General features: G+C 34.4%; 6 protein-coding genes and 1 long non-coding RNA gene across 11 annotated transcripts in view; 3 read left to right on the top strand and 4 right to left on the bottom strand.

Moving 5' to 3' along the window:
- LOC111064084 (activated Cdc42 kinase-like) overlaps positions 1-31,200 on the bottom strand; it is a 73,442-nt gene extending 42,242 nt beyond the window's left edge. For 2 of the 3 annotated variants that reach the window (XM_039423557.1, XM_039423556.1), the window contains exons 1-16: positions 30,683-30,827; positions 25,237-25,335; positions 23,122-23,259; positions 22,178-22,372; positions 17,099-17,248; positions 16,008-16,156; positions 14,721-14,861; positions 13,829-13,988; positions 12,212-12,328; positions 10,992-11,107; positions 10,099-10,235; positions 3,723-3,871; positions 2,551-2,668; positions 1,860-1,972; positions 847-1,017; positions 1-16 (exon numbers count right to left, since the gene is read on the bottom strand). The exon at positions 1-16 is cut by the window's left edge and continues 257 nt beyond it. In XM_039423557.1, the coding sequence (XP_039279491.1) occupies positions 1-16; positions 847-1,017; positions 1,860-1,972; positions 2,551-2,668; positions 3,723-3,871; positions 10,099-10,235; positions 10,992-11,107; positions 12,212-12,328; positions 13,829-13,988; positions 14,721-14,861; positions 16,008-16,156; positions 17,099-17,248; positions 22,178-22,372; positions 23,122-23,259; positions 25,237-25,323 (1,957 nt within the window). In that variant the 5' untranslated portion in view covers positions 25,324-25,335; positions 30,683-30,827. Of the gene's footprint in view, positions 17-846; positions 1,018-1,859; positions 1,973-2,550; positions 2,669-3,722; positions 3,872-10,098; positions 10,236-10,991; positions 11,108-12,211; positions 12,329-13,828; positions 13,989-14,720; positions 14,862-16,007; positions 16,157-17,098; positions 17,249-22,177; positions 22,373-23,121; positions 23,260-25,236; positions 25,336-30,682 lie in introns of all 3 variants that reach the window. The other variant, XM_022351753.2, reaches the window with a different exon arrangement.
- Positions 31,201-41,430: 10,230 nt separating this feature from the next.
- Positions 41,431-158,277, top strand: LOC111044988 (solute carrier family 35 member E2A). Of its 3 annotated transcripts, none has more exons than XR_005570742.1 (9): positions 41,431-42,013; positions 45,548-45,683; positions 49,845-49,960; positions 50,487-50,619; positions 51,501-51,554; positions 55,101-55,304; positions 56,234-56,417; positions 81,330-81,418; positions 89,568-89,747. XR_005570742.1 is itself a non-coding variant. In XM_039423553.1 (8 exons), exons 1-8 carry the CDS (start codon positions 41,767-41,769, stop codon positions 81,357-81,359), a joined length of 1,104 nt encoding a protein of 367 aa, XP_039279487.1. In that variant the 5' UTR covers positions 41,431-41,766; the 3' UTR covers positions 81,360-81,668. The 3 variants fall into 3 exon arrangements, 1 of the variants encoding a protein (XP_039279487.1); XR_005570741.1 differs by lacking the exon at positions 89,568-89,747 and adding an exon at positions 157,934-158,277 and having other exon boundaries at positions 41,440-42,013; XM_039423553.1 differs by lacking the exon at positions 89,568-89,747 and having other exon boundaries at positions 81,330-81,668.
- On the bottom strand, positions 56,109-58,311 carry LOC120350396. Its single transcript, XR_005570743.1, has 2 exons — positions 58,064-58,311; positions 56,109-56,434 (listed from the first exon to the last, which is right to left on the bottom strand). It is a non-coding gene; the product is annotated as an uncharacterized LOC120350396 (long non-coding RNA).
- On the top strand, positions 63,321-65,668 carry LOC120350395. Its single transcript, XM_039423554.1, is given in 4 exon segments — positions 63,321-63,762; positions 64,472-65,032; positions 65,035-65,185; positions 65,188-65,668. Coding segments are annotated over 3 exon segments (780 nt in total). The 5' UTR covers positions 63,321-63,762; the 3' UTR covers positions 65,256-65,668.
- Positions 121,493-122,299, bottom strand: LOC120350212 (piggyBac transposable element-derived protein 4-like). The gene has a single exon (XM_039422769.1). It carries the CDS (start codon positions 122,297-122,299, stop codon positions 121,493-121,495), a length of 807 nt encoding a protein of 268 aa, XP_039278703.1.
- Positions 125,600-127,908, bottom strand: LOC111044984 (piggyBac transposable element-derived protein 4-like). Its single transcript, XM_039422768.1, has 2 exons — positions 127,482-127,908; positions 125,600-126,783 (listed from the first exon to the last, which is right to left on the bottom strand). The coding sequence occupies exons 1-2, from the start codon at positions 127,906-127,908 to the stop codon at positions 125,600-125,602; spliced, it is 1,611 nt and encodes a 536-aa protein (XP_039278702.1).
- Positions 158,278-228,152: 69,875 nt separating the features above from the next.
- Positions 228,153-253,165, top strand: LOC111049605 (twist-related protein-like). The gene is made up of 4 exons (XM_022335720.2): positions 228,153-228,580; positions 235,641-236,113; positions 241,624-241,876; positions 251,419-253,165. The coding sequence occupies exons 2-4, from the start codon at positions 235,697-235,699 to the stop codon at positions 251,550-251,552; spliced, it is 804 nt and encodes a 267-aa protein (XP_022191412.2). The 5' UTR covers positions 228,153-228,580; positions 235,641-235,696; the 3' UTR covers positions 251,553-253,165.
- The last annotated feature ends 16,835 nt before the right edge of the window (positions 253,166-270,000 follow it).

Below are 270,000 nucleotides of genomic sequence, written 5' to 3'. Positions count from 1 at the left end.
CCGATATCGGCTTCACCTAAGTTCAAACACCAGTCAAATAGGTCAATTTACAGATTGCATGTGAAAATAGGTTTGATAATATAGTAGTTAGTTGTCAATTGTTGAATAGTGAGAATAATAAGTTGCTACAATTCACCTTGCATTGTAAAAATAAATATTTTCACAATTCTCTTTTCAATTACTTCCACATTTTCTACACAAACATACAACACAAAATAAACATGATAATAGCAAACTAAGAATACTGAATAAAATAGAACAAAATCGAATATAATAACTTTGTTGATGACCTGGCTTAGTTTGGGCACTAATGTCTACTGCGTGTACCACTTGGCCACATCGTTAGCTAAACAGTACAAACATCTCAAACTAAAAGAGATGAATTAGTAGTCGAAACAAAAATAATAAACCATAGTATGATAGAAACTAAAAGACTAAAAAGAGTCAAATATAGAGAAGTCAAGAATAAAAAGTCTGGCTAAACTAAATCATTAAAATAGAAGGAAAGAAAAAACATAGATGTTGATTTTAGAAGTAGTTTACTTGGAAGATTAACGAATGAGATCAATAAGAATTGATATCGGAAATGAATAGAATTTCATCAATAACTACAAAAAATATAATTTTATGATTATGAGAACTAAAACAGTACCTATCTCACATACTGTTTTCAATTGAGAAGACATTCATATAAGTAAAGATAGGCAATAGGTTTGTTTCTTATACCTATGCTGGTACAATACCAGGAAGAACTGTTAAGCAACTGTAAATTGTGCATATCATCATACTGTAAGTGGATGCGTATATTATCAGTGCTCAACTATGTGATTGCATTGGAGTACTTACAGTGGCCTGCTTTTTGCGGTTGTTGGCGGCGGCCATTTCGCGCAGCTCATTGCGCTTGTTGACGGTGTCGTCGAGGGGGGAGGGGGGCGGGCGCGACGGGGAGGGAGAGTCCAGCGACTTGAACATCGCATCCATTTCATCCAACAAACTCGGTCCAAAATCGAATGTTTTCTAAACAACGATCAGTAAAAACCTTCAAAACGGATCTCCGAAAACAATTTTTCAATGTAAGTGTAATAGAACGCAATAAATTATTATTCAATTATTAATTTACTAAGCTTTTCTCATTTATTTATTCATGATACGAATTTGAATAGTCAATGAACAATCTAAAAATCCAAATACGAATTTATTTACTTATTTATGATACGAATTTAAATAGTTCGTGAACAATCTATAAATCCAAATACGAATTTCTCATTTATGATATAAATTTTAATAGTTTATGAACAATCTATGAATCCACATACCAATAGAAAGTTATATTCGAAGTTTTTGATAAGAGTTACACTCATTTGAGAGCATATTCATAAACAGTAGAAATTATCCACGTCATTAACTCAACTCATTCATAATATGACTATTCAACTCAAATAATTTATTTTCGTCACAATATACTAAGGTAAAGTATAACGAAATAAAAATGTTAAGAAACAGGAACCCCCTACAAAGACTACACATATTTAATAGGGAGCAACTTCCTTGTTGCCGTGCATTTAAAATTCCAATAAAGAACTTCAAATAAAGATTTAAACAGTCTTACAACTATTATATGATTGTATAAACCTATACTTAATATAATAGCCATAATTATTTAATACTACTATGTAAATTAGAAATAATATGCTTCAAGATAAGTATCAAATCAAATAATCAATTTCATGGAGAGCTTTCATATAATCAGTTATTCAGTTGAATCTGATTAATCTACTCTCAGGACAGTTAAACCTAATTGAAGTTTCCATCTGAGTAGCAATGATAAATAATTTTAATAAGAATTTAGTATATCAAACCTCAAATCTAGGACTCTCAGTAACATTTTCTTCGTCCGATATTTCATGATACTCATGGTCTGTTAGCAGTTTTGTGGGAGGTATTGGGTCGGGGTCACCATTCCAGACTGCTCCTGAAACAAATCATTGAATGCCACATTATACTGTATGAGCAAAGTCTAATGCTCAGTAAGTGATAAAAATGTTTCAGATTCTGAAATACCAAACAAGTAGCAGTAATCAGGAAGAACATTATAATTAACAACTACGATGACGTTGTAAAAGATAATTAGTGATAGAAACAATTCATAATTTTCAAAATGCCTTTTAGTTTAAAAGTTCCTCATAGGCATTATCAAGACATTATAGAATATTACATTTATATATTCATAAACTTCAACTAAGTCCCCATGACAAATTAAATTTCCTGTATTTTGTACTAAAACATGCTTCTAAACGAAACTGGATGAAGAAACTAGGTCTAGAATTTAAAGATAGTTGTATTTTTATCCCCACTTCAATGAAACAGGAGTTTAAGAATCTAAGGTACAATAAAATAGCGAACAGTTTAAAAAATGTCTAAACTAATAGAAAAATGTTGAGCCCTTATTAATCCAAAACTGGATAATTTTCTCTCTAACTACAATCACGGATTGGTTGACCGTAGTAGTATTGTAAGTTACCATTAGATACAGTAGTGGATCATACTTACCATTACTCGAAGAATGTTCACTAGTTGTGAGAAGAGGCACTTTATCTGAACACGATCTATCAACATTATCTTCATGTGGCTTGTAAGGGGTCACTACTTGATGTGGTATGTGATTATACTGAAAAACAACATGCAAAAAACACACATTAAATTGTGAAAAAAATGTTATGAACTATTTAAAATACTTTATAAGTTTTCATAAACTTGAGAGGATTAATGAAGTAATTTTATTGCACCACAAGCAATTAAGAGTTCAGTGGCGAACATTCCATATATTATTGAAAACATTCATATATCAAAATTCGAGGAAGGTATAGTTTTTGGGTAGGCTACTATTGTTCTTCAATCATTTATATGATTTATAATACATATTTTCATATTTTTGAGAATGGATTATGTAAGAATCAATTAAATGCTCATACATTATTATATCTTAATCCGATTCTTAGTTGAATAAAGTATTTTATCTGCGACCATGTTATAATATAAACATAACAACATCACAATCAATGCCGAAACAGGTTTTTTTTCGCAATGCATTTGCAAAACTATACTATAATGAGGACTTTATGCAACGACTTGAACATTGTAACACGATTTTCGGTGATGTGGCATCAAAATTAAAACTCGGTTTCTGATGCTGGCAGCAGGTTTAAGTTTTCACTAAATCAAGTTTTCAGTTTGACAAGTTTTCAATTCGCCAAGATCTCAGTTTATCAAGGTTTCAGTATGTAAAGTTTTCATTGAATAAAGTTCTCATTCCATCAAGTCTTCAATTCGTCGGTTTTTAGTCCATCAAGTTATTAGTTTGTCAAGTTTTCAGTTCTTTATGTTTCCAGTACGTCAAGTTTTCAGTTTGTATTGTTTTCAATAATTCAAGTCTACTGTTCACTCTCTCTGAGTAGCTTTTTACCAATTGTTATTTCCATCTTCTCACCATAAAGACTAGTTTGTTGGTTGGACTAGTAGATGAAATAATGTATTCAACAGTTTTATAATGTCTTTGAAGCACTCGTGAGATGTTTAAGACACGCGTTCACTCTCACTTGTGTATTAACTCTACATCCAACTAGTGCGTTAAAGACCCTCATTATAAAACTGTTGTAAAAACTACTATATATTGTTTCGTTAATCTCAAATTGTAAATTCAAGTGATTAACAAGTAAAGTGACCTTGGATCCTCCAAGGAAGGAGATGTCACCGAAGTAGGCGCCGTCGAGACCCACGTGACTGGTGTGCTTGAAGTCGCCCTGCGGACACGAGATCATGTCTGGCCGCAGCCGGCTGCGTCTACTCGAGTAGATCGTATTCGTTTTCCCATCTACAAATATCAAACACTCAACACTGATAACAAATTTCAGCTGCAATTCAAATTGTGAAGGAAAAATTGACAAAGTCATAGAGAAATAGCACTGCAGTTGAAATGGTCGTTGAGAGTATACTCATTCTGATTACGGCACCTCGGGTGAGTGCATATCGTTATTTTACGTTACTATCTCCACTCCACCGGCAAGTGGGTCGTACATGTGTTAGTGAAACTTATTAACACAAGTATATAGTAAGGTCCACATTATAATGGCAGTGGAGAAAGATAGGAGAGAAACGTTGCCAATCCACTGTCTTGTCAATGCCTTCTATAGACGGTAGCTGATACAGGTTTATTGATGTAATATTAACTGTAAATTCCAGTTAAAAATAATAAATTATATTTTGTTAAGCAAAAAAATTTCTTTCATAATGTATTTTCATAATAAAGATGAAATATTTTGTCAATTAATTATTAATTCTACATTGTTAAAAGACTATCTGGCAACAGAGCAAAGCGAGAAAGAGATAGCGCTATTCGCTTTGTTGAGTGATAGAAAAGGATAGCAATACCATTGTTAATCAAACACTGCCATTATAACGTGGAGCCACGCTTATCAAGATCTGGGTAATTTCGATACATAAAAACTTGAAAAAATTGAGAACGATAATTATCAATATTTGACTAGGCTTGAAAATTTAGTTTTTGGTCTGCAAGAACTCAACATTCTCACTACTTTAGCTCTTCAAATTTTTTTAATAATCTGGTTTCTAGAATCCTGTTACAATGGGGCACCAGCGAAACACTTTTAGTGACCGAACGAGTCGGGGGATTAGTTCTTATGCCGCTTATTGGACTAGGGAAAACAGTTGAGAAAACAGGGACAACCCACTGTGGAAACCAGCCGGGGCACCGCTGGGACACCGAAATTTGGTGACTCAGCTGGTGTCCATAGTGCAATAAGGCATTAAGAGCCCCGCAACTTGCTCAGACCCCGAGTGAAAAGCAACAGCCTCCCGATGTCTCAACGGTGTCTAAGCCTGGTGTTCTAATGTAATAAGAGCCTTAGATTGTTATTTATCTCTACAAAACTTTCTGCTTTTCAAGATTTTTGTTTAGCTTTCTGTAAGTACAGTTAATACTAAGTTATACAATAAATATCGACGTGGCCGATACAAATTGTAAAGTGTTTGTCTGTGGCAATAAATTGATTTGATACATTATTACTAATTTTTTATAATATATTCTAATATTTTTTTCAATGAACTACAATCAATGTTTGAGTTCAATAACGTTATTATAAAATTAGTTCGTTTTTACCTGATCAATTGGTATAATGTATTTTATTGTTCGTTTTTTAGTTCGCTTTTATCTGATTAATTGATGTAATCTATTTTATTGTACTATACAATGTTGTTGCAGTGTTATGCTTGGTACGAGTACAGAGTTTTTCAGTCTCCCCTATAGTGAGCTTCACTTCAGTCTGTCAGCATTACATATTAATAAAATGTATGCTTCACATTCAATCAATGCCGACAGTTCAATGTAAATACCAATATATTACTAATAATTTGAATAACCTACGTTCTACATGTTCCACTCTCAATTCAAATATTGAATCAATATTTTTGAATCCGTACTAATAGCCCAGTCAATGAAGGTCCAAAAAAGCAGTTTCGATCCGAAAATTAAATAAAAGCTGAATTTCCCACCATCGATGGAACCCTCCCAGAGGGTCATTCTCCCAAGAGTCCCAAAAAATCCCCTTGGAGCTTTCCGCCCCAACCCCCTAAAACATGAAAAATGCAGGTAAACACGGGAAATCAATTATCTCTGTAACCATTGATCGGAAACAGTTCTATTATATGCCATTCGATTCGTTACATTATGGACTACAATATTAGTTATAATCACTTTTTTAATAAAATTGACAGTTTTCTTGATAAAATAATATATATGTAAAAATTGAGGGGGTTTGTGATTTGATTTTTTTGTTTTCTCCGATTAACCTCGAAACAAGTGGTTTTGAAGAAGAATGAGACAAATAATTAATGTAGCCAATCTCATTGCAAATCCATTGATGTATATTGTTATGTATTTGCGATTCAATTTGACGCTGTGGAAGGGGAAACAGTCGACGCGGAACGGCGCGGCTGACTCTCTTAGCCATAGTAAACAGCAAACTGGAAATCAATTATCTCTGTAACCATTAATCGGAAAAAAATCTATCATATGTCATTCGATTCGTTACATTATGGACTAAAATATTAGTCGTATTCATTTCCTCAATAAATCGAACAGTTTCCTTGATAAAATAATATATACGTAAAAATGTAGGGGTTTTTCGATTTGATTTTTGTTTTCTCCGATTAACTTTGAAGCAAATAATCTAAAGAAAATTAGACAAATAATTATTGTAGCCACATTCATTGTGAATCCATTGATGTATATTGTTATTCATTTGCGATTCGATTTGACTCTGTGGAAGGGGAAACAGTCGACGCGGTATGGCGTGGCTGACTCTCTTCACCATAGTAAACAGTGAAATACAGTAGTAGGCCTACTGCTTTCTATGTTGCATCTTATTCACACACTATGGCGCTCGAAACAATCAATTTTGTCCATTGTTTTGACATTCGATGAAACTAATTTTTCACATTTTAATTCTCTAAATTCTCTAAAATCATTTTGTTGTTATATATGTGCTAAATCATGCATTCTATGACAGACAAAGATATTGTTTGCAACCGTTTAAATATTCATACTATTACATAATATAATACATATTTAAAATATGTGTGTATGATCATAATTCTATGCTAAAATTTATCATAAGTTATGTCAAAAACTGAGATAAATCATAGATTACAATAGTGTTAACAGTGGCAATTTCCTGAAAAATCATAGCGTGCAGTGTTTGCTGTTTTCTACAGTTAATATTCTTCAAGCCAGGTTGATAATATACCTTCAGTTGAGCCAAATATATATGACGGCTGAGGCATAAAAAAATTATACATTGGGCTTGTTGAGTCGAAACTTTCTATGATTCTCTCTGTAAAATAGCTAGCTTATCTTCCGTTCTTACTAGTTGAATCTAGATTATTTAGACAGTCCAATATGAAAATTCAGTAGATTCTAAAGATGAAAGCCATGCAAACATACAAATTAAGGAAGAGTAAGCATGCATAAAAGGTAGGAAAATCATGAAAGTGTTTCACATTTACCACAAAGTACCCTACCGTATAAGATTAATTGAAAGACGATTCATCATCTTCTATTATTTTTGTTAACATATCGATTTTTCACCTCCACTCGCATCTTGTCATTCACTATACAAGGTTGGCAGAAGCTTTTCTTTATGTCGATTAATGTTGATTGAAATTGATTTTGATTAGGGCACCAAAAAAATAGATAATTTTCTATTTGAAGCATTCAAATTGAATCTATTGAACATGATTTCTTAAGACTTAGCATTCACAGATTTAGTTGGGTGAAGCTATTTGAAAAATGTACCTGATTATCAATTCCATGGTTTTTATACCATTCTAGTTCATTGTGATCATTGAAGGGTTGAAGTGATGAGTTAGTTCAAGTGAATTCTGTTACACAAGTATATTGTGCTTATGATGGGCTCTTCTTTATCTTCTATCGATGTTTTACTCCAGTAGAGAAAATTTAAAATGTTGGTTTTACATTTTATAAGCTTATAAATAATATAAATTTGATAAGTCCAATATTAAATTAATCGATGTTGACTTTCATTGTATCGCTTTGTATCAATGTTACTTGCACTGTTTGCAATTCATCAATATTCTCTCAAGAATTAGTTTTTTATGAATTTCATGATCTGAAAATTGAAATTCAAATGCTATTTGGATGATGTTCGCATTCCACTGGTTTTTTCAATAATTGTTACGTTGAAGAGTGAGGCCATTCAATCCATTTGGAAGTAAAAGGAAATCACAGTGTGATTTGAACAGTGGATAGTAACTTTGAAATTCAGTTGCTCAATTCATTACGGCTTGATACTATCATTTATAATTATAGTTGATCAGAAATATGGTTTGTCTAATGTTTATATTCCAGTTTGACCAATCTTCTATCACAGTCTCGCTTTCATTCATGAACATGATAATCCTAAATACGTTGGTTACCTTAAAGATGTAGCTTATCTAACGTCGAACAATGTACAATATAAACAATTTTCATTAAATTACTATTATGATAATCATTGGAATTTCTGCCTGTGATTGAGAAAAAGTCATTTTATGAGCCTTGAAATTCATACCTAGAAAAAGTTGCATTATTACTAGAAATTTTGTTATTTTTACTATTTATTATAGGTACTGTACATTGATTTTTGTGATTAAAAAGATCAACTACTTTATTCTGAATCAGGATAAGGATAAATAGGGAAATTGTGAGATGGGGATAACATCCATAGTTGAAAGCTCTGATAATAATGATTTGAACGGAACTGCGATTCTGGCTTGGTATTGCCTCTTCATGTTCAGTGTGAATAGTAAGCTTCAGAATAATTCGTTCTCACTATATGTGATAATATTTGGTAACATTTGTTAATATTTGAACCGAATGTGCAACAAATTAATCTACTTTCAGCTGGAAAATTTTTTTGTTCATGTGATCTGATGATATTCATTCTATTATCAAGTGTTTAAATTATAAAGAGTGATGAAACAAGTTAAAACACAAGAAAAGCTACGAAAATAAATTTTGAATCTTCATTTTTCACAAAATAAGGATAAGATGAAGGAGTCGGACACATAATATATCATGAAACTTCGTTGAAAAACATCAATATCTGAAACTAGAGTTATCAAATTGTGTTACCTCTGACTCGTATGGAGAAGGCACACTTCAAATTAATATAATAAATTCTGTGAGAAAACAACGAAATCCTAATTTTTATCATGAGCATGGTTAAATCAAGAAAATTGTAATATTTTTTAAGAGTATTGAAAAGTGAAAATCTATATACAGCGCATGTCAAAACAATAGACAAAATTGATTGTTTCGAGCGCCATACTGTAAATGAGATGCAATGTAGACAGTAGTATTATTCTGTTTACTATGGTGAAGGGAGTCAGCCGCGTCGGCTGTTTCCCCTTCCACAGCGTCAACTTGAATAGCAAATACATAACAATATACATCAATGGATTCGCAATGAATGTGGCTACAATAATTATTCGTCACATTGTTCTTTAAAACTACTTGCTTCGAAGTTAATCGGAGAAAACAAAAAAATCAAATCGAAAAACCCCTAAATTTTTACATTATATTATTTTATTAAGGAAACTGTTCGATTTATTGAGGAAATGAATTCGACTAAGATTGTAGTCCTTAATTTAACGAATCGAATGACATATGATAGATTTTTTTCCGATTAATGGTTACAGAGATAATTGATTTCCAGTTTGCTGTTTACTATGGCTAAGAGAGTCAGCCGCGCCATTCCGCGTCGACTGTTTCCCCTTCCACGGCGTCAAATCGAATCGCACATACATAACAATATACATCAATGGATTTGTAATGAGAGTGGCTACATTAATTATTCGACTCATTTTTCTTTAAAACTACTTGCTTCGAGGTTAAACGAAGAAAACAAAAAAATCAAATCGCAAACCCCCTAAACTTTTACATATATTTTATTTTATCAAGAAAACTGTTAATTTTATTGGAAAAATGAATATAACTAATATTGTAGTCCATAATGTAACGAATCGAATGGCATATAATAAAGCTGTTTCCGATCAATGGGTACAGAGGTAATTGATTTTCCGTGATTACCTGCATTTTTCAACTTTGAGGGGTGCTAGGGGGGAAAGCTCCAAGGGGATTTCTTGGGACTTTTGGGAGAATGACCCTCTGGGAGGGTTCCATCGATGGTAGAAGATTCAGCTTTTATTTAATTTTCGGATCGAAAAAACCTTTATTGACTGGGCTATAAGCACAACACTGTAATGACATATAGTACAAAAATAGATTACACCAATTATTGATCAGAATAATTTTATCAAATTTCAAGAATAATCATTAATTTTCAAGGTAACCACTTCATATGAGAAGTACCCTTACATCAAAATGTGCTAATAGATTCAAAATACCGATGGAATCATGCAAAATTGAAATATTTTCTATTTAAAATTAACAACGTAACGTCCGTTACGCAAAATATAATTAGTTTATACATTTTTCAGTCGGCTTGAATAACTGAATCTTACCTGAACGCACAAATTCTCCAGGCTTATTAGAAGGCAAGTTTGATCCTAAATAAGCAATGGTATTTGCCGGGTTGAACAATCCTGTTTTTCCATTGTTAAGCACACCTTTCCAACAGTTTCCTATTGCGTTCGGAGGACTGCAAAACAGAAAATGAAACAGTCAGATTTCAACAGTTACTTCACAATATTTTTGTTAATTTTACAACTTCATAAAAAAATAAGTGAAATTCATATAATGGAATAAATCATTAGACAAGAGATAAAGAACAAGATATCGAACCTCAATCTAAAAAATACTTCTAAATACTTCTAGGGTATTTTACTAGAACTGCATCTCAGAATAAGTCAATTCAATAACAGTTAACTATATTCTCTGACTGAATGAACTAATGCATATAAAAAACAATAAACATTGGAATAGGAAAAGTTTTTACAATGATCCTGTTACGCCTTTACTTACGGCCATGAGTATTTGTAAACAATAAAATCAGATAAAAAGTATAATAAATAAATTATATTGCACAATTGTATTATGAAATTACAGTTGCCTTGGTGACTACAATTTTATCAAAAATGTTATAGTGTGTAAAAAGTCTACTTTTATTCGAGATAATAGTTCAAAAATATATTCAAATATATAGAAAAAGACCCCCTTAAACTAAACTAGTCGTAGATAGTACGGCGAGGTATGAGTTCATTTCATGAGTGATGTGTGGCAGCTTTTTCCCATGCTACCAAGACTTCAATATTTATATGAAAGGCCCCACAGTTCCCAATATGTAAGTAATGGAGCTATGACACTTTCATAACTCTATTCAACCATTGTAGGCCTAACCCTTCTTTGGCTATTTTTTACTCTGATAATCTCAACATGAATGTTGGGTTTATATTACCTCTTGTCAAGAACTGTAATTATATCAGAGGCTCTGTAAACCAATTGATCTCTCTTGAGGCGTTCTTCACCCATGCCACCGCCTTCTTGAACTGCTTGTACTTGTTCAGGTTTGCACTGAAATAATAAAATAATTATTAAATAAATAAAACTAAATACAGTTATTTAGAAATGATAAAAAAATATAATAGAATCAATCAATTATTTGTCAAAAAAATTAAAATACTCAATAACTTGTATTTCTATCAAGTTTATTTTTATGTCGATCAACTTTGATACTCGATGTATTAGAATATTGATTAAAAAAGCAAATGAATGAAGAAAAATGATTATAGGATAATTATAAAAAATGATCATTTTTACTTGAAAAATCCTTTAAATAAGATATACTCTTATCCCTTCCCGCAAGGGACTCCCCACCAAAAAAAGCCATACGAATTTACTTTTTTTTACTCTTATACTGGTGCATATATGATAAAATAAGATGTACCCTTATAGTAAATGATAAAAGTTTTGGAATATCAGCACATACTGTATTGATTAGAGTGATGAGTACTTCCATATGCTTCTATACATAATATCATTTTCTGAAAAGCGGAAAATTCTATAGTTTCCAATTCAATCTTCTATTAATACTTCATGAGTAACATCTAGCTTCTCTGTAGCCTCGTGATGGAACATTATAATAAGTCTTGAGGATTTCTCTTTCTAGATAATTAGAAATAGTTTGTAGCATTTATGATTAAAATAACATTCATTCTTTACCGATTTATCCATTCACCATTCATACGATTGAAATAATATACAAACAATGGTACAGAATACAGATCATACATTTAGGATCGAGAGAGAATAACAGACTCAGTCTTCAACTATTCTCATACCGACGTTTTATGAACAGTCACGTTTTCAAAAAATAGGTTGTTTCACTATGGATTCAAAACTATTTCCAGTCAAAAAAATAATATAAATTTTTTAACTGCTAAGATCAAAATTGCATTAGAAAAAAATAACACTCAATAATCAATGTTGAAACTTGAAGATATTGAATTTCTCTCATTAGAAACATTAGTGAAGTGAAAATATGGAAAACAATTTTTACTTTTAAGTCTGGTAATCTGGTTGGCCCAAGGAACACAACAAATTGTTTGCAGAATGTAACCCATATGGAAAAAAGTAAATTTAAATAAATTAAAATTAAGGATATTATGTTTGACTCACTTCAGGAAGTAGAGATATGAGATCGGCAAAACGAGGGCGCTTGTTGGGATCATGCTGCCAACACTTCAGCATCAAATTGAAATATTCCTTCGGGCAGCATTCAGGTTGTTCTAAACGCTATCAAAACAAAATGATCTCATAAATAATTAAATTCATTACATTCACAGCAACTAAGAATTATCAATTTTATTAAATTACTTTCCAGAATTGAATTTGAAAATGTTCATTCTTTATGAGAATGGTAGTGAGTATGCTGTAAAATTAGTCGCAGATTCTAAGTTTTTAAAAATATCATCAACTTCTAAAATCCTAATATTCTATTAGCATTTTTCCGCTCAACTTGATAAAAATTGTTAATTTGTTTCTTTTACCGATGAAATGGCAGTCAAAGTGTTGTAGTCAAGTAACACTTGGAAAACTACTTATAAGAACGCTGAAATCGCTTTTCAGAGATTGAAGTCCTGGTTTGATTACAAACTTTCAACGTTAAACGTTGAAAAAGTGGATATATAGGTATGGCTTTTTCTCTGGACATGAAAGGCCAGCCACTTAGCGCAACGTTGCTAAAAATAGGAACCGATTTTATAAAAATAGCAATTACTGTGAAACTCTACCGAAGGCAAAATCTATTGAATGTCTTAATAGTTGAACAACATTCGAAATGAAAATGTCATATTGAATTCACTTCTTGACTAAAATATATGATTTTTTATTTCTGTAATTTCAATGAAGTTGAAATCTAGAAATCATTCGCTTAATAGTATCATGCCTACGCTCAATCCTCATTTCAATACTGCATTGAAGTCTGGTGTGGAGACATGACCACTCACATTGATAAGTTACCGTATTCACACTTCAAAACCACATAATCAGAGCGGCATTGGGTAGACCTAGACTTTATATGAGTAAATCTATTTTTGAAGTGGAGAATCATCAACTATTCTTGTGTAATAAACATAAATATGTATGCTCGCAAATGGACTACAACATAAGACCTCTAAGCAATAATATTTAGATTCCGCTTTATCATGAGAAAATATGCTAATAACAAACACAATTTAATTATTACAGCAGACTATTGAATACAATCCCCATCCAGTTGATGTACATAAATAGCCTGTAAACTTAGAATAAATTAAATGATTGGCAATAATAAGTAATCATAATAATAGTAATAAGTAATTTCAATTTCAATTCAAAATACATAGCTTTGATTTCTCTCTTGTACTCGTTATGAATTTTAAAATAATATTTATGTTTATTTATCTTAAGTGTATCGCTATTATCAAATAATTAGATTACTTATTGCTCTCTACATTACATTATATTATGAGCAATTGAATGCATCAGCGCACAAGTTTAGCCGATGCATGGGTTTTATGCTATGTGTACTTTTAATATATTGTAATAAGAGTTCTGTGTTAGTTTACTGTATTTTTTTTGTAAATAAATAAATTGATTGGATGTAAAAATAGAAGAATTATTCAATTTATTGATAATGGTATTAATTCATTCTAGAACGGTTAGCTATCAAAAATTATTATTGAAAAAACAATAGCAATGGACTTTTCAACAAAAGGAGAAACATTTTGCTAGGTTATGCGGTACTCCAACTACCTGGAAATTGGGCTCATCAATGGCCTCCAAGATTTGATGACCCGTAAGAGCGGCCCAAGGCTGGAATCCGTAGCTGAACATCTCCCACAGAGTCACTCCGTATGCCCACACGTCCGACGCTGATGTAAACCTCAGGTAGCTAATGCACTCGGGTGCACACCTACACAAAAATATACTCCGTATCAAATCAAATTAATTTATTTATTTCTATCAAGATTTCACATCAACTAAAAAAGGACGGTATTTGAATAATCATAATGTACTAGATTAAAAAAAATCATAATAGATTATGTTTAATTAAGTAATCTCACAATTATTTTGTAAGACAAATAATTTGAAATTAAGAAAATTAAATAGGAATAACATTCAACACTAAACCAATCAACTCAGCAAAAACTATTTTTTTTTAATTCGAGTTTTTATTTTCAGCTTGTAGAAAGGGGAGATTATTGAAGAAAGTGGTTAGTATAGAGAAGATTTCAACATTTATGAAGCAAAATAATGACGAATTCAAATAATTATATAGAAATATACATTTCATTTATTAAAGATTGCAGTATCATGTGGATTTTCTTTTGTGATTACTCGGTTCCGAGAGTAATGTAGTAATGTGGACGTTTCATATCCTCTGATTAATTAATCCGCCCTCAAAAAAGAATTAATGAATTTTGTCTATGTCTCAGGTATAGAATTATAATTAAAGATGCAGTAATTTTTTTAATTCAACTGGGACTTATAATAATTATAAACTTTGATGAATATGAAACAAATTTAGTTGATGATCTTGATTTGACATAATATAGAGTAAGATGAATGCTTTATATAATATATTTATAGAACATGCTGTTATTTACCGAAAAGTTTATCTTGTGAATATCGAAAAAATACTTACCATGCAATTGGCAATTTCAGGTTGACATTGAAATTTGTCTGATAATAGTCTTTTCCAACACCCAAGGCTCTTGATAAACCGAAATCCGATATCTTGACTTTATTTTTAGAGAAGACAAGAATATTCCTAGCAGCCAAATCCCTGTAAAATCATAGGTAGTTAGATTAAAATCAACAATTAAAAAACAGATCCATTATTTAAGCAATTGGATATTAAGATTTCATACACAATAATTAGACCACGCATTCCATTATCATTCTTCATATACAGTGTGTTTCAGAACTCCCTACTAATATTCTGTGGCATTGCTCCTGGGTAAGTAACATGTCTAAGTATAATTTTCAAAGAGCCAGCCAGGTCACTCGATATTATAATTTTCAAACTGTCCGAAAGTCATTAGTCACTCATACAGCTGCCAGTTTGTTTTTCTCACTTACTATTTTTTTCTAAACAATGGCTGAACATTACTTACATACGGAAGTGAACTTGCACAAAATTTATGACAAATACTAATGACAACTGGACAGAGCTACAATAAAATTATTACAACTAATTCATAAAACAATCTGTTTCTTACCCAGGAATAATATCCTAGAATATTGGTAGGGAGTTTTGAAACACCCTGTTTAATAATAGTTTCCTTATAGATTCAATGAGTTGTTATAATTCCACCACAGTCCTACCAGATTTGAATGAATCAACTTGTTTCCGTTTTGCAGTAATATTAATATATATAAATTGAATTCAAAAAACTCAATTTTTAATGAAAACCCCGTTCCACATAAGTGGTAAGAGGTTACATTCGTTCATTTTTGAAATCATGGATGAAATTAAAATTTTAAAATACGATCTTAATAGATTATGTTTAATTAAGTAATCTCACAATTATTTTGAAAGACAAATAATTTGAAATTAAGTAAATTAAATAGGAATAACATTCAACACTAAACCAATCAATTCAGCAAAAACTATTTTTTTAATTCGAGTTTTTATTTTCAGCTTGTAGAAAGGGGAGATAATTGAAAAAAAGGTTAGTATAGAGAAGATTTCAACATTTATGAAGCAAAATAATGACGAATTCAAATTAATTATATAGAAATATACATTTCATATATTAAAGATTGCAGTATCAGGTGAATTTTCAAATTTTAGAATGCAAACTGATTTTATTAAAAGAACTACAAAAGAAGCACATTATAGAATGTATTTACAGAGAGATTCTTTGATTGAGCATGTGTGACCAAATAGCAAGTGAAGGCGCATAGAACGTAATGATAATGTTGTTACCTATGGATCAGTCTTTTGGTTTCAAGGTATTGCATTCCGTCGCAGATTTGAATGGCAAAGTCGCAGAGCGACAAGACTGGGAAGCTCGAACGCAGCGAAGGCTCTTTCAGACACTCGAGTAGCGATCGCAGAGGAGCCAGCTCAGTAACCTGAATAATACGCATACGTTCTATTGCCACATTTTGGTGAACACAATAATTAGGATCGAAAGGTGTATACATCTAGGCCTACTACTCGAAAAGTGGCACTCATTGTTATACAACTACACATGAAGATATTTTATGTTAACTTGTTATTATGTTAATTGAAACACAGTTCTATTTCTGTCAAATACGCATTATTTATTAAATGAATTTACTAAAAGAGCTGCAATTTCGTGTTAAAACCAATACAGCTTCAGCTGTACTGATGCATGGATGTATTTGTAAATGAAAATGTTATATTCTTATGAATTGAACTTCCATATTAAGGATTATCATAACTTAATAAGGATTATCATAACTTAAATTATAGTCATGCCAATGAGCATAGCCTACTATAGATGTATAGATAGATACTTTTTGTGTAGTTGAGATGTTGATATTGTGGTAATTATTCATATTGAATGAAAAAGACTACGAAATTGTCAAAAACCACAGATTTAATCTTTTTCTTAGTCTTTTTCATTCAACTACAATAGATAGACTAAAGTAGCCTACTTACTATATCTAAAGTAAGCCATGCAATGAGACTTGAAAAACATTAATCACAGATTTCATATTTTATTTTGATGTTAATATTTTTTAAAGCAATTTCATGAATATATGTCTAATAAGCAGCTGATATGTTCCTAATAAATAAACTGATACATAGAAAAACAAATTTATAAATTACAGTACTTGCACAGCCTACTGTAGATAGAGTAAGCCTAAAGTAAGCCATGGTTCTTGGCATGAATGAAAGTTCTCTTTAACAAGGAAACCCCGTTTTCTCTTAGCTAAATTATTCTAAGCAATAAATCTAATAATTTATTTCAAGTTATGAAAATTATTTGAAGAGGAACAACCCAATGTTCATCTCGACCATTTTAACGATTCAACAATGTTACTTACCAACATGAGAGCGTTGGTGTCCAGTACAACACCATATAACCGGACAATATGCTCATGATCAATACCGTGCATAATAGCGGCTTCCTTCAGGAACTCAATTGGATTGCTTTGCATTCTTTCTCTGCTCAGGCATTTGATTGCCACTTGAATCTAAAAAATACAAATGTATCCAATTAGCATAGTCGTATTATTTTGTAAGTTCATTTCCAAAGTTTTATTTCATTTAATACATTTATGAGGAAAATTAATTGTTTATTAATTTAATTCTTTTATTACATAATAATCATTCTTTTTGAATGTGGGTATTTATCGACGTGTATTTGGAATTGATTTTCCTAATGGATTAAATAATAGATCGACTATTAGAATAACTGGATTAAAGATGCATTATTTGTTATGCTTAGACTGAAGAGTGTATAAAATGATTGATAGCTTTGTTATTGTAACAATAGTATTCAATTAGAATGGTCCAATGAGTCACGGTCATGTTTAGACAATACGATGAATCTTTGACTGTCAAATCAGAGAATATAAACTAGCAGTCAGCAATTTAATGTAATAGATCGCAATGTGAGAGAATATCCTTCATAGCATAATTTTTTGCCGAATAATCAATTATTACTTCATACTCATTAATCAAGGTGGACATTTTTCTAATTTTGCAAATAAAAATGTTATTGAGCTGAAATTCTACAATAATTAATAAATAGACAAACCACATTGATATTTTCATTGATACTCGAATTACTATGATTTCAAAGCCAATCCTAACAGAAGGTATTTCACATGAAAATTAATGAAGAAACTTATAAAACAAATAAAATATTCATAGTCTGCTTTCTTGCAAGTTATTTGTTAGAATTACAATACAATATAATTGATCATTATTTTTTAACAGGAATAAAGAGTTGAAATTACATCAGATATACCGTCATCAGCTAGATCCAGCTATACTTTAATTATTTGTCATAATAACTATACAAATTCCAGAAACAAAAACACCATTGAAATACTTAATTTGAACATAAACATGAAATAAATAAATTTTTCTCAATCTAACCTTAAAGGCGTCGACAGCAAAACCAGAGGTTTGTGTGCTGCAACGAGCATCAATCTTAGAAATTTCAACTCATAAAATTAATAAACCCAAAAATAGTTGATTTCATCGATAGAAACAAAAGTAGTGCTTGCTTTACTATAGAAATGGCAATAGGAAAAATCTAAATTAGAGCTTAAATCTATATGGAGGTGACGAAAGATAAGAAATCAATCATGAATCAAAAGCGGATATTATCAAAGTACAGGAAAGAGATGGATTATCTCTAGATAGGGTTGAATAAAACTTTCAATAAGATTTCATAATTTAGTATTATGACTATAGTTTTCCGAACGTAATACTTGCTTTCCCGATTGAAAAATATACAGAGTTGGTGAAAATTATGGAACTAACTCAATGTTTTTTTTTGCAAGGATGATATGACAGTAGGTTTCATTGAGAGGTCGTATTCGTATTAAAAACTACTGTTCTGTCGCTTTAAAATTTTTATCCGCTATCTTGGTTTCGCCATATTGAATTCAACTTCAGTCTTTTAAATAAGTAGTCATATGATAAATGATTTCGATACAGAATGTCAAGAGAAAATGAATGGCGAAACCCCGCACATCGATAAAGGTAAAAGTACAGAATTAGCTGTACTGGAATTATAAAAATTTGTAACTAGCAATTTAGAGGAAAAGAATAAATGTTTGGCAGTATTTTTAGATTTAGCAAAGGCCTTCGACTCTGTTTCCCATGGCTTATTAATAAAAAAGCTTGAGGCAATAAGTATAAGAGGAGTGCCACTTGAATGGTTCAGATCCTATCTCAGTAATCGACAGCAAAAAACAAAGTTTGAGAGCCATATGAGTGCAGAGGGTTCCATGAAGTTCGGAATACCTCAAGGAACAGTTTCAGGACCAATTTTGTATTCGATCTTTGCAAATGAGTTGTGCTCCATTCAAATTCAAGGTAGAGTTATATGCTGACGATACAGCACTCCTTTTTCAAGGAAAGAACTGGGAAGAAGTGTTCCAAACAGCAGAGATCGAACTCACAAAAATCACTAGTTGGTTAAGAAATAATTTATTGTCATTAAATTCAGAAAAACAAAATTTTTCAACTTTTCATTTAAAAAATAGCACAAAACCACATATGACAACAATGAAGCTTCATTATTGTGATAGAAATAGTAACAATAATTGTAATTGCCCACTAATAGAACGCTCTGACAACATAAAGTATTTAGGAATAATAGATGATTCATTGAAATGGAACAAGCACATAACATATACAACTGCCAAAATTAGGGAGCTTATATACAAATTCTATCAATTAAGGCGTATCATAGACAAATAAATGTTAAAAACTGTATACTTAACATTAGTTGAATCTCTTTTAAGGTACGGTCTGTTAGTTTGGGGTGCAGCTAACTTCAGTTTTATAGATACATTGTTTAAAACTCAAAAACGTATTTTGAAAATAATGGGAAACAGGTAAATCCAGTTTCCAACTGTAGAATTATTTATAGAAAATAGAGTACTCAGCGTTAGGCTATTGTATATATTGTTGTTATTAGGGTATATGAAAAACATCAAAATAGTAACCATATCATAAATCATAGACATAATACTAGAATAAGAGAACGTTACAACCAAGAAGTACCAAGAATGGATACAGCATTTGGGCAAAGATCACCAGGATATTTAGGGCCTACAATATCTAATAGAATACCATTAGAAATCAAAGGCGAGGAAAATTTTAATAGCTTCAAAAGAAAAATTAGACATTGGTTATTCAGTATTGGGATACAAAATAGTGAGGAACTAATAGTAAGTAGGATTTAGATTTAAGTAGTATTCTTTTTAAATAAGGTAATTTATAGGTAGAAAATAGTACCTCGGTTTAGTATCATTGTACTAGGTGATGCTTAGGGTAATGATATAGTTTTAGATTTTTTGGAATTTTTGTATTATCTGTTGTAGCATAAATTTGCATTAATTTGTTGATAACCTCGACACATATATTATATAGTGAGGTATCATTTTGTAAACATTGAATATTATTATATTATTGAAAATGTATGAAAAAATAATATGTAATGTTCCTGAATTTATGAATAAACTCCTCTGGATGGGTCGTCCAACATCCAGAGAAATTATTATTATTATTAAACCGTTTTAAAGTTATTCACATTCAAATTTACTGATAAATCATAAAAAAATGAAATATACTTGAATGAACACATAAAAATCTGGCAGATCAAAATTTTATTTTCAAAGTGTTAAATTTGTTTAAATGTTAGTTTACTAACGCTTAAAAAAGTTAAATTTAAATTTTTTCTAGATTTTCAATCGAAATTTATTTAATTTTTGTATGATTTAGTAGTATATTTGAATGTGAATATCATTAAACCGGTTTGATATATTGATGTGCGGGGTTTCGCCATTCATTTTCTCTTGACATTCTGTATCGAAATCATTTATCATATGACTACTCATTTAAAAGACTGAAGTTGAATTCAATATGGCGGTTAAAATATTTAAAGCGACAGAAAATTAGTTGTTTTAATACAAATGAGATCTTCAAGGAGCCTACAAATGGGATCTCCAATGAAACAATGTCAAATCATCCTTGTAGGTTGAGCTGTTTCCATAATTTTCACCAATTCTGTATATGGCTTTTTGTTGGTGGGGATTCCCGAAAGAGACACCCTAGAAACCAGAAGTCCAGAAATGGGAAGATCTTCGTTGGGCTACAACATTAACTCACTCCTTCGTTATTTTTCCCCACACTGCACAGAAAGCAGCTGTTTTCCAGTCCCTACGTAGATCTGAAAGACATTGTTTGCAGACGACTGTCGTCTGACGTAAGAAACAGGTTTCTTTCCGGCTAAGGCCAGAAAGAGTACCCTTTCCGGCCGCTCAGTTCCCCCCTCATAAAACATTCCTATTCAATTTTTATTCTTATATAGCTGATACCAAAAAGTTAGGCGGCTTCGTGGGTCACATGGTGTAACCTACTCACAGCTGATGCAATGCATCTATTTATTGTCTCTTATGATTTAAAAATCATCACCTTAACCAAGCTAGATGACAACTCTACTTGACAACATCAGCTGTTGAAACGCACAAGAGACCCACGAAACCGCCTAACTTTTTGGCGTCAGCTATACCTGTAGTGTGGCGAAAAATATCGTACGCGACTCTCTCAGAAAGGTGTTTACGGTATTCGGATAACATATTCCCGGCCTCGCCCGGGAAACTATCCTCATACCGTAAACACTAACTTTCTGTGCTTGTAGCCTAATATTCTATTTCAGGATAAACAAAATAATAACGTTGAAAGTGCATAAGAAAAAAATTGTTTTGATTTATCATTTAGTCAGCTGAAGAATTCATTGCATGCAATTACAACAGTTTTTCTATTCATACATTCATAAAATCAGCTGAGGCTATTTGGAAGCTCACACAGACAGACCTTCATGCGCTGACACATGATTTCAGCTGGTTAATATACAACATAATTCACAACTTTTACATCAACAAACTGATACGGGTTGAGATATCAATGTGCGGTGTTCGTCATTCATTTTTCTTGGAACTCTGTATCGAAATCATGTATCACCTCATGACCACCTTCTCAATAAAAAAAAATGAATTTGGATTCATATGAGGGACAAAGATGTTGAAGCGACAGAGTAATTTTTCATTTCAAATAGGATCCCCAATGAAACCTACTGTCAAATTATTGTTGTAAAAGAAATATTTAGCTGTTTCCATAATTTTCATAATCTAAGTATAACTAAAAGTTGAGAGTTTCAAAGATTACAATACAAAAGTTCTCGAGCGTGTTCTCCAACCCATGAGATCACTAGTCTTGGTTAATTTTGAATGAGAAATTCGTGATATTGTATTAGTTGAAGAGAGGTGGGGAGGGGCGAGGTGAGGTTGGTATGGATATCTACCACATCACCTTCGCAACTACACAGAGAATTTGGTTGATTAGTGAATGAATAGATGAATTGTGAAATGCTAGAGTACCCGATGGCCATCATTGGTCCAGACACCCTGCTGCACTATGCCAAATTCTCCAGTGCCGAGCTCCTTGTTGACGAGGATGGCCTCGGCGGGGATGATGTGCTTGTTGGGCACCCGCACCGGCGGACGCTCCACACCCTCTTCCGGCAACATTGACAACATCGACTCCAGCTGCTCTTCTTTCTTCGACAATATCATCTGCAAATTAACACAAATGCAAGTCAACCCACGCCAAATATGTGTCAGGTAAATTCAGTTTTACCATAGAGTAAAGATACCTACCGTTCAATCCTTGTATGATCATTCAATAACAAATTGCTTTGTCTCTCTCTGGTTTTACGTTATATAACAAACAATTTACAGAACAAAGAGCGATCCTAGATTCCAAAACACAATCTTTCATTCGATATCACGAATTAATAGAAAACATTGATCACAGAAGTTCTTAGCCAATTCGGTAGAGAGACCCTCTTCGGATAAATCTCTTGTAAAAATTCGAGCAATTAATTTCACTAAAAACCATTGTGATGCTTGTGAATTTATGAATATAAATATTACAAGAGATGCTTGAATGCGAAAAATATTGTTTTCTGTTTATGTAATACTGAATCAAGCTACATACAGTTCCAAATTTGATTTCCTTGTTACCAAAATTTAGAATGCGAATGCTTTATTCATATTTAAGATAGAATTCGTCAAATTATGGAAACCATACTTAAAATAGATCTAACAGAACTTAAGGATATCTTACCTAATTAGAACTGTAAAATGCATGAGATAAAACCAAGTTTTGATTCAAATTCTGAATAACTATAGATAGCTTACAGTAGAATATTCTCATTTTTCAAATTTCACCAGCAATGAACGAATAAGTAGCATAGGAACAAAGCTTATCGAATTTCCCCATTTGAAGGTTCAACAATAGTTTTCAAAGTTCAGATGAATACCTTTTTGAATTTCGAAATGTAGTTCTGTGGAAAATGCTTCTGGAAGTATTTTTTAAGTCGACGCATCTCGGGCCGCGACATTCCCATTTGATTGAGGTCTTCATCTGACACATATTTAAGTTGAGATGCATTTTGAACCTTGAAAAATTGAAAAAAATACATTTTTTAAAGCTACATTCATTTTTATTGTTTACACATGTTGATTTCACAGGGTTTTTATTGTTCAAGCGATTATAACTCTTACTGTTTCAATAGAAGTACTAAGTACTATCGTAGAAGCTAAATTTTATTTTCATGACTCTACTCCTATGAAGTAACAGATAGTCTTGTCTTGACAAAGATTAGAGCAAGGGATCTGATAAATTAATTTGTATTTGAATGAGTGAAAACTGAAGGCCAGATTTGTTTTTAAAAGACGTTTATTAAAATCACTACTATTTCGAACAAATTAATAAGCATCCTTTTAGCAGTCGAAACACAATATGTTTTGACTCTAAGGTAATTTTCAAGTGTCCATAATAATAACTATAATTTATTAGAAATGGGAGTGGAGAAAATACTTAACCGTATTTTTACTACTGTTTTAAATTTTACTGTTATTGTCTATCAACTATCATTATAAAATTTTCAAGAATAAATACATTAAAATGCAATAGAATTTAACCACCTGGAAATGATGATCAAAGCAATGTTCCTTTCAAAGTGGTTATTATGATGTGATGTCACAATTTATCAACATTTATTAAATAAATATTCCTTTGAATTTTCATGCAACTGCCCATGCAATATGTGGATCCCTGCTCAATATATGTCGCTTGTTAAGAATAAAATATTTCGGGATATCACTAATTCTTTTCTGTTCAAGGTAAATTATACAATCATGCTTGAGTAGACAAATAGTTTTCTATTTTCTATGGGACTGATTAAAATATGGTAAGAGACGTTGCTTATCGCGTTCATCCTATTTACTGGCACTTAGTCAATGTAGATAGCAACTGAATTACACCGATGAAAAAGGCGCAAGTTCAAGCTTTAAATTGATTAAATGAGTCATTGACAAACTATGCATAAAATGTTATGTGGATTTAATAAACGAAAATCGACTATTGTCCGCCCACGAAAATGGGAGGAGCTAGTGTTATCAAATGTTAAAGATCGAAGGTTGTATTCGAAGGAATACATTCTTGTAAACAAAACAAAAGTTTGAGGCTTTATTTATTAAATTTGTTTTCACAACAATGCCAATGATAATAATTCAATAACAATTCAAACACATCTGCAAGGATTCTTTATACTACATATTAACTAATAGTGATAATTTAATTACAAGACTTCTTTTAAAAAAGTCATTTTTGTTAATTTATTGATTTAAAATAAACTTTATTATTATTATTACTATTAATATGGCTTATAGAAAAAATTATTGTATTCTCTTCAGTCGTTTATTCAATAGATTAATACATTCATTACTCAAATAGATTAATTTTATGAAATTAGAATCTGAAATCTAATTTATTTATTATGGAACTGATAGAAAAAATTTTCATGCGAGTTCTTATATATTGTTTGTACATGGTTAACTGAAACGAACATGAAAATAATTTACTTCAAGTGCTGAAATGTGTTATAAAACATTAATGAGTTTTATCATTTTTCAACTACAACTATTGAATAATGTGTGATACATGCTTATAGTTTAGTTATAGTTTCTTCTTAAGTATTCATCCTAACTCATTTTTCAATAAGTTTAAACAATCCCAAATTTCACTTTAACAACTCAGCACTTGAATGATTTGATGTAGTATGTGAACTTCATCTAAGGGGCTGATTCTCAGATTGAAGGTGGTAATGAAGCTTGATGCTTGCCTACAGGGAATAGTACTCCTCAAATGCTGAGGATGTGGCCCAGTAAGTAGAAATACGTCCAGATTAAAAAATAGAAGTTAAAAAAACCCTTTTTAAAGGGAAATTTAATACTGTAGAAAAGTAGTAATTTAGACATTTAAACCATAAACAAACAGTTGTGATTCATGAAAATAATGGCATTTACCGTAATTTTTTCACTTCTATACACTCTTTCTGCAATATTAAAAAAATTCTGAAAAGAGAACTCACCTTTAAATCATTTTTCAAACAAGCATAGTACTGCTGTAGTTCAGCTTCAATTAGGAACTCATACAATCCGGGACCTCTCGATGCCATCGTTATCCAAATCTACAAAAAATCACATGAAATTTAATTTCATATTTTTATTATATATCCCATTGAATTTTAGAAGAGGAAATTTGTTAAAATTTCCCCCATTAAAATTGTATTTATTTCCCCACATGCAGTCATGCTCGAAAGAGCTTGCATATACAGTAGTAATATTACACATTGTGGTATATCTGTTAATAGATATAATTTACAATAATTAACTCTACAGATGGAAAGAAAAACGATATTGCATTTATTCAAATGCTAATGAATACCTACATAACAATAAAAAAAATCCAGATCATTTATCAACTAGCCTACCACAAAGACTTCTGCTACTGAAATTACTAAAAACAGGGAGTAGAGTTAGTAGGAAATTCGTTGAGGGCTACAATAAAAAAATTAAAAATTAAGCTTTGTATGTCTGTATGAATAAGGTACTACCATGAATGCTGGCTTAGGCTAGCTTCACACACATTCGGTTTCATTCGGTTCGGTTCGTTTTCAGTACGGTTTGGTTCGTTGTCGAAAACGAATGAGGCTTTCATACATATCAGGTTTTAATTCGTACGGTTCTAATTAGGTATTTTCTTCTCAAACACAGCTGTGTTTGGATTTTTACAATTCATGCTGGCAATAAAATATAAAAGCTGGTGTTCAAATAGTAAGATGTGATTTCTTGAACAAAATTTTCAATTTAATTAAAAAATTGTGAACTATTTGAATAGTTTATTTTTGATTATATTAATTTTGGACGCTAAGAGTGACTTTTTTTAATTGAAAATTTGTTTCAATTTTGACACATGGTACATAACGTTCTCCTCTTCTCTCCATCAATAAAATCATGTAATTTTCATTTTCATGGAAGAATAAAAATTCTCCCTGAGTTTTAATTTATCTTCATATTTTTTTAGCAAACTATCAGGACCTCCTAAATATTTAGGTATATAGGAGGTCCTGAAACTATTCATTGAGAAAAAAATGCTCCAGTGAACTAACAGAAATGAATTGACCATATGATTACATATGGAAGATTTTTAAACAGATAATCACGATATCAGGCTAAAATAAAAACAAAAAAGCGAGCGTGTGTAAAAGACTTTGTTTTTTCCGGTTTCCTAGCAACGAATTCGAATATGATAAAACCTATTCGTGTCGAGGGGTTGTTCGGTGCTATGCGGTTGCTATTCGGAACCGAATTCAAACCGTATCACCGTTTCACACTTATCGGAATTTGCTGAAAACGAAACGAACCGAATGTATGTGAAAGTAGCCCTTCGCTAGAAACGAATTTGAACCTGATGGAATTTATTAGAGTTAAATGGGCGTTCGGTTCTATGCGGTTGCTATTCGGTACCGAATTCAAACCGAATTACCGTTTCACACTTATCGGAATTTGCCGAAAACGAACCGTAAACGAAACGAACCGAATGTGTGTGAAACTAGCCTTATCAAGAGTTTTGTTAACATAGAACTATTGCTGGCAAAAACATTATGTATGTTTCATATTTTGATAGATACCAAGCAGTCACAGTAGAATCCAATAAAATATGTCCATACTTCGGACTGGTTGATGCCTAGTACTGGAGTACCCCAGGATTAAGTGCTGGGCTCCATAATTGGATATTTTTCAATTCAATTTTATTTATCATGCTATGCATCGTATAAAATACAATATTAACACAGGTCATAAACATCAAATCAAACAATAGGCCTATACATCATAAATATCTTTGTGTTTTATAACAAGAAACCTTCCTATCCATAATCTTCTGAATACTAGCTTAATTTATCTGACAAAAAAAATATAGCAATAAATTGCCTCTCAAATGTCCATTGTTTTTTCTAGTTTATAATAATATTACTATCATTTCTCCATTAATTATCCTCTACAACACTTGCACTGAGCCCACTAGAGAAGTTTCCTGCTTGGATAATGTTGCTGTGAGCTTCCAGCCTAATGTTTGCAAAACCAAGGTTATTGTGCTTTGATCACTCTGCTTTGACTCAACTTCAGGCTCTCCCATGGTGAGTGATGAATCACCTTCTTGGCATGCCAACTATATTTTCAGATCAAGACTTTTGCAAGAAACCACTTGATTCACCTCACAGATGCTACGGCCAATACCCCCTGGGAGCATGTGCTGCAAAATCCGAGCGACACTGATTTGATTGGGTACTTTTTCATCTACTTCCAGGAGATATTCTACTACTTTTTCCTGAGATCTCAAAGCCACATTGCTCTCAGGTACCACGTAGGAGACCAAGCCTTATGAGAAGTCATCAGGAGTTGTATCAGATGATCTTGCCAGACTGAAGGGAATCATGCTTGTTCTGATGAGCAGGTGTGACGGTGGAGATGAGGATGGCATGGAAAAATACAGGCGTGCAAAGTCCATCAACAAAAAGGAAATAGAGCAGGCCAAGAAGCTGCCAACAGCAGCAAAAATTGAAAATGCGCTGAAAGGCAGCGTGGAAGGTGATTAACTCACATAGATCCCTGCCAAGGAGGCAGCTAGATTTTGCAAGCCCTGATGTGTTCAACCGCTTCTTCATTGAGTCTTTGAACGTCTTAGTGAAAAAACTACCCGTTGTTGATGTTGTCCTGTTGAGCTGCTAACGGCACGTGCTCCACCTGTGCATGTACGTCTCTCTTTCTTTCGTCCTGATGTGTATGACATGTCTGCTAACATGCTTCGAGAGGTGATAGATGCCATTGCAGAAAACTTGCATCTTTCCACATTTTTTAAAGATTTCAACGACCGTTCCAGCCTAAAAGAAGGGTGACCACCAGAGCCTAAACAGCTTTAGGCCAGGTTGGAAAGGTGATTGAAGCAGTTATCGAACCCCAACTTGAAGACTTCTTTGAGAGTCGTGATCTCTTTCCCAGCATGCAGTTTGGATTGACAAGGGGGAGGTCTATTGTTGATGCTGTACGTCATGTAGCTGAGCAATTTGTTTCTGTATTTGAGGATGGTGAGTATTTCTCACTAACTCTGTGTGACCTGAGCAGAGACATTAATTGTGTTTATCACAGTATCCTGATCAATAAATTCCAATACTATGGGGGTGTGAACTCTATCCATCTTGAACTATTACCTGACTAGGAGGGCACAGGTGGTGTCTTTGGGTGGGGTAGTTTCCTTTCAACTCCTTGTGAATTTTGGAGTGCCTCAGGTTTCAATACTGGGGCCAATCCTCTTCATAATAATGATCAAAGGCTTGGACAGCAATGGCTCGACTCCTTGAGATCCTTGCTGTAATCAGGTGTGGACATTCAGCTGGTGATGGATATGTTAGCGGAACATCTGCAGTCGTCAACCCTTTGGTTCTGATTCCAGCTGAATGAAAACAGGACCCAGCATATCATCTGTAGTCTGACACGAAGTCTGCCTGTTGATCAAGATCCTGTGAAATTACAAGGCTGTCTTGGACACAAGACTACGTTGGGCTGGCCACATTCAGCAGGTGACCAAGAGACTGAGTTTGTTCCCTGTTGCTGAAGCTGTAGGGACTTGTGAAGGAGGCTTACTTGACATGATGTATCACACCCTCTTCCACTGTCATATTACCTACGGTCTACTCTTGTGGGGCCATTCAGCTAAGGTTATGTACTGAAGCTGCAAAAACGGGCTGCCCTGATAATGACTGCAAGTGAACATTGTGTACACTACAAGCCCCTTTTTGTTGGGCTGGGTATTTTGACAGTTGTCAGCTACTTCATTCTTCTCTGCCTGATGTACATATAAGAAATAATCAACAGGACGTTGAGCCCGGTCAGATGTGCATCTCTACAACACAAGGCACCGAGAGCTGATTGACATTCCCAGGCTGCGCCTACAGAGATCGCAGGTATGCGTATACAGGAGCTCACACTTCAACAAGCTACCAGCACGGGAGAAGCAGTTTGAATTTGAGAAGTGACCAAATGCTTGAAGATCAGGGCCTATTACAATGTTTGAGAGTTTCTGGACGACATAACTCAGATTTTGGCCTGTTAGCCAGTATGTTTTGTTGTTGAAACCTGGGTTGAATCCAACACACTGCCATCTTGATCGTAATCATGTGTTAAGTAGTGTTTTGTATTAAGACAGCATGGATCCCACAAGTGTGAGTAGAGGATGAAGAAAAATGTATTAAGGTATCCTTCCTCATTTTGCTAGACACATATTTTTCTTTTTATTATTTATTTTTCTTATCTAGAGCCATGTTTACACCAGTTTTTAACAGTTTGTAGTCAACTTGTGGAAATCCTTTTTACCAAAATTTCTGTTTTCCACTCAGTGGCAAACACTAAGAAAGTTCAATTTTTTTTTTAGAAAACTAACTCTAGATAACATTTTTTTAATAACGTTGGTGTAAACACAGTTTAAGGTTCACTGTAGTTCAGTTAATACTGGAGGGTTGTTTGAGATTGAGTTTTCTTTGAACTAATTTAATGCCTTGGTAGTTCACATGTTGGCCCAGCCTGGTAGGGTCAACGTAGGTCAATGGAGGCAAGTGAAAGCCAGAGCTGGCAAACCACTTATCCACACACTGGCGCTGGTCGTCATTGGGCCAACATATAGATGCGGCATATTCAATCTAATAAAAGAATAATTAGGCTATTGTGGCAACCATTGATTTTTTTAAATTTAGTTTTAATCGTAGCATCATTATCAAGATTGCAAAACAATATCCTAATCATATAACACAATAGCCACACTTTGATAAAGTTATTCAGACTTCGAATCTTGATTTAGATTAAATAAATATAATAGTGGTGAAAAATATTGATAAGGGACTACTTTTATAGATATTGGCATTGGATTTTGGTAGGAAGGTTTCTTGGCCTGGAAGGGATAAGGTCCTCATAATTATTAAAATTTAAATACGGTAAATAATCTTTTGACTGGGTACTTGAAAGAATCAGTCTTATATGCGGATGCTTAACTTATGTATTCTAAAAATGAAAACATGTACAATAAAAAACTTATTAGTTTTAAACTATATTAGCTAAGGTAAGGCTCTTGTATTAAGGATAGAGAATGGTAAAGCTTTGAAGATTTAAAATTGAAGGTGAACTATAAACAATCATAAGATTGAAATAATTTTCTAGGTGCCACTATAGACAATAAACTGTCTTAAACAAAGGTCATATAACTCAAACTCTTTCTTTATAGTCCAGGGGCCAAAATTAAATCATTCGATTAGTAGAGAGCCAATTTTATCTATTCTACTAAGCAATTTAAGCATACATTAAAATCAAAATCATGCTGTAGACTGATTCAAAAGAAAACATAACCAACATTTTAGCAGGTGGGTTAGGTGAATCTATCTATAAACAGTTATATTTACAAATTGATATAGACATTTTTTTACTTACATTGGTGATTAATATAGTTGAGTTGAAAGCTGCTATTTAATGATAGGCTATTGATGCTTATAATGTTTTATAAACTCAACCAATACATTGAAACATATTGAGGTAGAACATTTTGTGCTCTAACTACACTTCACTGAATAATCTGAACCATTCATGTCTCCATGCAACTAATACAAAAACAGATATATTAACTAAAACAAAAAATTAAAAGCAAATTTCAAAAAAGTTTGATGCTTTCTAATGGTATAGCAGTTGACGTCGGTATGACAGTTTCTGCTTCTGCCTTCTTTGATCTCTGTTTTGTCTGTTTCTGTATTGGGGTATTCACATTCACACTGCTGTGTTGTCTTGTCTCGGTTGTCTGCCTCCTCTCTATTCTATCACGATTCTATTATAGAACAGCTGAAAATATAAAACCAAATAGTACAAAAATATAATGTTACCGTGACCGCATATCGCGCATTCTATAATAAATTCTATATTCTATCTATGCAATCTGTAGCGTGTCTGTAGTCTGTACCTTAGACCAGTTATAGAATAGACACGCTGGGACTGGGAAGTCTAGCCTCTGACGCCAACATCTACAATATCACAGAATAAGTACAGAATGGAAACTTGTAATCAAACGCCTATCTAACCAATGCTTTTTACATGACGCAAATACTAGACACGTCACATGACCCTAAAGTGAGGTCCACGTTATAATGACAGTATTTAAATATCTACTATCCTTGTCTATAATTCGACAAAGCAGGTAGTTCTATCCTTTTCCAGCTCCGCACCGATGCCAAATCTGTTTTTGACGATGTAGTAATATAATTCAAAAGGCAGAGAAGAGGCAACGCTGTTCTTCTATCTCTATCCTCTGCCATTATAACGTGGACCTCACTATAGGAGGTTCCAGTCCTGGTCTTCTGATTGGCTCGTGGCAGTGAATGAGATCAATTGATCCGAATCATTAAAGTGATCCAAACCAACCATCAATACTATAATGAGGTCCACATTATAATGACAGTATTTGATCAACTTTGGTTTTGCTATCATTTGACAAAGCCGGTGGTAATATCATTTTCTAGGTCCACAACGATGCAAATTATGTTTTTGACAGTGTAGAAATATAATTAATTAATACAGAGAATCGGCATCGCTATTCTTTTATCTTTATCCACTGCCATTATAACGTGGACCTCACTATATTACAATGCGGCGCTTCCTAACAAGATGGCAGATTTTTGCGTCAGGGTACTAGCCAAGTTTCCATACTGTATGTATACTGTGGCCTTATCACCATATCGTGACGTCAGCATCGGATAGAAAACTTTTCTGCAGAGTTTGTTTCCTTTCTTCTTCTTCAAATTTTCTAGATCAGCTTTCCTGTTGAGATTTAGGGTCTCACTGGCATATAGCATTGATGGCTTTATTACTGTATCATAACGGTTTATTATTATTATCTATATAAAATATAGGAGTATAGAGTATAGTTAGGTAGGTACCTATACTTAAGTTGCAAAACGAATGAGAAACAGTTTCATGAAATATTGTGATAACGGTAATTTATTATTATTTGCCATCTAATTAAATATACGGTAATATTAGCAATCTATAATTTTTGTTTTATTTTCCCGTTCTTATAATATGTAGTTATTTATTATCTTATATTAATATAGGAGTATAGAGTATAGTTAGGTACCTATACTTAGTTGCAAAACGAATGGAAACAGTTTCACGAAATATTGTGATAATGATTAATTTATTATTATTTGCCATCTAATAAAATATACAGTAATATCAGCGATCTATAATAAATGTTTTATTTTCCATATCCTAATTACAATAGAAAAATATTGTAAAAATGAGATTCATTTTCTAATAGAATGGATCAAAATCTGTAGTGAGGTAGGTTCACTAAATTAGATGTTTGGTCGAGTTAAAAATAATGTTCAATGATCAAATCATTGTATCATATAGTAAGGAAATGACGAAAAGTTGAAAAAAAATTATATTGAAATCCATCAAGTATGTCAAAAGATATAACGCAATGAAAGTCGATGTTTTCCCATATAAGTCTGCCTGGGCGCCTGACTTCTTGCCCGATTTTCAATGGCGACGAGAAATGAAAGAGGCATCACTCTTCCAAACGCTTGAAGGTATAGCTTAGTCATCTAACTATATATATCAATGATTGGGGTATTCACATTCACACTGCTGTGTTGTCTTGTCTCGGTTGTCTGCCTCCTCTCTATTCTATCACGATTCTATTAGAACAGCTGAAAATATAAAACCAAATAGTACAAAAATATAATGTTACCGTGACCGCATATCGCGCATTCTATAATAAATTCTATATTCTATCTATGCAATCTTTAGCGTGTCTGTAGTCTGTACCTTAGACCAGTTATAGAATAGACACGGTGGGTAGTCTAGCCACGTCTAGCCTCTGACGCCAACATCTACAATATCACAGATCCACAGAATAGGTACGGGGCTCAACCAACTGACCCAACTCCCATTTGACCCAACCTACCACTAGACCCAATTTTTTAAAATAGAGAGAAACCGCGAAACTATTTGACCAATAGACATCTGACCCAATATACCATTTGTCCCAACTCTATGAATATCAAAAAACCAACTGACCCAATTGACATCTGACCCAACCTACCACTTGACCCACTACTGTGCTGCGCTCTGGCAAAACGTCTGCAATGTTCCAGGCTTGGTTACTCTCTACTACGGTCTACTCTTCAGGTAAAAGTCTAGAAGGCCTTGAAACCAAGCACAACTGTTTTGACAGTTCTTGTTATCTTTGAGGGTAGATTTGTGTTATTTTGTGATTTTGAGGTTAGATCTTATTATTAAATTTGGATGAGGTTATTAGATTTGGTAAAATCACCATAAAAGCATCTTATCAATCAGTAAATGATTGATGATTATTCAATTGATATAGGTAACTTTTCACAACTAGATTTTACCTTACTCCAAGTATTGTAGTCTATTGTTGATGCTGTACGTCATGTAGCTGAGCAATTTGTTTCTGTATTTGAGGATGGTGAGTATTTCTCACTAACTCTGTGTGACCTGAGCAGAGACATTAATTGTGTTTATCACAGTATCCTGATCAATAAATTCCAATACTATGGGGGTGTGAACTCTATCCATCTTGAACTATTACCTGACTAGGAGGGCACAGGTGGTGTCTTTGGGTGGGGTAGTTTCCTTTCAACTCCTTGTGAATTTTGGAGTGCCTCAGGTTTCAATACTGGGGCCAATCCTCTTCATAATAATGATCAAAGGCTTGGACAGCAATGGCTCGACTCCTTGAGATCCTTGCTGTAATCAGGTGTGGACATTCAGCTGGTGATGGATATGTTAGCGGAACATCTGCAGTCGTCAACCCTTTGGTTCTGATTCCAGCTGAATGAAAACAGGACCCAGCATATCATCTGTAGTCTGACACGAAGTCTGCCTGTTGATCAAGATCCTGTGAAATTACAAGGCTGTCTTGGACACAAGACTACGTTGGGCTGGCCACATTCAGCAGGTGACCAAGAGACTGAGTTTGTTCCCTGTTGCTGAAGCTGTAGGGACTTGTGAAGGAGGCTTACTTGACATGATGTATCACACCCTCTTCCACTGTCATATTACCTACGGTCTACTCTTGTGGGGCCATTCAGCTAAGGTTATGTACTGAAGCTGCAAAAACGGGCTGCCCTGATAATGACTGCAAGTGAACATTGTGTACACTACAAGCCCCTTTTTGTTGGGCTGGGTATTTTGACAGTTGTCAGCTACTTCATTCTTCTCTGCCTGATGTACATATAAGAAATAATCAACAGGACGTTGAGCCCGGTCAGATGTGCATCTCTACAACACAAGGCACCGAGAGCTGATTGACATTCCCAGGCTGCGCCTACAGAGATCGCAGGTATGCGTATACAGGAGCTCACACTTCAACAAGCTACCAGCACGGGAGAAGCAGTTTGAATTTGAGAAGTGACCAAATGCTTGAAGATCAGGGCCTATTACAATGTTTGAGAGTTTCTGGACGACATAACTCAGATTTTGGCCTGTTAGCCAGTATGTTTTGTTGTTGAAACCTAGGTTAAAACCTACAACATAAATAATTGTAGAGAATGACTTTGATGGAATCTGTCTTAAAAAATTTCCTCACAAGTTTCTTCCTCAGTAAATTTGGATAAGTGTTTCTAGAATACATCGATTTAGAGTAGCCTACCTACATAGTTTTATGAATATTTCAGAAGCTATGTTTCTGGTTGTACTATTTATTTACTGAGAAATAAACAATTTGCAAAACGAAATTTGTAAAAAAATCAAATAATCTCCATGATATAGTACCCTACAATTTATTCTCGGTTACCGGTACTTATGAGACTGCATTTCTCAGTTGAGTTATTTATTGAAGTTGTCAAAGGAGTACCACTCATCAAGAAGGCATTGATGTTTTGCACACCATAAACTATGCCACGAGAGCGCAGCACAGTAGTTGGGTCTAGTGGTAGGTTGGGTCAGATGTCAAATGGGTCAGATTGTTTTGTGATGTTTATAATATTGGGGCAAATGGTATATTGGGTCAGATGTCTATTGGGTCAAGTGGTTTCGCGGCTTTTCTCGATTTAAAAAAATTGGGTCAAGTGGTAGGTTGGGTCAAATGGGAATTGGGTCAGTTGGTATGCACCCAATAGGTACAGAATGGAAACTTGTAATCAAACGCCTATCTAACCAATGCTTTACATGACGCAAATACTAGACACGTCACGTGACCCTAAAGTGAGGTCCACGTTATAATGACAGTAATTAAATATCTACTACCCTTGTCTATAATTCGACAAAGCAGGTAGTTCTATCCTTTTCCAGCTCCGCACCGATGCCAAATCTGTTTTTGACGATGTAGTAATAATTCATAATTCAGAGAAGAGGCAACGCTGTTCTTCTATCTCTATCCACTGCCTTATAACGTGGACCTCACTATAGGAGGTTCCAGTCCTGGTCTTCTGATTGGCTCGTGGCAGTGAATGAGATCAATTGATCCGAATCATTAAAGTGATCCAAACCAACCATCAATACTATAATGAGGTCCACATTATAATGACAGTATTTGATCAACTTTGGTTTTGCTATCATTTGACAAAGCCGGTGGTAATATCATTTCTAGGTCCACAACGATGCAAATTATGTTTTTGACAGTGTAGAAATATAATTAATTAATACAGAGATCGGCATCGCTATTCTTTTATCTTTATCCACTGCCATTATAACGTGGACCTCACTATATTACAATGCGGCGCTTCCTAACAAGATGGCAGATTTTTGCGTCAGGGTACTAGCCAAGTTTCCATACTGTATGTACAGAGTGATTCACGAGGATATGCGGTAACTTTGAGAGCTCATTCAATATGTAAAAATAATGAAAAAAACTTATATAAACATAGGTCCGGAAATGTTTCGTTAGCGAGTTATACAGGGTTAAAGATTTCGCCTGGATTTCAGTTCCGCTGAGTAAATGAAGACTCTCTGAAATTCTGGGAAGTTAAATTTAGGGGCAAATGCCATTGTTTCTTATGGTTTTTTACCTGAAAAATTGATTAGAACAGGTCCCAGAACTGAAAGATGAGTAGTTTTTGAGTAATCCAGTGTAAATGCAAAAACATTGAGTAAAAAAACACAATTTTTACATTTGGCTAGCAATCGCTTTGTTATTTTACCAATAAACTGATCAAATTTCAGAACAAAACTTGTAGAAAATTTAATTCTAAACAAAACGGTATGATTAAAGTATACAGAAAGTGAACAGATAATCGATTAAAGGAAGTTTTATTGAAAACAGAACAACACACGTTTTTCATTTGGCCGACAATAACTCTGTTGATTTCTTATTAAAGATCTGTAAAAAGTTAATGATTTTTACTTAAATTTAACACCTTAATTTTTTTACCAAAATTTCTGTTTTCCACTCAGTGGCAAACACTAAGAAAGTTCAATTTTTTTTTTAGAAAACTAACTCTAGATAACATTTTTTTAATAACGTTGGTGTAAACACAGTTTAAGGTTCACTGTAGTTCAGTTAATACTGGAGGGTTGTTTGAGATTGAGTTTTCTTTGAACTAATTTAATGCCTTGGTAGTTCACATGTTGGCCCAGCCTGGTAGGGTCAACGTAGGTCAATGGAGGCAAGTGAAAGCCAGAGCTGGCAAACCACTTATCCACACACTGGCGCTGGTCGTCATTGGGCCAACATATAGATGCGGCATATTCAATCTAATAAAAGAATAATTATTGTGGCAACCATTGATTTTTTTAAATTTAGTTTTAATCGTAGCATCATTATCAAGATTGCAAAACAATATCCTAATCATATAACACAATAGCCACACTTTGATAAAGTTATTCAGACTTCGAATCTTGATTTAGATTAAATAAATATAATAGTGGTGAAAAATATTGATAAGGGACTACTTTTATAGATATTGGCATTGGATTTTGGTAGGAAGGTTTCTTGGCCTGGAAGGGATAAGGTCCTCATAATTATTAAAATTTAAATACGGTAAATAATCTTTTGACTGGGTACTTGAAAGAATCAGTCTTATATGCGGATGCTTAACTTATGTATTCTAAAAATGAAAACATGTACAATAAAAAACTTATTAGTTTTAAACTATATTAGCTAAGGTAAGGCTCTTGTATTAAGGATAGAGAATGGTAAAGCTTTGAAGATTTAAAATTGAAGGTGAACTATAAACAATCATAAGATTGAAATAATTTTCTAGGTGCCACTATAGACAATAAACTGTCTTAAACAAAGGTCATATAACTCAAACTCTTTCTTTATAGTCCAGGGGCCAAAATTAAATCATTCGATTAGTAGAGAGCCAATTTTATCTATTCTACTAAGCAATTTAAGCATACATTAAAATCAAAATCATGCTGTAGACTGATTCAAAAGAAAACATAACCAACATTTTAGCAGGTGGGTTAGGTGAATCTATCTATAAACAGTTATATTTACAAATTGATATAGACATTTTTTTACTTACATTGGTGATTAATATAGTTGAGTTGAAAGCTGCTATTTAATGATAGGCTATTGATGCTTATAATGTTTTATAAACTCAACCAATACATTGAAACATATTGAGGTAGAACATTTTGTGCTCTAACTACACTTCACTGAATAATCTGAACCATTCATGTCTCCATGCAACTAATACAAAAACAGATATATTAACTAAAACAAAAAATTAAAAGCAAATTTCAAAAAAGTTTGATGCTTTCTAATGGTATAGCAGTTGACGTCGGTATGACAGTTTCTGCTTCTGCCTTCTTTGATCTCTGTTTTGTCTGTTTCTGTATTGGGGTATTCACATTCACACTGCTGTGTTGTCTTGTCTCGGTTGTCTGCCTCCTCTCTATTCTATCACGATTCTATTATAGAACAGCTGAAAATATAAAACCAAATAGTACAAAAATATAATGTTACCGTGACCGCATATCGCGCATTCTATAATAAATTCTATATTCTATCTATGCAATCTGTAGCGTGTCTGTAGTCTGTACCTTAGACCAGTTATAGAATAGACACGCTGGGACTGGGAAGTCTAGCCTCTGACGCCAACATCTACAATATCACAGAATAAGTACAGAATGGAAACTTGTAATCAAACGCCTATCTAACCAATGCTTTTTACATGACGCAAATACTAGACACGTCACATGACCCTAAAGTGAGGTCCACGTTATAATGACAGTATTTAAATATCTACTATCCTTGTCTATAATTCGACAAAGCAGGTAGTTCTATCCTTTTCCAGCTCCGCACCGATGCCAAATCTGTTTTTGACGATGTAGTAATATAATTCAAAAGGCAGAGAAGAGGCAACGCTGTTCTTCTATCTCTATCCTCTGCCATTATAACGTGGACCTCACTATAGGAGGTTCCAGTCCTGGTCTTCTGATTGGCTCGTGGCAGTGAATGAGATCAATTGATCCGAATCATTAAAGTGATCCAAACCAACCATCAATACTATAATGAGGTCCACATTATAATGACAGTATTTGATCAACTTTGGTTTTGCTATCATTTGACAAAGCCGGTGGTAATATCATTTTCTAGGTCCACAACGATGCAAATTATGTTTTTGACAGTGTAGAAATATAATTAATTAATACAGAGAATCGGCATCGCTATTCTTTTATCTTTATCCACTGCCATTATAACGTGGACCTCACTATATTACAATGCGGCGCTTCCTAACAAGATGGCAGATTTTTGCGTCAGGGTACTAGCCAAGTTTCCATACTGTATGTATACTGTGGCCTTATCACCATATCGTGACGTCAGCATCGGATAGAAAACTTTTCTGCAGAGTTTGTTTACATTGTGTACGTTCTGTGTACAGTAAATTGTTCCAGTTCCAATCGTAAATTGTTCCATCACGTGACTATATAGTGTGGTCCATGTTATAATGGCAGTGAATGAAGATAGAAGAATAGCGATGCCGATTCTCTGCATTAATTAATTATATTTCTACACTGTCAAAAACATAACTGTCATCGTTGTGGACCTAGAAAAGGATAGTACCACCGGCTTTGTCAAATGATAGACAAGGATAGCAAAACCAAAGTTGATCAAATACTGTCATTATAACGTGGACCTCACTATAGTTCAAAACGTTCCCATGAAAATCATTGGTTCAAGCTTTTGGCGCACACATATAAAGTTGATTTACACTGAAATGTGTCGTTTACTAGCTGTGTGAATGAAGAAAGGCTGTTTTACAAACGTACCATATAGAAAAGTGTGCATTTCATTTATTCCATTACTCTCAAATTTTCTATAGAGAAAAATTCATTTCATGAATGGTTATCAAATATCATATTGTTGGTACATATTGTTGACATTTGAAAATATGGAGATTGATTTTCTGTGTAGGGTACTTGAACCTAATACGTTATGACAACTGTTTCATGTATATAGCATTCTCGGCTCAACAGCTGTCAAGTTAGAGTATAACAATCTTAGAAAGACTTACAGGTCTAGAATCAAACTGGCTAAACTCAGTTACAATAGTAAATTCATTAATGAGAGTAAAAACAAGAATAAATCAGCCTGGGTAGAAGTAAAGAAGCACCTTGGTTCAAATAATTCATCTCTGGACGATGCTTGCAAGTTGTCTGTAGATCAAATAAACAAGTTTATCTTGGAAAAAATAATTTTACAAAGCAAAGATATCCCTAAGAGTAGTTTTGACTTCAGTCACTATGTATCATTAACGCCTGAACCAGAAACGAAGTTTAGTTTTCAGGAATTCACTGTTAAGGAGGTTTTTGACACAATTCATAAAATGAACCCCAGCAATTGCTTAGATATGAATGGACTCAACTCCTCAATATTAAAAATAGCAGCTCCATATATCTCAGAATTCCTAACCCATTTGATCAATATGTGCCTAGCTTCTGGTATTTTCCCTGATAAACTAAAGAGTCTCTCTAGTTCTTCTATCTTCATTCACTGCCATTATAACATGGACCACACTATATAGTCACGTGATGGAACAATTTACGATTGGAACTGGAACAATTTACTGTACACAGAACGTACACAATGTAAACAAACTCTGCAGAAAAGTTTTCTATCCGATGCTGACGTCACGATATGGTGATAAGGCAACAGTATACATATAGTATAGAAACTTGGCTAGTACCCTGACGAAAAAATCTGCCATCTTGTTAGGTAGCGTCGCATTGTAATATAGTGAGGTCCACGTTATAATGGCAGTGGATAAAGATAAAAGAATAGCGATGCCGATTCTCTGTATTAATTAATTATATTTCTACACTGTCAAAAACATAATTTGCATCGTTGTGGACCTAGAAAATGATATTACCACCGGCTTTGTCAAATGATAGCAAAACCAAAGTTGATCAAATACTGTCATTATAATGTGGACCTCATTATTTAAGGTATATACCTCATAATATTTAGGTATGATTCCATTCATTTAAAAATATATTTTTTAATAAATTATACATCCTGTTTACTCAAGTACTTTGTTAAAATGGAGAAAACAAGCGGCTGAGTATTGTTTGTTAATATCTGTACAGTCACTGTGAAAAGTAAAAATAAAATGTTCCTGGCAACGTTGCAAAGCTATAAACAAAGAGATAGCGCTATCTGTTTTGTCAATTGATAGACAAGGAGAGAAACACTAATGTCAATAAAATACTACCATTATGACGTGAACCCACTCTATAACTGAGAACTGACCCTTGACAATTTTTTGTACTGTTGTAGATAAATGATAATATTGGCTAGATCCACAAAGTAGAAGGAATCTTTCTTCTTTGTGCTAGATCCTAGCTTTTCAGGCCATACGACCCTCGCTTTTTGGGCCATACGCCCTAAGCTTTTCATTCTTTGGATGAGTATCTAAAAATTTTCAACATTCACTCATGAGATTTGGATCTAAATCATTGTAACTCCTTTTGATTGTTTTTTCTTTAGTTTTCAATTCTTCAATGACGAAATCTATCCAACACAAGCTGGTCATGGATTGTGGAAGAACTGAATTTAAAAGTTACATTTTACAATAATTTCGCTGAGAAATTGAAAAAGTGAGAAATAAAAACTATTGTACTACATTGATAGAATGCGCTACTGTGACTCTTATGCACAAGTGTAAAGTGGTCTTTTATTTGTGTCTATGATATACATGCCACGAAAAGATCCCAGCAGCACACCCACACATAAACACAAACGCAACAACACACAACACAAACGACAACAGTTGTGTTTTCAATTTTCCAGCCGTGAGATTATAAGATTTGAGGTTGTTCATTCTCATTTTTGTTTGAACTTTGAAGTGCATTGCTGGCAAGTGTGATAAATTTTGAAAGTTCCTTCGCGTGTTTTGAAATTTCTGGCTTACACTTTTTTTAAATTCTACAATCCATTGTGTTGTGGCTATAGGCCTAGTTACAAAAATACAACGTGCTAACGGTTGTGTACGCACTTCAACTTTTCATGAAGATTTATCTTGAAAAAAGCTGTGTTTTTATTTTAAACAAAAATGGAAGATGATTCAACCATGCCTTTATTTGCAAATCACTTAGTATCGGAAGAAAATACTGTTATCGATGATAGGTCTCGCAAGAAAAGTTCAACATTAATTAATCCCGACAAGTTGAATAGTAAAGAAGGGTTATTCAATGTTCGTGCGTTATTCTTTTTAGTATTATGGTATTTTTTTAGTGGTTGTACTCTATTCTTGAATAAATATATTTTATCATATCTCGAAGCGGATCCTACAGTTTTAGGTAGGTGTACGTTGTTATAAATTTATGAGTTCTATCATTGCATAGCCTAACAATATTACTATTCTAAGTTAGCCTATGTATTATGTTTTTAGAATTATTGTTGTATTTTAATTACATACAGAAAACGCCTGTAAAACACATAAATTCAAAAAAAAATTTTTTTCTTAGCTTTTTTTGACATGTTAAAACTAAGTAACTTTAATTCAATTTTCATGTTAAAGCAAGGTAGTATTATGAAAACCACTTTTCTAGTTTCAGTTGAACTCAAATATTTGCTAGTAGAGATTGCTTAGCTACATACAGAGACAACTGATAAAAGTAATTAAACTATCTTCTCTATGCTACAGAGCACGTAGCTGCGTCTGATGAGCCTTGAGTCATTACAAGTATTTACTGATACATTTCTTATACATATTCCAGCTATGAGATAAACTTACTCGACACCTGTCAGGCCTACTTGTTACTTGTATTTGTCCTCCTACCAGTCTGATGGAGTCGTCATTATTTTTTTTTCACGGCGGGTAATTTCTTCCATGAGCATGTCGTATAATATGTTGAAATATATGCTCTTCAACATACTCTGATACTGCATAGTAGGGTCGGGCCAATAGGTATGACTTCAGGCCTCTGGCAAATGCTGCCTCATCATCTATGTCCTTCAGGTTACGTGGCAGTAGGCTACATTGAAAAAGTATGATTCTGCATATGTTGAAGAGAAGATGTATTTCTTCAGTCTATGTTGCGGCAATTCAAGATTATTTTTGTTTCAAAGGTTATAGCAGTGATTTTTCTTTCTTGTGGTAAGGCCTTTTTTCTTAACCAGATCCAGTCTAGTGTGTCGAAGGCCTTTTGAAGATCTATAAATAGCCCTATGACAGTATTTTTCTCCTCTCAAAGTTGGTTTATGTTGTCACAAAATTCAGATATTGCAGTTGTAGTGCCCAGACGCTTTCTAAATTCATGCTGTTGTGCTGTTATAAGTTTGTTGCTCTCCAAATGCAGGATAAGCTGGTGAATTACTGCTCGTTCGATAAGTTTTGAGGTTATAGGTAGGTTTGCTATGGCCCTATAGTTCTTGTCATCCATTTTATCTCCTCCTTTGAATTTTGGAAAGATCTTTGAAATCTTGAGAGCCTTTGGGAATACAGTTTGCTTTAGGGAAGAATTTACTATTTCCAGTACGGTAGAGGTTTTGTTGGTTCTTCTTTGCAATTTTTAAATATTTTTCCAGTGATGTCATCATGCCCAGCAGAGTTGTTCGATTTTAGTTTGTCTATGAGATGGTGGAGTTGTGCTGTATTTATCATCTGAAATTCACTCAATGCTGTGATGCCTGTCAGCTTGGCCGTATGTCTTAGAATAGGGTCAAATCCTGTTATTATTGCTGGCTGTGTAAATGCTTCATTTAGGATGTTGCTAGTGTGAAAAGGATCAGTGATCTTCTGGCCCTCTTATTTCCAAACAGAGGTTTTCCTGCCTTTTAAGATTAGCCTACTTCTGTTCCGTTCATCATTGATCATTTTCCATAGGGTCTTGGCTTTGTTTTCTGATTCCATAATCCTACTCTTGACATGTATCTTTTTTTATGCTTTACATCCTTGTCATATAGATTTTTTAGTTCTTTGAATTGCTGCCTATGGTCCTCTGATGCAGTTGAGATGAATTTCTCTCTAGCTAGATGCATCCTGTGTTTCAGAAGAATAGTGTTTCCGTCCCAAAACTTGGACCCCCTCGCTGTAGTGATCTTCCTTGGTCCTCTTGGCATTATTTCATCCATTTTCTGTCGCATTCTTGTAGCAAAAATATTGTATTTTTAATCGACAGCGTGTGTCTTAATCACTTGTGACCAGTCAGTATGCTGTAATTTTGATTTTAGCTCTTCTATGTTTCCTTTTGAATAGTTTCTTGCATACCTGTATGTCGGCAATTCCGGGTTGAATTTGTATTTATGTTACACAATACAGCGTGGTGATCTGAGAAGAGGCTTGGGTAGACTGTGGCTTCGATATCTGAAGGTGAGAGGTTGGATAGCATGTCTTCTTCAATGTATATTGTAATTCCTCCCCAGAGGTAAAGAGTCCGGCAGAAACAAGAAACAAGGGAATAACCCGGAATTGAAGTGCAGAGGAGCTCCTCGTCTCGCAATCTATGTTCAGATAGTATCAGAATATCAGGGTTGCATTTGTGGAGATCTATTAACAGTCTGCTATTTTTACCTGCAGGCCTCTCTGAATATTAAGATGGAAAATTGCTAATATACTTGATTTTTTGGTTTTGCTGTCTAAGTTTTGTCTTTTGATGAGACTGTATTTCCGTTTGGGCTCATTGCATCATTCCCTAGGATTTGGTGAGGTAGTTGAAGAGCATCAATCAGTCTTTCAGCCAATATTCTTACGGGCGGAATATTTAGTCTTTCAGCGTAAACTATACGGGCGGAATATACGCTATGGAATTTCAGTTGAGTTTTAATCGCGCTTTTCTTCTTGTTACAGGAAGCATAGCCTCCTATAGATTCTGTTAACGAGCAAAAAACATCTGTCACGCCCAATCCGCCCGTATAGTTGGGGCATTATTGATTATAGTAACTCTCCCACGAAAAGTTTATTAGCGCCGGTTTCTTTGGTGTCTTCTCATTACCCCTCTTGAGTTTCTGTCCTCGAAAAATGTTATGTAGACTGTAGTACAGTCTCCATACAAGGTAATATTTATAAATAAAATATAGAATAGTTCACTATAAAAAACTTAAGTTTGTTTACCGGTTTGAACCAAGCCTTTTAAATTGTTGGTAGTCTGTTGTACCATAGAGAAACAATAGCATATTAAGTAGATATCCCATGGTACAGGGCGTTTATGTCGCAACTTTTACTGTTAACTCAAGCCGATAGTCCACGTAGTTCTTTCCCGTGAAGCTGTGTGACGCTGGTAGTCTTTCATACTGTGCCGTTCATACACTCTCACCCGGCCAAAACAGTAAAAATCGACAATAATTGGCTTGTGTTAACAGTAAAAGTTGCGACATGAACGCCCTGATATGGGATATCTACCTACGCTATTTTTTCTCTAAAGTTGTACTTAATGCGGACAACAAGCACATGAGCATAATTTTTCAGTCTGGTGTGTTGTGATGCTACTGTGGACTGTGGGTTCTGTTGAAATAGATTTCCGCTTTCTCCTCACTTTCAAATAAAACTCGCCTTCAGAATTAATAGTGCCGGTAATATTATTTTGATGTCAGCCTTCACAAACAAAGGTGTGTAGTGCGGAATATAGGGCTGCTTGATAATATTTCATAAATAGCTCTCTTCTGTAGTAGGAAGCAGCAATCTCCATATTTAGGCTTCCCCAAAATATGATACCATAATCTGGTATTGTTCTCAAACTATGCAATTATTTATCAAAATCCCGCAATTATTTTGATTTTCTGGGGAAGGATTGAAGCACCAATTAAAAATATGAATCTGCAATGCTGAAGTAATATAAATAACATACTTATAATATTCTACTTGAGCCTAATGCACATTTATTTTGTTGTAGGTACATTTCAAATGTTGATGACAACCATATGTGGCTTTATTCAAATGTATTTTCCTTGTGGAATGTACAAGCCTACACAGAGGCACTCGAGACCTCCGGGTTTCTACAAGCACATGACATTCGTAGGTTGTACCAGGTATGTCAAAATTATAATATTTTCATGTGTGTGCTGCTTTATTCTATTAATTTTTCCTCAGAATAATGCCTTGATAATATTAATGATAATATGGGAGATATGCTTATGAGAAATAAATCTTAGGCTACTTCAGTTTGAAGGCCCAAGTGGTTTTTTAAGCATGTAAGATGTCGGGGTTCAATATATCACGTTGAGGACTAAGCTACCTATAAAGAAATAGTTATTTGTATATCTAGAGTGAAAAGTACGACTTTTTCTCCCTGTGGGAAAAAGTTTGAAGCCCGAGGCGAAGCCGAGGGCAGCAATTTTTCTGAGGGAGAAAAAGTATTTTTCGCTCGTGATGTACACAACATTTTTCCTCCATTTACATTTTTTTATAGAAACTGCAAATAAAATCATTCTAATAACTTACGTATTGGTGACAATGATTCCTAACGAATCCTAACAACATAACCTAAATCTAAAACCTAAAAACCGGTCGTCTGATTGGCACTGCCGATTGCGCTATCTATCGGCAAAAGTTGTAACAATTATATCAGCTGAGCAGCTACCAAAAATGGCTGACTCCAGATCACGCGGTTCAGATTTGAATTGCAGATCAAAAATATTTGTTGGCTGGTATTTTGAATAGAATAAAATATTTTATAAATTTTTATCGTCTACTAATATTAAGAATATAATAATAATTATCATACAAACATATATTTCATGAGTTAATCAAATTTCTGGTTGTGGTATTGGATTCAGTTGACTCAATGACAGACACCTCTATTATGCTTTCTCATCTGAGCTTAGACCTTCTAACCTATTACAATGTAAGTTTCAAAATAGAGATGCTCCCCATGTTATTTAAATGGAGTCACTTTTACTCCCTAGGGAGTTTTTCTGTTTTTTACTACCGAGAGCGAAAAAGTGACACTTTAGTATTGGGTTTCAGGGAGTAAAGTAAGTACTTTAGACAGTAGGTGGAGGAAAAATATATTTTTCCTACAGTTACCTTGAAAAGTGACCATTCCTGCACAGACTACAGAACGCAAAGAATCACTTTTCCGCTCTAGTGCGCAAAGTATTATTTTGCGTACTCTTAGTACTTTGTGTATTATCTTGCGTTGTATTATCTTGTGTATTATCTTACATTGTTGGCGTGTATTTTGAATGCGAATTTGCTCTATCTATATTTTTTCTGATTTTCAAATAAATAAAAATGAGAACTCATTAAATTATACATTTTGAATATTATTAATTATTCATTATTTCAAATAATATTTTTTTTCATTCATAAATTGATTGGTTGAAAAATTATTTTGAAATCAAGATTTACTAAAAATTATTCAAATTTTCAAATTAATTGGATTAATTTAATTTTTAATTTGAATAAATTATCGATTATCAATTTTCAATCATCAAGTTTAAAATAAATTTAAGTTGTTATTAATATCAAAATTATACAGACAAACATTTGATGGATTTCAGCCATCATTTTACCCATAATCAACCACTTTTCATATTCAATGGTAACTGTAGGAAAAATTTAATGTGAAATACGTGCGCAAAGTTCCTCTGCTGCACTCAAGAAACCATTCCGCCCTCGTGCGTAAACGTTTCTTTCGGTGCAGCAAACTGTCACTTTGCGCACTAGTTGCACAAATAACTATTTTAAATGGCAACCAAAATTTCAGATTTTTTAATTTTTGACGGAATCAATCTTCTTTGGAGAAATTTATGTCCGAGTCTAATAGCCACCATGAGCCATGAGGGTGTTATGGATATTATGGCCACCATCACATGGTTATGGCACTTACTTTTTTAATTTATATGAACGACTTACCATGCAATATTGAAGATGAAATCACTACGTGTTATATTTACGCTGATGATGTATGTTAAATATTAAGACCCGGGGGTCTTACTGGTAGTTTCTTGAATGGATTTACGTTTTTTCATTTTGTTTATTATTTGAATACTATACACAGTTTTTTATTTATTTCTATAAGGCTACTTTTGATAGTTTTTATCATAAGATTACTATTAATCATTACGAAATTACAAAACCATACGTGTCTTTCAGAAAACATTAAAGGCTAATATAATTTTTTTCTTTCATAATCTTGGTTATTCTATGAAAAATCAAGATAATTATTGTACAAATATAATGCTATACTCATTCTCTGCAATAGAATTCTACATTCACAACAAAACCTCGTTTTATTGAAGGCTTCTTTTCTTTTTAGGCTGTGTTACAGCCCCATTTATTACTCGCGTTACAGAGGTATTAACTCATGACAAAAGGTAACCTGAAAAAATGCATCTCATCAATGCTGTCTTGTCTCTTGGTTGTCATTGTATGTTTCATAGGTTCTAATATTCATTCTCTGCAATCGACTGATTAACGAAAATTATATTATTTTCTTCACGTTTTACTTTCAATCCTTCATTAAAATCTATTGAACGTTCTTAATAATTTGAACATTTATGAATTTCATGTCATGTAATATTAATCTTAGTCGCCTTGAATTACATGCACTGTAATTGAATCTTGAGGTATTTTCGCTCAAGAAAATATGAAAGGTTTTGACTTACTTGATTTATTTTAAATAAATAATATAATAAATAAATAAATGTTTATTTCCCCAAAAACCAAAACTACTACATCAATTACAGAAAATATCAGATAGTTCACAATAACATACAATAGTTAGTTTCAGAAATTTCTTATAATATGTCTTCTACATGTTTAGTGTTTTCTGTGTGGAAATTGACCTACTATGCATCCACTATTGCGTATCATGTTCTAGAGTAGGCTAGTGTGAAGGTGACATTTTGAAAGTGTGTTCTCTTGAATTGAACTATTTTGTAAGGCTGAGCTAATGACACTTACAGTTGGGCTAACTAACTGTCTAGTCGTGGTTGAGTGCTTATTTATGCAAGAGTTGGTGCTGAAATTCTATCTGGTGATTCCGTCAATGATTTAGACAATGTAAACCTGCAGTCATGCTTGAGTGACAGCCTGAAAGTATACTAAAAGAAAAGTATGAATCAAAATTTGAATTAGAAGAGGAACTTGACATTTGAATAATGACTGAACTATTATATTAATTTCAAATTCCTTACAATAGAACTCCATTCAAACGATTCCATTGGGACTAGGGCCTGGATGATTCAAGATTCGTTTATTGTCAGAACATTAAAAACAAATGCAAGACATCGTCAAAAAAAACATACAAGCAATAATAAATTTAACAACATCACTGTATTATATCATAGTCTTTCATACTGTAAGGATAACAATCAATTGAAACAAATTTAACAACATCAAATATATCACAGGTCATAAAATCTTTACTTATCTTTTTTATCTCTTATATTTTTTAAGTCATTTATACTGTAAGGACAGCAGTTAATTAAAATATTTTCCAAATAAATTTTCAACTGTAATAATCTCAAGCTCTTTTATTTCAACTGGTAACTTATTGTACATTATTTTTCCAAATTCAATAAAACTATTCAACACGATGTGGTAGTTACACTGTCATCAAGATGATGCTCATCTTTTATTGTTTTGTCAGAAGTAGTTTATCCATTCTCTAGTATTATGACTTTCGGTTCCAAAAATTCAATCTCGACTGTACTGAACTTCACTAGTTGAGCTCAAGATCTACTGGCTATCATGGTCTATTCGCTACATATTCATTAATTCCATAAACATTCTCTTATAATAACCCATTGTTTTTTTAAATTCATGAAATTTTTCTCATTAGATTTCACCATTATTTTTTCACCAATCTCTTGTTGCTTCTTTTAGTATTCATTCATTTACTATAGTAGAAACATTGGTACTAATATTTCTCTATTCTCATCCTATGGTTCTACTTAGGAAGGTTGTTTAAAATATTTCTCTTTGCGTATGCAACCGATTATAATTTGGGATATGAACGTCCTCACTACCACTGTTAAAATTGTAAGTAATTGGTTTGTCTTAATTACTGTATTATTAAATTGAATTGAAATTTTCTCAACATTCTTAAAGAGATAAATTGAAAGTTGAAGAGTACGGAAAGTATGTATTTTACGTGTTACTCAAAATTTCCGGGGCTTTGAAAATAATAATTGATCTTTGGCAGTTTTATTGTTAATAATAATCAACTTTTAATCTGGTTTTAGGTTCACTACGGTTATCCTCGGCTTGGTATCTTTAAATTATGTAGCTGTGAGCTTCACAGAAACTATTAAAAGCTCAGCGCCTCTGTTTACCGTTGTCATATCAAGGTTTCTACTTGGTGAGTTCAAATTTTATCAACATATTTTGCTAAGTTCTCTCTTGTTTTTATAAGTATGAAAAGTATATAATCATAATAGTATACTAGCACTTACTAGCTTACTTCAATATTTATTATTTCTTGAGAGTTGTACACGATCTACTTGTCTATTTTTTGTAAGTTTAATAAAAAAATAGTAAACAGGTTCATTTGCAAGCTATAAGAACATTCTATTAAAATCTCATAAGAGCATTTTAGAATAAAATATTTGTAACGTTACTATTACAGTATATAATATAATATCTTTGATTGTACTGTTAGTATAATTAAATAGCTCACATCACTATTAAAAAACAATACCAAATAAAATTAAAAATTCAATAAAAACGTTCAAATTACGTAAGTATTTTGTATCAAAATAACGGGGAGAATGTCTCCTTTCTATTGGTGTCTTGATCATTTTTGTCACTCACTTTTTTCATTAAAATTCTAATATTTGATTCAGTCTTAAGAATTCAGTTGTGTTTAAAATAACGTTTTGTTTCAGGTGAACATACGGGGTTATATGTTAATTTATCGCTGATTCCTGTGATGGGAGGCTTAGCATTATGCTCAGCTAATGAGCTTAGCTTCAATCTGAAGGGGTTCATCGCTGCTCTTGCTACAAATGTGACAGAATGGTGGGTGCCGCCTTTGTCTTGCCTTATCACTCCTTTCATTTCAAAATACGGTAGCTAGCTGCTTCTCAAAGTAAGATTTTAGTTTACACCATATATACTTTGAAAAAGATAGGATGAAGAGATACAATACTAAGCATTTGTGTCATTCGTATCTACGTATTGTTTGTTTAATTACTTGTCATTGTGCAATCTACTCTATCCAACTCATCAACTGCGATTGAAAATCAACATTCGAATTCATATACACGTACATTCAATCTGTATTGTTTACAAATGATGTTAATTCTGTCAGTTGATGTGTTTCTGATCTACCAATTTTAATATTTACTTTGACTGTTTTGAATACTTGAAAACTATTTGAAAGTTCAAAATTTAATTTTCTCAACTTCTAATTTTCACAAAAAAAGAACGTTATACAAGTCGAAACAAAAAAATATATTTTTGTGAAAAATACCTTTTTCCTATCATTTCTTGTGGAGCGGCAAAGGTAGAGTGTTGCAAAGAAGGTAGAGGCTGAGTGTTGAAAATAATGCATATAAGTAAATTAATGTCTCTGCTCCCTTCACCGCTCCACTATCCTATGTTCTGACACATTTAATACATGTGAATTCTAACGCTATTTGCTAACTTAGCCGCTCTACGTTTTGACTCGTAGCAAGATAATGTGAACTTTGGAAAAGCAGAGATGATGATATGAAAGAATTTGGGAGGAATTGGGTATTGTTTCAAATACAATTTTTGTATTTTGACCCATGATGGTACTGGGGTTTGCAGAAAATCCTGTATATTAAAAAACGTATTCATCATTATCTCTTTAATACTCATCATTTCTGTATTAGAAATTAAATTGTGACTGAATTTTATCATTTTATATTTTACAGCCTCCAGAATGTATATTCAAAAATGCTTATTAGTGGAGATAGATTCAAATTCACGTAAGTAAATAATACCATTTTTAAGTCAATAACAATAACATTTTTAAGTAAAGTCCAATATATGACGGTGCTTCTGCACATTATGAGAATTCATGTTCCTGGGGGTATATTATACCTTGCTATACTGTCAACGTCAGGTATGAAAATCCTCTTTTTTTGTGTGTGAAGAAATCACACTTGAGAGATATAGGTCATGTTTATGTATCTCATGCCTCTCTGATGAGCGACGGTCAGATAGTCCAGTGCTATTAGATTCATTCAAGTATTTTTAATCATGTGGGTCCCTGGAGAGGGTGCCCACATAGAATTATTAAACCTATGGAACTGCTGACAATGATAGTTATAGAAATTTCCAAAATAGTTTTTATAATTGCCACAATAATAGTGACTAATGGTAACAGATGCTGATTAGTGGGAGTCACAGGTGCTGCATGATTGAACACACTTTAAGGCTGTGCAAAGGCTAAAAATAAACTTTCTACTAGTGATATTTTTCAAAGTTTTTCGATTTGTATATCATCAAACTATCAAAATTACAAAGGTTTCTCAGGTCATCATTACTTTTTGAGATATGAGCGCCCAAAGTTTGAATTTTGGGTTAGAACATTTCAAATTCGATAAGAGATTTAGAGGATATTCTTCATGGTATTGTTGATTTAGTAAAACAAAAATTTTCTGAAAATATCAATTTTCGAGAAAGTTATCCAATTGAATAAAAATGACCAGTTATTTTTGGTAAATTAAATAACTTACTCAAAAATCTATATTTTTGGAAAATTTTTGTTTTACTAGATCAACAATACCATGAAGAATATATCCTTCAAATCTCATGGATTTATCTCTTACCGAATTTGAAATGTTCTGTCCCAAAAATTTAAACTTTATAGGCGCTCATATCTCAAAAAGTAATGATTGAAAGAAAAATGTTTTCCTGGTAAAACGTTTTCATTTTGATAGCTTGATGATATACAAATCGAAAAACTTTGAAAAATATCACCAGTAGAATGTTTATTTTCAGCCTTTGCACTGCCTTAAACTTATATTATACTGACCACATAAAACGTAGTTTAGACCGCTATTACACGATTATAGTTCTATGTAATATGCAGATCATATGAAAAGAGATTCATATGAAATCATATTTCGCCAACTAGTCTCAAATAGTATTCATTTTGAAAGTAACTGCACTTTTGGTTCCCCAATCTAAATTCGGAAACTACTGAAGTCCACTTTACAAATAGTTCTTTCATTTCATACAGTTTGATCGAAGTGAGTTTAGATCTACTGGCTCTGCTTTTTAACTCTCCAATGACTCAGAAAATTATAATGCTTCTAAAGCTGCGTTTACACCAAAGCTATTAACAAAATGTTAATAACTTAATCGTTATAGATTTTATTAGATTGAACATAACTTATCATAAACATGATGAACATATGTGTTTGTCAAGTTCCGTTTTAACATTTTGTTAATAACTTTGGTGTAAACCCAGCTTAACTTTCCATTTCTATAAATCGCTATTATTTATAAAAGTTCAGTATGACTTTCTTAGTTTCTTAGACTCCCCAATGTCTACATTATCTTCAAATATCGGGGCACCGAGCTTCGCTCGTTATTTTTATTTATTGACTAGCCGTCAGGCTCGCTTCGCTCGCCTGCATTTTCATTTGAGCATTTTATCATATGTTAGGACGATCCAGTGGGGGTCCAGACTAAACGTCTGGATAAACGGATATGGCGAGCGAAGCGAGCCTGACGGTCAGTAATATAATATTCCCATGAATAGCTCTGATTGAAGTAGCAGTGATTCCCAATCAATTTTTCCGCGATAAATGCATTTCAATCTTCAACTTGGTGCCAACCTAACAAAGTCAACTCAACTTAATGCCAACATGACAAAATGATTAATTTAGTTACCAGTTAACAACTGTTTCGAAGGGGTACTCTCTCTAGATTATAGTTCTATATTAACATATGGTATGGCCTTTTTTCAATTATAATTAAGAGAATAAGAAGAATATACATGCTAAAAGACGAACTTCAAACCCTTAAAAACCACCCTTAGAGTTAAAATATTGTCAAAAGATTTCTTAGTGCGCCTCTAAAGGGCCAACTGAACGTACCTACCAAATTTGAACGTTTTTGGTCCGCTGGATTTTTAGTTCTGCGAGTGAGTGAGTCAGTCAGTCAGTGAGTGAGTGCCATTTCGCTTTTATATATGTAGATAAACAGAACACAATTCTCTAAAATGATCGTGTTTATATTTCACAGCTGGCTATACGTCATCTTATGAATTTCGGGGATGCGATATTTTGATTTTTCACTTACTATCCACAGTTGTTTCAGCCAAGGATGAATTATCCTTTCAATGTCGTTCAGCAAGTTTTCTCAAGGATGAGACCCAGTGCAATCGAATCTTTATATCATAAACCTACTATGTTCCAAATTTCGTGAAAATCGTTAGAGCCGTTTTCGATATCCGTTAAACATAAATAACCAGATATAAAAATAACCAGATATAAAAATAACCAGATATATAAATACAGAAATTGCTCGCTTAATATAATAGGATATCTGCTTGACCATAATGACAATCAATATTTCTCAGAAACTACGCATTACATCCGAAGAATGATTAAGATGTCATAATTTTTTGTCAACTTTTGTAGTATGACTGAACTGTAGTTTCTTAGGGTACAAACACGCTGAAAGCGGAGCGGAGCGTGGCGTTGAGGAGCGTCGTGAATAATATCATGTTAAGTAATGAGTTGCAACACACTGGAAGCGCCTACTTGCAGAGCGGAGCGTGGCGTCAAACTTTGGAACAAGCTGGTTTGTTTTTTGGAGCGTCTGCAAGCGGAGCGTCAAAAGTGCGAGTTGTTCTACATTTTCCCACCATCTAGTACACTAGTAAATTTAATGTTTGCCCAAATTCCCCTGTAATGTATTATTTGATTATTCAAAAGAGAAGATTTATCTATTTCACTTTGAAATCAAAAATCAAAGGATATTCTAATCCATTTCATTCATATTTCTATGAAATTAATGATGATATTCATCAAATAGTTGACTGTCTAAGTTAATTTCATGAACCCACTCTGACCTAGCAGGCTTAGCTTAGCTAATATCCAATACTTTAAGTAATTATTCTCACAAAGTAATGTCCTTGCAAACTTGAACAACGCCATTTTCTAGGACCTTGACGCTCAGACGCTTCCTGTGTGTATCATGAACGCTCTGACCACGCCACGCCACGCTCCGCTCCGCCTTCAGTGTATTTGTACCCTTAGTGAGAAACATTTTGTTTTTCACAAACATTGTCTATTTACAGAGCTCTCTATTCAATATTCATTATTCAACTGTAAGCAATAAAAAGAATCTTATCACTAAGTTCACAAGGAAATCTATACATAAGACAAACCAGTGAAATCTATAGAGACTACAACCTGAGCATTGACTTCAAAACAAATAATTTCTATGAGTTCAGTATGAATTTCTATATTCTTCTACGCTTTGCTCATCATCCACTATCAATGTTGATGTTGCAGACCTGCTGAGCTACAGTTCTATACGAGTATGGCATCAGTTGTTGTTCAAATTCCAGCATCTTTATTCTTCGTAGACATTCCGCAAACAGTGAACATGATGACCATGGATCAGTTTTTAGCCTGCATCATGAATGGAATATTTTTCCACTTCCAAAGCATTACTGCTTATGTTTTGATGGATTATATTAGTCCTGTTACTCATAGGTAAGTTAAACTTACTTTTAATTATACTCCACAGAACCTTTTTTCCTTCACCTTTCATCTGAAGAAATTTAATTCTCTGCAACAGAATATTGAAGCTCTACTCTTATCCTCTTATAAGCAGTAAAAAAATGGCTGCTTTCGCATATCTCCTTGACACAATGGCAGAAGTTAAGATATAGGCTACTTATTTTATAGGCCATATCGGACTAAACAAGCGATGGCATTTGCTAGTGGATTATTTCAATTAACAAGACAAGAGTTGAGTAGAGTAGTTGATAGATTGATAAGAGAAGTGAAGTGGTTTCCAAAGACCAGCACGCTATGCTGTAGAAAAAATATTCCATGTACACAGTATTTTTTGCTAATGTCCTACTTTGATGATTAAATATAAATAAATTAATTTTAAATCATGTAAAAAATATTCAAGTAATATTTAATTTGCTCCATAAATATAAAATCAAACAAAGATTTTTAAGTAACCTAAAATTATGAATCTTGTATAAAATTTCTTTAATGTACACCAGATTGACGTATCATGATTCTTCTATCACCATGTTTAGTTTTATCATATTCATGTACTGTTTTAAGAATGTACATAATAATAGGTATGGTAGGAGATAGAATTATCCATGTATTAGTTCCCATGTGTGTACTTGTTACAAAATAACGAATAATTAAAGTAAGTTTGTGGTTTGATGTTCATTTCAAAGTTTTAACATGTAACTTTGAGGTTGTGCAAGGTAGATCATTTATTTGATCAAGTTATTGATCAGATTATTTGAAAAATGAATGGAAACGAAAGTGTTCAATTTATATTCGTATTATATTTTTGAGAAATTGATACAATTTATTAAAAAAGTGTATATTATAGGTATTGCAAACGACTATCTGGAGAGTAGAAAGATTTAATATTGATGTAATTGTGTTAGTGTGGCGAATACAGCGAAGAGAGCATTCCTGATTTGGCTGTCGGTGGTGCTGTTCGACAACCCTGTGACGGTGCTGAGTGGGCTGGGCACCTGCACTGTCATCCTCGGAGTCATGCTCTACACCAAGGCGCAGCAGATCGATGCCAAACTGCTAGTCACAGCAGCAGCTGCCACCAGCCCCAAGGTAGCCTTCTTCATCAACTATCACATTAAGAATTTAGCATTTTTTAAATTTCCATTTACTTCTTTGTTAGTTTTTCATCTAGATGGTTAATTTTTTGTATCTTGTAAATTCGTTCAATATTTTTATTTGTTGTTCGGTGTAACGGATTTTCTTGATATTGAAAACAAATAATCCATCAGGATATGAAAATGTCAAGTGATTTATGTATTATTTATACACACTAATAGATACAATATCAGTTTACTCATTTTGATTGGGAAAGGAACAACTAGCTTAAAGCCCAAAACTGTTCCTTTCCCAAAGTTTGCAGCGCCCTCCAAAGAAAACCCTGCATGATTTATGGTGCGTTTTTCCATACGCATGAGGTAACAAGCTAGAACTATGAAATCGATTTTTTCATGACTACTTCAAGACAGAGACTTGCAAATGTTCTCAATTTTTCCGTTACAACAAACCGAATAAGAATATTGATGATGGAAACAACGAAAATATCCGACATCATTGAAAAATTCAAGATTGCTGTTATTATTGACAGAAAAACATTTATATCGCTTGCTATTCAGTTATTGTAAGAAATATCCGATTGGTTCTAACACCTGTGTAATTTCATCAACGTTTTCTCCTTTTAGGTTAGTTTTTTGAATGAAGCGCGCTCGGCTTTGAATTCAGTGTTACCATTCAGGTGGTTTTTGGTCACACTAATTTTTTCCCACTTTCTCACTGTTATTATATTTCTGATAATAGTTCATTGCATTGGTTTAGTTTTTATTTGTATTTTAGTTGTATTCGTGCAACATTTTGTGCATTTCTGCTGTGGTCATTTTTGCATCCATTTCCGGCTTTGTTCTGGAACGTTTCAGTGAGGTATAATCTAGATCTGACGCTGCCCAATTCCTGCTACTGTAAAAATGGCTGGCTCTGGTGTTGTTTGGCTACTCATAAAATCTTTTTTTAGGCGGACAGCTTTTGTCAAACTTCGTTTTCAGTTATTATTATATGTGATTCTCATCAATTGACATATTATACACCCTTTGTATACGTAGGCTTTTATTCTATATTTTTTGAAGCTGTTAGTTCATACGATGCCTGGTAATTTGTATAATTACATTTCTGGGCTGCACATTAGTATATGGGCCGCGGAATCCAGCATTGAGACCTATACAGATCGATAAAGGAGGTCAAGACGAGTTCAACCATGTATAACATTGTTGTCGATTTCGAAGGATTAGCGAGATAAACATGGTGGAAATTTGGAATTTTTAATCAATTTTTATTTTAAAAAAATTTTTGATGGCTTTAATAGTCATTTAAATGTTTGAATCATATGTAAAATTTGACAAGGAATTCAATAAAACCATAAATTCATTAATTATTGAGATATCGTAAAAAAATGTGGGAAAGGTGCATTTTTCCAGTTTTGAAATAGGTTAACTTGTTTATTTGTTGATTAAGAGGTATTTTAAACTGTTGCGTTTTGAAGAATAATCAATTTTACAAATAGAATGTTAATCCGGGCATGATATATGTCATAGTTATTGAGATATTAAAAAAAAAATAGTTTGCATTGTACCTACCTGTACTGTGAGCTTACCGTATTTTTAGGTTAAAGCTTTCTAATAACTCATATACCAGCAAAAAAAACTTACTTATTTCATGAATTCAGAGGTCATATGTATTAATAATTTAATTTAATTTAGATTGTTATTCAATCATTATTGCTTTAAAAAAATACAAGCAATTTGATTATTATTACGCTACTACAGGCTACAGTTAAGTAAATACCAAAAGTAGCACACACACAGAATAGGTACAGAATGGAAACGTAATCAAACGCTTATCTAACCAATGCTTCTTACATGACGCCAATACTAAACATGTCACGTGACCTTGGGAAGTTCCAATCCTGGTCTTCTGATTGGCTCGTGGCAGTGAACGAGATCAATTGATCCGGATCATTAAAGTGATCCGAACCTACCATCAATACTATTACAATGCGGCGCTTCCTAACAAGATAGCAGATTTTAGCGTCAGGGTACTAGCCAAGTTTCCATACTGTATGTTTACTGTGGCACAAGCGCCATTATTGATGTTGCATACAAACAATAGATTATAACAGCTGTTTGTTGCAGGTCAAAAATTATTGTTGTATAATTACAGCAACATTCATTACAATATTCATCTATAACGTATCATAAAGTAACTTGAATATGTTTTGTATTCATAACTTTTATAGGAACACATGAATATAAGATTTTAATGAAAAAAAAACTTAAAATAAGCTATTTGCTTTGACAGGATGCAGATTTTATTATATATCAGATTGAACAAACTATGATAAAGATCGCCACACTCTGTAACAAGTTTGAACTTATGTGACAAGCTATCAGCAATATGACCAACTTAACAACACTATAATGACCTTGAGAGGTTGTGAATGAAAGTCCTGCATAATTTCGCTCCTGGGTTTTGGAAGATTTTGTGTTATAAATAGTCACGGATAAGTACAAATTTTGTGTTTATTTCATTATTAATTGTTTCTTGATCACGTTTTATCATTTTGTTTTAGATTTTAATTCTTAATTCTATTTTAATAAGCCAAACACCGTTTAGAGGTTAGTTTGAGGTTAGGTTTTCGAGATTTAAAAATAAACATAGATAGTTTACTTGACTAAAATTATAACCAAATTAAAATCCTATCATTTATAAATCAATTATTATTATTGCAAGTATATAATTTCTTAGATAGGAAGATGAGCTCAAGTAGAACACCGAAGGTTAATAATAGAAATGTAAGCATAGCGGGAGTACTTACGCATTCCCAAAACCAAAATTCAAAAACGCCAAAACCAAAAACCCCAGTTTTTTAAACTACTTTAGCCGAAAAAGTTGCTCAACTACAAAGTAGCCACACTAATTTAAAAAACCAATTAGAAGTAACTCTAAAAACTTCTGAGGAAGAAAGGTTAGGGTTGGTAGAAGAAATTAAATCTTTGGAACTGATTATAAAATTACAAGATGAAGACCATAAAAAAGAAATACTAAATCTAAAAAATCAATGTAGTCTAATGTCGGAGGAAATAAAGAAACTAAAATCTAAATTTGATAATACTAAATGTATGATAGAACCTCCGTCCAAATGCAAAAAAATAGAATCTAACCTAAATGATGGGAAATGCTCTGAAAATGGTCGAAATAAAACGTACAGTGAGGTTTTGAAGACAGCAACCAAAAATATAACTGAGGGAAATAAAGATAGGAAAGGGAGAGTTCTGCTACTGACGTCCAGTCATGGACGTGATTGCAGTGATCTCCTTGATAAAAGATTAAAAAATAAATTTGATGTCCAATGTTTTTTCAAGCCAAGTGCATCAATTAATGCAGTTGTAGAGTCAGCTAGGGAACAAACTAAAGACTTTGATGAAAATGACTATCTAATTGTACTGGGTGGCTCAAATAATATAAATGAACCTAACTTGAATCATCTTCCTCAAGTAACAGAAAAAATCAAGGAAATTGTGCCACTCAGCAAAAAAAAACAAACTTAATAATAAGTACTATTCCTAATAGGTTTGATAGGCCAGAATTAAATGAAGCAATCAATTTGACAAACAAATCAATCCATAATACAATCAACAGCCTAAAAAATAAGAATTCTAAACAACTGGGGATTTGTTTTCTAAATGAAAGGCTGAAAAGACATAACTTCACTAATCATGGGTTGCATCTAAATCGATCTGGCAAAGTAATCTTTTGTAATAGATTGGCAGAGCTGATTGAAAGCCGTTTGCAATCCTCTGGTTTAAAAACAGTCAAAAAAACAAATAACGATTTTTTAGTAAATTGGCTTAAAACAGCGAAAGGGAAATAGCTACAAATGCTAGAGATAGAGTAGCACAAGATGGTAAGGTTTTTAGTATTTATCATCAAAATATTCAGTATCTTCGCAACAAAATTGACAGATTAGAAGTATTTCTTAAACAGGAGGATCCTGACATTGTTATTTTCACAGAGCATGGCTTAAAAATAAAGGAAATAAATCAAGTTAGGATTCCAGGCTATTCACTGAGATCAGAATTTTGTAGAATAGCTCATAGAAGTGGTGGTGTATGTATATTCACTAGCAATGCTAAACATACCCAAACTTATGAACTGGATTTTGTTAAGAGATTTTCTGTTGAGATGGATTTAGAGGTGACGGGACTAAGGTTAAAAATTGATGATCGATTTGAGGTAGCAGTGTTAGGTATCTATAGGTCACCAAATGGAGACTGGCAAAAATTTTGTGAGCTGCTCCATACACTTTTGGAAATTACAACCGCTCGCTTCACAAATGTTATAGTAGTAGGAGATTTCAATACTGATTTTGCCAGGCATGATAAAATGACAGAGGATATTAGAGATATTATTAATATGAATAATTTAGAAATTAAGGTCCACGAATATACAAGAGTAACTCGAACTTCACAGACAATTATTGATAATATCCTCACAAATATAGAAGGTTGTAATGTCAGGTTAGGTAGCTCAGATCTATCAGATCATAACTATCAAATTTTAGATGTTAAGTTGCAGGGCCAGAATCCAAGCAGAAAAAAAACTTTTGTGAAAGAAATTCAGCAATATGAGCTAGGAAATATAAATTGTTTGAAGCAGGAACTGACTCAAGAAAATTGGAGTAGTGTTTATAACAGTTGTAACCTAAATTACAAATATAAGCAATTCATTGATACTCTAAGATTTCACATTAGTGTATGCTGTCCGATAAAAAAAGTCAAAGTAAAAAGTAAATTAAACAAAGTAGATGAATGGATAACTGAAGATATTCTTACTCAAAGAAATATTGTTAGGGAAGCTTATGAGGAATTTAAATTAGTGAGGGATGTTCCGAGTGAGGTCAAATACAAATGTCTAAAGAAAAACTATGCAAAAGAAGTGAGGAAAGCTAAGTGTAAGAAAACAGCTGAAATATTAACAACTAGTACCAATTTTAACTCTGCTGTTTGGGAGGTAATTAATAGAAATAGGAGAGCAGCTCAAAAGATACAGTTACTAATGTCCCTAGGATAATCGATGAACATGGAAATTATATTGATGATAGTATAGACATTTGTAACTTTTTCAATAAATATTATCAACAGGTTGCATATAATCTCCAAAAGTCACTGAACACTAATACTTATAATACAACTACATTAAATGCTGAGCCAATTGAAAAGGTATTTAAATTTCATCCATTATCAAGAGATGAGCTGTCAAGAATAATAAAAAATTTGAATAACAAAAAAACAGTAGGATTGGATGGGGTCTCAAGCAAAATTTTAAAAGAATGTGAAAATGAATTACTGGACCCTTTATTGCATCTCCTTAATACTTCACTAGAGCAGGGTATTTTCCCTGATGATCTGAAACAAGGAAAAATTTTGCCAATTTTCAAGAGCGGTGATTCTGAAAGAGTTGAAAATTATAGACCCATTAGTATTCTAAATGTAATAAGTAAAATTTTTGAAAGAGTAGTTTTAAATAGGTTATTGATGCACCTGGAAGAAATTAATTTCATATGTGATGAACAGCATGGTTCCAGAAAGGGAAATCTACTAAGACTGCAATAGTATCCCTTGTTGGAAGACTAATAGATATAATAGATTCAGGTGAGAAGGCAGCCGCAATATTTCTTGATTTATCCAAAGCTTTTGATTGTGTGAACCATAGAATATTATTGGAAATACTAAAAACTGTAGGTGTGAATGGTATAGAACTAAAATGGTTTGAATCATATCTCATAGGTAGAAACCAGTGTGTTGAGCTTACCAAGGTGGATGGGAATGAAATAGTAAAAATTAAATCTCAAAAACTGGAGGTCCAGGCTGGAGTACCTCAAGGCTCAATTCTGGGTCCCTTACTGTTTCTGTTGTATGTGAACCAATTACCAACCAAAAGAGTTAAAAGATCACAGAGCTCTGTTGTTTGCTGATGACACATCGCTTATCTTTAACAATTATTTATTAGATAGTCTAGAAATAAATGCTTTTACTGGAGTACAGTCAATTGTCCAATTCTTGAAGCAAGGCAATTAACAATAAATAGTAAGAAATGTCAATTCCTACAATTGAAAAGTAAATATAATTCAGTAGAGGATAGAGAAATAAATGTGTTTGTAGAGGAAAATGAATTAGACCAAGAAGAGAAAGTAGCATTCTTGGGAATTTTATTGGACAGGAAATTAACATGGCATCCTTACATTGAGAGGATATGTAATAAGATATCATCTGGGGTATTTGTCCTGCGGCAGCTTGCTAGGCTGAATGATAAAAAACTACTGTTAACTGCTTACCATGGACTTATACTATCTCATATTAGGTATGCTATTTTAGTATGGGGTAATTCATCTCAACAAAATATGGACAGAGTGTTTAAGATTCAAAAGAAGGCACTCAGATGTATAGAGAAAGTGAATAGGTTAGACTCTTGTAGGCCTTTATTTAAAAAGCTCGGTCTATTAACTGTGCCATCTTTGTATGTATATGAAGTTGTAATGCATGTGAAAACGAGTGGTGTGATCCAGAATTCAGATGTTCATGAGTATAATACGCGAAACAGAGCAGATTATCATATAATGGGTCACAATAGTAGGTTATTTAAACAAAAACCAGATTATATTGGTAGGAAATTTTATAACAAGCTACCTCAAATCTTGAAAAGTAATGATGATTTGAAGATTTTCAAAAAACAAATGAAAAAATATTTAGTTGATGAAGCTTTTTATAGTGTACAAGAATTCCTTTCAAACCTAAACTAGGTTGAACTACTTAGTGTTAGAAGTATTATGTAATAACATGACTTGTCTTATACTCCATGACTGGAGTTTTTAGGACGTAATCTTAAAAAAAAAAAAAAAATTAGAGGTGGCTATGATTGTACCTATCTATGTAGTCTGATTTGAAAATAAATTTACTCATCAATGTACACTTAAAAACTTTTTTAAATACTTTGTATACAATTTACTGAAGTATTAGATGGTTAGAATGTACCGAACACGATAGACTATTTAAATTTAAAGCAATTCTACAAAGCCTCTGATTATAAATAGCAAATTTATAAATCATAAAACATTTCTGTACGAGATAGTCGCTGAATTTCACTAGTATTTCATTCACATATTTTACTTTCCATAGGATTATACAAAATATGACTAATCTTTATAAGTTGTGTGCAACTGTCCTGATAAAGAAACGTGTATTGAATGGTTGAGAAGAGAAGGTCTCTTGCCATCTAAGGAAAGAATGTGCTCTAAATGCAAGAATAAACCAATGACATTCGAAGCCGACCACGGTCTAGGACGATATAGGTGTGTATTATTCTTCTTAATCAATACTGAATTTCATCTGCAGCTGTAGGGCTATTGAAATTATTGAAATACACAATAAAGTACCCTTTTCATCTTTCAAATAACAGGTAGTTTCAACTCATTTTACTTTCCTTGCCCTATTACTATAGGTGAGGAAAGTATTGCTTTCCGAAAAAAATTAAGGTACCCCAATTTCTGAATGTCTATACGTTTTAAGGTACCCTGAGTCCAAAAAAGTTGTTTCAGGGTATTGGTCTGTGTACGACACGAACAATTTCGATCAAATGCAATTCAAGATGGCGGCTAAAATGGCGAAAACGTTGTCAAAAACAGGGTTTTCGCGATTTTCTCGAAAATGGCTCCAACGATTTTGATCAAATTCATACCTAAAATAGTCATTGATAAGCTATATCAACTGCCACAAGTCCCATATCTGTAAAAATTTCAGAAGATCCGCCCCATCTATGCAAAGTTTGATTTTATATTTCCAATTATCAGGTCTCAGATATAATTTAAACGAAAAATTTCGAGTGGAAAAGATTGAGCATGAAAATCTCGATCGAAATTTTTCATGATATGTACATGATCGGAATGACTTGAAATTTGGAACTTACGGTCCTCACAATGTAATTTGGAAAATTTAAAACAAAACAATATTTTAATTGAACATAATCTAATATTCAATTTATATTATTTTTCCACATTACAGATGCAAAGCAACCACAGTTGGCAGGGCCCAATTTATCAATCTGCGTCCCAAGGAACATGGTTTGAAAACTGTAAAATCGACCCTAGAAGAGTCGTTTTACTCCTCTACTCTTTTTCAAGAGGCCTTAGCTACGATCTATGTATTATTGAGACCATGGTTGATGACATTGCAACATCATCAGCAACTATTGCCGATTGGTATAGTTATTGTAGGGAAGTATGTATGTTAAAAATGGATGAAAGTTACGATTTTAACGGTAAGATAGGGAGCCCTGGCCGGGTTGTTGATATAGATGAGTCAAAAGTTGGGAAAAGAAAGTACCAGAGAGGGCGGCTTGTAGAAGAAGTTTGGATTCTGGGTATGATTGAGAAGGATGGGGGACATCGATTAGAGATCTGTCCTGAAAACAAAAGGAATAGAGAAACATTATTCCCACTGATAATGAAGCATGTTGCACCTTACACCGAAATCTGGACTGATGAGTGGGCAGCATATAGAGGCCTGGACCAAATTCCTGGCATGAACTATATACACCGCACTGTCAACCATAGTGCTGAAGGGCAGGACGGTTTGTTGACCCCATAACTGGGGTCAATACACAGAGGATTGAGGGGAGTTGGAGAATCATGAAGATGCACCTCAGTAAGAGAGGCATACGGAGTGATGAAATGGCCATGCACTTATGCGAGTTTCTATGGCAAAGGGAAGTCAGACAAATAATCAAGATCCTTTCCAGGAACTGTTAAGTGCAGTGAAAATGGTGTATCCAGTAAAATTGGAATGATATAAATCATGTTACTGTACAAGGTCAAGTTAGGTTAAGATTTGATTGTATTATAAGTTGTTTAGGTTAGGTTAGATTAGGTTAGGTTAGGTTGGGTTAGGTACGGTTGGGTTTTGTATTTAATTTATAAATTGGTTGGGTTCGAATTGTTGGCTATGTGTTTAGGTTTTATTCAAATCTAATGGTGAATTGGGTTAGGTATTGTTAATTTACAAATGGGTTGGATTTTTCCCCAATAAAAGATTGGGTTGGTATTGGATTAAATTGTACAAGGTTAAATTGTATTTGATTAGGTAGGCTTAGGTTAGGTTAGATTAATTCGTTTGCATTGTTCTTTCTATAGAATTTGATATATGGATCATAATTCCAAGAAATACAGAAAAAAATAATACAAACTTGTATGGTAAACTGTGCTTCATTTTTTTATTTTCCCGAAATATCTCATTTACTTCAAGTTTTACAATAAGTGTTGACTCATCATTTTCATTTTAAAATCGATTTTTCTACAAAATGCTATTATTTGAAATACCTGTTATTTACCATATAAACAAGTTAGCCTGGTTTGGAAGAGAAAACAAGTTACAAGATTGTAGCTTCAGTAGTTTTTGATATATTGCGAAAAATCAGAATGTTTTGCTTTAAAAGATGTTAACTAGTTTACATGGTGATTGTTAGCTATTTTAAAACAATTGGAATTTGTTGAATGATGAATTCTGAAAAAAATGTTCAGTCACTTGATAGCCCAAACTAAAATTGTTCGAGATATTTGGAAAAAAATATTGTAACTCTATTTTTTGCTACCCAGGAGGAGTTAAGGTTGGGAAAAGCTTAGGTTAGGGGGAACTTAGGTTGGGGGAGCTTAGATTAGGGAAAGCTTAGGTTGGGAAAACTTAGGTTAGGGGAGCTAAGGCTAGGGACAGCTTAGGTTAGGAAAAGCTTAGGTTAGGGGAAACTTAGGTTGGGGGAGCTTAGGTTAGGAAAAAGCTTAGGTTGAGAAAAAATTAGGTTAGGAAAAGCTTAGGTTAGGAAAAAGTTAGGTTGAGGAAGCTCAGGTTAGGAAAAGCTTAGGTTAGGAGGATCTTAGGTTAGGGAAGACTTACGTTGGGGGAACTTAGGTTAGGAAAAGCTTTGGTTAGGGGAAGCTTAGGTTGGAGGAGCTTAGATTACGAAAAGCTTAGGTTAGGGAAAACTTACGTTGGGGGAACTTAGGTTAGGAAAAGCTTTGGTTAGGGGAAGCTTAGGTTGGAGGAGCTTAGATTACGAAAAGCTTAGGTTAGGGGAGCTAAATTTAGGGGAAGCTTAGGTTAGGAACAGCTTGGATTGGGGAAAGCTTAGGTTAGGAAAAGCTTGAATTTGGAAAAGCTTAGGTTAGGAAAAGCTTAGGTTAGGAAAAAGCTTAGGTTGAGAAAAATTTAGGTTAGGAAAAGCTTAGGTTAGGGGAAAGTTAGGTTAGGGGAGCTAAATTTAGGGGAAGCTAAGGTTAGGAACAGCTTGTATTGGGGAAAGCTTAGGTTAGGAAAAGCTTAGATTAGGAAAAGCTTAGGTTAGGGGAACCTTAGGTTGAGGGAGCTTAGGTAAGGAAAAGCTTGGGTTAGGTAATATTTAGGTTACAAGAGCTTAGATTAGGAAAAGCTTAGATTAGGAAAAAACTTTGGTTAGGGGGGCTAAGGTTAGTGGAAGCTTAGGTTAGGAAAAGCTTGGATTGGGGAAAGCTTAGGTTAGGAAAAGCTTGGATTAGGAAAAGCTTAGGTTAGGAAAAGCTTAGATTAGGAAAAGCTTAGGTTAGGAGAAAACTTAGGTTGGGGGAAACTTAGGTTAGGGGAGCTAAGGTTAGGGAAAGCTCATGTTAGGGAAAGCTCGGATTAGGAAAAGCTTAGGTTGGGGGAGCTTAGGTTAGGAAAAAGCTTAGGTTGAGAAAAATTTAGGTTAGGAAAAGCTTAGGTTAGGGGAAAGTTAGGTTGAGGGAGCTTAGGTTAGGAAAAGCTTAGATTAGGAAGATCTTAGGTTTGGGAAGACTTAGGTTTGGGAGCTTAGGTTAGGAAGAGCTGAGGTTGGGAAAAGCTTAGGTTAGGGAAAGCTTAGATGGGGAAAAGCTTAGGTGAGGGGAAACTTAGGTTGAGGGAACTTAGGTTAGGAAAAGCTTAGGTTGGGAAAAAAACTTAGGTTAGGGGAGCTAAGTTTAGAGAATGCTTAGATTAGGAAGAGCTTAGGTTCGGAAAGGCTTAGCTTGGGGGAGCTTAGGTTGTGAAAAGCTTAGATTGGGAAAAGCTCAGGTTAGGGGAGACTTAGGTTGGGGAGCTTGGATTTGGAAAAGCTTAGGTTAGGAAAATCTTAGGTTAGGGGAGCTAAGGTTAGGGAAAGCACAGGTTAGGAAAAGCTTAGATTGGGAAAAGCTTAGGTTAGGGGAAACTAAGGTTGGGGGAGCTTAGGTTGAGAAAAACTTGGGTTAGGGAAAGCTTAGATTGGGGAAAGCTCAGGTTAGGAAAAGCTTAGGTTAGGGGAAACTTAGGTTTGGGGGAGCTTAGGTTAGGGAAAGCTTGGGTTAGGAAAAGCTTAGGTTAGGAAAAGTTAGGTTAGGAAAAGCTTAGATTAGGAAGAGCTTAGGTTAGAGAAAACTTAGGTTTGGGGAGCTTAGGTTAGGGGAAACTTAGGTTTGGGGAGCGTAGATTTGGAAAAGCTTAGGTTAGATAAAAAACTTAGGTTAGGTGAGCTAAGGTTAGGGAAAGCTCAGGTTAGGAAAAGCTTGGATTTGGAAAAGCTTAGGTTAGGTGAAACTTAGGTTGGGGGAGCTTTTGGTTGGGGGAGCTTAGGTTAGGAAAAAGCTTAGGTCAGGAAAAGCTTAGGTTAGGAAAAGCTTAGATTAGGAAAAGCTTAGGTTACAAAAATCTAAGTTCAGGAAAAGCTTAGGTTAGGGGAAACTTAGGTTGGGGGAGCTTTGGTTGGGGAAGCTTAGGTTAGGAAAAAGCTTAGGTCAGGAAAAGCTTAGGTTAGGAAAAGCTTAGATTAGGAAAAGCTTAGGTTACGAAAATCTAAGTTCAGGAAAAGCTTAGGTTGGGGGAGCTTAGGTTAGGAAAAATCTCAATAGTTTATGAAGTTTCTAACCTCAAATCGATTTCAATGGATTCCCTGCAAAAATTTGAATGAGATTTAGTAGTCACTAAAATACTAAAAAAATGATTAAATAAAAAAATTGAAAAGAATGGAGTGTGCAATTTCTTTTTATTTTCTCAAATATCTCCAACAATTTTCAGTTTAGGCTATCGAGTGACATAACATTTTTTCTTTAGAATTCATTATTCTACTAAATCCAATAGTTAAAAATACCTATTAATCACAATGAAAACAAGTTAACCTATTTTAAATAAAAAAATTGCACTTTTCTGCACATTTTTTGCAATATCTCAAAAACTACTCAAGTTAAGAACCTGAAATTAGTTTCATTGAATTCCTCGTCAAATTTTACATAAGATTGCACCATTTTTATACCTATTTTAGCCATAAAACATTTTTAAAAATAAAAATTGATATAAAAATTTTGAACTTTCCACCATGTTTTTTCTCAAATATCTCCAACAATTTTTAGTTTAGGCTATCGAGTGACATAACATTTTTTCTTTAGAATTCATCATTCTACTAAATCCAATAGTTAAAAATATGCATTAATCACAATGAAAACAAGTTAACCTATTTTAAATCAAAAAAATTATTAAATTGATTTATTAAATCAAGAGATTTCACGGACATTTCATTGAATTTATTAGCAATTTATTGTCTATAAATGCATTTAAATTGCGATTGGTTATGTATTTAACTTCGTTCATCAATCATTTGAACTCTGTTTCCACAAGTTTAGTAGCTAACTATGCTTTAGTTTGGCTATTTGGGATGGAAGGGATTGTCTGAATGTTTCTGGAGGTCAGCAATCACTGTCTGATTTGAGTCAGCCTTTTTTAGGATTCGACCTGGCGCCCCTAGGAGTGATCTAAGTTTTGATATGCATGTAAATGAGTCAAGCCCTAATTATTTAGAGTCGTCTAGAAATAGTAATAATAAATTCCAATTGAATATATGCTCCATAAATGTGCAGTGTTTAAGAAACAAATTGAATTAACTTGAAATTTTATGTAAATCACAGAATGTTGACATATTGTGTATCATAGAGCATAGACCCGTCCAGGTTGCGATTGGTTCACTCCAGAACTTGAAGAACTAAGAGAGCTCTGTTGGTAAGTGAATGTGTAAAACAAACCCTACTCTAAACATTGTATTGAAGAATCTTAGACATTGGTATCGCAATAAAATTAAAGAAACAAAATTGGAAGCAAACGCAAAACTCATTATGGAGTCTAGTAATAAAATAAAAGCTGCCTGGACTCTTATAAACAGAATAAGACCATCATCAAAAGAGACCAATAACTCATTTGTCACAGCAGATGACTTCAACAATTATTTTCTTGAGTCAGTTGAGAAGATTGTGAATGTTATACCAAATGACAGTGAACCTATTCAGTTTACTCACATGCCTGCCATAGATTCTGAATTCACCAGGAGTCCTGTATGTGCTCAAGATGTAATTGACGCGTTTTTAGGTTTCAGGAGTTCCAAAATAATTTTGAGATTATCATCATGGATAATTGAGATTGTCATCATGGATAATCTCTTTCTACACATCATTACAAAGAGATCGATACTATTTCCAAGTCTGTACCTTCAAGGAGTCATGAGTTACATGGTTTTCTAATTGTTGGGATTGGCATTTGGTGGAAAAAGCGTTTTTTTCCGCTGTAAACAATACATTTCTCTCTTTTTCCGATGACGCTCCAGCCGTGGAATATGGACTTACAGCCTCCAACCAGATATCATTTTAAAGTTATGGAAATATTCTGAAACACTGTACCAATAACACTAGTGTATGTCTACTGCGAATACATTTACAAGGTGGAAAGTGAAATATTGTACCCGAAAAATGTATGTTTCAAGTTTTTTAAGCTGATAAATCATGAAAAGAGTGGTCGAAATGAGACGATTCTCTCGATCATCATAGTTTGGTTGATTCTAAACACTTTCTTGATAAAACCAATCCGATATCTCTCACAATAACTGAATAGCAAGCGATATAAAAGTTTTTCTTGAATTTTTCAATGATGTCGGATATTTTCGTTGTTTCCATCATCAATATTCTTATTCGGTTTGTTGTAACGAAGAAATTGAGATCATTTGCAAGTCTCTGTCTTGAAGTAGCCATGAAAAAATCGATTTCATAGTTCTAGCTTGTTACCTCATGCGTATGGAAAAACGCACCATAAATCATGTAGGGCTTTCTTTGGAGGGCGCTGCAGAACTCATTTTTTGACGTACAGCGCATGAAGATATATTGTTCCAAAGTTGAAAAATGCTCTAAATTACATAGATTCAAAATTTCTCTGTATTTCTTGCACAAAAAAGTTATAATGGAATAAAATTTGAAAACATTTAGAAAAAAAGTTTTTTTTAGCTTTTGAAGCTTGTAGGCCTAATTAAAAAAATATGCGTTTTAGAGGAAAATTTTATTTAAAAAATTGTAGAGGACGGTCATTTTAAAAATATTCTTGTCTGAAAAAACGGTTGAATATCTTGAATTGTTTTTGAAATACAAGTGATATAGCAAAACCCTGAAATTTTGGCGGCCATCTTGTTTCCGAGGTGTTTGCCAGTGATTTCGACTTATCATCATCACGATCCTTATTATGCTAGACCTAATGAAGAAATTGAGACATCTTCCACGGCTGTTACCCAAAAATGACCACTGAATGACATTTGCGCCCGGACTATATCTAGAGTCTAGCCTTATACAAGGTGAGGCAGAGTTTGGAGTGGGAACTGCTCGACCTGTGGTCACAGCCTGCCAGCCAGTCTTTGACGGGAGAGCATTGAGGTTCTGCTGTGCGCGATGTTCAACGGGTGTTTGGACGGTGCTTCATCATTGGGTTTTTTCACACTTAACGATTGTTGGCCGGCACTTAGTATTTTCCTCTGATTTGGCTAATTCTCATTAACAGCTGATTCTCAGCCGATCGGAGGACAATTCTGAGTGTTGGCCGACAGTAAGAGTGAAAACGGCAATTTCTGTCAACAATTCCGTCCCATCTGCTAAAACAATCAAAGCTTGGGCTTATCAACTGGAAGTACAGTAAGAGAAAGAGGGCATGGAGCATTTAGAACAGTAATAACTTCAAACATATTGACATTGTTATAGCTGCAGTCGATTATTCACGGAGCCGCCCTGAACGCAGGCATTTCCAGCACTTCAATTAGGGGTATTTTTCTGGAATATTTCTATTTCATCTGGACTAAATCATGATTTTAGAAAATTGAATTTTACCGATCATTTCAATGGATGAATCGAGACAAATGTTTCCAGGTCGGCTTTTCTAACTGAGGGGAGACGATACGTGTCCAGCGTATGAGAATAAAGCGATTGTGATTTTCCTATGGAGTCATTTCAAAGCTTTTAAATAGCTAAGCCGATCTCCTGGTGACAAATGATTTTGTCGGAGAAGGCTTAGTTGTTGAAATTTTGCTAGACCCTGAGATCTGCGGATTTTTATCTGATCAATAATGTGATCCTAATTCTAGTGGTTCGAGGGTCTTGGAATTAAAAACATAGATATGCGGTTGACTGACTGCTCTTATAATAATGAGAATAAAATAGAGAATATTACAAAATACATCTTTACATGGATAATTTAATAATCAATCTGTCTTTAAGAGACCAAGTATAATACGTCTTTAAGAGACCAAATATAATACGTCTTTAAGAGACCAAACATAATACGTCTTTAAGAGACCAAATATAATACGTCTTTAAGAGACCAAACATAATACGTCTTTAAGAGACCAAATTTACGGGGGCACATCTGATATTGTAGTGGGGGGTATCAAGTACTTATCTAAGATCTGTCATCCTCGAGTCCGGTGTCCAAAGGGTGATGGGTGAGGATGAAGGGTGATGGCCTCCAGGCATCGGGCTAGTGGCGTCAGATCGAAGATCGTCTTTCAGCCCCGCACGGCAATGTCAGATGTCCGATATCACCGGCCATCTCGGTCGGCGAATTCGTAAGCCCTCGTTTGACAGCAAGGCATATTTACAGCACGATCCTCGAATGAGTATTCAAGAATACACACACACACACACAAAAAAAAACCTGCAACACAAGTCACAACTACTTAGTAATGCTAGAATAAATAACATACTAAATATTGCATTCAATGAATCAAAAGAGACCAATAACTCATTTGTCACAGCAGATGACTTCAACAATTATTTTCTTGAGTCAGTTGAGAAGATTGTGAATGTTATACCAAATGACAGTGAACCTATTCAGTTTACTCACATGCCTGCCATAGATTCTGAATTCACCAGGAGTCCTGTATGTGCTCAAGATGTAATTGACGCGTTTTTAGGTTTCAGGAGTTCCAAAATAATTTTGAGATTATCATCATGGATAATTGAGATTGTCATCATGGATAATCTCTTTCTACACATCATTACAAAGAGATCGATACTATTTCCAAGTCTGTACCTTCAAGGAGTCATGAGTTACATGGTTTTCTAATTGTTGGGATTGGCATTTGGTGGAAAAAGCGTTTTTTTCCGCTGTAAACAATACATTTCTCTCTTTTTCCGATGACGCTCCAGCCGTGGAATATGGACTTACAGCCTCAACCAGATATCATTTTAAAGTTATGGAAATATTCTGAAACACTGTACCAATAACACTAGTGTATGTCTACTGCGAATACATTTACAAGGTGGAAAGTGAAATATTGTACCCGAAAAATGTATGTTTCAAGTTTTTTAAGCTGATAAATCATGAAAAGAGTGGTCGAAATGAGACGATTCTCTCGATCATCATAGTTTGGTTGATTCTAAACACTTTCTTGATAAAACCAATCCGATATCTCTCACAATAACTGAATAGCAAGCGATATAAAAGTTTTTCTTGAATTTTTCAATGATGTCGGATATTTTCGTGTTTCCATCATCAATATTCTTATTCGGTTTGTTGTAACGAAGAAATTGAGATCATTTGCAAGTCTCTGTCTTGAAGTAGCCATGAAAAAATCGATTTATATTTCTAGCTTGTTACCTCATGCGTATGGAAAAACGCACCATAAATCATGTAGGGCTTTCTTTGGAGGGCGCTGCAGAACTCATTTTTTGACGTACAGCGCATGAAGATATATTGTTCCAAAGTTGAAAAATGCTCTAAATTACATAGATTTAAAATTTCTCTGTATTTCTTGCACAAAAAAGTTATAATGGAATAAAATTTGAAAACATTTAGAAAAAAAGTTTTTTTTGGCTTTTGAAGCTTGTAGGCCTAACTAAAAAAATATGCGTTTTAGAGGAAAATTTTATTTAAAAAATTGTAGAGGACGGTCATTTTAAAAATATTCTTGTCTGAAAAAACGGTTGAATATCTTGAATTGTTTTTGAAATACAAGTGATATAGCAAAACCCTGAAATTTTGGCGGCCATCTTGTTTCCGAGGTGTTTGCCAGTGATTTCGACTCATCATCATCACGATCCTTATTATGCTAGACCTAATGAAGAAATTGAGACATCTTCCACGGCTGTTACCCAAAAATGACCACTGAATGACATTTGCGCCCGGACTATATCTAGAGTCTAGCCTTATACAAGGTGAGGCAGAGTTTGGAGTGGGAACTGCTCGACCTGTGGTCACAGCCTGCCAGCCAGTCTTTGACGGGAGAGCATTGAGGTTCAGCTGTGCGCGATGTTCAACGGGTGTTTGGACGGTGCTTCATCATTGGGTTTTTTCACACTTAACGATTGTTGGCCATCGCTGATTCTCAGCCGATCGGAGGACAATTCTCAGTGTTGGCCGACAGTAAGAGTGAAAACGGCAATTTCTGTCAACAATTCCGTCCCATCTGCTAAAACAATCAAAGCTTGGGCTTATCAACTGGAAGTACAGTAAGAGAAAGAGGGCATGGAGCATTTAGAACAGTAATAACTTCAAACATATTGACATTGTTATAGCTGCAGTCGATTATTCACGGAGCCGCCCTGAACGCAGGCATTTCCAGCACTTCAATTAGGGGTATTTTTCTGGAATATTTCTATTTCATCTGGACTAAATCATGATTTTAGAAAATTGAATTTTACCGATCATTTGAATGGATGAATCGAGACAAATGTTTCCAGGTCGGCTTTTCTAACTGAGGGGAGACGATACGTGTCCAGCGTATGAGAATAAAGCGATTGTGATTTTCCTATGGAGTCATTTCAAAGCTTTTAAATAGCTAAGCCGATCTCCTGGTGACAAATGATTTTGTCGGAGAAGGCTTAGTTGTTGAAATTTTGCTAGACCCTGAGATCTGCGGATTTTTATCTGATCAATAATGTGATCCTAATTCTAGTGGTTCGAGGGTCTTGGAATTAAAAACATAGATATGCGGTTGACTGACTGCTCTTATAATAATGAGAATAAAATAGAGAATATTACAAAATACATCTTTACATGGATAATAGAATAATCAATCTGTCTTTAAGAGACCAAGTATAATACGTCTTTAAGAGACCAAATATAATACGTCTTTAAGAGACCAAACATAATACGTCTTTAAGAGACCAAATATAATACGTCTTTAAGAGACCAAACATAATACGTCTTTAAGAGACCAAATTTACGGGGGCACATCTGATATTGTAGTGGGGGGTATCAAGTACTTATCTAAGATCTGTCGTCCTCGAGTCCGGTGTCCAAAGGGTGATGGGTGAGGATGAAGGGTGATGGCCTCCAGGCATCGGGCTAGTGGCGTCAGATCGAAGATCGTCTTTCAGCCCCGCACGGCAATGTCAGATGTCCGATATCACCGGCCATCTCGGTCGGCGAATTCGTAAGCCCTCGTTTGACAGCAAGGCATATTTACAGCACGATCCTCGAATGAGTATTCAAGAATACACACACACACAAAAAAAAACCTGCAACACAAGTCACAACTACTTAGTAATGCTAGAATAAATAACATACTAAATATTGCATTCAATGAATGATTTCTCAAGAAATCATCTAATGAATACAATACATACAATTTACATTAAATATAAAATTAGAGGAATATTATAGGTTTTAATTATTGTAGAATTTGAAATCTATAATGAATGGTATTATGAAAAGAAATTACTAGTTAAAAGAACGATGAACAGAGTTACCAGTGAGTATTTCAAACTTACTCACAATTACAAAAGGTCAGAGATATAAATTACTCTACCAATAAAATAAAGAATAGGAAGATACTCCATTTAGTATCACTTCCTTTTACATTAGTATATTGTCATACATCTCAGATGTAAGACTACAAAATTCAGTTATAAAATATTTGAAAACGAAGGATTGTTAAATCAGGGGTTGTTACCTGTAATATCAAAATTATTAAAATAAAGGCAATACAACAATACTATAAAATATTCATTACTCACCCTTAAATGGGTTTTCGACTGTCACTAATCCATAGCCTACAATAATAATAAAGTGCAGCAGTCAACCGCTCAGAATGGAAATAACTATGCCATTAATGATTTAATAAAAGGATTAGCGATTTCAAAACTGATGGGATAAATGATTCCCAATAATATAATTTTAGTCTCCAGGAGAGAATAAAAAACTGTCTGGAAAAGACATTATTCAATCAGGCCAATAAATAATTAAGCTCAGAAAACATGTCTGTACTCTACAGAATATAAAAGCGGTCTCTTGTTCAGGTCTCCAAGTCGACCGAACCAGGCTCAAAAATAGGTATCAGGGCTGGTACTATTATGCATTAAAAAATACCAAATTACAAAGGACGTGGATACAGGAAAATTCCCTCGATCAGAGTAGACGACTCAGCAACAGAATGGACGTTCAACTGATTTTTTATGATGATTTTGCGTTTACACCAATTCTAAGTACTCTAGGAAAACGTTGGAAAACAATAGAGGAAATATCAGAATTTAATTACGTAATGTACGGAATGACATCATGAAATTACTCCGATACCGTGAGAAAATCACAACGTTAATCCAGCACTCTAATAAAATATCATCTTGGAAAAGCTATAATTTCGAAAAAATAAATAAATTTCGGCACATAGCTTCCACAGACCTTGGAATAGGTAAAGGATCGAATCAGAGTAGAAATACAAGCCTCACCAATTGCAGTATGCTAAAATATGTTTGAAAAATTGGCCACATCAGTGTATTTCCAATTATATAATATTAAAAAATTGATAATAAAAACTTTTTTCTAAACTGAATTGAAAAAAAAGGTTTTGGTTGTAAAAAAATGTTGTAAAAGGTTGTGAAAAGTTCTCTCTTTAGAAATAGCATCGTTTGTCAAGAGCTGAAAGCAAAGTAGTTTAATAACAACGTGATTGAGATACTGAAAGAATATGTAGAAAATATGCCAACATGCCATGTGAAAAATTGAATAACAAATCTTCAGAAACAAAATTGGTTCGAATACAAAATGGTGTAATATTGAGATTGAAAACAGATTCTCGGTGCTCTCTTCAAACAAGTCATCACCTCTGATTCCACACAGAGTACAAGTGGAGACTTGGGTTCACCGATTCTCTACTCAAACTGAACCCACTAGAACTCATTATTTCAAGCGCCGCAAGAGGGCTACCTCCATAAAGAAACGGAGAGTTACAATTTTAGCGGATAGCCATGGGAAACTGCTAAGTAATTATATGAACAACCTGGGGGAGGAGTTTGAAGTTTTGGTTTGTTCTAAACCAGGTGCAAAGTTGAAGCACGTTATCCAGGATGGTCTTGGCTTAGTCAAGGATTTCACAGAAAATGATTGTGCTATCATATTGGCGGGGACAAATGACCTACATCGTGACGAACCCTTCCAGTTGACTTTGGACCAAGGAATGAGATGTCTTACTGAGGTTGATTTGAAGACCAATGTCCTGGTGTGCGGTGTGCCCTATAGACATGATTATCCTGCTCTTAATGATAATATTTGCTACCCCAACTCCTACTTATCAAGAGCGGTGAAAGGCTATTCAGGGAGTCTCAGCATCCACTACAAGGATATCAACAAGTTCCTGGGTGGATCTCATTTTACAAGGCACGGTCTTCACTTTGGCCGGCGAGGGAAACGAATTCTGGGCAACCACCTGGCAGGATATGAGAGAGACTTTGTTGGAGATGGTGATTCATCCTTAAGTACTGGAGTGACAGTGAAGGAAGCTAATTCCTGCGTGATCAGTTTTCCTATCATACAACCCCATCCTGATGTGCATCTTCCATCACCCAAGAGGACGCCGGTTCACATTTCAAGTGGTGACCTACCTGTGCAGAATGAAGTTCCAGTTGATTCTATGATCATGGTCAGTCTTATTGTCGCTCTCAATTCTCCAATTTCTGATCATTTAAACTATTAGCTCTTGACAAAGATCATTTATCTGCTGAAAATGTACGAGTCAGGGATGAATTTCAAAACTATGCTATTGACAGGGTGACTGATTCTGGTGTGGTTGTGGGAAGCTAAACATTTGAATCATCGGGTGAGAAGGGGTTCAATAATGATTTTAGCAAAGACAAACTTGATTGCTTTTTCTGGAATATTCAGGGTATGTGCAATAAATTTTATTATCCAGTTTTAATTTGCAAAAAATACAATATCAGCGTATTTACAATTGCTGAGCATTGGATAAAAGATACAGAGTTGGAATTCACTTATCTGCCAGGCTTTAAAACTGCCTCGGTTTTTTTTTTTTGCAGAGCTAATCTAGGGGTGTTGCAGCCATTTTTGTAGCTGATCATTTGGAATTCAAGGAACTTGAACATATCATAGTCATGTCAATTGAAATGGTGTATGAAATTTCAGCAGTAGAACTTATTAGGGACAAAATTATAATATTGTCGGTCTATAGACCATATAATAGAAATATTAATTATTTTAAAAACTTTTTATCTTGTCTTTATAATGTGTTGAGTTCAGTGTTTAAGAATGGATATAGTCTAGTCATATGTGGTGAGTTTAATGTGAATTTTATTGGTAACGATTGTTTTAAAAAAGATTTATTGAATTTATTTGAATGTTTCGGATTAGATATGACAGTAAAGGGTATTACTAGACCTGGTCTGGATGGCATTTCTGATGGCACTTGTATTGATAATATTTTGACTGATGTCCACATTAGTGTATAATTCTGAGATAATTCATAATTATGATTTTCTGATCATGACGCAGTACTTTTAATATTTAATTTTATCAACAAGTATGATAGAAGTGCCAATAGGACTAAGTGTTAATAGTGTTAATAGGACTAAGATTAGGTTAGTCAGTAATGATAACGTAAGAGTTTTTCATGGTTATTTGAATTCCATTAACTGGATTGACGTTTACTGAATAATAGATATTAAGGATAGATATAGAAAGTTTTTTGAATTATTCATGAGGGCTTTAAATGGTGCGTTTCAATTAAAAAATTTGCGTTCCCACAAAGTCAAGCCAAATAACGAGTGGTATGATGACAATCTTAAAAAATTAAATGTTAAATGTGATGGGCTGTATCATTTATATAAAACTTACAGAACACCAGAAATTCTCACCACTTATAAAGAGGTTAGAAAATCGTATAGGATAGAAACTAAAAAGACAAGAATTGAATATCATAATAAAATCATAAGTAGCTCCATCAATAAGAATAAAACAATGTGGAGAATTGTTAATGGTCTCACCGGCAGTGCTAATAATGCGGCCAGATCCCAGACTGCTGTTGATGTCACTTCTGATGAATTTAATAACTTTTTTGTGGATTCTGTTTCTCTGATAAGCAGGGATATACCTGTTAGTATTAATGATTCAACTTTCTATTTTAGCAAATTGCAACAACCTAGTGTAAATTTTCCATTTAAGCCTGTAACCGTAGAGAAAGTATTTGACACTATTTTAAAATTGAGTAATAGTAAGTGGATATTTATGGTTTAAATGCTTCAATTTTAAAAATAGCAGCTGTTAATATATGTGAAGTGTTAGCATACTTGTTCAATGAATGTATTGCTGCTACTGGCACTTATCCAGAGGAGCTAAAAAATGTTAAAGTTTTACCTCTTCATAAGAAGGGATCAAGAAAAGAGAAAGGTAATTTCAGACCGATTGCTATTGTTCCTGCATTTTCAAAGGTATTTGAGACTCTAAAAGTATGAACTAATGTCAATCTATTTTGAGTCCAACAACATTTTCTCTGAAAAACAATTTGGTCCGGTCTGGCAGAAGCACTAATGATCCCATACTTAATGTGGTTAGTGGTGTAATTAGCAACTTAGAGAGTGGTGATTCTGTTGGTCTAAGGTCATATGTTTTTTCCAAAGCCTTTGATACTGTACAGTACAAGACTTTAGGTGATAAGCTAAATTCTTATGGTTTTACTCGAAGTGCAGTTCAACTTGTATTGTCTTATTCAAGTAGCAGGAATCAATTTGTTTACAAAGATGGCGTCCTGTCCAATGGAAGACTAGTTGATTACGGCGTGCCTCAAGGCTCTATCTTAGGACCCATTCTATTTAATATTTATATAAATGATTTGACAATAAATATGGATAGCAATAGTAAAGATGGGTACCTATTTGCAGATGATTTTGGCTTAAAATGAATTGCCCCTCCAAGCATGATCTTGAAAATGAGAGGAATCAAAGTTATTTAGTTTTAAAAGACTGGTGTGCAGCAAATAATCTTTCAATGATGGTAAAACCGCTGACATTAACTTTGCATTCAGAAAGGTTAAGGGTGAGACTCCATTGAATTTTTTAGGTGTTTTTATTGACCCTTGTCTGTCTTGGGATGCACACATTGATTATTTGTCAGGTAGGATGGCCAAAGGATTATGTTACGGAGACTTTGTGTAACTGTGAATATTTACTATGCTCACATCCAGAGTCTCCTTTCTTACGGAATAATGCTTTGGGCAAACAGTGTAAATGCCAAATCAATTTTTGTCCTTCAAAAGAAGGCAATAAGAATAATATGCAAGCTACCATATAATGCAAATTGTAGACCTTATTTCATTCACCTAGGTATCTTGACGTTGCCGTCGTTATATGTCTTAAAATATTATGTTATGTACAAGGCAATTTGAATAAGTATGACTCCAATAGCTTCCATAATTTAAATACAAGAAATAGACACAAACTTAGAATTCCGTTGTACAGTCATACTAAATCACAAAGAAACTGGCACTTCAAATCTATCAAATTATATAACTCCACACCTGACCACTTGAAAGTACTCACATGCACTTAATTTAAAAAAGTATTGAAAGCAGTGTTAATGTATTAACAATTTGATGAATGTTTGTACACCATACATGACTATTTTAGAATAGATTGAAATCGTTTTATGTGATTCATGTTATTTTATTGTACTAATACTGACTGATCTTAGTGTTTTTGTGTTTGTTTTGACTTACTTAGTGTTAGAAAAATTGACGAAGTCCATGTATTCATGTGAATATTTTATGACCAATAAGATTCTATTCTATTGTTCCTACAAACATAATTATGAAAATGCCTAGATTCTGGCAAAAACGACCAGATGTTGTTCTCCTTTTTTGGTTAAGAGGCGTTGGGCTCGTTGGCAGCAACTCTCCATGCCTCTCTGTCATCCGCCATCCTTTTGAGATCACTGTAGTTGGTACATCTCAGATCCTTCTTCAGTTTTTCTATGTACTCCAGTCTTGGCCTCTCTCGCGCATTCATTCCCTCCATTATTCCTTTTGTTAGTTTCTCATGTCGAAGAATATGACCAACTACTTATGCTCTTCTCCGTTCTATTTCTTTCAGTAGACAACCTCTCTCTCCAACTCTGAAACAGCTCTTCATTCGTTATCTTCTCTCCCAAACAGATGTGATCTAGTATTAAATTAAGAAACAAATGGTCATACACATGTTTCATTGGTTAAAAATATTTCCTCCCTCAACTGGCAATATTCTTTTTATGATTATTGTAAAACTACTGTATTTTGATGTCTTATTGTATTTCAAGCTATTTCTGTAATTCTCTGTTACAGACCTCTAAGAAGAGAGTTCGATCCTTATGAAGACAACTGATTGGTGACTTATTTGTGATACTTGTGAATAACTGTTCATCTAAGCTAAGGTAATTTTTCTGTAAACTCCTTGATAAATGTTTACATAAAACTCTGTCAATTTTCTTATTCATAATTTGCTATTCAATTTTAGACACTTACTGTACTGCAATACAGTGTGCGAAATAATCACCTATATTAAATGACTAGTTGTGGGAGGTAAAATTTTAACCCTCCACTATATAACTTTTTATTTTCCAACGAAAACAAATGTTTTGTAACTTAGCTATTTAAATAGTAAAAATATTTTTAAAAATCAAACACCTTTTTAATCCCCTGTGGTTCAAAAAGTGGTTTGGATCCCACACATTGCGCATCTATGGAAGTGGCCGGTGACCATTGATATGGTGGTATCAGCGAATTCAAGTCATGGTGTTTCAATGTCTTATTTAGCACTAATTTGCAAATTATATTCTCTAAATCATCCTCTCAATAGGGAATTTCAAATTTCTAGATTAAATCATTATAATAAGATAATAGATGAAAATAATGTTTTTGAAATTAAATTGAATACCAATAAATTATGAATCACTTCACATGCTGAATGGATGAGCTATACAATTTATCCACAACCTAATCCTTGTGATAAACCGTGAAGCAGTTCTTTTGCTTATGTAGGCACAAGAAAACATGCCATTTAGTGCATTTTGAGTGTGTCTTTGCACTACATCCTGGTAGTTTGCAGAGTTGACGGTTTTCGGAAAATTCAGGCCATTGTGGAATCTGGTCAAGCCTGACGTCCTTTGGTAGAGCTGGAGCAGTTGGACCTTTCTTCAATTGAATTTGCTCTTCCACTTCACTATTACGTGGTCTCCCTCGAGATGTAGTAATAGGCAGTCCAGACTTGCATAATCCAACAGCAACCTCCTTTCAAAATTCTGCAAGACAAATGGTACATTTCACTGAGAGCACCTCCTGTACAGCAACCACGAATTCATTAGGGTCAAATCCAGAAGATGTTGGAATAGTCTGAAGTACCACTTCTTGCTTTGCATTTTGTTCCTATATCTCCCAATCAAACTATCTAGAAGATCCACTCCCCCCCCCATGTGGCGGTTGTATACTTTGACAATTACTTGACGTTCTATGTCAACTGATACATGATTCTTCCTATCGAATCTTCTCACCTTTGATACAGGTCCCTTACCAACAAATGAAGAGGCTAATGAAACTGTTTTATTGTCCTTCCAGCCAATAGCAGTTATCTCCACTTCTTCATAAATGGTTGAACATTCTTCGGAAAAACCTCTAGCTTTTTCATAGAGCATTGTCATTAGACTGTAGGCCGACCACCCGTGGAAATTTGTTAGGTCGAAAAGTGCCCAAACTGTGGACCAAGTTCTGCCAGGAGAGGAAGAGTGGTGTAGTAATTGCCAAAATACAGCTTGTAATGACTGTTTCCTGTCATATTTCTCACAAGTCTCATTACAATTTTGGCAGAAGCTTCCAAGACTGTTCACCCAATTGTGCACGGAGCAGAGGATCATTTTCCAAACCACTATATCTCTGCTTTATACGCAAAGCCACTGACACCAGCAAGTATAAACAGTTTGTTACCCCATTTGTGTGGTTTTCCAGACATGTACATTTTCAAAAATGTCTTGCTTTCGTTTTACACATCTGTTCATCAATAGACAGCGATTCCTCAAGTGGTAGCTCTGAAAACTTCCCATTCAAGTGGTCCTATATTGGCCTGATCTTATGGAGCCGATCATGGTCTACAACATTGGTGGGTTATAACGAAACATTTTGTTAAGCTTCATTACTGACTTGAAAATGCCATTCAGCGCTGGGTAGTTGGCGACTTGTGAAGATAGTGTTATCTCCGCAACCTTGACCGTCGGCTGCTACTACTCTCAAACGCTTCAGCAGCGTTCCCCCACTACTCCCGGCGGCCAGCATCCCTCCGGTTCCTTCAAAGCAGCGCTTTTCATTCAGAAAAGAGTGTATGTGAATGGATTCTAATAAAACAAATAGGTAAAGTGAAACTTTTATTTTACTAGTATAAACAAGAAAATCGGAGTACATATTATGTATGTTTCAAGTTATTTTAGATAAAATTATCTTGAGCAAAATAGAAAAGTTAGGTTGACTTAGGATACCAATCATTCTTCGAACTATTTCCTACAATTTTCAGCACAAGAATAACACATTTTCTTTTGATGTTCCAAGCAAACTGCTTTGTCACAAAAGAGGCAGTATGTTGTTGTAGGCCTTCTCTTTGTGTATGGACATTGGCTGCAGTATTTTCTTGGACCCTTTTCTTGAGGCATTTCATTCGGAGGAGCATCTTGAATTCCAAGGACGGATTGGATGGAAGTAAATCAATGATCTATTGATTGTCGTCATCTGTAGCCACTGTTCCTGCCAGTCTTCAGTAAGCTGTTGGTGGAGAGTCAACATGAACTGTAGCTGTTGGTTGGGAACTTTGCCATCTTTGTTATTCTTGAGGTAGTTGAAACTGTAAATGGCGAATGAGTTGACAGCTGCTTTATTCATCATGTTATAAAACAAACACATAGTTCACCTCTTCGTTTCTCTGTTGTGATTCATTGAGTGGCACATTTGATCAAAACTGTCAACCGCTCCTTTGGAAAAGTTATAAGTCATAACTATTTCTGGTTTCGTAGTGTTCTCATTCACAGATTTCTCTCCCATGTAATGTTGAAATCAATGTAACAAGTTTCTTCTTTGTAGGCATGTAGGAGACAACAGAGACTTCATTGTGGAACAAAAACATTGATGAATTTGGCTCCCGATCTTGAAACTTTATGTCCACAAACTCTTTGGGAAAATTTGTTTTTTTTATTGTTCCCACGACACCCACTTCTTTGAGTAATCTCTCCACTAATGGTACTGAAGAGAACCAGTTGTCCATAGTGATATTTCTATTGATTCCTCTTATTGGAGCAACCAATTTCTTCACAAAAAATCTGCTGAAGGTTAATTTTTGGGTGTAGTGCCTTTGCCTGGATATGGCATTGCTTTGATCATATAGTTTGATCCATTGTCACACATCATCAAGACCTTAATACCATACTTACCGGGTTTAGAAGGAATATACATTCAAAATTTGCATTTTCCTCTAAATCCAACAAGCTGGTCGTCAATAGTCACATAATATGCTCCTGGCTTGTAATACTTTTCTCGGTTTCTCATCAAGTACTCCCAGATTTCTGATATTGGAGCAAGTCTACTTTCTGCTAAACGAGGTGGCCATGTGTCCTTATCATCAAAACGTATACAATTTATGAGAAACCTGAACCTAGCCTCTGACATGCTTGCTTTTTAGCGATCACCGCAATATGAAGGGTTGAATAGTATTTCTGTTGTAATGTGGTTGTCTTTGAGGGCTGCAGAAAGCACTTGAATACCTAATTGAGCTTTTAGCTCAATAATACTAGTGTCAGAAAGGTTTGCCTTGAAGTTTGTGCTATACAAAATTCTTTGGCGAGTGATTTCACTGCTAGTATGAACTAGGATTGTGCTCATAATGTCGTCAGAAAAGAAAAGTTGAAAGCACGAATAAGGTTGCAATTTGTTAGAAGCTTCTGGTGTAGGACCAGGTATGATGTGTACAATGTTCTTTTGTGGTATTTTGCCTCTTTGAACTAAACTGTCACAATCCCAAGTGTATTCATTCTTTCCTTTATTCCATAACACTTTTACGGTATTTCCTGGAAAATCTATAATATCTGATGTTCTGTCTGATGGAAACATTACATCAGGCCTAACTTGAGATATACGTGATGCACCTACTTTTCGTGATGCTCTCCTCTTTTTTGATGTATGTTTTGTTTGGTCCTGCACAACTTGAATTTCCTCTTGAATTTTCCTGATACTTCTCTGCAGCTTATCCGCTATATCTTCTTCTAATTCTGGCTCATAGTCAGGATCAGCATCGATGTAATCTGCTTTCCTCTTCACTGGTATCCAACTCATCTTCTTCAAATGGCGTGTCTCCGACTTCGACATCATCACAACTTTCTTCAATTAGTTTTAAAATCTCTTCATCATTCAGCTTTTCAGATTCCATTGCATCTGCAAAGAATACAAATAGTAATAATAACTAGTATAAATCATAGATATGAGCTATATACGAGTATAAACTATACAGTACTTACAATGTTGAAAAGCTTAGCATAATAAATATTTGCTGCATGACAATACAGATTTGATCAAACAAACTGTCAAAGAAGAGACAAATATGGCAGTAAATCTATTGTTGGTTATGTGTGTGAATATTCCAATAATAAAAACTATCAAGAGTGTTAATAAGTAAAAAATACGCATGCAAAACACAACTTTTTTGTGGATATGCAAAAAAATATGTACAATCAAATGAGGTTATGTGTGGACATGCGTAGATATTACTCACCAAGTTTTAGGAAAGGAGCTGTGGAAAATCGAAATGATGCACTATCCATCCATACTCAACGGCTGCCTGTGGCCTGGCCAACTGACTTGAGGAGGCATAACTGGCAGCGCACCCCCTTCCCTCCATTGTAGTAGGCGGTGTTTGGCTTGATGACATCTCATGAGTAATTTTTACGCATACCCATCATTCTAGGGTTAATATTGAAAAGTCTGCGGAATGCACGACGTGCTAACTGTTTTGAACTACCGTTTTGATAGAATGCTTTGACTGCATACGCACGATGCTGTGGGGTCCGGCGCTCCATTGTCACTATACTTCGTGTAAATCAGTCTTGGAGGAATTTGCGGCGCTGAGAAATTGAGGGAGATCTACCAATTGCAGTGATGGATTGAGTCATAGGTGGAAGCGTAGTTGTCAATTTGTCGGATAGAGTCAGTCGAGACTGTGATTGTAGAAAGGAAACTTCCCAAGTTTAACATGAGCGCTTGAATACTCCCTGGAAATTAGGGAACGCTGGCCGATACGCAACGGCAACATAGCCGTTGTATCCCTGCCACTGTATGCCTTCTCTGCTGCGCATGTCCATTCCAAGTTGGAAGTTAATTTAAACGAAGTATAAATGCTATTTCGTTCCAAACGTAACTGACGCTATCCCTTCCACCTCCATCCAACGCAGCTTGGTTCGCGCGCTTTTTTAAATCGCTCGTTAATATGCCTCACCTGTTAATTGTTCAGTTCATGTTGGATAGGATGAATGCCTTATTTGGGTCCATTTGTAAGCTACATCTATGAGTCTCATCACATATTTTTTGAATAAGTTCTTCTGTGAAAAAAGTTTTGAAAAATTGTAGTGGTGTTTCAAGTTTTATGTCATCCATTAACCTTTGACGTTTTGAATGCTTGCAAATAATACTTTTTGATTTGATTCAACTTGATGTTGATGGTGGCTGATCAGTGACTGATTAGCGCTGACTGTAGTGACTGATTATTGCTGGCTGGTTGTGGTTCTCTTGTAGGCCTAGTATAGGTAATTTGGGGTTGAAACTAAGCACAGAAGATGTAGATGGAAAATTTCGGGGAGTTGTTGTGGATAATAAATTGCTCTTCCTCTTCTTACCTACTCTTGTACCAGAAGATGTTGATGCTTTATGATTTGCTCAGCATCAAGATTTACATCACAAATTGAAATTTAATTTATGGGAGCTTGTTCAGGAAAGTGAGCTAAATGTCCTTCAATTAATCGTAGATCATTTACAGAGTGATCCCTATCTCTAACTGTTGTATCAATCTCATCATCAGAAAGTTCTAGTTCCAATTCATCAACACTAGTGCACGGTATAGCCATAATGAGTTCTAATTCTGACAGTAACTGTTCATCATTCAAACCGTTTTCTTGTTTGCTTCACTAGAAATATTGATATATTGAAAAAAATAATTGGAAACTGTGAAAATAGTCATATAAAATTAGAATTAATTTTACAATATAGGAAAATATTATCTAATAAATATGATATTTTATATTAAATTTAAATATTAAATTTAATTTTATATTAAATATTAAATTTATGTAATAAATTTAATATTTATTATATATAAAATATAATAAATAATTTTTTAAATGATGTATGAATTCAGGGCTACTTTCTTGTATTTATAAAATAAAACTATAGTACTAGATTCATGATTCAAGATTCATTTATTGTCAGAACACTTTAACAAAAATGCAAGACAAAGTCAACAATTCAATAAAAAATTCTAAAATATAACAATAAATAGTCATCACAGTCACATCGTAATATATACAAAAGAAGACAAAGATAAGCAAATTCTATATAATATAATAAACATTTTTAAAACAGTTATATCACAGTTAAGAAAACACACAGACATCACCACAAATCCTCATAACCATATGGACAGCAGTCAATTAGAATCTTTTTAACTGAAAACTTGAAACTATTAATATCACATTCTTTAATATTAGCAGGCAGTTTATTAAATAACCTCTTTCCAAATTCAACAAAACTTTTCAAAGTTAAATGGTAATTGCACTGTGATAATCTAAGTGCTTCTGCATGTCTTGTAAAATGATTGTGAATATTACTATTTATGGGTAAGATGGAAAGATTTTTTCTGGTATACATCAGACATTCAAACACATACAAAGCATAAACAGTCATAATATTAAGTTTTTTAAACAGAGGTCGACAATGTGCTCTACTATCTACTTTACAAAATGATCCTGATGGCCCTTTTTTGTACAACAAAAAGTTTCTTCATATTGGTATCTCTCCCCCATGCCAAAATACCATACAACAGGTGTGACTGAATGTAAGCATAATATACAGCTACCAACACATCAATGCTAACAATATTTCTTAATCTACATAACATAAAAATGCCTCTAGATATTTTCTTACTCAATAAAAAAATATGATTTTCCCATTTCTTATTACTCTGCAATGTGATGCCAAGAAATTTGACATAACTAATATCTGTCTTACAACCAAAGTCAAAATCTAACAACTGAATCTTATCTTTATTGAGGCAAAGAAAGTTAGCAGCTGTCCAGTCCTCAATAGTTGCATTAATCTGCCCCAATACATTCAAATTGGTAAAAATCTTTTCACACTTAATCTGGACTGCCAGATCATCAGCAAACATAAAAGCCTTAATATCTTCATTACTTATAGCAGCTGGCAAGTCATTAGTATAAATAATGAAGAGTATAGGTCCAAGTGTGGAACCCTGGGGTACACCTGTCTGAACCTTCAAAAAATGAGAAAGAGAACTCTTATAAAAAGAAGCCTGAAATCTATCACTTAAATAGGAAATCATAAGCTTAATAGACACATCATCAAACCCATAAAACTGGAGTTTTTTTTTTATCAAAATCTCATGAGATATGATGTCAAAAGCCTTTGACATGTCATAAAAACTACTAGAAACTTTGTTCTTACCATCCAGCCAGTTAATACAGTTTTTCATGAATTCAGATATAGCACCATGAGTACCTCTTTTAGATCTATATCCAAATTGACTATTTGTGAACAGTGAATTACTTTCAAAATAGCTTATGATTTGCTTATAGAGTACCATCTCAAATATCTTTGAAATTATAGGAATAATGGAAACATGTCTATAATTGTTGTAATCCAGAGATGAACCCTTTTTCAATAAAGGAATAACTTTAATTAATTTCAGACATTTAGGAAATTCACCATCCTTAATACAAATATTAAAAAGGTAACACAACACTTCACATACAAATGGTGCAGCCAATTTCATAAAACATGAATTTAAATAGTAAACATCAAGACAAGCACTATTACTGAGAGATAAAATAGAATTATACACCTGCTCAACAGTAATACATGAAAAAGATAAAGAATTTAATACAGGGTTATCTTGTTTTTGAATGTCAAGATAATAAGAAATATAATTTACAGAGGTAGGTACTCTTTGAACAATATTACCAACACTTTCAATAAAGAAATCATTAAAACCACCTGCCGTCAGGCAATCATTTTGTTTACTGTCTTACATCGTTCTTGTTCAGATTCTCTTTTACAATAGACCACAATTCTTTGGGTTTATTTTTAGCTTTCAGCACACGATTACAATTGTAATTGAATTTGGCTTCCCTCACAGTCTTCTTGAATATGTTTCTTAATAAATTATACTTATCCTTGTAATGAACCAAACCTGATTGTCTGAATAACTCATACATAAGCAAACAGTCATCCTTTAATTGTCTAATATCATCATTATACCATTTACAGGTAGGAGCAGCTTTTTTCTTGCACATGACATTCTTAACAGGAAAGCATAGCTCAACACCAGTTAAAAATTTTCTATTGAAAAAGCATAAATTTATACTCCAAAGAATCAATAGAATAGATCTCAATCAAATTAATCATTCTAATCAGCGATTCGAATAAAGGAATATTTGAATACGTCAATGGCCTAATAATTTTCCTAGAACTCTGAAACTTGTAATTAGAATCATAAGTTACTTTAGAATCCAGATCCAACATAGTATGGAAAATGATCCGAGACTACCATCGGTTCAACTTTTACAGAAATAATTCTATCCCGATGAATAGATGAAGCTATATTATCTATGCATGAACCTAATTCATGTCCAACATAGGCAGGTCTCGTTACTTCATTGACTATCAAATTAAGATTAAAGCTATGTAATAAATTATTCAATATCACAGTATGACTAGATTGAGACAATATGTTTACATTGAAGTCACCACAGAGGATGACTGAAGCATTGGATTTATTCCTGCAATTGAGCAAGTCCAGCATTCTACAAAGAATATCAATAAGTTTTCAAAATTACTCTCCTCTGGAACTCTGTAAACTTCAATGCAGATAATATTTAGATCATTGATTAAGACTGCAGAAATCTCACACACCCGCTGAACAGACAGATCTATGAGGTAGGAGATCTCAGCACCAACAAGACCATTCTTTATAAAAATTGCCGTTCCACCTCTTCGCCCAGGTCTGCAATAAGCACTAGTGCAGTCGTATCCCATCACTGAGAGTTCATGCACTGCCAGCCAATGTTCACAGATACAAAATATATCAACATTATACTCTTGTTCAAAAGACAATAAAGTTCATCTAATTTGTTAATAACGCCTTGAGTATTCCAATGACTTACAACCAAGTTTGATTTTTTACTCTCATTTAAATTTACTTCACAGTTACTATTTGACTGACTAAGAGAATCATCAACTAAGTATTGACTATTCTTTGGGTGGTCTTCTACTCTTTAAAATTAATAAAATAATAAAACAAGAATACAAATTGTAACTACTAGTTTTGGTGATCACACAATTGTCAGGTTATAAAAATACATTTCCAATAAATGTTTACTAATAGTTTTGTTATTTTAAATAACATCTTCAAGTAAATTATTTTAGCAGCTGCCCCTATCTATCAACCAATTTATTTGAGATTTTAGTTTTAAATTTTTTTCGAAAATTGGGTTATGATTATCCATATGGGTGATGCTTTCTATGTTAAAACTCTATCAGATAATTACAACTGTAAATACATTTTATCTAATTCATGATAATTGACAAAATTGATTGACTTGAAACTTTTAAAGCGATTGAGGAAACTCTTTGAATCGAGTGTTAGATTCTCCAACACTCCTTGAGTGTTTAGAGTGTTACATTCTCCAAATCACTTTTTGTTTAGAGCGATTGAGGAGAATTTAAATCATTCCTTAGAGACTTAATAAGTTTCCGTTTTCTCTGGTAAATTGACAGCTTGGTACACTGTCATTTCAATAGTTTGTAGTGATTTGCAGACTACGTTGATAGAGGTAAAACATCATACCATATCACTACAGGACAAAGAAAGGTGAAATCACGCATTTTGACAGTTGTGTCTAGTATTTTGAAAAAGAAGTCAACTTTATACCGTGTCTCCAGATCAAGGTTCATACTTTCATCTTCAGCTTCATAATCAAATTGTCTTCTTACTTCTCTCTTTCTTGATCAGGCGGTGTTTCTAATTTTCGGTGGCTCAATGTCTAGCTTAGAAGCTAGTTCTTTAGCATCAGTTAAATAGCCCTGGAATTTTGAATCAATCCTGAGAAACTTGAAATACGTTTCCATTTTCTCTGGTAAACTGACAGCTTGGGACACTGCCATTTCAATAGTTTGTAGTGATTTGCTGACTACGTTGATAGAGGTAAAACATCATACCATATCACTACAGAGCAAAGAAAGGTGAAATCGCGGATTTCATTTGCCAAACAGCTTGCCTCATGAGCAACCATTTTATCGGTCTCATCATTGTCACTGATTTCTACAAGTGCATCGTAAATTTCTTTTATTTGATATCTTAGAGTGTGATTGCGTCTATCCTGCTTTCCCATCTCGTTGTGGACAAAGGTTTTAATGTAAGGCTGGAAACATGTTTTTTAGAATAGCTCAACGAAGAGAGTAGATGCTGAGAAAAAATTGTAAATTTTTGCCACTAGAGAAAAAAAGGAGACTGCGAATTGAAAAGCATTGGCTGCACAGTGGCGCGCTTCCATAAGGGCCTAGTGGGCCGGGGCCCCGGGCCCACCCAAATCAAACAGTAACGTACACTTTAAAATGCTTTAGGTTATTTGATCAATAGTTCAATATAATATACTAATAAAATACAATATAAATTAACTTTGAACTGTCAAATGCCTCAGCGAGCCTCTTCCAGTCACTGTCGGGGTATCTCAAGGATCCTAAAACTATTATTAATAAGTTAAGAATAACCCAAAACCATTATATAAGATAAATACTGTTCAGAAATGTAAGAGAGAGCTCTTTTCCTTTGTATGTAAATTTGAAAATAATGCCAATCCAAAAGTTATTCGTTTTTAGAATTGTTTTATTTGAAAAGCGGAAACTGTGGCACGGAAAATCTTCATTACAATATGAGAAGGGAAATTTTTAGGCACTCTTTTATGTACTTAGGACCTCATATTTACAATAAATTGCTAATTGAATTGAGAAGGTGTGATTCCTGTATTATCTTTTGTGAGAGAGCAAAGAGCTGGTTATTTACAGTGAACGACGTATGGATGGTTAGAAATGTTATCAACAGCACCATTCACATAAAAATATTATTATTCAATTAAATCATTATTCTACTAAGGCATGTACGGTATTATATTAATTACATTATCACACTTTAATGGATTTCATTTATCCCAGTTTTTGGTTTTCTGGGCTGTTTCAATTTATTTGTTTTTCTTTTTCTTTTTTCTATCTCATGCGCTACAGGCAGTAGTTTCAGTAATGTTTTAGCAATCTCAATTACTTAGACTCACAGCTTTTTATATTTTCTTTTTTTCATACTAGTTTATTTTTATTATTCAAGTTGATAATGTTTTTACCTTGTTAATTATACTTCGATTATCTAATCACACTACTGGATACGTGGTCAGTATAATTTCCAAGATTCTATTATTAATTTCTACCTTCTGTAATTTGTAATTTGAGGAGGAAATAAATTCATTTATTTATTCAACTGGTATAAACTCTCGTTGAAATACCATGCAAATCATCCGTAAGAGTTCAACAATGGCCACGAATCATTACATGGCACATTGAAGGGCCACACAATTCAGGTCCTTCTATCTCTCATAAGAACGTATTGGCAAGGCAATGCAAGCCGGCGGCGCTTGACTGGCTGGGAGCAATACATCGGTATACGGAGCAAGTTGGCCCGTTTGAGCTGGACGTTGATTTACAGTATTTCTCGCTCGGACTGCCGAGTGCTAGTATAGCTGTGTGTTGATCAGGATAAAATAATAATTTCTCTGGTCGTGGGTACAACACGACCAGAGGAGTTTATTTAATATATAGACATGATTACAAAATCATATAAGCTACAATATTATTTACAAAGTATTAATACAATTGGTTGATTATTTGCTGATCTAAGAAAATGTGGCCTCAAGTGTATTATATGAATATGTGTCAGAATGCCACATAGATTTGAATGAATTGATTGAAATTGTTTCTTTAATAGCTATTGGTAGTTTATTGAAAATTTTTGGTCCTGAATACGTGGTTGACCTCCAATACCGATATCATTGGAATCAAAAGAAAAGTGCCTACTGGTAGCAATAGTATTGCAACGTCCCTAGGTGTGGGCCAGAGATGCTACAAGCCAGGTATCAAGCTTGTAACGTGAGCAAGTTGGGTGATGTACTCAAGTGCACACTGGTTAGATGTTGAGCGCAGCTTTTACAGCATTCTTACAAGCCAGGCCTTGGAACATGTACTGAAGCCCATGTGATGCAGCATGCACAATTATCAGCCAGTTTTTCTGAAATTTGGCATGAATATTTATGCTATAAAGACTCAACTATAAAAAATAAAAAAAAATTTTTTCGTTGAAATTTTTCAAAATGGCGGCCATTTTAAATTTTTGATGGCGAATATCTCGAAAACCGTCCATTTTACAGAAAATTTACAAGAGACAAAAAAGTTAGAAAATTTTTCACGATTCCAATGATACCTAATTTATTAAGATTGGTCGAAGAATAACAGAGAAATTAATTTTTTTCGTACTGCATGCATGACCACTTTTCACCATTTAAAGATCAATATTAATTTTTTTTATAATTTCATGAAAACCGTTCTTATTACAGAAATATACAAGAATAACTTTCCTCCAAATTTTATTTTACATTGAAAAATATTAATTTCACTCAAATCGGTTCACTGATACTAATGCAGCAATTGCTCAAAATGCCGTCCTTCAACTTGATTACACAGTCTGCACCTTTCAATCATGGACCGTCGAACTGCTATAAAAGCATTTTCATCATCTTGAATGGCACCTGCTGCAGCAACCACTCTTGCCACAAGGTCTTCTTCGTTTTCTACTGGCGTGCTGTAAACAAGGTCTTTCATATGGCCCCAGAAAAAAAATCTAAAGGGTGAGGTCAGGTGAACGTGCGGGCCACGGTACTGGTCCACCCCGCCCAATCCACCGCTGACGATAGGTCATGTTCAGAAAGTCCGTAACAACATTTCCGAAATGAGCAGGGGCACCATCATGTTGAAACCAAATATTATATCTGTTTGCAAGAGGCACATCTTCCAAAAGTTCTGGTAGTATGTCTCTTAAAAAAGTAATGTACGTGGGAGAATTCAGACGATTAGGAAGAATGTATGGTCCAATCACGCGATTACCTAAGATACCCGTCCAAACATTCAGCGAAAATCTATGCTGATAACCACGCACTTTGACCTCATGAGGATTGTCTAAGGCCCAGACGTGACTGTTGCGAGAGTTGAAGATTCCTTCTCTTGTAAAGCTGGACTCATCAGTAAATAACACATTTTCTAGAAAATTTGGTTGGATAATGTCTTGCTGAAGAAACCAACGGGCACAGTTTACTCTTGGCTCATAGTCGCGTTCAACCAATGAGTGAACTTTTTGAAAGCGGAAGGGGTGAAGTCTTTCCTTGTTTAGTACACGCCACACAGAAGAAGCACTTGAATTGATTTGCTTTGCAACTGCTCTCGTACTCGTTCTAGGATTGAAATCGAATTTCTGCAATACTTCCTCTTCAAAAGCAACATTTCGAACTGCTCGAGGCCTACCAGCAATTACCCTGTTCCGTTCAAATGAACCAACTTCTCTCAGCCGATTGTGAGTTCTTGTGAACACCTTGTCGGAAGGGAGACGGCGGTTTGGAAATGCAGCTGCATACATTCTTCTTGCTTCGGTCGCATTGCCAAGAGCTGCTCCATACATGAAGTGAATATCGGTGTACTCCAGCGAACTAAATTCCATTACAATAATTAATATTTGTGTAGAAGCAATGTAAGAAAATATTGAAACTGGAAATTTAAGATAGAAATAAGACCTAGGAAACGTGAGACTAAGAAATAGGAAGCACTACATCTGGTTCTTTACTTTTAATGAAACAACAATACTTTTACAAGACAAACATTATCATCTGAAAACCATTGTAAAATCATCTGTTTGCCCATATGGAGCCATACCGAGTTTCAAAGCTTCATCTTAAATACATCTGGAATTGAAAAATTAATATTGATCTTTAAATGGTCTTTAATTTCTCTGTTATTCTTCGACCAATCTTAATATATTAGGTATGGCCGCCATTTTGAAAAATTTCAACGAAAAATTTTTTTTTATTTTTTATAGTTGAGTCTTTATAGCATAAATATTCATGCCAAATTTCAGATCAATACAACATTTCGTTCTTGAGATAAAAATTTTTAAGTGAAAAAAACAAAATGGCAGCTATAAGGATAACCGCTGAGTTTTGGACACTTCAAATATGACAATTGTAGTCTCCTAGCATCCAGGTACAATACCCTAAAATTCTCGACACTACTTCTGAAACACCCTGTATATAATTATATATTCTCAATACCAAATGAATGATTATAAATCTAATCAGTTACAAATATGGGCGGGAAGAATAGTAAACAGTACCCAAAATTGTTGATTGATTAAGCTGAAGGAACCAAGTAAAAGAAATGCAATTATGACAAAGTTGCAAACAATAAATTATAAATTACCAATAATAATCTACTAATGAGTAAAATGAAGTTACATACAAAATAAATGCAGGAATGAAATGCTTGAATGCTCTCGAAATATTGTTATTGAAATACTAAAAATATGCAATGGACAATTTCAGAACTTTACAAAAACATAATAATTAGAATCCTGTAAACAATGTAATTTTAATTCCTCACAATGTAATGAACTTTTAATTCAAATAAAATAATATTACAATAGTTGAAATCATGGATAATCCTAAATGAAATTAAGAAGATAAAGAGAAATTAGAAGAAAAAAATAAAAAATTCTTGCCAGAGAATAGTACCTGTCCTATTATCAGAGGAGAGCAATAGTAATGGCGCATAAATGCTTCTGCTGCTAACCCACCCTACTGGGGGTGCAGGTGGCGAAGCCCCCTGCCGAGCGCTAAGCGCGAGTATAATCAAGGAATATTCACAAAATGCATAATTTGCAATAAACAGAATATACAAGGAATGACAGATATGGAGTTCTTGATCATTACAGTACAGTAGCAAAAATCACTCATCACTAAAATATTCAGTACTAGTCAATTACTTGAATAAAAAAATACAAAAGTAAAATTGAGGAGTGAAAATAGAAAATCGTATAACCTAAGTGCCAAAATGGAAATTTCTCATCTGAGCTAAAAAACAATTTAAACACTAACAGATTATATTTTTTCACTAACAGGTATTTTTCTATTAAATTACTAATTTTACACTAAAATTAATTAAAATAAACTTATTTTTTGAAAAAAATAATAAGAAATCTATTTTCATCTTTTGACCCCAGAACACCTTCTCCATTATGAACAAACTGAATTTCTTTAATATTAATTTTACTATTTATACCAAATAAATTCTGAATATCAGAATCTCGAAATTCTATAACTAACTCTTACTGACTTATCTAACATATTTATTTTTTTTACAATACAACAGAATTAACCTTAAAAAATATTTTATGAAGCAAGTTTTGACAATAATACAATGTCATGTTCATTTTCGTTGAAAACAATATAAGTCCAACTTTTGTAATAAGGAAATGAACAGTGTCTATTCACACAAATCCTTATAAAATGGGTGATATTTCTCCTCCATAAACTCCAACATTGAAAGTAAGTCTTTTTTCTTTTCACCACTCACCCTATTCGTCATAGTCAACCTCGGTAGGCTGCTTAAACTTGCAACATGATCAAGAGTTTTGCCTTTTTTGAAAACTGTTTCAATTTTCCAGTCCTCTATTTCATTAAGTTTATTTCTTGTTAAAATTTTTGGAAGATTTTCATTACAATTGCGGATCCACTGAACTTTAGTAATATGAAATTTTAAATTTATGAAAGAATCAGAAACAGATGAAATATTGAAAAAATCTTGTTCACTCATTTGTATAACTTTAAACGGTTTAGCTATTCTTGTTGATCTTACTACTTCTTGAATTTCCTCTGGTATCATTGATTTACAGCGTCGTTTTCTTTTTTCTATAAGGCCAAAATCCCTGTCGCATGGCATATAACTGTGGCCAGATATAAGAAATTTTATATCGATTCTATCAAAACATCCTTTAGCAACTAAATAGATTGCTGCCATCAGCAACATTCTATTTTTATTTTGTCCGACGCAGTTATCACACCAAACTTCCACATTTTTCTTTGTTGAGAACTGTTCATGCTGCACAACTTTGAGGAAGCAAGAAGATACTTCGTTACCCCCACGACCTGAAATTCCCTCATGCCACATACACATATAACTGTTTCCAGTTTCACCAATATGGACACAGGTTGTAATTGGATAACTGCCGTTTATAAAACATGTCACTGTGAGTTAGGGTGGGACAAAATAACACCTGCTGCATGTCCATCGAAACACAACAAATATTACTCTGGGGCAATTGCGACTCATTCATGCTGTTATTCATCAACATGAGTGCCTTCTGAGCTTTTTTTTTTGATGTAAGGTAAGTTCAGTTCGAAGAGAAAAGTGCTCACGGGTAGTCTTGTTACATAAATTTATCCTCGCATTCAACTTGTCACAAACCCTACATGAATCAGTCTTTGGAGAGCCAAAAGCCAACTTGCGATAGTATTTTTTGAATACTTTTTGGTAATATCGATAAGATACTTTGTACTCTGGATGAAGATCTTTGAATGCACAATACATCCTATGGTAATTTAAATCAGGAGAAAGGTATTCCTTTGCACTTTTTTGTCTTCCATAGTGGCTTTCTTCTCTTGGAAAACTATCAATATGTTCTCGAATCAAGCTGCAGTCTTCCTCAGTAAATTTTCTTGTGTGCTTGTGCGAGTTAGGGTTCTTTCCTCTCTTGTCACTGTGCGCAACATCTCCTAATTTCTTCTTAGTGTTGAGTGTCTGCAATCTACTGTTTGTTAATCCAAATATGTCTTTGAAGGTCTTGGCACATACCTGTATGAGGCCAGTACCGGTAGGAACAGTATATCATTGTTGATTGTCGCTTACTCTCATAGGATCTTCATATTTTCCATGCCGCCTCCTAGAAACTGGAACTATTTCCACCCGATTCATAAGGTATGTCCCCTGCTGTTCTTCTGAAAGTCGATATAGTTCAATTAATAGCATCTCCTTGGCTTCTTTCGTTTATATTTACACTTGCAAGTAGCCTGTAACATAATAAAATTCAAATTTTCATTTGTAACCTACTTACTATTCAGAAGGATCTTATACTTTTTAGAAAGTTTTATAAAGAATGAAACAACAAACTAAAGATAAAGCCATGAAATAGGTGTAATTGTATCGTTATATTCTTCTAATACAGGACATAATAATATTTTTTCGATTTCAGACCCAGCTACCCTCTCTGTAGAGTGAAATTCACCCCCACTTTGAGTTGTGCCAGTATTCATGCTCGAAGCCATGGTAGGTTTAGACTTGTGCCAGAAAATTAAAAACTGAAATGACCAGGAATCACATCGTTTATTGCAATATACGAAGGGAAATCAAAAGAAAAAGAAATTGAGTAAAAGTCAATAAAAAATATAATTCAATGAATGTTACAAAAATTCATTCTTTCATGGAAATGGAAATTCACTTCAAAGCAAAACTGACACTTTTGCTGATCAAAAAATAATTATTATTGTAGAATGCTGTTTGAGAACTCATTGTTTAGTGTGTTGACTAATAATTCAATAAGTACTACGATTATTATTTTTGTTGAAAGTAGAATTCTGTTATGAGGCTCCAATTATTTGAGTTATAGTTTATTGCTCTCCTCTATTATTTATCAGCTGCCCGCAAACTGTTGTAAAAATGAGAATAGTTACTTGGAATTGCCTTCGTCTCAATTAAACTAAGTAAGTCTTTTTTTATTTTTTGATATAGGTAAGGGCTCGTTGTATGCTCTCTTGAGCTCAAAGTTCTGCAATGAATCGTGGACTCTTCTTGTTCTACATTCTTTTACATTTACAGATTTATATTATACCTCTCCATAAGACGTCTTGTAGAAGAAATGGTCCACAGTGATTTTTTCAACTCTACACTTAGATCGTTGAATTTTATTGTTTCTTCATCAGAATTTTTGTTAAGATTTCCGGAAGTACGTTCTGTCAGATGTTTCACATCAATGAAACTATCATTATTGAGCTCGAAGACTTTGTATGGTATACCCGTCTTTTTGGCTGTTCGTACCAGAACTATATATTACTGTTTTTGTCTGGTACGTAAATTGGTCCAGATTTCAAGGATCTTTTTATTTGTCTCTCTATTACTGAATGAACTGAGTCTCCTTCATTTTGAGTGTGCCCAGTGACTAAATATTTGTGAGTGATGGTTTTAATATTCCAATTTGCAACAGCATACATGAGTGCAGCAATTAAGTACTTATTTTTTTGTTGTCCACAACAATTATCAGAATATAGGACAATCTCTAAATCATCTGATTTTGATGCCTCTGCTTTCATCTCCAGATATTTCAATATACATGTTGCTATTTCAATAGCTCCTCTTTTTCCTTGCCCCTCATGCCACATTAAACAGTACACTTCTCCTTGTCCTTTCTCTTCTAGATCACATACTGTGAAATTATAGGTCGAAAGTTTTGATTTATAGTAGGAAGAACTAACGTCCCCTCTTGAAGTTGTGAGTGCAGCTTGCAGATCAAAACACGCAACTTTGAATTCATCACTTACCATTTTCTTGTCCTTTTCTTTTTCTTCTCTACTCAACCGTTTTTCCTCTAGGTGTAATGTATAACTGGTTTCTTGTTGCTTCTTTTCTTCTTCATTGGAGTTTTTGTATGCTTCACACTTTTGGCATTGATCTTTTTTCGGGGTAAAAAAATTAATGTTAAATTCATAATTGAAAATTCTGGTGTACATTGTAATATTGGCAAATGGTTTTCCATTCTTTACACACTCCCCTTCATAGTCTCTGTGTAACTGAGCTATAGACTTGCCTCCCTCAATGTAATTTTTCTCACTATGAGCTCGAATATAATGGCTTTCAATTGTTGGAATAGAGGAAATGTGAGCTCGAACTCCTTCGTTAATCTCTTGTGGTAAAGTTTTGTGGTTAATGTGTTTACCACGCATGTCATTGCCAAGAAAATCTCCATGCTGTATCTTTTCAATTACCGTACGAATGCACCGCTGACTAATATCTAATGTAGACATAAAAAATGTTTTACAGACTCTCAACTTGTCGCCATTCTTTTTCATGTAAAATGCATTATTATTAATACGATTTGTTTTACCTTCATTTTGAGTTGGATATCTGTACATCAGAGCTACTTTCTGCATAGAAATGAAGTTTCTCTGTAAAGTTATATCAGAGCCCAATAACTATTGGAAATACTCAATCTTTCATCTTCACTGAACTTTCCACTACAATATATATAGCTTTTTTTTCATTCTCAATAAAAAAAATAGAAATCAGGTTAAGGGTAAAAATTGATTTATTGTTAAAGAGCTCATTAAATTGTCTGGAGTAAATTTTATTTGTAAAACGATATACAGTCTTTTTGTTTACAGTTTTTTTACTGACATTTTGTTACTCGTGATCCTCAGCAGACACTGAACTGTCACTTTCAGCTTCCCGAAGAGCTTCTTCTTGAAGAGCTTCTAGGCCATAATAGTAGTGTTGGTAAATTTGAGGAACATATTTAGTAGCCAAACATTTCACGTCTTCAAGTTTCTTTGTCTTCATTGGTACTGGTTTAGTGTACAAAAGAGGTACATCTGAAAGATTTATAGCTCCGACATCAATGTTTTCCACAAAACCTGTGAAAACTTCTTCACCCATTTCCATTTTATGAGTCTTAGAGACATGGATTGTAGTGCCTTCATAGCGAAAAAGTTTGTACTTACTTATTTGGAAGACAGAATGTTCATTTTTAATTTTCTTTTCAAAGGTGACAAGTGATCCGCTTGGTTTTTTACCATAGATTGTAAGACATTGACAACCGCAAACTTAGACCTTTTTGAAGCTTGTTGGACAAGGGAATACCATTGCTCTGGTATATAAACATATTCCTTCTGTCTTTTTGCCTTTTCAATGTTAGAAAAAGTCCTGTCACGTGGCAGAAAAGAGTGACCGGGCTCAGGAAAGTGCATCTGAATAGTTTCAAAGCGGCCAGTAGCTGCAACGCATGACAAAAACATCAAAAGAAGTTTGTTTTTATTTTGTCCGCTACAGTTGTCAGCGAACAAGAATAAATGTTTGACATCCGGACTAATGTAGTTATCAAAGTAGTGTTGGAGGAAAGAGACAGTTTCATTACCCCCTTTCTTTGCAGTTGTTTCATCAAGCATGAACATTTTTGACGTGCCATCTTTGGCTAATGTGAAGCATTGGTTAAAAAACCAAACCTGCCTTGAATAGAAAATTTCACCCACAGGGAGGACAGGTAGAGGCAGGTTTGGTTGATAGTCAAAACAAAGAGTTTCTACAGTAGGATCCTCCTTCGCTATGGTTCTTTTTTCTTTCAAGTCCTCATAAAACTTATCTGCTTTCATTAGGTGCAATGTCTTCTCACGCTCCAACTGTTTTTTCCTATCGTCATCAGTTTCATTTTGAATTTGAATTGCTAGCTTGTCACACACATCTCAAACGTCGGTTTTAGGTGTTCCAAATGAAAGATTGAAACGAGTATTAAAAATGTGTTGGTAATACTCATAAGAAATATTAGGTTTGCATTTTTCCCCATTCTGTATCTTTTGGTAAGTATCAGGTTCATACTTTTGTAGGTAAAGCTCGTGCATTTTACTTACATTGAGGTCAGATGATAAATATTTTCTGGAGGACTCCCGCCTAGAGTATTGACTGATTGATTAGGAAACGATTTTATGTGTTCTTTTACCTGATCGATAAGATATTCAGGTTTTTTGTTAGCCCTAGATCCTTGTGACTTGCCTCGCTTGTGATTGCATAATCGGCCTGCACGGGCCTTCCCAATACCATGAAGGCCACAAAAAGCCATTTTGCATAGATGCACTCGCTTATTTTTGAACCTGTAGTATTTAAGGAAAGTAAAATAAAAATCTTCTTGCTGCTGCACATTATTTCTTTATTTAGCTGGTTACTTCTAGACATTTCAACAGCAAGTGACAAGGAACCGAGCATAGACGTATCGAGCAGAGAGCATAGAGTACCTGACTGTGTTTCAGGTTAGCCAACAAAACAAATACATAACAATTCTCCTCCCTTATTTGAGGTGTTATACTTATACATTATGAATAAATACTCCTTATTCTTAAACAAAATCATTAACCTTTCAATACTTTTCAAATAGCAGTACTCTAGAAATGACAGCGCAATACAAGAAATAAAGTACCAATCCAGGTTACAACAAAATAGAAATCAAATTTACAAATCAAAATACAAACTCAATTACTGTTCAATTACAAGTTCAATTACAAATCAATAGAAATCAATTATTGCAAATCTGCAAATCAAATAACTCCAATACAAATCAATCAAATCAGTTGACAAAATATAAATCAATTATAAATCAGTTGACAGCTTTCTGTTTTCTGTCTTACAATTCAAATCTTTTGACAGGCTTTCGGTTCTCATCGACCTTCTCAAAATAGGAATAGGTTCAGGAGACCTTAACTTCGGTACTTCTCCCGGTTCAATAGGTTTAGGTACTATCACCTCCGGAGGTGTTACAAACTCATTACCTTGAATACCTTTTAACAATTCATCCAAATTCAAATTATTATCAACAATTGGTACATTTTCCTGTTCATCAAATTTCCTCATTTGGTTTACATGCCTTTTCCAAATTAGATTATCTTCAGTTTTACAATGAAAGTTACAGGAGACACTTGATCAATAATTTTTCCTTTTATCCATGTACTTTTATTCTTATTGTAATTTCTAACATAAACAATGTCATCAATCGAGAAATTTATTTTGTTACAAGTCCTAGCCGGGATTTCAGATTTCAATACCTTTTGTGCTAGTACAATAGGTTTGATTCGGTCAAGTCTAGTTAACAATCTACGTCCTACATGTAATCCAGCAGGAGAAACTCCAGTAGTACAATGCGGAGTATTCCTGTATTCTAATAAAAATTTAGAAATAGCTTGTTTCACGTTTGACATTTCCTTTGACAAAACTTCTATCTTATTCTTAAATGTTTTTACAGCGTTTTCCGCTGCTCCATTCGAGGCTGGATGGAATGGTGCGGTTTTATAGTGACTTATACCATTTCTAAGTACAAATTTTTGAAATTCATCAGCCTTAAAACAAGTAGCATTATCACTCACAAGTATCAATGGAATACCCCAATTTGCAAAGTACACTCTCAACAAATCTATAGTACAATCGGTTGTTAAGCTAGAGGCTTCCATAACATCTAACCATTTGAAATAAGCATCGGTGATCAATAAGTAATATTTTCCTTTTATTGGACCACAATGATCAATATGGATTCTATGGCCGGGCGCAGCAGTCCACTTCCATGCCGAACACCATAAGGTAATCGATTGAACGAGGGCAAATCAAATATAAACGGGATTTTATTTTGAAATGAAAATTATTTATTGATAAATGAATGACAAATACAAATTACTTTTCTACATAGTCTCCTGCTTTAAAAATACATTTTTCCCAGTGAGCGGGAAGGTTTTTTATCCCAGCATGTAGAAGGAAGCTGATTGCGTCACGAGCCAATTGCGCACGAACTCCTTCACGCCCTCGTCATCTTCAAATCTTTGCCCTCCTAGAGCTTCTTTAAGCGGCCCAAACAAATGAAAATCGCAGGGCGATAGGTCTGGACTGTAGGGAGGATGTTCCAGTTGAGTCCAGTGCATTTCTTTCAGTTTTGAGACGGTTAGAGCTGCAGTATGGGGCCTTGCGTTGTCGTGAAGGAGGATAACCTTTCGAATCGATTAGTCTCGTCTTTTGCGATGATATGCATCCCTCACCTTGGTCAGCAGCTCGCAGTAGTAAGCAGCATTAATTGTGCGTCGCTCGTGCAAAAAATCAATGAGCAAAATGCCTCTCTGGTCGAAGAAGATGGTTGAAAGGACCTTGCCAGCTGACAGTCGAGTCTTGGCTTTCACAGGGGCTGCCTCCCCTTTCCTCCGCCACTCCATACTGGCTTGTTTTGACTCCGGAGTGTAGTGGTGGACCCACGTCTCGTCACAGGTGACGATCCGACTCAGAAATGTCTTTCCTACTTCCGTGAACCTTGCTGCATTTCTCTGACAGATCCTTGAAAAATTTCCGTCGCTGGAACTCCTTCAGAAGCAAGAAATTTTATAATAATACTTTGCACAGTGGAAGGGTGCACTTGTTGCTCCGACATCGTGATTGTAACTGAAAAACTGGCTGGAAGTGTGGGACGACTGGCTCTCAGCACTCATAGTGACCCCACCTAAGCGTACTAGCAGCGCGGTCCCAGTCCTACCAACGGTAGACGCTCAGGAACAAAAATCCCGTTTATATTTGATTTGCCTGATACATGAATAATCCCTTATGAGTGGATATAGTTACCAATTTTTTTGACTTTTCATCTAGTTCTATTTGTTGATATGCTTTTGATAAATCCAGTTTACTAAATTTTTTACCACCTCTTAAAGCTACAAAAAGATCATCAACTCTAGGAATTGGATGTCGATCAATCATTAACATTTTATTTATGGTGACTTTGTAATCACCACATAACCTAATTGACCCATCTGGTTTCATCAATGGCACAATAGGTGTACCATATTCACTAGATTCTACAAGCGTCAGAATATTTTCATTAACAAGTCTATTTATTTCAAGTTCAACCTTATCCTTAATTGCATATGGTATTGGCCTTGGTTTACAAAATATTGGTCGTGCATCATCTTTGAGATGTAACTCAAATTTACGTTTAGTATAACTTACTTTCCTAATTTGTTGGAAAAAACTACTGGGTAATCCTTTATTACCTTTTCTAGCTCCAATTCATTATCATTTACTTGATTCAAACCTTGAATTGTTGGTTTACAATGACTATTCAATTGACCTAAGTCTATCTTAAGAGCTTGCAACCAAGAACGTCCTAATATTGGTGAAACATTTCTTTCATCTTTATTAGATTTCATAACATACAATTGCAAACTTTTTTCTTTACAATTCTTGTTGATTGCACAATTTACATGAACTACTCCTACCGGTTCAATAGGATCACCTACATAGCTATGAAATACTTCATCAGTTGGTTTCAATTTCACAGTCAAGTCCGGGAATTGTTTTATAAAATCAGAATAACATATTGCACTAATGCCAGAACCAGTATCCACTTCAAAATTGATAGGGTTACTTTTGACAATTAATTTCATTTCAATAGGCTTTACATAATTAATTGACTTCTCAATTCGTAGATTATTCATATAAGCAATATCAAGACAGTTGAATTCTTCAGTTAAAGTTTTAGATTGAGATACAATAGAATCAGATTCAACATAATTGTTTTGCTTACCTGAAGTTTTTCTTACCTTGCATACATTTTTTTAATGACCTTGCTTACCGCATACATGGCATTTATAGTTTCGAAAATGGCAATTTTTACTCAAATGATTTGCTTTTCCACAACAGTAGCATTTTTTCCATTGCCCTGGATCTCCTTTAGTTGTGGAAAATTGCGGATTCGCCGTAAGGTTAGGTCTGCTAGGTTTACTTGAATTTGTTTTTTGTTGTAATTAATTTTTGTACTAGTTGCATTCAATTCAGCTACACCACTAAGAGTTGTTTCAAGAGAAATAGACAGTTCAATGCATCTTTTATAAGTAAGATCAGGTTCACTTAATAAACGTTTTTTAATACCAGTATTTCTGATTCCCCATACGATTTGATCACGCAAAGCCGACTCCAAGTTATTCCCAAACCCACAGTTCATGGACAGTTTTTTTTTCAAATTAGCTATATACTGTACAATAGTTTCGTCATCTTTTTGAAGGCGTTCTTTAAATTTGTAATGTTCAGTGATTTCACTTGGTCTGGGTTGAAGGTGATTAGACATGAGTTCAACCAGTTCTGCATAACTTTTTGACAAAGGCAAAGCAGGTGTGCACAAGACTTTGAACAGGCCATAACCCTCCGTGCCAATTGAGGTCAATAGAATAGGGACTTTTTTAGCCTCAGTAATATCATTTGCAGAAAAATACAAGGAAAGTCGTTTGTGCCAATTTGACCAGTTCTCTTTTAAATCAAATTCATAAACCCTCCCTATCGTCCCTGTGACGACTATTCTATCTGTACCACCAGCTTTAGCAGGATTTTCCATCATTCTATAATTTGTCCACTATACTTACGTAAACTATACTTACAATGTCACTTATAATATCCCTTTGATAATTTTTACGTTCACTTTTTCCTCATTATCTGTTATCCTCGTCGCCATTGTAGTATTATAAAACTCTTCTTGAAGTAAAATAAAACTCTTCTTGCTGCTGCTCATTATTTCTTTATTTAGCTGGTTACTTCTAGACATTTCAACAGCAAGTGACAAGGAACCGAGCATAGATGTATCGAGCAGAGAGCATAGAGTACCTGACTGTGTTTCAAGTTAGCCAACAAAACAAATACATAACAGAGCCATATAAAATATTTAAATGTTGCATTTCTTTTATGTGTCACATCATCGGAATCATCATCACTCAAAGACAAACAGTCATTATTGTCACTGTTAACTGAGGTAGGCTTATCTTTCTTACATGTTTGCCGTGCAACTGGTTTCAGTTTTATAAGACCTGAGAGGTAAGCATCTTGAACATTTTTCTCAGATAAGTCGTTAAAATTTTTTAGAATATCTGCTTTTTCGTTTTCAGAAAGTTGATCTGTACACTTTCGTGAGCATGAACAGGTCTTTGAAACCCTTGGAGGGACAACAGTTCTTTTTTTATTAATGTATTGCTTACCTTGATTGCGGTTAACCTTTGTAACATTTTTAACCCACTTTTCAATGTTTCGTTTCCTTTTCCTCCTTTTTGCAGTTCCATTATCTTGTTCAAAATTAGAATCCGGATCGGAATCAGTATTGTCTATTTCACTGAATACACTACTCACATCACTATCCATTGTTAAAATAAAGTTACCACTCACAACCACATTAACCACGACTCATTAACAACACAATAAGTAAAGTGTCTGTAGGCGGCGAACATAACCTCTCAACTGTCGGAGAAAGCATGAGTGGATGCTTTGTCTGAGGATGAAAACAAGACAAGTGCTTACTTTCTGGTTTTCATTCTCAACTCTTAACGCGGTTATGTTTATAGCACCCCTGGTGGCAAAACGAATGACTAAATCAACATAGTTCATATTGTGTCCACTAGATACCGACTCCTGCTATAGAAATCCATAATAAAACGACATTGTGAAAAAATGTCACTCTTAGCCTGTTTTCATTCTCAGCCCTTCAATTTTGTCGACACTTAACTCCACAAGGCTGTCTCATTCTTCGTTGAGGAACTTCTACTCCTTTATTCAATGTTTTATACAATTTCCCACTATTCCTCAAACGTTTAGCCCTATTTAGTTGCCATCGAGCAGTGTTTGCCTTCCTTTTTCTACTTTTTCTCTATTGTATTTCAGTAGTTGAATCACTGTCAGAAGAAATTAAAGAATTTTGTACCAGTGACCTACCTGTATTACTGTCATTGCTAATGCTACTTGAATCAGAGTTACCCTCATAGTTAGGATCCTCATCTGAGTTGTCACAGTCACTTTCTGATGAAGCAATAGTTTTTTCTTCCATTGCTGTTACTAGCGGTGTTGAAGTCTGCTGTTCTGATTTGTCAAGTTGTCCATCTTGATTATCAATAACAATATCCTGTGATGTATTTGGTTGTGCATGCAGGATGAAATCGGCTATTTCTTCCTCATGATCTAGAATCTGTGATAGGTCCATTGAGAATAATAATTTTTCAGCAGAAGTCATTGAATTTTTCTCTTCATGTTCAACTAGCAGTTCGGCATTGGCACACGGGAGTTGCCCATCCTCATTCATGTCCCATGCAATCACAATAAAATAATATATATAGTAATAATTGTAATAATTACTGTGATACCCCTGAGAAAAAAAGTCAGAGTTTTTTTAATAATAACAGTAACCCTGCCCTGATATTCTACACTTGTGTTCGGACGTTATATGAATGTTCCCCTTTGTTGTCTGGCATTGTGTGGTGGAGGGGGCAATTGAAGGGTGATGCGTATAGCATAATTGTGCCAGTTGTTGTTTGCGAGCCAATCGAACAGCTCACTTCTCGTAATGTCGATTTTTGCAAAGTAATCTATTGATTTATTGTGATTTATTACAAGTGTTGTCTCATCTCGTATCGTGATCTGGACCCGGGATCCTAGAAGCAAGGAGGATTTGGACATGAAGGTAGGCCCATGTTATTGTGCACTTAGCCATTTAAATTGTTCAACTTGCTACCCAACGCCAGACAACCCCAAAAAGTTCTCAATGTAATTGATACAGTCCACAAACCAGAGTGCTGTTTGAGCCAGCCTCTGTCGAATAAACATGGTCCAACCATCCGGATTGATTTGTTAATCAAATTTGAATAGGACATAAGTTTGAAATATTGTCTAATAGGTTTGTCGTTTTTATGCCTATTTTATTCTTGGTTTCTCTGTGTATATGGCTTGTTTTTGAGGTCGTAGATGAATATACGCTTTCTTTGTGGTATTCTTAAGAAATTTGGGCTCAATTTAAGTTGGAAATTGAGTAGAACAAGTAATATTTTCGTAAATAATTGTGTCGTAGTTTAATTGCATAAGATTGTTGCATTGGCGCCACAAGGCTGGACTGGCAAGTTTGTGTCAATAAGTAGAGAAAGACTTATACATCATCTAGCTGTAACAGTAACTGGAACTGTTATTTTTTTCAAAGGATACTTGCAGTTATTTGCATTGATTATTGTTGTTACTTCGTTATTAAGAGCAGTTATTGTTTGTTCCAATGAGTATCGATATGGTACTATTAGCCTTGTAACCAATCATTCTCTACCAAGCATAAGTTGAAGTGCTGGCTAGGCGTGTATGATTAGATAAGCTAGCCATTGTTCATTCCATTGTGTCACCTGCTCTCGTGTTTTCCCTCTTATTCTTGTTTGGTTCTTTGTCTCACTCTCTCTCTCTCAATGAGTGCTCACTGTTATTGCCTCACTATGGGTGTTATCGAAGACTTGACGTTTCAAAGAGATGCATTAATTTGTAAAATAAAACTGATTAATGAAATTGCTGAAGCTGTTGAAAAGGATCCGAAAAATATAAAACGAAGATTTTATTGAAAGTTATGGGTGAGCATATCAATCACCACCTGGTGGAGTTCAATGATATAATAGATAAGATGCATAGCTACCATAACAAACAAAATCCTCGATTGGAAACAACTGAACTTGAAATGCTGATGAGTGAATTTGATGAGTTTTATTTCAATGTCAAGGCTATTCTCGAAACCTTACCATCCACTCAAACAAATTTGAATATTAGTTCTTCCAATGTAGCTTCTTCACCTACAACTGGAAATATCTTGACAGTTGCCCTACCTGAGCTTCCTTTAATGACTTTTGACGGCTATTTGAAAATTTGGAGTCAATTTAAAGATTTATTTGAAGCCACGGTTCATAATAATGGTCAAATTGCTGACATACAAAAACATATGTATCTTCGGTCTGTACTGAGAGGTGATGCACTGTCAGTCATTTCTGTAGTCCCATTGACAAGTGATCATTATGCTGAGGCATGGAAATTATTATTGAATTGCTACAATGACTCTTACAAGCTGACTGACGCATACTTGCAAGCAATTTTTGATATGCCAGCAGTTAATAAGCAACCAGACTCGCTACGAGAATTCATCACTCATTTAGCTGAGTATATTGCAGCACTAAAACCAATTGGTCATTCAGTTATTGACTGGTCGATTCCGTTATTTTATTATCTGTCTTATGTAAAAAACTGACTGAAGAATTGAGAGAGAAGTGGCAGAGACTGCTAAGAAATGGAGCAGTATCCGATTTGAAAAACTTCCAAAAATTTTTGAATCATGAAGCTCTTATTTTAGAGGCTACTAAATCCACTGATTTATTGGGGTCATCTACATCGTCAGAAGCCTCCTCACGTAATTAGTTTGGGAAATCAAAACCCACTATGGGAAATTACAAAGCTTCAGCTATGATTGTTAAATCGAAATCGGACGAGCTGAAATGTATTGAATGTAATAATTCTCATGAACTGGAAAATTGTAAAGTGTTCTTGAATCTCAAACTGTCTGATAATAGAATCCGTGGAGGTAGTGAAGAAATGGGAGCTTTGTGTGGTTGTCCTAGTAACTAGATTATTACATGAAGTTTGTAACGTATCAAAATCTGATGGGCAAATAAAATCCCTACTTGAAAGAAATTTATAGGTCTAAAGTGGAATAATAGTCTAGTATTGCCAAATGCGATAACGTTTTTAAAGATTAGATAATATCAGGTATCATGGCTAAATTTAGAACAGCTGAATAGAAATAGAAATAATTTGCCACTTATATATAATATTATATAAAGTATTGAAAATTTGAGGTTAGGTGTAAAATATCTATTGATCGGCGACATAATGATCGATTGAGTCACATAACGTAAAATCTAGCCAGATACCTTGGCAGAAATTTATTGTAACTAAATGGTATGCAACTAGAGGAACTAAAAAAGCACATGGCTAATTGTTATAAAGTGAGAAACAACCTATAAACATTAGAAAATTGTATTGCATGTAAAAAATGTACTAAAAACCCAAAATAAAAATAAAGTTATGTATTAAGGAAGTAGGAGGTACGTAGGCGCATGTATACTGTAACAAATTTGCATGAACCAATCAAATGGTAGTAATCGATGGGCGGCAATAGTGAGCCGATTCAAATGTATTTATATATATTTCTAGAAATGATAAGATTTTGTAAATGTTTACTGTTCAGTTTATGTATTGGATATGGCTCGAGGGCAGATAAAATATCAGATAGGTGACATAAGTAATAATTTAATAGATTGGCACAAACTATTTGAACCTTTAAATGGCGTAGTAGCAAATTATTCAAATTTTAAGTAAATTTGCAAGTCGGAAATGGAAATTGTGAAAAGAAAAGTAGAACTTGCCCACTTGCCTGCCAACCACTACCATGGAATGTCACCAAAATTTATAGAGCACAATATCTCTTACTTGATATTTTATTTGATTTCGTTCTTGTTTCATTGTATATTTTGTTGCTCTATATATTTTCTATATTGATCTGACTTTGAGATTATTCGTTTGATATATGTATCAAATTTTTCATGGTGTACCATTCATTTTATTCCCCAATACCATAGGATACAAATTATATATATATATATATATATATATATATATAATATATATGGCTCTCTTAAAGGAAAGTAACCTACTCCCTCTTCACTGGAAGCTTGGTCGAATAACGAAGATATTCCCTGGACAGGATGGAGTTGTGAGAGTGGTGGAGGTACAGACTGCAAAGGGAAGTCTAACTAGGGCTGTCAATAGGGTATGTCTCCTCCCTATTGATGAAGATTAGGCCTTATTGAAGGGAACTTCAATAAGTTTAGTGGTTAGTTTTTTTTTGTTTCTTGTTTTACATGTGGGAAAGGTTCCCAAGTTGCATCTTTTCTTGTTTTTATCTATATTGGTTGTATATAGTCATTATTTCTCGTCCCACCCTCTCCTTTCCGTGGGCCTCCTACTCCTTTTGTATAAGTCTCCTCAATGGCCCCTGAGGAGTGAAGATATTTTTTTTCCTAGTTTCCCTAGTACGGTTCGTTATAGGTGGTTTTTGTTTTTTTCTTATTGGAAGTTCTTCCAAGGTGGGCGGAATGTTCAGACATTATATGAATGTTCCCCTTTGTTGTCTGGCGTTGTGTGGTGGAGGGGGCAATTGAAGGGTGATGCGTATAGCATAATTCTGCCAGTTGTTGTTTGCGAGCCAATCGAACAGCTCACTTCTTGTAATGTCGATTTTTGCAAAGTAATCTATTGATTTATTGTTATTTATTACAAGTGTTGTCTCATCTCGTATCGTGATCTGGACCCGGGATCCTAGATGCAAGGAGGATTTGGACATGAAGGTAGGCCCATGTTATTGTGCACTTAGCCATTTAAATTGTTCAACTTGCTACCCAACGCCAGACAACCCCAAAAAGTTCTCGATGTAATTGATACAGTCCACAAACCAGAGTGCTGTTTGAGCCAGCCTCTGTCGAATAAACAACTTGAATATAATATGAATGGAAGAAGATGATGTTTTCTTAATCCATGACAAACTTTATATAGATAAAACTGTATAAATTAACTCGCCAGAGTGAGTAAATTGAAAAAGTTTTTTTCTCTGTAAGAATAAATGCAAGGTGGTGATCAATCCTAGTGAATAATATGAATGATTGTAGTTATCAAAAATAAATTTGAAACAAATTGACTGGGTACATCCAATGTGTGTGTGTTTTCACTTACTGATCGAAGGTAGCCGTTTCAAAGTCCCATATAATGTTCCCATTGAAGTAATGAAAAGTAGATTCTTCTTTACCTGAGTTACATCGTTTAGTTCTGCATTGTCCCACCAGATCACATAAGCATATGCATATCAACAGTCGATTGTAACGGCTAGTAATGAGTGGAAGGAGAAAAGTGGGCTGGCATGGGAGTATGGAAGGAGAGTGTCAGTCTTTAGAACCGGTTTTTTATAGCTGCAACTGGCAGCCTGCCAGGCTTTCAAATCATTTCTGAGGAAGCCTCAACAATAATATTGCAAGCTCACCAAAGGCCAATTAGTGGCCTATTATAAAAGACAAACAATAATTTCATTCCTTTGTGACATGTAGCTTTATGCTCTGACAACTCTAGAGCTGAATTATGGATATATATAATTTCTATTTTTCCATAATCTGTTGATATGAGAAGTTCTTTAATATGATAAGGAGAAGAAAAGGAGGATGATAAGAATAATGGGAAAAATAAGAAGAAAATATTATTTGATGATCATGAGTAGAAAAGAGTAGGAGGAGTGATGATGGGATATGACAGATAAGGAGAAGAAAGATAAGAAAAAGAAGAACTTCTGATCATTTTCTTTCCCTCTTGTACTTATTTTCCTTCTTCTCACTTCTTCTTCCACTATTATTCTCAGCTCTTCATCTTCTTCTCGTTCTCTTCCTCTTCCTCTTCCATTCTCATCTTCATTTTCTTCTTCTTCTCCTTATTATTTTTCTGCTATTTCTTTGTTTCTTTTTCTTTTCCTCCTCTTCCTCCTCCTCCTAGAAGAGAAAGAATAATAAGAAGACAAGAAGAAATAGCAGAAGAAGAATAAGATGGAGATGAATAAAATGAAGATAAAAATGGAGGAGGAGGAGCTGAAGGAAGAGGAGGAGAAGGAGAAGAAGAAGTAGTAGAAGAAGAAGAAGAAGAATAAGAAGAAGAGGAAGGAAAAGAAGAAGAAGAAGAAGAAGAAGAAGAAGAAGGGGAAGAAGGAGGAGATGGAGTAGGAGGAAGAGTGAGTGTTAACTATTGTTATATTCTTATTGTTGAAGTTAAACTAACAATTTCTTCCAGGTTTCAGACTGGACAGACAACCAGTCCTCTTTTGAAAAAACATGTTCTATCCAAAAATTGTTTTTGTTCAAAAAAAGATCTGGTAAGCTCTGTTATGAAATACAGTCGAATCTCTGAAAAAGTCTCTCTTTGTTTTTGGGGACCCAGGAGAACATAAGAATGTTCACACATATCAGGTCACGTCTCTCATCATTATCATCATCAGTCTCATCACCCTTAAACAAACCATGACGTGGGCATCATCCCCAGCGGAAAAAATTCTCACCAAAATATTAGATTAATAGAGTTTTTGATGTGAGATTTGAAGTTATAAAATAAAATCATGTTAACCATTCTCTTAGTGCCACAGGTTTATGCAGTCTAGTAATTTCAAATTATATTCTAAATCTGTACATGAACTGAATCACATCAAAATATCAAAAGTTGAATTCCATAAATTTTAGTACAACCCCTCCACATTCCCCAACCGCAAAGATTGGGCCCGGGCTAGGGACCGGCTTGTGGCTGTGTTACGTATATACATATATTACAATTCATATAATAATTAATCATTTCTCATCCATATAAATTTGATATGTACATTTTTAGTGCTACATACATTTTTTAAGTATAATGCATATACTGTATTACAATTTATATGACAACTTATTTTAACCCTAGAAAGCTAATCTATCTAAAAATGACATTAAAGCTAATCTATCATAAAAATCACGACTTGGTGGAAAAATGATTGAAACAAGCGTTTCTAGATACAAGTTCAAACTATAATTAACACTAATCGGTTATTCATATCAATACAAACAAGTAAGGTTGATATATGATGTATTACAAGTCCTGGGCACAGTCAACACAGCACTTTGCCCGATGCTCTGCACAGATTGGTTTGCTGCAGCGGCAGCAGCATTTCTCAGTCATTCTCCTCTTCTTTGATGGACATATCCCACATATGGTTTGTGGAATGTTTTGAGGAAGGTTTTGGGCCCTGTCTGGCATTGGAACTTTCAAAATATTGGCGATAGATTCTCTGAGTTTCCGGGTCAAAGTTGGGCACTTTATTCGCTCTTTCAGCCAGGGTTCAATGAGGCTGTAGTGAATCTCCATTGCAAATTTTCTTCTTGACAGTGGTTTTTGTCCCCTTTTCAGAAAATTTGTCACATATATGACATATGAATTCACTAGAATAATGTTCAGGATTCCATAGAATACACACAGAGGCCACCGTTTAGTCTTACAACTACAGGAAATCTGGTGACACATTTGGTCTAATGTGTCAACTGCTCCTTTTGTAGCATTATAGGTCTGGATTATTTGGGGTTTTTTGGAGTGTTGATCAATCACTGGTTTCTCATGACATGTTGATAGAAGTAAAACCACTTTAGAGTTCTTAACCTTGTAAGAAACCATAGTTTTTGGCATATCAAAACAAAACATACTTGTCCCTATGGCTCTTCCCTTGGGATTTTTCATTTCAGGAGGGATTTCTCGCTTGTCTTTTCTCAGTGTGCCTACTATAGTGAGTTTGTATGGATCATCCAAGAGTGAGGTTGCAAGTGGAACAGACGTGAACCAGTTATATTTCGATTGGATCCATGACAAGTCGTTGATAACTTCTTCACAAAAAACTCAGCTTGAGGTAAACCTTCTGTGGACATTGTTTTTCCAGTATATGGTATAGCATCAATCATGTACTTTGTGGCATTGTCGCACATTAAAACTAACGTTATGCCATATTTGTCTGGTTTGTTTGGAATGTACATCCTAAATTTACATCTTCCACGAAATGCAAGTAGTTGCTCATCAATAGTAAGGAATGAGCCAGGTTTGTATGAACTTTTGCAAGCAGTAATAAATAATTCCCAAATTTCCCTTATTGGTGCGAAATTGTCTGTTTCCCTCCTTTCAGCTCTGGTAGCAGAATCATCAAAACGTAAGCACTCTAACAGGAAGTCAAATCGATCACAGCTCATGGTTGCATGATATCTCTCACCACTGATCTGTGGGTTAAACATTTCAGAAGATGGAAGGTGACTGTCTTTTTGAGCAGCTGAAAGTATCAGCAACCCTAACAGAGCATCAAACTCACTATCACTCATAGCAGCAACGGTTTTCCTAGGAGGGTTATAATTTGCACTTTTTTCTTTGATTTTCAAATTAGTGTAATGCACAATTTTGGTTTTTATTTCATGAGTTAGAAAATGTCTGAAAACTTCCACTGGTATTAGCTTGTTTCTAGCAGTATCAGTGCATCCAGGTGATATGTGAATAATATTTCTAGCTGCTGAAGATCTATTCATATGTGTTGTTGGTTTGTTTGTCCAACGATGTCCATCTTTCCCTCGAAGACTAACTTTGTTGCAAACTACCAAGTGTGGATCAGCTGTTGATGTTGAGGGCCTTTCTTCTCTGTTATGAGGCAAACCATGTTGTTTGGCGATTGTGATAGGTTGACTTACAGATGAAGATGTGTTTGCAGGAATTGAGATTATTGGTTGTATTGCAGCAGGTGAGTGAGAAACAACAGTATTTACTTCAGCAGTCTTCTTCTTCTCTGGTGGAAGAGGTTCTTCCTCATCTGATTCAAAAATCCCTGGCCTTCCTTGGTCTGCAACAGGATTGTAGTCCGGGTCGTTATCAGTGTCATCACTATTCATAACATCATCATGTTCAATTTGGTGCAATTCATCATCTGATTCAGAATCAATGTTTGATTCATCACTTGTACTACTCTCTTGAAAATATTTATTAATTTCACTTTCATTGAGATTCTGATTCATTTTTAAAACTTATTTAGCACTAAAACTACCAAAAAAACAAAATATTATCAGTTTTCAATGAAAAACAATACATTGTACTTTTTAAAAAAAACCGAACAGCTAAGCTAATCTATCGTGATTTCTACGAGCGTCTTGAGACTGAGCGAAACTAGCTTCTCATAACACAGTACACCGATGACTGACCGATAGATGCATGCCAGATAGGCACAGAACCGGTTGGGCGAGTCCATCATGCTAGACAGAGGGGAGTACCACATGAATAACCAAACGCGCTCGTGAATTTCACGATAGATTAGCTTTCTAGGGTTAATTCAAATTTATGTAATTTATTCTTATATGTTCATTTCTAGTGCTACCTTTTCTATGAATATACAAATATAACAATATTACAATAATTTATATAATAATTAATCAATTCCAATTCATTCAAAATTTGATATGTACATCTTTAGTGCTACTTGTTTACATACATGCATAATATATTACAATTTACATGATAACTTATTAATTCAAATTTATAAAATTCTCATAATATGTTCATTTCTAATGCTACTTGTTTTATGTATATACATTTACTACAATTTATACAGGAACTTGAGTAATTCAAATTAACAAATTTTGGCGGGTGCATTTTTAGTCCTGCTTGTTCTACTTCTCCATATATTACAATTTTCCCAATTCCTAACTAATCATGACAAACTTCCCTTTCTTTGATATAATATTACTTTCTTATGATATAATTCAAGTCATGTATATACATATATTACAATGAACGTCTATTTATTTATTTCACTATTTATACAATTTTTACATGCTGTAGACCTACATTTCTAATGTTGCAGCAACAGACATCTGATTTCAGATGAGAACATTTTCAAATTGTGTAGGCCCTACCCAGGGATGAGCTGTAAATCTAACAGGGTAGAGTTAGGCTAAAGCTGGATGACACCCAATTACCCCGCCCTCTCCTGAGGGTCGAAACTTTACAACGGTTGTAACCAAATAATGAAAATGTTCCAATCATAGATGCCAAAGCCTCGAATATTTTGCAAAACTTTCACTTTTTCAATGGATGACTTCTTACAGAATGATGTTACCCACCGACACTGCTTGAAAATCAATACTCTGAAGAGCAATTTCAAGGTGAACATGTTGTGTTGTTGACACTCATCATTAATATCTGAAAAATCGAGTTTCTTGATTGTGATTTTCATTAGTCGTGCAACTGCACTATTTCGAGAAATTTTCGGGAAGACATTATTCTTGAATGAGATTTTTTTGAAAAAAAAGCCTTGTACATTTTCAATGAGTGGCTGACTATTTCATTGAAAGCTCTCGATGGTGCTTTCAACCCACCTCCTTCTTGCAGTCTCATACTAGAAAACGTCCTATTCATAATTAAAAGTTCTTCAGTGCTAGATAGATTGGAGTTCATATCATATTGTGAGTTGAGACATTTTTCACAAACGTATTTCCGATAGCATCTGTAAGCCAAGTACCCAGCAAAATACGTTTGTGAACAGCTCTCTAATGTGGTTGCTTCAAAGTTGTCTATTCCTGGGAGGCTCCTGGATGTCTCATTAGTTTCGGAGCATGAAGAAGATTCATTGGAAGATTCAGTTGACATAGTTTCCACTGACTGAACATCTTCTATAGTTTCTGGAACTATTCCTTCCATCTTTTCATTTTGGTGAATGATAAGTATCTCATCTTCATCCAAAGTATAACTTGATGTCCTAGGTGGCTCCATCAAATACTTCAAATTGAATAGTCTCAGAGATCCTCTAAAAACCCAAACTGTTGGATTCCTATTCCATCCACCCCTTTGTCTAATTGACGAGAATAAGTTCTCGATTGGGTCCTGATTCAATCGAGAAGTGAGTAGGTATTCCACTCCCTCAGCATCGATTAGAGACACCACTGAATTTATTGTCAACAAAAATCCTTCAAAGCATGGTGGCCTCTTTTTTTGCATTGACTTTTTCGAATTTTTGGAATATCCCTAATGATGTCTTCAAAATACTGTTTACATGAAAATTGTCTTTGCTTAGAGCAGAATTGTCTGGATTTCTCGAAAATTTCTTCTTACTGTTAAGGGCATCAAAGAGGGAATTCATGTGCACAATAAATTCAGCTGTATCCAATGCTGTCTCACTTCTCAATTGACCAGTTGCTACCACAGTTTTCAAAGCAGCTGCTGTTGTATGACTGAAAATTTGTGTTGCAAGCAAAACCTTCATTTTTTGGAAACTGTTCAGCCAGATATGACTTGGTGTCAACTGGTGAGCAGCTCTCGTTGACCCACTGCTGGAATCAATTGCATACATCTCCTCGATGTCTCTGAATGATATAACTCTGTTATCCATTATAAAATCATTTGTGAGGAGGTTGTTTCGAACTGATTTCACAAGATGAGGAACATCGAAAAGTGCATGGACAACTCGTCCTCCACTCATTTCAAAATATGGCCATGCAGGACTTACTCCAAGCTGCTTGTATGCACTACGATTAGTGGTACACTGGTCACAAACAACTGCTCTAACATCAAGACCTGAATTTTCGAGAAACGTTTCACAATCAAGCAACAGAGTTTTAGTTTTATCCCCTGACAGTCCTTTCTCAGTTATGAAATAACCAACTGGTAACTTCCATTGATAATAGAGGCCCCGAATCATAAAAACTGTTGCTTGCTTGCCTAAATGACAATCACGGCCATAATTTCCTATATCTTGATATCCAAGTTTGTTGAGTACTCCAAGGCCTGTTTGATAGCCATATCATCAAACATAAGAACACATGACTTTTCTTTTGATGACATGCCCCGAGCCTTCACTCTGATCCTCCCCATTAGATCTTTGTTGAAACCAGTTCTATAGAAGTTTTTCTCAGATATCCAAGCTTTTAACCTAGCTCCGCAGTGCAGGCTGGTTGCTTGGCTGAATCTGACTAGGCGCTGGGACAGCAAATAATAGCAGCGTTGGTGGGAATGCGAGCGGCTGCAGTAACATCTTCCACCCAGCAATGGTCGGCTTAGTTCCGCCTAGCAGACAGACGAGAGAACAAACCAGTCGGTTATTTGATCCCTCCAGCCAGGCTCAGCGAAGCAGCCGAGACAATAGAACAATTGAGTGGCGGTCTTATTCGCGTTCATCAGCAGTTTTCTTTCTCACGATTATTTTGATTTTTGTGTGTCAATAATAACTCCAGTCACCAGTAAAAAGTACCCAGAAACGTGGTGTACTACCATATTAATGACTTTTCTTGATGATTTTTAATTATTCAAAAACATTGTTGACATTCTGAGCCTTTAGGCTAAACTTGGGGTCGCTGAGAACGAATCTGCAATCAGAATTTCTCTATCACGAAAAATAACGAAAAAAATCGAGCTGTTGAGCTTCCGGCAACCATTAACAGTCATCCTGCAATGCGGCCGAAACACTTCCAAGCCAGACACCCATCTCGAATGACAACAACGCCAAGCTGTAAGAAACCATCCTGCACTGCGGCGCTAGGTTTATAGTGCTGATGCCTGGAAAAATCATAATTTGTTTGAGAAACTTATAGGCTGCAGGAGAAACCAAATAGAGAGTTGTGCTGATCATCTTCTCCTTTTTCGACCATGGTTGATTTTTTTATGCTTCTGCATTCTCCACACGATAGCAGCTTCTTCACTTTGGAGGGGGAAATTCAACAAAGAAAGAAGAAGACTTACAAAGTTGCTCGAGAAAAATAAAGATAAATTAGATTAGATAGAACATTTCTGTATGAATGTTATTATAATTTCTTCTTTCGTAATGAATTTTTTATGCTTCAGTACTCCAGAGTGAAGCTCGGTCTGCGATATTATTATTGTAATTGACTAATGGACTAGTTGACCGAGCGAAGTGAGGTCTAAGATTCAAGTCGACGGTTTTGCATTTCTTAACCCTTCACTGCACAACTTTTTATTTTCCAACGAAAAAAATATATGTGTAGCAACTTAGCCATTCAAACATAGGAAAAATATTTAAAAAAATCAAACTCACCAATTTAATCCCCTGCAGTCCAAAAAAGTGGTTTGGGTCCCACAAGGAACATTGTGCATCAACAGAAGTGGTGGGTGACCATTGATATGGTGGTATCAGTGAATTCAAGTCATGGTGTTTCAATGTTTTATTTAGCATAAATTTGCAAATGATATTGTCCAAATCAATCCTCTCAATAGGTAATTTTAAATTTCTATATTAAATCATTATGAACTATAAGATAATAGATAAAAATAATGTTTTTGAAATTAAATTGAATAGGTACCAATAATAAATTTTGAATCACTTCGCATTGCTGAATGGATGAGCTATATACAATTTATCCACATCCTAATTCTTGTGATAAATAGTGAAGCAGTTCTTTTGCTTATGTAGGCACAAGAAAACATCACATTTAGTGCATTTTGAGTGTGTCTTTGCACTACATCCTGGTAGTTTGCAGCATTGACGGTTTTCGGAAAATTCAGGCCAATGTGCAATTTGGTCAAGCCTGACGTCCTTTGGTGGAGCTGGAGCAGTTGGACCTTTCTTTTTTTTCAATTGAATTTGCTCCTCAACTTCACTACTACGTGGTCTCCCTCGAGATGTAGTAATAGGCAGTCCAGACTTGCACAATCCAACAGCAACCTCTTTTCGAAATTCTGCAAGACCTTTGGTACATTTCACTTGAGAGCACCTCCTGTACAGCAACTACGAATTCACTAAGGTCAAATCCAGAAGATGTTGGAATAGTCTGAAGTACCACTTCTTGCTTCGCATTTTGTTCCTATATCTCCCAATCAAACTGTCTAGAAGATCCACTCCCCCCCATGTGGCGGTTGTATACTTTGACAATTACTTGACGTTCTATGTCAACTGATACATGATTCTTCCTATCGAATCTTCTCACCTTTGATACAGGTCCCTTACCAACAAATGAAGAGGCTAATGAGACTGTTTTATTGTCCTTCCAGCCAACAGCAGTTATTTCCACTCCTTCATAAATGGTTGAACATTCTTCGGAAAAACCTCTAGCTTTTTTATTCATATCTTTTTCATTGGACAATAACACCCCTGGAAATCTGTTACATCGAAAAGTGCCCAGACTGTGGATCTCTCTCTTCTCAAGTTCTGCTAGGAGAGGAAGAGTGGTGTAGTAATTGTCAAAGTACAGCTTGTAATGACAGTTTCTTGGTATATCCCTCACAAGTCTCATTACAATGTTGGCACACGCTCCCAAGTCTGGCTCTCCCAATTGTGCACGGAGCAGAGGATCATTTTCCAAACCACTATATATCTCTGCTTTATAAGCAAAGCCACTGACACCAGCAAGTATGAACAGTTTGTAACCCCATTTGTGTGGTTTTCCAGGCATGTACATTTTCAAAAAGTGTCTTGCTTTTGTTGCACACATCTGTTCATCAATAGACAGTGATTCCTCAAGTGGTACCTCTGAGAACTTCACATTCAAGTGATCCAATATTGGCCTGATCTTATGGAGCCGATCATGGCCAACAACATTGGGTGCAACAGCCGTCTCATTGTTGTTGAAGTGCAGGTATCTACGTATACTTTCAAACAATTCCACAGGCATAGTATCAATGATTAGCTGGTTACCAAGAACATCATTCCAGTAATTCCTTGTGTTTGGAACATGAATAAGTGACATCATAACACAGATTCCAATATATTTGTTTAGTTCATGTTTGGAGAGGATGAATGCCTTATTTGGGTCCATTTGTAAGCTATATCTATGAGTCTCATCACATATATTTTGAATAAGTTCTTCTGTGAAAAAAAAATTGAAAAATTGTAAAGGTGTTTCAAGTTTCATGATTTCATCTGGTAAGGTGGTGTTGCCAGTGAATTCTATGTCATCCATGGACCTTTGAAGTTTTGAATGCTTCCATGTAATATTTTTTGAATTGATTGAACTTGATGTTGATGGTGGCTGATCAGTAGCGGTTGGTAGTGACTGATTAGTACTGGCTGGTTGTGGTTTTCTTGTAGGCCTAGGCAATTTGGGGTTGAAACTAAGTACAGAAGATGTAGATGGTAAACCTTGGGGAGTTGTTGTGGATAAATAATTGCTCTTCCTCTTCTTACCTACTCTTGAACCAGAAGATGTTGATGCTTCTTGATTTGTAGGCTCATCATCATGATCCCCATGACCAATTGAATTTTCATTTATGGGAGCTTGTTCAGGGAAATGAGCTAAATGTTCTTCAATTAATTGTAGTTCATTTCCAGAGTGATCCCTATCTCTAGCTGTTGAATCAATCTCATCATCAGAAAGTTCTAGTTCCAATTCATCAGAACTAGTGTATGGTATGGCCATAATAAGTTCTAATTCTGACAGTAACTGTTCATCATTCAATATATCCATGATTAAAACTAAAAAATACTAGGCCTAATCGATAATTGAGAAATCACAACAATTTCCATGAAATAACACAAATAACATTCACAATCCTGTCACGTAGTTTCACAAAAAAAAGTTCACAAAACATAACCTCACTTATGATTCAGTGGGAGGCCAGTTGGACACTGGGTATGAGAAGGTACAAACCGTTTTCTTGTTTGCTTCACTGGAAATACTGATATTATATTGGAAAAAATAGTTCGAAACTGTGAAAATAATCCTATAATATCAGAATTAATTTTACAGTATAGGTAAATATCGTAATAAACATGATTTATATAGTTTGAAGATCAGTCATTTTGTGGGATTGGCTAGAACTATAACAGCTGTGAAGAATGTTGTTTTTCTTGGATACTACTGCATTCTAGTGGTTATTAGTTGAACTAACATCATAACTGGCTTTGTGGCTGTAGAGAGACACCATGCAGAATGAGATATTTTCAATTGTCAACCTTTCTTGAGAATGAAACTGGTATGGGTCTTGTGGGACCCACCGTGCAGTGAAGTGTTTGAATGTTTATATGTTTTTATGTTGCGCATTTACGGCGAAACCCGGTAATAGATTTTCATGAAATTTGACAGGTATGTTCCTTTTTAAATTGCGCGTCGACGTATATACAAGGTTTTTGGAAATTTTGCATTTCAAGGATAATATAAAAGGAAAAAGGAGCCTTCTTCATACGTCAATATTTGAGTAAAAATCAGACTATAGAATTATTTATCATAAATCAGCTGTCGAGTTGACTATAGATTGCATGCCATGAAGCATGCAATTCAATATCTCAATGTAACTTGGTAAAAAGTTAACAGCTGTGTAGACTATAAATTACATGACTATAAATTGTAGACTATTAAATAGGATGCAAAGAACTTATAACAGCTCGTCTGGGCGCCTAGATTCTGGTTTTCTCGCGCTAAATTCCGGAAAGCGTTATATGATAATTAAATCTTGTGTAAGCATGATCTGATCAAATAAATAGTTAGTGTATCAGTGTGGATGTGCTTATGGTTTGGGACGTCGTTATAACTGCGCGAGGTCTACTGTTCACAGAACTACTAGCAGTTTTGTGAACAGTAGACCTCACGCAGTATTCTCATCCACAAGTACCTGATTGAAACTATAGACCTTATGGAAATACAGCAATAGACTGGCTTCTCCACACATCTGTGTAATCACTTGAATAATTCTTTAAACTGATTTTTACTGTAATATCGGCTTATGGAGGAGGCTCCTTTTTCCTTCCATATTATCCTTGAAATGCAAAATTTCCAAAAACCTTGTACAGTATACATTGACGTCGACGCGCAATTATACTATACTATATACAATACTATACTATACAATACTATACTATACGTCGACGCGCAATTAAAAAAGGAACATACCAGTCAAATTTCATGAAAATCTATTACCGCGTTTCGCCGTAAATTCACAACTTATAACCATTTGAACATTTAAACATTCTAACATGTAAACAGTAAGAGAAATGCCTAACCGTCGAAATGAATCTTAGACCTCACTTCGCTCGGTCAAATATCAAGTTATGATGTTCATTTCTCTTCTTTTCTGATACTTTTTTTAGCAGTCAGTCCAGTAGGAAATTCATAAACTAGAAAAAAACTACTCAAGTTTCATGATATTACATGATAATAAATATTAATATGTTATAACAATAAAATAAATAATAATTTTATTAACACCTTCACTGAGCCCTGATCCTGAAAACGCTAGTACATATTAAACTTACGCATGTATGCATGCATTTTATGGTACACTAGAAGGTTTTTTTCAATATGTACTCAAATGCATATATATAAATATATAGTATATAAGGTATATATATATATATATATATATATATATATATATATATATATATATAATATATATATATATATATATAATGTATATATATTAAAATACCAGTATACTTACATGGATATTTATACATACATTCTAATAATTTGTACTCGTTTGAAAATTTCCTTGCCATGAGTAATGTTGCAGGCTGGTTTTACTAAAAATAAATTGTCTTTGGACAAATGACACTCAATTGAAGATGTCAGTGTGTAGTTGTGTGTGCAAAAGTGTGACTCAGTCAGTAGCAATGGTGGCAGCCAGAACCATATATATATTATGATTTTCACTTACACACACACACACACACACACACACACTTACACAGATATTCTGTAGCCTCTGTGAACAGACTATAGATTTTTATGTTTCTCAAGAATGCTAGATAGTAACTCATATGAGTTAGCAAATAGTAGGAGCTACTTTCATTGATACTTTCACTATAGGTATAATGATAATGAAGTGAAAGCATTGTTTGTTGATATTTTTATTTATGTAATTCGAAAATTCATGAAAAATGTGTACTGTTCATGAGAAATATTACTGGTAAGGTGGATTTTTTTCATTTTTAGAGTTTATTTCACCTTTTCCTTATAATAAATATAACACTTAGTTCAAGCCAAATCCTTTGCACAATCTACACAAAGTTTTCTTGAGCAGACAGGAATTTCACATTGTATGCATTTGTATTGGGTTTTCCTCTCCCTTACTGCCGGACATTTCCCACAAGTCTTGCGTTTTTCCATTCTATCAGTCAGATTTTCTTCAAGTCTTCCTTTTTCGTTGTTCAAGCCAAGGGCCTTACGAATTTCCTCCTTGACATTTCGACGCAGGTGTGGTATTCGAAGTCTTTTCTGTAGATGTGGCTGTGCTAACAATTGAGCAAGCTCCTTTGTAAATTGGAACCTGGTCATCATTTCGCTGCCAGAGTAGCACATGTACAATATGAAAGCGTTCACACTGGCCACACTAATCAACCTATAGAAGACAGCCATAGGCCACCTTCTTGTACGCTTGTTAGATGAGTAGATTGCACACTTCATATCAAGTAAGTCTACTCCTGCTTTCGTCGAATTGTAGAAACACACTATTTCCGGCTTAGACTTTTCTTGATTTATTTCCCTATTGTGATGCATTGTTGACAGCAACAGAACTGCTCTGTTTTTTTTGGGCACCATTGAGACCAGTGTGTAATTATCTTTGAACCCAAACCTGGAAGAGTTTATGGTACGATCACTGCTAGGAAGGAACTCAGTTGGGATAATCTTCTTGTCCTTCTTCAATGTCCCTACATAAGTAAGTCCTCTTTTGTGAAGCTCTTCTTCTACTTCTATACTAGTAAACCAGTTGTCGGCAGTTATATTTCTGTTGGTTTTCTGTATGCTTTTTGTCAGCCGAATAACTGATTGTGTTGGCTTGCTGAGTGTTTGTTCTGATGCAGTAAGCCCAACACCATCACTGTTTTCTCCTGTGTATATGTAAGCATCAAATAAGTAGGAAGTCTTTGCATCTGCAAGACACATAACTTTTATGCCATATTTGTGAGGCTTCTTAGGCATATACATGCGGAAGCCACACCTGCCCCTAAATAAAATCAACATTTTGTCGATTGTGGCATGCTCAGATAGACAGTAACATTTCTTAGAATTTTCAATTACTTTACTGAAGACTTCGGATATGGGAGCTGCTTTATCCAATTTTTTTCGTTCAGCTCTAGTAGCACTGTTATCAAACCGCAGACATCTTAGTAAAACCTCAAACCGTTTGTAAGTCATAGTTGCTAGGAAAAATGGCCTCCCTGTAACATCTTTTGAAAACATTGAAATCATTGTTTCGTTGTTAGATTCCAATACAGATGAAAGCATCAAAAGTCCAACTAAAGCTTTCATCTCAATGCTATCAACATCCCTATATGTACTTTGTTGGTAGTTGCACTCAAACCGTTCCTCACAGATGCTAGTTTGACATTACATAACTTTTATGCCATATTTGTGAGGCTTCTTAGGCATATACATGCGGAAGCCACACCTGCCCTAAATAAAATCAACATTTTGTCGATTGTGGCATGCTCAGATAGACAGTAACATTTCTTAGAATTTTCAATTACTTTACTGAAGACTTCGGATATGGGAGCTGCTTTATCCAATTTTTTTCGTTCAGCTCTAGTAGCACTGTTATCAAACCGCAGACATCTTAGTAAAACCTCAAACCGTTTGTAAGTCATAGTTGCTAGGAAAAATGGCCTCCCTGTAACATCTTTTGAAAACATTGAAATCATTGTTTCGTTGTTAGATTCCAATACAGATGAAAGCATCAAAAGTCCAACTAAAGCTTTCATCTCAATGCTATCAACATCCCTATATGTACTTTTGTTGGTAGTTGCACTCAAACCGTTCCTCACAGATGCTAGTTTGACATTTGTGTTTATAACCATGCATTCAATAATGGATGGGTCAAAAATCAATTCGAAAATTTCTTGTTTTGAAGGTTTGTTACCCGACCTTCTTGACTCAGCTGTGAGTCCTGGTAAACCTCCTCTAATAATATTGTGTGCAGGTGTACGCACACGTTGATTGTTGGGGGATTTGGTAAACCATGGGAATGGTGGTCCAGATTCGTTTTTCTTCAGTCTACCAAATACATAAGGTGGAAGAGATCTGTCTATTGTTGCAGCAGCCTCACAATCATCTACAGCTGATTCAACGTCATCCTCACCCTCATCAAATTCTTCATTTTCTGTGTCTTCCTCTGACGCTACATCATTTTCACACAGAACAAAATCTGGATCAGCATCAGAATCATCCATAACGTCCTCATCCTCTGAACCACTAATATCACTGAGTTCATCATTCAGGAGCCGATTTATCACAGTATAGTTCAAGTCATTGAGAGGAACTACTTTACTCGTGCCTGGCTGTTCCATTACTTCATGAAGAATATTATTGGAATGAGATGAATAAAAATATTGGGTTAGATTCTTGAATATTTCAAACTGAAGTCTAATAGAAAACACTGAAATAGTAACACTGAAAAATATTTATGTGTAGAATATTATTGGAATGAAATGAATAAAAATATTGGGATAGATTCTTGAATATTTCAAACTGAAGTCTAATAGAAAACACTGAAGTTCCACACTATTGGAGCTACCCGGTAAACTGGACCAGACACAATATTGCACAACTGGAGCCACCCGGTATCTCAGACCGTGACTGTTTGTAGAAACTGCCTGTGACAACTGACTGAACAACTCAAACTGAGTGAAATGCTGGAATGTGACAGATAACAATGGTGGGGGAGGCTATTGAGTAGATGGGCTGGCAGTGTTAATCAGTGTGACCACTACAAGAAAAAGAAATTTACTGCTGGTCTCACAGACCGGTGGCTCGGTAAAGCCTAGGTTTCTCTGAACCACGCAGCGTCACTGCGTGATGCGGGATGCGCGATGACGTAATCACACAATCGTCTGCTGCAGCTATGGCTACGGATGTGTTTTCTCTGACTTCACTTCACGCGCGCAGTTCTCTGTGATTCCCGCCAATTCAGCAATGCGTGATCCCTCTGCGCGACGCACTCAAGTCTGGGATCCCAGACTTTTGCGTGGCACGCAGTAGTTGATTGCCAGTAGTCGCCATTCCACGTCCTTCATTCCACCATCTTCTAGTTATAAGACATGTTGTTAACAGTGGCGTATCCAGAAAAAAATCATGGGGGAATCATAACATTGATGTAGGAAGAACCTAAACTTTGGGGGTCACCGAAGGGCGTAGGGGTATTGAATATCCAAAGGTGGGTCCGGGGGCTCTCCCCCGGAAAATGTTGATAATATACCTTCAAATTAGTGCGATTTCCACTGAAAAATAACATTTCATTGAAGGGTTTTTTTTGTTCAAGTTGGCTAATTATTATTTCGATTTCCCTTTGAAAATGTCATAGGGATATGATTTTTTTATTGAATAACAAATAGAATGGAATGGAATTCTACTAATAATTCAATTAAAAAATATATGTTTTAGTAACCTGAATAGGCCTACTCATTTAAGGCTGTTTGGTATACTTTTTTATTATTCAAATTGGATAATCTTTTTCAATATAATTATTGTTAAGATCATTATAATAGTAAGGAAAAGAAGCAACTGAAATTATTAAGTGGTCTAATAAGTGAGTTATGGGTTGTTGAAGTGCTAACTTTCCAGTTCCCGTTCTCTTTCCAGATCATAAACGGTTTCGACTATATTGTTAGAACTTCTCTTGAAAATTCAAAAAATGTATCTTTTCAAACTAAAACATTTTATTCCCCATATCGTTCATAAAAAAGGGGCATTTTTTGTAAATTCAATAACTTGTTTATTTTGACATTAATCGCAAAAACCTATATGAGAACAAAGCCAATGATAAAAACGCATATTAGAACAAATCCAATGGAAAATTCGAAACCGTTTATGATCTGGAAAGAAAACGGAGTTAGCACTTCAACAACCCATAACTCGCTCATTAGACCACTCAAAAATTTCAGTTGCCACTTTTTCTCACTCTTATAATGATCTTAACAATAATTATATTGAGAAAGATTACCCAATTTAAATAGAAATAAGAAGGTGTACCGAACAGCCTTAAGATAGCAAACTGTGATTTCGGCTCAAATCTTTATACAAACTTCAACACCATAGTATAGGCTTAGTTTCAACATGATTCATTCACTATTTTTTCAATGTTCATCTTTTTTCAAATTTCACAATACATCCCCATATCCCCCCTGGATACGACACTGGCTATTATACAGGGTGTTTCAGAAGTAGTGTCGAGAATTTTAGGGTATTGTACCTGGATGCTAGGAGACTACAAATGTCATATTTGAAGTGTCCAAAACTCAGCGGTTATCCTTATAGCTGCCATTTTGTTTTTTCACTTAAAAATTTTTATCTCAAGAACGAAATGTTGTATTGATCTGAAATTGGCATGAATATTTATGCTATAAAGACTCAACTATAAAAAATAAAAAAAAAATTTTTCGTTGAAATTTTTCAAAATGGCGGCCATTTTAAATTTTTGATGGCGAATATCTCGAAAACCGTCCATTTTACAGAAAATTTACAAGAGACAAAAAAGTTAGAAAATTTTTTCACAATTCCAATGATACCTAATTTATTAAGATTGGTCGAAGAATAACAGAGAAATTGATTTTTTTCGTACTGCATGCATGACCACTTTTTACCATTTAAAGATCAATATTACTTTTTTAATTCCAGATGTATTTAAGATGAAGCTTTGAAACTCGGTATGGCTCCATATGGGCAAACAGATGATTTTACAATGGTTTTCAGATGATAATGTTTGTCTTGTAAAAGTATTGTTGTTTCATTAAAAGTAAAGAACCAGATGTAGTGCTTCCTATTTCTTAGTCTCACGTTTCCTAGGTCTTATTTCTATCTTAAATTTCCAGTTTCAATATTTTCTTACGTTGCTTCTACACAAATATTTAATTATTGTAATGGAATTTAGTTCGCTGGAGTACACCGATATTCACTTCATGTATGGAGCAGCTCTTGGCAATGCGACCGAAGCAAGAAGAATGTATGCAGCTGCATTTCCAAACCGCCGTCTCCCTTCCGACAAGGTGTTCACAAGAACTCACAATCGGCTGAGAGAAGTTGGTTCATTTGAACGGAACAGGGTAATTGCTGGTAGGCCTCGAGCAGTTCGAAATGTTGCTTTTGAAGAGGAAGTATTGCAGAAATTCGATTTCAATCCTAGAACGAGTACGAGAGCAGTTGCAAAGCAAATCAATTCAAGTGCTTCTTCTGTGTGGCGTGTACTAAACAAGGAAAGACTTCACCCCTTCCGCTTTCAAAAAGTTCACTCATTGGTTGAACGCGACTATGAGCCAAGAGTAAACTGTGCCCGTTGGTTTCTTCAGCAAGACATTATCCAACCAAATTTTCTAGAAAATGTGTTATTTACCGATGAGTCCAGCTTTACAAGAGAAGGAATCTTCAACTCTCGCAACAGTCACGTCTGGGCCTTAGACAATCCTCATGAGGTCAAAGTGCGTGGTTATCAGCATAGATTTTCGCTGAATGTTTGGACGGGTATCTTAGGTAATCGCGTGATTGGACCATACATTCTTCCTAATCGTCTGAATTCTCCCACGTACATTACTTTTTTTAAAGACATACTACCAGAACTTTTGGAAGATGTGCCTCTTGCAAACAGATATAATATTTGGTTTCACATGATGGTGCCCCTGCTCATTTCGGAATGTTGTTACGGACTTTCTGAACATGACCTATCGTCAGCGGTGGATTGGGCGGGGTGGACCAGTACCGTGGCCCGCACGTTCACCTGACCTCAACCCTTTAGATTTTTTTTTCTGGGGCCATATGAAAGACCTTGTTTACAGCACGCCAGTAGAAAACGAAGAAGACCTTGTGGAAAGCATGGAACTTATTACGAAGGCTTGGTGCTGCTCCTAGCATTCAGAGTACAAATCCAGGAATTGACCCAAATAAGATTGCTAGCAGAATAGTCTCTCTTTCCAAAGTACCAGCACATAAAGACCATACAAGAGAGGTTCAGCGGAATCTGAAAGAGATAGTGAAGCAAACCCAGCCCTTTCTGCCTTATCAGCACGTTTCACAGTTGATGAAATCAATATAGCTTTATCTAAGACCAAAACAGGGAAAGCAGCTGGAATAGATGGCATGTTCCCAGAGTTTCTGAGAGGGTGTGGAATTGAAGTAAGGAAGTGGCTTGCAGATTTCTTTTCAAATATTCTTGAAACTGGGATATTACCAACTGTTTTTAAGAAAACAAAAATTGTTGCCATATTGAAGCCTGGTAAAGATCCAAATGATGCTAGCAGTTACAGACCAATCGCCCTCCTAAGTGTAACATATAAGGTATTGGAGAGGTTGCTGTATAACAGAATTGAGCCAACAATCACTTCAGTTATCCCCCCAGAGCAAGCTGGTTTCAGACAAAAACGTAGCTGTGCAGATCAAGTCATGGCCCTAACCACAAACATAGAATGTGGTTTTCAGAAGAGTCTCAAAACATCTGCAGTTTTCATAGACCTATCATCTGCCTATGATACTGTCTGGAGAAAGGGACTCCTGTACAAATTAATCAAAACTATCCCCTGCATGAAAATCTATAACTTGGTAAGCAGCATGCTATCAGCAAGAGTATTCTCAGTGCATATGGGTGGCAAGGAGAGCAGAATGAGGCAGCTCCACAATGGTCTTCCTCAGGGATCGGTCCTCTCCCCATTGTTCTTCAATCTGTACATAAGTGACCTGCCACAGACGAATGCAAGGAAATTCATCTATGCTGATGATATTGCTTTGACTGTGCAGAGTAAGAGTATGAATGCGGCAGAGGACAAACTAACAGCTGACCTTACAGATCTGCAGGAGTACTTTCGAAAATGGAGATTGTGTCCAAACTTATCAAAGACAGAGGCCTCATGTTTCCACCTAAATAATAAGGAGGCAGGTACTGCTCTGAATATTACACTTGATGGGAGAGTACTGAGACACAATTTTACTCCTAAGTACTTAGGAATTACACTTGACAGGTCGCTCACATACAGATGCCACACTCAAAAGCTGAGAGCAAAATTGCATACAAGAAACAACATATTGCAAAAACTTGTTGGCTCATCTTGGGGTGCCTCAGCAGACACAATGAGAACAGCTGGTTTGGCCCTGGTATATTCAGTTGCAGAATACTGTGCTCCAGTATGGATGAACAGTGCTCACACCAAGCAGATAGATACAGCTTTGAACTCAACTATGAGGATGATCTCAGGCACTGTCAAGTCAACTCCTAGAGAGTGGCTCCCTGTGTTGAGTAATATTCCACCACCACAACTGAGACGTCATAAAGCTCTTAAAAGCTTGTTTGCTGAAATAAATAAAAATCAGACCCTGCCCATCCATAAAGACCTTAAAAATATGCCAAGACAGCGGCTTAAATCCAGGAATGCTCCATGCAATTCCGTGGACTCCAACTTTGACTTATCCAATGCCTGGAGAGAACATTGGCATAATTTTGCTGAGAATGGCAGTGCCTGGAATTTGGATCCAACCATAAGACCAGCAGGATTTGAACTGCCACGAAGAACATGGACTCGGTGAACCGAATGCGCACTGGCCATGGAAGATGTGGAGGTCTGATGTATAAATGGGGCTTTGCTGACACTGCTGTATGTGAATGTGGCGCTGAGACACAGACAATGAATCATTTAATGTTAGAATGTCCAATTTTCAAATTTAATGGAAACCTTGACGAGGTGCATCAAGCAACACCAAATTTCATCCAATGGCTTGATGCACTGATTTTAAATGTGTGACTTCTACTTTGTAAATAAAATGATGTGATGTACTCGATCTCATACGATATAATAAAAAAAACCTTGTGGCAAGAGTGGTTGCTGCAGCAGGTGCCATTCAAGATGATGAAAATGCTTTTATAGCAGTTCGACGGTCCATGATTGAAAGGTGCAGACTGTGTAATCAAGTTGAAGGACGGCATTTTGAGCAATTGCTGCATTAGTATCAGTGAACCGATTTGAGTGAAATTAATATTTTTCAATGTAAAATAAAATTTGGAGGAAAGTTATTCTTGTATATTTCTGTAATAAGAACGGTTTTCATGAAATTATAAAAAAAAATTAATATTGATCTTTAAATGGTGAAAAGTGGTCATGCATGCAGTACGAAAAAAATCATTTCTCTGTTATTCTTCAACCAATCTTAATAAATTAGGTATCATTGGAATTGTGAAAAAATGTTCTAACTTTTTTGTCTCTTGTAAATTTTCTGTAAAATGGACGGTTTTCGAGATATTCGCCATCAAAAATTTAAAATGGCCGCCATTTTGAAAAATTTCAACGAAAAATTTTTTTTCTATTTTTTATAGTTGAGTCTTTATAGCATAAATATTCATGCCAAATTTCAGATCAATACAACATTTCGTTCTTGAGATAAAAATTTTTAAGTGAAAAAAACAAAATGGCAGCTATAAGGATAACCGCTGAGTTTTGGACACTTCAAATATGACATTTGTAGTCTCCTAGCATCCAGGTACAATACCCTAAAATTCTCGACACTACTTCTGAAACACCCTGTATAATGCAACTGTAACTATGTAATCCAATGTTGCATTGAATCCATTACCATTGTTGATACACACCAATCCAAACAACCAAATCAGCCATTAGCCGTTTTCACACCGATATCTTGCCAACACAACAGGACAGAACAGAATTTACTCTGATGAACAATATTAGTATTAGAGGAAGCTGTGGTTTATAACCGCGCAAGGTTTACTATTCACAGAACAGTTCCTCATAAAACAAAATGTGTTGTAAGCCTAAAATATTCCCTAAACTTGGTTTCATTACCAGATCTAATGTATACCTGGAAATCAAAATTGTAAGAAACCCTTCTTCCTCTCTGTCAATTATAAGTTCAAAGGGTTTTCATTTACAAAATTCATTAGTAGATTCTCTTCATTATACTCTTCGTCCAGCATGTGTCTATGACTGAAAATTTAATCGCACACTGCCAGGTTGGTGCCAGAGAAAACATCCGCTGTTTTTAACACACACGCGTGGTTCCCGCGCATCACTGATGACGGATCACGCAATAACGCTGCGTGGTTCAGATAAACCTAAGCTTAAAGGTGTTAAATGCAATGAAAGTGGAACGAGCTCTAATGTGTCTCCAAATTTATTTTTAATCTTGGTAAACAGATCTTAAAATTAGCATTGCATTATGTTGATGATGATTATTATTATTATTATAAAAATAATGATATTGAATGTTGATTGTCGAAATGGAAACATGGGTCTGATTTCTGATTACAAAGTTTCTTCCTTTAATTGACATCCAATGAATTGCGTGTGTTTTCTGTGTGAGTTTACCAAGGCTAATTGAATGGAACAATATGCCCACAACCCAGATGTTACACCGTTACAGTTTTCTGTTTGGGGGCATTAAGCATTGGGGAGTCCGATGGTAGCAAGCATTCAAGAGAGACATCAGTGTTTAATTTAAGTCGGGCTTAGGCCACAAACTTAAGTTCAGTCATAAATTTGTCAAAATATTTTACATTAAGTTTTTTCTAGCAGCTCCTTTAAGTTTAAGATTAAAGAAGAAGAAGGAGTAACATATGAGAGGAATAAGTATTAGTGGATCATGAAGGAGGTGAAGGACGAAGTGCGGAAGGGGGGAGAGCGAGATGGAGTAGGGTTTTGTGCGCTTTCTACAATCTGGCAAAGGAACTACTCGATTATGCGTGAACAGTATGTCCTATTCCGCTGGCCTTCTGTTGTATTCTGTGACAATATGTAATAGAACAGAACAATTTAGGCTGAAGTTAACCATGAACAAGAGAAGTTGAGAAGCAGAGAAAAACAAGTCCAGTTCACACTGATTGTAATTAATTTTAGCAATATGTAGGGAGAGTGGGGAGGAATGGGACATTTTTCACATTTTAATTTTTTTGCTCACTGTGAAATTAGTTGAAACAATTTTAACTACACAAATCTCAAGTATAAACCTTAGCCTAGAGTTGGTGATTTATTCAAGTAAATTGTATTTCACACTCATCTATTATATTGCATTTAATAAAGCCATGTCAAGTGTCCCATTCCTCCTAGTGAGCAGGAGGAATGGGACATGGAACAGGAGGTTTGGGACAAAAATTTAAAACACCATAATCATAGCACTACAAATTTAATGCTATACTTGAAATGTTTAATATTCAAATTGCAACTATAATACCTTTAAGGTTTAAATTTATAATTAATAATATTAATATTAATATTTCATTCTTGTTTTCAATGTGAAATATTCAAATTTAACCCTTTCCAGCCCAACCTGAGAGAATCATGTTGAAAAAATTTTTTCACTGTGTATTTCGTTTATTTAGAGCTCTAATAACGTAAAAATAATGTTTTCTGGTTCAAAATATTTTTATTACGTCATAATTAAACAATGATCACAATAATCATCATTGGGCTGAAATGGTATGATAAGTCATAAATCCTTCTCCGATAACAAGAAATTGATATAATACAATAATTATCAGTTGATAGAAGACAATTATGTAATTGGAACACATTATGTTAAGTTCCGTAGATTAATCCTTATTTCCATAAGTAAATATTGAATTATTCCACACTTTATTGTCACTTGAATTTGAAAAATAATGTTTTATTTGACAGGTCATTCCACTCTTTTGTCAGTAAACTGTATCAAGAAGAGTGATGGTATTAGAACCCCCTTTCTATTGTTATATAATGTGAATTGACCATCACTTGAAACTTAGGCCGGTATTACACGGTAATATTTCTATTATCATATTTGATAATATGAAACGAGATTAGAATACGCAATCATATTTTCATCTTTTTTCATATGATCAACTATTATAATAGAACTATTACCGGGTAATACCGGCCTTAGGTCATTATATCCATATACAATCTTACATGAATTATATTTATTAGGTTCAGTTTCTAGAATCATGGATGATAAAAGTGATGTATAATATTGTCATATAGATAAAAACGCATAAAAATAGATGAAACAAATAGAAAAGCCAAAGAAAAATTTCACTTTTTCTGGTGGAAAGAGAGGAAACAGTTTCTCTTCTGGTTTAGACAGAAAAAAAGTCCACATTTCTGACACATCATTTGTGTGTATTGCGTGATACAGTTTTTGCATCGAAGTTTTTCATTTGTAGGTATTGGCCAGTGGTCTACTCCATCGAATCGAACATCATCGGTCGGTCTTGGGGTGATTTTGTATTTTTTGGCTGGTGCTTTGTACACTGGAGCATCATTTGAAGGTCGTCCTCGCTTCTTCAATTTGTCTTGCCCACAAGACAGGAGAGCATGGGCAACACTTGTTTTGAAGTCAAGTAGTGGAACTACCTTTGTGGTCGACTGCAATTGTTTGTGATGCCGGCGGTATAGCAACCATGAATTTACTACACAAATGTCGATAAGATGAAACACTATCCTCAAGTAGTATCGCTTCACTCTATGTTTATTCCTGTAGAGCTCCACTAACATATCGTGAAGGTCAACGCCCCCCCATTGCAGAATTGTCTTCTTTTACAATATTTGGCCGAGGTACAGGAATCCTTTGTTTTTCTGCAACAGAATATCGTTGAACATCTTCAACAGGTTCAGCAGCAGCAAAACTGGAGACAAGACTCACACAACGATTATCATACCATTTGCAAACAAAAACTTCATTCTCAATGTCAATCATTTCATCATAGCTGCCTCGACCTTTCCCTGATAAAATTTTGTCATTTTCTAATTGACATCCACAGAGCCTGTTACTTCTTACAGTACCAACTGCCAATATGTCTCTCACTTTTAGTTCACAAATCAGATGGTATGAAGTAAACCAGTTGTCGCAATTTGTAGTTTTGAAATTTGGGTATAACTTCTGAAAGTCGTACAACTATTTCTCCACTAAGTCCCAGTTTATTATTTGTAGATTTCACTGTCCCTTTCCCCACATAAACCTCAAAGTCATGTACAATCCCACTCTGTGAAGCAATAGCAAAAACTTTTATGCCCCATTTATGGGGCTTGTTTTTTATATACTGTTTCATTTTTGATCTGCCCTTGAAAGGGATTATCATCTCATCCACTGAACATTTTTCCTCTGGTTCTACCTTCTTCATATTTTCTCGAACAGCATTCACAAATGGTCTTATTTTGAAAAGTTTATCATGATTAGCATCATTCAATGGCAGCATATGGGTATTATCATTTACATGGAAGTAAGTACGAAGTTTATCATATCTATTTCTAGAAATTTTGTCTGCAATAGGGGAGTTACCTCGTTTCATTGGCCCAGTACATACGATAGGAAGGCATCCTTACAATAGAAGACAGCAGATTGATGCCAAGAAACTGTTTGATTTCTGCTCTATTTGTGTTAATGCTAGCTCCACTTTTTTGAACAGAGTATAAATTTGTCTGGACTACTAGATTCTCAATCATTTCTGAATCAATAAACATATCAAAATACTGTTTGGGAGTTTTCATTTCTTCTGGGGGTGTAATCTGAACTTCACATAGCTTCTCAGGAAATCTGAAATCCCGTGGTTTCCTCCATCTCTCCTCCCACTTCAATCAATCCTTCATTATTGTCTAGGCCTATCACTTCTGGAAGATCAGGGGCTGGGTCATCATTCTGAATATTAGTATCATATTCTACCTGATTTAGTCCCTCTTCAAAAACTTGTAGCCTCCGTTGTAGTTCTTCTTCATTCACTTGAAGTTTGTCATCAGCATCATCATCTTCTTCATTCAAATCTTCTATATCAGAAAGATCACCCCTCAGCATATCTCCCATTTGCTCTGGGGAAGCTTTGGGGAATGGTAGGACATCCTCGGGAGTGATGACAGGACGTGTTGTAGATTGACGACTAGGTGTAGTTTCTGGATGAGCAGAGGGTGTGCTTGGCAAATTAACATCGACAAGAGTGGATGTTGAAGGTGAGGCTGTCATTGGGCGATCTGTCACTGCAGATACCAAAAATTCGTCATCAGTAAAAATTTTATCATTAAAAGGACAAATTCCAGTTTTCTGAAATGCACAAAGAATATTTCTTCTTGTCATTGCATGGTTAAAAGCGATTCAAGCTATTTCGGCAACATTGTAAATAGAAAGAGTTTTACCAGGGTCGTTGAGCATCCAGTTGTTTGCAGCAGAATTGTAGTGTTACTTGAAAGGGGCATACACTGCAACATCCAGAGGTTGGAGTCTATGACTGCAGTGCGGGGGCATGGTAAGGAGATGAACTCCATTATTTCTTGCCTCCAATACAACATCTATGGTGATGTGTGTTTCATGATTATCCATGATAACAAGAATTGGCTCTTCTTTGCTTGGTTTTGCATGTGTTATAAGATGCTTGACAACAAGCAAAAAGTTTTCATTTGTCATCCATCCGGTCTGATGGGCCAAGCCCAAGCTTCCTACAGGGGCTTTGGTTAACATAAAGTCTTTAAAATTAACTCTGGGAAAAACAAACACTGGCGGAATAGTATTTCCATCAGCACTTATGATGTTGCTTATTGTCACTAACTGTCCACGTTCAGCTGATGTGGCTTGGCCTACCTGTTTTAAGCCACGTTGCGCAATCACTTTAGGTGGTTTGTGAACAGTAGTCACAGCAGTCTCATCAAGATTGAAAACGCAGTCTGGGGTGAACTTATATTTGTCATACAGGCCTTTTAGATTTAAAAAAAACTCACTGACATTTGTCCTGTTGAACGAAGTAGACCGGCTTCAACTGGTACTTTCCAGTTTTCTCAAAGTTAGCTGTTGTTGGCGGCTTTTAAAACCAAACCACCATTCTTTACCAGCCAACTTTGAAGTTTTCCATGACTGTGGGAATTGAAGACCAAGTCCAACTGCATAATCGTAAGCAAGCTTTCTTGCTTGTAGGGGAGTAAGACCATAATTCATTTTACCAGCTCTTATGAGGTAAGAGCAGAGCAATCAATAGACTAGTATTTAATAACAATGAATTAAACTGATATAGAATAAGACTGATGCAACTGTCAACATAATAGATTGAGAATGAATACCAGATATATCCAGCCACAGCCTAACAGATATATTGTTTTCATTCTCAATGATGTTGGAAATATCAGATTGTCATTCTCAACCTTAGACCAGTTATAGAATAGACACGCTGGGAAGTCTAGCCTCTGAAGCCAACATGTACTGCCAAATCCACCCATCTTGACGTCACAACCAAGCTAACAACAATGCATTGTTCAACAACAATGTAAGTTAAACACCACAAACACTTACACAACAAACTCAAAAAAGTTTTCTATAATTTCTTTACGATGCGTGACGTCACTGCTGTGACGTCAAGATGGGTGGATTTGGCTGTAGATGTTGGCTTCATCGACTTTCAGTATGAATATACAATGAGCCGTGTCTATTCTATAACTGGCCCAAGTTCTCAACCACTGTCTGTCGTGAAACAACCAGATATGAGCCAAATACATCAGAGCACTCTAGTGAGCAAGAGAAGCACTAAACTCATCTGGTTTTCATCCTAAGCGATTCTAATTTTTTTCGTGATTCTGAAACAGTTAAAACCCCACTTTCAGCCTAAGTGGTCAATATCTGTTTTTCATTCTGGAGCCTTCAAATGGAAAGCCAATTTTTTGTACCACTTGATAGTCTTCCTCATGCATTTCAGGTTGCAGAGAAGCATATCAGTCTTATCAACTGCACCCATATTGTTGTTGTAATCTTCAATGCAAATTGGCTTTGACTTGATCATATTATTTCTTTGTAGTGTTTCAATGCTTGCATCATTGTGAAGTGTTGTCAACATCCAAACTTCCTTCTTATCCATCCACTTCATTGCTAAAAGATTGTTGGTGTGACTGGATTGTATTTCACCTCTTTTCAACTTTTTGTTTAGCTTTGGCATGAATTTCCTACTCTTCCTAACAGTACCGCACACATTTGTTTGAAGCTCATGAAGGTTCAAGAATAACTTTGGGCTTGAATACCAATTATCCAAGTAAACCGTATGTCCTTTTACTAAATAGTCCTTGTAAAATATCGAATTTGGGTAGATAAAAATCCCTAACCGAAATAGTAATAGGTCTGAAATAAAGTAACTGGCTAATATCGCCAAATAGATAACAATTAAGATTAGATAGCATCAGCTTGTTCTGGCTAAACGGTACAAAAACCTAAAAAGGATTTGAAAGGATTTGTTGCTAATAAATATATTATTATATAAAATATTTGAAGATTGAGGTTAGGTATATGCATTCAGGGATCGGTGACCTAAAGATCGACCAAATCGAGCAACGTAGAATCTGACCAAAACCCCTTGGCAGAGCTCTATTGCAACAAAACAGTATGCAATGTGAAAGAACACATGATCACGTGGCTAACTATTAGGTAGCATGAATGAATATTAGTATACAGAATATTAGCTAGCATGTAGAGAGCATAAGTAAAAACCAAATAAAAATAATTAAGTGTATTCAGGAAATAGGAGGTACCAGGCGCATGAATACTGAATCAAATTTGCATGCACCAATAGCACAACGGCAGTTAATAGGCGGCAACTGTAGGCCAATTCAAAAATATTTCTATATATTTATATAAATGTTCTGGATTTATGTTAAAATATTGTATAGTCTATGTTATCGATATGGCTCGAAGGCAAAGAAATTATTAAACGCACAACCTAAGTAATAATTTGATATTTTTTGTACGATCTATTTGAACCTAAATGGCGGAGGACTAAGATATTCAAATTTTATGTTAATTTGAAAGTCGGAAGTAAGATTTGTAAAATTGAGAAAGGAGAACCATCACTCGCCAGCCTAATGCCACCATGAGAGGACCCCAAATATTTTAGAACGTAATACCTTGCTATAAATTGTAAAAGCTAAAGTTAGATCAAATTATTAAATTTCTTAAAGGACTTTGTGATGCTCTTGTAAAGCAGAAGTCATTTTCAATTTCAAATAATTTATAACCCCTTGGAAGAGACGATTCCGGCTACCGTATTCCAGGACCACCAGGAGTTGGATCGACATCAGCGGCTTATAAGAAGATTTTCGACACGTGAGTGATAAATATTGAATTAGTGATGGGCGCCCTAGTGCTTCGAATCTATCTAATAATCAAAGCTAGCTCGTCGAAAGGGTTTTTATTATAAATTAAGAATGTAATAAGAGAAAGACTTGCGCAAGTAAAATTAGTATTAAAGGTATTTTATTGAAGGAAAATATAGATCAATACATTTCAGAAAATTCCATTTGGATCAAAGAAGTATAAAATCTAGGCTATTAAAACACATTCATATGGTCTTTAATTTTTGCAATATAATTTGCGATAGTTTGTTATAGCTCTAATTCACTAGATGAATGGCTCTACCTATTCCGTCAGGTGCTGAATCTTGCACCCTGAGATAAAATATATATTCAATACAAAGAAATCTACTAAGTACTAGAGAATTTAATATATATATATATATATATTTGGATTATTAGTGGCTAATTTATCAAGTTGATCTTAAAGAACCTATTTTTTTAATTGAATTGTCCAAGTCGACAAGTATTAGCAAGCGCATATAGCAGCTACATGCAAAAGGATGCATATGATTCTAAGATAAAGGCACATGGTAATGATTCGTGCCATAAATCTAGAATATAAAGTTTAGCCTGTGATATTTTACTGATTTCAATTATTGTTCTATTTTTATATTATATTTTTTATCGCTCTTTATATATATTTTGCCTCGATCTATTTTTTGCATTATTGTTTAATATATGTATCAAAATGTTTATGGTGTGCAATTTATTTTTATTCCTCACACTATAGTATAAGTATCATATTTATATATATTTATTTTTAATGAATTACAAGAGTTATAGGGGAAGCCCATAACTAGGCCTATAAAGATTTTATGAGACTGAATCCTATTAAAAAACCACGACCTAACTATATAATTATATCAAATATTCATGCTCTACCGACTGATGCCAAGCAGGAGGCTAATTGTTATTTTATAAAGAATAACGTGACATAAAACATGCCGTACCAACGTGGGACTGATGATGAGAGCCAAGCTCATTGAATAATTATTTGAAATTAAGTCAATACCCATATTGAAGATAATATTGAAAGACAAGTCTAGTTATATTAAAATTTATCGTGGATGGATAATGAAATTATAGATAACTTATACGAGTATTGAGGAAAACAGGCGAAGTAAAATTTGTATTACTTTTTGGGGAATCATAGCTTCAAATAAGGAGAAATTATATGTTTTAAAGAAAATTTTATATTATTATTGTAGAAAATATATTTTATAGAGAGAGCTATTATATTTATGGGCCTAAACTGCTAGTCAGAAATCAATGAATAGTATTATTATATTATAAGAGCTTAAGTAATAAATAGGTTACCTGGCTTGTAATGTCCATAGGCCCATCCTCATTTGTGTCCTTATTAATGCCTTGTTGGCCAAAACTTTCACTTTTTTAACAAACACTTGACACTTAATCCATTTTTAAAATATGAGTCTCTTTTCGTCCACGCAAAGTAAGGTAGCAGACACACTGCAGACGGCGATAGTAGCGGAGATCGACGCTGAGGGGGGCGCGATGGAGTCCAACACCCAGATCTCTTCAATCACCGCCAAGAATCCTGTGAACAGTAATAAACCGTTAAATGTCTCCCAAGAAGCAATAAGAAGGGTTATAGTAGAGGGGATGATCAAGTCATTTTCTAATAGTTTAGAAAAAACAATGACCATGGTAATGAAGGACTTGAAGGCGGAAATGAAGGAAATGCGGGAATCATTGAAGGATACATCGGTAAGAACGGGTGAGGAAACTGCGGACACAATATCAGCATCTACCGCTGAAAATCAAGAACTAATTACAACCGATTTAACAGCAAAAATAGATACTGTCACTTGTGAGTTAAATGAAAGAATAGATAACCTACCAGCACAAAACACTCCACAAATTCATGAAATAGCTCACCCAAATTCTGATATAAATCAAAACATAGTACAACTTAATTCATTGGAGACAGCCGTTGGAGAACAGCAATTATTTTCATCTGAATTAAATGCCGAAGTAGTAGATAATGAAACAGAAGCTTCTAGTCATTGGAAACAGGCCCAAGAGAAGTAGTACAACTTGAAAGTCAAATACATCAATTTCCGCACGAGAATATAGAGCCTATTCCCATAGCAACGTTTGATTCACTACACAGTTTCAATGAATTAGGCCGTTTTGACAATACAGACCGCTATCTCCAACCTAAAGAATTTATAGATCAGAAAAAACTAGTTCAATCATTAACACCCACCTCTTGGAATTTTTGGCGTCTTCGATTATCCAGTTTGTTAAGCGGTGAACCTCTGATGTTCTTCCAGATCCATAATCACGAATTCAGGACGTTAGACGAGTTCAGTGCAGCTTTCCTGGAACAATATTGGAGTAAAAATAGACAAATGGATGCACTAGCCAATATCATTGCTTGTGAGTTTAATTCTAGGACAGACGACACATCCATCAATTTGTTAATACCTTAAACTGAAAAATGCTCAATTAGATGAGCCAATGTGTGATTCAGTTTTAGCAAATATAATCGTAAAAAAGCTACCTTTCCAAGTCAGAACAGCATTGGCTACACAGCCAATAACTAGTTGCAAACAGCTGATAGATTATTTATACAATATACAATCTATGATGGCAATATCAAATCACCGGTCAGATCAAATGTATGCACAGAATCAACCTAATTCAAAAAGTAATCAGTATAACAGCCAAAAATATGAACCGGTATCATATGATCGCTACCGATCTGCCCCTCAATCCGAACGCCGCTATGAGCACAAGCAAAATGGTAACTGGAATAATGAAAATTTTCAAAATCGCACAACCAACCACTACGCCCAGCGGAGCAGGAATCACTATGATGGCCGTGATCGATTAAACTCAAATAACAGTCACACTCAGAATAATTATAACAGAAATTACAAACCGCCACCTCAACAAGTAAGCACAAATTATACATTAGCGCATGCCACAGGATTAAATCAACAAAAAACCCGGAACCCAGCACCCAACGACCCGCCACCAGATATACAGAAAACTACATCTAAACAATTATGTCTACATGATAACCCCGATACAACCCACACAAGCTCAGAAAAAATAGATAGAGAAAATAAAGATACTACAGCCTCATATACCACCTTTGTGAACGGTTTACCGAAAATATTAGAAAAACAGATGTTAATACAAGATAAACCACCACCAAAAACCAGCCGCAAGCAACAACCCATTTTAAGTATATTGTTTCCCGCCGAAGACCCATCACCGCAGGAAGAGCAGCCCGCACATCAAGAGACCGCCACCATGTATCTGCACACCACACCCGCGCATCATTCGACCCCACAGCACCCCAAGGAACCCAGGATGGAGGACCAAGAGGACGGACTACCGGACAAAAGGAGCGACCACCGCAAGGCCCGGAGACGGAAGCGCCTGATGACACCCGACTGGTATCAGGACGAGGAGGACAGCATACAGGACCGTAAGAACATGCATCGCAAGGCCCGGAGGCGGAAGAAACGGAGGAACCGCGCGCGCCGATGGAGGCCGCATGCATGCTTCAAGAGGCAAAGAAGAACACCGGACCGACACCGAGGAGGACAGGAGCAGACCGACGGCGTACATCCGTGGCACATACGCTTTAAAGCAGATAACCAGCTATGTGACTGGAATAATAGGCCAAAGAAATATGACAAAAATGGAGCTACAAGAACAACTATGGATTTATGCATGGGCAACAAGGAAATGGAAGATGGACTAATGAAGAATGGAAAGTGCTTAATAAGAGTGAAAGAAACAAGGAATTATATTAATAAAAGGGAGTACCGGGCTATTATATTTGGAAAGATTATATTATTAAAGAACTAATTAGTGTTTTGATTTATTGTATTGTGTGGATTACCATGACTGTGATAATATTGAAAAGTGATGCTATTGAGGTTATAATTAAGACCATGTTAGTGTTGAAGGAATTTGTTTTCTGTTGGAATTCTTGTATGGTGAAATTATTTGTTATTAAGGCCGTGATGTTTGCTAAAATTGTGATGTTAAGAAATAATGAAGAGGAGAATATTATTGAAGAAGTTTATGCCTATGAAAAATCTTGCTTTACGAAACTGTTTCCTGATATGATTAAAGTTGTTTATAAAGAAACTATGTGGATAGTATTGAAAGAAAATAAATGGAAGACTTTTGATCAATTAAAAGAAATTATTATTAAAGGAACAAGGAGTTATTCGAAGAAAGAATACACAAGATACCAGGGCTTTAAATTTATGAGGATAAGTTATCAATAGGACAGCCTCACAAATCAACAGCAGATAACCTCACCAGCCTACAACATCTACAACAGAATGCAAGAAGATGCCAGTAAACCACGGATTTTTACATGCAATATCGTCAAATTGAAATAATATGATAAGTAATCAAGGAAAACACCACTATCAAGCCAATTACTAACCTTTCTTAATAAATCTAATATTGATGAGGCCACCTCGTGTCAACAAATCAGATTTTTCGTTTCCTTCCAACTATCAAAACCTGCAACAAGCAAGGGAGTAATTTTTGAATATGTAATTAATTAGTTACATCAAATAAAAAAGGACACAAGCGGGGATAGAATAATTAAAATTTGTTAATTACCTTTAAAATGAAAAAAATGAGCAGTTAGGTTAATTATGAAATTCGACAGCAATTCTGTAGAACCAGTGACCAGCTGAGCAAAGCCACCTAAATCAAATATGTAACGTCTGTTAACATATGATTATAAAAAAGTATTGTAACCCCAAAAATGTTATTTATTATTGTTATTTATTATATTTATTAATGTTAGTATGTTATTTATATGTTCTATATTTATTACCTTTAGTTATGCCATGTTTGTACCCTGAAAAAACCTAAAGTGAATGCTAGCTACCAAAACCAAAGAGCCATTAGCAAAAGAAAAGTATTGTACCTGATGTATAGAAAATTATTTATATTAAGACCCAAGAAGAACTATAAAATATAAGCCCAGAAGTTTTGTACATCGAAATTATTGTCTGAAAAGAATCAATTGTGAGAGTCATGAAATGTGTGCAGTTAGGTTGGCGGCCCTGCGAGCAGCGAATTTAAAAATATTATGTTTTAAGTGTTGTAAGGAGGAATGCGTCTAGAAGATTATATTTATGATATTTTATGTGTGTTGAGGAGGAGAATTTGTTATTGTATTTGATAGAGGTCTAAAAGAGATGCAGCAGATAGGTCTGCGAACTGTGATAGAAGTCTGAGAGTATAATTTATAAATAAAGTATGGTATATATCGATGTATTGAAGGGTGGATTTTCATTAAAAACATTGTGATTCTCAAATATTTTGAATTCAAATCCAGGGGCGCGTGTAAAATATCGAATTTGGGTAGATAAAAATCCCTAACCGAAATAGTAATAGGTCTGAAATAAAGTAACTGGCTAATATCGCCAAATAGATAACAATTAAGATTAGATAGCATCAGCTTGTTCTGGCTAAACGGTACAAAAACCTAAAAAGGATTTGAAAGGATTTGTTGCTAATAGATATATTATTATATAAAATATTTTGAAGATTGAGGTTAGGTATATGCATTCAGGGATCGGCGACCTAAAGATCGACCAAATCGAGCAACGTAGAATCTGACCAAAACCCCTTGGCAGAGCTCTATTGCAACAAAACAGTATGCAATGTGAAAGAACACATGATCACGTGGCTAACTATTAGGTAGCATGAAATGAATATTAGTATACAGAATATTAGCTAGCATGTAGAGAGCATAAGTAAAAACCAAATAAAAATAATTAAGTGTATTCAGGAAATAGGAGGTACCAGGCGCATGAATACTGAATCAATTTGCATGCACCAATAGCACAACGGCAGTTAATAGGCGGCAACTGTAGGCCAATTCAAAAATATTTCTATATATTTATATAAATGTTCTAGATTTATGTTAAAATATTGTATAGTCTATGTTATCGATATGGCTCGAAGGCAAAGAAATTATTAAACGCACAACCTAAGTAATAATTTGATATTTTTTGTACGATCTATTTGAACCTAAATGGCGGAGGACTAAGATATTCAAATTTTATGTTAATTTGAAAGTCGGAAGTAAGATTTGTAAAATTGAGAAAGGAGAACCATCACTCGCCAGCCAAATGCCACCATGAGAGGACCCCAATATTTTAGAGCGTAATACCTTGCTATAAATTGTAAAAGCTAAAGTTAGATCAAATATTAAATTTCTTAAAGGACTTTGTGATGCTCTTGTAAAGCAGAAGTCATTTTCAATTTCAAATAATTTATAACTCCTTGGAAGAGACGATTCCGGCTACCGTATTCCAGGACCACCAGGAGTTGGATCGACATCGGCGGCTTATAAGAAGATTTTCGACACGTGAGTGATAAATATTGAATTAGTGATGGGCGCCCTAGTGCTTCGAATCTATCTAATAATCAAAGCTAGCTCGTCGAAAGGGTTTTTATTATAAATTAAGAATGTAATAAGAGAAAGACTTGCACAAGTAAAATTAGTATTAAAGGTATTTTATTGAAGGAAAATATAGATCAATACATTTCAGAAAACTCCATTTGGATCAAAGAAGTATAAAATCTAGGCTATTAAAACACATTCATATGGTCTTTAATTTTTGCAATATAATTTGCGATAGTTTGTTATAGCTCTAATTCACTAGATGAATGGCTCTACCTATTCCGTCAGGTGCCGAATCTTGCACCCTGAGATAAAATATATATATTCAATACAAAGAAATCTACTAAGTACTAGAGAATTTAAATATATATATTATATATATATATATATATATATATATATATATATATATATTTGGATTATTAGTGGCTAATTTATCAAGTTGATCTTAAAGAACCTATTTTTTTAATTGAATTGTCCAAGTCGACAAGTATTAGCAAGCGCATATCGCAGCTACATGCAAAAGGATGCATATGATTTTAAGATAAAGGCACATGGTAATGATTCGTGCCATAAATCTAGAATATAAAGTTTTGCCTGTGATATTTTACTGATTTCAATTATTGTTCTATTTTTATATTATATTTTTTATCGCTCTTTATATATATTTTGCCTCGATCTATTTTTTGCATTATTGTTTAATATATGTATCAAAATGTTTATGGTGTGCAATTTATTTTTATTCCTCAACACTATAGTATAAGTATCATATTTATATATATTTATTATTAATGAATTACAAGAGTTATAGGGGAAGCCCATACCTAGGCCTATAAAGATTTTATGAGACTGAATCCTATTAAAAAACCACGACCTAACTATATAATTATATCAAATATTCATGCTCTACCGACTGATGCCAAGCAGGAGGCTAATCGTTATTTTATAAAGAATAACGTGACATCCTTTAGAAGAGTAGTTACAACTGACCCTGACATACCAACCTCATAATAATCAGTGATTTCAGTTCCTGCTCCAACATAAACAATAAAATCAAGGATAAAGTCTGTTTCAACATCACATAGTACAAATAATTTTATTCCAAATCTACTTCGTTTCACAGGAATGTACTGTTTGAAACCCAATCGTCCTTTGAAAAGAATTAGACTCAATGCATAGATTTTGAAACTGTTTTTGAAGGTTTCACGAAAATGGTCAACAACTGGCCTAATTTTTCGCAGTTTGTCAGGTGGTTGCTGGTTGTTCTGATCATTTGAAGCAAAATGTAGCATACTCAGAATATTGAGATAGTTATTGCGAGGCATAACTTGGGAAAAAAATGGCATGGATATGAGATGATTTCTAGACCAATACTCATTTATTCTCAATTTTTTTTACTCTGGTCATGAGCATTGTTAGAGCCAAGAATAGATAGAGTTTATCAGGAGTCACTTCAATCCACTGCTTCAGCCTAGACTTTGGAGGAATGTAGAATTCTTCAAGGATTTTTTCATGGTAATAGTTCGTTTCTGTAGCAATTCTCTGCATGAGATCGATTGGTAATAACTTTAGAAAAAAAATCAATCTCCTCGGAATCATCTGTTCCTTTACAAAGTACCTTTTACTTTGTGTGTCATCAGAGAATATGAGAAGATTCTCAAGAAGTTTATGAGTAAAATTTTAAATTATTTCAGAATTGTTTGAGGCCCATTTTCTGAGCTGCATTTGTCCTTGTGACATCATAAGTTCCTTCAAATTGTGAAACTATAGTTGGCCAAACGAAAATGGGTCCTTCAAGGTCGAAGCTTGCTCTTGACACCACCACCCGTCTCTACCAACACTGTTGCCACTTTGTACTAAGGGTGGCTAGTAAGAGAGAAAGTGAATGTGTGTGTGAGAGAGGGTGTGATAGTGAAGTATTGTTATTGTGGGGAGTATTGTTTGCCTTCTCTGGATTGTTGACTATGACGAGGACAATATAGTTCACAGTTTTACAAATGTATTGTACATAATGCTTTTATACTATATATTTATAATACATATAACTTTCAACAGCTGTGCTGGTGTTTGAAAAATAATAGAAGCATGAAAAGGAGTTGAAATGTGAATAGGCCGAGTCATAAGGATATTGTGCCTGACCTTTTAAAAGATGATAAAGAAGATAATTTTGAATAAAATTTAGAATTTAGAAATAGGCCGACACATCTAGAAAATACCTGAGTCTATACCTAATTCATGCAGGTGAACGGGCTAGAGTCAAGAAAACTTCAATTAATCTTGCCATGCCTGATTTAATAGGTTTATACTATAGAATAACACTACAGTTTGAAATAATTCAAGAATAACTTTGGGCTTGAATACCAATTATCCAAGTAAACCGTATGTCCTTTTACTAAATAGTCCTTTAGAAGAGTAGTTACAACTGACCCTGACATACCAACCTCATAATAATCAGTGATTTCAGTTCCTGCTCCAACATAAACAATAAAATCAAGGATAAAGTCTGTTTCAACATCACATAGTACAAATAATTTTATTCCAAATCTACTTCGTTTCACAGGAATGTACTGTTTGAAACCCAATCGTCCTTTGAAAAGAATTAGACTCAATGCATAGATTTTGAAATGGCTTGAAACTGTTTTTGAAGGTTTCACGAAAATGGTCAACAACTGGCCTAATTTTTCGCAGTTTGTCAGGTGGTTGCTGGTTGTTCTGATCATTTGAAGCAAAATGTAGCATACTCAGAATATTGAGATAGTTATTGCGAGGCATAACTTGGGAAAAAATTGGCATGGATATGAGATGATTTCTAGACCAATACTCATTTATTCTCAATTTTTTTTACTCTGGTCATGAGCATTGTTAGAGCCAAGAATAGATAGAGTTTATCAGGAGTCACTTCAATCCACTGCTTCAGCCTAGACTTTGGAGGAATGTAGAATTCTTCAAGGATTTTTTCATGGTAATAGTTCGTTTCTGTAGCAATTCTCTGCATGAGATCGATTGGTAATAACTTTAGAAAAAAATCAATCTCCTCGGAATCATCTGTTCCTTTACAAAGTACCTTTTACTTTGTGGGTCATCAGAGAATATGAGAAGATTCTCAAGAAATTTATGAGTAAAATTTTAAATTATTTCAGAATTGTTTGAGGCCCATTTTCTGAGCTGCATTTGTCCTTGTGACATCATAAGTTCCTTCAATTGTGAAACTAGTATCTTTGCTTCAGATACACTTGAAGCTCCTGTCACAATGTCATCCACATAAGCATCTTTTAGTTGAGCTATTGAGGCGAGGGGAAATTCTTATTTGTGATCTTTGGCTAACTGAGTCATTGTGCATTGCACCAGGTAACTGGAAGAAATCATGCCATAGGTGACACAATTTAATTCATATTCTACGAGTTCTTTATCAGGTGACGGTCTGCATCAGATAAAAGCATCTTTTATTAGAGCTAGTGAGGCGAGGGGAAATTCTTCAAACATCTGGTACTAATCGATAGGCAATTAAATTTACTAAAAAAAGTTATTCTTGTAAAGTTTAACCATTATTTTAGAAGAAAATAATAAGTGAAAAAAGCAAAATGGCCGCTGTGTGAGTAACTGGAGACTTCCGGACAATTTAAATATGATATTTAGATACGTTTTTTACCCAGGAACAATGCCCTAGAGTGTTGGTAGGCAGTTCGTAAACACCCTGTGTATATAAATATGTGAAAAAAAGAAAATTCCATTTTTTATATAATATATGAATAGAAGAAATATCATTTTTGTGTGATATTGCATGAAACATGGAATGAAAAATGTGAAATACAAAGTGAAAGTGTCCATTATATAGTTGTGTTCTATGATAGTGGATTGAGAGTGAAGATCCATCACAATTTTTTTATTGCAGTTTATTTTTTCCTAACGAAAAAGAAAAAGCATAGTCTGTTTTCTGTCGTTTGGCACCTGTCAAGAACTTTGAACTCAGTGGGTACAACGTGATAAACGGAAATTTCACTAAACTTCTACCAAAACTTATTTGGATCTGAAACGAGGAAACCCATAAATTCGAGATACATAGCGGCGGAGGGATACGGAATTATTTGTACTGTGTATCAAAGTCTGCTCATTTAGTGATAACAGAAGAATTTGAGATCACTGTGTCTTATCTCTTGTTTTTAAAAGCTGCTAAGCTCAACGGTTTTCCATTATCTTATCAGGACGAGTTGTATTCAACATCAGAAAGAGAGAGTGTTATCACACTAATCAATTCAACAATAAAACGTCACCCACTCTATACCACTTTATCTCACCCAGTGTGAAAAATAATAGATACCTCTTTAAACCACACGTTAACCTAGAAAGTACAGAATGGATGCAGACAGCCTCAAAGATATGCTCAACTCATTTAGAATGGAGATGAGTCAAGACTTGAAGAAAGAATTGATACCTTCACAGAAGAATTTGGAGCAATGTTGAAAAATCATTTAAGTAGCTTTGATGAAAAATTGAAGGAGCAAAAAGAGAAGATATCGCAACTAGAAAAAGATAACAAGAGGAAAAACTTAATTATCCATGGTGTTGAGGAGAAAACCGATGAAAATCTAGAAGATTGGTTTTTCAGATTGATAAGACATGAAATAGGAGTGGAAATCGAGAATTGGGATCTAGATTTTATCAGGCGCTTGGGGAAGAAAACAGGGAATATCAAAAGACCAATTGTAATCGGATTAACAACGTGGGGGAAGAAGATGGAAATTTTGAAAAATAAAGGGGCATTAAAAGGTAAAGAGGTGTTCATCACAAAAGATTTTCCTCGGGATGTGTTACAGAAGAGGAAGGAGCTGAAAGAAGAGATGTTTGAAGCAAGAAAACAAGGAAAGTTCGCCATATTGAAATATGACAAGTTAATTATAAGCAGTGAGAATGGTAAAACAAAGAAGAAAAGAGAATTGAATATTTAACCGCAAAAAGAAGAGCAAAATACCAAGCCAGCGAAGAAACGAGATGGTAAGCAAGGCAGTTTTCATCTTGGAAAAGGCTCTTTGGATGGATACTTCAAAAATAGGAACAATAACTCACAAGAAATCGGGCGATCTACTGACACATCTATAGAAAATAGAGGATAGGACTTACCGGAAACTAGGCTACCAACCAATGGAAACGATTATGAAAAGAACAACAGAAATATAAATAAAAATTTGTTTTCCCCAGAAAGGCTGGTCACCGAGGGGAAGTGTGACCAAAACCCCCAGATTTAATGATTGGTACATTGAATGTAAAAACACTTCATACAGAAGATCGAGTTTGTGCATTGGAAGAGGCATTACTAGACACAAATATAGACATTCTTGATTTAGCAGAAGTAAGAAGAAACTCCGAAAAAATTATTTTCAGAAAGAGTGACTTCATTTTCTATCATTTCGGCAAAGAGGAGTGCGAATTTTAATTGAGTGAGAACTTTTTTTATGAATCTCTTACTACTATTCTGTCCCAAGATAGGAACAATAATTGAAAAAAATTGACAATAATACTCCGCAACATTAATGCACATTGAAAAATATGGATATGGGAGGAGAAATGAGGCAGGCCAAATGCTAGTGGATCTCTGTTTTCAACAGGGCATGAAGGTGATAAATACATTTTTCAAGAAAAGAATGGGAAAAAAGTGGACATGGATCTCACCGAATCAGCATACAAGAACTGAAATTGACTATGTTCTAACAACATGCAGAGGCCTCATTAGCCAGTTCGAGGTTACTGGAAAAATTAAATTCTTCACAGACCATAGACTGATAACTATCACATTGTCGAAAGGATAGGTTTTAATGAGACCGAGGCGTGTTTGGAATGTAAATGTTATTAGAATGCTGGAAATGGATGAAAGAGAGATTGATTTATTAACTGATTGATTTATTAATTCCTTTGCCAGGTCTGAGGAGACCTATGACAAACATCATGTTACATAAATACATTACAAACTCAAAACACAGAGATAAAGAAAAAACAAAAATTAAAAATATGAATAAAATTACTTCATTTTTTTGAGTAGTAGAATGATTTTTTTTTTTTTTTATAATAAAAATTATATACTTTGGTAATATTTACGATAGTCCAGAGGGGAGAAAGAAACATTGAAAATTAAAAAAGACTAGAATTAAAATGCATGAAACAAAAATAAAAATCAATTTCACACTTCCTACAGATCTATAACAATATAAATCAAAGAGTCTAAAAATTGTATACATGTATCATTTCAATCCTTGTCTAAAGCTACAACTGTTCATCATCAGCCTGTTGTCGCTCGCCGCCATCAGCACACTCTGCAAAAGCAGCTACCGACCGCTTACCATCATTCACAAACACTATTTTACCCTCGTTGGTCCAAACATTTCGTACACCATACTTGGTGATTGTGTCTCTGTAGAGAGCCAACCGCCTCTTGGTAAGGTCTTCACGAATCAGGACGCTGCTTCCCGCCAGTTTACGCTTCTGCGAAAACACCAGCGTCCGAGCATTGAAGCTGGAGAACTTAACAAAGATTGGACGGGATCGTGGATCAGCAGGTCCATACGGCCGACACGATAAGATTGATTGATCAGTTGCTTATCGATATCCAGTCCCATTTTAGTCTTTACAATATCTATTATCACATTGTCCGTGTCTTCACTGCCACTTTCTGCAATACCGAATATGCAAAGATTATTGCGCCTTTGATTATTATTGAGATCATCGAGGTTCACTTGGTGTAGTTTTTCACGAGTTTCGTATTCCTTCACCTTAGTCTTTAAATTATTGATTTCTGATTGCATGTCGGAGAGTTGCTGCCCCAAACCCAGACCTCTAACCCATCAAGAACCGCACAAAAAACAACAAATTATGAGAGCTCAAACAAACGTGACCTCACTTTCCAACAACTCAGCTAGGTACTACTCACACAGCTACTACTAGACACAGGAGCTAGCGACCAATGTACAACACATCATTGAAAATGAATCGCACCTGACATTGCAGGAGAGCTACAATCTGATGGAATTTCTCGTTGTAAGTTCATTCAAACAATCAGCTTCAAGCAAACAAAAAAATCTCACAGAACACAAAAGATTTAATATGTATGAGAGAGGCTTTGAAGAGGAAGAATCCAAAAACTTCAGAAGAAAAAATTGAATACAACCTTCTATAATTATAGAATAATGAGATTTCATATTAGAAAAGACCTGAGAATGCATGAGGACTGAATCATTTCAGAAGCCTTAGAATCATCTGGTTCAATAAAACAAAAATGAAGAAGGATTTATCATATGGTCTTCAATGGAACACAGGACTGAAGATAAACGTGGCAGAATAGATAGAAATAGACATGGAATAATAATTGAGAAAGCTATGCTATTCTACAAAACATTATTCAAATTCTCTGAGAATACAACATTTGAAATTTCAAATGCTATTACAGATTCATATATTACAGTTCTCCAAGATCAAGAAGTAATGAATTGTGTACAATCATTGAAGAAAAACAAAATGGCTGGTAATGATGAAATCACAAATGAAATGATTCAGACTCTTGCTCCAGTGATTATAACCCTGATGACGAATGTATTCAATAGAGTATTGAAAGAGCAGCAGGTACATCATCAGTGGAAATCAACCGATATTATACTTCTGTTCAAAAAAGGAGACATATACAATACAAATAACTTCCGCCCCATCAGTATTATGTCATCCTTTGGAAAATTATTCATGAGACTATTGACAAACCACATTCAACTGATCCTCAAATCTCAGCAACCCATCAAGCAAGCCGGATTCCGAAAAGGCTCTTCAACTCTTAATAATATCCAAGTCGTCAATCAACTAATTGAAAATGTTCAGAATATCAAATTGGTCTTCATATGGCATTCGTTGACTACTGGAAAGCATTCGATAATGTTAGTCATGCATTCTTGTTCACGGTTCTTCAAAATCAAGGCGTTCCAGAGATCTACATTAACATACTGGAACATTATTATGAAAACAGTACCGCAAGGGTAATTCTTGAAAAGCCAGGCTAGTACTTCAGGCTAGAAAGAGGAGTAAAGCAGAGTGACCCAGCATCACTGATACTATTCAATGCAGCTCTCCAAGAGGTTTTTAAACTGTTAAGATGGGAGAGATTAGGGATTAAGATCAATGGAGAATATCTCAATCACCTTCTTTTGTGGATGATATTATCATCATTGCAAAATCGAATCTGGAACTGCAAGCTATGTTGGAAGATCTCACAAACGCTGGTGAACAAGCTGAACTCATCATTAATCCAGATAAAACCTTCATAATGTCCAACAGAGAAACTTGTGAAATAGAAATCAATGGTAAATGGTGAATCCAATAAATGAAGTTATTAATGAAGTTATCTTGGTTAGAAATTTTCATTTGCAGCAAGAGAAGAAACAGAGGTGAAGAGAAGATGCAACATAGCATAGAGGAAATACTGGGCTTTGATGTGTATTATGAAGAGTAAAGATCTTGTCACAACAAAGGCAAAAGTTCTCAAGTCATGTATAATACTAGCACTTATATATGGAGTACAGATCTGGGCTTGTAAGAAATCATTGTTGAAAAAGGTTCAAGTCACTCAAACAGCCATGGAGAGGAGTATATTGAACATTAGGAGACAAGAGAGAATCAGAAACTCTGTTATAAGAAGTAGGACAAACCTTGAGGATGTGACAAAAACAATGAAGTTGCTGAAATGGAAATGGGCTGGACATATAGCAAGAATAGAGGATGGCAGATGGACGAGAGAATTTACCAGCTGGGAACCATCATGGAGGACAAGAAGAGTTGGACGACAGAAAGCCAGATGGAAGGATGACATCGTGAGGACAACAGGAAGTACTTACTTTTTGTGTCCGGGCAATAAAGACATTAAAGATGTTGTGCCCAGTATTGTGCCACTGAAATTCCAGTGGCATTTCCCTGCCACAGGTTGTCAATGGTGCATTTTGTCGGGCAGAGGGCACACTCCAAGAGATGTCCAGTGTCCTGGAGCTTCCCACACTCGCAGTTCAGGTCGCCAGGATCTATTTGATGCCATCTAGCCCGATTCACTCTTGTTGGCGCAACCCCAGTTCTGAGTTGGTTCAACACCGCCCATGTTTGCCAGTCCAGGTCAAGTCCTGAGGGTGTTAATGCTTGTTTTGGGAACCATGGAGGTGAATCAGCAGATGTAGAGTCCATAAAGCCCTTCCTAGATTTTAGCCTTGAAGGTGGTGGTTGTTCCATTTGGTCCATTACATGGTGTGCATCAAAAAGTTTGTTTGAACCGCTCTATGTTTTCAGTTTCAGTTCTGCGACCTCCAGGTCTTTCAATGCTTGCTGCTCTGTGCAACCTTTCAATGGGAGTAGGTTCCATACACCCTGTTATTAGGTGGCAGGTTTCATTAAGAGCTGTGTCGACCTTCTTGGTATGTGCTGACCTATTCCACATGGAACATGCATATTCACCTGTTGAGTAGCATAGTGCTTCAGCTGTGCTTAATAATACATTTGGCTTTGCACCTCATTTACTACTTCAAAGTTTCCTCAGGAGATTGTTTCTTGTGCCCATTTTGAGCATTGTATTTTGACAATGAGCTTTATATGTAAGCGATCTATCCAAAACAACTCCCAGGTACTTTAGTGTCTCTGAGTGTTCTAGCAGCTGGTTGTTCCATGTAGCATTCAGACGTCTCTTTGCTTCCGTAGATTTCAAATGGTAGGCGCATTTCTTTGGTTTCTCCACCGGCTTTTTTTCCTTCATAGCTGACATACAAACATAGAAGCGTCTGTTCTGCAGCAGTGATTCTACTATTTTTGCTAACTGGTGGTCTCCTGTTGTAGTGATTAACTTTTGTAAAAGAAGCCAATGGTTTACTGTATCATATGCAGCCGATAGATCCACATATGCAACACATGAGCAAAATGCAAATGCTCCCCAAACAGGAAGTAACAGGATGGAGATGGCGAGAAACAGACAGAGATGGAGAAACCTGGGGGAGGCCTATGCCCGCTAGTGGACCTAGTTTCCAGTTAATAAAATTGAAGTGATATAAATATGTAAATATAACAAGAAGATTAACTACAGTACTGTATCATATGAACTTTGATATTACTTGAAGAAGTATCCTTAAATTGTACATTTATTTTTATGTAAAGTGATTCTGGAGACTGAATAAAGGCTTTATCTATTTATTTATTTATTTACGCTCTATATTTCCATCAATGTACATGAAAATATGTATGTAAATGATATTATGTTTATTGATATATATATAAATATGTGAAAAAAAGAAATTACATTTTTTTAGATAATATATGAATAGAAGAAATATCATTTTTTGTGTGATTTTCCATGAAACATGGAATGCAAAGCCCCACATTGCACTTTATTAACTCAATTCTGGATGATGAAATGGTCCAGTCTATCATACCAGAGATCCTGGAATGCAGGTGCTGCTTGTGGACGCATACTTCTTCTTACTCCAACTTGAGATTGAATTGCAAATGTTCTCAAATAAAACACTGACACATTTCTTTTGAATTCCAGCTGAGACATTTTTTGCAGATGGGACATATTATAGAGATGCCAAGCATTCTGATAACATACATCAAAACACCAGGAAAATATTGACCACCACCATTTCTTGCTTCGGACACTGCGCACCCTGTGGGGATTGATATTTCCATTCATCAGATCAGTGCCACCCATAAAATTATTATTCTCACTTATTAGATATGGGTGCTTGACTAAAACAGTTTTCTTTCCTCTTTTTGAATACCTGATCACATTGACAATAGGATTGACTCCATGTATAGTAGAGGCAACAGTTACTGGTGCATTATCCTGCCAATGAGCAATGAGTAATATTATCATTACTAACACTATAGTCTTTCATGGAAATTATGCTACAATCTTTGGGTACACAGTTCATTCGAATTGTACCAGTTCCTTGATAGTGATTTTCTCTCAAATGAACCAGTAAATAAATTATCAAAGTATAAATGGTAAGGGAGGTCTGGCCACAACTCATTTTAGGGCCCAACTCATTTAGCATCCTCACCATCAGCACAGCAGCTTTTCCAAAGTCCTTATCATATGAGTCATTGGGAACAGTCATCGAAATGAGACACATACAAGTGTGCACTGAACTGAAATTGGCTGAAGATTGGCAGAGAGTCACTCCACTCATAAAAATGCGACTGGCTAGCATCACACAAATGTGCATTGAGCCATAGATACATCATAAGCTAGTTGTTTCAAAGGAACAAAATTGTCTCTAAAGACTCTATGCAGCTTTTTAATGAAGGGTCTCAGCTTCTATAGTTTGTCAGATATGTTGATGTTATTGTTATCTGCAAAATGGAAGAGATTTAATATTCGAATAAATGAGTCTCATCTCATAATTGTAAATAAGCTGGTTCCTTGTATCCTCTGCTGACTCCCAATACTATCTCACACCTGGTAAGGAATTGTAACTCAAAATTGTGAGTATCCCCAGAAAACACTTTAGTTCATCAACGGTGATATTTGAGTCTGCAATATTCTCAAATGCAGCATATTTATCTATTTCCTCAACAATAATATAAAAAAGTGTGAAAAAAAGTTCAAAAATCTGTACAGGAGAAAAATCACTTTCCGGAAAAGTTTGATTGAATGGAACAGAGAAAACAGAGTTTCTAGTCCATACCTGAGATGGAAGAGTATTTGGTCTTCTTTTACTATGAGTTTCTTTTGTTTACCAGTAGATGATGATGCTGAGTCATCCTTGGCAGGATCAGAGGTTATGTGAAATGAGTCCACATCATATCCAACCCTCTCATTATTTGTGAAAACAATCTCAGCATTACCTGCCAGCTGGCTGCTGCTAAGATTATTGATAAGCCCACCTTTGCAGAGTCCTCATCTGATAATCCAGCAGGATGGTGGCTCGACAAAGATGCTGCTGACTGCATCTCCTTGATATTCATCTGACTCTAGCTCATCAATGATTTTGCCAGTGTCAGTGGGCTGAAACATGAACAGATAAACAAAGATCACTTTTCATAGTATTAGAAACCCGTTTATCAAATAAAAAGAAATTCGACAATTTTCTATTTCAAATTCATTCATTGAGGTACAGTACTCAGCTATAATAGGAAATGCCAATAACCCATAAATAGGATATATACTCTGTTAGAACTATTACATAAAATAATGTCCATAATAAAGACGACTTGAATTATAAAAGCATATATTTTGATTACACAATCCAAAATTTGTGATACAAATAATTTTGTAACAGTAGGAAGTGATTTCGCTTTGTTATTGAATTGATATGGTATATGCCCCATGTTACTGTGTGGTAACATCCAAATATAAATGCTCATAATATTGATAGAATTGGAGCAATTAAGCCAGGAATTATTTTCCTACCTCCTTTGATACTTTGTTCACAATAATCAATCACATTAGAATAATAATATTTATTACAAAACCTACCTGTGCATGTCAGACATAATCTCAAAGAAGACTTTCAAAAGTCTACAGATCAACACTGAACAAAGAAAACGGCCGCCCGACTGGAACTCATTCCTACAATCTTCCCTTTCCATTAGGAACAATCACAGTGTTACCACAACAATTCTAAAAAAAAGAATAATATCCCAATGTGCACATGTTGCCTGTTATCATATGGTAACAAGGGGTGTTTAAGGGTTTAATTGAGACGGAATTTATTTATTAATTATTATTTAATCCACTGACCTCGTATTTGGACTTGTCAATATCATAAAGCAATAAAATACATCGAATGCTTCGATTAGCCCAGTAGTTTGCTTACATCAGGTCCTGTGTCTCAATTAGACCAGGTTTCATTTAGACCACCAGGTGTAATCGAACTACTGGGTTAATCGAAGCAACCCATCTTCTTAGGCAAGGTGTGTTTTTAGACCAGGTTTTCAGCTTCATTGTAGAATAGGACCTGGTGTAAACGAAACCCGGTCTAATCGAGACACTCCCGAAATGAAGGTTGAACTTGCTATTGAAGACTCTTCTATAAACATTCAAACTTACTGGATCTTGGTTTACTTCAATACATTTCTCCTTGTACAGATTGAACATTATTGTTATATTAATATTAAGTGGTAGAAACCTTCTGTTCGGATTGTGTTCCCTGGTATAAAGAGATTGGTATGATTGAAATGAAGAAATGTGATCACATAAGCTTACTGCTTTCACCTGGATTTCAGATGTTTTATTTGCAGGAGGGTGGTGTCCCCTATTATCAATTCAAGGTTTATTATTTTCTCGATTTTTTCCATTGCTCTTCTCATCCTCCCATCACAGACAGCTAATGTTTTAAAAAAATATTGTTTACATTAATGCTAGTTCCACCTACTTGGAATCGATACTCATTTGGAGTTGATTCAGGTGCTTTAGCTCCACTCCTGGGTCGTCTGATTTGAGGTTTGTTTTGACTAGTAAGGCCACACATGAAAACATTCTGCTTCTCAAAGAACTGATGTTCCAGGAGCTCCTCACCAGTGACTATAGGGGCCTTCTGAGGAAAGAGCACCATCAAGTTACTCAGTAACTACTAGGGAGAGCTTGAAATAGCTAATTAATGAAAGAGAATATTTGAATCACTAACTGCAGAAGGGGAACATGTTCAGTTTTCCTAATTTTACAGGAGAAGACAAAACTACTTTATAGGAAAACTAACAAGTAGAATTACCATATTTAGTATTTTGTGTGAATATGTATAGTTATATTGTATATGATATTATGTAATTACTGACCTGAATTTCATTCTACAGAAGTTTTAAAAAAATATTTTTTCAACTGGACATGTTACCTTTTTGCAGTCATAACTCAAAATAAAAGTTTTTTTTCTTGGAAAAAACAAGTTTATTTTACACAATTATATGTGAGTGGATACATATTCGTGATTAGATGAGAACTAAATTTATTTGTATGGTACTAGAACATGCTCTTCAGTTTCATTCCCTTTTTCTGTTGGAAACTTTAAAATTTCATTCCAAAATTCCATCTTATCCGGAACGTACGTTGGACATTTTTTATGTCTTTCATTTCTAGAAAATGTATGGGTAGCTTGTCCTTGTGTTCCTTCGAAAGTTGTAGATTCCACTGGGTATTTCTTAAACAAAATTTATCAGCACGCAGACTTATAGTTCAGTTTAAATTATAGTTACTTGGTTAAGCGGCTAGAATGAAATCATGAAAAAAATCATAACTCCAAAACAAGAGATGATTAAGACTTGAAACAAACGGAAATAGATTATGAATTTCATTCCAAAGAACTTTTGTTTGACACTTTATATCTAAAAGTCGTCATTGAAAGTAGTTATTCATAATCATCAGAAATGTGTAATAACAAGCTTTGTAGGAAAGTATATTGTAATTCGATTCGCATTTACTAGAGGTTTCTATCATGAATGGTAACCATTCTTCTATGACCGTTTTAACGAACGCTAGACCCGCCATTTTGAATCAGTCATTACGCGGCTCAGTCGCGACCCCCAAATGCTCATCAAGTGGTTCGGATGAAACAGATCATCTGTCCAATATTTATACATTATTTATTTATACTAGCGCCGCTAGCTCTACCTACAGGAGATTTAGGGAAAATTCCCTAACATAATGGGGAAACCAGATCTGGTGTTGGGAAACCCTATTTTAGAAATAATTCTAAGCACTGATGTATGCATAAGTTGAGTTGAACATGAAGTGACAGGTGATAAGGTGGCATTACACTTTCACAAAGTAAATAAACCGTAATACATTTGAAATAACTGGTTAATGTTCGCATAATTATTTGAGTAACTGTTAGTGTACTGTGACATGAATAATAGCAAAAAGCCAGAATAGAAACTAGTAATAAATGAAGAGCTAGCAGAGAAGTGTCGTTCATTTCACTTTGCAACTTAGAGAAGAAGGAAAAACGGGGCCACACAGGAAAAAGCAAGGAATGATCCAGGGCTGACTGAATCTTTAGTCATGGCAGTAAAAATGACCGCGCGGTGAATTCAAACTTCGGGAAGCAGCAGTAATCAGTAAATTTGGAGATGATGGCTGGAACAGTCACATTTTCCCTTGAAGTTGATGTATGGCTAACCGGAATTTCGACCTCTCTTCCGTTTCTCTGCCTTGGGGGGCTGTCTCTGTCGTTTCCTTGTCCTTTGAGGTTCAATTTTTTGACAATTCTAAGCCACTTCTGTTTATACTGAAGTCTCAATATTAGCAGGATTGTTGTCTGAAAAACTCTCCTCTTAAACAAAATAAACCAAAATGTTAGTTGCTTGATTCCTCTATTATCAAACATTCAATTATCTATAATGAAGAATCTGCAATACTGGAGAAAAACATAAATTATTAAGAGTATGAATACTTAGTTTTATGTAACACTTCATTGAATATTCCTAGTTAACCTAGTTACCTAAGAAATTGGCCTGTTTTGAGATACAGGATTCTGCCTCATGAGATTTATATAATAAAATAAATTAAATTTGTAAAAAATTTGTTGAAATAGCATTATAAATGGAAACTGTTCTCTGTTCTATTATAATAAAATATAAGCTAATACTATATCATTTTATATCATTGAAAAAATCCCTGTAATTGGTCGAGAGCCATGAAGCATTTAATTTTGTTGTAATCATTCCTATTGATAGGGAAGTATTAAATTCATCTTGTAAACTAATTATCACAAATATTTGTGAAGTTTCTGAGCCTCTTGCCTACTTGCTGAATCTCTCAGGTGACATGGGATTCTCTCCATTCCTATTCAAAATGAGAGTAAGATGAAGCCAATTTTCAAGAAGTGGTTTTTACTTTATACAAAATAGCTTTTGACTTGAAAGAATATGCGGCGCAGAGAAATGAAGAGATCAGCCAATTACTGTGATGGATTGAGTCCTAGGTAGAAGCGCAGTTGAAAAAACCGGTCCAGCTGGGCTGAGCACTCTCCCCACCACAAGTGGACAAGACAGCACAGCACTGGAAGGCACCCTTGCTTTTCTATTGCACTATCAAACTCTTCTTGACAAAAAATCGCTTTATATTCCAAATAATCTTACTTATTGATAAAAAGGAAACTTTGTAGACACACAAAGGAATGCAAAAACAAAATATGTAAAAACATGTAAAGCAATTAATATATTCATTTATTGAGCAATATTAAACAGATAATGAGTCAATACACTCTCGGCATTTTATTTTTCTTGTGAGAACACTCACTATGAATCCTGAAATGTTAAACAGTATATTGTCTTAATAATATGACTGATCACAACACTCAATTATTTCGCCCCATAATGTTTCTTGCCTTTATCTTCATATGTTAGGTACTTCCTGATTTATTTGAGTGTCTGAAAATCTCATAACTGCACTTTGATGATGTGGGTCAAACTGTATGCAGTTGATTTTTTCCGACAGCTGAATAGTATTCCTGAACATAAGCTTCCTACTTGTCCATTGGATTGCCTCATGCTTGAATTATTATTGTTCCATTAGCGTTTCTCACACAAGAGAAAAATAGCTCCAAATGGTCTTGGGATAGCTTGTAATCTAACAAATACTTTAATTCTCCTCAGGATAACAATCTATTCCGCAATTTCTTTATGGAGCATATATTTATCAAAAATCCAATAGCAAATGTTTTTCTTGAATGAACAAGAATTGAAACATCGCCAATTTTCAATTTCAACAGCAGCTGAAAAAAAACATTTCATCATACTCTTTATTATACATTTTAATAGATCTTTTGAATTTTTACCATAAGGGTCACGGTTGTTCAAACAAATGAATGAATTTAACTGATGGTCTGCTACCAACAAACTGAAGATGATTTTGTGCATCCAGGATATCGATCACATCTGCAACATTTTAGTTTGAGCTGCAATCCTAACATCCATTTTGTAATTTCTATAGATAATATGCTTGTCCGACAACTTATTGGCATAAAAGAATAAATATATTCGACTTACTTATAGAATGAAATATCACTTCCATTTTTGAATCTGTTAGTGCAATTGTACACAGAACATGGAACAACCATTGTGTAATGAGCTATGTGGAAACTGGAACCTGACCATCTTCTGCCTGAACAGGAATCTGTTGTTCAATCTGTTGGGGCTGGTTGATGGGCTGCTCTCTGTGAGTAACATAGCTTGGTACATAGTCGACATCTGTGAAGATGTCACAATTCAATGGATATATTCCAGTGCATTTGAAGCCTGAACATATATTTCCTGGGGTCATTGCCAATGGAAAAGCACGTGTAAATACTTTTGGCATTTCGTAGATTGTCATTGTTCTGCCAGGATTATTAAACATCCAGTCATCACATGCTGAGTTGAAAAACTTTTTGAAGAGTCTATAAACTTTGCGGTTGGCTGGAACTTGTGAGAGCAGTAAGGTGGAAACAAAAGCATGATGATTCCATTAGATTTTGCAAAGTTTAGTCCTTCTACACTGAGATATGAACCATGGTTGTCAAGTATAAGAAGGCATGGATTTTCTGGTATGCTTTTTGTATGCTTATGGAAATGTTTCAAAAACAAGACAAAATCAGATTCTTGCATCCATCCAGATTCATTTGCTGTTCGTTCAGAACCTATAGGTGCATCATGAATGAAGCGCTCATGATATTTCACCCTGGGGCACACAAAAAATGGTGTAATATAGTTCCCAATTGTACAAAATGGCACAAGCCAAAGCTACCAGGGTACCTCTTTCTGCAGAGACTATGGCTCCAATTTGATTTGATCCTTTTTGAGTAACAATTCTATTTGGTCTCTGAACTGATGTTATTCCTGTTTCATCCATGTTCCAAATGTCATTAGCTTGAAGATGATGTTTTTTTCAAGAATTGATGTCAAATATTTGAAAAAAATTCCACATTTTTTCGGTTGAAGCTTGAAACTCTTGCAAAACTAGTGGTCTCAGGTTTCCTTAAAGCAAGAGTGGGAAGTCGTTTTATAAAATCAGAGAACCAATCATCACCAGTACACCCTTTCTCTTCCCAAGATTTAGGACATACAATAGAATTGGCAACATACATTCCATAGGCCAGCGTTTTGATTTCTCTAAGAGTTAAACCATAATAAATAGCTGCTGCTTGAAGAATGTAAGCCTTTAATTCTTGTTCCTCATCAGTGGAAATAGCCTTTTGAATGGGGAAATATCCAATGGTAGTAGAAGGCTGAGCAATATTTAAATTATCAATTGAGGAGTTGGGTGGAAGAACGACCTGAGTCAAGAAATCAAGTTTCTTGTAAATTGAGTTTGAAATATTTAGTACACATCAGAATGCAATATTCTTGCAAGTATTTGAACTTTATTGATCTTTTAATACTATGTTCAATGCTATTATTCATAATTAGCCAGTAATCCAAGGCTAACTGATATTAATTGATATAAGGTGTGTTGTCTCAGGTCGTTTTTCCATAACCCTGGTTGTTACATGTTCAGAGGTTCAATAAAATGATGAAAAACCCGTATCAAGAGTAGTGATAATGATAATAATTATATTGCTCATGATATTGGATAATTAATAAGTAGGTAATAAAGATCTAAAAAATGTCATTTGGAAGTGAACAATTGAAGATGATATTTTCTTCTTGAACACGTTCCTTCCCATAATCAAGACTCTGGAATGTTACATGGTACTGTTCTGATTTTCGGGAAATTCATACACCCCAATGTTTCCAGCATCGGATTCTTCTTCAGGAGCGTCTTCTTCATTATTCCCATCATCTAGAGGATAATTGGTTCCCTTGTTTAATACATCAATGATCTTCTTATACCATTCATTTGGTAGAGAGTTAGTTGGGAGGATATTTTTAATATTCTTTCCGAAGAATGGACATTGATATGTCCAAAGCTCCGCCAATTTATGTAGATGCATTACAATATAATCTTGTATAGTTATTCCAAATTGCTTTTTTCATATTATATACAGTTCAATAATTATTTTCTTAGTCTATATTATGTAAATTCATCTCTAATTTTGCTGTATTGTAAGCTATTGTATATGAGTGTATAAGCCAGTATATACTGTAATCTACATAAATAAAGTACTCAATCAATCAATCAATCAGCTTCTTCTTTTGTGAGAAAACAAAATAAGGATTTCACTGGCTGCTGGCTCACAGCTTGTCAGCTGAATAATTTCAGGTTTGCCACACAAACAAAAAATTTTCACAACTCAATCATTTTTCAAGATACAACAACATTTTATGTACCAATCTGTTCAGAATTTAATGGCGGATAGAATGAAGCGTGTTGCGGAAAAACGACACGAGTGGCCTCGGGTCGTTTTTCTACCCAGCTCCTCAATTTCATCTTAAGATATTTTCTTGCAATATCTGACAAAAGAGTTCGATAATTAATTTGAAAATCAGCAGCAGCTCTACGGATAGATATGACTTCAAGTTTCACTTTCCTAACTGCAGTGAGCATGATATCTGGAGCAACTTCCTCCAATTAGTCTTTTTCTTGTGATTTCTGACCGTCTTTACCTGAAAAACAAAAAAATATTATTCAAGAACACTGCTGGGGCTAGTTATCACATGTGACAACCATTCCCATGCTTGCTGTGAAAACCATCCCCAAGTGGCCATTTTGAAAAAAAACATGTGTTTGCAAGAGAATGAGATAAGCTAACTTTGATGTTTGCTGTTTACAATGCCTCTCATATGTTATAGATTGGAATAGAACAGGTGAAATGTGAATGTAATATATTTGAGATGGAAATAATTATTGTTATTAATGAACGTGGAATAATACTTACAGCTTTCAAAACACAAAATTTTCAACAAAATGTTGTTCATACAGCCAAGCACATGAAACTTCATGACATCACTCCACTAACTCAGACAATATTGACTGGTTTGAGTTTCAACCGAAAAGTAGCAGCAGTGACTGAGAGGGTCGCCGCCAACCTGTCTCCTCGACAACTAAGCAAGCTCCTTGCTATTTTGATCACAGGCGTCAGTAAATCTCCTGGCAAATTATACCATTGCCGTCAACTAGTCTCTGAGTCTTCCCGACAGCAAATCCCCTACTGGTTCAGAGAGACTAGTTGTTGGTACCGTAGACGACAACCAAGCTCCCCGTCAGTTAAGCTCCTCTCTCAGGAGCTCAGTTGACTCCATCAGTAGATCCCCTCGGAAGTGATTTTAAAAGGAGCTTTACTGATTGGGAGCTTTACTGTCGGGGAGCTTAGTTTGCGCGTTCCCAACTGAGAACTATAACTTGTGACAACCAACCCATGTGACAACCTGTCCCGTCTCCCCTAGCTTGAGAAGGCTTTTACATCTCTTCAGGAAATCCTTGTGCTGTTACAATTTTGGGCTCTGGCATCCTTTTCTTGAGCAAAACACGATTTTGTAGAAACTCAAGAATTTTGAACTATGCTTTCTTCGTGAGACGTTTTGTATTGTAGAGTGTAACTACCATGGCTAACTTTGAGTTGCACTATATCCTTCAAATAAATTATTTTAGAAGTTGATTTCAATTTTGCCTCAGACTTCCAAACCTTCCATTTATAAAAGTTATTAATTGACATCTTCATCACATTAACATGCCCATTGTTGGAATTTCATACTGCATACACAAAATCATCAGAATCATAGGTTTCCTTTTGGTTTTTCAGTGACTGCTCCACTATATGTTGAAAGCTATCATTTGAATTGATCATTTTTACCAGAAAACTGAACAAGCTCCAATTTTAAATCTGCGCACTGCAATTGTCCAGCCATAAAACTATGTTCTTAATGTCTCTGTTCTCTTTAAAAAAAAGCATAAAATGCACTCACCAAGTCTTCTTTATTTCTTCCTTGCAATGCAGAGTGCCAGAGTACTGCAAAAGTTTCACCTAACTTTTCCAACTTTTTACCAACTGGAGCAAACGTTTGGTTGAAAGCAGTAAGTCTGGATTCAAATATTACTTGTTTGAACATATCAATTATTCTTGGTAGCATGATCACTTTTCAAGATCTGCAATAACACACAATTTAGAGTCAACTCTGTTACTTTCATCCTCAGCATACCGTCTGTAACACTCTCTACTATCTATAACAAGCTTCTTATGTTTTCCCCACTTCATTAATCATCAATGTTTTCCTCACAATCATCAATCAAGTTACTTCCATTATGCTCATGAAGATTTAATTCCTCACACTGCTCGCACTCCTATTTCCCAATCTTGCAAAAGATATCTTCCTCTCCTTCACAAATATTCTATACAATTCATACGATACAGAATTCTTATAATGTGGATATTTCGGAAGAAAATCACCATGCATCAATACAATGTTCATATCTCTTGGCAAATGACGAGTCAAAGGTGCATGTTCCCTTCTGTAATGTGCAATTTGTGGATTGAATGATTCAATATGAAGAATAACTTCTTCATGTGGCCCTTTATTTGCAGGAGGTTGTCTTCCTCCATACTCTTCTAAGGTTTGATTGCTGAGAGAATTGTTTCCTTCTCAGCTGACCGTGACTCTCTTCATCCAAATCATTAACAGTACTTTCTAACATCAATCCTTTCAAAACTATCAAATAGGCTATAAATGTTCTCCTTCCTTCATACTCTTCAATGTTCCAAAATTGGTCATTGATAGACATTCTTCTTCTTTCTTGATCAATCTTTGTCAAACATTTCTTCTTGCAGTTTTCACATGTTTTTTTTTCTTTTTATGTACTATTGCTATCTAGTCATGAGACTAATGACCAAATTTAATCGAGCCTAACCTACTAAATGAAAACAAAATACAGTGAAACTCTCACTGGAATCTCTTACTGCTAATAATAATATTATGTACTTAAATTAAATAACTGTACTATAAAGCATGATTTTATTGTTTCACTCAATCACTGCTCTGCTTTTTTACTTGAAACCACTTGCACTACACTAATTCAAATGGCTTCCTCCTTTTGAGCCTCTGCACCAATCCTCCGTTGTCTAGCAGCTGGATTGCCTCGACGTTGTTGTGTTGGTGGAGCCGTGACTCCCAGATCTCTATGGATGTCGATGTCGCTGTTCCGCACATACCAAGGAGCATCAACAATGTTTCTGAGCACCTTGTTTTGGAATCGTTGAATGATGGCGATGTTACTCGGTTTGGTGCAGTCCCATAGTTGGCTACCGTAGGTCCAGACAGGTTTAAAGATCTGTTTGTACAGGAGAACTTTGTTTGGTATTGAAAGTGATGTGTTTCTTCCAATAAGCCAGTAGGATTTCTTGTATTTTATGGTGAGCTCTTCTTTTTCTTTTTGACATGCTCTTTCCAGCGAAGCTTATCATCAAGATTCATGCCTAGATATTTAGCAGAATTTGCATGTGGTATGTTGATATTATTTAAGCTGATTGGATGGTACTCAGCAGCTCTCCTGTTGGTGAAGTTGACGTGAATTGACTTGCCCTCATTGAGTTTCATCCTCCACTTACTGGCCCAGTCCTGTATTTTGTTGACAGATCTCTGGAGCTTTTCTGTTGCAGTATGAACATCGCTGTCGTCTGCAAACGTCACTGTGGTATTCTCCATCCTCCAGAATTGGAATATCACTGGTGAAGAGAAGGTAAAGCACTGGCCCCAACACACTTCCCTGTGGAACTCCTGCTTTTATCTCTCTTAGATCAGAATATGTATCCTCATACTTGACTCTGAAGTACCTTCCACTCAAATATGATTTCAGTATTTCTGTGAATTGCTTGGGAAGCATTTTATTCAAATTGTAAAGAAGTCCTTCATGCCATACTTTGTCGAAGGCTTGCCCTATGTCAAAAAAGCTGCTGAACAAATCGTTTTTCTTCCAAACTCCTCTCTATTACATTAACTAATCTATGTACCTGGTCAATTGTGGAGTGTTTTTCTCTGAAACCAAACTGATGATTAGGAATCAATTCTTCACTCTCTATTATTGGTTTGAGCTCACTCAATAATAACCTTTCAAACAACTTTGATAACAATTTAACAATGAAATTGGCCTGTATGAAGTTACTTCATGTGACTCTTTTCCTGGCTTGAGCAGCATTATAACTTCAGCTACTTCCCAGATACCTGGTACAAATCTAAGTCTAAATGAAGCATTTAGTCTTGATGAGTGCTTTCCTTGGCAGGTCCTCTAGGACTAAGCCAGTTATCAGTCAAATCCTGGAGTTTTCTTTGCATTGATGAACTTAATTTCCTTTTTAACTTCTTTCACTGAGACATATAGAATTTCTTGATGCTCTTGCATAACATTTTCATCAGTTTCTAAATCTTATTCAAATGGTCCATTATTTGACTGGAAAACTTTAACAAGATGATCTGCGAACGTCTGGGTTTTTTCTTCATTGTTTCTGGCCCATTCACTGTTTTACTTTCTGATAGGTGGAGCTTGTTGAATAGGTGTTTTTATTTCCCTAGATGCCTTCCAGAGCAAGTAATCAGTGATTTTTCCTCTTGTTAAACTGCGCAAGTAACCATTGATTGATTCATCTTCAATAGATTGTATCTTTCTTCTCAGTTCTTGAGTTAGATTATTCAGCAATCTCTTATCTTGGGGAGAATGTGATTGCTGCCACTTTTTTCTAGCTCTTCTTTTCTCCGCAATCATTTCTCTTATTTTCACATGGTGCTTGAACTGTATGCTTCTTTTTCATGGCATCAGTCTTGATTCTTCCCTTTCCATTAATGTATACTGTTTTTTTTGTGGGTTTGTTTCTCATCTTGTACAATATTTCTGTTCATTTCAATATTATTGTCTATTATAAGATCAATTTCACTGCCTAGTTGTATGTTCACTTCATTTTCAATAGCTAGATTCACACGTTCATTGTCACTCTCCTCTTGAATGATCACTTCATTTTCACAATCTAATGTATGAGGTAATTTCCACTGTCTGGTTGTACATTCAATCCATTTTCAATAGCTAAATTTATAAGCTCATTGTCACTCTCCTCTTGAATGTTCACTTCATTTTCACTGTCCTGTTGTGTGTTCACTTCATGTTCAAGAGCTGAATTGATAAGATTGTTGTCACTCACTTTCCATGATATATAATTCTGGAGCTTGTGAGGTACCCCTACAATGCATGATTTTTCAATTCTAGTTCAAAAAAAAAATAATTCCAACTTGGGAATATAATATATACTAATGGAAAAATGTTGATTTTTTTTCATTTTTACTCACTACTTTCCGCTTTTCCTTTCATGACTCCAAATGGAGTCATTATGCATTGAGTCTTCACTTTAACCATATGCATTTCTGGAGTATACACTGGATTTTTGTAGCATAAATTCACACTATATTATATCCATGGTAAAAAAGGCACATACTTTTGAAATTTGACTTTTAATTTGATAATTTTAAAATTGAGCAATTCATATAAGATAGGTATTAAAAAACATTATGTAGGCTACACTCTAAATACTATAAAAACTGGTGATCACTATCCATTGTATATTTGAGCTTTCACTGATGAAACTCGAAAAAACAGTTCTTATACTTATTGAAACACAAATGAACATCGCATTTCCCACATTTGATTGTAGAATAGCTCTTACAGTTTTCATTCTCACATCTTTGTTTCGGATATGAGTGTTGTGGCCAGTGACTTGTCTGATCCCTTCTCACATCTGATACTGGACGATAAGCAATCAGTTTCCCCTTTTTTGACATATTCAATGGATCAGTTACTAATGGTCTTCCTCTTTTCATCATGTTTTGTACTCCCATTTTGCACAGTGCTTCACCAAGCTTCATTCGAAACTCTGGCAGGTTCAATAGCTTGGAACTTGAGGGTCTCAATGCATGATCTCGTTTGTAGAGCAGCCAAGAATTGATGACACTGACGTCTAGAAGGTGATAAAAGATATGCATGTACCACTTCCTGGATCGCATTATTATCTTATACCTTCCTATCACGCTATCTGATAAATCGACACCACCCATATCTTTATTGTAGGTTGTTACAACATGGGGACATTTCACCATAACTTCTTTCTTCTCTTTTCTGTCAAAACGTCTCACTTGTGAGGTTGGATCTGTACCGGAGAAAGTAGAGAGGAGAATAACAGCTTGGTTATCTTTCCATAGTAAATTTGATATGTCAGTGCCATCACAGTTGCAAGTGTATTCAATGATAGACCCCCCTCTCAAGTTTTTTGATAGCCTTATCATCTGGAATTTCCAGTTTAAAACTCTATTTCTTCTAACTGTTCCTAAAGAGTAGATTATTTTTTTCTTAGAAAATCAAGCAGTGCCAATGAGGTGTCATAATTATCGAAGTAGAGCTTGAAGTTCTGGTTACTTTCCAAAGACCGAGTCAAACAAACTACAACGTTGCTGCTGGCTCCCAAGTCTGGCTCATCATCTGGACGTGTTTTTTTCTCATTGCCGGTATAAATTTAAAAATTGTAGGAAAAACCTGATACACCACATAGTACAAATATTTTGTAACCATATTTATGCGGCTTATCAGGCATATACATTTTCAAATTATGACAAGCCTTTGTGGCGCACATTTGCTCATCAACACTGAGCTCTTCTTCAAAAGGGATGCTTCTGAATCTTTCTAGTGAATGATCTAGAATGGGTCTTAGCTTATGTAACTTTTCACCTCCATTCACCTTTGAATTATCATTGAAGTGAATAACCCTTCTAATTTGTTCAAACTTAATGACTGGCATTGTATCTTTGATTAAATCAATACCAACAGTTGAGTTCCAATACTACATTACATTTTAAGCAGTAGTTACCGTTGTCAGAAGACAAATTCCCAAAAACTTCCATTTTGATGGGTTCAATTCTACACTATATAAACAAGACTGCTCTGAAATAATTCTGGTGAAGAAAATAATAAGAAAAGTTGAATGGTAAAATTGAATGAGATCAAAAAGTTCATTTGGTAAAATCATAATTCCCCTGAAAGATATGTCTTCTTCCGGTAGCTTTTCTTTCTTCCACAGAATTTGTTGCTTTGTCACTTTATTCGAAGCACTTACTTGCTTAGGCATTAGAGTAGGATTGTGATTTTTCAATGGCAATATTCAGCTTCCATAGTGGAAATAGCTACAGATTGCTGTTTCTTTGAAAGCCAAGCAAGGGTACTTGACCCATCAGACGCAAAAAATCCACTGACACTTTTCCGTGACACTGTGTCACCTGCCCAATCAGCATCTGAATAACTAATTAATTCCCCCTCATTTTTGTCAAATCTTAATCCCTTTTCTTTAGTAGCACTGAAATATCTTAAAACTCTTTTGGCAGCTTGCCAAGTTTGAGCAGTAGGTTTGCCGGCTTAAAATAATCGCATTCTCGGCTTATCTACAGGCGTTATAAATACAATCGATAAAAAAACTTGCTTATTTTCAAGTACTCGCGAGGCATTTTATTAATTTGAGGGCGCTGAATCCGAATCTGAAATCACAATTTCTCTATCTCCATTTTTACGCGATTTAGGTTTTGGTGGATAGGCAAAAGACGGACGGTTTGATGGAAAAAGATTCCCGGCCGATACATTTCAAGTTTGACGACTTAAGCTTGAAGGCCCATCCGTTTTACCGTCTAGACGCAACGACTTACATGCTCCGACTTTTGCTTGAGCTAAGACTGAAGCTAAACTTGAGCGTCTGGACCGGGCTTAATACTCTGCAATACTCTGTTTCTAATAGAAACTGCAAATGATAAATCTGGTCTAGTCATTACTGCTATGTACATTAAACTACATACTAACTGTATAATATGGAACATCAATAATCATATTTGATTCATCTAATTTGAATTCAACTTCCATAGGAGTAGTTACACATCGACATTCTTCCATATTAAATTCTTTAAATAATTTGTCAATTATCTTGTTCTGATTTATTATCGGACTGTCTTTTGTTCTACTAAATTGCATCCCTAAGAACATATTTGCCTCACCCATATCTTTAACTTTGAAATTTTTGTACAACATATTTATGAGATTTTCAACCTTTTCAGTTTTACCTGTAATTAAGGCATCATCTACAAATAGCAAAAGATTAACTTTATCGCCTTATCACTATAATACAAACAATAATCATGTTGTGACCTAGTAAAACCATTAATTACCATAATTTCATTGAATTTGTCATTCCAACATTTTGGTGATATTTTAAGTCCATACAAAGCACGATTTAACTTAAATTAACTTAAATTCTCTATCAATACAATCCAGTCCTTTAGGTTTTTTAATGTAGATTTCTTTTTTCAAAGTACTATTTAGAAAAGATGTCGGTACATCAACTTGCCTCATTTTCCAATCATATCTTACCGCCAATCAAGTCTCGCCTTCTTACTGCCATCTTCTTTAGATTGAAATACCCATTTTGTGTCGACTGCTACTTTTCCTTCAGGTAGTTGAGATGGACTCAAGTTCCTAGATTCTCGTGTGATTCTAGTTCCTTCTTGATAGCATTTTTCCATTCAGGAATCTTCATTGCTTCTTCATAAGTTGTAGGTTCTTCTGTTTTTGTTAACATACAAAATGCTGAGTAGAGTTCGTAGTCTTGAAGATAACTTGGTGTTGTGATTTTTTCTTTGATCTTAATCCAGTGTCTTCCTCTCGTTGTTGTTGTTGGTTGTTACCATTTTCTGTTTCACTCATTTTTTCTTCATTGTTATTTTTTTACGTTTATTCCCTCCTTTTTCTTTTCTTCTTTGTCTTGTTGGTCGTCACAATCAGTAATTCCATACATTTGTCTCAAATCACTCCTTTCCTTAAATTCAAATTTTAATCGAATTTGACATCTCTTGATCTTATCACTTTATTTTCTATTGGTATCCACAGTCGATACCCACCTCCACAATAACCTATCATAAAAGCAGGTTTTGCTCTTGAATCCAATTTGTTCAATTTTGGAACTACCGTGTACCAAGCCCTACATCCAAAAATTCTCAATTTTGATGTATCTTGTCTGCCATTTCGAAGGAGAGATGGCGTTTCCCCTTTTTCCAACGAATTAGACGGACTTCTGTTCAGCTCATAGGCGCTACATCTAATAGCTTCACCCCATAGAAATTTGCGGACACCTGATTCAATTAACTTTGTTCTTACTCGATTCTTCAAAGTTCTATTCATTCTCTCTGATTTTTTTCCATTGCTCTGGGGACTGTAGCTCATGGTATATTCAAGTTTAATTCCTTTCATTCAAGCAAAATTTTTAAATGAATTTGATGTGAACTCACCACCATTGTCCATTCGAATTTTCTTCACTTCAATTTCTTGTTGTCGTTCCATATCCTTTACATATTCAATCAAATTATTCTCTGCTTCATTCTTTGATTTTAATAATCGAACTATTACAAAATTTGAGAAGTCATCAATTATTACCTGAAAATATCTTTCACCATCTTAAGTCATCGGATTCACAGGTCCACAAATGTCTGTATGAATCAATTCACCAATACATTTAGTGGTTTTCTTTCTTTCGTAGAAAGGGCTGTCTGGTCGCCTTCCCTTCAATACACACTTCACATTGTTCTTTTGTTGAAGGCAGTCCTAACTGACATAAACTTTCGTAGTTTAAATGACCCAAACGTCCATGCCACAGATTTTCTACATTAGTAGATTGAACAGTAAAACACTTCGCTTTGTTTTCCTTGATAATACTTACTCTTAGTTCATAGATTCCTTTCACATTGTCACATGATATTTTAAAGGTTGGTTAAAAAATCGTCATACTCCTCTTGTCAAAAGTTACCTTAAGATTTTTTGAAACAAGTTTATTTAATGCTAACAAATTATGTCACAGACCTGGAACTATAAGTGCTTCAATTACTATTATCCTACATGTGATTCTTATTTTCCCTTTTTCGGTTGCTCACATTTGTTCACCATTTGCAGTGTAGATAGTTACTGGCTCAAGTAGCAGAGTAGCACATATCACCTTTCAAAACTTCTCATCAAACATGTGATCGCTGGCTCCAGAGTCGATAATAAACTCTTCATCACCTGACATTTCTTTGTTTTTTGAAGCTATGAATGAAATTTCCGACTCTTGTGCAAACTTTGATAGGCCTACGGCTTTGCCTCCTCTTCTATTGAAATTTCCTCTTCCTCCTAGAAAATAATTACTACTATTACCTTGTCTTCCTCCTCGAAAGGCTGTTTTCTTAGGACACTGTGCAATGTAGTGATTTTTATCACCACAACCAAAGCAACTGTTGCTGTTTCCATTGTTGGATGCTTTGACGCTTACATCCTGTTCTGAAGTCTCGATTGACTGTTTTGTTTTCAATTTGATTTCTTCGTCCAACAATCTAGCTTTAACAAAATCAAATTTTACATCCTGTTGAGTCTCTAAGGCTGTAAAAACTGTATCATAGTCCTCACCAAGTGCGAGAAGAAGATGACATAGGCCTACCTTATCTGATTCTTCAATTTCTGATCCCAAGTCCTCCAACTCACGAATTATAGTGTCAAATTTCAAGAAATGGTCTTCGAGAGAGTTTCTATTACTACATTTCAGATTCATTAATTTTGGCCACAATGCTAGTTTACCAAAGGCACTCGTTCGTAAAAACACTGATTGCAAGACTTCTAGCATTTGTTTTGAAGTCGTTGCATCTTTGATAATGTCTAGGTGCTTGTCACTTACACCTTGTATCAGTATTGCTTTCGCTTTTGCATCTTATGAGGTAGTCTTTCTTTCTGTCATCATCTGGCGGATCACTTTCCAACACACTAACTAACTGTTCCTTCTCTAGGAGTGAACGAATTCTAAACTTCCAGTTGTTGAAGTTCGTTCCCGTAGAAACAATTCTATAATACCATGCAGGGGTGCCCAGCCCCCTCAAGAGCAATGGCGCATGCCCCCCCAATCCAAGTGTAATGCCCCCCCTCCCCCAAAGTACCCCAATTCCCAACCCTTTAGTTTTTAACATTAGTCAATGTATGACAATAAAATTCACATCTTACATTCTAATCTTCCAAAGGACATTATTTACCTTTGGTCTTTCTGTTTTCATAATATTGTAAAAATAATATATACCATCGTTTCTTATCTCTTTTAAAATAGAAATAAAGTATCTTCTTGATATTATTTTTTAGACCAGCAGTGCACCCGTTCTTGTTCGGGAGGACTAGAAAGTACTACATTACATCAGGAAAAACTAAATGACAAATATTTAAATAGGATATTAAAAGCTAAGTAAGGGAGGCTTTGCTTTTTAAATGTTAAGGTTACTTATAAAAAGTTGGATAATAATATCATTGATAATTCTTTATTGCAAAAGAATATTGCATAGCAATTTTGGTACCCAAACATTCATACAAATTTGGAACAATTTTATTCATACAATATAATGTCGGCAAGTCTAGGTATTCTAAATCCTATACTATTAAACGAGCAATTTATGTTTAGATGTTTTGATCTTTAAATGTTTAGATGTTTATATGTTTGTATTTCACCGGATCTCGAAAACGGCTCTAACAATTCTCACGAAATTCAGAACATAGTAGGTTTATAATAAAAAAATTCGATTGCACTAGGTCTCATCCCTGGGGGAACTCGCTGAAGGACATTAAAAGAATTTATCCATCCTTGGAAAAACAGCTGATAATTTCGTCGTCTGTTGATGATGGAAGTGAGTGAGCGAGTGCATGTGTGTGGGTCTGAGACAAAATTATGACTCAGGCACTCAGCTGTTGAACTTTTGTGCCTAATTCAATCAGGTACTTAGTGGCAGTTGTACAAAAGCCGGTTAAATTTTAATCCTGATTAATTCCAGTAGAACCAATCAGATAAGCTATCTGTTTGAGATGGTCTTCTGTAATTTGGCTCACGTGAAATTAATCAGGATTAAAATTTAACATGCTTTTGTGAAATTTTTGCATTCCTCTGGGAATTAATCTCAATCTACTGTGATTAGATAGAACCTTTCTGTATGAACTATGAATATTTATTATAATTTCTTCTTTCGTAATAATTTTTATATGCTTTTGTTACTCCAGAGATGAGCTTGGTGCCCCGATATTTATCATAAATTGGAACAGGTTGTCACTGATGTTGTGTTGTTGGTAGTATTTACTTTTAACATTACAGGAGTAAATAACACAAGTCGAACAAAATGTATCTTTAAATGGTTTGGTTTTTGGAATAAAGATATCATCTTAACAAGTACATTTTGTAAATCCTATCTATTAATACCAAATATCGGGGCACTGAGCTTTGCTCGTTATTTATTCATTGATAAACAGAACTCAATTCTTTAAAATGATTGGGGAAGGACTAACAGGCACAGTCCAAAACTGTTTCTTCCCCCAATTTTGATTTATACACTATAAAATGTATAGTTGGAATATTTTATATTCCGAAAAGTAGGTTATGTTTCATACACTTGAATTCAAGTGAAATTTTCAGTCCAAATATTTGAAAACATAAAACTTCCAATTCAGATTGTTTACTTACCAAATTGAATGATAAATTAACACTCACTAATCACTTAGAACTGTAAAATAATGATCAACTTTGAAAATTATGATATATACCATCTCATGTCAACAAATCAGATTACTGTATTTTGATCGAGTCAATTAAAATTTCTAGCGAGATACGGTAAGCTAATTGATTACACAGGCACACGCATCTTCTGTTATCGACAGACGACGAAATCGTCATCTGATTTCCAAGGATGAATTATCCTTTTCATGTCCTTCAGGGAGTTTTCTCAGGGATGAGACCTAGTGCAATCAAATTTTGATATCATAAACCTACTATATTCCGAATTTCGTGAAAAATCGTTAGAGCCGTTTCCGAGATCCATTGAACATAAATAACCAGATAGCCAGATATGAAAATAGAAAAATATAAACAGATATACAGAGATTGCTCGCTTAATATAATAGGATAACAACTTATAGTCCAGTATAATGGTCGTTTTTCAGGAAACAGCCCCGAAAGAATATTTTTCGGTGGTTCTAGGCCTATATGTATTTTGGGGCGCTGAATTCTAATCTGAAATTTGCTGACACGCCAGAGGGCGACTTCACCCCCAAAATTTTGGACTTTTTTTAAGTTTTCCATTTAATCTCGAGAACTTTGAATTTTTCGAGAAAAAGCAAAGATGATAAAATTTGCAATGAATTGAGTGGTCGCGCAGGACTACTTTTTGGATTTTTTATCTGAAGTGTTCCATAAGATATGCAAATTTGAATGTGCGAGAAATTTGTGATATTTCCCCCATTTTCACAGTCTCTCATATGCAACTTTGCGTATCTTGTGGAACACTTCAGATAAAAAATCCAAAAAGTAGTCGAGGTTGTGATGAATTTTCTCCTCTTTTCACTCCCATGAATCATACTTCTGTTTTCAATACCGTTCAAAAGTTACAGCCAATTGAATGATCTTTATTTTCTCATTTTTCTTGCGATTTTACTGTTATTAAAGAGTCTTTAAAATGAGTACAATACATGATAGAAACTTGCGAATGGTCTTAAATGAGAGAAAATTTCATGCTCTATAAGCTGAGTTGCCTTAAATTGATCTTGCATTACTGTTTATATCGAAAAACTGTCAAGACTGTGAAAACGAGAAAAATATCGCAAATTTCTTGATTTTTTGAAACAAACGTAAGATCATACTTCACGATTATACTTTTACAAAAATCATTCACCTCACATAAAAGAGGAGATTCTTTTCTTCAAATCAAGTAACCAAGTATCATTTTGAGTTAGTACATTAAAGTTTTGTTCCTGGACCTATCCTTATGTGTGCCCATCACTAGGAAATACGGTACTGAAATCTAACGAGTGATTCTCATAGAACATAATCCTCATAAGGTGATTTCAGCCTAAATGTTTCTTTTTTGTTAGGAAGGCCATGAAAAGGTATTATTATGAGAATTTTAATTTTGGCTGTAGGACATGATTTTTTATTTTTGGGTGTATTCCACCTCCCACCTCTACTAAATTCAAAAATAGGTACCTAAGGAATTCTGTTCAGAATTAATATTGTTAATTCACGTGATGTGTGGCTTTCTATCATTACTAGAAAAAGATCCTAGTTGTATAGGGTAGAAGTGTTAGGTTTGCATAATTTTGAGAACCCCTTAAAAAATACCCCTTTTTTGAAAACTCTTAGCTCCGGAATCAAAAATCGTAGTCCTGCGCGACCACTCAATTTATTGGAAATTTTATTATTTTTAATATTTTAGAGAATGCTTTTTCTCAAAAAGTTAAAGGTTCTCAAGATTAAATGGAAAACTTAAATAAAATCAGAAATTTTTGGTTTTTTGGGAGTTTTGGGGGTGAAGCCGCCCTCTGGCGTGTCAGCAAATTTCAGATTAGAATTCTGCGCCCCAAAATACATATAGAACCGTCGCGAAAAATTCTTTCGAGCTGTTTCCTGGAAAACGACCATTCGACTGGACTATTATACAAAACAGAAAAAAATAATAAAGCATTACAATCATTACTTGATTACTGTGTGCTAAATAGGGTGTAAATTTGAAAGATTAAAATTGGCTTCATTTGATATTTTTTACAAATTTTTGACATGAGAAGTATTTTCTTCTGTCAAATTCACTAGAGTTTCCGATGTTGTTTATAATTGCATTCCCATTTCAGAGACATTAATATCATCATGAAACCCATTCGAAATTAAAATAATTATTAGATTAAAATTTACATTACATTTTAACTTATCATTGTGCTTTTAAGAAAATTAGGTTGCAACAGCAAGGAAACTCAAACACAGGACCATTAAAAATTAAAATTAAGCAAAGGAAATCAGAATAATAGTGGATGATGAAATTATAATTTATTTTTGTCGAAGATTTACCTTCAAACTCATTTGCTTAAAATTACTAAAATTCCTGCATACAAAATATTATCAATTGTATTTTTTATGCCTTATATTGAGTTACACTTAGCAAAATATAACATATAACATTGTAAAGGTGGGAAAACGTATTAAAATTAAATTAACTACATTAGCATATCGCTATTTAATACCTTGATTTTCCAGCCATGATTCAAAATCTTGACATAAAATACGAAAAAATCATGCCCCCTCCCCCAAAAATGTTGATGGCGCAAATTGCGCCATGCCCCCCCCTTGTGGGCAGCCGTAATACCATGATTCCAAATGGAGTCATTATGCATTGTGGGGTACTTGCAGAGAACGCATCTGGTTCAGTTGTTGACTTGTTGTAGGAGGTTCATTTGAATACCGTCTTCAATTGCTATTTGACTCAGAAGTACCATCTGCCTTGTGTTGTGCTTGATGAAAACATATTCAGTCTCTTCATAATCAACTACATCCTCTAATAGGTAAAAATAAATCACTACTACAAGTAAATTCAAGTTGATAGCAGCATGCTAACTACAACGAGAAATCAAACATAATCTAAAAGAATCCAACAAAGTGGCGCCAATTGGCAGTATGTGATCAGCTGTTTACAAGGTTGCCAAGCATGAGAGCAGCAGTAACTATTCTGCTGGGTTTACACGCTCAAGCTATTTGCGCAAACTGGCTTGCGCAAGCCAAATTTGCGAAAACGAGCGAAATAAAACTCTTCTGTTCACACGCTCAGTTCAGTTTGTGCAATTTGGCTTGTGAGTTTCACTGCAATTTGGCTTGTGAGTTTCACTGCTACTATACTGCTACTTACCTAAAAACCAGCTAAACTGATAACAGTAGCAGTTATCTATGATAGCAGTAGCCATTCATATCAGTTTTGATCTATATCATTTTGTTATCCATATCATTTTGTTATCCATATCACTCCCAGTATCCATATCCCTCCACAGTCTCCCTGTCAGCTTCTTGGTCAAATGATCGCATTTTTTATGAGATTTAGCGTTGTTTGTTTTCAATAGTTTCCTAGAGACTCTTATCAGAGTATAGGAATTGTCAGAAGTTATAACACTACGGTAACATAATGTACGGTACATAATGTAACATTATGTACGGTAACATAAAAAAGGAGAAGCTAATCACACAAAGGAACCCTCTCTACTCACAAACTCTGCCGTGGTATATAGAACACTCCAACCATCAATAAGCTCTTAAACTCCTCAAAAACATGGACATCATCACAATTTTTCAATGTTCGATCACTGTATTCTTTGAACTTATTTTGCCAAAGACAAGGAAAAGATTTATCAGCTTCTACGAAATCACTCAAGGCTACTATTTTTCTCAGCCTTCCATTCCTGATATTTTTATTTTATGAATAAGAAATTGCCAGAGATTTATTCCTCCAAAGTGTTGGTCTGAAAATAACTACTTATTCTCTATTGTACATAATTACAATACCAGTATCGTCAATACTATCTATTATTCCATTGTTCTATAAATTTGTATAGTTTCTAAAATGTATCAGTAAAGTCACGCACCATAAGGATTTTACACTTCTAATTCATTAGCAAGATATTCCATAGAACTTATTTAATATGGCTTCCTTTTCCCAGTTAAGTTTAAATGTATTAGAAACGATTTATTAGCCTTCAAAATGTATTAGCCTTTATTGATTTCTAATTCAAGTGCAATTAAAAGACTCAGTTAATGATCAAGTGGTCTCTAATTCTAATCTTGATTGTTTACAATGGATTCACGTATTGTAACTTCACACAGTATTGTAACTTCACACTGTATTAATCGGGTTCAAGTTTGGTGATCATGGCGCCCATTCCACTTGACATGTTTCAAATATATATCCAGACTTCAATAGAGCCATATTAATGAAATTTTGTGAAATATATTGTTAATGAAGTTCAAGTATGAAATCGTTGAGCAGCGGGACTTTTCTTCAGACATACTGTATGTCAGTAGTTGTTGAGTAAATAATGGTCAATTGTGTTGTTGGATAAAAGTTTCCAAACAAGAATTACTGTTCTATTGTTTGTTACATTTTTTGTCTTTATTACTTTTATAAGAATTCAAATAAATATACTTTCATATTTTTTAGAACGTTTTTGCATTTTTATTTTCACCACTCATTTCAAAGTTTTCCTGGACTCCATGTAAAATGTGCACAGTGACAGATGTGCACAGCTTAAATTTTGTTTCAAAACCGGAACAATCCTATACCATTATTGGAGCAATTTCTATTTATATGTTTGTATTTCACCGGATCTCGAAAACGGCTCCAACGATTTTTGGAGCATAGTAGGTTTATAATACAGAGTGCAAAATCCGTAGCAAGTTTTAAAGAACGCCTTCTACAATGTATCCAAGCAGCAGGCGACCACCTTAGAGATGTAATTTTCAAATAATAGATTGTAAGTAATTTTATTTTGAAATTGCATATTGTGTACACTGCATTTTCACTAATAAATGCATTTTTTACTCTGATTTGCAATAGTTCTCGTTATTTGAAAAACATGCGTTTCCAAGTAATCACCCTATATAAAAATTCGATTGCACTAGGACTCATGCCTGGGAAAACTCGCTGAACGACATTAAAAGGATAATTCATACTTGGAAAACAGCTGAGACTTTCGTTGTCTGTGGATAATAAAACAGTGAGTGACCGAGTGCGTCTGTGGAAAATCAAAATATCTCATTCCCGATATTCATAAGCTGACGTATAGCCAGCTGTAAAATATAAACACGACCTAAAAGATGAACAAACCTTAAGGGTTTGAAAGGTCAAATTATTCATAATTAATGAAAAATTATAATCATATAAAAACATATTTTTGCGATGTTTTCAAAATCATCATATTTTTAAGTTATCATCATTTTACAGTTTTAAGAGATTAGTGAGTGTTATTTTGTACTTCAATTTGGTCTGTAAACAATCTAAATTAGAACTTTTCTGTTTTCAAATTTTTGGACTGAAAATCAGACCTAAATTCAAGTGTATGGAACATAACCTACTTTTTGGACTATTTATAGTGTAGGTTATAAATCAAAATTCGGGGCAGAAACAGTTTTGGGCTGTGCCTGTTAGTCCTTCTTCCCCAATCATTTCAAGGATTGTTCTCTGAATATCAATAAATAAATAACGTGCAAAGCTCGGTACCCCGATATTTATTATTAAGCGGTAAAGTGTCACGAGTTTACGACTACCTGAACTATACCATTCAGGCAGTAAGATTAGCGAAGTCAAATAAATAGCAATGAACGTAAATTTGGAATACTCAGTATTTCAGTCAACTCTCATAATTTTGTTTCACTTTCAGCTCACTCAACTAAATTATTTATGCCCGGTTGGTTGCACAAAGGTCTGTTCAATTTTAATGGCATTTAAAATACGGTTATAAAAGCCACGAGAACCTATCAGAGAAGGAGGAATCTTGAATTAGCAAAATTAATCTCGGTTTAATTTTAATAGACTTTTGTGCAGCTGGGTCTTAGATTAGTTCATAAAAAGCATCGGGGCACCGAGCTTCGCTCCACAGTACAAAAGCATAGAAGCAAATAGCATAGTTTATATATTTATTTATTGATACACAGAACACGATTCTTTCAATTGATTGGGGAAGGACTAACAAGCACAGCCCAATACTGTTTCTTCCCCGAATTTTTATGTATACACAATTATTATGTTAGTCCAAAAAGTAGGTTATGTTCCTTACACTTGAATTCAGGTCCAATTTTCAGTCCAATCTTTTGAAAACAGAGAAGTTTGAATTTAGATTTTTTACAAACCAAATTTAATAACAAAGTGACACTCATTAATCACTTAGAACTGTAAAATAATGATTAACTTTGAAAATGTTGATATAGCTACTTTAATTTTATTTTAAAAAAAATCTATAATAAAATTATATTGTTGGTCATGTCAACAAATCAGATAATGTTGATTAAGTCGGTTTATCTATAACTTAATTGCCAGATAATACTTCTCGCGAGATCCGCTGATTGATTGCAATAGTTCGTTCAACAGCTGCACTCGCATCTTCCGTTATCCTTTTCTAAGGATGGATAATTATTATCCTTTTCATGTCCTTCAGTGACTTTCCCCAGAAATGAGACCATTTGCAATCGAATTTTTATATCAAGAATCTAATATATTGCAAATTCCATCAAAATCGTTAGAGCCTTTTTCGAGATCCGTTGGACATAAATAAATACCCATATACCCAAATACATAAATATATACAGAAATTGCTCGCTTAATATAATAGGATATATTTGATTTCTCTTCATATGGTGGGTCTCGCATTTTTAATCATCTTAAACTGGTATGTGTGTTGATTATAAATTTCTTTTTTTTCAGTGTGAATGTTGCTCAAATTTTGAAATTCTCAAAGTTATACAAACTAATGGAGAATCACCAAATTTTTCATGTTTATTAACCTTCTAATTATATGTTTTAACCTATTTTTGAATTATGGTACAGTCCTGTGAATTTCTGGAGCAGGAAATCACTGGGTGAATGCATGCTTTCTAAAGGACAGGAACAATATTACAGTCTTGCATCAGAATATACGATGCTTAAATAAGAATTTTGATTCTTACCTAGCTTATAATTATAAACTGTTGGAAATCCAAGCCAGGTGTCATAATTTCTGACAGAAACTTGGTTTCTGTTGTTTCAGGATAGATCCCCTATATTATTGATGGTTATAAAATCTTTTTCGCTGAATTTATGGTAATGGAGCGTTTGGTATTGCAATCTTTGTCTTGTCCGGTGGGGAGATTACATGCTCACGAGAGGATTTAAAGATTGAGGGAGTCACAGTATATTCTACCAGATGAAATTAGGAATGAGAATAATTACAAGCGATTCATCCAAAAAACAAAGGATTGGCTATGGCTTCATTCACATTTCGAACTGGAAATTTTTTTCAGGGTGGTGGGCTGACATGATTCCTTATCAAACTAATTTACTATTATGATCTCCTTCCCTACCCTTTTTCAGAACAAACACCTCATTACCTCCATTATACAGAGTGATTATGGGAACCCTTCAATAAATTGGAGACTGTTGTAGATATAATACTGTCACTTTCAGGATAAGTTATTGGTCAAATACTCTACCTTTCGAGGTACAACTGAATTTCAGCCCCTCATAAGAGGATAACTTAGGGGTTGTAACTCGAATATTTTAAATGTAAACACCAATTGTGTGGTCCATCATTTCAAAGGCCTTTTTAAAACAAGAAATATAACATCAATTAAAATGTTCTATGATACTTTTATCCAAAATGGCGGCTTTCATTTAGTTTTTAAGGAAATGAGGGGTTGTAGCTAAAATATTTTAAATACATCATTTTCAAGGCCTTCCTGAAACAAGAAAGATGAAATCAATAAAAATGTTCTATGATACAAGGCTGATTGAAGTTTTCGTTTTTACAGAAATAATTGATAAAATTCAATCAGCCGCCATTTTGGAAACAAGTATCATAGAATATTTTTATTGATGCCATCCTTTCTTATTTTAAAAAGACCTCTGAAATGATGGACCACACAATGGGTGTTTATATTTAAAATATTCGAGTTACAAGTTACAACCCCTAAGTCACCCCCTTATGAGATGTTGAAATTCAGTTGTAGCTTACGTCAAAAGGTAGAGTACAGTATTCGACCAATAACTTATCCTGGAAGTTACATTATTATATCTACAACAGTCTCCAACTTATTGAAGGGTTCCCATATATGTGACTCACTCTGTATATGACTTATACTAGCAAGAACCCGTGCTTCGCAAGGATCTATTTTAAAACTTGACAAAATGAAAACTTGACGTAATGAAATTTTGAAGAATTGAGAATAGGCCTATAACCATCCTTGGTTAATTAAGAATCTATAAGCAAAATTTCAAGTTAATTAGTCCAGTAGTTCAGACGTGATGATGCGTCAAACATAATTTTCCTATCCCGTACGTGCATAAGCCAGCTCTTTACTTTATATAATTATTATAGATATAGTTAACGACTGCAAGAGATAGGATTGTGGAACAGAATAGTGGGGAAAATATGATAGCGCCAGAAGTGTCTCAAACACAATAGTAGGTACTACATGAACTTTTTGAAAGTGATTTGAAAAAATGTTAAAACAACAGAACTGAATCCTTATCATTCTACCTTCATTTAGAGAGGCTTTTGTTTGAGCCGAATGGAAATCTATTTATAAAGAAATGAATGTCTGTTTGTGAGTTTGTTTGTTCCCTGTAGACTTGAAAACTACTTGACATAACGGCATGAAACTTTGGGAATATGTTGTGTGAATATTGGGAATGGTTTCTGACCAGAAATTTTAATAGGGGGGCTAATAATAATTATTTATTAATCCATTTTACAGACATATGTTTTCGAAATTTTCGGCCGAGCGGCTACTGTAGAACGAAAAGATGATCATGATTCAAGATCATATTGTGATAATATGATTTAGCATCTAAAGTTACCAGCTGTAATAAACATATCACCCTGTGATAAATTATTGTGTACTGGTATTAAAACGGTAGTTTGGAGTTGAAGTGTAGTTGATTGGTACCAGCTCTTGATAATGGTTCCTTAGAAGACCTATACAAATAATTATCACTCCCCTATCATTGAGAAACTGGAAAATGTTGAAAGAAATTATTCACCTAATGAAAGAGAGTATATATATATATATATATATATATATATATATATTATATATATATATATATATATATGTGTAACAAATATCAGATCACTATTTAAGCTATCAAGCTTTTCATAAATTTATTTGTCTCCTCATGGCAGAAGGTTTGCGCCCAACGTTTCACTTAAACATTTCTATGATTAAATTGTGATAGAGAACATTATCGTATTGATCTTCTAAATCCAGTTACATGTACATCGATTTTCGTAAAATTGGTTTTTTTACCGTTCCTATGAATTCTAAGAATTCTATGAATTGTTTATACAGGTTCATCACAGGCCAGGCTGGTCTGAGCTATTCATGACTTTTTTCAGTATGCATTATCAACTCAGCAGTTCTAATACACAGACATCACTACTTGGAATGCCATGACATTTTCTATTCTTTCAATTCCTATTATTACCATAGATCGATTCAGATCAGCACAATGTTTATACTGTATGTTCATAATAGATTTTTCTGATTGTAAAAAGAAATAGTCAATAATTGCTGGGAATTTAAAGTGATATTCAACGATTTGAACCTGATAAATTGGATTGTTGAATGACAATTGAAATTCAGTGAATTTTACTGTACAACATTCCTTTTCCTCCTATTTTATTGGGTGATGAGTGGAGATGATTTATGATTTCATATTTGGATTCATCTTTTCATAGTTCAATATTTTTTTGGAAAACTAGAACTTTTAAAAATTGAAAATGTTTATGTATAAACTTCTCAGGTGTTCAAAAACTTCTTAAAACCTTTGCCTGTCCCTTTGTGAGGCAGGAGTATTATTATCTTAGTACGTACTATATAATCATATGATAATGGAAAGCTATATTAAAAACAGCTATAACTCCCTTGTTTTCGGGTATTTTTGAAAATGGGACTTACGCTTTAAAGAATTTGGGGTCGCTGAATCCAAATCCGAAATCAGAAATCTTCTATCTATATTTTTAAGGAAGTTAGACTTTGAGAAAAAGTGATGAGTCATATACTTTGAGCAAACGTCGGCGGAGTTGTTAGATCTGTCGGCTTATTCGTAAGATCCCCATGTGAAAGTACAGGAGAGCTGCAAAATATGAAATATGATCTTCCGTAATATGATATTCCAGGAGCGAGGTCTCTGCCGTGTGAAACTGGCCTAAGTCACCCCCTTATGAGATGTTGAAATCCAGTTGTAGCTTACGTCAAAAGTAGAGTATTCGACCAATAACTTATCCTGGAAGTTACAGTATTATATCTACAACAGTCTCCAACTTATTGAAGGGTTCCCATATATATGACTCACTCTGTATATGACTTATAATAGCAAGAACCCGTGCTTCGCAAGGATCTATTATAAAACTTGACAAAATGAAACTTGACATAATGAAATTTTGAAGAATTGAGAATAGGCCTATAACCATCCTTGGTTAATTAAGAATCTATAAGCAAAATTTCAAGTTAATTAGTCCAGTAGTTCAGACGTGATGATGTGTCAAACATAATTTTCCTATCCCGTACGTGCATAAGCCAGCTCTTTACTTTATATAATTATTATAGATATAGTTAACGACTGCAAGAGATAGGACTGTGGAACAGAATAGTGGTGAAACTATGATAGCGCCAGAAGTGTCTCAAACACAATAGTAGGTACTACATGAACTTTTTGAAAGTGATTTGAAAAAATGTTAAAACAACAGAACTGAATCCTTATCATTCTACCTTCATTTAGAGAGGCTTTTGTTTGAGCCGAATGGAAATCTATTAATAAAAAAATGAATGTCTGTTTGTGTGTTTGTTTGTATGTTTGTTTGTTCCCTGTAGACTTGGAAACTACTTGACATAACGGTATGAAACTTTGGGAATATGTTGTGTGAATATTGGGGATGGTTTCTGACCAGAAATTTTAATAGGGGGGCTAATAATAATTATTTATTAATCCATTTTACAGACATATGTTTTCGAAATTTTCGGCCGAGCGGCTACTGTAGAACGAAAAGATGATCATGAGTCAAGATAATATGATAATATGATTTAGCATCTAAAGTTACCAGCTGTAATAAACATATAACCCTGTGATAAATTATTGTGTACTGGTATTAAAACGGTAGTTTGGAGTTGAAGTGTAGTTGATTGGTACCAGCTGTTGATAATGGTTCCTTAGAAGACCTATACAAATAATTATCACTCCCCTATGATTGAGAACTGGAAAATGTTGAAAAAAATTATTCACCTAATGAAAGAGAGTATATATATATATATATATTATATATATATATATATATATATATAGATATATATATATATATATATATATATATATTATATATATATATATATATATATATATATATATATATATATATATATTGTAGTATATATGTATAGTATTCATATTGCATTCATTAATTACTGAAGAATGAAAGATAATTCACAATTTTTTGAATTTAGCTTAGGTATTCATCCTAAAATGGAAAGAATATGAATTATGTGTGATTCATCGTACATCGCATATTCCTGGACCATATATCGACAATCTCCAGCTATGAAAACATTGAATATTTTTCTTTGAAACACTGATATAACCTTTTTTTTTAATTGAAAACTTTACTGATAGATATTACTACCAATTGATTGAGAAGAATAATATGTTTTCAGAATAATGAATGCTGCATGACTATGCACATAGGAAGTCCGTATTGAGATGTAATAATGAACATGTTGATTGTCAGATAAATTTCATGATTCACCGAATAAAGTCAAGTGTAACATGAGATACATTGGCGGTACGAAGTTCGCTGGGTAAGCTAGTTGTAAATTAAGCTATATTATTAATAGACAACGCTGAAAAAGACAGGCTCAATCACCAGGAATACTATAAATCTATGAGGGACCAGTAAGCCATTATTTTTGAGTAGTTCAATTACTTCCATTATGGACACTGGATACATTGTGGACAATCAATACGTATGAAATTTATTAGCTACCATACAGAATAAAAAAGTTTTGATTGCAGTGACCCCGACTACTGTATTATGAATAACCATTTGGATCAAATATAAGGAATTACTCGCATCTCTCATCAACTCGTAATTTTTATTCACAAAATATTAACAAAAAAAATATATATATATATATAAAGTTATATTTAATAAACTCACGGCTAGTACTCAAGTTAGATAAGATAAGATAAGATTCTTTATTTCGCATCCAATTTACAACAACAGAAAAATTTATACAGATCACACAATTTATACAGCGCACAAAACTAAAAAAATAAAGAGTTTGTCTTTTTCTGGCCGTGCTACAAATAAATGTAGGTATATGTTTAATATTTTGTTTCTGTAATCTTGTCTATTAAGAAAGTTTTCAATGTGATTTTTATGGCAATAAAATTTGAATTTGAAAAAAGAATTATCAACAAACTCCTAACCAAAGAAAACCTTTGTGCTCTGTTCTAATCGGAGTGTATGAGACTCCATATACAGCTGATAGAAGGTGCAAACCGAACTGGCCAAGCATACAACGATGGAACAAACACGTGGTAAGCTCGCTCTCTCAATCAATGCAAAATCAATTTGATCAGCTAATTGATGAACTTTTTTTAAGCTTTCCAATGATTACAACATATGTTAGAATATCATGTGTCAATTATCTCAGTTCCATATGGAGTTCACCTTACCATAAGCTTACTTAATAGGATCCTTTTTTATCCTTTGAAATCCTTAGAGGCAAAATATCTCAAAATCCGTCCTTAGTGCGCATCTAGCATGTTTGAAGAATATTTGTGCAAAGTTTCAAGTCTGTAGGCCAATTAGTTTGAGCTGTAGTGTGATTTTACATCAAAATTTTCGAAAAGTGCCCTCTCCTGAACCCCCCTGTGCTCCTGATTGGAATTTCTCTGCATAGATCTGATTTTTTTCGTACCTGAACGAAAAAGTTCCTCATGACTTGCTGTGCAATGAACGGTTAAAAAGTGAAAATTTTGGGGGGCCCAGCTCCCTCAGGGGGGGCAGATTTCTGAAAATCCTTTTGTAGTGGATGTTTTGAGGCTACAATAAACAATTGTGCGAAATTTCAAGTTTTTAGGCTTAGTAGTTTGGGCTGTGGTGTGATTTCAGTTTGTCGGGGCTCAGCCTTTTAGATATAGGTAGAAGAAGAAGAAGAGAAAGAAGGAGAAGAGGAGTAAGAAGAAGAAGAAGGAGAAAAAGAAGAAGAAAAAGAAGAAGATAGATTATTATGTTGCTTTGGCCTGTGACCTGTATAAATGTCCTATAACAACTAAAGGTGCGTCCACACATGCCGAACCGAACCTCGAACCGCGCAGCAAACCGTGCATTCCTCCGAACATCTTGCCTTTCAACGAACATGAGCATATGTTTCATAATGTTAAAAATCAGCTGTTAATCATTCGCCGTACCGTACTCCGAACCATTCGCCGTGCCGCTTGCCTCTGTTCTAACTGCTCGCCTCACCTCACTCTGAACGCTGAACTTTTCAGCCAATCAGAGCCCTCGATTAAGGCCTACCATACACGTTTCGATCGGTCTCAAGGCCCGGACTGAACAGTCCGGGTCTTAAGGCCGATTTAAATGTGTATGGTGTCGCCTCAAGACGAAAAGTGGTCCCAAGGCCGGATTTCGGCCGCACTGGAATCCAGTGAGGCCCGGCCTCAAGACGGATTAATTTTAATTGCTCTTGAGACGGAACTGACCGTGAATGGGGAAACCTGGTTTCGTCTTAAGGCCAAAACACTCGCTCTTCCCCCTCCGCCATATTTTCTTCCCTCGGTCAACACGTTTTGCACGTGTTATGGATAGCAAAATAATTCTAGAGATCGATTTCTTGCAAAATCGATTATCTTACAAAAGAAATCGATTTCACAAAAAAATCTAGCCTAAAAATCGATTTTTGATTTGCATCGTAACATAAGTGCATACTGCACTTATCATCCCCCAGTTTTGCTTCAGAGTAGTCGAATAGTTGAATCAACACATCCCACAAGCAGTAGGGTCAGTGTGTGTGTGTAGAGTGTTGTGTGTGTGTAGTAGTAATGTAGATTTTGGTGGTGTTTTTGGAGTGTGGCATCACATTCGGCTGAATAAACTCTCTGCTGAGGCTGGTATGATAATATATGATTATCATCTTCCTATTTTCATATTATAATATTCCTATTATCATAGTTGTAGTTGATCACATGAAATGAGATAAAAATTAGATTTAGTATTTCCTCTCTGTTCAAATACGGTAATAATGATATGATCAACTATGATAATAGAAATATTACTGTGTAAGGAATATTACTGTAAATAATACCTGTCTAAGGAAGAATAGTTGTGATTTAAAAAACTCAATATTGATTTTTTTATAAAAAAATCAGGTGTTATAGTCTGTGTAAAATAAGTTGAGACTTGGCCCTCCATCCAAAAAATACAAGGTTGCCAATTGGCGTAAATTTGCAAATTTCCAATTCAACGTCGTAATAGGATGTAGAATATCAACCCCGATATCCTAGTAGTGCTAAAAAAGTTTCAGGGTTGAAGGATTGAAAGGAAATTTAACTCTTATGATAAAATTGGGAACATCGCGAAGATTTGTTTTTCTTTTGAATATCACTTCTCTTAGAATCATAGGTCGTCGTAATGCGTAATAATTTTATATCAAATTAATGATTATTATTATCAATTAATATTTATATCAAATTCCTTTCTATGGTGTCTGGATGATTTTCATCCGACCCATAATAATACAGGGTGATTTTTAGTCCTGTTACCCAATTTTTGATGTATTTATAAACGGAAATTGGGTATAATAAAAAATATTATTGTTATTTACAAAAGAAATTGATATTTTATTACTCACATTTCTTAGTTACTTAAAATTATTACACCATATGCTCAAAATGTCCACCCATTGAGGTTATACACGCTCAGACTCTTTTCACCATATTGCAGAAACCTTATCAGAGTTATATGGAAATATTCGTGATTAAGTCTGTAATATTAGCTTCAGTTCATCAATATTGTGAGATTGTTTTTGAAGGCCTCAAACTTAATGTAGCCCCACAAAAAGTAATCAGGGGATGTGAGGTCTAGAGACCTTAAGGCCATAAACCCTTGCTTCTTGTTGTTCTATGGTAAAAGACATTCTGTTCATAACACGACCGGAATCATCACAAAATGTTACACAGCTAAGGATAATAACTCGCACTGCCTTGTGTTACTGATGAGTAGGGCTACCAACTTCGTGCAACAAAACAAAATTTCCCTTATTAGGGAAAAATTACCATTTATTAAAATAGTACAGGACTAAAAAATCACCCGGTATCTTCTAATTTTCTTCTCCCGTTACCAAGTAAAGCAATGTTGCTGTCATTTTTCATGCGGCGTTATTGCTTTCTTCATCACAGAATCTTCTTTGAAATTAACGGGTGACCATTCTTAATAATTCCAATAAGTGGCTCATCCATTCATAGATAGTTTTTCCAATCTTTTGGATGACATTGCAACTCTGACAATATACGTTTATGTGGGTGAACTTCGTCCTTTCAAGCCATGACTTCCACTTCGTCCACATGCTCCTTTTGCGTTTTTTTCTTTTGGACACTGCACACATTATAACTGCAATAGCTTGTGTTTTCAATAGATGACATGTCGTCTTGAACTGAATTTACTATTACAGAATGTATTGCACTAAAATTTACTAAAATCTTTACAAATCTGCACAAAACAACGCCCACCTTCCAATAGAGCTACCGCGCGACTGGATACGCAATGGCCCTAAGGCCGACCGGTACGTGAGTGGGGAGACCGCCATTGCGGCCCGGCCCTAAGACCGGGACTAAACAGTCCGGGCCTTAAGACCGATCGAAACGTGTATGGTAGGCCTTACAGTTCGCCGTGCAGCTCGCACCACAATATTTTGGCTATACATCATAAGTGGAAAACATGCTAACATGAATACAGAAGTATGGGCAATTTTTTATTTGATTAAATTCATGTTTTGAAGAATTCATTGTTACTATTGATAAATTGATAGGAGCTTATAAATATTTTCTAATTCAAATGAAATAACTTCTGAAAAAAATAATGATTGGATAAATACCAATATTGAATTTTGTTGACCAAGAACTCAGTACAACGACAATTCATTCACTAATTCTGTATTGATAAAATTATAATCATTTTCTCTATTGATAATCAATTTCATCAACTAACTGTTGAGTGGAATCAGGTAGAAAGCAATAATTTTTTTTTTAGATTACGTCCTAAAGACTCCAGTCATGGAGTATAAGACAAGTCATGTTATTACATAATAATTCTAACACTAAGTAGTTCAACCTAGTTTAGGTTTGAAAGGAATTCTTGTACACTATAAAAAGCTCTATCAACTAAATATTTTTTCATTTGTTTTTCGAAAATCTTCAAATCATCATTACTTTTCAAGATTTGAGGTAGCTTGTTATAAAATTTCCTACCAATATAATCTGGTTTTTGTTCAAATAACCTACTATTGTGACCCATTATATGATAATCTGCTCTGTTTCGCGTATTATACTCATGAACATCTGAATTCTGGATCACACCACTGGTTTTCACATGCATTACAACTTCATATACATACAAAGATGGCACAGTTAATAGACCAAGCTTTTTAAATAAAGGCCTACAAGAGTCTAACCTATTCACTTTCTCTATACATCTGAGTGCCTTCTTTTGAATCTTAAACACTCTGTCCATATTTTGTTGAGATGAATTACCCCATACTAAAATAATAATAAATAATAGAACAGATGTTCTTTTTTGAATTTCTATCATATTATTTTGTTATTTTCAATGATTACAACATATGTTAGAATATCACATGTCAATAAATAAATTATCTCATTTCCATATGGCACTCACCTTACCAAGTTCATAACCTTACTTAATAGGATCCTTTTTCATCCTTTGAAACCCTTAGAGGCAAAGTATCTCAAAATCCGTTCTTAGTGCGCGTCTAGCATGTTTGAAGAATATCTGTGCAAAGTTTCAAGTCTGTAGGACAATTAGTTTGAGCTGTAGTGTGATTTTACATCAAAATTTTTGAAAAATGCCCTCTCCTGGACTCTCCTGTGCTCCTGATCGAAATTTTTCTGCATAGATCTAATTTTTTTTCGTAGCTGAACAAAAAAGTTCCTCATGACTTTGCTGTGCAATGAGCGGTTAAAAAGTACAAAATTTTGGGGGGCCCCAGCTCCCTCACGGGGGCAAATTCCTGAAAATCCTTTCTTAGTGGATGTTTTCAGGCTACCATAAACAATCGTGCAAAATTTCAAGTTTTTAGGCTCAGTAGTTTGGGCTGTGGTGTGATTTCAGTCTGTCGGGGCTTAGCCTTTTATAAGTATAAGAAGAAGAAGAAGAAGAAGAAGAGAAGAGAAGAGAAGAGAAGAGAAGAGAAGATTGTTGACTTCCTGTTTTCTCTACGTTCTCTATGAAGGTGAAAGCTTCAATAATTGATTTATATTGATGTATCCTCTTATATTTGAATACATAGACTGTTGTAAGTCCATATTTTGAAATATGCTTGTGTGTGTATGTGTGCGTGTGTGTTTTCTTTTTTTTAACTCTTGCTCACGTACAAAAGCTTCTTGGTTTTTTGTGAGTAGAAAATTATTATTGTTTGCTTCAATTATTATTTCTCGGCATCATCATCAGCATTTTCAATATTTAAGTTATAACTTATTTTTCGTGGTGGAAGTCATCTGTATTTTATTACTGAAGAAATGTGCTCTTCTTTTACTGATTATTTTTATATTACAAATAATGTGAGCAATAAAGTTGTTTCGATTATTCATCATAAAATATTTATAACTCTCGTACTAGACAGACAGAATTGAGATGTGCTCTTGAAGAGGGTCAGAATAAATAATTTACTTCCATTTTCCAAAGATTCCACACTTTTTACTAGAGCTGCTATAACAATTTAAGGAAAATATGAATTAATGAAAGAATACATCTTTTAAAAGGGAAGTCAATGTTCTACAGCCCCATGATGATAATTTATTTTTTCGATGCATATCCGATGCCGTCAAAGTTTCACTGCTGATGTTGGGAAGTGAATTCCCAGAAATATCAAAACGATATGTGGATTTGGTAGACTTATTATTTTCTATGCGTTCTTTCATGAATAGATGCCGACCAACGAGAGGGCGTTACTTATGTAAATAGGGGATGGCAGGTCGCTTGAGCTGACCATTTCACTGTGTTTTTTTCTTTACCTTATTTGAAGGAGAAAGGCGAGATGATGTCGTTGATGGACGGAAAGGCATGCAAGAGCAAGGTTTGTTCTATTAACAACAGGGGTGCTGGCACTTGGGTCGTTTCCAGGCAACTGCCGTCAATTAGGCCTAGAAGCCCAAAGACTGCATGTGACCCATGAAACAAACATTCTTGGACCTCCCAGCAAAAGGTTTCCTCTTGACCTGCCACAAGAGTTCTAAATAACTGAACCGATACTCTTTACTCGTAGAGCTATATTATGTATTTTATTTATTCAATCATTCAGAATTACACAACTTTCAGAAGAGTACCACAGGCTCCTTTTTTGTTGACGAGCGAAGTGAGGTCTAAGATTCCAGTCGACTATTTTGCAATTATCTTTATGTTTGTATGTTTTTATGTAGGCTATGTTTGTTTGTTCCACATTTACGGCGAAACGCGGCAATTGATTCTCATGACATTTGTCACGATAGTGACAGAACCGTGTCTCAAAAATAATTTAATTATAATTTTTTTTTAATAAAATACAGTACTTTCAATTATTTTAAATGTTATAAAATATAGTATAATTTAAACAAATTCATTTTCATCTTAAACTGCAGAGCAAGAGAGGAAAACGTTCTATTCAATAAAAATGTCTTAGCAAAGCTTCCACGCCATTGGCTAAGAACTTAATACAAACTCAGCAGTTGCGCTGACAAAATTTTCATTCCTAAAAAAGACGACTCGCTTCTCGTTCAACTGCGGTATCGACCACGAGTCCAGGTTTACCCAGGAGAGTCAGTTCCATATTTTCTGTAAGTTTCTTTTTCTTTAATTTTCTTTCAAAATTCATTGTCATCCTTTTAAACAGTAATATCTCAAATAATAAAAATAATAATAATAACAACAATAATAGAACGTTTTCCTCAACATATTTTTTTTAATAAATTTAAATTCTTAAATAAAATCAATTCATTTTAGATAATTAAATATAAGCCAACGGTTTCATAAGAAAGGCGTAATTGTTTAAAATAAGATTTGTTTGTTTAATCATCCGTATTACCGATTTTCAACCTTTTGTATCTTTTTAAATATTGTTCAAAATTGATAAGAACTTTGTGTCAATAAAAACTAAATTACTTTTCCAATTCTTACTTCTTCTATTTTCATCCTATTTCAAAAATTCAAACACCTTGTGTGAGTCAAAATTTTTATTATCAAAATTTCCAAGTTTTTGTGTTTTTTTTCTTTATATAAAAAAAAGACACTGGTGGAGGCGTTCCTGTTCCTGTGAGGTAATTGAATGAATTGATCGAAACCCATACGATTTGGAGGAATCTGGGGATTAATTCATTCAATTATCCACAAATTTAAAGATCCTATAATTTTTGGTAGTGTGCTTTACCAAACATCGAGTAGAGGCACTAACCACTAAGAAGAATACAATCGATCAGTAGGCCTACTAACGAATTGATTATTTGAATAAATCACATTAATGTGAAGAACATAAATAGATGATGAAATAACACATAACAAAACACTTATAATCTTTTCGTTAGACTGGTAATTTCGCTTTATTCTTTTATTTGTTACATATGATGATGGTCGATCGCCCATCATCCCATTTATTTGTTGCATTTGGTGGAGGCGCCGGGTACATTCCAGTCATCTTTCAAAATATCAGTAAAATCATTAAAAGTAGATTCTTTTCAACCACATAGAAATCCTCATTTTGATAATTTTACTGATATTTTGAAAGATGACTGGAATGTAACAATACCAACATTGTTTATTCATAACAATATAGCACCAGATTTATTTGAAAAAGTAACACTTCCAAACAGTTGGTATGATATTTTTAATTCTACTTCCATGGCATTCTATTTTATTATGCATGGTTAGCACTGATTACTTTGGCATTACTGTACTTCATAAATAAGATTCACATGCTACTGACTCCAAAAAAGGCTCAAGAAAAACCCACAATACATATGATGGAGCTTAAAGATTGAACAGTCAAATACCACAGAAATTGTTAAAAAGAAAAACGTTTTGATGTAACTTTTCTTTTGTGTGTCAATTGTCTTATGTAATTAATCAAAACTAACATAGGATATTATTTAGTTGTGTTATTGATCTGTATTATTTATTTATTGATCTATTGAATGCTCTATTAATGAATATTAATTTACAAATTATTGATATTTCAATTGAATTACATGATTTACCGATTGAAGATTAATTAAATGCATTATTGTTGAATATTATTTTATTACTAATTATGGATTTTTCATTAGTATTATAGTATGATTGACCTTTTGCATATTATTTTAATGTATTACTTATGAATAGGCTACAATTTTTATTCTAATTTTGGATTTTTCATTTGTATTCCACGATTTACCTATTGAATATTTAATTGAATACATTATTGATTGACTTTTCATTTGTCTTGTATGTATTAAATATAATAAAATTTGAATGCATTATTGATTAATATTATTTAAATAATTGTTAATTTTTCATTTGTCTTTGATTTAAGAAAATAATTTTATTATGTCTATGCATTATTAATTAATATTATTTAATTCATTGATTTCCAATTATATCAGTTGAATAACCTATTTTAATTTTTGTCTATTTTATTATTGGTATTATTAATGCATTATTGATTTCTTTATTAGTATGGAATAAGATCCAACTTAATTAATTAATATTATTCAATTATCATTTTTTAATTATAAGAAAAACAATTATTATTATTATTATTAATACATTTTCATAGTTAGTAGGATTATTTGTATTATCATTGGGTATATATGTATTTTAACGAGAAGAGTAAGCATAGTTTTATTGAATTCTTTGAATAACATTTTTTTTAAATTCTATAAATGTAAAAGAAAAAATATCTATATTCAAGCTACCACGACCAAGATGATTATTACTGAATAAACTATTGACAAGAAAGAAGGAATTTATCAAATTTATGTTAGCCCACCATATTGATTTAATGAACTGTTAATGTAATTATTATGTTATACTCTCAATCAGAATGTGTATTGTGAATTATTGTTCAATAATTGTCTCTTGCTTTGCACTTGTAGAGCCAGGGTCGGCTCTTCCCTAGGGGTGGGGACATGTCACGATAGTGACAGAACCGTGTCTCAAAAATAATTTAATTATAATTTTTTTTAATAAAATACAGTACTTTCAATTATTTTAAATGTTATAAAATATAGTATAATTTAAACAAATTCATTTTCATCTTAAACTGCAGAGCAAGAGAGGAAAACGTTCTATTCAATAAAAATGTCTTAGCAAAGCTTCCACGCCATTGGCTAAGAACTTAATACAAACTCAGCAGTTGCGCTGACAAATTTTCATTCCTAAAAAAGACGACTCGCTTCTCGTTCAACTGCGGTATCGACCACGAGTCCAGGTTTACCCAGGAGAGTCAGTTCCATATTTTCTGTAAGTTTCTTTTTCTTTAATTTTCTTTCAAAATTCATTGTCATCCTTTTAAACAGTAATATCTCAAATAATAAAAATAATAATAATAACAACAATAATAGAACGTTTTCCTCAACATATTTTTTTTTAATAAATTTAAATTCTTAAATAAAATCAATTTCATTTTAGATAATTAAATATAAGCCAACGGTTTCATAAGAAAGGGCGTAATTGTTTAAAATAAGATTTGTTTGTTTAATCATCCGTATTACCGATTTTCAACCTTTTGTATCTTTTTAAATATTGTTCAAAATTGATAAGAACTTTGTGTCAATAAAAACTAAATTACTTTTCCAATTCTTACTTCTTCTATTTTCATCCTATTTCAAAAATTCAAACACCTTGTGTGAGTCAAAATTTTTATTATCAAAATTTCCAAGTTTTTGTGTTTTTTTTCTTTATATAAAAAAAGACACTGGTGGAGGCGTTCCTGTTCCTGTGAGGTAATTGAATGAATTGATCGAAACCCATACGATTTGGAGGAATCTGGGGATTAATTCATTCAATTATCCACAAATTTAAAGATCCTATAATTTTTGGTAGTGTGCTTTACCAAACATCGAGTAGAGGCACTAACCACTAAGAAGAATACAATCGATCAGTAGGCCTACTAACGAATTGATTATTTGAATAAATCACATTAATGTGAAGAACATAAATAGATGATGAAATAACACATAACAAAACACTTATAATCTTTTCGTTAGACTGGTCATTTCGCTTTATTCTTTTATTTGTTACATATGATGATGGTCGATCGCCCATCATCCCATTTATTTGTTACACATTTGATAGCGTTAGGTCAACAGTAAGTGAGGGCCATGCATTGCATGACTCTGTCATTGAGGTCAATAGACGAGGAGAGTGGAAACAGCAAGTGATTGGCGGCCAGAGATTTTGATTAATTTTTTATCAATGTTTATTTACAAAACATCGGTCTGTATGGAAATTGATGAGAAGTGACGCAATTGAAAGCTCCAGCCACTATTAACTTGCCGTGTGTTCTTTCCCTCTCTTTGAGCCTATTTACAGCCCATTTCAACCAGTTCTAGTGGATTGTGGAGTAAATTTATTGTACACACATGATCACTGTTGACAATAAGCAAGGCTGAATCATTTTCTACTGAATAATTTTAATATCGTTATCTTTTAACTGTAAGTTTAAAGTGGGTAATGAATATTATAATGATTGAAATCCCGACATTAATTTATCAACATCCTTCATTTGACAGGTACTTGAATATCATAATTTGATTGTAACTGTTTGATTGTAGCCGGTAATAACTGTTGCTGATAACATGAAGATGAAATAATTTCATATTCAACAAACGATTTTTCGACAGTGCGGAGGTAGGAAAGGAAGGAGTTATCTGCTTAGTTTAATGATAGACAAGAGTAGAAAACCAATTTCAATCGGGTGCTTACTTTATAATGTGAATCTTACCTTACTACAGTTCTTTTTCGTCACACAATCAGTATAGGTGATATCCAAATGAGTAAACAACAAGAACTTCAGCTAACTAAATACGTAAATAGCTGTTTATCTGCTTAATCGTTCCAACTAAAAACAACGTACCCTTCAAGAACGGATATCTCGAAAACTAGAGGAGATATAAAAAAAAGTTGTAGAATGAATATTGTAGGAAATTATGTAAGCTTCAATTTGTTATATGACAGTCAAGTCCTTAGGATATATAGTTTTTGAGTTTTATGCGAGAAACCAAAAAATGGTACCTTTAAACCACCCCCACCCCCTTAGCAAATTGGGTAGGGTTGGGGACTTAGCTAAGATTCTCTCTCTGATAGCCGCCATCTTCAATTTTTAATTATTTTTCCATTATCAATATTCTTATTCGACTTATTGGAACAAATACATTAAAACCATTTGCAAATTCTTAGTAAGAAGTAGTGACGAAAAATGTCTTAGCCTCAGTTAGTCTGTAGTTCAAGCCTCATGGGTATGGAAAAATTCACTAGAAATCATGCAAATTTATTTTTTAGAGGGTGCTGGAGAACATATTTATTGGCTTACAGAGCATGAAGACATAATTTTAAAGGTGTGAAATGATCGAAATTTTATAGATAAAACATTTTTTCTATCTCTTGAAAAAAATAATAGAAAGAGTAAAATATACGGTAAGAAACGGGAAGAGTATAAAAAAAACATCTTCAACGGTTATCACAATACAAGTGATGTTATAATCCCTGCAAATTTTGACGGCCATTCAGTTTTTGAGGTGCTGCCTATGATTTTGACTTCTTATCGCTGCGTTTCTCATTGCAGGCCTACTGGGCCTAATCATGTAGAAAATAATACTATATAATCTGTAGTAATACTAGTAGTTGTGTGAGCAGTAGACCTCGCGCAGTATTGAACCGCAGCCTTCTCTTATACTCTCCATCAGAGTAAATCCTGTCTGTAAGTCGTGTCGGCGAGATATCTGTGTGAAAACGGCTAATGACTGTTGGGGTTGGTGTATCAAAAATGCTAACATCAAAAGCTAATCTCCTTCAAGACTTACTGGCAACAGGACAGCCCAAGTTCAAAGCAGAGAAAGTTCGAGAGACAATACTATGTTATTTTAGTAGTGAATTGCATGCGTTATTGTACACAATCAATAGTTCATTTATTTATTTATTCACAATGAAGACAACGGGTTTCCCCAAATATGTCTCCTTAACTATAAAAATTGTACAGATACAAATGAAAAAAGAAAAATAATGATAAAAATAATACGAATTTATGCAATAATAAATAATACAAACAACAAAAGAACCACCTAATTCAAAAATGAAAAATACAATGATTTTAAATACATATGAAAAAAGTAAATAAAACTTAAATTATTCGAAATTCCAAAACTTATAAAAATTGAAGATTTTTTTTCTTTAAAAAAAAAGAATAACAAATAATAAACAAAAATTTTATCAATAGAATAAATAGAATTTATAACTGAACGACGTCTCAAACCACACTGAATTATGCACATCCACACTGATACACCAACTATTTATTTGATCAGATCATGCTCACACAAGATTTAATTATCATATAACGCTTTCCGGAATTTAGCGAGAGAAAACCAGAAGACATCTAGCCGCCCAGACAAGCTGTTATAAGTTCTTTGCATCCTATTCAATGGTGCATAAGAATTGCATTCAATGAGGCATGCAATTTATAGTGTACACAGCTGCTGATTTTTTACCAAGTTACATTGAGATATTGAATCCACTCGAATCCAGATATTGAATCCAGATTTATAATCCACTCGACAGCTGATTTATGATGAATAATTATATAGTCTGATTTTTACTCTAATATTGGCGTATGAGGGAGGTTCCTTTTTCCTTTTATATTATCCTTGAAATGCGAAATTTCCAAAAACCTTGTATATACGTCGACGCGCAATTTAAAAAGGAACATACCAGTCAAATTTCATGAAAATCTATTACCGCGTTTCACCGTGAATGCGCAATATATAAACATTTAAACATTTTATCATTAAGAGAAATGCCAAACCGTCGACTCGAATCTTAGACCTCACTTCGCTCGGTCAACTAGTAGTTCTGTGAACAGTAGACGTCGCGCTCAGTAAGCTACATTGACCTGTTGTTATGTTTTCTCAAAAATTAATAAATAATTTATCAATTTTAAATGACTAGAAAAAATCCTAAATAAACATAGAGCTTTCTGTCCTATCATACCGTGTCTTGTCGTCCCGGAATGTGAGTGTGAGCGCTGTTATCAGGTCTGGCTGCAACTGTCTACAACGTTGATGGAAACATACATTTTCAAGATGTTCGATGTTTTTGAACGGGTAGTATTATAGTCAACTGTCTACTAACGTTGATGGAAAGATACATTTTCAAGATGTTCGATGTTTTTGAACGGGTAGTATTATAGTCCACTAGACAGCTGATTTATGATGAATAATTCTATAGTCTGATTTTTACTCCAATATTCGCGTATGAAGGAGGCTCCTTTTTCCTTTTATTGACCGAGTGAAGTGAGGTCTAAGATTCAAGTCGACGGTTTGGCATTTCTCTTAATGTTTGAATCTTTATATGTTGCGCATTTACGGCGAAACTTGGTAATAGATTTTCATGAAATTTGACAGGTATGTTCATTTTTAAATTGCGCGTCGACGTATATACAAGGTTTTTGGAAATTTCGCATTTCAAGGATAATATAAAAGGAAAAAGGAGCCTCCTTCATACGCCAATATTGGAGTAAAAATCAGACTATTGAATTATTCATCATAAATCAGCTGACAAGTTATTACACAGATGTGTGGAGAAGCCAGTCTATTGCTGTATCTCCATAAGGTCTATAGTTTCAATCAGGTACTTGCGGATGAGAATAATGCGTGAGGTCTACTGTTCACAGAACTACTAGTATTATCCTTGAAATGCAACATTTTCAAAAACCTTGTATATACGTCGACGCGCAATTTAAAAAGGATTATACCTGTCAAATTTCATGAAAATCTATTACCGCGTTTCGCCGTAAATGCGCAACATATTATAAACATTCGAACATTTAAACATTAAGAGAAATGCCAAACCGTCGACTTGAATCTTAGGCGGGATGCACACCGGAGAAACGCATTTCGTGAAGCCCTCTTTCATGCAATCCGTTTCACTCGCGCATGCATACAAAATAAACGTTCCCTGCTTAATCTTATCAGTCGATTGCGAGCAACTTTCGTTTCACGTTTCCTGAAACTTTTTTCACGAAACGCGCTTCTCCGGTGTGCATCACGCATTAAACCTCACTTCGCTCGGTCAATTAGACTACAAGGTCTACAGAAAAACACTTCTTGATTCTGGATTTTTCTCACGAATTCACATGTATGTAGGCTACTTTGAATGGAAAATGAAAGAGCTAATGAAAACCCATAATATAATCCATTAATGAATTTTCAAAACCTTTCCCAGCTGAAACCAGAAAGATCTAATGAATCTCATTATGTAATTGAAAGCTCTAAATCTGGTAGATAGATTGAATGATCCTCTACACTCCAGTCCAACAAAGCTCTGAAGTGTGGATCACTCTTCTCTCCTCCATAGTCTCCATTTTACAGAGAAGCCGCAGCCCACTGCTTTCTTTGCTGTATTCTGTATTGTTGAGCTTGGTTGTGGTTCACAGGTATTGCATTGGAGGGGCGTGTCCAGCCACAGCCTTGCTCACCTGTGCGGATGGTGGTCACAGCCCCCTCCCTCCCCCCATCACGGAACGATCACGACCAAGTCCATCAAATTCGTTTGGTTTCGATTTTTTATCATATAATTTGAACACAGATGAACCTAGATATGAAGCTGCGTTCACATCAATCGTCCTATCACACCCGATTTGATAGAATTTAAAACTATAGACAACCGCAAGAAAATGTTCCGATGGAAATTGGAAGAGCTGAGACTAGAGACCTAATTATAAATTTCACTTGGTGAGTAGTTGTGGTAGTTATTCTTATTTAATATAATACTAGATATTTTCAAACCAAAGATTTTTAAAAATCGAGAAAAATTAACTTCTAGTAAACTTCTGAGATTGGTAATCTGGTTTATCAGTGTTGATGATGGTGTAACAACCGAAACCGGTATCTCGATTAAAAAAAATCTTTGTTTTGACAATACCAATATATTCCTATTCAATTTGGATATCTACCACAATATCGCCTTCACAACTACTCGCAGAAAGTGGAATGTGATTGATACATTACAATAAATGCGACCTATGATACATGTAAACCTAATTTAGCGTTAAACGTAGATGCTGCATAGGGACGCCTATACATATGCATTGTGCATATAATTAGTTGTAGATAGTAGAATCCCAGTTTTCCTTTTCATCCTGAACAGTAGCCTATAACAAAATGCATAAAGAAGCAAAGAAAATGTTCAAGACTTGATATTCTTTCCAAACTGATATGCTTATTTATTTATCTAACAACAATAACAAAACAACTTAATCATAAAATGATTGGACACGGAAAAACAGGCTTACAGTATAGCCCTTACTATTCCATTCCCAAATTTTGATTGCATATTAGTCCAAAAGAGGTTATGATTCTTCAGCAGTTTTAAACACATGCATTTTGATCCCAAAATAATCACAAAAGATTTTGAATTTAGAATGTTAATATAGGAAAAGAGGAAACTGATGAATTTGGAAACCCACTTGATATTTATCGATCTGGAAAAAGCTTTTGATACTGTACCAATACAGAGACTTTTCGAAATTCTAGACAAATCAGCTATTGATGAACATTATATCTCTGCTGTCAAAGAAATTTACAAGGACCAAGAAAATGTTATAAAAATCGGAAATAGAGTGTCAAAACCATTTGGTACAAATAAGGGCGTACATCAAGGCTGTTGCCTCTCTCCAACCCTGTTCAAAATCTACCTTGAGGATATATTACAAGAATGGAAAAGAAAATGTAAATGTATGGGTATCCCAATAAATAACGAGTATATTTACTCACTCTTGTTCGCTGATGATCAAGTAATAATGGCTGGTGATGAACAAGATATTCATTACATGATCAGGAAGCTTGCTGATTCTTATGAAGGATATGGAATGAAAATAAATTTCAAGAAGACCAAATACCTAGTCTCAGGAGGTACAGCTAAGGATCTACAAGTTGGAGATCATAAGGTGATGCAATGTGTTGAATATAAATACCTGGGCAGTGTAATATCATCAGAGAGCAATTCCAAGAGAGAGATCACAAGTAGAATTGGACAGGCTAGGCAGGCAATACAAACATTAAATTCCATACTTTGGTCCAAAAATATTACAAATCCCACAAAAATAAAAATGGATCATTCAATTGTACAGAGTATATTGCTCTATGGCTCTGAAACATGGGAATTAACAAAACGAGACACTCAAAGAATAAATGCTGTGGAAATGGATTTCTTGCGCCGGAGTTGTTGTGTTTCAAGGATGGATCGAGTGAGGAATACGGAGATAAGGAACAGAAAATGAAGGAGAGGTAGACCGCCCGAACTGTGGAACAAACAGGTGTATACGTGTATGAGGAATAGAAATCTGGTCCAGGGAGACTGGAATAATCACAATAAATGGCAGATGGGATGCGAGAAATGGCTGGAGCTGTAAAATAGACTCGCTTTTATATACAGGGTGTTTCAGAAGTAGTGTCGAGAATTTTAGAGTATTGTACCTGGATGCTAGGAGACTACAAATGTCATATTTGAAGTGTCCAAAACTCAGCGGTTATCCTTATAGCTGCCATTTTGTTTTTTTCACTTAAAAATTTTTATCTCAAGAACGAAATGTTGTATTGATCTGAAATTTGGCATGAATATTTATGCTATAAAGACTCAACTATAAAAAATAAAAAAAAATTTTTTCGTTGAAATTTTTCAAAATGGCGGCCATTTTAAATTTTTGATGGCGAATATCTCGAAAACCGTCCATTTTACAGAAAATTTACAAGAGACAAAAAAGTTAGCAAATTTTTTCACAATTCCAATGATACCTAATTTATCAAGATTGGTCGAAGAATAACAGAGAAATTAATTTTTTTCGTACTGCATGCATGACCACTTTTCACCATTTAAAGATCAATATTAATTTTTTTTATAATTTCATGAAAACCGTTCTTATTACAGAAATATACAAGAATAACTTTCCTCCAAATTTTATTTTACATTGAAAAATATTAATTTCACTCAAATCGGTTCACTGATACTAATGCAGCAATTGCTCAAAATGCCGTCCTTCAACTTGATTACACAGTCTGCACCTTTCAATCATGGACCGTCGAACTGCTATAAAAGCATTTTCATCATCTTGAATGGCACCTGCTGCAGCAACCACTCTTGCCACAAGGTCTTCTTCGTTTTCTACTTTCTGCGTTCTGTAAACAAGGTCTTTCATATGGCCCCAGAAAAAAAAATCTAAAGGGTTGAGGTCAGGTGAACGTGCGGGCCACGGTACTGGTCCACCCTGCCCAATCCACCGCTGACGATAGGTCATGTTCAGAAAGTCCGTAACAACATTTCCGAAATGAGCAGGGGCACCATCATGTTGAAACCAAATATTATATCTGTTTGCAAGAGGCACATCTTCCAAAAGTTCTGGTAGTATGTCTCTTAAAAAAGTAATGTACGTGGGAGAATTCAGACGATTAGGAAGAATGTATGGTCCAATCACGCGATTACCTAAGATACCCGTCCAAACATTCAGCGAAAATCTATGCTGATAACCACGCACTTTGACCTCATGAGGATTGTCTAAGGCCCAGACGTGACTGTTGCGAGAGTTGAAGATTCCTTCTCTTGTAAAGCTGGACTCATCGGTAAATAACACATTTTCTAGAAAATTTGGTTGGATAATGTCTTGCTGAAGAAACCAACGGGCACAGTTTACTCTTGGCTCATAGTCGCGTTCAACCAATGAGTGAACTTTTTGAAAGCGGAAGGGGTGAAGTCTTTCCTTGTTTAGTACACGCCACACAGAAGAAGCACTTGAATTGATTTGCTTTGCAACTGCTCTCGTACTCGTTCTAGGATTGAAATCGAATTTCTGCAATACTTCCTCTTCAAAAGCAACATTTCGAACTGCTCGAGGCCTACCAGCAATTACCCTGTTCCGTTCAAATGAACCAACTTCTCTCAGCCGATTGTGAGTTCTTGTGAACACCTTGTCGGAAGGGAGACGGCGGTTTGGAAATGCAGCTGCATACATTCTTCTTGCTTCGGTCGCATTGCCAAGAGCTGCTCCATACATGAAGTGAATATCGGTGTACTCCAGCGAACTAAATTCCATTACAATAATTAAATATTTGTGTAGAAGCAACGTAAGAAAATATTGAAACTGGAAATTTAAGATAGAAATAAGACCTAGGAAACGTGAGACTAAGAAATAGGAAGCACTACATCTGGTTCTTTACTTTTAATGAAACAACAATACTTTTACAAGACAAACATTATCATCTGAAAACCATTGTAAAATCATCTGTTTGCCCATATGGAGCCATACCGAGTTTCAAAGCTTCATCTTAAATACATCTGGAATTAAAAAATTAATATTGATCTTTAAATGGTGAAAAGTGGTCATGCATGCAGTACGAAAAAAATTAATTTCTCTGTTATTCTTCAACCAATCTTAATAAATTAGGTATCATTGGAATTGTGAAAACATTTGCTAACTTTTTGTCTCTTGTAAATTTTCTGTAAAATGGACGGTTTTCGAGATATTCGCCATCAAAAATTTAAAATGGCCGCCATTTTGAAAAATTTCAACGAAAAAATTTTTTTTTATTTTTTATAGTTGAGTCTTTATAGCATAAATATTCATGCCAAATTTCAGATCAATACAACATTTCGTTCTTGAGATAAAAATTTTTAAGTGAAAAAAACAAAATGGCAGCTATAAGGATAACCGCTGAGTTTTGGACACTTCAAATATGACATTTGTAGTCTCCTAGCATCCAGGTACAATACCCTAAAATTCTCGACACTACTTCTGAAACACCCTGTATATATATATATATATATATATATTATATATATATATATATATTATATAATATATATATATATATTATATATATATATATATATATATATGTAAAGAATTAACCGGGTACATCCGTTTGTTTTGACTTACTGAGTCTGACGTTTCGTCGCCATCGCAGACGACATCTTCTGAGGGTGGCGTCGAAATCCACACTGAGTCCTAGGTATTCTTTCTGGGTCGAAGAGCATACCTCCTACCCCTCCCACCACTTGCTTGTGCTGGCGCTGTTGGGTGAGTGAAATTCCAGGAATGTTGTCTTGTTTTGGTGACAATGGTGCTGTAGCGGGTTTCATTGTACCAGGTACTGGGCGTTGGTATTCAAAATTAACTTCCATAAGGGAGACACGTTGAGGCTGTCGTCTCTTTTATTTAGAGAGCCTTGCTTTTCGATTTCCAACGCCTCTCTCACAATCCTGACTTGAAAATCTCGAATGCTGGCTATTTGTTTGGAATTCACGAAATTTATGTATGACCAGTATTTTTCACATGGTTATATAGGGCTGAGGTTGATTGTTGATTTTTTATGCTTAATTTATGTTCATCTATTCTAGCAGAGATTCTCCTATTTGTTTGGCCTACATATTGCTTGTCACAGTTCAGGCAGGGGATACTGTAGACTCCTGGTTTTCTAGCTCCAGTCTGTTGATGGGTTTTTTTAAGATTTGGGAAATGAGTAGATGGGGTTTGAATAATGGTTTGATTTTGTGGGTTTTTAATACTCTTCCAATTCTGTCTGTGGTGCCCTTGATGTATGGGAGGAGTACTGTTTTTTCAAAATATTCTTCTTTTTCTTGTTGATTCCCTTTTTTAAGTGGAGACAGATTATTTACTATTGATTTTTGAATGATTGTAGTTGGGTAGCCATTGGATTTGAGAATGTTAGTCACTGTCTTTATTTCTTCTTCTCTCTTTTTTTCATTGGTGAGATGAAGAGATCTGAAGATTAAGCTGTTTATAACTGAGGAGGATTGAGCCGGGTGGTGATGTGATTGGAAATGTAAGTACCTGTTAGTGTGGGTGGCTTTCTGTATACTGAATAGTTCAAACTTCCATCGGTTTGTCTCATCAATAGAACGTCTAAAAAGGGTAAAGATGACTCTTTTCTATTTCTAGTGTGAATTGGATTTTAGGGTGTATTTCATTTAGCTGCTGTAGAAATTCCAATAGTTTTTCTTCACCATGAGGCCAAATTATGAAAATATCATCAACATATCTTTTCCAGATGCTCGGTTGAAAAAAGCTTTGTTCAAGGCTTCTTCTTCAAAATGTGTCATAAAAAGGTTTGCTATGGCTGGAGAGAGAGATGATCCCATTGGTGCTCCTTCAATTGCCTGTAATATTGATTTTGTGTATGAAATATGTGTTTTTCAAGCAGTGGCTAGTCAACTCTACTGTTGATCTAGAGAAGTGTTTGTTCTGTTTCATGATGGAGAGGGCTTCGTCGACTGGGATGTTGGGGTATAGAGAGATAACGTCCAAGCTGGCTAGTATATCCCCCGAGTTGAGAGTTATATTTTCCACCTGGCTGATAAAATCGTATGAATTCTTCACATAGGACTGGGATTTTTCTATTATGGGCTGGATAAGGCCGGCTAAGTATCTTTCTAATTTTTGAGTGGGAGAGTTAATTGCACTGACGATCGGTCTCAATTCTCGGTTAATTCTTTTACATATAATATATCCATCCGCGAAACACTCAAATGTAATATATATATATATAATATATATATATATATATATATATATATTATATATTATATATATATATATATATATATATATATATATATATATATATATGAGAATATATGTATTTCCCGAACTAATAATCTAGGAAATTAATTCAAACAATCCACTATAGTATCAAGACAAATTCTTTTTTGTATTTATATACTACTAGCCGTCAGGCTCGCTTCGCTCGCCATATCCGTCTAGCCAGGGGGCTCCGCCCCTGGACCCCCGACTGGATCGTCCAAAGATAAGATCAGCAGGCTCGCTTCGCTCGCCTGCATTTTTCGTTTAAGCATTTTTATCATATGTTAGGACGATCCAGTCTGGGATCCAGACTAAAGTCTGGCTAAACGGATATTGCGATCGAAGCGAGCCTGACGGCTAGTAATATAATATTCCCAGGAATAGCTCTGATTAAAGTAGCAGTGCCCAATATTTTTTTCCGCGATAAATGCATTTCAATCTTCAACTTGGTGCCAACCTAACAAAATTATTAATTTAGTTACCAGTTAACAACTGTTTCGAAGATGTACTCTATCTAGATTATAGTTCTATAGTAACATATGATAAGGAAATTTCAATTATAATTAAGAGATTGGGAGAAGAAGAATATACATGCTAAAAGGCGAACTTTAAACCCTTAAAAACAACCCTTAGAGTTAAAATATTGCCAAAAGATTTCTTAGTGCGCCTCTAAAGGGCCAACTGAACATACCTACCAAATTTGAACGTTTTTGGTCCGGTAGATTTTTAGTTATGCGAGTGAGTGAGTGAGTGAGTGCCATTTCGCTTTTTTATATATAGATTACTATCTAGTCATGAGACTAATGAGCAAATTTCATCGAACCTAAACTACTAAATACGGTTTGGTGCAGCGCTGCAGCCCCATAGTTGAATACCATAGGTCCAGACAGGTTTAAAGATCTGTTTGTACAGAACTTTGTTTGGCATTGAAAGTGATGAGTTTCTTCCAATAAGCCAGTAGAATTTTTTGTATTTCATGGTGAGCTCTTCTTTTTTCTTTTTGACATGCTGTTTCCAGCGAAGCTTAGCATCAAGAGTCATGCCTAGATATTGAGCTGAATTTTCATGTGGTATATTGATATTATTTAAGCTGATTGGATGGTACTCAGCAGCTCTCCTGTTGCTGAAGTTGACGTGAATTGACTTGCCCTCATTGAGTTTCATCCTCCACTTTCTGGCCCAGTCCTGCATTTTGTTGGCAGATCTCTGGAGTAACATGTATGTATCTTGGGTGCCCCAAGACGGAGCTTCAAGCGGGATACGAAACTTGTGGACAATCTCTTCTCTTCTCTTCTCTTCTCTTCTCTTATACTTATAAAAGGCTAAGCCCCGACAGACTGAAATCACACCACAGTCCAAACTACTGAGCCTAAAAACTTGAAATTTTGCACGATTGTTTATGGTAGCCTGAAAACATTCACTAAGAAAGGATTTTCAGAAATTTGCCCCCCTGAGGGAGCTGGGGCCCCCCAAAATTTTGTACTTTTTAACCGCTCATTGCACAGCAAAGTCATGAGGAACTTTTTTGTTCAGCTAAGAAAGAAAAATTAGATCTATGCAGAAAAATTTCGATCAGGAGCACAGGGGGGTCCAGGAGAGGGCATTTTTCGAAAATTTGGATGTAAAATCACACTACAGATCAAACTAATTGTCCTACAGATTTGAAACTTTGCACAAATATTCTTCAAACATGCTAGACGCGCACTAAGAACGGATTTTTAGATATTTTGCCTCTAAGGGTTTCAAAGGATGAAAAAGGATCCTATTAAGTAAGGTTATGAACATGGTAAGGTGAGTGCCATATGGAAATGAGATAATTTATTTATTGACATGTGATATTCCAACATATGTTGTAATCATTGGAAATAAGAAAATAATATGATAGAAATTCAAAAAAGAACATGTTCTATTATTGCTTTCTACCTGATTCCACTCAACCTCAATAATATTGTTCTGATAATTGATAAATATGATTAATAATATTATTATTATTATTGATATAATAAAAGTATTGTTTTAATAATATAATTATTATCATTAATATAATAATAGTATTGTTTGGTAATCAATAAATATTTTTATTTTCACAAACTCTGTATAATTTATAATGGTGAATGTGAAACAGCTGCATCAAAGAAATTATCTCAAAAACATATGTTTAGGAAAACCATAGTTTTGAACTTCGTTTTCCTGATGCAATGTATAAGCCTACACGTGGCATGTATTATTAATTTTTGAGACTGCTAAATAAACGTCTACAGTTTTATCAATGCTGTATCGGCATTATGAAAACGCATGCAGTTAATATGTCTTTAAATAAAGGTGTTGATATCTACATGATAATTATTATTCTCTACCATTTTTATTAAATTAAAATTTCAAAATTATTCAAGCCTTGATAGAATGATTGACTCACTGTACAGTCAGTGAGATATTTTAATATTGAAATGAGGGGTATTTTGGCAAGCTGAACTAAATAGTAAGGTCCTATGCACCTTTTTGATATTATTTCTTCAAATGAAAAATGAGTTTTGTGGGTTGTCAGAACTCCCCCTGGAAGAGAACTATTCATTTTATCCTATCTTTTAGTAAAATAACAATGATTTCTGCATTGAATAACATCTATCTTCCCAACAAGAATCGAACTCTTTGTGAATTTAGATATGACCTACACTTTAGATTTATATAATTCTAATAATAAATTCATGGAAATTTAAGTACTTTTTTCAGTTAGTTGATGAAATTGTTTATCAATAGAGAAAATGATTATAAATTTATCAATACAGAATTAGTTGAATGAATTGTCGATGTACTGAGTTCTTGGTCAACAATAATTCAATATTGGTATTTATACAATCATTATTTTTTTCAGAAGTTATTTCATTTGAATTAGAAAATATTTAGACTATAAGCTCCTATCAATTTATCAATCGTAACAATGAATTCTTCAAAACATGAATTTAATCAAATAAAAAATTGCCCATACTTCTGTATTCATGTTCGCATGTTTTGCACTTATGATGGATAGACAAAATATTGTGGAGCGAGCTGCACGGCGAATTGTAATCGAGGGCTCTGATTGGCTGAAAAGTTCAGCGTTCGGAGTGAGGTGAGGCGAGCAGGTAGAACAGAGGCAAGCGGCACGGCGAATGGTTCGGAGTACGGTACGGCGAATGATTGACAGTTGATTTTTAACATTATGAAACATATGCTCATGTTCGTTGAAAGGCAAGATGTTCGGAGGAATGCACGGTTTGCTGCGCGGTTCGAGGTTCGGTTCGGCATGTGTGGACGCACCTTTAGTTGTTACAGGACATTTATACAGATCACAGGCCAAAGCAACATAATAATCTATCTTCTTCTTCTTCTTCTTCTTTTTTTTCTTTTTCTTCTTCTTCTTCTTCTTCTTCTTTTTCTTTTTTTTCTTTTTCTTCTTCTTCTTCTTCTTCTTCTTCTTCTTCTTCTTCTTCTTCTTCTTCTTCTTCTTCTTCTTCTTCTTCTTCTTCTTCTTCTTCTTCTTCTTCTTCTACCTATATCTAAAACGCTAAGCCTTTTAGGTAAAAGCTTAAATCCCCTGAGGGAGCTGGGCCCCCCAAAATTTTCACTTTTTAACCGTTCATTGCACAGCAAAGTCATGAGGAACTTTTTCATTCAGGTACGAAAAAAATCAGATCTAATGCAGAAAAATCCCAATCAGGAGCACAGGGGGGTTCAGGAGAGGACACTTTTCGAAAATTTTGATGAAAAATCACACTACAGCTCAAACTAATTGGCCTACAGACTTAAAACTTTGCACAAATATTCTTCAAACATGCTAGATGCGCACTAAGAACGGATTTTGAGATATTTTGCCTCTAAGGATTTCAAAGGATAAAAAAGGATCCTATTAAGTAAGCTTATGGTAAGGTGAACTCCATATGGAACTGAAATAATTGACACATGATATTCTAACATATGTTGTAATCATTGGAAAGCTTGAAACTATTTCATCAATTAGCTGATCGAATAGATTTTGCGTTGATTGAGAGCGCGAGCTTAGCACGTGTTTGTTCCATCGGTGTATGCTTGGCCAGTTCGGTTTGCGCCTTCTATCAGCTGTATATGGAGTCTCATACACTCCGATTAGAACAGAGCACAAAGGTTTTCTTTGGTTAGGAGTTTGTTGATAATTCTTTTTCAAAATTCAAATTTTATTGCCATCAAAAATCACATTGAAAACTTTCTTAATAGACAACAAGATTACAGAAACAAAATATTAAACATATACCTACATTTATTTGTAGCACGGCCAGAAAAAGACAAACTCGAGTACTAGCCGTGAGTTTATTAAATATAACTCAATATATATATTTTTTGTTGATATTTTGTGAATAAAAATTATGAGTTGATGAGAGATGCGAGTAATTCCTTATATTTGATCCGAATGGTTATTCATAATACAGTAGTCGGGGTCACTGCAATCAAAAATTTTTTATTCTGTATGGTAGCTAATAAATTTCATACGAATTGATTGTCCATAATATATCCAGTGTCCATATTGGAAGTAATTGAACTACTCCAAATTAATGGCTTACTGGTCCCTCAAAGATTTATAGTATTCCTGGTGATTGAGCCTGTCTTTTTCAGTGTTGTCTACTAATAATAAAGCTTAATTTACTACTAGCTTACCCAGCGAACTTCGTACCGCCAATGTATCTCATGTTACTCTTGACTTTATTTGGTGAATCATGAAATTTATCTGACAATCAACATGTTCATTTACATCTCAATACGGATTTCCTATGTGCTTAGTCATGCAGAATTCATTATTCCGAAAACATATTATTCTTCTCAATCAATTGGTAGTAATATCTATCAGTGAAGTTTTTAATTAAAAAAAATGTTATATCAGTGTTTCAAAGAAAAATATTCAATGTTTTCATAGCTGTAGATTGTCGATATAAGGTCCAGGAAATATGCGATGTATGATGAATCACACATAATTCCATATTCTTTCCATTTTGAGGATAAATACCTAGCTAAGCTAAATTCAAAAAATTGTAAATTATTCTTTCATTCTTCAGTAATTAATGAATGCAATATGAATACTATACTATATATATATATATATATATATTATATATATATATATATATATATATATATATATATATATTATATATATATATATATATATACTCTCTTTCATTAGTTGAATAATTTTTTTCAACATTTTCCAGTTTTTCAATGATAGGGGAGTGATAATTATTAGTATAGGTCTTCTAAGGAACCATTATCAACAGCTGGTACAAATCAACTACACTTCAACTCCAAACTACCGTTTTAATACCAGTACACAATAATTTATCACAGGGTGATATGTTTATTACAGCTGGTAACTTTAGATGCTAAATCATATTATCACAATATGATCTTGAATCATGATCATCTTTCCGTTCTTCAGTAGCCGCTCGGCCGGAAATTTTGAAAACATATGTCTGTAAAATGGATTGATAAATAATTATTATTAGCCCCCCTATTCAAATTTCTGTTCAGAAACCATCCCCAATATTCACACAACATATTACCAAAGTTTCATGCCGTTATGTCAAGTAGTTTTCAAGTCTACAGGGAACAAACAAACAAACAAACAGACTTTCATTTTTTTATAAATAGATTTCCATTCGGCTCAAACAAAAGCCTCTTTAAATAAAGGTAGAATTATAAGGATTCAGTTCTGTTGTTTTAACATTTTTTCAAATCACTTTCAAAAAGTTCATGTAGTACCTACTATTGTGTTTGAGACACTTCTGGCGCTATCATAGTTTCACCACTATTCTGTTCCACAGTCCTATCTCTTGCAGTCTTCAACTATATCTATAATAATTATATAAAGTAAAGAGCTGGCTTCATCACGTCTGAACTACTGGACTAATTAACTTGAAATTTTGCTTATAGATTCTTAATTAACCAAGGATGGTTATAGGCCTATTCTCAATTTTTCTATATTTTCTATAGTTTTCGAGATATCCGCTCTTAAAGGTGTGACATTTTTGAAAAAAATACCATTACCTCCTTTTTTTTGCTATTCTTGCTCTTAAAACTCGATAGGAAAAATTTATGTTCACTATGAGCTAATAGAGAATTGAATTCTCTTCAATTTCATGCATAATTTCACAATTTTACGCATTCGCCTACGAAATCTCCCGTCTTGCAACAATAGACCGATTGGTAAAGGAATTTGAAAGGAATGTTTTGAATTCAGTAGTTTTTGACTTTGCAGCATTGTTGGGACTAGTAAGGAGGATAACATATCAAAAGTCCCCATCCCTACCCCATGTGCTAAAGGGATGAGGGTGATTTAAAAGTTGCAATTTAAGCTTTTCGCTTCCACGCTCATATCTTGGAAACAATGCGTTCAACCGAAATAACTAACTATTAAAAAATGAAGCTTGATAGGATCTATAACATTTTTGTTCAGTGGAGTTTTGTGCTCTATGTTATATTGTGCTTATGCTTTTTGCTCTTTCAGGGCTTATAACTCTCAAACAATGCATTGTATGAATCAATGCTTATCCTAGTTTTGTAGAGCATTAAATTCTCTCCAATTTAACGCATTATTTTATAGATTAAAGTTCCCCTTTAGAGCAGTTTCAATGAAAGGGGTGGAATTTTCAATTTTGCAACAAGCTTCAACTCAGCGGTTCCACACCTCCAACAGAGGGGATAAAGATGCGCACTATTCTGCTATATACACCTGCTAGTCTCAATTGAGCTGCAGAGCCGCAAATTGTATTCCAGACGCCCCTTCAAATTTCATAGTCATATGATCAATTGTCGCAACATTCAATTGCAATGTTGTTATGTAAAAAATTTACCAAGCTTTATCACAATAATTGTGATAAACCTTCTATTATTGAAGATTTTGAGCAGTTATATCGATATTAAAACTCAAGGAATTAAGTTTTAATGACAATATTTTAATTGAAACGTTTTTGGAAATAGACTATTCAAACGTTAAATAATGACACTTGAAAATGTAATATAAGAATATAACTCACCCATGAGAATAAAAAAGGTGTTGAGGCAGGCTATAGCTTCCATTCATTATTACTAGAGACCCCCTGGGTTAAAGAACTCGCTCATGAACTGTGTATTGATCTCTGAGATACACAACTTATAATTATACAGAGTTTGTGAGAATTATTATAGAAACAGCTAAATAAATCTTTTACATGTATGATATTACAGTAGTAGGTTCCATGGGAATCCTATTTCAATAGAAAAAAAACTTTCTGTCGCATCAAAACTTCAATCCACCTTCTTGGATCCGTCATATGGATCCAACTTCATTTCGTATCCAGCTTCATTTTGAATTCAACTTAATTTTTTCAAATGGAAAGGTGGTCATGTGATACATGATTTCGATACAGAATTTCAAAGGAAATTAATGGCGATACCCGCACATCGATTTCTCAAACCGTTTCAATGATATCTACGTTTGAAGGTACTAATAAATGGTACAAAAATGAAATGAATGAGTACGGTACTTGTACATTGAATAATCAAGTGTTTGTGAACACTAAAAGTAGCTTCTACTCACATTTTAACACTTTGAACAAAAAAAATTGTCATAGCAATTTTGCTATCACAAGTAGTATTAATTACGTGTATGTTACAGACAGACAGACAGCCGTTAACGGAAGCGATTTGATATAGAACTTATTAATAATGTTGTGTATTATCATGGAGAAACAAACGCTATTGTTTCTCTATGTTATTATTTAGCTGAAATCATGTGTCGGCGCATAAAGTCTGTCTGTGTGACAACTGCCAAATAGTAGCATGCAAATAATTCCAGCTGATAAATGATAAATCAAAACAATTTTTCTCTTGTGCACTTTCAATGTTTTTCATATCCTGAATAAGGACGAAGAAGTGGGTCAATTTTGCTGTCCAACGAACTTCACCTGTAAAAAGGTTCGAATAATTCGTGTTCAAACTTTGAGGCTGATTGATAAATTCTGTCAAAGTTCTTGTCGAACATACAAACAGACAGAAAACGACTTTTAGCTCTAGTAGTGTCAAAAGTGAGAACTTCGCTAACGCTTATTCAATATTATGATTGATGACATTAGAATATTATGAAGGAATAAACAGGAAAGCTCAATAGTGCTTGGACTCTATTATCATTAACTTCAATTATTTTTCAATGCAATACGGAGTTGGGCAAACTTTGGGAAATAGGTGAGTAAAACTGGTTTTACACCGGAGTTGATAACAACATTTTCGCTATTGACATAAAAAACGAAAGTAATTAACATTATGTTAATAATTTTTTTTTAATATCAAGGAATTTTCTGTTAAAAACACGAGCTATTACTTTTGTTAAGATAAATTTTTGAAGATTCGATCAGTCAAGTTATAACTTTTTGTTAATAATTCGTGTTATTAACTCCTGCGTAAACGCAGCTTTATTCAATATGTAGCTCTTGCAGGTTTCAGGCAAAACACAATCAACTTACATGAGATTTTCTCATGAGTACCCGAGATTTAAATAAAAAAGCTATTGGTTTATGAATGATACATGCATAGTCTATATTAAGCATTTGAATAACAGAACAGCTACCATATTTAAAAAATATGAAGATTGAATAAAACTTGGAGTTGGAGAGGTTAACTAAGGACCGAATTCACCAAAACGGAAACTTGGTTTGAGCGCCAGTTGATTCTAAATGAACAAAAAATCATACCACAAAACTAATTCAAAATCATCTGAACCAACTGGCGCTCAAACCTAGTTTTCGTTTTTGGTGAATTTAGGCCTTAAGCTTTGTTTACACCGGAGTTAATAACTCGAGTTTGTTATTAATAAATGCAGCTTAACATTTGTTAATAACACATTTCCTTTGATCTTTACCGACTCTCGATGGATAACATAAATCTTGTTATTAACAAGGAATTTTATGTTACAAATACGAGTTATTAACTTTTGCAGAGAGAAATTTTCGTCGATTCAGTCAAGTTGATAACATTTTGTTACTAACTCGTGTTATCGGTGTAAACGCAGCTTTAATGACATTAACATCAGTAAATAACAGAAATGTTGAAAACTTTTGCTATTAACTTCGGTGTGAACGCAGCTTTAAAGGCCTAATTATAGTAAACTATGTATTGTAGGTACTCGTATATTTTGATAGAATAATTAATTCATCCAGTAAAAAGTTGGTACCTATTAAATAAGTAGAATCTCTTGCGGAAAGGATCAGCAGGCTCAAACCAGGCTCCAATAGGCTCAACTGTCCCCATTGCATCCCAAAACATTTATTCCAAATACCGTATTATTAATAAAATACTGTAAACTACTTCGACACTCATGTAAAGTTATAATGTTGCTTTTTTCAATTTATCGTGCATGGAACAAGCCATACCCTAAATTTATGTGCAATAACAAAAACAATCTTTGTATCAGGCGTCATTTTATATATGTTGTGTAGAAAATGCATCTAACAATGCAGTTTGCCACATAACAGTCTACTGATGATTGACCGAACAAAATCGGTGAGTAACCAAGTTCGACTTTTGAATCCAAGTTGGACTGGTCACGTGATCCCCCCCACGCTTGCCTCCCTTCAAGGAATTGGAAATGAAATCCCTTCACGGAATTTGAAACTGATGGGGTCTCGTGAATCGAGTATATTCTTCTCGATTCCAAATCAGAACTGCAGAATATCGAGCCGAATTTAATTTGATCCTTTCAAGGATGAATAGATCTAACATGGTTCGTTGCCTTAAATTGAAATCATTCTCTATCTGCATTTTTGGTTTTTGTTATTTTATTTCCTATGCTTTTTGAATGTATTTTTTTATCTCGATAATTAACATGAATATATTGACATTGAATGAAAGCAATATGAATACTGAAATGAATGCTACTCGCAACATCGAAATTAGAAATTCCTTGTCAAATAATATTATTGGTATAAACTTTTCATCTTGGGGAATTTTTCTCTCGCTTACAGTAGAGTAAAACAAAAAATAGGTTTATGTTTATCTTTATTTTTGAAATGAAACATCGTGGAAGCTGCTCATTCACAGTCAAACTAGTTTAGTTGACAATAGAATGAGGTTTGTGAAGGAAAGGTATTCGTATGCGGGTGTAAGGCTCAAGAGAGCACCGTTATCACCTCTTCTCTATCAACAGTTGCAGACTGCCTGGCACCTGAGCAGAGCGTCAACGTCATTCCCTCCTTCCACCAACACAATAATAGGCCTTCTACTTTCTCCGTTATTATTACTGTATATGGAAAGCACCCAGAAATTATGTTCTATATAAATCGACCAAGTTTATGAAGAATATATTACAATGTTGCAATAATGTGAATAATCTGTTGTTGGATACAATTTATATTCATATTTTATCAGAATAATTATTGGAATTCATTAATTTTCAGAAATGGAAGCCTCTGTGTCCAAGAATTTGAATAACTTCTTGTTATAATTCTTGATTTAATCTATATTCTATTGGCGTAATTGAAATTCGATAAATATTTATATATTTCATAGAGAACGAAAGCCTTGAAGTCTGATTACAGGGTCATGTTTTGAGAAGGTGCTCTTGTCACTGAGCATAGGGGATTGACAAGAAGTGTTAATGAACTCTTTTGAGAAATGTTTCAACTTGATACTTTTATTCAGCAAGTAAAAATGTAACATTACATTACGATGTTACATTCTATATAATCTGCTTTCATTGCTTCAAAAACAATATAGATTACGTGGATGAATCACTTGTCTAAAACAGTCTTTCACATTAATTGAAGGCGAATTCCATTCTTAATCAATTTAGAGAGAATACTTCTTTCAAATAATTGTCTTGCTTGTCTTAGCTTATGAAAATTAAGACGTTAAACCAAAATGGAGAGTTCATGTAAAGATTTTTTGTTTTCAAATTCCTGATATCTCATAATTCTATGATTCTCCTTGATTTATTGATGTACTTGGAAATTAGTTTTAGTTGGAGTAGCGTATTTTTCTTGATTGGTAGAGCGTCCTGATTACTTGGATAGACGAGTAATGTATGTACAGAAAGTTTAATCCTGTATTATTTATGTTGGCTAAAAATAAACTTTCCACTGGTGATATTTTCCAAACTTTTTCGATTTTTATATCATCAAGCTATCAAAATGAAAAAGTTCTCTCGGGAAAACATTTTTTTCGATTATTACTTTTTGAGTAATGACCGAATAAAGTTTAAATTTTCGGGACAGAACATTTCAAATTCGGTGAGAGATAAATCCATGATATCTAGAGGATGAATTCTTCATGGTATTTTTGATTTAATAAAACAAAAATGTTTTGAAAATATCATTTTTTGAGAAAGTTATTCAATTTACCAAAAATAACTCTCAGTTGATTTATTTTTGGTCATTTTTAGTAAATTGAATAACTTTCTCAAAAAATGATATTTTCAGAAAATTTTTGTCTAATTCAATCAACAATACCATGAAGAATTTATCCTCCAAATCTTATGGATTTATCTCTTACCGAATTTGAAATGTTCTGTCCTAAAAATAAAAGCTTCAGGCGGTCATATCTCAAAAAGTAATGATCGGGAAAAATGTTTTCTTGAGAAAACTTCTTCATTTTGATAGCTTGATGAAATAAAAATCGAAAAACTTTCATAGATATCACCAGTAGAAAGTTTATTTTTAGGATTTGCACAGCCTGGAGTATGTGTAACCTCATGTAAATTTGGAAGAGGATTAGCACAAGGTTACCTTTTTTCTCCCTATCATTTTGATTATGTACTTATTGTATATGAATGAATAAAGAATAAATTCGTATTTTTACGTTGTTCACACTGACAAGTGTCGGTTCTGTTCTCGTTTCTGATAATGGCTCTCACTTAAATCATCACATCTTGTTCCTCTTAAAAGTGAACCACGAGAAAACTAGGAAATAAAATTTTCATGACTGATGAATCTATGAATTGTTGTGTAAAATTCGACATAAAATTCCAAAGCGACATAATACTCCTTATTTTGCGTTCATTAATACTTCAATTTTATTTTTCTTAACGATTTATTCAAGATTTGAAAATCGTCAGTATGAGGAAGTTGTAGGAATTGGAAATGGAAGAACGGAATCAATATCAAAATCAAAATTAACTCATTATAAAGAATCAGCCTTCTGTCGATGATTTTATTCAACCAAACCATACTAAACATTTTTATTCAAATCAAGAACAGTGAACTGTAACTAGCTTTGATTGATCCAGGAAAATGTCTCATAATCTTAAAAACTATTTCTTGTTTATTGATTTGATAGCTTATTCTGTTTCATTTTGCCTATTCTTGTGTGATCATGATATTGTCCAGTTGAGATCGTCAGTTGATGGTTTCAAGTTGCTAATGCTTGAGTAAATTATTAATGAAAGAATGATATGGGAAATTATATCTTACTGCTTTCTAATTTCTGTAGTTTCCAGAGATCGACAATAATTCATTATAAAATCAAGAATTCATGTAGCTTTTGAAAATTAGTTGAAATCAGTTTGTTTTTTCCTTTCAACATAATTATTCACTGATAGCTTTTTTCATTCTAATACAACAATGAAATGACAGGGAAAGTATTCTACGTCCTAATTATACACTGGAGGGAGAACTATGGACTATCCTTACAAAAAAATAAAAACTGGAATCAATTTTATTCTCCTCTGCCTCTCACTTGAACAACAAACTGCAGCGTTCCAAGAATGTTGCAGATAATAACCTTGACTTGAATGTGTAGCCTCTGTCTTTTGTTTGTGAAGGATGAAAATGTCTATTTTGAGTGTTGAAAGTTTTTTGACGTCCCAAGAATTCTTTGTGCATCCACTTAACTTGAAACTGACCAAACTGCCAGGTGGTTGGTGTGTGTTAATAATAATAGGAAACTACACCTTCCTGGAACCTGAAGGTGCCAAGCTGTCTGGGAAACATAGTTGACCATGGTGGTGTAGCGATAGAGGGTGGTCGGTGGGGGGGTGTTGGCTGGACATCTGGCAACGGCACGATCGCATTCTCAATTCTCAACTGCACAATTGCCAAACACATGCATTCAGTTCTCATACTATTTCCACTAACTTGGTGAATACACCTCAAACAATACGGACGACAATGCCGTTCACCCGACTGGGAATTCCAACGCTGACTGTATACCGTACTGTAGTTAGAACTATATTCAATCTATATTGTTGCCTTGCTTTGAAAGTGACAAACACTCAGAAGCTCGTTTCTCTGTGAGATAACGTGGTGTTCGTAACTGGTATGAGTAGCCTTAATGAATCCAAAATCTTTTTGAAAGCTCAATTATTTTCATGAAAATGAAATTTATTATTTCTGGGGAAGATAGAAGCTTGAGTGGATTAGAAAAAGAACTGGAAATCAACAAGTACATGAGGTAGACTGGATGATAAAATTATCAATTTTTTGGTGGACTGATTTTCTAAGTATCAATAAATCTGTGTTTCTTGACAATTTCTTAGTCTTTTTTATTCAAAATGGATGAAAAAAGTTTTGATAGTTCAATCAACCAATACTAGTTAACAGTTCATTAAAAACAATCCAACTCAACTTCGCTACTTCGCACGCACCTATAGAGAGGTCCACGTTTTAATGTCAATGAAGAATGATACGAGAACAGCGTTACCGATTCTACCTTGCAACTCCTTCTAAAGAGGATAGCTGATACCTTTATCAAATCATAGACAGGGATAGCAACACCATTATAACCATTATAACTGAGTCTTTATAACGTGGACCTCTCTATAGTTGCTGGTCTAAATTTCATTGGTTTTGGAATCAATATGATTGTAATGAAATGACATTTTGTATAGGCTAATGTAATATGAAGACGATACTAACATGAAACTCAATCAATTGTCACTAAGGCCTACTTTAATTTTTTGACACAATTCTTTTGACGTAACGATTATTCATGCAAAATACAAATAACAATAATAATTATTGCATAAAGTGCTAACCTTCGCTTTGGCATAAAGCTCATGTGAACTAACCCATTACTACTGACTCAATACCGTCATTAGTTTTGGATAATTATTCGCTTAATCTCACATAATATTTGAGGATAAAGACGATATTTAATCAATAAATTATTGTTTTTTGATAGGCTTCCCTGATCACTGGCATAGCTTCTTTTCTTAATTGTATTGTATTTTGGAAGAATGTAAGCTGTAGTATGTGGAACAGTATGCTGTCAGAGTTGGAAACAGTGAAAGTCGAATGTAATTATTCAAGTTGCATTGAGTTATTATTGCATGCAATGCAAGCAAGCCAGCTGACAGCTGATTGATTGATTTATTATTTCACCTCAAACTGTCAGCATTGGGAAGCGTTGCCATTATAAAGAAATGCTGTCAGTTGAAGTGAATCCTACGAGTAGGATTCTATATCGAACTACTATCCAGTTTTGTCAATTGTTTGGCATGGTATTTATATTATCATCATACTTAAAATCATATTCTTCTTCTATGATTATAATTCCAAAAGTTTCTCAATTCAAGTCGAAAATTCAAATCTCAAAGCAGCTAGCCCAGTCAATCAAGATTTTGCGCAACAAATTAGGGATAAACTAAATTTTTGCAGGGTGTTGGTATACATAGTATATAGCCTGGAACCGAAGAGTCCGTCGGTTGAACCATCGTTAAACCTCTTTTTTCCCTCCAGGACCACCCGATGTTCGAAACTGCAATGGTTTCGTAAACAAGTATATCTCGGCTCCAAATCAAGATATTGATCTTACTTTGATTTAATTCTTTTCATAAGGCAAACTTTTTTGAAGTCCTATAATCTTAAATATGTCCAGTTAATCTGCACGATGTAGTTTCTTTGCTCTACAAAAAAAAAGATCAATACTACCACCAACAGGTTGTTTTCGTGAAAGCTATTATAAAAATTATTTTTTTTCTGTTCTCAATGCCATCCACTTCGGAAGCCGTTGATGATTGAATTAGTTCTAATTTAACGTTTAAATTTTTCTTGATGAATAGTTGTCAATTGATTGATAATATTGCCTCCATATTATATTTTTTTTAATGTAGATTAGTATCTCTGATACATGTTATCATTGCCATCTCTCATACAAGGCCCTGGCCTACGATATTGCAACGTAGCAGTGTAGGCCTAGAATCTAATACATGATTGGTGAAAAAGGTCAGCTGGTATTTTCAAAAAATATTTTTTTATGTATGTATTAGATTCTAGGCCTACAAACACTGTGACGTTGCAATATCATAGGCCAGGGGCAGGGCCTTGTATTAGAGGTGGCTATGATGTTATTATTCATCCATATAGTTATCTCTATCAATCTAGTGTTATCTTCGTTTGATGATTTTGGCCAGCCGCGTTTGGGGCCGCCCACCATCCCCGGGGCTTCCCTTCCTCCCGCCAATGGCTCTCCAGTTCCTGCTGGGCCTTTCCCGACCACCCTGCACCCCTCACACTCACTCCACACCAACTCATTCACGGTGACGTTTGTCGTAAATCTGCGTCCTTTCTAGCCGTGGTGGTTCTTCACTCTAGTGAAAGAGAGTGAGTGAGAAGGCACACTGAAGAACTCACAAAAAGGGACGGAAGACAAGGGGAATCATAAAGTCTCTTCTCTTCATCCCCACTCGTGGCCTATGACTGTCCTATTCCAAGACAGATGACTTCTTAGCGCTCGTTCGCAACTCGGAACGCACTTCATTCGACCTGCTGAGTCGTTCGGTTCTATTTGTTGGACGCGGCTTCCGGTGTGGTGGTGACACGCGTGTGTAGTGCAGTGCGATCTCTCGTGCAGTTCTTAGTGTTTGGCAGCAACTATAATCATCGCCAATATTGGAAAGTAGCAGTTCATTCTTCCCAATCGGATTGCTTCCTCAAACCTTCCAAACAGAGTGAGTAATATTATTATTGTTACTATTAGTACTCTACAAATCAACAATTATTAAAATATCACTAACAGCCCTCATTTCTGTTTGCTAATATAATGTTAATGCTAATTATAGGAGTAAGTAGTCTGCAAACTCATGTTCTAGAGTTCCTAAACAGGGCCTTTAGGCTAGATTTAGGGCTCACTAGAGATTCAGACATTTGAAAAAATTTGCTCTCATACTCATCTTGACAGAGCCGTTTCATAGAACATTTTGAATAGTGTGATAGTTTGGATTTGATCGAGGATTTGGAAAATCCTCTAATACCTATTAATGAGCGAGAGGAAAATGAATGCTCCCAATGGCTAGAGAAGTCCTGAGAACTCTAATAATTTTTAATCATTTAAGAGAGAGCTAGTGGGGATATGTATAATATTGATGAATTGAGAGATCATTACGATCCACGATTGGGAAGGTAGATTTTTACATTACGGTATTATTATTTTATATTATAACTCCATTGACAAATCCACGTACCCCTTCCATAGGCGGTCAATGGATGATATAAAATGAAATGGAATGGAATTCATGAGATGAAATCGTATTATGCATGCAAATTGTATGAAACTGAAAATTGAAGTTTCATAAATTTAACATTTAGCTCACATCATGAGTTTATTTTCTAGGATTTTTCAAAAATACTATAAACTCCAATACAAGGCTAAACTCAAAATACTAGCAAAATCACGACATTTGTATTAGAGAAGAGGATAGTTTTCGGAACAAACATTTTCTAAGATAGCGGGAATATCAGCGTAGACCTACCTTGCGCTAGAGTTTAAAATTGAACATTCTGCTTTGTCGTTTTGGACGTTTTTGAGTAGGCCTATGACTTTAGCAATATTTTCAATATAGGTACAAGAAGAAACAGTAGATCTAGTAATCAAGAACGCTTCTTGGATGTAATTTTTCAATGATTACTTTTTAATACAGAAATCACAGTTATATATGAAAAGAGCTTCCCAAGATTGAATAATTTCTTTTTCCGTTGAAAACATTCCATTTCCATGAAAACATTCTGCTTCGTTGATTTGGACATGTTTGAATAGGCCTACGACTTTTGCAATATTTTCAATATAGGGAAAAAAGAAATACTATAGACCTAGTAATCAGGAAAGCTTCTCTGATGTAATTTTTCCAAATATTTATACTTCTGAACTCAGAAATCACAGTCATTTCAAAAAAGCTTCTCAAGATTGAATTATTTATTTTTCCGTTCCATTTTGTACTGTATTTTCTCAATATAATATTATGTGCGATGATTTATATACATCAAATCAAATTCCAAATATTGGCAATCAACATTTGTTGATTCTTTGTCAAGCTTTGACAATCTTAGGGGTGCCAGAAGTTCAATGGAAATTTAAATGTATCAAATGAATATTCACAATGAACTCTCCGGACAATATGGACTAATCCTGGCGTTCCGAAATTTTTATCGTAATAAGGTCTTATGTTCGTGGACACTTAATATACTTTACTGTGTAGTAACGTGATTACGTGTTCAGCTGTTTATTGCAAATTAATATAGCTAACTTGCCGTCCAGTTCGAAATCAAATTGAAATTTCAATATCCACCATCAACCCTATCCATAACTTCGTTATGATTGTGAAGCTACCAAAATTGAGGTGCAGTTACCACTCATTCTCTGTTGATTTGTATAAATTATTCCTCTTCATCCACATCCAGTATTATAGAAAAAAAGTCGTATTCCAACCGTGTGCTGCAAATTCAAGTTTTGTTAGAAATAGCCACGAACGAGGTGATTAATATTAAACCTAAAAATGGAATAATTCATATGAAATTTGTTCACGTTCACTCCTTTTATTAGGCCTAGGCTTAGCCCTAGAAATGTGATGTGCTAGGATTGAATTCTTGTAGAAGACAGAATGGTTTGTCAGTTCTCTTTCAGGGTTGTGTTGGTATCTTGTTTTTAGAAACATTCTACTGGTCATATTTTTGTAGAAGTATTTCAAGTTAGATACTATCAAGATATCAAAATGGAAAAAAATTTTAAGGAAATAAATTTTTATTGTTTTTATTTTTGAGTTATGAGTGTCTAGAAATGGAATCTTGGGGGAGATCAATTTCCGAATTTGTAGGAATAAATTCATGGAATTTCAAAGATATATTTTCCAAGATATTATTCATCTCATGTCATATTATTTGATTTCTCAGAGTATCAATTCTATAAAGATTTATTCCATTTCGAAAAATGACACTATTTGAGTTATTTTTCAAAACTGGAATCAATTCCCCTAGAATTTATATACAGATTGGTATGTTAAATGCAGCCTGAATGAAATGCTTGTTCATTAGCACAATTTTTCAGCATATTATCAGCACACATTTTTCAAACGCATACCGGTACATCATCAAACTCTTTTTTTTTTTGCTAGAAACTCTCAACTTATAAAGATCATCCACGTAATTTCTAACAAAATAATAAATAATAATTTGTTTATGTTTCTTGGACGTAAGGGGATTGCATTTTACATAAATAAAAGCATTCAAATTCAATTATTGTAAAAAATTACAATCAGAGAAACTATCAACTTATCACGTCATCACTTCTGCATGTGTATGAAAAGTTCAATATATATAATAAGAATCCATTATTTACCATTGAATAATTCCCATTGCAGAACTACAACAATTCTCATTGTATTCTTATTATCAACGGTAATTCTGTATTAACGGGAATAATGTATTCTTTGACTGTCAATTAAAAATTTATTTCAGTTTGGATTTTCCAGTCTTGAACATAATTTACGAAGGGCCAGCCAATGATAGAGAGAGAGGAAACTTTCTTTGACTAATCCAACAATCCATTGTGACCGTAGAGCACTGGGAAATCCCGGTCACACACATTTCATTTATTGTTTGCATTATTAGTAGCTATTTATATTATTGACTTTTCGCAAATCAAAAGGCCTAGGTTCAACACTCATAGCTTCATTGGGTAGTGAAAGAAAGCAACAGTGCTTGTTATTTAAGGCATGTGGAGATTGGAGAAATATTTTTATATCATTGAGACAAATTCTTAATCTCCACCAAAACATGTTGTTTTCTGCTCGTGTACTAGTTAATTATCGCACAGATATTTTTCATATCTATATTACTGTATATAGGCCTACTGTATGATAGGGATATATTTTAGATTCCTCGATTAGTAAGTACTAGCCTTCTGTTTTTTATAACTACAGAATTAATATTAAAGACGGAGCTCTACAAGTATGTGACGTATCTTGTTCTTCTCTTGAAGAACGATTAGAGCAAGCTCGTCTTTGGTCTTTCAATCTATTTGACACAAGGCTGATTCATACGGGAAGTCACTTTCTTTTGGAAATATTCATATTATGAAATCTGCTTATTTTGGATGTCGCCCACATAAGTCCAGTCAGTATAGATTTGAAAAAGGGGGTGTGCTTGCAATATACAGAGTGTTTCAGAAGTAGTGTCGAACATTCTAGGGTATTGTTCCTGGATGATAGGAGACTACAAATGTCGTATTTGAATTGTCTAAAACTCAGCGGTTATCCTTATAGCTGCCATTTTGTTTTTTCACTCGGGAATTTTTATCTCAAGAACGAAATGTTGTATTGATCTGAAATCTGGCATGAATATTTATGCTATAAAGATTCAATTTAAAAAAAATTATACATGTAAATTTTCAAAATGGCGGCCATTTTAAATTTTTGATTGCAAATTTCACGAAAGCCGTTCACTAAAGAAAAATTTACAAGAGATAAAAAAGTTAGCAAATTTCATTAGTATTTCAAGGATACTTTTTTTATTGAGACTGGTCTATGAATAGCAAAGAAATTAATTCTTTTTGTACTGCATGCATGACTACTTTTCACCATTTAAACATCAATATTAAATTCCAATTCCAATTGTATTTGAGATGAAGCTTTGAAACTCGGTATGGCTCCATATGGCCATCCAGCTGATTTTACAATGCTTTCCAGATGATCTTGTTTGTTCATGGGCATGCATGAAGTACAAAAAGAATCAAGTTCTCAGTTATTCATCAACCAATCTTGATAAAAAAGGTATCCTTGAAATCTTTATAGAATTTTCTAACTTTTTTGTCTCTTGTAAAGTTTTTGTAAAGTGGAAGGTTTTCGTGAAATTTGCAATCAAAAATTTAAAATGGCCTCCATTTTAAAAATTTACATGTATAATTTTTTTTAAATTGAATCTTCATAGCATGATATTTATGCCAGATTTCAGATCAATACAACATTTCGTTCTTGAGATAAAAATTCCTGAGTGAAAAAACAAAATGGCAGCTATAAGAATATCTGCTGAGTTTTAGAAACTTTAAAACGACATTTGTAGTCTCCTATAATGCAGGAGCAATACCCTAGAATGTTCGACACTACTTCTAAAACACTCTGTATATTTCAGTTCTATTTTTTTTATATATTAATAGGATACATGAGAGAAGTTCAGAATCAATTTCTTCATGCACAATTTCCTTGAGCTAGATACAGAATGGCCCAAAAACATCGTATTCTTGGTTCATTTTCAAGTTTCCATCTATTTTCGCCAAATCCAGTCATCGGACAGAAAAATTTTCTGTTACCTTTTCTTAGATTATAAAATTCTGAATAAAATAACATCATTCGGAACTGTCTATCTACAATGAATACTGAGTTATGATTTTTCAAAAATGAGTTAAATTTCAAGAAAAAATTAACTTTGATGAATTTTAGCTTTTGATCAACAATATCTTCCGATTGTTATCATTTAAATGTATAATTCAAAATCCCTCTGGGCATAATATTGTGCTCTACAATCTGAGACCAGGTTGAGCGCTCTATCTTATATAGATTTCCAGGTACACCTGTCAACAATGCTCCTTGTATTGAGAAAAACACTTAATTTTTAGCTTCAACAATCATCACCAACTAATTTGTCCTCACAGTAATATTTCGCAGGATGATATAAGCTCATGAGATTATGTTCTATGACAATCACCCGTTAGATGCACTTCATTTCAGTATTTCCTAGTGGAGAGGCGCGGATAAGGACACCTCGAGGATCAAAATTTCAATCATTCATAACCCTTGACACAATGCCCAGATTCCATCGTACTACACTCCATTCTTCTCGGCTCGTCACGGTGGTCCAAAATCATCCACCATGAGTCAAATTCGGTCGGAAAATGGAAAATTTATTATTGAGTGTAATTATAAGCCAATTAATTTATTCAGGATCAAGTGATGTTTTTTATAATATCAACGGTTTTGGCAGTTCTATGATGGGGAAAGGTGATTAAAGATGGATTTAGGCAACTTAGCTCGTAGAGGATGAATTCATCTACAATTTGAAATCAATCGTGAGTTTCTATGATGTATTAGACTCGTTTCAGAAATTCTATGATGGGGAAAGGTGATTCATGATGGATTTTAGGCAACTTAGCTTGTGGAGGTTGTATTCATCTACAATTTGGAATCAATCATGAGTTTCTATGACGTAGCAGACTCGTTTTAGAAATTATTGATCAACTGTAGAATCACGAAAAAAGTAAAAAACTGTAAAAATCGCTATTTTTTAAATTTTCTGTAACTTTCGAATGGGATTGGAATCAAAAGTATCATTTATTGGAGTGGGAGGAGGGGAAAAAGTTCACATTCTCACTAGATTTAGAAATTTTATCAGATGTATTTCACAAGCTTTGAAAAATCGGCCATAGAAATTAGCCATTTTTCGTGTATTGGAATATGGGCTTAAGTACATTCAGCAATAAATTTTCCATTTTTCGACCGAAAGATATTGTTATTATTCGGAAGATATTGTTGATCAAAAGCTAAAATTCATCAAAGTTGATTTTTTCTTGAATTTTTACTCATTTAAAAAAATCATAACTCAGTATTCATTGTAGATAGACAGTTTCGAATGATGTCATTTTATTCAGAATTCTATAATCTAAGAAAAGGCAAGAGAAAATTTCTCTGTCCGATGACTGGATTTGGCGAAAATAGATGGAAACTTGAAAATGAACCGAAAATACGAGGTTTTTGGGCCATTCTGTATTGTGGGTCCTACGCCAAACTGCCTCTAGGGAGCCCGGCGCCCGGCCTCCCTCGACTCAGTCTCTTGACCCTGGAGTTCCACCCAACTCTGGTCTCTTGGGTTTTTGTTTTTTCCCCTCCAAAACTCTGCAGGGTCAAAAGCCTCACCTCCTCCAAGATGTTTTGCCTGAATGGCCGCCCATCTTCCAGCAGTGGTGAGTCTTGGCCTCTCCGCACCCACAAACTCGTGACTTACGTGAGTTCCACTCCTGGCCTTTTTCTAGGTCCTTCCGCTTAGAGAGAGGACGCCAAACTACCTCTAGGGCGCCCGGCCACTCTCGACTCAGCCTCTTGACCTACATTTGTGCTTGAAGTTTCACCCATCTCTGATCTCTTGGGTTTTTCTTTTTGCCTCTCCGAAACTCTGCAGGGTCAAAAGCCTCACCTCTCCCAATAAGTTTTGCCTGAATAGCCGCCCTTCTCTGATCAGTGGTGAGTTTTGGTCTCTCCACCCACAAACTCGTGCCTACGTGAGTTCGAGTAAACAAGTATCTCGGTTATCCCAGTCTTGTAGCTTTTTATAACTGATGGAAATTTATGATGAAAATTCAATTGAATATTTGAAATTTGCTCTTATATTATGGGAAGTTTCTCCTTCTCCTTAATAATAATTTTCCTACACAATAGTAATTTATCTAGTCCAATATTGTCATGATTATTTAGTAGTAAAATCTCTGTAATATAGTTGATGACTACTCGAAATGTTTTCGATCAATAGGTAGGCCCAGTTCTGAAAAATACGAGTATTAAAAAACATCCATATCAGGATAATACTTTCGGGAGGACGCATAAAAACGTGATCCATCAACATTTGGCAAAATTTAAAATTTAAAATAGTTGCTTCGGTTTTTAGGAATGAGTGAGTGAATGGTTTTTAGCTATGCAGATTAACCATTAGACTATTAGAGTAGGCTGATGAAGGTTTTATCTTATCTTCCAGATGGACGAGTCTAGCTAATTTGTGGTGGCACAGATTCAAAGGCAAGAGCGTGAACGATGTACGGCCAGTACACATCAGAAAACTTCTACACCTCAGAACATTTTTCTGAGGATAAAAGAGATTCGTTCATTTCTATACCACGAGTGAAACAGGAGTGGAATAGGAGCGAATCTTACAATCGAGGCAAACACGACTTGACCAGCAGCACTCACGATCTTCAGAACAACGAAAACAATAACTGGAGTAATGTGACAGAGAACAACAACATGCTGCAGTCAGTGTGCTACAACAACATTGACGACTGTTGTTCCGTGGGGCAGGAGGCGGTGCAGGTGGCTGCGGAGGCGGCGTCTGCTGCCCCCAGGAAGAGGAAGAGGTCGCGCTCATCCAGCCTCAACAAAAGCCCTCTCAGCGAATCCAATTGCGGCAAGTCCAGAAGAAGGCTATCTTCACATAGTGTCGAAGAATTACAGGTGAATAGAATTTGTTTAATTTGGTCAATATAGTTAATAAATAATTTTTAGAGAATGCTTAATAATCTATATTAGAAGGGCCCGCGTACTTGCAGTGCATATTTTCGATCTTGAAAACATTTTATCATACCGTTCCAGGTTCTCAATTGGATTTATATAAAAAAATTGTAAATTTTTAGCAGAGTGACTTTGAATAGTCTGGAAAGATTATCTGTAAACTCCAGAAATCTTTTGTAATAAATATAGAAGATTTAAAATGCCTTTTATATCACACTCTCATGCTGGAGAAACATCGATTATGGACGTGAGCAAAAGTTAGATTTTGATTTTTTGATTTGAGCATGGCGGATATGGCTCATTGTGTTACTGAGAATGGTGAAGTTGATTTTTCAGAGAAACACTTGAATGAATTTGTAAAAGAAACACAGAATGATGATGTTCTTTGGAAAGTTATAGATTATTGTGACAATGGCTGACTTAATATTATATCTGATGGAGGAGAATAAAGCCATTTTTTTCAAAATAAGAAATAAAATACAATAAGCTAGGGTCTATGGTATTATAATTCAAGAATTATTATAATCCAAGAATTTGAGAGCTTTTATTTTGAAGAGGCTCCATGAAACGCACTTAGGAGAAACAAAAATGAAAAGCATTACCTCAAAATTTGAGAATTTTGAAACAACATTTTTTGAAAAAATGATTGACAATTGATTAAGATATTATTTTGAACAGGGGGTGGCGATGACCGACATGGGACAGGGGGAAGGGGGAGGCCACGCCCCCAATGGGTGAGGTGAGGGGGAGTAGGAAATGCTGCTCTCTCATTTGCTAATACACTACTGCGAGTGACATGTGAAATTATTGATTGATTGATTAATGTTTTATATTCCAAGCTATAATGTTAATCTGAAACTGTGATAGTTTTGCATCTTACAGCTAGATTGTTGACGAACATAGTGAGGTCTATGTTTTAACTCGGATTTGCTTTTGTCTGTCGGTATGTAATGTGATTATGGCCAAAGGCGTTGATAGAATTCGATGAGATTTGGCAGAAATATTTCTTTTCCCACAGTTACCTTGAAAAGTGGCCATTCCTGCACTGATTACAGAACGCAAAGAATCACTTTTCCGCTCTAGTGCGGGAAAAATTTTTCCTGCACTCCAGATTTGCAACATGGCAACACAAAATAGTTGGAGGGTTATATGGAGGATTAGTGCACAAAAACAAAAATTATATTGGTAACAATGACTGTGGTTAGATTTAGATAAGAATCATTTCAATGGCTACCCTTCATTTATGATAAGATCCCAATCTAGAAATCCAAAACAAGAATAATGTTTATCTAAATCATAATTAAATAATAACTTATCATCATTTAATAATAAATAATGTTTATTTTCTATTGACAGTAATAATTATTTCAACTATAAGCAATGAGAAATGTAGCAAACACACATTATGTAATTCGAATTTTCAGGTTAAATAATTACCGTTCGAAATCCATGTCAATAAAATTAATAAAATAACATTAGAATAATATACTACAAAAAATATTTTCTGTTGTCTATGTTATTTTATAAATACTTTTTAGTTTACTTATATTATTTTTCGGTAATTTAGTAAGTTAACCATGTCCAAATATCTGAATACTGTTTTTAGTTGGATGAAACGAAGTTAGGTACGATTCTTCCCACTAGGTCGCGCGCTTGTCGGTTCAGCCATTCTGCAGTCATCCCAACCGGCTGTTGGCATGTATTTCAAATGCAAATTTTTTGTTCTATCTGTATTTTTTCTGATTCTTGAATGAATAAAGATGAGAACTTTGGCTGAGAATTTTCAACTTCAATTGGGTTGTTATTAATAACAGCATCACACACACAAACATTTGATGGATTTCAGCCATCATTTTATCCATAATTACCCACTTTTCATATTCAATGGTAACTGTAGGAAAAATTGAATGTGAAATACGTGCGCAAAGTTCCTCTGCTGCACTCAAGAAACCATTCCGCCCTCGCCTATGGCTCGGTTTCTTCCGGTGCAGCAAACTGTCACTTTGCGCACTAGTTGCACAAATAACTATTTTCAACTACGCGTCTATGTATACACAAGGTTTTTTTAAATTTTGCATTTTAAGGATAATATGAAAAGAAAAGGAATTCCTCCATACTCTGATATCACTATATATATTATCTTCTTCGTAGATAGGATAAATCATAGACTAAATCGTAGACTATAGAAGTATTCATAGTCAATCAGCTAACAAGTGGATTATTCATTGCATGCATCACACAGATGTCTGGCCGTGTCTATTTCTATAAGGTAGAGTTTCAATATTTTTTATGATGCGTGCCCATCATTATCAATATTCTCACATTTGAAAAACAAATTTAATAGGTGATTGAAAATAAGATAAAAAATGAATAAGTGAACTAAATGATGCTGAAGAAATTATAATTATCCTTGATTGAAAAAAAATCTGAAAATAGTTGAAAAATATTCTCATCAGATGGATAGATTATCACGGAACTGGATAAATTATCATATGGGATACAAATTCAAACGTGAACTGAGTTTAACATAAGTGAGTTTTTGATCTTGGAGAAAAAATAACAGTTTTTAAGAGTAAATTATGATTCAACTGAATCAACTAGAACAGGTAAGCCGCTCTCCTGGTGACAAATGATTTTGTCGGAGAAGGCTTAGTTGTTGAAATTGTGCTAGGCCCTGAGGTCTGCCAATTTGAATCTGGTCAATAATGCGATCCTAATTCTAGTGGTTTGAGGGTCTTGGAAATAAGAACATGGATATGCGGTTGACTGACTGCTCTTATAATAATGAAAATAATATCGAAATATTACAAAACACATCTTTACATGAATAATCAAATAATAAATCTGTCTTTAAGAGACCAAATTTACGGGGGCATATCTTATATTGTAGTGGGGGGGTATCAAGTACTTATCCAAGATCTGTCGTCATCGAGTCCGATGTCCAAAGGGTGATGGATGAGGGTGAATGGTGATGGCCTCCAGGCATCGGGCTAGTGGTTACCGAGATACATAGCTTTGAATATAGATAAATTGGCCATTTTTTGTGTATTGGAATATGGGCGGGCTTAAGTACACTCAACAATAAATTTTCCATTTATCGACCGAATTTGACTAATGATGCATGATTTTGGTCCGCCTTGACGAGCCGAGGAGAATGAAGTGTAGTACGATGGAATCTGAGCATTGTGTCAAAAGTTATAAGTGTTTGATCCTTGAGGTGTCCTTAAGCGCGCCTCTCCACTAGGAAATACTGAAATAAAGTCCATCTAACGGGTGATTCTCATAGAAAATAATTTAATGAACTTATGTCATTGTGCGAAATAACAATGTGAGGACAATATAGTTGGCGATGATGGTTGAAGCTGAAAATTAGGTGTTTTTCACAATACAAGGAGCATTGTTGTCAGGTGTACCTGGGAATCTATTTGAGCGCTCTTCATGATCTCAGATTGTAGAGCACAAAGATACGCCCAGAGGGATTTTGAATTAAACATCTAAATGGTAACAATCGGAAGATATTGTTGATCAAAAACTAAAATTCATCAAAATTGATTTTTTCTTCAAATTTTACTCATTTTTGAAAGATTATAGCTCAGTACTCATTGGAGATAAAGAGTTCCGAATGATCCCATTCTATTTAGAATTTCCTAATATATGAATAAGGCTTTTGAGTAAAATAGCATACTTAATATTGTATTCAATGAATGATTTCTCATGAAATCATGTAATGAATACAACACATACAATTCACATTAAAAATAAAAATTTTAAGTTTCCAAAGTGCTCTCTTGGTATTTATTTATATAAAATAAGCTGATGAGTTAAATAGTCAATGATGATAAAATCATTGTGGTAGAATATAAAATTTGTTTACTAAATCTGTATTATAAAATGATTGATTAATCCATTAAACAATAAAAGAAAATGAAAAACTGTAGAATGAGAGGTTGTTAAATGATACATAAAATAAATATTAACAAGAAAAAAAACAATACAACAATACTATAAAATATTCATTGCTCACTCTTGAATGGGTTTTCGACTGTTACTAATCCGTATAGCCTAAAATAAATAAATTGCAACAGTCAACCGCTCAGAATTGAATATAATACACCATTAATAAGTTTAGCCATTAATGAAGAAATAAGCGATTTCAAAACTGATGGGATAAATGATTCCCAATTATTAAATAACTTTAGTCTCCAGGAGAGAACGAAAAACAAGGTGAATAAGACATGATTCAATCAGACAATTAAATAATATAGGTCAGAAAACATGTCTGTACTCTACAGAATCTAAAAGCGGTCTCTTGTTCAAGTCTCCAAGTCGACCGAGTCATGCTCAAAAAGGGGTATCAGACTTAGCAATGAAACCAATAAAATTGTACCCAATTACAAAGGACGTGGTGGGGACGACAATTATTTCTCAATAGAACGAGGGAGGAATACAACAAACAAGGACAGAATACAGTAAAATTCCCTCAAGCAAAGTAGAAGACTCAGCAATAGAATGGACGTTCAACTGATTTTTTATGATGATAATTTAGCGTCTGCAACAATTCGTACTTGAGGAAAACGTTGAACAACAATAGAGGAAATATTAAAATGTAATTAAGTAATGTGCTGAATTACATCATGAAGCTACTCCAACACCGTGATAATCGCAAGTTGATCCAGCACTCTATTAAAAATTATCTTGGAGAAGTTATAATTTTGAGAAAAAAATAAATTTCGGCACACAGGTGACATCAGATACTTGTGGATGAGAAATCCACGTGAGGTCTACTGTTCACAGAACTACTAGTCTAATAAAATCAGTAAAAATTCTTAACAGGATTAGCCTCCTTCTAAGCCTAGTCAGAAAAATTAATAGTAGGCTATGCTTTTTATGTTCTATTAGAATAAATCAACAACAAATAACTGTAATTCTTAACATAACATTGATATCTATTTGTTATTTGTAATCCGAACTTATCATTATTCAAATTACTTTTGACTCACTTAGATTCCATTTACAGTGAATTTTCTCCCCAATTACAACTCTAAATCTGAGTCTTTAATTCCACTTTCAAATTTCTGCAGATCCCAATAGCCTACTGTTAAGGGGAAAACAATAATAATTTAAACAAATACGTGACCTAGCTTTCTATTTTTATCTTTTCAATGAAAGATCCTGTAATAAAAGATTAGTGTGTTCTTTGTATTACTATTGATCCTACTATGCTAGTGATTCATAAGTGCCTAACCCGGTTTCACCAAATCACAAGTATGCACTGGAATTGATAGTAGCTATCGCCATAGAAATAATTATATGTTACAGGGCACTATTTTTGTAAAACATATACATGATTTGATTATGTTCAAATGTCTAGACGGAGCTTTGTGGAACCGGGCATAAATGTTTCAAGATTGTTTTGACTAATTAATATCATGATAATTATCTTTTATTTTCAGACCCAGAGAGTTATGGCGAATGTAAGAGAACGCCAAAGAACACAGAGCCTGAACGAAGCATTCGCCTCATTGCGCAAGATAATTCCGACTTTGCCTTCAGATAAGCTGAGCAAAATCCAAACCCTAAAGTTGGCCGCTAGATACATAACGTTCCTCTACCAAGTGTTGCATTGTGCACCATCCGAACAATCAAACAGCAGCTCAACTGCTGCACTGCTTCCAATCAAGAATGAATCGTGTGATGACTCAAATGGTAATTAATCCAATTCTCAACTAACTTTCAGATTCAATTGGTTGCTCTAGCATGAATAAAATGATATCTTTTCGTAACACCAGCAAATGCTGAAATAAATTTATTCAGGAAATCTCAATGTACCTGGAATACATTCTAGAATAATATATTCTAGGTACCTTGGTAAATCTTTCATATGGGATGTTTGGGCCAATCCACATTGAAGTGGTGTGGCGCTGACGTGGTACGGTGGCGGGGCGCTGACTTTTATAACTTCCATTATAGACTGGCGAAATGCCTCTCCAGTTTAAATTGGACCATATGTTTATATACAGAGGGTGAGAAACATATATAAATATCATATTTAAATTGTCCGGAAATCTTCAGTTACTACAGCGGCAATAAATTGTGCTTTTTTCACTTTTACTCTCCTTGCCCTATTACCATAGGTAAGGAAAGTATGCTTTCCGAAAAAAATTAAGGTACCCCAATTTCTAAATTTCTATACGTTTCAAGGTCCCCTGAGTTCAAAAAAGTGGTTTTTGGGTATTGGTCTGTGTGTGTGTGTGTGTGTGTGTGTGTGTGGTGTGTGTGTGTGTGTGTGTGTGTGTGTGTGTGTGTGTGTGTGTGTGTGTGTGTGTGTGTGTGTGTATGAGTGTATGTGCGTCTGTGTACATGATATCTCATCTCCCACTTAACGGAATGACTTGAAATTTGGAACGTAAGGTCCTTACAATATAAGGATCCGACACGAACAATTTCGATCAAATGCGATTCAAGATGGCGACTACAATGGCGAAAATGTTGTCAAAAACAGGGTTTTTCGCGATTTTCTCGAAAACGGCTCCAACGATTTTGATTAAAGTTATACCTAGAATAGTCATCGATAAGCTCTATCAACTGCCACAAGTCCCATATCTGTAAAAATTTCAGGAGCTCTGCCCCATCTATGCAAAGTTCGATTTTAGATTCTCAATATTATCAGGCTTCAGATACAATTTAAACAAAAAATTTCGAGTGGAAAAGATTGAGCATGAGAATCTCTACAATTAATGTTCAGTAACATTTCCACCTAAAATCAAAAATAAGCTCGAAATTCGAGAAAATGTGATTATTCAATTGCAAACTGTTGGCAACTGTTGATTCTATTAAATATGATCCACTATGAAGAGATAGCAGACCTCGTGTGTCTCCAGCGTTATTGCCCTGTCACCAGCTGGCTCAAATCTTTGAATAGTAGACTTGAGATGCGCGACTCTCAATTTTCATAACGGCAAGGAAAGTTGTGTGAGTGCGCCACACCAGATTTTTTTCTAAATAATGGTTGAACGTATGAAACTCTGCACAATCATTTATAACAACTAGACAAAGCTTCAAAAAATTATGATAATTTTTGAAATACATAAAACAAAATGAAGTCCATTTAAAATGTTGTTTCTTAAATAGCTCAGAGATCGTTGGTTTTACAAAACATTTATAGGAATAACTTTTTTTTTAGTAAATATAATTACCTATCAATTGGTACCTGAGTTTTAAAGATTGAACCAATATGGCGATCCGATCGATAGGTAATTGAATTTACTGTTAATCTTGTAATTTTTTTGTAAAACCAATGGTTTCTGAGTTATTCAAAAAACAAAATTTTAAATGGCCACCATATTTTTGTTTTAAGAATTTTTAAAATTATCATAATTTTTTTGTGATTTTCAAGTTCGTATGTTTAGTCATGATTTAGAAAAAAATGAGTGAAAAAGCCAAATGGCCGCTGTGTGAGTAACTGAAGACTTCCGGACAATTGAAGTAGCCTATGATAATTAGATATTATGTTTCTCACCCAGGAAGAATGGCCTAGAGTATTGGTAGGGAATTCGTAAACACCCTGTTTAGGAGTGACACTCTTGAGCTTTTATATTAAAAATTTCTTGATTTAGAAACTCGCAGAGAGAATTAATATCTGATTATGAAAAAAATATTACTGTATATGAAAAGTCGTTCAATTATTATTCCAGCGAACAGATACTTGTAATACAACATTGGACTTCACACATAAATTCTTCCAAAATGAATATGGTTTACTTATCTGTTTACTTATACGATATACATGAGTGGCTGGAAATAACGGAGTGCGAAATAAAGCCCGCGATGGCGAGGTAACCACTGAGACAAAACATGGGAAATTTCGAAGGAATTCCTCAAGACAATGAATGGCATTTCTTAATAAAATAGAAGTAAATTCTATGTAATGATTCCAGTTTAGAGAAATCTCTCAGTTTGGAGTAGGCTACTTAGCATACTAAATAATCCAATAATTTCTAACTCTTCCTACAATTCATCAAAAGCTAAAACAGGAGTTTATTCTGTTATTTAATTTAGATTTTATCTTGACGTTCTGATTTCATTCTCAAAATTTAACAGATTTAAAACAAATTTACTTGCCAGAGTGTCATTGAAATACAATGTAACCTTTATGAAAACATCCGTAATAAATTAATATAATGCTTTAGAAAATGAATACTTCATTAATTATGATGTTAACTTATATGATATTTTTCGTTTGGATTGCGAAATCAAATACAATTTTTCATATAGTAGCTCGGCTAGTATTGTTGGAAACTTGTGCGCTAGCCACATTTATTTTATTTATTATTATGAACTTTAGGACGCAATCCAACTGTAAATAACGGGCATTCGCCCAAAACTGCTCAGAACCTTAATTAAAAATGAACATTCATTAACATTATTTCCTGGAAAAGAAAAACTTTCTTCTTCGTCTATTAAGATTTCTATCATAAAAATTTACTAAATCATTCGAAAGCCTTAATGACATAAGAAAACAGAGTCTGAAAAATATAAATTATAAAATGTCATAAACTCAATATGAACATAATCTTAAAAATTTCATTCCAATTTAAATGCTATCTTCCTGACTTTCAGCAATACTCTACGATAATATATCTCCAGAAACAATAACTCAAATGTAACGTAACTGAAAACTTTCTATACTTCTGTAGAAAAAAAAATTATAATTATCTTCCATCACTAATAAAATCAAAAGGATTATTCTCATCAATATTATTAACTTGAAAAATAACAGGCTTAATTAATTCAATACTCTTATGGAAGTTTCAATCAATTTATAACACTTAAATTATTCCCTAAATTATATTTTAACCTTATTTTACGTACCTTAGCGGTTATTTGAAGAAACAATTATTCGTACATGGTGAAGAAACACAATTAAACCTTTCAGGACATGGCACTACTAGTAAAATTTAGACATTAATAAACAATAAAACTAGCTCCTACATTAACTACTGAAATAACTTATAAACCTGCCCAAAAAGGGGGAAACATAGTGACTACATCTTTACTCTCGTAGTGCTCCTAGCAAAGTGTCCTCCGAAACGTAATCTGGTCTTGCGCGGCTGGGGAATCCCCACTACTGTATTTAGAACAGGTCTCCTATTGGGCGAATGGAATCATTTGACCAATCGTCGCGTGGCTTCTACAGCCTTTGGACCAAATAGTAACTGCAAAATCGGTAGTTTGTTATAATTTCAATGCTTGCTGTTTTCCAACTTATCGCATTTTATGTCGCGACAAGAAGGCTAAGTTTTAGAGATAATTCCATAATCTACATTCCTCGACGACTCGGAGCCACAATTTTTAAATATCTATCATGGGAAACTCGAAGTCATGGCCGTTCATAATAGAGAGAGAAAATAATTTATTTCGCTAACTCACTTACAATAATGGCTCTAGTCTATTGCGTATTAAATTTACTATTATAACTTGGGAAAAGCCTGAATAAAGACAGTGCCCGGCACACTCCCCTTCCTTCCGGTGTGAAACACGCAAAAAGAAATCTAATCAGGATATGTTACCATAGAGGCATTCTGTATGATTTGAAGAGTCGAATTTCTGGATTGATAGTAGGATCCAATTTGAAGCGGGCCCTCTTCAAAAGAAATCTCTTTAATCATTCCGAAATTCAGCAAAATGTATATCTAATTGAGATTTGTGGCAAGAGTCTTTAAAACTGTGGCAAGAGTCAGGACAAAACAACATGGACGTGTCCACCTTTTAAGTAGGTACTAAAGACGGACCGAGTATAATAATCTTGAATACTTCAATCACTTTATTGAGTCCCTGGTTATTTTCTTGGCAAAATCTAACAAGGGAAAACGTTTAAAAGACATCATAGTTTTAATTGGTTCTATGTTACTCTGCTGCTGTAAAATATGTAGTACGTTGATTATAATAGTAAAGGATGAAACTTTTTCACTCTGCTGAATGTATTGAAATCTAACTATCATTACTATAGAGTTGAGAGTGCAACTTATTTTTAACAATATAAAGCAATTCAATAGGCAATACTATTCTACATAGACTACGATTCAAAGATAATAATGGTTGAAACAGCATCATTGGATCAACGCGAGAGCTATATGACACAAGCGCGATTTTGCATTCCACAATCATGAGAAAAACACTTTTCATTATAATATTCCAGTAAGAAAGCTTTACCACAGAACGCTAGTCAAAACAAAACTATGATATCGGGTGCCAGGCTATTATTTATCGCAAACTCAAAGTACGTGACATTTTCTCTAAACACTGGAAGAGTAATTCTCAAGGCATGATTTAATAATATGAAAGTTCAGCTCTAACTTAGCATTTATGGACTGCTACTGCTTGCCTTCTGATTATCAACATTATGAAATTTACCAATACATTAACACATTAATAGACTACTATTACACTATTACTGATTCTCAAGTTCACTGACATTTCTAACCTTACTAGAGCCTCACATAATTATTTCTCAACAATAAATTTCATATCCAACTAGTTTCAATTACTCTACTAGATCTCAAAATATCTCAACTTATTCACATGGAAAACTTGATTGCAATTTTACTATTCATCATTAAAAAATTTATCATTTCATTAAAGATTTTCCTATTTTTTTATTTATTAATTCTTTTTGACTACTTATCTCTAAAGGGTCCTACTACTGTTAATTACCTCAATTTAATTTTCCCAACAAAAATTCTATTTCCTTTTGACACGAATTTTCCTACATATTTCTACCTTATATCCCCATTTAAATTTTAATCAACCTTCCAACTCTCAACTACAGAATAATTTAAACTCATGCTTAACTCAAGAGATTTTTCCCTTTTCATTTCAAATTCAACTAGAAGAATTTCACTGTTAATTTTATTTTAATTTAACCCGTTCATTAGTGTTCCAATATTTATTTCTACTTTCACTGATAACCATTTTAACATTACCTAGGTACTCGAAAAAGTTTCTCTGTTATTTTATTTTATACCTTAACTAATCACTTTAAATATTCATTGTCTAAAACCTTCAATTTTCGTTACCATACCAAATTTCTAAGCAACTTTTTAAACTCAATAATATCCCTTTTTTTTACCAATTATTACTTGTGTTTTTGCGGCTGACTTTCCTACCAAACATTAACGAACCTTTTGACTGGGCTTCCCTAAACTGCATTACGCTGATTGATTTCCTTACAATCACTACGAAGACTCACTAAATATTCTAGATTTCGGTTTACGTTATTCTACTGACGAGCCCCATAACTCTCGAATGAACCAGACCGTTTACTAGATACAAAAAGGAATCTTAGCTCACACCATCTTCGGTGCCTTTCGCTAAAATTATACAATTCCACCGTACAAATTTGCAAGGTTAGTCACAGCTAATTCCTTGATTTGTTACATGGACAACTATCGGGCAGTGCTCCGTTCTCTCTGGACACGGACCTACACTCGCGCCGATTACCTAAATTCAACAACAACACACACAGGCAGGACATCCCCTTGTCCTCCTCTAAATCTTGAGTCTCAACTAAACAAACAAAAAATTCCCCACAGTCTACAGGAAACGTTACCAACACAACGGATCTTTACACTATCACTACGCATGCCTACCGCAAAAATCACACCTAAAAAAAATATTTCCAATAATAAAACTGATTCACCTTTTCGAGAATAAACATTACTGATAAAGGGACTTAACAACCTCATCTGAATCAACTTATTTTCATACAAATTCCCAAGGATTTGATTATCGTTTCAACTTTAATCTACAATACCCAATTATTTAGTTTAAACATCTCAAGCCAAAACTACTCATCAACTTTTCAAAACTACATATCAACAATAACTAATAAAACAGTTTCCTATTTATTCTCTGATTACCTTCGATCTACCTAAACTTATCAAAAAATTTCCTATTTTCCTCAAACATTCTCCCATAATAATTTCCGCATTTTTCTAATTTACTTGGGTTGACCTTTAAAATCTCAATATTCACTTTCACTACTACTATAATGATATTCAACTACCAGACGTGAGACCAGAATACGTACGTTGACATTACAATAATTTCTATCATCATTCACGGAATTACAGAATACAAAAAATTTATTCAGCACTTAGAATCAGTTTTTTCTCACATATCCTAGTTTCTTCTACTCATTATTATTCTAACGTTAACATTTAATTTGTCAATCAATTTCAATATAAAGTTTAGAATACTTTCAACTTGAGCTTCAATGATACCTAACTTTATCTTTAAGCACTTCAAAAGATTATCATTTAATGGTTTAACATAACTGAATAACTTTCCTGTTTCATCTACAATTATTTAAACTTCAGAAAAATTGGAGTAGCAACTATAAATTATTCATTCAACTCCAAACCCAAAATATTGACAGTTAACACGTTCACAGAATGAATTATTAAGTATAGACTCAGAAAAATTGATCTAGTATTATTAGAGTAAGTTATGAAAAATTTAATTTTTTTTTTTTTAGGAAATTTGAATTCCAGAGATTTAAATATCTCTAGACAGCAGAGTGGCGCAGTTGTGTGCCAAAGAAGATAATTTGAAATAAAATTTAGAATTTAGAAATAGGCCGGCACATCTAGAAAATACCTGAGTCTATACCTAATTCATGCAGGTGAACGGGCTAGAGTCAAGAAAACTTCAATTAATCTTGCCATGCCTGATTTAATAGGTTTTTACTATAGAATAACACTACAATTTGAAATAATTGAAAAATACAAACAACTTCAATAAACATTGGCAACAAAATCGAACAACAGAAACAACAATATCATGTTACTTTGTTGACATTCTTCATCTGATTCGGGGGCGCATTACTATCCCCGTTTAGATAGCAATACGTCACAAAACCAAACAATATCAGTCATCAAATAACAATAATTAACTTCAACATAAAATTACTCAAGAAAGAAAAGCCCGTTGAACCCAAATTTCGTCGATAGTAACCCATATAACCCATTTCATAATAATTTTGAATCCCCACTTTTGATTGACATTCTCGAATGAACCTTTGTTTCACTACACTGCACTTTCGTTGTTTGTACGTTGCTTTATCGTCGGGGTTACAGTACCTTGTTTTTGGCGGTGAGCTTTTACCGGTTGAATTTGGCTTGACGGCGACGTCCTCTTACGTCCCTAGACCTGTCGTCTGAACGGGTGTCTTGAAGCGGTTTTACATAAAGTTGCGGAACCAAAGGGGTGGTAGTACAAGAAGTTGGTTTGGGGACACACATGAACCGCTGTAAATAAATGTATTACAGCATTAATTTCTAACTCTTCCTACAATTCATCAAAAGCTAAAACAGGAGTTTATTCTGTTATTTAATTTAGATTTTATCTTGACGTTCTGATTTCATTCTCAAAATTTAACAGATTTAAAACAAATTTACTTGCCAGAGTGTCATTGAAATACAATGTAACCTTTATGAAAACATCCGTAATAAATTAATATAATGCGTTTAGAAAATGAATACTTCATTAATTATGATGTTAACTTATATGATATTTTTCGTTTGGATTGCGAAATCAAATACAATTTTTCATATAGTAGCTCGGCTAGTATTGTTGGAAACTTGTGCGCTAGCCACATTTATTTTATTTATTATTTATGAACTTTAGGACGCAATCCAACTGTAAATAACGGGCATTCGCCCAAAACTGCTCAGAACCTTAATTAAAAATGAACATTCATTAACATTAATTTCCTGGAAAAGAAAAACTTTCTTCTTCGTCTATTAAGATTTCTATCATAAAAAATTTACTAAATCATTCGAAAGCCTTAATGACATAAGAAAACAGAGTCTGAAAAATATAAATTATAAAATGTCATAAACTCAATATGAACATAATCTTAAAAATTTCATTCCAATTTAAATGCTATCTTCCTGACTTTCAGCAATACTCTACGATAATATATCTCCAGAACAATAACTCAAATGTAACGTAACTGAAAACTTTCTATACTTCTGTAGAAAAAAAATTATAATTATCTTCCATCACTAATAAAATCAAAAGGATTATTCTCAATCAATATTATTAACTTGAAAAATAACAGGCTTAATTAATTCAATACTCTTATGGAAGTTTCAATCAATTTATAACACTTAAATTATTCCCTAAATTATATTTTAACCTTATTTTACGTACCTTAGCGGTTATTTGAAGAAACAATTATTCGTACATGGTGAAGAAACACAATTAACCTTTCAGGACATGGCACTACTAGTAAAATTTAGACATTAATAAACAATAAAACTAGCTCCTACATTAACTACTGAAATAAACTTATAAACCTGCCCAAAAAGGGGAAACATAGTGACTACATCTTTACTCTCGTAGTGCTCCTAGCAAAGTGTCCTCCGAAACGTAATCTGGTCTTGCGCGGCTGGGGAATCCCCACTACTGTATTTAGAAACAGGTCTCCTATTGGGCGAATGGAATCAATTTGACCAATCGTCGCGTGGCTTCTACAGCCTTTGGACCAAATAGTAACTGCAAAATCGGTAGTTTGTTATAATTTCAATGCTTGCTGTTTTCCAACTTATCGCATTTTATGTCGCGACAAGAAGGCTAAGTTTTAGAGATAATTCCATAATCTACATTCCTCGACGACTCGGAGCCACAATTTTTAAATATCTATCATGGGAAACTCGAAGTCATGGCCGTTCATAATAGAGAGAGAAAATAATTTATTTCGCTAACTCACTTACAATAATGGCTCTAGTCTATTGCGTATTAAATTTACTATTATAACTTGGGAAAAGCCCTGAATAAAGACAGTGCCCGGCACACTACTTAGCATACTAAATAATCCAATAATTACTATCTAAGGATGAAGTCATAAATAAAGAATTGGCCTGTTTGATAAAATGTTTTGATATATGGAGATACATCTCTTATGTAATATTTTGAACTATTAGTCTCAAGACTAGATAGCGATTAAGTGATGAAGAGAATAGATAGATGTATATTTTCAACCTAAAATTTATCAGCAATGCTGCTATTAAAAAACTAATTCTAAAAATGATCTGCTATCAATTTACATTACTATTGAAAAATTGTTTTCAAAATCCATTATCTGGTATAGTCCACTATTGTTTTGACCTGTTCTAGTCATTTTTCTCTTTGTTTATAACATGCTGTACCAGACAATAATAACCGAAATTTTTTTCATTTTTCAGATTTTGAGATGAGTCCTGGTAACTCAAGATCAGGGGCTGTTACACCTTGTAATTATTTGGCTCACGAGAAACTGAGTTATGCATTCAGTGTGTGGAGAATGGAAGGTGATTGGAATAGTGGAGAAGGAATATAAAGACTGTAAACGATTCGTAATTTCATTGTTGTTAAGAAAAAAAATGATCAGTTTTATCCAATTTTAGCAGTCAATTGTAATCCACTTATTTCACTGTTTGAAAATTATATTCTATTGATCTTTATTTTGAAATTGTAATATTACATATGAGTTATTATACTAAGTGCCGGTTGCACAGAAGCTGGTTAAATTTTAATCGTGAATAATTTCAAGAGAACCAATGGAAGAAGCCTTCTTTTCGAATAAAACCTACTGTGATTGGTTCTCGTGAAAATTAATCACGATTAAAATTTAGCCGGCTTTTGTGCAACTGGTCCTAACTATTGAACGTATTTCCTGATTAAGTTACTCACGAGGTTTTGAAAAGTTAAGTGGAACATGTGAAATGTTAACATTCCATAATTATTACTTATGAGTTTTTAATTGATTAAACTTATTTTGAATTCCATCAACATAAATACATCTGAAAATCAAATGGTTATCCTAATGTGTGAGCTTGATCAAACTGCGGCTGCAGTGAAGTCTCATATTTTACAGCTCACAATTATAATTATTTATAGTAGATTGCTGACCTACTTGGAACTTTGAAAAAATGATAGCCTACAGAACTTGAATTCGAAAAATGTTTTCCTCTTTTCCAAGTACTTTATATCATATGCCATATGCCAGGCAAGCATACAATTAGAATTATATGAGAAAAATGACCCTTATGAAAACACATATTCTTTATGCTGACTCTCTACAGTAATTTTGATTAGATTTGATACGTCAATAAGTATCTTGGAAAACTGATGGAGCTTGTTGGGTATGCATGTACAAGTATGATTCAGCTTCTTCAAAAACAATTTGTGAAAAAATTACTCTAGTAGTGCAAGAAATTAAATTGATCTTACTCCTTCAAACGGCATAATAATAATAATAATTTCCAGTTACAATTTTTAATACTTTCTGCAATTTGATTCAATTCATCAATCAAAAGTTTTATCTTAGCCAAAGCTCTAATCTCTTTGTATATACTGTTTTACCACAATAATTAATTACGATTATTTTCTTAGAGTACTAATTTTCAGTTTCTTATTGGAGAATAATATTGGAATTTACAAATACGTCCAGAATTCAATGATATGTTTGTTCATGGTACGTTAGTTACCGTTTTATAATTATAAGAAAATTCTGTTTGTGTATGTATTTATATGTAAGAGTTGTTCAAGAGTTATTTTCAAATTCTACTTTGTGTTACTTAACAAGGTAAATCTAGTTGAATGATACATTCATTTTTTTACGAATCACTTTTGATGAGTCACAATCCATTACTTTACTGTAATCGAATTATAATGCATTATCAATAGCCTACTGTAATTGGTTCTTTGTTGAATATTTTATTTTTGTGTGGCAAGCTCAAGTGTCTTTGACCTACTGGAACGTATACAATGAATGTATGAAGAGGGACATCAATGATTTTTTAACAAAAAAAATATCAGACTTCTAGCTTGTAATAATTGATTATTTTCTATACTAGCGATATTGATTATTTTCTATTTCATCATTATTCAATTGGATAATTTTTGTATTTCAATGATGTATCTACTTCAATAAAAATTGTTTATATGCACGATTTCTATTTTATTGAAGACTACCACCATAGAGGAACAATAGCGTAACTTACGCTACTGCTTCTCTATGCTACCACTAAAAATCAAGAATCCTTTGTTTCTTTTAAACTCTGTGAGTAGGGGAGATATTGTTTTTATAAATTATGGCAATTGAATGAATTCATCTCGTGGACTTGTCTTGTCATAGTCAATATATTGACGCTTCAATATTTTATTTCAATTCGATAATTATTTTTTATATTCAATGAGTAATAAATCTCTTCATTATCTAATTAGAAGCATTATATTGATTGCAAGTGCATGAGAAATCAAAGCACTGCGCCTATTCTATCTGCGATTTCGGATAATATTAGTAAGATCACTATCTTACTACAAAGTATTCATCAAACATATTCTTTTCTATCATGTTAATCTACATTTTAGACTGGCGACCATTTTCATTCCATCGAGATAAAATAGAAAAACTTGGAACCAATATGAAACTCAGCACACTCAACAGCTTAGTCCACTAATCTCTCATCAACTCCTCCATTACCCAGGTACAAACCTAGGACTTATGTGGCCATCATCCTTAGCAAAAATAACGCCATTATCATAAGCCGATCTAAGTAGATTTCAGCTACGTCGCAGTGCAAAAAACTAATGCTACTTTTGACGGCTACTTCAATCAGGGGTGTCATTTAGAGCCCCCCCCCCCCAGAATGAGATAAATAATGAAAATGCAAGCCTATCACGTGAAGCATTAAAATCACATACCAATTTAATAATTGGTATGAGCAACGATGACGTAGCTAAATAGGCTCAAAAACATGACTACTCGTAGATATTACCACAGATCTAACAGATCGAATGCGGTTTATAATAGTTCATTATTATTATTATATTTCTGCTTACTTATAGTCCATGATGTTACATAAACTTATAAGCTTATTAGTTGAAAAGGATATAATTAGGGCCTAATCAATGAGCTATTAGCATGAATAGCAACGTAAGAATGTGCAAGCTGCAGTGAAAGCAAAAGGGCACAGACAATACGTCATGTAGGGTATGTACCGAGTTTGTGAGAATTATGGAAACAGCTTAATGTTTCTTCAGTTTTTTGATAAGTAGGTGGTTTTTTCAATTCAAGTAGGTTCTCAATCAAATCTACTGTCAAATTATCATTGTACAAATAAACTGTTTTCATGATTCTCGCCAACTCCATATAACTGTACAGACCTACCTTTACTGTAACTACCTACCATTGGGCCACTCTATATCTATAAGAACTAATATATTCAATGATATATTAATCAATAACCACTTTTTAATAGGCCTGATGAGATATATACTTTTTCAATAAAACTTAACAATTAGAAATTTATAATGAAATCTTCAAATGCAATATTTATGGGGAAAATCCCAGGAGACCTTTCCTTAGGAGGTTCCTATAGCATACCCACTGGTGTTTGCCCCTCAAAAGTTTAATGAAATGGCGCCCCTAATGTTATTATGCTGCAAAAAATTTGAAATGTGATAGTAGCTAACTCTTCTCTTTCTGGACAGTAGGCCAATTATTATTAATTTATTTTCATTTTCAATCAAGCTCACTCCGCATCATGTCTATACAGTAGTAATGTCCACGTTAAAATGACAGTGGACAAAGATAGGAGAATAGAATTGCCTATTCTCCGTTTTCCCACTGCCTTCTACAGAGGCGATACCGGTATATCTGATGGAATATCAACTCATAATTCTCGTTAAAAATAATCAATTATAATTTATCCGTCAAGAAAAATATTTTTTGGTTATTGAATAATACATTTTCATAATTGAGATTAAATATTTCAACAATTAATTATATTTCCACATTGTTGAAAACAAACTGGCAACATTGCGGAGCTGGAGAAGGATAGCGCTATGTGCTTAGTCGAATGATAAACAAGGATAGCAATACCAATGTTAATCAAATAAGTGTATATTGCCATTATCACGTGGACCTCACTATAAGTATCAGTAAGTTCAAGATACAAAACAAATGAATATAATCTTATATAAACTCATTATTACCTTATTCATATATCATTAGTGTATTTCCATAACTATGAATAATGATAATCGTTTTTTATACATCGAAGACAATAACTCCCCAATTATGGCAAAAAGGAAGAAGCTATTCTACGAGGAGCCAGACATCATAAAAGTTAGTTGGAGTCCTGACTGCAAGAGTGAAGGTGAGGTGTCATCTCCATCGTGAAGCAGTTGCTGCTGAAGTAGCATTTCTTACTACTTCGGGGTAAATAATTAGAACCGCATGTTTTGTCGGAGAAGGCTTGGGAGAGTTGGTCGGAGTGCAGGAAGCAGTGCACCCGCTCCTGCCTGCTCACCCATAGGAGAGCGCTAATTAAGAGAATTGAGCATTATGTCGCCGCTCTAATGACCTAATACTGGTAGCGCCTAATTATGACCCTGTCGCCGAAAAAGGACCAACCCATCGAAACGTAATTTAATCTGCGTCTCATCCATATAACATGATAAATTGGAAAATGCTCTGTTCAAATCACTGTGTCTGTTAATAATAAGGGATGTAATATATTAATGACCTACAAAATAGTTAATCAAAAGTCAAATATCATGAATAAATAACATTGAACGATTGGGGATATGTAGGTTTCTCCACAGACAGGACTAATATGTTCATCCAGATATCGAGCGCTTTTTACCAATGACCAATGCTGCACGTAAGACCGCTTGCTGGTCAGTATCATCATCTCTTTCTGAAGGACATCGTGATTTTCACAAGGCCCGAAAAATCCAAAGCTATAGTGTTAGCCTACACATTAATATTAAATCTAAGTGTTATTCACGTATCATTCTCAGCAAAACATCAACGTAGATATGTGAATGCTGAGGTGTTATTTCAGAGATACCACATCATGCTCGCTATCAGCTAAGACAAATAATCTAGGAATATCTTCAATTTTAAATATCTTTACTCTATGTTATTATGGATGCCAGAGCCAAGAAGCACGACCCATTGCATTTTTTTATGTATATCATGCTTTGTTTGAATCAATTATTCATGTTTGAAATAATTGATGTGAACAAACATTAAACCTGTGCATTCAAGAGCTGTTTACAATACAGTATTTCTATTCATTTCAAGCCTAAGTTGACAACTGAAATGTATCAATATAGCCTAAAGCTTGATGGAAATTGAAAGTTATGGATTGAAAACCAAACGAATTAATGCAACAAGTAGATATAATTTCCTGTGGAAACCTAAAAGTTTCGCATCCACAATTTAGAACATTGTTGGCACGTTGGCAGTAAAATTGGTGCGATGTAAAGGAGTCAGGGGAGCAGTTCTTCACAAATTTACCACAAGTTTGTTTTTCTACAAGCACGCAGCAACAAGTTGCAATGCCAACTTTATTTTATCCGTACCCTCTACCAACAATCAGCGGGGTTGAAATGGAGCAGAAAATTGGACGCATCACAAGTGGAAGATGCAGCTTCAAATACGAATGAGAATGGAGATGTTCAGTTAAAGAGAATAACAAAAAAAGCGGTCTATGAGTCTTTTCCTGGAATATTTAATAGAAACTACACCTTTTTTGATATTTGGTACTTTCTCCAAAAAGCATTCTATAATGTATAATGTTTCTTTTTTCATCCCAAGTGTATGTCCAGACCCCCCTAGATTAGTGTCCCCCCCCTACTCATCTGTTACTACAAATACTATGCATATCATCACCAAAAAACAAGCTGCTGACACATTAATTGGTGGAAGAGTTGGATTGATATAAACTAAGCAACCGTAGAATACGGAAAAAATTGAAGAGAGAAGGAGTTTGTGAGAGAGGCATCGAGAGAGAATGAAGAAAGTTAGGGATCCAGTGATTAGCAGCACAGCTGAGCCCTCCCGAATGAAAGATGCTTACGTCAATATACCTCGGGGAACAGCTGAAGATAAAGCCGATTCTCACGGTATACTCTCGCCACCACATACAAAAATGTTTGTCTCCGTTGAGGGAATTCGAGTACAACACACACATGTCAGCATAAGAAACGAAACAGCTGTGGATGAAAAAGAAGTTCCTCGTTTAATCGCCTCTCTAAATTTGACATTAATGCAGAGTCAATAATCTACAACTCTACCACTTCTCTAATGATAATGTTACCGAGTGAAATAGAAATTTTGAATGATAATTGAGGAAAATAAAACTGGTCGAATAAAAATTTGATTCCCTTCTGTTATTTATTGATGGGAAAGGAAATTTACTTGAAAACTCAATGCTTTCAAGAAGTATTTTTCGGAATTTCAAGACGAAACCTTTATTGCAAGATTTTTCTTTTTCAATGACTGGTTAGTAACTCATAAGGATAAAATTTATAAAATGAGGAGCTCATTAGCATTAAAATAAATAAATTCTGATCTATTCCGTTACATTCACAGGAAAAGCGAAAATGTCCAAGCAGTATGACTCTACAATCTATAATCCTGCTTTAGAATTACCGTATACAGAGTGGGTGAAAAGTCCGAGAACGGGTTAATATCTCATACAGAAAAATAATTTGTCGGTGGGTGTGATTAGGGTTCCTAATCAAATTGAAAATTCTACTTTACCATGAGTTTAGAATGTATGAGATATTAAGCCGTTCTCGGACTTTTCACCCACTCTGTATAATACATCATACTGAATGACTGATCAGGAAGTGAATAATTATGATTGTTTTTAATTGTATTAATCAAATTCATAAATCATAATCAGAGAACTTGTCATGTTATGTTTCATTCGAGTGAGAATACAGTATTTCTATTCATTTCAAGCCTAAGTTGACAACTGAAATGTATCAATATAGCCTAAAGCTTGATGGAAATTGAAAGTTATGGATTGAAAACCAAACGAATTAATGCAACAAGTAGATATAATTTCCTGTGGAAACCTAAAAGTTTCGCATCCACAATTTAGAACATTGTTGGCACGTTGGCAGTAAAATTGGTGCGATGTAAAGGAGTCAGGGGAGCAGTTCTTCACAAATTTATCACAAGTTTGCTTTTCTACAAGCACGCAGCAACAAGTTGCAATGCCAACTTTATTTTATCCGTACCCTCTACCAACAATCAGCGGGGTTGAAATGGAGCAGAAAATTGGACGCATCACAAGTGGAAGATGCAGCTTCAAATACGAATGAGAATGGAGATGTTCAGTTAAAGAGAATAACAAAAAAGCGGTCTATGAGTCTTTTCCTGGAATATTTAATAGAAACTACACCTTTTTTGATATTTGGTACTTTCTCCAAAAAGCATTCTATAATGTATAATGTTTCTTTTTTCATCCCAAGTGTATGTCCAGACCCCCCTAGATTAGTGTGTCCCCCTACTCATCTGTTACTACAAATACTATGCATATCATCACCAAAAAACAAGCTGCTGACACATTAATTGGTGGAAGAGTTGGATTGATATAAACTAAGCAACCGTAGAATACGGAAAAAATTGAAGAGAGAAGGAGTTTGTGAGAGAGGCATCGAGAGAGAATGAAGAAAGTTAGGGATCCAGTGATTAGCAGCACAGCTGAGCCCTCCCGAATGAAAGATGCTTACGTCAATATACCTCGGGGAACAGCTGAAGATAAAGCCGATTCTCACGGTATACTCTCGCCACCACATACAAAAATGTTTGTCTCCGTTGAGGGAATTCGAGTACAACACACACATGTCAGCATAAGAAACGAAACAGCTGTGGATGAAAAAGAAGTTCCTCGTTTAATCGCCTCTCTAAATTTGACATTAATGCAGAGTCAATAATCTACAACTCTACCACTTCTCTAATGATAATGTTACCGAGTGAAATAGAAATTTTGAATGATAATTGAGGAAAATAAAACTGGTCGAATAAAAATTTGATTCCCTTCTGTTATTTATTGATGGGAAAGGAAATTTACTTGAAAACTCAATGCTTTCAAGAAGTATTTTTCGGAATTTCAAGACGAAACCTTTATTGCAAGATTTTTCTTTTTCAATGACTGGTTAGTAACTCATAAGGATAAAATTTATAAAATGAGGAGCTCATTAGCATTAAAATAAATAAATTCTGATCTATTCCGTTACATTCACAGGAAAAGCGAAAATGTCCAAGCAGTATGACTCTACAATCTATAATCCTGCTTTAGAATTACCGTATACAGAGTGGGTGAAAAGTCCGAGAACGGGTTAATATCTCATACAGAAAAATAATTTGTCGGTGGGTGTGATTAGGGTTCCTAATCAAATTGAAAATTCTACTTCACCATGAGTTTAGAATGTATGAGATATTAAGCCGTTCTCGGACTTCTCACCCACTCTGTATAATACATCATACTGAATGACTAATCAGGAAGTGAATAATTATGATTGTTTTTAATTGTATTAATCAAATTCATAAATCATAATCAGAGAACTTGTCATGTTATGTTTCATTCGAGTGAGAATATAGTATCTCTCCCCATTCCAAAATAAACAACTAATTTTCAATTTAAAAAGTTGATATCATTTTATTCATTTCAACTAGTCCAAGAATAAAATTTGAACTTTGATCAACAATAATTATTGAGAATTTAAGAAAATAGAATTTCATTTTTAATTTCACTATTAATTGATGTGAAGGCTTTCTTTTTGACAAACATTTCGGCAAAAATTACAAAAGAGAACTAAATAGATGCGAAAATGCGGATCACGGAGGATCATTCTCGCGGTTTCAGAGGGTTCCAATGAAATTATTAAAACTTTATGTCTTCGGGCGTCTCAATTTTGGATTTGTTTGTCAGCCTTTCCTTTGAATCTGCAATCATTTCTCGAGCTGGATAGATTCCAAGAAAAACATGTGCTGTGAAACTTATTTAAACTGTCTATAAGACCTTTTCGAATCGTAAACCAGTTTGATAGAGTTTTGAATGGTATTTCAGTATTTTAACAATATTTCTCCCGGAATCTCGAGTTCCAACTGGTCAAGTCCAATCATTTCAACATTAAAAATTCTCCTCAATTATCTCAATTCTATAACGCCTTTTTTTAGATAATAAAATTTCGAATAAAATTAAATATCTAGGAGCTCTCTATTTTCATCGAGTGCTGAGTTACAATTTTTTTAAATAAGTCAAATTTCCGTAAAAACCGAAATTCGGATGGATTTCCGATTTTTATCGACTATATCTTTCGATTTCAACTACTAAAGTTAATGATTCGGAATTTCTCTGGGCGTGATTTTGTGCTCTACAACCTCAGACTAGGTAGACCGTTCCATCTCAAATACATTTCCTGGTACACCCGATAAGAAATTGCCTTGCCTTGATTGTTCTCAAACCTATATTTTGATACACAAAAAATGGCTAATTTCTATATTCGAAGATAATTTATATATTCCGGAAACTAATATATTGTACTAGTATACTGTACTTGATCTTAAATATTGTAGAACAGTGTTTCTATTTGACGTTGATAATAATTCATGAAAAAATATATATGGAAGGTTTGATTCTCTCGTTCCAAAAAACCAAGAAAATAAAGATATTTTACTTATTCTCGCATTTTCGGTAGTTTCACGATGAATAAGAATGGTTCATGATGGATTTAAGGTAGTTAAGATAGAGCATAAAATTCTCTACAATTTGAGACCAATCGCAAATTACCATCATGTATAAGTCTCAATTAGGAGACTGTTGAATATAATCAAGAATGATTATTGTAGATACTATTACGATTTTATGAAAATAATAACACGATATTATTAGATTATTGTTGATTATTAGTAGAATGGTGTAAAAAATGAAAAAAGGAAATTCGCCATTTTTCTCTTTAGCTATAATTTTTTATTTGTAATCATTTATTGGAATGGGAATAGAAGGAAATTCTCTACAAACTTGACAATATGTATAGTTTCTTATAAGGAGTATTCCACGAGGAAGAATGATTCAACTATAACAATATTATTGAATAACAATAACTATACCTAATCGAAAAATCTTAAATGTACAATATTTCCTTAATATTAGCCCAGTCAACACAGACAAAAGACAGGATTTTGCGCAAGTAATTATGGAGAGCTGAATTTTCGCAGGATGTTTCATAATACATAGCCAGGAGTAACAAAATACTTATATTCCCCCGGGTTCCTTCCCCCCTGGAACCACCCCCTCACTTTATACCAAGTCAAGGTATCGAGCTGAATTTTAATGCATCGTTTCAAGGATGAATAGAACTACACTAAGGGACGGTTTCCGATCTCGGGATTTAGCTAAGTTCAAGACTTTAAACAGCTGGAGTCAGAAAATTGGCTTTCCGAAACGGGGCGAAGTTTCAGCTATTTTGAATTATTAAGGAATGTTTGATTCCGTTAAGGGAAAACGGAATTATTTTCTCATTTCTATAGAAATGAGAAAATTAAGATTTTCATTAAAACTATGACTTCGTCCCGTTTCGGAGAGCCAATTTTCTGACTCCAGCTGTTTAAAGTCTAGAACTTAGTTAAATCTTGAGCTCGGAAAACGGCCCTTAATGCTAAATAAAATTTCATCATAGGCTACAGTATATCTATTGTTCAGGAAGTTATTCCTATACAAAGCCCGAAAATTAGATAGTTTTCATCTCGTAGTTTTATAATATATTGTGTCGAATTAAAGTTCACGCTTTCGTTATTCGAAAAAACACGTTCATATTTTTTTGATGTCAATTGATGTTCTTTAATCTTAATATTGTTAAGTCAATCTGCACAACGTACGTTTTTTCGCGCTAAATGCCCATTCAAGTAACCAACAGGTTGCTACTTAGAAACCAACTCGTCAAATGCAAGGCAATTTCTTACCAGGTTTACCAGGAAATCTATTTGAGATGGAACGGTCTACCTGGTCTCAGGTTGTAGAGCACAAAATTACGCCCAGAGAGATTTTGAATGATAAATTTAAGTTGTTGAAATCGGAAATTATATTTGATTAAAAACGGAATTTCATCCAAATTTCGGGTTTTCCGAAAATTTGACTCATTTTTGAAAATTTGTAACTCAGCACTCAATGAATATAGAGAGCTCCAAATCTTTTCATTGTATTCGAAGTTTTATAATCTAAAAAAAAGCAGGAGTGTTTTTTTCCGATGGCTCGATTTAGAGAAAATCTCAAAGAACTTGAGAAGAAACCGAAAATCCGTGGTTTTTGGGGCACTCTGTAAGAAGCTCTAGGGCTAGAAGATCAACTTTATGTATTTTAGCTGTCCAATACTCCAGAATCATTGTACATACAATTTACGTGTTCGGAATTAATTCCCCAAACGACCTTTTTCCACTACCACAACTCTAATTGGAATGAGAATGCACTGTTATACAGAAACTTATAACTTAAAAGAATAAGAATTCGAAGAATTAATTAATTCCCCTTTGAATTCACTTGAGGATAAAACTGGAAGTAATCGGCTGATTTAACATTGAGGCTCTCATTGATCGAAGCAGGCTATAAACATTGACTTCGCTTCAAAATTAGTGGCTATTAGAATTTTGTTTGTCCAGAAAATAGAATATTACAGTACAATATTCTATACTCTCGTCTAAATGAGAGTTTTATGCGAACCATGATTTCGTGGGATTAATCTCCAACTTCTTAAAATAAAAAAGAATTAGCGGGTGGTCCCCTCTCCTATTTCAATGAGCTTCCTACCAAACCAGAATAGAGAATATTATTGGAAGTCATATTTTTCGTCTAAAAGCCACCATTTCTCTATTCACGCCTTCATTCGAAATGTGTGTTATGGTATGTTAAGCCTGAAAACGTAATAAATGTCTCCATTAAGTCTGGTTATTCACCAATAAACAATTTTGGAGCAGGGTAGAATCTATTTACTGAAATTTACTGTAATACACTGTAGCGGTAGCGGAGTAGCGATAGAATTTTGTATCCCTGTTATAACATTAATAACAGGTCTTTTACATTCAAATTATTTGAATAAATGTTCACCGTAATTCTAATAGAATAGTACTTTTTCAATTCTAAAAGAGTACTGTCGTTTATTTGAATTTTGGTGAAGCTGCTTTGAATTGAATTGATTTTGATAAAAGTAAATAGACGGAATATACAAAATGCGGCAGTAACGATTAAGCAGTTCCAAGGTGCACTAAAAAATAACTCAGGACAGATAATAAAAACATGCTTCTATTTTATAAATTGGCTAAATTCACCATTTCATATTAATCAGGTTTTGAAAATAATGTTCTGAAGATGGCGGCCGTCAGCATCAATGTTCAAGGCAATCTCTAAAGTTTTGAGCAGCTCTTGCACACATATCGCGGGGTATAGCATTCTCTCCTCTAACAATCCCCAACATTGCTCAAGTGTGAGGGCTAAAAAGTTGAAAACCTTTTCCTTCAGATATCCCCAGAGGAAAAAGTCGCAAATGCTCAGATCTGGTAGCCGCGCAGGCCACCCAGTCTAGTGAAACTCGAGCTAAGTGAGCAGTAGCTCCATCTTGTTGGAATCACGAATTCGCCAGCCCATGTTCTTCAACAATCTCGTCTAATTTGGGTTGCAGAAAATTTCTCAGCATTGAAACACAACGTTGGGAATTCACTGTCACGGTCAGTCTTCCTCCTCAAAAAAGTATGGGCCAACCACGCCAAATTGTGATATGGCACACCACACTGCCACTTGAGGAGAATGTTGAGGTCTTTCATGAATAATTAGAGTCTTCTTTTTTCTTCTTCTTCTTCTTCTTCTTCTTCTTCTTCTTCAACGAGCAGAGTGTTCCGGTGAGTGTTGTTCTCATCCTCTGCACATTTTCTAGAGTTCTAATGGATTTGCGACTACAATGTGTATTTGTTTTCAGTGTGATTCCAGCTTCCTCCAATCACTGTCGAATCTACGACCGAATTATATTTGCAGTAGGAACGGCGTTGTTACGTGGAATGTTGAACTGTTTTCGAAAAGTACGTTGTGTAGCGATCACTGATTCATTGTTCTCATAATAAACGCGAACAATGTTTTCCATGTTTTCTACTGGAATGGGATTCCTACTGAACTAATAAAAAAAACCAGTGCAAATTTTTAGCACTATCACAGCTGATGTACCAATGGAGACAAAAACCTGCCGCAGAAACAATCAGTCCTGCCCGGTATATAAAGTCCTGCCTCACCCGGCTAGCTCTGAACATTTTATTTTTTCTACTTCATTTCCAAAATTTATTTTCTCACCAAATGTATCCACATGAAGTGTTTTATAGAATTGAACAAGAATTTGATTCAGATCGCTCGTTGCCTTAATTTTTAATTTTTTATTCATCTTGAATACAGAGTTACTAAAATAGATTAATTTGATTTTAAAAATGCATAATAACCAAAGTACTTATTTGAAATTGATAATCTTCAAACCAATGGAAAACAGAAATTCCAAAGTTTATTTCCATAATGAAAACATTGGACCCCTATTAGACTAGGCAGCCAGGACACGCAGCCAACCAGGCAGCCAGGACAACCAGGGTGCTCTAGTCTGAAAAAAGTACCCGGTGATGTAGTGAGCGACTGCCTTCCCGGCTGACTGTGTAATATGGTTGCCTGGCTATGCATCCTGGCTGCTTGGTCTAAAGTATTTATTGTGAAATAAACTTTAGTACTTTCCATTGGTAGGCTATGAAGATTTGTATAACCCTGGAACATTTCACTTCTTGCAATTATAGAGAATTTGTCAATGAGAATAATATAAAATGAATACAACGTGTGGTACTCAAAATGACGTTTTTTATATTATTATGGGTTGGCATAGACTTTGAAATTTACATAATTTTATTTGTCAAGAAATATATCGTGAATTTCATCGGATTGACAATTTGCAATATCATAACAACACGACGAGTTGTGCCAGCACGTAAAGTGATTTTTACAACTTTCCACCTATTGTTCCCATTTCGGCGCAAACTGCATGAAAGTGGGTGCAATGACATCGTATACGTCAACTTACAATAAAGCTCTAATGACCTTTCGCACTATAAAAATATTCATAAAAGAAACCAAAACTCCCTCGTTTTTGGGTATTTTCGTAAATCTGACTTACACCATGAAGTATTTGGGGGTGCTGGATCTAAATATGAAATTAGAATCTTTCTATGCTTACCTATAAGAAAGTTGGAATCAGAGAGAAAAAGATAGGAGACCGCAACATCCGAGTTGAAATGCTATAGATCGTTCCCATTATATTACGAGTTCCCGTTCGATCTCGTCATGTTGCAGCGCTGAATCTGTGGCTGTGGTAATCGAAACGAGGATTTTACTATTATTTGTCTAATATGTGTATAAATCTTATTTCTGCATTTTGCATCTATGGGTGGGAGTGAGAGAGAGTCGGTTGGGAAGTCCATAATTATTTTTAGATCATTCTGTATACGTATTCTAATCCGTATTGATTTCAATATTAGCCATGCTGGTATTGATTTTCATTATTTTTATTTTCATAACATAACAACCGGTCCATTTCTTAAAATATAAGTTATACTGGTCTTAAAGGTAACAGAACATTAATTTAGAAAATGATACATTGTTTGTAAGATATGTCACCCTTAGTTAGTTGTAAGAAGAGTCCATACAAAAATTACAATTTTACTGGACATAATATAACAGTAACAGATACAAGTTGAATACAGGTAGCAGTTCTTCGTAGAAAAGTCCACGATTGAACTTTAGTTGGTAGGAAACACCACGCTCGAAGGAAACGTCACGCTATTCTGAAGAGAGGCTCGTTTCTCATTTTCTTTTCTGTAATGAATTTCCAGCTTCATTACAGTTTACTAATTCAATTTTAATTTATCATTTCACAGCATTTTGATCCACGCTCTGAGTTTCAGTGATTCAGTTTGTTTGAGTAATGTCAACAACCGAATTCAAACAAAAATCACCTAATTGGGGCGTCATTTCAAACATGTATTCGGACATCCGGCGGTTTTACAAATAGTTTATGTGTGCCTTGAATTGTACCAGGGGTGCCAATCGCCCCAAGTCACCAATTATGGTCTCGCCTGAATGTACAATAGAATAATTAAAGTTGTTCGAGTCTATCCGTATGATATTTGTTATCATCTCCATGCTTCGTAGATGTGGGCCGTCTGCAATAGCATGGTATAAAATTCCAAACTCCGAACGGTGGCATAGTGCGCAACCGTAGTACCTACCACATAGTTCAGTGCTGCAACTCACATTATTATACCGATTGCGCGTCCAGAATAATGAACGGTGTTTAATTTACTGAGAGGACCGGCTATAAATAAGAAACAAGTCAAGATGCATTATAAAAGAAGGAGTTAGTTAGGAGGCGGCGGGCAGATCTGTTCTCAATAAATGCGGACATTTGTTTCTTGTCATCCGGTTTATTTCCGTCTCGCTCCTCACTGCTCAAGCAGTAATTCACTTTCCTTCTTTCTCTGCTGTCCGGAGGTGAAAACCAGCAAAAAATCAATGCCCCTTAAACGTCACATCATTTTACCATCCTAGTTAAGAGACATTATAGCTTCTTTCTTCTTCGAGCTCCGCTGTCCCATCTCTTGAAGCAGTGCCAGAAATTTTCTTCTAGACGTCGCCTTCCTGTCATAATAGCGTACTGTAAACGACAATTCATGGGCTATTCAAAAAGGGGCTTCCTCTCCCTTTCAATCGTATCAACTGGAATCTCCTCCAATTATACAAGTTTGCCAGGATATTGATCTTCAAATTCTGTTATATTTCAAGACTCCGTTATGTAGTAGTTTAGACTTGAAATTTATTTGAGTTTATAGTGTCATGAAAAAACTGCGTCACTCCATCATACAGACTCAACTTCTTGAACTGATTAGCAAGAGAAAAATAGTTCAGAAATCCAATATCATCATATTTGAAAAGTTGAGATGAAAATTTATTGAAAAGTTTTAAAAATACGATAGTATGCATACATTACGCCACCCATAAAAAACTCCTTTAATTTTCGATGTGTGTATTTGATTTCAATTTTTTCCAGCTAGTTTGCTCTTGAGGACTGAAAATATTCAATAGTATGAGCAACTAATAATTTTGAAAGAAATGAATTTTGGACGTAAGTTGCAGGCATATTTTCAAAACCCTTCTAACACCCACATTTCCTCAGTTGAGCCTACATGACAAATTTGAATTGTTATGGTTTATTTTTTTACAAGAATGGAAAATCATAAATTTTAGGAAATGTTAGTGATATTTTGGAGTAGCTGTATACTATCTATTGTCAAACCCACTGATTATAAAACAGAAATTGAAAGTAATGCTGATGAATCAGTTAATTAAAATTAATTTATAAGATTCCCAGGCGAATTCAATCATCTATTCACAAGTGGCCTACAGTGTTAAGGAATGAAAAAAATACACTTAGATCCTTAGCTTTCTTACAGTCCAAAAATCTTATCTCAATAAGAAGTTCAAACTAGGGCTATGTCAAAATTCACCTCAGATTTTCACACATGAAAAGCAAACTATTGATTTATTCAAATATATTTAGGCCTACTGGATTGAATTATAATGGTTGAAAAAATGTAAAAGAAATAAAACATGGCTAATCTGCATGAGTTCTATGCAATTTAGAAATATATTATTTTATTTCATTGGATTTATTACTTTCCTTGCCCTATCAACATAGGTAAGGAAAGTATTTCTTTCCGAAAAAAATTAAGGTACCCCAATTTCTAAATTTCTATACGTTTCAAGGTCCCCTGAGTCCAAAAAAGTGGTTTCTGGTGTGTGTGTGTGTGTGTGTGTGTGTGTGTGTATGAGTGTATGTGCGTCTGTTGTGTACACGATATCTCATCTCCCAATTAACGGAATGACTTTAAATTTGGAACTTAAGGTGCTTACAATATAAGGATCCGACACGAACAATTTCGATCAAATGCAATTCGAGATGGCGGCTAAAATGGAGAAAATTTAGTCTAAAACAAGGTTTTTCGTGATTTTCTCGAAAATGGCTCCAACGATTTTGATCAAATTTATACCTTAAATAGTCATTGTTCTATCAACTGCCACAAGTCCCATATCTGTAAAAATTTCAGGAGCTCCGCCCCATCTATGCAAAGTTTGATTTTAGATTCCCAATTATCAGGCTCCAGATACAATTTGAACAAAAAGTTTCAAGTGGAAAAGATTGAGCATGAAAATCTCTACAATTAATGTTCAGTAGGTAACATTTTCACCTAAAATTTAAAGTAAGCTCGAAATACGAATTTCAATTGCAAACTGTTGATTCTATTAAAAATCATTCACTATCAGGAAATAGCAGACTTCGTGTGTCTCCAGCGTTATTGTCCTGTCACCAGCTTGCTCAAATCTTTGAATAGTAGACTTGAGATGCGCGATTCTCAATTTTCATAATGGCAAGGAAAGTTGTGTGAGTGCGCCACACCAGATTTTTTTCTAAATAATGGTTGAACATATGAAACTCTGCACAATCATTTATAACAACTAGACAAAGCTTCAAAAAATTATGATAATTTTTGAAATACATAAAACAAAATGAAGTCCATTTAAAATGTTGTTTCTTAAATAACTCAGAAATCGTTGGTTTTACAAAACATTTATAGAAATAACTTTTTTTTTTAGTAAATATAATTACCTATCAATTGGAACCTGAGTTTTAAAGATTGAACCAATATGGCGATCCGATCGATAGGTAATTGAATTTACTGTTAATCTTGTAAATTTTTGTAAAACCAATGGTTTCTGAGTTATTCAAAAAACAAAATTGTCAAAATTCACCTCAGATTTTCACACATGAAAAGCAAACTATTGATTTATTCAAATATATTTAGGCCTACTGGATTGAATTATAATGGTTGAAAAAATGTAAAAGAAATAAAACATGGCTAATCTGCATGAGTTCTATGCAATTTAGAAATATATTATTTTATTTCATTGGATTTATTACTTTCCTTGCCCTATCAACATAGGTAAGGAAAGTATTTCTTTCCGAAAAAAATTAAGGTACCCCAATTTCTAAATTTCTATACGTTTCAAGGTCCCCTGAGTCCAAAAAAGTGGTTTCTGGTGTGTGTGTGTGTGTGTGTGTGTGTGTGTGTGTGTGTGTGTGTGTGTGTGTGTGTGTGTGTGTGTGTGTGTGTGTGTGTGTGTGTGTGTGTGTATGTGTGTGTGTATGAGTGTATGTGCGTCTGTGTACATGATATCTCATCTCCCACTTAACGGAATGACTTGAAATTTGGAACGTAAGGTCCTTACAATATAAGGATCCGACACGAACAATTTCGATCAAATGCGATTCAAGATGGCGACTACAATGGCGAAAATGTTGTCAAAAACAGGGTTTTTCGCGATTTTCTCGAAAACGGCTCCAACGATTTTGATTAAAGTTATACCTAGAATAGTCATCGATAAGCTCTATCAACTGCCACAAGTCCCATATCTGTAAAAATTTCAGGAGCTCTGCCCCATCTATGCAAAGTTTGATTTTAGATTCCCAATTATCAGGCTCCAGATACAATTTGAACAAAAAGTTTCAAGTGGAAAAGATTGAGCATGAAAATCTCTACAATTAATGTTCAGTAGGTAACATTTTCACTTAAAATTTAAAGTAAGCTCGAAATACGAATTTCAATTGCAAACTGTTGATTCTATTAAAAATCATTCACTATCCGGAAATAAATAGCAGACTTCGTGTGTCTCCAGCGTTATTGTCCTGTCACCAGCTGACTCGGATCTTTGAATAGTAGACTTGAGTTGCGCGTGAACACTAGCGTCAGGTGATGAATTTTCATAACGGCAAGGAAAGTTGTGAGTGCGCCACACCAGATTTTATTCTTATAGGAAGAGGAGTTGGATTAATGGTCGCATTGGATCTTA

Source organism: Nilaparvata lugens, chromosome 3 (genome assembly GCF_014356525.2).
Source record: "Nilaparvata lugens isolate BPH chromosome 3, ASM1435652v1, whole genome shotgun sequence".
In the NCBI taxonomy this organism is placed as follows: Eukaryota; Metazoa; Arthropoda; class Insecta; order Hemiptera; family Delphacidae; genus Nilaparvata; species Nilaparvata lugens.
Note: the sequence above shows the minus strand (reverse complement) of the source record. Positions and strands in the feature narration are given on the sequence as shown.

Bases quoted from the DNA above. Each gene is read 5' to 3' on its own strand.
- LOC111044984 (XM_039422768.1), bottom strand. From the start codon at position 127,908: ATGGAACAGCCAGGCACGAGTAAAGTAGTTCCTCTCAATGACTTGAAC. The intron at 126,784-127,481 runs GTAACAAACCTT...AAGATGTTACAG, and splicing joins AGCTGAGTCAAGAAGGTCGG to GGAGGCCATTTTTCCTAGCA.
- LOC120350212 (XM_039422769.1), bottom strand. From the start codon at position 122,299: ATGCCTGTGGAATTGTTTGAAAGTATACGTAGATACCTGCACTTCAAC.
- LOC111044988 (XM_039423553.1), top strand. From the start codon at position 41,767: ATGGAAGATGATTCAACCATGCCTTTATTTGCAAATCACTTAGTATCG. The intron at 49,961-50,486 runs GTGAGTTCAAAT...GTTTTGTTTCAG, and splicing joins CATATCAAGGTTTCTACTTG to GTGAACATACGGGGTTATAT. The intron at 51,555-55,100 runs GTAAGTAAATAA...TTGATGTTGCAG, and splicing joins GGAGATAGATTCAAATTCAC to ACCTGCTGAGCTACAGTTCT.
- LOC111049605 (XM_022335720.2), top strand. From the start codon at position 235,697: ATGTACGGCCAGTACACATCAGAAAACTTCTACACCTCAGAACATTTT. The intron at 236,114-241,623 runs GTGAATAGAATT...TTTTATTTTCAG, and splicing joins ATAGTGTCGAAGAATTACAG to ACCCAGAGAGTTATGGCGAA. The intron at 241,877-251,418 runs GTAATTAATCCA...TTCATTTTTCAG, and splicing joins ATCGTGTGATGACTCAAATG to ATTTTGAGATGAGTCCTGGT.